General features: G+C 43.8%; 1 protein-coding gene across 3 annotated transcripts; it reads right to left on the bottom strand.

The window, feature by feature from the left end:
* Window positions 1-53,134: 53,134 nt before the first annotated feature.
* Window positions 53,135-240,678, bottom strand: NXPH1 (neurexophilin 1). Of its 3 annotated transcripts, none has more exons than XM_053409926.1 (3): window positions 239,362-240,678; window positions 238,407-238,568; window positions 53,135-55,174 (listed from the first exon to the last, which is right to left on the bottom strand). In XM_053409926.1, exons 2-3 carry the CDS (start codon window positions 238,458-238,460, stop codon window positions 54,413-54,415), a joined length of 816 nt encoding a protein of 271 aa, XP_053265901.1. In that variant the 5' UTR covers window positions 238,461-238,568; window positions 239,362-240,678; the 3' UTR covers window positions 53,135-54,412. The 3 variants fall into 3 exon arrangements, with proteins under 3 accessions (XP_053265901.1, XP_053265900.1, XP_053265902.1); XM_053409925.1 differs by having other exon boundaries at window positions 239,366-240,678; XM_053409927.1 differs by lacking the exon at window positions 239,362-240,678 and adding an exon at window positions 238,988-239,163.
* Window positions 240,679-288,358: the final 47,680 nt, after the last annotated feature.

The raw sequence follows: 288,358 nt of genomic DNA, 5'->3' as shown, positions 1-288,358 counted from the left end.
AGGGCACGGAAACACCATTTACCTTCCCACTGCAGTGGTACCTATTTATCTGCTCGCACTGGTATGCTTTCAAACTGCTAGGTTGGCTGTGCCAAATATCTAAAGGATCTACTACTACTCTCCCATCGAGGAGCCTTTATGCTCGTGAGATTAAATGCTTTCCCTCCTTTTTAGTCACAATCCTCCTTTTTAGTCACAATCCTCCTTTTTAGTCACAATCTTACCCGAAAGGTTTCCCAGTGATCCATCCTTTTGGGGAACAGACAGGGCGAAACAGAATATCTAAATGCACATGCTCACAGTATGACCTTATGATCCTCAACAGCTTCACCCTTGTCCTTTTAATTATATCCCAGTGACTCAAAATGTTTTATACTGTGATGCCAATAAAGGTATTTGATTTGATTTGATTTGATTTGAACTGCTAGGTTGGCAGAAGCTGGAACAGAGCACAGGGAGCTTACCCCGTCAAGTGGATTCGAACCGCTGACCTTCCAATCAGCAATCCCAAGAGGCTCAACGGTTTAGACCACAGCGCCACCCACTCCCTATACCTACAGAGTATTGGGTATTGACCCCCAATATTTTCCCCCAAATAGGAAGTGCTTTATGCAAAGTCTAAGTGCCCTTAACAAACCACATTTCCCAGGATCCTTCGGGGGGAAACAGTGTGCCTTGAATGTCCTTTAAAGTTATGGCGAAGATGTGACTCGAGAAAGAGAGAAGGCGGGCATTGGACAATTCCAGCACCAGGTAGAAGGGTTTAGCCCCTGGGTGCCAAACTTTCTCACAAATGCTTGATCACAAATGCATGCATTTTGCCTGAAAGATAAGCAGAGAAATTCTCATCCTGAAGACACGCTTCTGACAGAATACTCCCTTACACCACCAAATAAAACTTCCTGCCATCTCATTATGTTATGCTGAGGCTTACAAATCTAAACGGCACACAAGTGCCTTGGGCACTGTATTACTCTGGAGAAGACAAAGAGAGAGAGAGAGAGAAAGGCACGGAGTGATAGGGAGGAGGAGTACACTTCCCTAGGGGTGTAATACGCTGAGCCAACTGCTGGTAAATCAACAATGTGAAATAGGGAGATGGTTGGAAATACGCAGCCTATCTACAGAAGAGCATCTGGTGAAATTTTTGCTCCCAGAACGCCGTCACTCATTTGTTATTTAGGCTTTGTCAAGATATGTTCAAAAAGCAGCAGCTGGGAAAGTATAAATCAATGGAAGCGAGCAATAAGAATGCAGGGGCATTGGGAAGAATGGAAATAAAGGCACATTTGCTTGCGTGAAGAAACAGCAGCAGCAGCACCCTGAAAGGAATGATGCCAGGGCAACCATTTCGGTGCCCTGCTAGAAGAAAATACTTTGTGCCTTAAGGCCTGCACAACTTGTAAACCCTCCCTAGTGAAACACAGGCCTTCAGACATTGTTTTCAAGCCTGCCACGTGTCTGATAACAATCTCTATTTTTCAGTCCCAGGAAGACAGCCAAGAAGAAGGTGCTTATAAAGTCGCTGATGAGCAGCTACGCTGCTGAAGGGATGCACTGGTGTAGTATGCTATAAGCTGTCTTTTCAGCCTAGGCATGGCATGAAGTTCTTTTACCCCATCAGGAATCTAGGTTGGAGCACTGACTTATGCCTGGGACAGAGGCATATATTGTATTCATTCATTCATTCATTTTTTTATTAAAGTCAAAGGTAGGTTTATTTTGGAGATGGGGAGGAAATTGTTTGGCCTGCTTTTTGCAGTGGAGTGTCCTGATCTAACACACTTTTCCTCTTTCTTTCTGATCTGCCACTCTTAAACTTACTTGAAGATCAGAAGGCAACACCCAGTTGGATTACACACTCCTCTGGATGTTGCAATGCAATTCTGGTACAGGGAAAGTGTGTGCAAAAATACACATTTTACGTAAAAAAAAATATGCATCCAAAATGTGTTTTATTCAGACGAATGCATAGAAGTGCATTGAAAAGTGTATATTTTACATTAAAAAGTGCATCTGTTATGTAACAAAGTGCATACAAAATGCATATGATTTGAATGTGGACCATTAGTGCATTCTTTTTTAAAAAAAATGTGCACAAAATGGGACAGAATATATCAGTGATTGAGCACCACCAAGACTAAAACGAGATTGAAGTAGCTGCTCAGCCCATCCCTAGTTGTTGGTTTGAATTTCAAGGGAAGCTCCCACTGATGCCTTTGCAGAGGAGATATGTCTGTGGCAGCCAACACTGTTGCGAGACTCACCCAATCAATGTGCAAAGAAACAGTAAAAAGTGGATGCAACACAATACTCAGTGAGGCAGTTAAAATGTCTATAGCACTGTACAATGCCCAGTCAATAGACAATAAATAGCTCACATTTTGCCAGTCCTGAACAGTGTCAATAAATCAGAATGCAGGAAAAAGGCAATTACAGGACAAGGTGAATAAAGAATGATCATTGTTGAGAAAACCAGAAAATAAGATAAATGCAGTGATATGCAGGTGGCTACAAATTCAAAAGTGAATCAGATCAGAAGCAAAGGAACAGTATATATTGAAGAAGATGCTTTTTACAGACCACGGTAAGAAGGAAAATAAATTGTATTTTTATTTAATCATTTTGGGTTCTGTTTTACTGTAAAGTTGCACTAAGTTGGGTATGCAAGTGAGAAATGAGGTCTACTTGTGCAATGGGACTCTCCTCTCCTTACACCCCACTTGCAAATTTCCTAAACCTATTCTGGGGGTTCCTCCAACCCTCCCCAGCAGATTTAAGGGGCATTGGGAAGGAGGGGGGCCAGAAGATGCAGCTTCTGGGCTACCTCCACCTTCCCTGACCTCAGCAACTAAGCTGTGAAGGGAGGCTTCATGCTGCCTATCGGAGCAGCCTCCCAATTCCTTCTTGCTTGCAAGCAGGAGTGGGGCAGGGATCTCTCAATTGTGAAAGGAGGCCAGTTTGGTGTAGTGGTTAAGAGCGGTAGATTCATAATCTGGTGAACCAGGTTCGCGTCTCCGCTCCTCCACATACAGCTGCCGGGTGACCTTGGGCTAGTCACACTTCTTTGAAGTCTCTAAGCTCCACTCACCTCACAGAGTGTTTGTTGTGGGGGAGGAAGGGAAAGGAGAATGTTAGCCACTTTGAGACTCCTTCGGGTAGTGATAAAGCGGGATATCAAATCCAAACTCTTCTATCAGAGCTTGTGTGCAAGTAGGAGGGGGCAGGGATCTCTCAGTTAGGCAACGGGAAGCCTCCCTTCCCAGCTGAGGGATCTCCACCCCCTCCTGCTTGCACGCAAGTAGGAATGGGATTGGGGCTGCTCCGATGGAAAGGGAGGCATTGCACTGCCCGAGACTCACTGTCGCCACTGTTCTCGGCCCTCCTTCTCTGCCTTCCATGCCTGGCGTACCGCGCACCGCTTCCCTACCACCACCACTGAAGAACCAACAACTCAGGGGCTGCCCAGGCTCATGGAGAAAGGAGATAGAAGCCTTGGAGGAAGGGGAAACATGGCGGTTGAGGTCAAGGCGGTGGCCACCCCTCTTCCACCGCCATTGCTGCAGTATTAACGTCCTGAACGTGTAGTATGTATGTATGTATGTATTTAAAGTGTCCCTGGATTCATTGAAAAAAATCTGGTAACCTTAGAATAGAATGCAAGAAATGGGGAAACCTGTAGATTTTTCATAATCTGAAAAGGGCCCCAATGGCAGCAACAGCTGTAAAATTGTATGACTGATAGTCAAAATGGACTTGACTGGAAAGTCAAGGAAATCACTGTGTAAGTATATGTAGCTGGCAAAGTCAATTGCTAGCCCAAGGAAGACAAAAACAGTTCTAATGTTTGAGAGTTCTCTTGTACACTGAAGTGAATGAACCTATTTGAAATGTAATGCAATGGCATTTTCTAACAAATGATTTAATGAATGCTGTGTCTGCTGCTGTCATATTGCATCAAAAACACTTCACCCCTTGTCAGTCATATCAAAGCAGCTGTCAAAATCTGACTATACCAAAAAAAAGATTCTCTACTTTTTAGAATTTCCTGTATATTTGTATCAAAGTCAAAGTAATAATTATAGCAGTAGCAACCAGATTTGAGAAAGCAAGATGTCTCACCCCCAAAATGAAGCTTTTGCCATTTCTTAAGCATTGTAAGGTATAATTATGAAAGGATCACGTCAGAAAAAAATTACTAATATTATAACTAATGATACCATTTCCCTACTTCCAGGGAGAAGATGAATTCATAGCTGTATTTGGGGTGTTTTTTTTTCATTTATGCATAATTCTACACAACTGATTAGTCAGCCAAAAATCTCTTGATGGGCTTACTCATAGAAGTTGCTTGCTGTTGCTACGGTGTGGATCATCCTGTTCCTCATTTTAGCGACTTTACCAGAACTTAAAAGAGTGTTGGGGAACCTCTGCCCTATGAATCTCATTAGGCTTTCAGTGCCTCAGAGGTTGGTTCAACAGCTCATTCTGGGTGAACCACGCCCATCTTCCCTGGGCCTGAAGTCATATATAATACCAGGTAAGGTAAATAAATAAATAAAATAGGGATGTGGGTGGCTCTGTGGTTTAACCCACGGAAGGCTGGCAGTTCAAATCCCCACGATGGGGTGAGCTCCCGTTGCTCGGTCCCTGCTCCTGCCAATCTAGCAGTTCAAAAGTGCGTCAAAGTGCAAGTAGATAAATAGGTACCACTCCAGCGGGAAGGTAAACGGTGTTCCCATGTGCTGCTCTGATTCGCCAGAAGCGGCTTAGTCATTCTGGCCACATGACCCGGAAGCTGTACACCGGCTCCCTCGGCCAATAAAGCAAGATGACTGGACCTAATGGTCAGGGGTCCCTTTACCTTTACCTTTAAGGTAAAATAATACTCTTCGTTTCCTGTATTCTGTGCCAAACTTGTGTGCTCCATTGATTGCAAGGGCTGCACCGCTTTGTTTGCCTTGCTTCACATTAAAAGTCCCACCACTTCCTTCACTTAAGACTCGCGCTGGATTATAAACTGGAAAAATCGACATCCTATCTCTGTTAACCTTTGGCAAAGCTTGAGGAACTATTCCTTGCTCATGAAAAAGCCATCTAATTGCTAATCTATAATCCTTTTAATATGCTTCACGTTTCTGGATTGATCTATTGCCAGCTGACCTAGCTGTGCTGGTAGCTATATTAATCCCATTATTCACGTGTTCCAATGGAATTCGGTTTAATGAAGGCTGAAAGGCTTGCATGCACTCGGCAAATATTAAAGATGGTTACACTTCCATTGTGCCGCACCTAATTACATAGCATTCTTTTGTTTAATGGTGGAAATTTAGTTGTTCTGCCACAACCTAATTTATCTGGCTTAAAAGCATCACCAAACATCCTTATCTAGTGCATTGTTATTTTTAAGGAACTGTCTTCATCTTATTATTTCTAGTTTGCATTTTTTAATGATGCTGATAAAGTTGTATGGAATCCAAAACATATTCTATGACAACAAGGAAGATATATTCCAACATACCCTCCAACATTTCTCCAATAAAAATAGGGATGTCCCATTCAAGAATGATAATTTTACTATTTATATCTCACACATCTTACTGGGTTTCCCCAGCCACTCTGAGCGGTTTCCAACATACACACAAACATAATAAAACATTAACATTAAAAACAACAACGTCCCTATAAAGAATTGCCTCCAGACAACTCAGGAGTCGAATAACTCCATACGCTCTAAAATTTCTCCAGTGGAAATAGGGACGTCCTAAGGAAAAGTGGGACATTCTAGGATTGTTTTGGGTGAAGCCATGACAGTTAATCCACCACATTTGTATACATTTGTAGTAGATGCATACTTTTAGTTTCTTCTCTCTTTCTTACCTTGTCACACTACATATTTCTCTATATAGTGTTATACTTTTGGAATTTGGATACCTGTAGATCTGTGAGTTTAGAATCTATAAGAAGAAACCTTTTAAACCAAGCAGACTAGTCTCTTTGTAAGATAATGGCCTTAGTTGACTAGCCAAGTATTGGCATTTACATGTATGAAGTGACGGTTCTGTTGCCATAGAGACAAATGGGTGAGCCTTTCCTCACTCCACCTGCCTGCATGCCATGTCATCCTAGGAGGAGGAACAATTGGCCAAGGGGTGCAGTATGTCCGATAGCTTTTGGCTGATGCTGGAAGCTGGAAGTCTTGCTCTGTGCTGGACCCAAAGCTGTGGCTTGAGGCTTTCTTGGTAACCTATGGGGGGGGCAGGATCTATTGAATTGTTAATGCTGTGAGCTCCTCCATCCTATGCTCAGGTTGTATATATGTATAATAAAACCATATGTCCTAATGACACAACAGTCTCCATCAACCTTCATTCCAATAAAAGCAAACTCTGGCTAAGCTGGAGCCTATGGAGTCTCTCAGCACCTGAAGATTGGGGAGGTTCAACAATATAATGGTTGTAGTATCAGAGGCACAACCCACCTAAGATCCGGCAATAGCCTCTTTATGGATCCTCCTAACATCTTTAAGACCTCACTAGTCATCAGTTCATACAAACCTCCTTCTAGCAGCTATGGTGTGTTATGCTGACCTGTTAGCAGCTACAAAGTGCTGTTGTGGCTTCCCCTGTTGATGTTATACAACAGGCTTCTTTTCAGCCAGAACTCAACAGAACTCAGTTCTGGCACCTCTCAGGTGGACATCATTGCCATTATTAGGGAATAAGTGAGGTGTTCATGGTGAGTTCTGGCACCTCTTTTTCTAGAAAAATTGCGCTGCTGATGGCTCTGCGAAGGATGTGAGAGGACGGTCCCCAGCCACACTACAGTTTAAATTTCCTGTGGCCACGCCTCCTGCCAACGCTGATTGGACAGCGGGGCCGGCCCTGGGCAGGGCCCCACCCAGCACTGGTGACATGGCCAGGAGGTGATGATGAGGGGGCCGATCTCCACCCCCAGCCAGATCACTGTGAGGCCCAATGCCTGGCCACAACACTGCTCACCAGAAAATCCTGTTTTCAGGCTTCTTATAGGATTCTGGTTGGATACTGTGAAAACAAGATGCTGGGGGGGGGGACTAGATGGGCATTGGCCTAAGCCAGCAGGCTCTTCTTATGCTTCAATCCCATGTCCTCTGCCCCTTCAGTGTCTTCATTTCAATGCTCCTTGAGCATTCCTACAGCTGCAGTGTGGCTGACCAAAGCATCTTTCACAGCCTTTGTGAGACCACCTACAGATCTTCATCAGTGTGTGTCATTATTAATTATCAAATGCTTATAGTAACCCTACTCACAGTTTTATAACAGTCAAATTTCTTCTGAGGAAATAGATCTCCCGCTAATTTCAAAGCCCGAATACTGTCGCTTTTTAGAGACAATCACTTTTTAACTTCTAATTTTATAACATTACATGAGGGCCACTGGGAATGCTTCAACGCTCTCCTTTAATGACAGCAAAATCCATATTTGTTTTGGCTGATATTTAACGGATTATTAATTTTTCAGTTTAGTTTAACTCTTCTTTTTCTTTAGTGCAGGTGTAATAGACTGTGGATTCCTCAATGTGATCCCATTATAAAAGTTTAAGTGGGATTTGTAAAATTGGGCTCTCTTGTAAGTTCACTGAAGGAGATGCAGGTAGGTGTGCCAATTGCATTAATGAAAATTCTCAGGATTATAGGATTTTCAAAACCAGCACACTCCAGGGCATTAAAGAACATAAGTTAATGAAACTCCATTAGGAGTTTCATTATCTGCATGCCTACATTAAGACTAAGATGCCGTATAAAGTTTTAGGCTTAGGTTATAGGACTACTGCTCTGTAGATTTCACCTCTTAGTAAAGTGGAGCTGAGTAGATTCACTACCATGCTTCTAACACTGAATAAATATTAAAACCCTGTGATGTGAGCAGGGTACGACTTATCAAAAGCCCAGGCTTTTGACCATCATCAACATCATCATCATCATCATCAACATCATATATTCATCTGACTTTGACATATTCTTGTTCATTGCTTAATCCCCTGATTGAGGAGGATCACTCCTGACTAATTATGCAATTTTAGCCTCACTTCTCTGGGAGTAAGCCCCATTGGATTCAATGAGACTTATTTCTGAATAGGCATGGTTCTACTGTTAGCTATGAAACAATGTGGCCTCACTAGGCCTCGTTCTCAATTGTCTCATTTGCCCGCAATCACTGACTCTGCTTCACCAGTAAAATGATGGCACCAGATATGATTGAAAAAATGTGGACATTTACTAATCTAAGGGTTTTTCAGGGGAGGTCTATCCCAACGCAATCATCATTCTTTTTAGTTCACAAACAGAAACTGGGGGATATTTTACAGAATTCCAATTACTGTGTAAAGCAGGGGTCACCAACATGGCAGCCACTGGTGCAATTGCTATGATGCCCTACAAAATGTCTGGTAAATATCCCCTCAAAAATCCACAATGCACAAAGAATAGTCTGCTCTTCCTGCTCATTTTGTGTTCCAACAGCCTCAGCCTCTTCTACACTGAAGATGCCCACATTTCACTGAATGCCAGGACTGGACACTCATGTTCCCTTTCCCCCTAAACAGACGATTTCAAAGAGCTTCTCTCTGTGAGTAACTGCAGTGGTGGCTGATGAAAGTGCCTTTTTTCATTGGTGGGGTGGGGCTTGTGAGGTGTACACCTGACCTATTTTGTGGTCCCTTTTTCTGCTATTTTAAATGTGGCAGCCATTCTGCTTTATGTAATGGTCCCAAGGCAGCCATTTTGTTACATGCACCCGCAGTACTTTCTCAAAAATCCAAACGTGCTTCCTAGTCTAAAATTTAATTTATATTATGTGGACTTACTGCTATAACAATGTTGAAAAACAGTGGAATTGTTGTTGTTTTTTAAAAAAACAACCTTCCAACCTAATAGCTGGTGTACAAACACTTCCGAAAATGCTAGTATACCCTGCCTCAGCCTCAAAGGAAATTATTTTAAGACAACAAAATCCCCAATTACAGAGCAATATAGTGAACACAAAGTTATTTCTATATTTACACCCTGACTAGAGCTATGCATCAACTAGTGTTGCCTAAAAGGTCCTCCTCTTAGCTCTTTGTAAAATTTTATAACAGTTTTGATTTAGAAGAGTGGATCGATCTAACATACTTAAACGGCATTACGTTTAATAAAATAGTTACAACCTTGAGGCAAAACATCAAACAGAGGTAGCAACATTAATCAAAGAAAGTCACTGAAAGAAGGGAGGATTTAATAAGGATAAATGTAGTCAAGCAAAGCATCATGTTAACCCTAAATTCGTTGCTGAACAAGTGACTCCCTTCTTCTATGCTGGGCTAAAAATAAATAGATGGCTGTTTCAATTCAGGTAAAAATATACAATTTGTTCCAAAGGCTGTTCAAGCAAAAGGCTAGGCAAATCTTCATCTGCCCCGATGCCTCCGGGGAGGGGCTATTCCCCTTCGAGTGAACATCCCACTGCAGGATTCAGGAAAAAATGCACCAATGCTCTGCTTGCGTATTGTTTGGGTCCAATCCATAAACTCCTGCATTGATGATGCCCCCACTATTTTGTCCCTTGTTTGATATCGGAAGAATACATCAGAATGGATTAGTTTACCTGCTTCTTCCATTCCATCAACTGAGCCTCCAATGCTATAGAGCTCTAGGAGCAGACTATAAGGTTTAGAGGCACTGGAACTTTCCGCACTTAACTTTGATAGTGGTATAGCTGCTGTTTGAGCTCATGTTTTAAATTGTGAATTTGGAGCTTCCTGTCTGCACCTTTGCTCACCATTATTCGAGAGTGAGCACAGTGTTTTCCTTCCACATTAACAGTGGGTTGTGCATGAATTAAGAAAGGCTCCATGGCTGTAGTCACACCCCTTATGCACCCTCACATTCCTCTAGCCAGCGAATGTGAGAGTTGAGAGCATTTGCACAGGGTAGTCCTTTCAGAGGGATGATATATTACACCTTCCAACATGCTGCAGAGGAAAATCAGGACACACATCTTTCGGGGTCACACTCTCACAGAAACCAAAATAGGAAATCCCAGGCAGGGCCGGCTTACCCATAGGCACTAGGGGTGCAGGACACCTGGGCGCTGGGCTCTCAGGGGCACCAGGCCAAGAGTCCGGGGCTGAGATTTGGAGTCCAAGGATCAGCTAACAGCCGCTGCCGAGTGGAGCAGAGCCTGTCGGAGCACCGCAGGCATTTCTGCTGCGGGCACTGATGCAGCCAGCCGGTTCCTCCCTCCCTCCCTCCCTTCCTCCCCTTAAAAAAGCGCAACAACTTTGACCTGCCCCCCCCCCAAAAAAATGGGCAGTATTTTGCACCCCGGCGCTGCATATGCTAAAGACAGCTCTGATCCCAGGATCCAATTAGAAGCCGGGCTTCTATAATTCTGGGATGTCCCACTCAAAGTGGGACTGTTGATGAGTATGGTATAGCATTGCCTACTATTGTGGAATCTGAACCATTTGTGAGTATCAGAGATTAGAAGAGTTCATATGAGAGCAACTACGTTTGTCTGAGCTGCGGCTTGGCCCAGATCTCCCATTGCTTTCCGCCATTTTCTCCTCAGAATAGGACCCAGCCCAAATGGGCAACTTCAGCTGGTCAGAGGAAAGTGTTGCTAAACAGATGTCTGCCAAGCCACCCCCACCAACCCCCATCCTCTCCACACAGAAAGCAGGATGATGCTCAGAACCCATTCCACCCAAATGAAAATATTAAGAAGCCATTCCACATCTTTCACAAATGTTGGATTTGGGAGAGGTAGAAAAAACTGGGTTTTGAGTACATTCTTCTGAAATAGCAGCTGAATCGTGTTAAAGCATGTTAAAAAAAATTACTTAAAAACCCCCAACCTAGCAACTATACTACTATAAAAGGTAAAGTTAGTAAAGACTGATACGGTTCTTCAGTTACCAAATAAAGGACAAATGTGTGGAGATGGTTCTTCTTGGTTTTCTAGCATGCCCAGCCCCAGTATTCTGTAGTCCACAGGATTGCATTAGACCAGATAAACATCCTCTCCCCCCCCCCCCAATATCTTTATTAGTTCTCAATACAGCAAAATACAGATTCAACCAACATAACTTGTATAAACACTGGGTAAGGAAAGTATGCATGTTTTACAGTATCAAGAAATAAAATATATGCCGATAAACGTTTTTATCTCTTTTACTACTGATGTAATTATTCTTCACTATAGGTCTGCTGTGATATTAATGAACTGGTATTACACCATAATCATCAGGAGTATAAACAAGGTTAAAGTAAAAAAAGACAGGGGAAGAGGATATAACAGGACGACAACATCTTATATTGTCACGATAGCCAAACATTCTTGTTTAATTCTGGAATCAAGTCACTTAAATGACTGAGAAAAATTCATATTTATCATCTTTTGTATATGTCACAACTGCTTATAATAACAGCAGCAAATATATGATAAGTCTAAAAATGAATGTACCCAGACAAACAAACACACAGAGATGAATGTAAGAAAAGCCTCCTAGAGCAGATCAAAGACCTATCTATCTAGTCCACCTTTTCTGTTCTCATAATGGCCAACCAGATGTCTGTGGGAGGTTGACAAGCAGGACAATAATATTATTATTATTATTATTATTATTATTATTATTATTATTATTATTGACTTCTAATCTTCTTTTGAACTTTTCTACCTTATACTTCAGAAATCAATTTGTATTATTCAAAGATAATAAAACATCCACAGCAGTAATGGATTTTAATCTAAAACGGATTTTTTTTAAAAAAAGAAAGAAAGAAATATGCTGTAAAATATGTTAATGTTAAGTGTTTGCATAATATCCTAATACGTTTTTAATGTGCTTAGGCAAACTGGAAACAACTAACATTAACAGAAAATAATAAATGCCATTACTTGGAATGTCCAGATATAATTTACATGTCATGATCATTGTTGTTTCTTGTCATGCATATATAATAGGAAATGGCTTTGAGATAAATTAATCTACTTCATTACAATGGGCACCCTATCCTAATTTAGCAATGCTCCTAAAATATAACCAGACCATAGACATCAACAGGAAAGAATATACATTTGTATGTACTAGTAATGTCAAACAGGTTTAAATGGATGGAGAAGAAACTGCCAATATGCCCTCAGGGAAAAAATATATTGCATTAAACATGTCAATAGTCAAGTCCATCAGCTTAATGAAACAGATGTTTGGGATTCCAAGTGGATTGTCTTGACACTGACAACTTCATTCACAAGTTATAGTCAATATCACAATATGATTTTCTTAATGGAGTAGGGCACACTATTGATAATTGAATAAACTTTTCATAATGAAACTGTCACAGAGCAAGAAGTGCTATGAATCATTCATAGTTACATGCTCAATGCAAAGAATGAAAAGCTACAATCCCACCGCTGCCCTTTTGGGTTTGGACTGGAAATCTGCTAGGCTGAGAGTTTTCAGTGCAAGACTGACATGTGCTGGGTTCTGAGAAGCAACTGATAATGCTATTAAAAATAGATAACTTGAAGTGAGTGTTTGCTTGTTTGTTTAAAAAAGGTAAAGGGCTGTAGGTGAAGGAGTGGCGGAAGCCCTGCATAGCTCAGTCCTGCATGCAGAGGGTGCCAGGTTCATCAGGGCCGGTGCACCCATGAGGCAAGGTGAGGTGACTTCCTTGGGCAGCAAAATCCACAGGGGCGGCAGGTTCAGTCGCCAAGGAATATTGTTGCTGCCTCCATGGCAGCCTCCCCGCCTTTACAGCAGCCTCTGGTGAACAGAAGGCACTGCCCTTGTTCCTGATGCAGATCCACTCCTCCCAACTGTTCTTGATGTCATTCTTCATTCACTTCTTCTTCCATGGCTGGGTGCAGAGGCATTTTTTCATTTGCCTCAGGTGACAAAATGTCTTGGGCTGGCCCTGAGATATAGTCCCTGGAGTCTCCAGGCAGGGCTTAGAAAAGTTCAAGCCTAAAGCCCAGGAAAGCCATTGCCTGTCAGAGGAAACTAGATGGACCAAAAGTCTGATTTAGTAGAAAGCAGCTTCCTGTAGTTGTTGTAAAAAAATTATTACCCACCAGTGACCAGGAGGCACCAGGCTGAGGTTGCCACAATTTTAAATTCAGAATTAAAAACAGTTGAAGCACATTACAGTCACAGGAATAGGGTGTGTCCTGAAAACACACACCTCACGGGTCAAAGACCAGAGTAATTCACTGAAAGCTGTATTGTGAAGAAGTGAGATGCGTCTCTGTGGGGAAGGGATTCCACAATGTAGTTGTTGGCACAGAGAGTGCCCTCTTCTGGACCACACACTGAACTTCTGTGGGTGTCAAAACTATGAAGAGGGCCCCCTCTGCTAACCCTAACACCTGAGAGGGTCTAATTTAAATTTTACCTTTCTGCACTAGGCTAGTAGGCTGCAGGAATAGAGTAGAGGGGGAATCTGACATTGGAGTTCAACTTTCTGAGGCTGAAACCCTCTCTCAGGCCTCAGAAAGCAAGATCAGAGGCATCCAGTGGAATCTAGAACCTGACAGGGGCCATAAGATTGCAGGTCATAGGATCTTAATTGCTTTTCCTATATACCAACGGGGCAAGGGATCTGAGATGTAAAGAATAGCAAGTTTGGTCACAGTTTCTGCTGAGCTTCAGTAATCAGTGATGCCATTCTGGAAGTCAATGCAACAGTCTTTGTTGAGAGGCAGTAGGGCAACATTGTTATCACCATGCCGAACCAGAACTCAATAATAAAAGCTGCAGCCCGTGCAATTTTTTGTGCTGCTATAGCACATGTTTGACATATTCTGTGTCTTTTAAATTCTCGAAAGTTGGCCCATCTGAACAACGGAATCAATCTTACAGTGGGATATGGAGTGAATGATAATAATAAGGGCAGCAACTGTAGCCTTAAGCTGAGAAATTATTCAAACACAGTTGTTGTTGTTTTTGAGGGGGTTGCAACCATCTTCCCACAGTAACTTTTGAGCAACTACTCTTTTGCTCCAGGTATTTGTTCAAAATGTTCCATATGACCCATAGTTCTTCCTGATCAATTCAAGATTTCCTCATACAGGTAAAGTACTGCATACCAGCTTAACTGTAAACACTGAAATTCAGCATGATTAGTGAGATCTTACTGTGCAAAAGTGATATAACCAAAACGTGTGATTTCCTATTTCAGCATACGAATTTGTCCAACTTGTAATAGGCTGTATTGTGATTCAAACACAATTTCCCAAGAATATTTTCATGGCTTGGATTGCCAAGCAAGATTTTGAACATACGTGGGCCACTCTTCAGCAAGCACGGTACTTAGAGCTTTGGAGAAACTTGTGCAGAAGTTCTTAAATGTTAACTCCTTACTTGCAATTAAGTTCCCATTGACATACGTGGGCAAGTGACCATTGCACCCAACAGAGCTAATTGTTTGGCAGGTATCTTCACCATTTGGGAAATTCAGTTCCCTTGATTTTTTCTTGCAAATGTGTGATGTGATTGCTATCCCCCATCCATATCTAAAACCCCTTCCTTTTCCTTGGATGCATTTGTTGGGAATGGGGTAAGGGTAGGGCTTCCCCATTGACTGAGCCACTGGTACCACAGCCAGCAGCGTCCCCTGGAAGTTCCAAGACATAGCAAGCTGGAGTTCTCCCCGGGAAATTCCTAGACATCACAGTGGTTCTGCTCACACAGGCCATCTATTGACATGCTCTGATTTGGAAGGAAGTCAGGCTTGGACTTTGCTCAGTCAACAGCAGCAGCTGCCATATCTAATTCCCAGGTCCTGCTGCCTGGCATGCAAGTATCTGTTTGTTCCTCCTGGCTTCTGACCCCTGGTTTCCAGCTCCAACTCTATACTCGGTGGTTGTTTAAGGACCACTCTTGACAAAACAAATATTATAATTAGGGACAGGTGAATCTGTCAGTTTCTCATTTTTCCAATCTTTAAGTTTGGTTCTGCACCCTTCCACATATGTTTGTGATAGTTCATTTTTAAAGTTTTCATGAAAATTCATATGAAACTTAGAGCAAATTTATCCTACTATACATATTTTTAATGCAAATTTTCACAATATACACATTTTTTGCAAGCAATGTCCCCTAATTCAATGCATTCTTCAGGCTTCCCCCCCCCAAAAAAAATCTGCATTTGTGTGCACATTTTTCCCTAGTGAATGTGTTTTTTAACACATTGCTTGACTGGAGAACTGCATTGCAAAATTCGGAGAATTTCAAAGGATGGTTGCATTTCAGCTATATTGTCTCAGGAAGTGCAAATTAAAGAAGTTTGCCTTTAAACATGGGTAGGTAAACTAAGGCCCAGGGGGCGGATCTGGCCCAATCGCCTTCTAAATCCGGCCCACGGAGTGTCCGGGAATCAGTGTGTTTTTACATGAGTAGAATGTGTCCTTTTCTTTAAAATGCATCTCTGGATTATTTGTGGGGCCTGCCTGGTGTTTTTACATGAATTGAATGTGTGCTCTATTTAAAAATGCATCTCTGGGTTATTTGTGGGGCATAGGAATTCATTCATTTTTTTTCTTCTTCAAAATATAGTCCTGCCCCTCACAAGGTCTGAGGGATAGTGGACTGGCCCCTTGCTGAAAAAGTTTGCTGACCCCTGCCTTTAAATGTTGACTGAATTGAATTTCTCCTCCATTCCTTATCCTGATAAGACCCCCCCCCCATAGACATGAATAACTCTGTCTACACCTAACAGAGGCTGGATCATGTTTGCCTGGGATATCAATCCCACCGGCAGAAAAATGACAGAATGCAAGACACATCTGGACTACAGCATAAACATGCAGTCAGAATGTCCCACAGCAGCAATATTCTTTAACTGGGCTCATTTCAAAAACAGAGCCTCTCCTCCTACCTAATCACTGAGAACACTCATGCGTGTTCAGGCTACAAAGCCAAGCCAGTGTTTTCTAGGGAAACAGAGAAATAAAACACATCGGAAGCTGATACTCCTGAAGAATGTGCAGACCATTTTGCCTAGAGAAATGAAAGTTTAGACTCAACCCGTTGTTTTAAAAAAAGCCATAAAGCCTCACTGCATTTGAGTGGCTTTTAGGAGATCAAAGAATTTGTCATTTGCGCACAATTATACCTTTCGCCACATAGCAGCAACAGCCCACGTCGTCCTGAAGGTAATGGCAAAACTAAGGCAGCTCTTCTCACTGCAGAGGGCATTCTGGAAAGCGGGGATTTATTTCCACTTCTGCTCAATTACAGGGCATCTCCAGGAAATGGCCCTGAGAGGACAGCCAGGTGGTGCTTCTGATGATGAGAGAATGCCAAGGACATTCACAGAGACTGTGAATTCAAAAGAGCAAACTGTGGTTTAAGTACTTTTGGAAAACCTGGAAAAATCCCAATAACAAATCATGTTCTGGTGGCTAAGTGAACACAGTCCAAATTCCCTATCTCGTGAACATGACAACAATAGGGAAGGGCTGTAGCTCAGTGGCAGGGCCTTGCATGCAGAAGATCCCAGACTGAGACAGATTCCCTGCCTGAAATCCTTGGACCCTCCTCCAACTTGTTCCTGCCAGGGCCAGCCCAAGATGTTTTGCTGCCTGAGGCAAACCAGAAAGCACTGAGGTCTTTTGTTCTAGTAAATGGTGCCAAGGTGCTAGAGGTACCTTTTTGACGATAGGTTTTAGTTGCTGAGGGACGCGGGTGGTGCTGTGGTCTAAACCACAGAGCCTAGGGCTTGCTGATCAGGAGGTCGGCGGTTCGAATCCCCACGACGGGGTGCGCTCCCATTGTTCAGTCCCAGCTCCTGCCCACCTAGCAGTTCGAAAGCATATCAAAGTGCAAATAGATAACTAGGTACTGCTCTGGCGGGAAGGTAAACGGTGTTTCTGTGCGCTGCTCTGGTTGCCAGAAACGGCTTAGTCATGCTGGCCACATGACCTGGAAGCTGTCTGTGGACAAATGCCGGCTCCCTTGGCCTATAGGGCGAGATGAGTGCCGCAACCCCAGAGTCGTCCGCGACTGGACCTAACGGTCAGGGGTACCTTTACCTTTACCTTTATTTAGTTGCTGAGCGTTTACTTTTAAACTAGAACCACACTTAAAATTTTCAAAAGATTTTTTTTCCGGATAAAATACCTGAGATTTTTCTACTTCTCAATCCAGCAAGAAATAGAAGGCCTCTTTGCCAGATTTTCTCTGAATACTGTCCACCATTTTGTGGCAGCTGCCATTCACACATATACACTATTGTCTTGGGCTAAATCTTGCTTTGAGGCATTATGGAGGATTCAAAATGGTAGCCGGGCCACCAACACAGTTGCTACTGCTACCAGTTGTGGTGACAGCAAATAATAATCATCTTCATCGTTTTAGCAGAAAAAAAGAATGAAGCTGTTGGTAAATTTCTCCTCCACTTAGAGAAATTTGTTGAAATGGTGAAACTTCTCCAATTAGGGTGGAGAATTTCAAGAGGCTACATGTCTCTCATTTTGCTTATGGTCGATTCTTAAATAATCCCTTCTTTTAATTACTACATTGAGGCATGCGCTCAAAATTAATCCTACTACATGACAAGCTTGGGTTTGGGCAGGGTAGCTGTTTTGCATCTCCTTGATTATCATTATGCTAATAAAGCTAATAAAGTTTCAGCCTCCGGCTTCATTCGGATGTCAGAACACTGTGCTTTATTTTCCTGTGGTGTCTGAATCAACACATGATTCTTACCAAGTGGCAAGTTATGTATATTTCTCACATTTATTTTTTTTATAAGATATTTATTAAGATTTTTTAAGATATTACAATAAAATAAAAAAGAGAAAAAACAGATATATAACAAAAATACAGAATAAAGAAAATTTAAAAACACATAAATTTTCAATTGCTTATTTTCCTTTAACTTGTTTCCCGGACCTCCTCATACCTCCCTTTTTTGTATTCCACCTCAAATTATTAGTTCAGCAAATCCTTACCATTATATTATTACCTATTTATAATCCTTTTTTTCATATTCTCTTAAAGCATTACAGCTGGAAACCACTTAATTTCAATCCAACATCATTCTAACATTCATTGATTTTACAATATTTCTGTAGATAGTCTTTAAATTTCTTCCAATCTTCTTCCACCGACTCTTCTCCCTGGTCTCGGATTCTGCCGGTCATTTCCGCCAATCCCATATAGTCCATCACCTTCATCTGCCATTCTTCCAAAGTGGGTAGATCTTGTGTCTTCCAATACTTTGGAATAAGTATTCTTGCTGCTGTTGTAGCGTACATCAAAAAAGTTCTGTCCTTCTTTGGCACCAATTGGCCGACAATGCCCAGAAGGAAGGCCTCTGGTTTCTTCAGAAAGGTATACTTAAATACCTTTTTCATTTCATTATAGATCATTTCCCAGAAAGCCTTAATTCTTGGGCACGTCCACCAAAGGTGAAAGAATGTACCTTCAGTTTCTTTGCATTTCCAACATTTATTATCGGGCAAATGATATATTTTTGCGAGCTTGGCTGGGGTCATGTACCACCTGTATATCATTTTCATAATATTCTCTCTTAAGGCATTGCATGCCGTGAATTTCATACCTGTGGTCCACAACTGTTCCCAGTCAGCAAACATAATGTTATGTCCAACATCTTGTGCCCATTTAATCATAGCAGATTTCACCGTTTCATCCTGAGTATTCCATTTCAACAGCAAGTTATACATCTTTGACAAAATCTTAGTTTTGGGTTCTAACAGTTCTGTTTCTAATTTTGATTTTTCCACCTGGAAGCCAATTTTCTTGTCCAAATTATATGCCTCCATTATCTGATAATAGTGTAGCCAATCTCGCACTTTGTTTTTTAGTTTCTCAAAGCTCTGCAGTTTTAGTGTATCTCCCTCCTGTTCCAAAATTTCCCAATATTTCGGCCATTTGGCCTCCATATTGAGCTTTTTCTGAGCCTTCGCTTCCATTGATGACAACCACCTTGGGGTTTTATTTTCCAATAAATCTTTGTATCTTATCCAGACATTGAACAATGCTTTCCTGACAATATGGTTTTTAAATACTTTATGTGCTTTAACCTTGTCGTACCACAAATATGCATGCCAACCAAAAACATTGTTAAAACCTTCTAAGTCCAAAATGTCTGTGTTCTCAAGAAGCAGCCAGTCTTTCAGCCAGCAGAATGCTGCTGATTCATAGTAAAGTTTAAGGTCTGGCAGGGCAAATCCGCCTCTTTCCTTTGCATCAGTTAATATCTTAAATTTTATTCTGGGCTTCTTGCCCTGCCAGACAAATCTAGAAATATCTTTCTGCCACTTCTTGAAACAATCCATTTTGTCCACAATCTGCAATGTTTGAAACAAAAACAACATTCTAGGCAAAACATTCATCTTTATAGCTGCAATTCGACCCAACAAGGAAAGCTTCAAATTTGACCAAATTTCTAAATCTTTTTTCACTTCCGTCCAACATTTTTCATAATTATCTTTAAATAAGTTCCCATTTTTTGCTGTCATATTAATCCCCAAATATTTCACTTTCTTAACCACAGTTAAACCTATCTCATTCTGAAACCTCTCTCTTTCAATCGGTGTTAAGTTTTTCTCTAAAACCTTAGTTTTTGACTTGTTAAATTTAAATCCTGCCACTTGACCAAATTCTTGAATTAGTTCTAAAACCCTTTTGGTACTAGATTCTGGCTCCTGTAACGTCAATACTAAATCATCTGCAAATGCTCTCAATTTGTACTGTTTGGCTCCGACCTGTATACCTTTAACCAACCGGTCCCTTCTAATCATGTTCAGCAGAACCTCCAGGACCTATATTTCTCACATTTAAATGACCTATGGGGAAAGGGGCAACAAGTCACTGCACTGTGTTAAGCAAATTCGTCAAAAGGAACTGAGTGAAATATCTACAGAAGAAAGTGGGACATCCTTTTCCTTTTACATGCACATATACGAAGAATGACCAAGGAGTTATTGGATTGTATGCATTCCATCCATCCTTTAGTGCAAACCATATATTATAGTACCCTTTCATAATATTTGAACATGAGAGATTCAGGATCAACCAAAGATTCAGGATCAACCAACTTCTTCACAAAGCACGTAGTTCAGTTATGTAATTCACTATCAGAAGATGCAGTGATGTCTGCCAACTTGGATGATGACTTCAAAAGGGGATTAGACAAATTCAGAGATGGCAGGAGGCGCTATGGGTTAAACCACTGTGCCGCTTTGGCTTGCCGATCGAAAGGTCGGCAGTTCAAATCCCTGTGACAGGGTGAGCTCCCATTGCTCGGTCCCTGCTCCTGCCAACTTAGCAGTTCGAAAGCATGCAGTGCAAGTAGATAAATAGGTACCGCTCCAGTGGGAAGGTCAACGGCGTTTCCGTGTGCTGCTCTGGTTTCGCCAGAAGCGGCTTAGTCATGCTGGTCACATGACCCGGAAAAACTGTCTGCAGAAGCAGACAAACACCGGCTCCCTCGGCCTATCGAGTGAGATGAGCGCCACAACCCCAGTCATTTGCGACTGGAATTAACTGCCAGGGGTCTCTTTACCTTTACCTTTAAGGCTATATAAATAACTACTGTTTTATTGACTAAATGTTTTATTGTATTTTTAACATTTTGTTGGAAGCCACCCAGAGTGGCTGGGGAAACCCAGCCAGATGGTCAGGGTATAAATAAATTAATCTTATTAGCCATGAGAGCTACATATTACTCCAAGTATCAGAGCTAGTGTGCCTCTGAATACCATTTGCTGAGGAACATGAACAAAAGGAGGATATTCTGACAATGATTCATCCCCCCAACAGAAACCACATTTCAAAAATCAGGTGGCGAGATTTTGATAATTTTATATTATTCTGGATGAGAGTTGGTCCTCTCGGTTTTAGTATTGTTTTGAGATCTTTGTGGCATTTTATGGTTTTAAATTGTCTTTTATCGTCTGCAATAGCAGCAAGTGTTGTGGGGCAGAGCTGCCTTCCTGATACCAGGGTAGCTGCATACTTTGATGAGTCAGAGGTGGGGTAATTGGGGCTGCATGGGTGGGCCAGCGTGACCACCGCAACCCACCAGACCCAGTCTAGCTAGGAATGGACAAATCTCTTAGTTTCTGTTTCTCTCTGTTACTTCTGTTTCCAGTCTTCAGTTCTCCTTATTTATTTATTTATGTGAACATGAAAATTTGTCATCATTTTAGTGCAATTTTTCCCCTACCATATACCCCCCCAATATAATGCATTTTTATATTATCTTCACTACTGAATGCGTGTTCATGCATACTTTCCCCTAATAGACACTTTTTACACACATTGCAAAATTCAGAGAAAATGTGAATTTCAAAGGATAACCATGCTTTTGTTTGCATATTGTTTTGGAAAATGTGAATTAGGTAGCTTCGAATGCAAAGCGAATTCATCCTCTATCCCAAGTTGTAGATCCGACTGCCGCAAATGTTTACGGTGTTATCTTGGAAAGGCTTTGACTGAGGAGCAAGTCATTCTTTTTTTGAAGACAATTGTTGTCTGAACTATTGCACCGCTTATCCCCTTATTAAATATACTCAAGTTGCACTAGGGATTAATTTGATCCAATTACCTTTTGAAACATTACTTGTTATCTCCAACCAATCTTTAGTCAATGCACTATTACAAAAGCTTCCTACAAGTTGATGCTGTAATCTCATTCTTAGTATAAATCTATCAAATCAATATAAACTGCAACTTAATCATGTTATCCGTATACAAAACCCCCATCACTCTTCCCACTTCAGAAATAATTAAGTCATAGCTCCTAACACCTACTTCATGTCCTGCCACCCCCCAGCTCCCTCCTAATCCAGAAGGAGCTTCCTCTTTGTGTTTTTGCTTTGTGTAACTGTCAGACAAGCACAGCAGCTCTGTGGGCTTTGTCAGAAATGTGTGCACACAGCAGTGTGTACCCTTTTTGTCAGGCTGTAATCTACTGCAAATACAACATGCTTCTGTGCCTTGCTTTGATGCAAGCAGAACTCACCTATGCCTTGCCCTGGTGTGACCAAGGAGTATTTAAACACCCTCAGTGTGTTTGAAAAGGCTTCATCCTTGAAGAGGATGTTACAGAGCCTCATGCCCCTGACATTCACACATCTTGTGGCCCTACCCCTAAAGTCTAGACGTTGAGAGGGACATCAAGGGAGGGGGGGCAAGGTGCTTACACTTGGTTTCCTCTTTCATGCTGGTGCCCACCGACATTCTGAAAGGTTTCCCCCCCAAAAAAAAAAATCAGTGGTGGTATATATGCAGAGAGTGCCCACCTGTGCCTTCTGAGCTACAAAATGGTTCCCAAACCATCCGGTCAATGCCAGTGGGTGAATTGTATCAGGCATCTCAAAACTCTGAGAAATACAATCGGAAGGATGCTGTGTTGCCCAGTTAGCCTCCTCCCCTGGACAAAATGTCAGCTGTTGTTCTTTCTGACTCAAAATATGAACTTCCTCGGTTTGGATCTGTGCCATGTTACCAAACAGATCTGGTTCCCTTGAATTTCTGACTCACTCAGAATGACCTGGTTCATAAAGATCTGGTTCCTTTGTATAAAACAAGCCTGAAGGAGGCCCCCAACCCACTCAAAGGTCCTTGTATGATCAGTGGAAACAGTTGGTCCTGGCAAGTATTAGCCACTCTCAATTCCAACCTGATAATTGCCACCTGCCCAGATTTTAACTTGTCTGAATTAATTTTAAGATGTATTTTAATTAATTGATGTCTGTTTTTTGCATATTGTGTGGTTTTTATGTTAGCTGCTCTGAGCCTGGCCTCAGCCGGGGAGGGGGGATACAAATAACATTTTTTATTATTATTATTTATCACAGCTGCTAAAAAGCCCTTCCACCCAGTTACTTCCTTTCCACCCACACATTCCTGCAAAGGATGAATTGTTGTTGTTGTTGTTACTACTACTACTACTATTATTATTATTATTATTATTATTATAAATAAATAATTATAAAAGCATAGTCAAACATTGAACACTAAAAACTTCCCTATACAGGACTGTCTCCAGGTGTCTTCTAAATGTCGTATAGTTGTTTATTTCCTTGACATCTGATGGGAGGGCGTTCCACAGGGTGGGCACCACAACCAAGAAGGTGTGCTCTGCCTGGTTCCCCATGACTTCACTTCTCACATTGAAAAAATCGCCATTAGGCTCTCGGAGCCAGACCTTACTGTCTGGGTTGGACTATGTGGGTGGAGATGCTCCTTCAGATATGCAGGGCAGAGGCCATGTAGGGCTTTAAAGCTCAGCACCAACATTTTGAATTGTGCTTGGAAATGTACTGGGAGCCAATGTAGATCCTTTAGAACTGGTATTATCTTCTACCGGCAGCTGTTTCCGATCATCAGTCTGGCTACCGCATTTGGGAGAGAAACATTGATAAAGGAGGGCCCTCTAGAACAAAGAGCCTTGTAGGGATGGGTGATTGTCAATTTTGGTTTCTTTCCATTTCTCATTTCTCCTATCTTAAGTTCAGTTGTCCACATTTTCATTAAAAAAAAAAAAAAAAACTCCTCATGAAAATGCACCAGCCTTTAAATGGAAATTTCTCATAACCGTGTGCAATTTTTCATACTATACACATCTTTGTGGAAGGCAACATTTCCTAAAATGAGTCATCTTTGTATGTTCTTCTCACTAATATATGCATTTTTATGAACACTTTACCACATTATATGTGGTTTTGTACACATTTTGAACTGCTTTGCAACATTCAGAGAAGTGTGAGTGCCGAAGGATGGCTATGATTTAGTTCTTGTACTGTTTCTGAAAGTGCAAATTAGGTATGTGTGCCTTTAAATGTGAAAAAAATGTATTTCTCATCCATCCCTTATCCTAAACTGGCCTTTATGCTCCCGAGGAGGCCCAATAGTGACATAACCAACCATGTTTCAGGTGGCATGATTTGCATTGGCTCCCAATTAATTGAACTGAATCCAGGGGTATAGGAAAGTACAATGCCCATAAACCCTGACAGAAATTGATATAGGTTTAAGGGACTTGTAAGGAAATAAGATTCCTCACAAAGGGGGAGGGGTGGTTAGCTTACAATGCACTCACAATTATGTCAATTGGCTTCAAATTTCAGAACCGGACTTGGACAGAATTGAGCTATTGTCCAATTGAGGGGAGAAGATACCCTATTCATGCTAAAACAACTTCACCTTCTATTAAGAGAAATAAAGGCTGATCACAAACAAAAATTGTTTATTTAAAAAAAAATTCTTAAGTTTCTTTCCTTTTGAAAGAGAGCATTCCTGTGGCTTTTTCTTTTAACATAAATTTTCCTCTCAGGTTAGTCAAATTAGCAATTCTAATATTTAAAAACAGGTTGCAAAGTTTTTTGTATTGATTTCACAGACACCTGAAACAGGACTTTAAAAATGGAATGCTATTAGCAAACTTAGCCATTTGTAATAAAATTATGTTAGCTGCTACTTGATGAGATTACTTTAGAACTAAGGCTTTGAAGCTTGTCACAGGTCTTAAAAATAAAATTGCTTGAGTAGTTGAGGAGAACTGTATTAAAATGCAAATTTCCAGCTGCTAATATTTCTTCAAAAACCAATAATCCCTCAAGGCCACCAATATGTCAAAATACTTAATGGAAAAATATCCCTTAGGCAGAATGGCCTTTCTAAGTTGACTTTTGATTAAACTTAAAATACTATATAGCAAAAAACTTAAATTCAGATGGGGGTATAAATATAGTGCTAGACTGAAATGTCATCCAGAATGCAATTGATGGTGCACTTTTAAGGCCACTAATTTTTAAGTAATTTTCTAACCTCTTTGAGTATTAGCCAAGGATATAATTACTAATGGGAAATATGGGTATCCTGAACCCCATGTCTCTATATGGGGCTTGGAAAAACAAAGTCTCTTGGCTACTAGAAATTCTTCTTAAAATGTAAGAGATATCAAAATAATGCTGAGGTTTGACTGCAAGTTAATGTCTAGCACTGTTTGCCATGTTAATCTTCCTCATCACATAGATTTATTCCAAGCAGCCATTAACTATTCCTGGCCCTGGAATTATCAATGGTCAGGGATGGAAATTCCCCATGTAGCCCTGAACAGCCATGTGGTGAATCATGCTTGACTTCCTCCCAGACGATAATGGTACTGTGTCTGTGTTGGAAACATGTTACGTTCTGAAGGCAGCCTTGTATTGGCAAGTTTTTAACACTTGATGTTGTATTTTGTTTTAAGATATGCTGTAAGCCACCCAGAGTGGCTGGGGAAACCCAGCCAGATGGGCGGGGCATAATAAATAACAACAACAACAACAATATCATCAATGGTCCTCAACATAATTTTCACTCGTAAGATTCCTGAGAAAAATGGTACAGATAATCATCAATTGTCTGTTCAGAAGAGCGTTTCTGAGGATCCGGATAAGACATCGTCATTTCTTACTGAGTTCTACATTTCAAGCAGGGATGGAAGAGAAATTTGTCTGGCCTGCATTTGAAAATGAAGCAAGGCAATTCACCAGATCTGATATGCAAATTGGATCATGTCCATCAAGCAGATTATGCAGTTCTGTGAATTTTGTGATGCAGTTCAACAATGTACAGAATAAACATTTTGGGTGGAAATGCATTGGAAATCAATCTGAAATGCGTATTTTAGGGGAGAATGTGTACCAAATGCAGACAGTTAAAATGTGATCCCCCCCCCATGCAAATTCTTTCAAATCTGCAGGAAATTAAATGGAGCAGATCTATGAGTCACTTAATGTGAAACTGACACAGAACAGAAAGAAGTGGATCCATCCATCCCTCACTTTGATATATAATAAAATTGCACAAATCGGTTTTCCAGACCGCAGAACCTGCCTTTTAAACAACAGAAAACAGTATGTGTTTTAAAAAAACTCATCCACCTGAGGCAACATTACATATTTCCCAAACTCAGTGACTTCAACCCAATTCCGAGATTCTGCATTCCTTGATGCCTGTGAAGCATCTGTTGTTTTTTACTGGCCTGAAGTCAGTTGCAGCTTATGTCAGTCTAAGGTCATGTCATCTGCAAATCAATTCACACTGTGAAATATAAAATGACGGGCTGATATTAAACATAGATCCATGTACAAAAAAGTACAGGCAGACCCATCTTACATATCTGAATCAATGTCATCATTTTTGTGTGAACAAAGTGTCCTACAGTTGTTTTCAACAAAGTCATACTCAGAGGAGTCCCATTGAAATCAGTGGCTGTTAGTTATTACGAACTCAGTTATTACTAACTTGTCTATTTATTTTAATAGTTCTATGCTAGGATGTAGTCATGTAAAATCCCAAGATCTTTTTTTCCTAATACAGTGGTGCCCCGCAAGACGAATGCCTCGCAAAACGAAAAACGCGCAAGACGAAAGGGTTTTTCCGTTTTTGCGTTGCTTCGCAAGACGATTTTCCCTATGGGCTTGCTTCGCAAGATGAAAACGTCTTGCGAGTTTGTTCGCTTTTTTCCTAAAGCCGCTTGAAGAGGCGCAGTTGCGACGGACCGTGCTTCGCAAGACAAAAAACATCGCAAGACGAAGAGAATCTCAGAATGAATTAATTTCGTCTTGCGAGGCACCACTGTATGGCTATCAGAATAAATTGGCATTCCGTTATGACCCCATCATGTGAATGTTTTTGCATGTGTAAATGTTCTTGGGGGGGGGAAGCCCCATTTAATTTACTGCAGCATCACCTCTTGTAGAAACTTTGCTAGAATCAGGATCAAATTAGCTGAAGTTCCAAGAAATTAAAAGGTTTAATAGAGAAATCAAAACACTTCCATGGAATGCTTGTAGAAGTATGGCATCTCATTAATGAACCTAATCCTTCATTTAATTAACTAAATAGAAAATAAGCAATCTTATCAGCTAATAGCTAATGATAAGCAACATGCATGCTTCAGCTCTATTTATAGTATATAGTTATAATGATCCTTCTTTTAGCCAAAGAGAGCACAAACTGAGGTTTTTTGCTATGTCATGGTATAGGCCCAACATCTAGAAGGGTGTGGTGGTAGTTTTGTAAGTGAAAATTGCATTCTAGGGTTGCCATATTTCAAAAAGCTTTTTTGAGTTTGGCCCTAGTTGATGAACTTTTTATGCAAAATCTCAAAAAAGGGAGTTTTTGAGCTATTTTTAATTAAATTTACCAAAATCTGCACTTCCGACATGGGCTGCCATACGTCCACATTTTTCCAGACACTTCTGCGATTTCCACCCAGACACTGCTAACAAGAGCTGAATACCAGCTATGTCTGCGAAATTCCAGATGTATCACAACCCTATTGCTTCCTTGTTACCCTAACAATGGGATTATTCAACAGCTTTGAGGGAAAGGAGTTACCCCAGATCCTTATATCATCAGCTTGAATGAATGAATGAATGAATATTTATTTGTGTCAGCCATTGGCCATAGCAATAAAGCAACAGTACGATATACAAAGAAGTTTAAAAAGTCAATTATATAAAATACAGTGGTACCTCGCAAGATGAATGCCTCGCAAGACGAAAAACGCGCAAGACAAAAGAGTTTTCCGTTTTTTGAGTCGTTCCGCAAGACGAATTTCCCTATGGGCTTGCTTCGCAAGACGAAACGTTTGTTTCCTTTTTCTTAAAACCGCTAAGCCGTTAATAGCCGCTAAGCCGCTAATAGCCGCTAAGCCGCTAATAGCCGTGCTTCGCAAGACAAAAAAACCGCAAGACGAAGAGACTCGCAGAACGGATTAATTTCGTCTTGCGAGGCACCACTGTACATTTTAGGGTTTTGAATCAATAGTCAAATAAAAACCTTGCAATCTGTGCTGTTACCTGCTCATCTTGATCTGACAAGAGAAAGGACACTGTGGCAGTGGGCTTTCCTTCGTGTATTTGGCCAAAACACACAGCTGTCTTTTGGAGCTACATGACACCTATTTCTGAATGTGAGGTTCACATAAATGCTGGCTGTGTGGATGGCAGATAGTTACATTTACCTTTTGTTGAATGCAATGCTATCGTTTTCTTAGGTATTGTGAAGCACGCTGATTTTTTGATGAAAAGTGATTTATAAATCAAATGTAGCAGCAGCACATGTTTTACAGGTCCATCTTAAAAAATAACGTGTGAGATGGGTCTTAAGAAGTATGTTTTTGACTTTGAAAACTCTTTTTAAAAAAATTTCATAAACTGTACAATGCTTAGGACTCCTGTGTGCCATTAAAGAAATCAGTTTCACATGAAGGAATTAATTACTGTTGCCTATTCCAGCTTGTTCTACTCAGGGAAAGCACACTGAAATTAAAATACATGACCAATTTAGGTTGATTCTGAGTAGCATTCAGTTAGATACAACCCAAAATACCCAACATGAGGGTTGTCCATCGCAAGTGGAGGGGGCACACAGTTTCATTGAACTGTGAGATCCAACAGCAAAATCCCCACTGTGCATATCTTACGAGCAACTCTATACACAACAAACATACAATATATAACATTTTCACATGATGAGACGAAAGCATACAATTGACAGCTATGCCTAGCATCCAGAGAGAAATGCTTGTGTACATATTTCTGCTAAGGATTTCCATTCAGAAATATTTCTATTTCGCTTTGTTTGGTATTATTATTTTGCAATCTGTAGCAGAGGCCATCCTGACAGAAAGGTTGGGGAGATTGTTGGGGACAGCATGAGATGGAACCACTAAGGTGGCTCAAATTCTGTCAGCCATTCAAAATGTTGCTCAGCTGCCACTCTCACTTAGTTGAGCACAGCAGTAGTTATGAGGAGCAAAGAGCTCGCCAGTGGTTTTGAAATGGCCTCCTGCTGTCAAGACGTCAATTTAAAAACAAGGAGCCAGCGATGGCCAACAATTTAAAGACAATGGATTGCCCCCTGACTGGCGTCTAAGCAACAATACGTTGATGGCAGGATGCAGGATCAGCCAAGAGAGATCAGAAATGCTCTTAACATGCTAGAAATTGTTTAATTGGAAGCTTCCACTGAAAAATACAAAACTACCATTGGAGGCTGTCTAGATGCTGCGTTCCCTTATAGCACACATCCATTCATCAAGGACCAAAAAAGGAAATTGTAAGAATGGGCTCATAGACGCCCACAGAATGTGCATTCTGTCATCCATGGATTTTAATAGGCTAATGCCCATGAGTCTGGCCAGCATTTTCACAGATTTCTGGTGTAGACTTCTGTAATATGCAACACATGAGGCATATTATGTCTGGAGATAGTTTGGAAACTGTAGTTCTTTCAGAATACAGCTGCTAGACTGCTAACTGGCACCAGGTGTTAGGAATCTGCCTTATACTAGCTTGCACTATTTTCCCATTTAGCCCAGCATGGTCTACTCCAGAGTCCCAGCCACATGTCTTTCATGTCACCTCTGCCTGTTCCTTTAACTCAGGGAGGAGAACTGGTGGCCCTCCAGCTATTGCTAGACTCCAACTCCCATTGGCCCCATCTAGCATGGCCAGTGTTCAGGAATGCTAGGGGTTGAAGTCCAACAATCTCTGGAGGACCACAGGTTTCCTAAGACTACTTTAACTGGACGTATCAAGGACTGAACATGGGACCTTCATCATGTAAAGCTGGTGCTTTCCACTGAGCTATAATCTGCATCTTTGTCATTGGTCTTTATTATTTTTTAAAAATTGAATCTACATAGTATGCTAACACCAAATATAGATAGATGATAGATACCGTGCTTTTTTCTTTAAAAAAAATGTTTAGGGGGTACTCTCATTTTGACTCAAGAAAATCACCATATTATAGTTCAAATTGGGAAAAATAAATACAGCAAATGGACAAAAGTACAAAGATTTACAAAATGTTTAGAAGATAGATGATAGATAGATTAGATAGATGATGATAGATAGATAGATGATAGATAGATAGATGATAGATAGATAGATAGATGATAGATAGATAGATAGATAGATAGATTAGATAGATGATAGATGATAGAGATAGATAGATGATGATAGATGATAGAGATAGATGATAGAGATAGAGATAGATAGATGATGATGATAGATGATGATAGATAGATAGATAGATGATAGATAGATAGATAGATAGATAGATAGATAGATAGATAGATGATAGATAGATAGATAGATAGATAGATAGATGATAGATAGTTGCTTTAACCTCTCAGAACCACAGCGCACTCTGGCCCCCTCCAAAGATAAGTTGAAACCCTCAAGAGCCTCATCCTAAAAAGGCCTTATGGGAGCTGTTACAATTTATCATATCAGTGCTGGTAAGAGAATTTTTGGTTCACAGATCACTAGCCTGGTAGTAAATGCATCTTAAACTCCTATCTACTTTTCCTTAATGGTCTTCTAATTAAAACAAATGGCTAAACAGATTTCTTTCAAATTAAAATCTAGCGCTGAAATAGTCCCTGGTGCAGAGTTGCCAACCTTAAATTGTTCGAGAATGATCAAGTCAGACAACTCTAATCATGAGATTGGCTTACAGATGATGTGATTTTAAAAATAATTAATGCTTTCTTCTTTAAATTTATTTCCTTGTTGCTGTGCCGTCAAGGTACAGGGAAATCATGTTTCAAGGTTTTGCTTATGTTTGTTGTACCTGAGAAATGGAAGTTCTTAAGCACTTACAGGAAATATTCTGAGTCCCTGTTCTTGGGGGATTTGTGATCCAAGACAAATTGCAGCAGTAGACTGCGCTGTTTCAAGTGTTGCCTTGCCACAACCCAAATATCCAAATATCCTGTTGAATGTTGACAGGTGTTGAGAAGGGTCCAGCTCAGAATGAATCTCCCCACTTGATAGAAAATGATAACTTGCTGGGGGGAGGTGTAGAACTAGGCAATATGAGTGCAGGGACACAGGAAAGATATTCAGAGAAACCAAAGCAGTTTGAAGTGCAAGTGCCAAAGACACTCAAGGGGGAGACTGTATACAAGTGTCTAAAAGCTAATGCAAGTGCTTGGTCTTAAACTAGAGGATGACACTGATATAGTGAGCATAATGGAAACCTGATGGAACACAGAGAACCAGTGGGGCACATTTACCTTCATTGGCCTCTATAGGGAGGCCAATGAATGACGTACTGGAGGTGGTGTTGCTCTGTACATCAAAATAGTGCCGGATTTACGTATAAGCTAAACAAGCTATAGCTTATGGCCCCACTCTCTTTGGCCCCCCCAAAAAAAATTTAAAGGAAAAAAACCTGGATGTACATTTCCAAAATATAAGATAAAAAACAATTAAAATAAAACCTACATACAGCAACAGTGTTTTGTGTTGTGTAGGCTCCTATGAGATGTAAGTAATGGGCCCTGCCTGCTAGCCTGCTCCCTAAAATATCACTGGTTTGCTCATTTCGATATACAGTGGTACCTTGGTTCTCAAACTTAATCCGTTCCGGAAGTCTGTTCCAAAACCAAAGTGTTCCAAAAACAAGCTTGATAATTATTTCACTATTAATATACTTCTTCTTAATTGTATTTCAGTTCAACAATTACTTGGATAAAATACATATTTTGTTATGTGCAAATGGCTTTAGATACTTATTAGGTCCATAAATTACCATATAGCATAGATTCAACACAAAAAACAGTGACAATTTGTTGTTGACAAAAGACAGCTGGACATATAAAGGGCCCATTACCTTCAGTAGCTTAGGGCCTCATCAAACCTAAATCCGGCCCTGCATAAAAAAGAGCATTGAGTCCAGCAATCTAGACTTCCTCTACAGAATCATAGTGGGTGGTGATACCAAGTTTCACGAGTGATTTGATACTGGGGATGAATGCTAAGGGAAATCTTGAGATGAAGAATGAAATCAAGGGAGCATCCAGAAGAGGAGATGTTGTAGTAACAGGGGACTTCAACTACATACCCTCCAACACAATGTGGTCCAAATCCAGGACACCATCTTCCAGGTCCAAAAATCCCACACGAGTCATGTGACCAGCGTGAGATCGCGGACCCAGAAAAAGCTGAATCAAATTACTCTGCATCTCTGACAGAGATAAGGTTTGAGGCTCCTCTGGCTTCTATTGGCTTTAATACTGTGATCTTGAAGAAAGCCTGAGAAGTTTTAGACTGAATAATTCCATGCTGAGGGAGACTCAGAAGTTGTTAAATTAAAAAACGTAAAGTCGATAAGCAACTTTTGTTAAATTATATTTGCTGAGATGCCATGTGCAATCAAATAATATATTAAGGGCTCAAATCAACTCAGCAATCCTTCTATGGAAATAGACAGATACACTTGTTGCTTTAAGGCATGCAATAGTTTTTAAGCATGTAGTAATTAATTGGCACCTATTCCAAGTGTGCTTTTTAAATAAAAAACAAAAAAGCTATGAAATAAGGAAATGTCCCCAATTTTGTTTTATTTCCATATATACACTTCCTTTTCTTGTATCTTTTGTAAGGCAGACTGTTACAGTGTGGTTGCATAAATTATGAAAAGCTATTCCAAGTTTCTAGTGATCAAGAGGTTTGAAGGCTTGAGGCATGATTGAAGAGCAACTATGTACTTTTGTCACTGAGTTAGCCTGGATCTGAAAAACAGCCTAGCTGATTGAAGGACTTGACCTAATGATCTCATTCTTTTATGCACACTATGGCTTTATTTCCAGTCCACTCTAGAGTCTGGTCCTCCATTTTCTTACTGGAGGGGAAATCTGGCTTCATTATATCTCATGCAAATCTATTTCCCCAGTTTGGCTGAATTTTGATTACACGATGGCAGGAACCAACAGCATCATCAGCTAATGTTACAGAGCAAGCTATGAGTAATACCTGTGTGTTTCTGAGGTTAAGACATCATGATTTGGAGAGCGCAGCAAATGCATAAGCTTTGGGCTAATACATGCATCACAATGCAATAATCTGGGCACTTCTCTGAATGTTCTGATGGGAGCCCTCAGCTAAAGAATATTCATACAGAAACATGTTTGTGGGGGGAATGTGTACAAAGTGTGTATTTTAGGAGGCTAGGTGGACAATTTAAATACACAATTTTTGTTTTTAAATAACTGATATAGGCCTGAATCCTGCCAACCTACCAGTTCAAAAGCACATCAAAGTGCAAGTAGATAAATAGGTACCACTCTGGCAGGAAGGTAAACGGCGTTTCCGTGTGCTGCTCTGGTTCGCCAGAAGTGGCTTAGTCATGCTGGCCACATGACCCGGAAGCTGTATGCCGGCTCTCTCGGCCAATAAAGCGAGATGAGCGCCGCAACCCCAGAGTCGGCCACGACTGGACCTAACGGTCAGGGGTCCCTTTACCTTTACCTTTACCTTTACCTTTACCTTTACCGGCCTGAAACTATACCCCCATTGGGCCTAGAATGGATACACAAATAAGTCCCCTCCATGAGATTAAAGTAGGTCAATTTGTGTAATAGATGTCTAAACGATGCAAGGAATGTTGTCCCATACAAGGGGAGGTAGTGTCTGGGGTTCTGCTTTAAGCAGCCAATTATCTTCGGCTGACACTGGAACCAGGATATACTATCAGTCTTTGTTGTCATCCTCCAAATTCAATGCATGCTAACTGGTACTTTAGATCTCTGCTAAGTGCTCATTTAAACCGCAGGGCTTTATCCAGCAATGGCAGACTTTCAAATTTCAGCCCTGTGCTATGCTAAAATTCTGTGCCTCTCCCTGCCTCTCATACTCCACTCTACATCATTGTTGCGGCACCCCCTGTACAGCACCCGGTACGGCTGAACCAGTCTTGTTATGCAAAACCTGCCTCTGTTTCCAGAACTACAGTGGTACCTCGAGTTACAAACGCCTCAGATTACAAACGCTTCAGGTTACAAACTCCGCTAACCTGAAAGAGTTACATCGAGTTGAGAACTTTGTCCCAGGATGGGAACGGAAATCGTGTGCCGGCGGCACAGCAGCAGCAAGAGGCCCCATTAGCGAAAGCATGCCTCTAGTTAAGAACAGTTTCAGGTTAAGAACAAACCTCCAGAATGAATTAAGTTTGTAACTAGAGGTACCACTGTAGTTCTCTTCAGAGAAGACCATTTGAAACTAACAGACATGCTTAGGTCTGTGTCTTTCAATGAATCTACTCTGAGCAGAACTTAGCGGGCTACAACCCTTAGTCATCAGTTTGCTCTCATGGTGGTCATTTTTCCTTTCATATATCAAACTGAGCTTCACTTCTAACTGTCTGCATCTCTCCAGAAATAGTGCTGGAGCAAATGGGGGGAGGACAGAAATACTCTTCTGATTGACAGTCCCAAACGAACCAACAATTTTAAGCTTGTTTTGACTTAAATGGCTGTTCATTCCACCCTTTCAGTAATAAAATAAATGTGAAATGACATCTGGCATTGATATGACAATTCAAAACGACAATTTCCATGTAGTTGCATCTCAAAATACTCCATCAATCCTTGGAATGAACAATGGGAAAGTGCTAAATTAACACAAAGAAGATGAGTGGTGCTATTTAAAAGCAAAAAAATGGTGATGAACTTCATAGTCAGATGTGGCGATAATGATAATTCTAAGAGACAAACTGCTGTAGAATCACATTCATCTAAATGATATTGAGGCATCCACAATATTTTGATAATCAGTGGTTTGAATGCTGTTTGCTTCAGTATAGTGAAATTTCAATAATTTGGCTTTTAATAAAAAGGGATTTTAAAAGGAAACTGTAATGGCATGTGGCAGAATCCCAAGTGGTATTTTTAAACCCTGTCTTCATCTCATGTGCAGGTTATAATCTAGTGGGACATGTGCAACAGCATTGTCAGGACCAGGGGTCAGCAAACTTTTTCAGCGGGGGGCAGGTCCACTGTCCCTCAGACCTTGGGGGGGTAAGGGTGGACTATATTTTGGTGGGGGGAATGAACGAATTCCTATGCCCCACAAATAACCCAGAGATGCATTTTCAATAAAAGGACACATTTTACTCATGTAAAAACACACTGATTTCCCGACTGTCCGTGAGCCGGATTTAGAAGGCGATTGGGCAGGATCTGGCCCCTGGGCCTTAGTTTGCCTACCCATGTCAGGACTCATACACCAAATGGGAAAACTTCATAAGTGCACATAAAAGATCTATTGCATCAGTTTAGATAGATGGATAGAAGGCAGATAGATATATTTCAATGGGCTACCACCATTGCAGTTTATGTATGAAGTACCAACATATATAAAGGCAACTGAGCAAATAATTGACAAATCAAATTAAAACTTATACTGTTTAAAACTCAGAGCATCATTGTGGCCCTTCTTTTAATGGCAATCACTATAAATTTTACTGTCACCAGCTTCTCATGAAGAAATCAGATCACTTTCAACTGAACACCTTGGAGATGATATTCTTATTCTTATTACTAATACTAATACTACTAATGCTGTGATGAGCTCTTTATCTCTGTAGAAAGAGCCAATGTTTCATCATTGCCATGTCCATGTGGACATATATCACAAGCATTTACAAGTTCAGTTAATCCCTGGATAAAATATGGAAGTAAAAGGTTGCAGCTTCTTTCAACCTCTAATTCTTTCTCTTGGAGGTGTCAATAAATGAGAGGTTAAAGTGAGTTCAGGTATTGTCCTCAGAATAACTGCTTGTAATAACTGGTGCCAAAAAATAGTCTTATTGTACCTCAGCAACCTCTCCAGAGACTCATGTATTCATGTTAGAATGGGCAGGAGTGAGGAATGCGGGGTGGATAACCTTTTTAAACCCTGTAAACCTTTCGGGGGATGCAGACCAATTGTGAGCAGGGACAGACGCCAATGTGGACAGCCCAATGGATGTGACTCTTGCCTTTGTACCCTAGACTGCATTCTAGCCGTGCAAACATTGGAGGTTTCTACATAAGCACAGAGAGAGCTCTCCACCTCCCCTCTCCAGCTCAAGCTCAAGGAAATTATGCTGTAGCTGACCATGTTTTACCGTATTTTTCGCTCTATAGGACGCACTTTTTCCCCTCCAAAAATTAAGGGGAAATGTGTGTGCATCCTATGGAGCGAATGCAGGCTCCTTGGCTTCAGAGATAGCAACGCGAAGCCTCCGAAGCGCAGAGGGAACGGTCCCTCTGCGCTCCTTGGCTTTGCGTTGCTTTTGCTGAAGCCTGGAGAGCGAGAGGGTTCAGTGCGCACCGACCCCTCTCACTCGCCAGGCTTCAGGGATAGCCGCCTGAAGCCTTCGGACCGCAGCGCAAGTTCCCGCTGTGCTCCGGAGGCTTTGGGTTCCTTTTGCTGAAGCCAGGAGAGCAAGACTCTTCTGGCTTCAGCAGAGAGGGAGAGCTGCGCAGCGCCCCTTCAGTGAAGCGGGAGGAGAAATGGAAGGGGCTCCGTTTCTCCTGCCGCTTCGCTGAAGGGGCGCTGAGCAGAGAGGGGGAGATTTTTTTTCTTGTTCTCCCCCTCTAAAACAAGGTGCATCCTATGGTCGGGTGTGTCCTATAGAGCGAAAAATAAGGTAGCTTTCTTTCTTTCTTTAATTTTATTTTCTTTATTTCATAAAAAAGAGAGTCATGTGTCATAATCAACTAAAAGTGCAGCCTTGACATAGCATTCCAGATCCAAATTGTAAAATGTCAGCAAAATGAAAATCATAACTGTAAAATATAAGATATAATAAATAGCATCAGTTAAAAGAGAAGGGGTGAAAAACAAATGTTATATTCATTTTGCAATCATCAGAAATGGAGCCAGGTGAACCTTGAGTGGAAGGGAGTTCCACAGATGAAAACTGTACGCAATTCTTTCCTGTAGAACAGGCACGTCCCACTATTAAAAAAACTGGCAGTGATCTACCCATTGGATTGACCAGGGTTGTTGAGCTTTTTGGGGAGGGCAAAACGATCAGGATCACATGATCGACCAGGATTGACCAGGGACACCCTGTGATCAACCAGTAGATTGCGATTGACCGATTGGACATGCATGCAGTAGAACAAGTGATCTAATGTTTGACAAAAGAACATCTAGCCCTGGATTGGCCTACGAGGCTTCCTCCAATTATGTGGTGAAAGGTTGAGTCAGTGATGCCTGGTGCCAATTGGGACTTGGAGGGCAGAAGGCAGGGGAAAACAACAGTAGGTGGGACCAGAGCCAATGACAAGCAGAGCCAACTGGATCTAGTTTTGTCTTCATCTTCTTCCCTGATGAGATCTACAAGGGCAACACTGAGATTTATGATAAGGAAGCAGACACCCAGGGCTCCCTCCTAGACTGCCTGTAAGTTGGGGGAAAAGGCAGGTGAGGGCTGGCTAAGGGAAGACTAAGGTTCATGGGGCAGTGCCTCATTTGCCCTAATGAATCAGCTCCCATTGGGCCTTGAGTTTCTGACCCTGGTCTCAGCACCCATTTCTTGGCTTTGTTGTAGCAGCGTAGAAGGATCAGTCTAGAAGCTAATCTTTCTTTAACCGAGGATAAGTTGCTCTGGGAAGTTATTGTTTCTGTTCGGCGTTCAATAACAACAAGCAATCTCTTCTCTCCAGGTGAGCCAATGTATAATATGATAGGCACAAATGTCATTTTGTTTTACTGCTTCATTTTACATTATTCCTTTGATTTGTCATGTTACTGCTATGCCATCTGCATTTGCTCTATCCTTCTATAGCAGATCAATTAAAGATAGCTGGACAAATCCTTGATTATATTCGGAGTCAATTTTAATATTAACTTACATGAGGGGCTTCTAATCTTATCAAAAGATGTAATCTCTTCAGTTTTGCTTGCACTCGCTGTGAGATTTAAACATTGTAATTCAACTCAAGGTAATGAAGAATATGAGCGGAGTCCAATTTATCAGTGTTCCATCATATAAGCTAAATAAATAACAATGTCACAAAAGGGAGGGGGAAATCAAAACTGCCACACAAAAAATTCTATTAAGCATTGAAATGATATTTTTCCCAGCGTTCTCTCTGAAGTAATGAATCCCAAGTCCAATGCAGTCAATGAGATACAAATTCCACAACAATACCAATTTCAGATAGAATGAAAAAGTTTCCTTTGATGGATTAAGCTCTGCCTTTTATATTTAGTAGATGACATAATAGTCTCACAACTATTGAGCATCTAATTTCTTTGTAAGATGCCATGAGGACACCTTACTTCATCAGCTGGTTAAAGAAAATATGACTGATGTTGTGTGAGGAAGAAAGTGGACACTTTTGCACCGTGGAAAACAAGAATACATGTCAACAAAAATGAGGACAAAAGAGGTATTTCAGTTGGCATAAACTCTGCATATACTAATTTTCGCAAATTTTGAAATAGAAATACATTTCACCATAGTAGGGAAGGGATATAACACTTTTGCATGCAGAAGATTCCAGGTTCAGTCTCCAGCATCTTCAGGTAGGGCTAGGAGAGACCCTCGTCTGACATAATAAAAATAATAAATCTCAATAATAATATTGAGATAGATGGACTGATGGTATGATATGGTATAAGCCAGATTCCTATCTTCCTATCTGACTTTTAGAAGACATCTGAAGGCAACCCTGTTTAGGGAAGTTTTTCATGTTTGATTTTTATCGTGTTTTTAATATCCTGTTGGGAGCCACCCAGAGTGGCTGGGGTATAATTTTTTTATGATGATGATGATGATGATGATGATGATGATGATGATGATGACCATGGGACCTCTGTGTCTGTTCAGTCAGCTGCCCAGCTGCAAAATGTTAAAGGCAATTTGAAAAGCCCTGCTCTCCAATCTTAAGGGTTAAAAAAAAATCTTTAAACTGTACTTTGACTAGGCAGCTCTTCCAATGAAGGACAGTGAGGAAGAAGGCTGTTACTGAATATAGTAAACTCCACTCAAAGAAGGCAGTCCATTTCAGTCATTCTCCCATCACACTGTAGAAACTATGTGGAGAGTCCTGAACCAGTGCCTTCTAGCTCCTCCACCATCATTGCATCCTAGGAAAGAAGGAGCCTTGTAGTTGAAGAATCCTTGTTGCTGTTACTATGACTGACTGTTAGTAGTGGCTCTGGGCTCAATTCTAATGGATTGAAGATGAAGCAGTTTGGGTTGTATCCAATGCTGTCAAGCTACTAGCACCCATGTGCTAGCAGACATCCAACACAAGAGATCTGCAGGTGGACCCAAGAGCTTAAGACAGAAATATACAAATTGTACATATAAGAACAAGCTGTTCACTGATAGAACCTCTTGAGATCAGCTTCCACAAGACAACATTTGAAGTTTTTTTTCTCCCTTACACATCAAGGTGTATATGAATTTTATGAAATGACATAAAATAAATGTGCAGGTGGAACAAGTTCCCCACTAACTTGCTTTCAATTAGCACTACATTGCATACAAACCTTTGAAGTTCATTCATAAGAAGCTGAGTTTGTTCCTAGTGGAAGCTGGAGAATACCTGTGAATATTGTTTTTTACTCTCCCTCTGTAGAGAACACAGCGTGTGAGTAGCTTCAGATATTACAACACATTGTGGTGGGAAAAACAGAAAAGCAAAATCACTTAGTGTCTCCTGTGTAGTGCACCACACAAAAATGGGTAGAAGCAGTACATAACTCTTTGAATATTAAAATAAACTGTTATAAGATTGGGGATGCTAGACTGTGAGCAGTGCCAGATTTATGTATAAGCTAAACAAGCTATAGGGGGACGCAGGTGGCGCTGTGGGTTAAACCACAGAGCCTAGGACTTGCCGATCAGAAGGTTGGTGGTTCGAATCCCTGCGACGGGGTGAGCTCCCGTTGCCTGGTCCCAGCTCCTGCCAACCTAGCAGTTCGAAAGCACGTCAAAGTGCAAGTAGATAAATAGGTACCACTCTGGCGGGAAGGTAAACAGCATTTCCGTGCGCTGCTCTGGTTCGCCAGAAGCGGCTTAGTCATGCTGGACACATGGCCCGGAAGCTGTACGCCGGCTCCCTCAGCCAATAAAGCGAGATGAGCGCCACAAGCCCAGAGTTGGTCACGACTGAACCTAATGGTCAGGGGTCCCTTTACCTTTACCTTTTTTACCTATTAGGTCCATACATTACCATATAGCATATATTCAACACAAAAAACAGCGACAATTTGTTGTTGACAAAGGACAGCTGGACATATAAAGGGCCCTATTACCTTCAGTAGCTTAGGGCCTCATCAAATCTAAATCCGGCCCTGTCTGTGAGTTTAGACTAATGAGACACAGACTGCTTGACTCTCTCAGGACTGAGCTACATTAGTAAAGAAAAAGTGTTTTAAATGTGTTATAACAGTGTGACACCAGATGGCGCTGCGGAGTTCTGTCGTTCGGCAATGTGATTTCCCGTTGTCAGGTTTTCCTGAAACGTTTTTTTGATGTGTCTAGATCCAGCCTCAGTGTAATGAATCCAAAGCTAGGATTTGGGGGACTTCTCTGAAAACCTAATGGAGAAGCAAGATCTGTTGGAGAGTCGATGCTGTGAGCACTTCCATCCTATGCTCAGGTTGTATATATATTTAAATAAAACCATAAATCCTAAAGACACCACAGGCTCCACTGACCTTCATTTCAAGGAAACTCAACCCAGGGTTAGTGTTGGAACCCATGGAGTCTCCCACTGACCAGAGATTGGGGTGAAAATATGATGAAATTCAAGTGGCTTGCACACCTGCTTTTTGAAAAGCGTTGTAAAGTTGGAAACTAAGGAATCTTTCCCGAGCAAGATTTATCATCTACATGAGTCGGAAAACATGGGGCAAGATGAGAGAAGTCATGGATTTGCACTAAAGATGAATTCAAATCAAATGGCAGAACAGGAGATAACCGAGTGCTATCGGGTAGTTATATAGGGAGCTTGTTAGAGCTCCTGAGAAGTTACTTGGAGTGGGGATTGGCGTGACAAAGAGAGAGTTGTTGGCCTCTGGCTGTCTCAGGAGACAATGGAAGAGTGTGCTTTCGGGGGTAAAGTAAACTGCTGGAGAGCTACAGACCCTTGCTGTGGTGGTAAAGGTAATGGTAAAGGGACCCCTGACCATTAGGTCCAGTCGTGACCGACTCTGGGGCTGCGGCGCTCATCTCGCTTTACTGGCCGAGGGAGCCGGCTTACAGCTTCCGGGTCATGTGGCCAGCATGACTAAGCCGCTTCTGGTGAACCAGAGCAGCACACGGAAACGCTGTTTACCTTCCCGCAGGAGCAGTACCTATTTATCTACTTGCACTTTGATGTGCTTTCGAACTGCTAGGTTGGCAGGAGCAGGGACCGAGCAACAGGAGCTCACCCCGTCGTGGGGATTTGAACCACTGACCTTCTGATCAGTAAGTCCTAGGCCCTGTGGTTTAACCCACAGCACCACCCGTGTCCCTTGCTGTGGTGGTAGAGACTTTTTTTTCTTGCAGGTGGAGCAGATGAATGAGTACAATTTTGCTGCTACAGGTGCACCATGGTGTTTATTTTCTCTGCACTCCTCCCAGGGGTCATTCTTCCTCTGGTCACTTCTGCGGACACACAACCAGACTGTCTGTCTCCCAAACGGTGGGGTTAATGTCAGTCTTCATGTCACATTTGCAGACATCTTTGTAATACAGAGTTGGTCTGCCAATAGGCCAAGCGCTTGAAACCAACTCCCCGCTGAGACAGAAGTGTGAACATGCTGGTAATGTGGGCTTGGGAGAGCACATCTTTGTTTCAGACCCTGTCCTACCATGTGATGTCCCATATCTTCCTGACACAGTGCATATGGAAGGCATTGAGGCATTGCTCATGGCGGGTGTAAGTTGCCCACGACTCACTTCCATAAAGCAGTGTGCTCAACATGCAAGCCTAGTAGACCTTAATCTAAGAGAGAGGTGACTGGGAGTGGCTGCTGAGACCATATAACACCGGTCCTGAAAGACCTACATTGGCTCCCAGTACATTTCTGAGCACAATTCAAAGTGTTGGTGCTGACCTTTAAAGCCCTAAACCAGGGGTCAGCAATCTAAAGCTCATGGGTCACAAGCTGCCCCTGAGGGTCATTTAACTGGCCCATGGACCCCCACTGCCCGCTCAGGGACCCCCACAGCCCACTCAGTCGGCTCCCGTGAGCTGCGCTAAACCGGCGCGGAGCAGAGTGGGGACCGCCTTCCATGATGCTGGCCGGCTTCCCATTGGCTGCAGGGAGCTCCTACAGCCAATGGGAAGCTGTGCATGCCTCCTCTGTGCCAGAAGGAGAGCCAGAAATAGCACTCCGTCCCACTGCGGCGTCTGCAGGACCGTGAACTGGCCCAAGCCACAAAAACTTTGCCGACCCCTGCCCTAAACGGCCTCAGCCCAGTATACCTGAAGGAGCGTCTCCACCTGCATCATTCTGCCAAGATTGAGCCTGGGACTTTCTGCATGTAAAATATGTACTGCTACTGAACTATATCCCTTCCCTCCACCGTCTCACAGTGCATGGCTGATTGGATGACATAGTAGATTTTGCTGACAGAGGTCTCATCCTCTCTGCCTGCTGAAGGATTTGTTTAGCAGCTCAGAAATCATAGAGGTGGATTTGGGAGACCTTAGAATTACAATTCTAAAATCAATGAGCTGCTGTTGTCAAATTAAATGCCACACAGGGGATATTGTGATGTGGGAGAACTTGGAAAAAGGCCATCCTTACATGCATGTTGTGATGGTCCAGGCTTGGGTTGCTTGTACCATATGCTTTCCCCTAAATGTTTGAATTGGCTCTAAGTCGACCTGCCTGGGAAACATTTCTTCAGTAAGTTGAAAATGAGCAGTTACTGTTCTGATTTATTTTATATTTCTCCTGTTCAGTTCCTTTAAAAAAAATGGCATAAGAGAAGTGTGTTTCAACCAACAGGCATCATTAGCCACATGTTCATTCCAGGATCAAACAGATCTCATAATTCCTTGTTAAATTCATCATTTTCCATTAGACAAGCAATTGTGACTGGTAGAGGTAATAGTTACAGTGTGTTAGACAATTAACACAGTGTGAAATGAACTGCAATGTGTTTTGTAAAGATGATTTTCAGTGCAAAGAGAAAAGCTGGAAGCCACAAAAAAGAAAAAAAGGAAAGGAAAAGGAGAGGAAAGACTACCGTCATAAGTAATCTGTAGGAAAGCTAGCAACACTTTTATCAATGGGCAGTATATTCCTTTGCTGACAGTCTGTTCTGATCCTATTAAAAACAGAGACATTGTCAAATACACAATAAGCAACCTCCTGACTTGATTAGGCTTATCCCCCCCCCCCAAAAAAAGAAATCATTTCATTTTGTTTAAAATCACTTGCAGTTGTCTAGACAAACCCATGGGATGGGTGAATTTGTAGCAATTATGTTGATTTCGACTCCCCAAGCACATCTAGAAATTTAGCAGCGGTGGTTACAGAAGGATGGAGAAGGGAATAGACGAGATGTTTAATCTCAGTCAAGTGAAGGCTGAAAATAAGAATGACAGCTTCACAAAAATCTCAGCAAAATCATGAGCGAGCAGTTTACTGCGTTTTCTACATGATATGTGCCAAATTGCCCAAGTATAACTCAAGCACGCAGTGAACCATAACTGTCCCGCAGTTCATAGATATAGGAGTTGCTTATCCATTCATGCAGCTTCTGTCTGTCATCGTAAATAAAGATAGCATGTCTGATAGCAGGTATATGATTTTTCTCTCTCTCTCAAAGTATAGTATAGCATATTTGAGTACTCTTGGGCTAAAGCAGAGGTGCTAGGATAGGGCAGGAAATGGCATACACTTCACTTTCTATATCCCTTCATAGCCTAGAAAATGTCTTTGAAGTCACCAGATGGCGCTATTTGAGACCACGCTGGTCTGTTGCCCTAAATGACTAAATAAGTTGTTGAAATGAATGTGTATTGTCAGCTGCAAGGTTGCTCTTATTAATTGCTAAGCACATCACCAATATCTCTCAAATGGAAAAAAAATACAGCTTGCATCAGCAGCTTAATTCATACCAAAGGTCTGGATTTGGGTTTCGTTCCTAAGAATGATATTGAAATCAGATGCATTTAATTCAAAATAAATGCTATTATTATTATTTATTAAATTTCTATACCACCCTTCACCCAAAGATCACAGGGCAGTTTACAATATAACAACACAAAAATGCATACCATAATAACAATCAGAATAACCCCCACAGTTTAAAAGGCCATAAAGTGGTACCTCGGGTTACAGACGCTTCAGGTTACAGATGCTTCAGGTTACAGACTCTGCTAACCTAGGAATAGTACCTCAGGTTAAGAACTTTGCTTCAGGATGAGAATTGAAATTGCGCAGCACGTAACCATCCAGCCACAGCTTCCAGGCATCTGGTCAGTGTGTCTGGGGCCGAGTCAGGATGGCCATCCATCAACAGATAGAGTTGGGTGTCATCGGCATACTGATGGCAACCCAGCCCAAAACTCCGGACAAGCTGGGCGAGGGGGCGCATAAAGATGTTGAAAAGCATCAAAAACAAAAAAACCAGGTTGTGCCCCACTGCTTCAAACTGGGCCCCACTGGCTAGCCCTGAGTCTCATAGTTGCTGGGCCTGAGTTGCCCTGCCCTTGCATAAAGTCTTGTGTTTGCAATTTTGGGAGAGGGGAGACTGCAGCACTGGGGAGAGGGCAGGCTGGTGAGGCCCCCTAGGTTTAGAGGCCCAAGTTGTCCTGCCCTCACATGAAGTCTTGGGTTTCCAATTTTGGGAGAGGGGAGACTGCCCTCTGGGGAGTGGGAGGGCTGGTGAGGCCCCCTAGATTTAGAGGCCCTAGGCTTCAGCCTACTTAGCCTATATATAAATCCAGCACTGCTCAAGAGGTGGCTTTGGGCAAATTGTCAACATTCGGCCTCAGCTCTTTTAAATTGTATTGATTTATATACCGCCCTTCATCGTAAGATCTGAAGGTGGTTCACAAAACCCTTATTAGTGTGCCTCCTCCGTGAGAGGTCTGGAGGGTGGCAACACAAAAGTGGGCCTTTTCTATGGTGGCTCCCCACTTGTAGAATGCTTTCCCCAGGCAGGCTTGCCTGGTGCCTTTGTCCCCTATTCAGGCGTCAGCAAAAAAAACCCATTCCTCTTCTTTCAGGCCCTCTGTGAGTTGGGTGAGGGTTCTCCTTAGCTGGATTCTGAAAAGTAAGACACACAAACCTCCTTTCAACACAGTAACTAATGTTGTGAAGAAACAGCATCTTGTACTGTATTGCATACCATATGGGAGGCCAAAAGAGCCTGTGGAACAAGATAGGTTAGATCAGAGATGAGGAACCTCTTTGAACACCTTCCGTGCAGCTTTCTAGTGGGGGGGCTTGTCATGTCCCAGTGGTGGGTGGGGCCAGAGTCAAGAGTGGGCAGAGCAACAGGTGTAAATATTACCTTTGCACAATAGGCTAGATGCTACTACACACATCTCTCTCTATCACCTGTCCAGGTAAGCGAATGAAATTATCCAAGGACACATTCTTGCCAAGACAAAGTATTCAAGGAGGGTGTGAAGTGTAGCCACTTCACAGGGGTGGGGCATAGGAGAGTCCTGAACGTCAATGAGAGAGGAGTGGACGGCTGTATGCCTGAGGTTCCCAACTCTTTGATTAGAGGTTTAGCTTACTTGAAAAACATCAGGATAGCAAGTAAATCACACACATATTAGGGCCTGCCTGCCAATGAGGTGGGTTAAACAGCTGCCTTGGACTGTAGAAGCTGAAGAGGTGGCACCCCCATGGGGTGCCACCTACACCACTGTTCTTATGCCCCCACTTGCGTCCTCCTGTGACTGCTTTTCATAACAAAAAGTCGAGAGCCTCTTACACATGTCTGCTGTAAGTTTTGCTACTACTGAAACAGCTTGCCTTCCTGGGGGCAGAACGAGAGAGAGAGATGGGGTTGTATGCAATGCTGCATTTGTGCAAGGATCATTCCCTGCCCCATGCACCCCCAGCCCAGAAAAAACTTCTGGAAGGAAGTATGTGGGGTGCAGACTGCAGTGAGAAAATGGGCGGAGGCTGTGTGCCATAGCAGGAACTCTCACAGTAATAAACACTTGGGCAAAGCTTTTGAATTTACATTCAGTGGGTTCGCTTTTTCCTTTTGGAAGTAAATCATTATTTCTCTTTTAATGATCATCACACAGAGAGGGATTTTGCTAAGGGACTTGGGTGACAAAACAGCTTTTCAGCCGTATATTCTATTTCTGTCTTTCTAACATAGATCTCTATCTCTCATAAATATGAACAAAAAGGTGCTATTTGGAATGCCAAGGCAAGTATGTTCATAATAAACAATCATCTATTTGAAGAAAGGTATCTAGGGGAAAGAGTTTCACAGTGCAGCAATAAATATGTATAATTTTTTTTTTGTTTGTTCTTAGGACCAGCTGTAAAGCGTGCATATTATTTAAAGCCTCGTGACCTGATATATTAGCCACCATCTCTGTGTATGTCTCCAGCATATTCCCACAGTCCCACGTGTGAATTTCGCATATCAGGTGCATCAAAGTGCGTTCCATGAGGGACAACAGGGCACATAAACAATATTCTATAATTCGAAAGAATAATGATAGAGTAAAAAGGGTTTATTTTTAAATGGTTGCATTTATTCCCTGTTTTGGCTCATCCAAAGCTCATTGCCATGAAACAGCTCGTGAGCATTTAAAGAAAGGTAGCATATTTTTACTTAATAGCAGTCACAAACCCAATGATGTTACAGTTATACATTCTGTATCTATTGAATGACAGTTCACTTATTTGACATTTCCCACCACTATCATGTCTATTGGATAAGAGCTATCCCACTGGTCCATTAATGCATAACATTGCCAGGAGATGTTGGAAATGCAATGTTGCCATTGATGAAAAGATGGAGCACCAGTCAATCATGGGTGTAGAGGGGATGCAGGCTGGGCAACAAACCAGTCCCTGGGCTCTCTGTATTGCTACCATCTTTCCTAAGTACCCGTCTTATTAAATCTTTCTGGGACAAGCCATACTGCTGTATCCAGGGAGGGTGAGTACACATTTAGGCTGCAATCCCATGCACACCTAGAAATAAAGCCCATTGAACTCAGTGGGAGATAGGTCTGAGCAGACATGCGTCTAGGATTATTACACTGTTAATGTATATGACTTTTTTGCCTAGATAACTCATAGACATATCACAGGTATGTTTATTGCCAACATGCCCACAAACAAGACTCGCAACACAGAATAGGGAGAAACTGTTATATATATATTAAATATATAACAAAGAGGATCTGAAAAATAAAGCCAGCCAAGAAAGTCAATCAAATTACAGTCCAGGCAGGAATTTCCCTATAACAAGAGGAAAGATTCCTCCCCCCACCCCCAGGTCATATCTAAAGGCAGCTTCATAACAAAGGATTGAGAACAACTCTCTCCTTGCTTTGCATATGTGACTTGACAAGCACAATGTGACCCTGCCAGTCTGGGGTTCACACAATCATGTGTGCCAAGCCTGATACCTACTCCCTGAACCCCTCAAGCCAAGTTGGACTGGCAAACCCAAAGAGTGCCCTTAACTCAATAATGCCTCAGGTGTAGTAGTATCATCATCATCATTAAAATTTATATACTGCCCTTCATCCAAAGATCACAGGGCAGGTTACAATATAAAAACACAAAGATACATACCATAATAACAAACAAAAACAATACCCTCTCTCCCCAAGTTTAAAAGGCCATAGATTGTTTAATTAGCCAAAGGCCTGGGAGAAGAGGAATGTTTTTGCCTAAAGATTTATAATGAGGGTGCCAGGTGAGCCTTCCTGGAGAGAGCATTCCACAAGTGGGGTACCACTACAGAAAAGGGTTGTTCTTGTGTTGCTGCTCTCCAGTCCTCTCGTGGAGGAGGCACACAAAGAAGGGCCTCAGATGAGAATCACGGGGTCTGAGTTAGGTACATATGGGGAGGGATGGTGCTTGAGGTATGGCGCCGTCCAGATGTTGTTGGTTCTAACCCCCATCAGCCTGCATAGCATCAAGGATGATGGGAGCTGGCCTCCAACAACATCTGGAGAGTGCCGTGTTGGCTACCTAACCATTGAGTGCAGGGATGGGGAACCTATGTTCCCGAACTACAATGACCAGTTGATGTAGTGGTTGTTTAAATCTGTTTTGGGGGCTGCTACTCAAGATCTGAGCTGTGTAATTCATTGAGAGTTACCAGAGTCTTGCTGCCACTCATAAACAATCCAAGTGTGGGAGGGCATGGTAAAGTCTGGCTCAATGCGTGATTTACAGTTTACTGGTTCTTCACTTGGTTAGAGTGTGTTTTTGACAAGCTACCATGCTGAGAAGGGTTGCCTGTATATGTGTAACCTCTTCTGTTTTCTCTGCTTTCCCATTCTTCAGGAAGAAACTCTGTCTTGCAATACTTTGTAAAGTTACATGAGCACTGATACTGGTGCAGCATGGATTGATAGATCAATCTATTTAAAAAAATTCAGGTTAAATATAAATCTATGACACACATAAAACAACTATAAACTTTAAAAATAGTATCATTTTAGATTTGTTTTATGTAAGCCATAGGTTTTTTAAACTCATAGGCTACCTTGACTCTTTTATTTCTTTCTTATTTTAATTTTATTTTTGGAATACATGAAGCACTGGCTAGTGGACATATTCTCTTGCTTGTTCTGGATTACTTCTTGGTGGCCATGTTCAAAGTCCATTGCTTGCAGTGAATCTATGGAACTTGTTAGCTACTCCAGATATAGCAAACCATAGTGATTTCAACGCACTAAACAACCATAGCAGGAAAGCATTAACTGTCTCTGAAGGAAGCAGCAATTCAACAGGTTTACTAGTAGTTTTACACAGGTACACATGTTGCTGAAAAATGTGGTTTGAGAAGAATGACTTGATAAATGCTCAAATGAGGTCAAACACACCAGAAAATGCAATATGTTTATGTTATGTGAGGGTGACAGATTCTGTAAATCCATTGATATTTTTGTCACAAGAACTAGATCCTTTGCATGTTTTTTACTTATTAAAAAAATGGAACAGAAGTAACAAGTCTTCTGCAAAACATTGTTTTATTTATTCCGGAAAGACAAGCAATGTTCACAAATCAGTTGCCTTCATATTATACAAGGAATTGTGAGTATAACTGAGTAGATTTATGTCTATGGCGTGTTCAAAATTCGAATCCTCTATACTTCTTTCTCTTCCGCACTGTAATTCTGCTGGTATGTAAGCTATCTGGAAAAAAAGCTCATAGTATTTTTCATTTACTGTAATGAGCATTAGGCTATAGTGGTAACATGGGCCTCTGGTTATGACTATATAACACAAGTCTACATATTCAAAAAGATACAGAGGCTCATGCCATCAGTTACAATAAACACTCAAGAAAATATTTAGCACGTAACACATGGCAATATTATGAACCCAACGGAGAACTTTAATTCTGTGACATGGTGAGATAATACAAATAACATCATGGGAAAGAAAAAAACACACCTAAGAAATGATGGTGGCTATATGTTGTATCAGTCCTCTACTTCTATTTGCTTTTAACAAACACAATATTTGGAACAAGGAAATCTACCCAAATCCATGGATTTCTAGTCATGGCTCTAAAGTATTACAAATCATAAACTTCTTAAGGCTATGCTGAAAAACAAGCATGCTAGATTGTGTTAGGATTTACGTGAAATATTTGGTAAGGTCTCCTGCACTTGTTCAATGATCTAAACAGAAGCTCTAGTACAAAGTAAGTCCTGCTGAACTTAGTACACAACTTACTTTCAAGGAAACGTGATTAGGATTGGGCTGCAAGAAGAATGGAAAATCAAAGCAAAGGGTTAGGGTTGATGATCATTCCAATACAGACACCCATCTTTTTATTCTCTTTCAGAAATACAATTTGGAACAATATGAAGCAAGTCTAGAGAGATAGGAAAAGGTATTCATGTCACAAATTAGAAAATGTTAAGGTTGCATGATTGTTGACAAAGTGAAGATTGGCCAATACTTGGAGCGTCAAGATGGTATTTTGGTCCATTCTAGTTCTGTTGCTGTATGAGTCTAAGACCAATATAAAATGCAGGGATTTTGCTTCTGTATATTTAACTTGAAAAGCATCCAGAATCAGAGTTCACAAGAGAGAGGACTTTACAGTGGACTCTTGAATGCAAAAAGCATCTATACTCAATTCATCATTTTATTCAGGACTCATAAAATCTCTTGTCCAATTTATTCTTACTGGAGACTTCAGATTTGCGGTTCTGATGACCAAACGACTATGCAAAAGTCTAAGCAAGGGAAACTATATTTTAAAATAACTCAAACTGCAGCAAGGAACCAGACAAGCAAAATGAAAAATAAATATACATGATTTTAAAAACTTATTAGTACATCGCTTTTGCTAATTGAATTCCAATACAGCGCAAGACAATTGCTACAAAAATAACATCAATAAGCAGATTATTATGTCCAGAAAAATATGATTTGTCTAATCATGCAAATGCATTTGGAAGGCGAAATGATGAGCACATTTGATTCACAGATAGCGTATCCCCTGCCTGAATTACTGCCCTCTGAGATACAAGCCTCTTTAGTCAGATCATTAAAAAAAACAAACCATAGAACCAGATCCAGATATGTCTTGGCTGTGAGTGGAGTCTATTTTGCTTGGTCTGGAATCTACCAATCTCAGAATGTAGCATAGGAATAAAACAGGGAGGAAGCTAAAATCTATCTCCATGATTGGCCTTGGTTTGGCTACTAAAATCATTTTTTAAACCTCACTTTATAATTTTTATAGTACTGATGTTGTGAAAGTATTTCAAGCTTTGTGAGGAAATGTTGGAAACAAGATTCCAATAAATATCCAAATGACCTGGAATTTCACTTTTTGATATGTGGGCACAGTTTCATATCTGGGTTAAAACTAGAGGCACACATCTCTCTTATGCACATATACATATACAGTACATATGTGTGTGCGCACACTCAAACAGCTCTTAGAACAATGGGTTTCTGTTTGCAATAGCATGATCGCTTAATTCATACTATCTCCTAGGGCTGTTGCTCTCTTCTCTGCCTAGTCAGTCAAAGTCTATGGATGACTGTGCTTCAGAGCAATAGAAGTACTTATGGGATTCCAACTCAACTTGTATCAGGGAAGCCCTCCTTCTGGATGATGTCATGGGCCATATATTGTCAGGGTGCGGGTGAATAACTGTTCCATAGCATTGTCTATGAAAACATCAGTTGTTGGCATCCGTCTGTCTAGAGAGACAATGGAAAGGTGTGCCGTCAGAAGTAAATTTTCAGTACTTGCAGCTCAATGCTGATGTCAACTGGCTGCTAGTGGCTTGATTTTTCAAGGCACACTTTGCCACCCAAGTTTGGACTTAATGTGCATCTGTCTATAAGAGCCCTCCATCCCTCCCACTGATATTAGAAAATGAAGATCTTCTCCAAGCCCCAACATGAATGAGCAGGACCTGTTGTATTCTAGTTTCAGTTTAAATACATTTCCTCCCCAGAGTTCAAAGCGATCTGGTTGTATGTGTGTGCATGTGTCAGTGTGTGTGTTTGGGCTACAAATTATACTGTTGTGGAACCCTGTTGTTGTTTCTTGTTCTTAAATAAATCAGTATAAATCTGAGAATGAATAAACTGCACCAACTATGCACGGGGGGTTCCCTCCCCCCCAAAAAACTCAATTTATTGCTATCAGCTGCAGGCCATTTTATGCACGATAATGCTAGGCTCCTTGTCACCAGTAGAGCACAGGTTCGATCCCTGGTAGCGTCATCAGTTAAATGGATCTCAAGTTAATAGGACTGGAGGAAATTTTGGCCTTAGAAAATGGCCACCAGTTTGAGGACATTATTACTGAACTAGATGAACCAATAATCTTCTCAGTGTAAGGCATACATGTCTAAACTCCATCTTAAGTAAGCATTAAGGTGGTGGACTTGGGCTCCTGATACCTACATTCAGATCAGCTGTGAAGCTCATGGGGAAACTTTGGGCAATCCATCACCCCTCAATCTGGTTGCTGTAAATATAAAAGTGGGCAACCATGATATCAGCTCCTACAAAGAAGCATGAAAAACAAATGTGATAAATAGATGGGAATGTGTGTGCGCACGTGTATTGCTCAACTACCCTCATCATATAACCACATTTTATTTTTATTTCATGCAGTGTGTTGTTGTCTGTCCAAAGTCACATGTACTGTGTGGCTCTCCACTAACATATCAACAGTATGGAGCCACTTCCAGGGGGTTGCATGTTCAAAGGGCTTCCCTGACACTGATTGCATGTGAGGATCAGGGCAACCTGGATCTTTTAGTGGCATGGGCCATATGTCAGAAACTACCAGATGGGCCTGTTTCTGGGCACCGATATAAAGAGCAGCATGGACAATGTGAGAGCATTCCCTACATGCATTCTACACATGAAGCTTCAGGGTGTGTATGGTTTTTTCCTTAGTAAAGGTAAAGGTATCCCTGATTAGGTCTAGTCGTGGACGACTCTGAGGTTGCGGCGCTCATCTCGCTTTATTGGCCAAGGGAGCCAGCGTATAGCTTCCGGGTCATGTGGCCAGCATGACTAAGCCACTTCTGGCGAACCAGAGCAGTGCACGGAAACGCCGTTTACCTTCCCACTGGAGCGGTACCTATTTATCTACTTGCACTTTGATGTGCTTTCGAACTTCTAGGTTGGCAGGGGCAGGGACCGAACAACGGGAGCTCACCCCATCGGGGGGATTCGAACCCCCGACCTTCTGATCGGCAAGCCCTAGATATTGGAGGTGCATCAAAACTCCAGGGAGAAGCAGTGGAGGGATGAAAAGAAAAGACAGGAGACTCATAGATCTACCCATGCTGCCCTTTAAAATCCCATCTCCTCTACTTTATTGGAAACTGGTAATAACCTTACTCTCTGATGCACAGGTCTACCACCACCTCATTAACCTGCCCATCAAGTTTCCATCTAACCTATCCATGGGGTTCTAGCTAACTTGTTCATGGAGTTGTTCTGTTGATAAATAAGATAGGAATTGTACACTTCTTTCTGCATTGAAAAGTAATCGCCATTACATATGATAAAGAATCTGGTCTGGATGGAGCAACTTTTGTGACTGAAGGTGCCACCACCATCTATGTATCATCTGCCTGTCAGCACTATTGTAAACCACCATCTACAGAGTGCATATTGAAACTCGAATTCAAGTGTTTTATTTTTTTTATGTACATTTCAATTGTTTTCACCTGGAAACAAAAGATCTAAATACAGACAGATTGTAAATGTTGTAAGTTGTATAGCTTTCAACAATACTTTAGCTGAATAAATGCTTTGTACATAATTCTGTCATCTTAAATGGAGTTTACAGCTACATTGATAAAATGAATTCCTCATTTCCTTGTTTTTAACCAATAACAAGCAGAGAGACAATTACAAGTTAATATTAATAAGCAGCTCAAATAACACAGGTTAAACTATGTACAATACAAACCATTCATACAAATGAAGACTAGGATATTGTTTGTTTGTTTGTTTGTTTGTTACAATATTGTGTTATAAAGATAAGATGGACACTTACAACTTACATGTTACCTATCAGGCATTCTCCTTCCTATATGGGAATTGGAGAGTATCCCAGTTGAGTGAGGACCACCAAACTACAAAATCGTAACTTTCTGTTCACATGTAAATTCCAAATGTTTGCTCATCTTTATTAGTTCAACAGGCTCCCTTCACCAAAAAAGGCCCACCTAACACCACCTTGAATGTGCCCACTGGGTGCTGAATAAAAGTCAATATACTTTGTTGTGTTCATATAAAGAGGAATACTGAGCTCTAAACACACACATTTCCCACCCAACCCCTGTTTTAACAAGCATTTTACTCCTACAATATTATTTACCAGTACAGCTACTCCAAGTGATAGGATGTATGAATGGGGATTATTGATTATAATGTATTCAGGACCATAAAAGAAGATTTCCATAACAGTCTGTGGAGAAACAAAAACAAAACATCCTCTGTCTAGTTAATCCTTTTTGCTCGATGATAGGTTATCCTGAAACATCATATATCAGACAATGAATGCCCTCTTAACAGGAATCTCGATAGATCTGCAAGCTGCAAAGAGGGAGAAGGAGAAAGACAAAGAGAGAGAGAGAGAAATTGTGTGTGGTATTATTTAAAATCCACAGTGATTTACAACTGGACTGATATACATGGAACTGACTGGGCAGAAATGACATTAGGCTGGTTTCCGCTAAGATATTTGCAGCCAGTTGACATCAGCAGCAGTGTGTAGACACATTCCAGGCAAGAGATGTGGCCTTCTTCTTTGAGGTAACAGCCCTGTCATGTGACCTCTTTCGTATTTTTCCCCATATTTTTGTTTAAAATTAGCGTTATTTTATTTGTGTATTTATTTATTTACTCCACAGGGTCCAGTCTCAGAGGCGCGGCCCACTTCAACCTGAAGGGAAGTAAGGCGTGTCACTGTGGTAGTTGTAATCGGGACACACCTTCTGTACTAGTTTATAATCTGTACTATAAAAGGAAATGTAAATACAGATTACTTTAAACGGTTTGGAGCAGAGCCAGGAGACGTGACTTTGGGTCTGCTCCTGATAACATGTTTTTGAAGGGTCGTAGTTGCAGAGGGTGTTCTTGGTGGCTTTGTCGACCTTCTCGTACTCAATGCGGCAGTTAAAGGACTTGGAATCTTTGGCATCAATCACTGTCTGTTGTGCCAAGTCAAACTCCACAATTTTAGTCGGGGGCACCAAGCTCACAGATACATTCCCTTGGCCAGTGGAATTATGCCTGAAGTAAACGCTAAACGTCCCATTGCCATGATCCACTATTTTCCCAGTTATCAACAGGTTTAACTTGACTGTCTTGATGTTGGAATGAAAATCGCCCCAGCCAAACATTTTCTTAAACTTCCCAGTCTTGACAATGGGCCGTCTCTTTGCTCTGGGGCGAGGCTCTTGAAGGTCTGTGGAGTTCCTCAGCCATTCCCAGAGATCTTGCTCGGAATATGTTTCTGGGGCATCATACCGCAGGCTCAAATCCGTATCGTTCTCTTTGCCATGGAAAGTCTGTGATAGCAGCCGGCTGATGGATAAGTCTTTGCTACTCTCTGTCCATATGTGCTTTAGCGTGGATTTGGAACCACCTGATTTTAGAAGTTCTGATTTTCCACCACTGGTTAGATTTGCGCATGTGACCTGAAAGTAAGATAAAGGAAAATATACGTTTAGGTAGGGATATGTGTTTAAGTGCTATGTAGGTCTCAAAAAAGAATGCAATGCATTTTTCCCTTTATGCATTTCTTCTACGTGGGATACATTCACACACACTACTGGTCTTTCCAAATCCATCTTGAGAAAGCTTGCAGCTTTCTTTTCTTCAGGCCAATCATCTCCTTACCCTCTTTAAAACGCTTTAGCAAAGCCTTCACCTGACTTCCCTCAGTTCACCCCACAACTCATTGGCCCAGTTTAGACAACAATATTGTAATCCGCTGCTTAGATCACAGGTAACTCACAGGCGTGAATTGTGTTCCACCTGAAGGATCACCTGTGATATAAACCATAATACAGAACCCTTAGGTTATCATCTGAATTGGGTGTTTGTCAAGTCCTTGACCTCACCTTGCCTATGAAAGGTAGATTGAAATCCTTTTGGGTAGAGATTAATGCTGGGTGCTCTTTGTTCTGTGCTGATTCTGGGACAGTATCCATGCTAACTAAAGGTCATATAGTCTGTATTAGCAGAATTTATAAATAAATTTGTTATTTGTAAAGGTTTTACTCTTTTTTTCCCCTTCTCACTTAGGTCCAGAAAAAAACATGCTTGCCACAATAACATCTGAAAGAGGAAGCAAATCAACACCTGAACCCACAAGAAGAAGAAAATTATTTTATTCAGGTCATGAAAGATGCAGTCCTCATACTAAGGCAATTCATTCACAGCACCACAGCTCAACTGTTACTTCCAAAAATTTCACAGTGGCTCAGTATAATATTAATCATTGTTTTTAGGAATCAGAAACCGATGCTACAGAGTGAGCCTGTACATTCAAAGGACCTGGGGAATTGGGAAGGTGTCATCATTGGAGTTTTGAGTTGAAATCCCCTCCTGTTATCTTAAGGACAAAAGAACATATGAATCAGGCCATCTAGGGATGAGGGAGAAATTCCATTCAGTTCACATTTAAAGATAAACCTACCTAATTTGCACTTCCCCAAAGAATATGTGAACCGAAACAACCAGCCTTCAAACCACAGCGCTTCTTTGAATTTTGCAGTGCAATTCTCCAGCCAAATAAGGCACAGAAAAATGCATATCCAAATGTGAAATTTGCCTTAAAATGCATATATTATTTTTGTAAAATAACACATAAAAATAGTATGGGAAATTGCATATAAAGATTAATTTTCATGATGACTTTTTTAAAGACAGTTCAGAAACTTGCTGTCCCCTCTTGCACCTCCCCACAATAAGCATGCAGAGACACACTGCCTACAATCTGTTGTTGTTGTTGTTGTTGTTGTTGTTGTTGTTGTTGTTATATATCACACCCATCTGGCTGGGTTGCCCCAGTCACTCTGGATGGCTTCCAACACATACAGTATATAAGAAGAGTTTGGATTTGATATCCCGCTTTATCACTACCCGAAGGAGTCTCAAAGCGGCTAACAATCTCCTTTCCCTTCCTTCCCCCACAACAAACACTCTGTGAGGTGAGTGAGGCTGAGAGACTTCAGAGAAGTGTGACTGGCCCTAGGTCACCCAGCAGCTGCATGTGAAGGAGCGGAGACAACCCGGTTCCCCAGATTACGAGACTACCGCTCTTAACCACTACACCACACTGGCTCTTTATTAAACATAATAAAGCATAAAACATTAAAAACTCCCCAGTACATCATAGTAAAAAGGTAACGGTAAAGGACCCCTGGACGGTTAAGTCCAGTCAAAGGCGACTATGGGGTTGTGGCACTCATCTCGATTCAGGCTGAGGGAGCCGGCATTTGTCCACAGACAGCTTTCCAGGTCATGTGGCCAGCATGACTAAACTGCTTCTGGTGCAACAGAACACCGTGACAGAAACCAGAGTGCATGGAAACCCCGTTTTCCTTCCGGCCGCAGTGGTACCTATTTATCTACTTGCACTGGCATGCTTTCGAACTGCAGGAGTTCAGACATAGCAACAGGAGCTCACCCCATCACGGGGATTCAAACTGCCATCCTTCCAATCAGCAAGCCCAAGAGGCTCAGTGGTTTAGACCACAACGCCTCCTGCGTCATAGTCATCATTACTAGTAGAAATTGATCAGAACATAAGAAGAGCCGTGCTGGATCCAAACACAGCTCCTTCTAGTCTAGCACGTTGATCTGGCAGTGGGCCGCCAGATGCCCTTGGGAAGCCCACAAGCAAAGCCTGAGCACAATGGTACTTACTTGCCACTCTAACCAACTTCTCTCCACTAAAAGAAAAGGGGGGAAAAACCTGAAGATTCCTACTCTATGCAAATGCCAAGGCATTTTGGAAGCAGACAGGGAGCTCTTTCCCTTTTCTAGCATCCCCCAGTTTTTTAGCTGGCTGCTTCATTGAGAATTGCTTTACATCAGATTCCTCTTTCCCAAAGGGATACTCCACTGTGTGGACTCCCTCAAAATCTGTAATCCTTAAAATAAAATAAAGAAACACCTACAACCGTCCTAACTAAATATCCTTCCCAGCTGCTGAAGAGTGCAGGAAGATGGGAAGAGACAAATCTGGGTATGTTTGCCCCTGGGATGATTTAGCCAATTTCCTCTTCTTTTGAATTGCAGGGAAGATAAATACCGCCTAGCATTTGATAGCTGGTTTGTATCTGTGTTTGAGATCAGCACAGTGAGCGAGGAGAGAGGCTGTAATGAAATGCACTGATGGTGCACCAGTTAATGAAGCAGCAATGAAGATGTCACGGAGAGAGGGGGGAAGACTTAGAATATAATTCTTAAGAGGCATATTGGGAGCAAGAGCAAATTAGGAGGAAGGTGGCTTAAAAAGGGGAGAAAATGTGCCAATCTTGCTTGAATTTGTCAGCAGAATATGGACCTGGGCAGTTAACTAGCCTCTGTTCCCTATCCCATTTCCAGCAATTGTAAGGGAGGGGACACACCAGGGATTTCTGCTAGCCAGTGAATTCTGTCTCCGACCCACCCACCCCCAGCACATATTTGGTCTTTTGTCTTCAATCTCATTTCTAAGCCATCTGTTTGAATGTGTTGTGCACCGCAGGATTAAGCAACAAAGTCTCCTCTGTTCTAGGATGGAGTCCTAGCAAGCTAATTTTAACACTGGCTCGTTTTAGCTTTGTGGAAACAAGCTCCCAGTTATAAGATGAAGATTTTGAAAATGCTGTGACTGCAACTACACTTTCTGGTGGTATGCAATGGATCCCGCTGCAAAAAAACAGACCTCTTTCTCTTGCAACATTCAGGAATGTCAAAAGTGTGATGGGTTAGGGTTATATTGTTTTTAATTTGGATTGTGCCATCACTAGAGGAAAGGTTAGTGAGAGGGGGATTAGGGGGTCCATGTCTCTTCAGAGGCAGTTTTAGGGTAGCTTGACCAGTTCAGTTGCATTGGGTGCTGTGCTGCGGGGGGGGGGGCTCAAAAATGCTGTAGAACAGAGGGAGAGAAGCGGGGGACATGCCAAATTTTAGCATCACACAGGGCACTGCTGAAATTGAAGAGCCCCAAGTCAGTCACTAGTCTCTCTTTATTTTTCTTCTTCTATTTCATAAAGTGGCATTTTTATAATAATAATAATAATAATAATAATAATAATAATAATAATAATATCTTTATTGTCATTGCCCCCTCTCAGGGACAACGAAATTACTCGACTGCTCCATAAAAACACTAATTAAAACAATACAATATAGTACAGCAAGGAAGATTAGATGACTTTCAAAGTCCAGGCTTCCCATTCAGGGCTGAGATCGCTCTGGAGAAGAAGCTGTTCTTAAGACGGCTCGTTCTTGTCTTCATCGTCCTGTATCTCCGTCCCGACGGCAGGAGCTCGAAGAGACAGTGACCAGGATGCAATGGATCTTTTACTATGTCCAGTGCCTTCCTATGGCACCTTGTGGCATAAATGAATCTGCTGGTGAGTTTGCACCATGCTGACCTCACCACCGCCTCTTTCCTCCTTCTCTGCCTTCAAGTGAGCACCAGCAGGGAAACTGGTGAGTGGCAGAGCTCCACCACATCCTCTGCTTGGACTGTGATAATGCCTCTAACCTTTGCATAACTGCAGTGTAGCCTACTATACCAACATAATAATAATAATAATAATAAATTTTATTTATATCCCGCCCTCCCCAGCCGAAGCTGGGCTCAGGGCGGCTAACAACAATAAAACAATACAAAAATACAACACAAACAACACTCTAAAATCATTCATTATAAAATTAATTAAATTCAAGCCACTGGCCACCATTGGCTTGAATGGCCGAGGGAGGGAGTCAGGCTGTGCCCTGGCCAAAGGCCTGGCGGAACAGCTCTGTCTTGCAGGCCCTGCGGAAAGATGTCAAGTCCCGCAGGGCCCTAGTCTCTTGTGACAGAGTGTTCCACCAGGTCGGAGCCACAGCCGAAAAAGCCCTGGCTCTAGTTGAGGCCAGCCTAACTTCTCTGTGGCCTGGGACCTTCAAGATATTTTTATTTGAAGACCGTAAGTTTCTCTGTGGGGCATACCAGGAGAGGCGGTCCCGTAGGTACGAGGGTCCTAGGCCGTATAGGGCTTTAAAGGTTAAAACCAGCACCTTAAACCTGATCCTGTACTCCACCGGGAGCCAGTGCAGTTGATATAGCACCGGATGAATGTGATCTCGCAGCGAAGACCCCGTAAGGAGTCTCGCTGCAGCATTCTGCACCCGCTGGAGTTTCTGGGTCAGTCTTAAGGGCAGCCCCACGTAGAGCGAGTTACAATAATCCAGTCTGTGGATTATTGTGGATTATAAGAATCATGTCCATTACACTTGCCATGTACACCTCTGGACTTGTTCATCACTGCGGATGAACTGTGGATTATAAGAATCATGTCCATTACACTTGCCATGTACACCTCTGGACTTGTTCATCACTTCTTCTTCTTCTTCTTCTTCTTCTTCTTCTTCTTCTTCTTCTTCTTCTTCTTCTTCTCCAGCTTAGATCAGGCAGTACCCCCTCCCTGCTGGATTTCAAGTGCTCGACAAGAGACCTTTCTATTTCAGCAGACATTCACTAAGCCTGTCTACGGAATGCTGTTTTCACTTGGTGCTTTTTGTTTGTTTTGAAAACGTCATATCATTTTGATGGCTGGATCATTGTGTCGATCATTGTGCAAACCACTTTGCAACCATCTTGTGGTGGAAAAAAATGGCCTATACATATTGGGGGGGGGGCAAACAATTTCTGGTAATAACTGATTGCAAGGGCATTGTGCTTTGCCCATGATACAGCAGGCTGCGTGTAAGTCCCCCCTGAAGGCTGCCATTATTCACCGGGTGAGCCTCTATGAATGATTCAGGATCAGGGTGGCAGCCAGTTTCAAAAGCGTTTCCGAAAATAATTACTGAAACCAAGGTGATCTAGCAGCTCTTTCACTTGGTGACCCATGTTTCGTCAATAATGAAATATCGCTGCTCGATAGTCTGTTTTTCTGACCAGTGTTTCGACTGAGGCATAATTTGCCCAAGGGCATATTAAGAAGACAGAGTATATTTTCATGATTAGGGAATTGATCTGTCTGCCTCGTTTCCTTCAGCTTGAAGAGAACACCCCTGTCACCTGCTTTTAAAGGCTGGGGACATTTCTGCAGTGACACTTGACTTCATTAGATGTGTTTTTCATGAGTATTAGTCTCTTCCCAGAGACCCCTGAGGGGGACGCTCAGTCATTCATTTATGTCAAAGCCCATGAGGTGTTTTATACTCAAAGACATCCGTCATGTATACGAACTAGTGCCTACTAAAACTTCACAGGCTGAAAATTAGATTGGTTTGAAGGAAATCCAGAACGGCCCAGAATGCGTCTTGATTTCCTGCAGCCTTTCCAGGTTACTATAGAGCTGTATCATTACCGCCTTGGTTTGAGTCAGAATCCAAAAAGAAGAGAGCTGTCTCTTGCCAGCACATGCAGAGGAGCTTTTGTCTTCTTACATCAGAACAGAAGCTCCTCTGGCTAGATTGTTACATGACAAAGGTGTACTGAAGGATGGTGGGGAACTGGCAGACAAAAGCCAAATGAATGCTTCCCACTGCTCTTCACAGCAGATGATTCTGGAACAAGATCTACATCTAAAACATTGTTTCAAGGAGTGCATTTTAAAAGCTCAAAACAAATAGGATCTGCAGCATAATGTTACAGCATGAAGTGCTCTTGGTCATGCCATTTCATCCCCTGCTCCAGTTTTTTTATAAAAATAATTCCCCGCTCCCAAACAGCATCCTGTTTGCACTGAACATTTTCAGATCTCATTAAGCTGTTTCTTGGAGATCCTTCTTCCCTGTCTGGTTAGAATTTTTCTCCCCAAAATTAAGGTAAAGGAAAGGAAAGGAAAATAAAGTAAAGTAAAGTAGATTTTATTGTGCAGTTGTACCTTGGAAGTTGAATAGAGTCCGTTCAACTTCCAAAATGTTCAGAAACCAAAGTGTGGCTTCTGGTTGGCTGCAGGAAGCTCCTGCAGCCAATCGGAAGCTGCAGAAGCCCTGTCAGACATTCGGCTTCCAAAAATAGTTTGCAAACCGGAGCAGTCATTTCCAGGTTTGCGGTGTTCAGGAGCCAAACCTTTGAGAACTAAGCTGTTCGAAAACCAAGGTATGACTGTACTAGCCAAAAACCATGACAAAGCCATACAAATATGATTAAAAGAAAACACACAAACACATAGCCTCTGTATAAGCCATCAGAACCATATATTGCAAGGGAGACTAAATGGGGCACCCCCATGACTACATAAAGCACAGTGTATTTCTATCTGGACCTCCAAATCTCCCTTACAATTCACTGGAATTTTCTGCCCTCTTCCTGACCTTTCTTGCCACTGGCACAAAGAGGACCACATTATGGTTTGTTGCTCTTCTGCAAACCTCCATTTCCCCCCTAAGCCTGCTGACTCCTCCCTCTTGTGCTGCTGTTTTAGCTGTGGAAGGAACAGTCCCAAACACTGAACATAGAGACAATGATGATAAGCACAAATTTGACAAATATTAAAGCACCAGGATACACAGAAGTCACTCCCAGAGTTCCTAAAGAACTGAAATTGTTGAAGTGCTAAAATCCACCACAGAACCATGCAGGAGGTCTGGAAGTCATATAGCAAATCTTAATGCATCACGTAATTGACTACGATGGGATGTACTAAAGGAGACATCCCCAAACTCGGCCCTCCAGATGTTTTGGGACTACAACTCCCATCATCCCTAGCTAACAGGACCAGCGGTCAGGGATGATGGGAATTGTAGTCCCAAAACATCTGGAGGGCCAAGTTTGGGCATGCAGATCAGGAGGTCTTTTAAAAGAATTTGAAAAATCCCTAGAAGATAGGTTTATCCTCAGCCCTGTATACCTGACAAAGCATCTCCACCCCAGTCATCCAACCCAGACACTGAGATCCAGCTCCGAGGGCTGTCTAGCGGTTCCTTCAATGCAAGAAGTGAGGTTACAAGGAACCAGGCAGAAGGCCTTCTCAGTAGTCATACCCTCCCTGTAGAATGCCTTCCCATCAGATATCAAGGAGATAAATAACTATACAACCTTCAGAAGACATCTGAAGGTAGTTTTTAATGTTTAATGTTTTATTATATTTCTGTATGTGCAAGAATCCTCCCCGAGTGGTTGGGGCAACCCAATCCGATGGGGGGGGGCGGTTTACAAATCTTCTACAGGCCCCAGTTGTCCACATCTATTAGCCATGACGAGATAAACAGGGACTCTGCATTCCTATGCTGCATATATACTTTTAATCAGATATCCTACTGGGCAAAGACTATTACCTTCATAGGAACCAACTTGTAGGAGCCGAAGTCCCTTCACTCCCCATAAAATATTTGAGGGGGCCAGCTCCCCCCCCCCATGTTGATGGGCATTGCCATTCAAATTGTGTGTGTGCGTCGCACCACGTGATCGATTATGTGGGGCAGGACTTATCTGGCCCCTTCCCCCCAATATTTTGTTCAAGTTGGCACCCCCAATTAGCTTTATGTGATGTGGCACATGATGTGGGCATGTCCAGGGATATATTCTTTTTTGGTCTAAAGCTATTATCCATGTCAGTTTTGCATTTGTGAAATCATTAATATTTGCAGCTGTTCTTGTACTTTTAAATTATATTCCTGTAGTGTGATGATTAACAGCAGGACAACGAAAGTGGATTTTGCATGCATTTATGGTTGCTAAGAGACTTTGGGCCTGGAACGAACAATGCCCATCATCTATTACACAATGGTCTGAGGACCTCATAGTCCTGGCTACATTTGAACATATTTCAAACACATTAAATCTGTGTGGATGCCTATCTGGACATTTAGAGGGCTTGTATTAATTAATCTATTGCTTTTTGTAATTGTTTTTATTAAAGATTTTATTGGGTAACAAAAGGACATGCATCGTTTCTATTTTCAGGTCATAAAAGTCTTTTCTACAGATCAGTTATATTTGATGTGAGGCTTTAATGTTGTATACAGGGCTTATATTAATTTATAGGTTTAATGATTTTAATTTGATTTTAATTAATTTTATAATGAATGTTTTTAGAATGTTGGATTATTTTGATTGTTGTTAGCCGCCCTGAGCCCAGCTTCGGCGGCTGGGGAGGGTGGGATATAAATAAAATTTATTATTATTTATTATTATTATAATTTAAGATTTGTGTGCTAGTGCTCCTTATGTTCTTATTGTGGACTGATGTTGGATTTTCTTCTTATTATTACAGTACTATTATTTATAACTATTTTTATTTTATATTATTGACTTTAATTCTTTTCTCTTCTCTCTTTCCCCCTCTTCATTAAAGTATTATGCGTATACAGTGGTACCTTGGTTCCCAAACGGCTTAGTTGTCGAACATATCGGCTCCTGAATGCCGCAAACATGGAAGTAAGTGTTCCAGATTGCAAACGTTTTTCAGAAGCCGAACACCCAACATGGCTTCCACGGCTTCTGACTGAGTGCAGGAAGGTCCTGCAGCCAATCGAAAGCTGCACCTTGGTTTTCGAATGGTTTTGGGAGTCGAACAGACTCCTGGAATGGATTAAGTTTGAGAGCCAAGGTACCACGAGAGAGAGAGAGAGAGAGAGAGAGAGAGAGAGAGAGAAAGAAACAATGCAGGATTAGATGGTCTTTGGTTTCATCTAAGAAGGCAGTGGGACGCAGGTGGCGCTGTGAGTTAAACCACAGAGCCTAGGACTTGCCAATCAGAAGGTCAGGGGTCCCTTTACCTTTAAGAAGGCAGTCCTTCTAGGGTCACCAGCATAGAACCCACAGGCATGCATGTGATCATAGATGTCTTTCCTTGTGCCCACAAAGTCCCCTCTCCGACCCTTCTCTGCACTGAAATTAGTCTTGTTGTAGCCAATATGAGAGTTTGCAATCTGTGCTTATGGTGTGTGTGTGTGTGTGTGTGTGTGTGTGTGTGTGTGTGCCTGTTGCTCACAACAGTTTTCCTGGTTTGCAAATGGGCCCACAAACCCAATAAGGTTGGTGTGGGAACTGCGTTGCAGTTCTTCTGAAAGCTCCTTTCTTATTTTATTTCTTCTTTTTCTGTTAGTCGAGTCTATTATAATAGCTTGTCAGATAACAGAGTTACAGCATGCCTGATATGTCAAAGCATCTCACTTTACTTTCAACTTAGCGCACATTACACCATTAGGGTACCAGATAGGATGTGATCCAAATACTAAATGAGTTACGAGACTCAGAAGAGATATCCCAGAAGTGCTTTCTTGCAATGTTTAGCCTTCGAATTCTGGCAAGTGCACAGTCAGAACATGCCATAAATGGCAGCGATGCAAGCAAATTTATAAAGATTTGGAGGAGGATTGAAATGTTAACTGTATGAAATATCCGATTAACTCTTGCCCTCTGTTTCGCATTTTTAGAATGAATTTAAACTAAACTCCTGAAGCCCAGTGCCAATGTCGTCATTACACATCCCATCCCACCCCCCGCCTTTGGTAGATGATTATGACTTTTGAAAAAATCACAGCAGTTCCATTCTGCAGGGGATTAAAGTTTCCTGGAATAAATTAGAGTGGGTTAAAAATGTCCAACAGAGTTTTAAGGCCTCTGCATAATATAGGCATCACAGAGTTCTCTTCGCAATGAAATGAAACTCTAGCTAGGTAAATAACATTTGTCAAGGAACTGGTGTCCTGATTCTACACTCCTGTAAGCCCTCTTTTATTAATATTGCCTGTGCCATTTCCCGCGTATGTGCAGAAAAGAATATTAAATAATTCTAGAATTTGCCTGAAAGGCCACTGAGCAACATTTTAATCAAAATCTGCACTGCGTTCCACTTTACATATGCCACTGGTTTAAGATTCCCTTTTTCATATGAGCCGCAACCTATGTTATAATATAGACCTAGTCAAAAATAGTCATTCTGCTCAGAGTAAGAGACAACACACTGATGTTTTCTTTTAAAATATATGCTAAATTGTGACTACAAGATTATGAGTGATGGGTTTTAGGTTTGGTTTCATTGCAACAAGAACACATAAGGCCCAAGGATGCCAGATTGAGGCAAAATGTAACCAGAAATCCATGTGCTGTGGTGTAGCTTTTATTTGTTTCTTTGAAGATTTATACTCAGTTTTTACTTATTAAATAAACTCAGAAACAGCTTATATAGTAAGTCTACCCGACTCTCTTCCGGGCTGTAGTTAGACCCAAAGGAATGCATCACATGATGGTTCCAGAGAGGCAGAGGGCTTGCTCTTATTCACCTCTTTGGTTTTAATTAATTTTTCTATTGACATTTTTATTTCATAAAATTTATAGACTGCTTGATTGTAAAAAAAATAATAATATCAAAGTGGTTTACAAAGAGCTAAAACCATATTATCGGGGGAAATTGCAACACATTGAAACATACAGTAAGTTAAAATACTGAAACAGATTAAAATTTACACCAGCTTTTGTAAGCATCTGGGTAAGCTGGACTGAACAAGAATAGGAGGAGATGGATAAGGAAAAGAAGGCAACAAGATGCTCACTGTTTGGATGACTATATAAAACTCATCTGTTCACCCAAGTTTTTCATGGCATGTGATCCAGCTGCGTTGAGGCATTATGAACACAGTAACATAGGAAGCTGCCTTTTACAGAGTTAATCCATTGGTCCATCCAGCTCAGCATTGTCTACATTGATCCACTGATTTGTGATGTATTTTGTACTTGTTTTATGAATGTAATTTCATTTGTCGATTTTATCTATTCACCCGCTTTGGAAATTACACACACACACACACACACCGGTACACCTACATATCACTTGAAGTAATCAAAATGTTCTGGGTTTGTTCTGCAACAATTTTGTCAGGTGGTCTACCATGATCTTAGATTACTGAGGGCTCAAATAGTGATTTGCCTAAGGCTGTTCACTGGGTTCATGAAGCTAAACTGAGATGTGAAATGGAGGCTTTCAGCTTATAGCTCAAGCTCTTAACCAGGAAAGGCAAGACATGCAAATCAATCAGTACCGTACTTTTTTTGTGTATAAGACGAGGTGATTGGCTCGCCTCCTGCAGCCCCCTGCCAACTTGACCACCAGACCAAGAGACCTGCTGCCGAGAGCTACCTCAGCTATCTCTACTTGCACTTTTTCTCTCCCCCCTCAAACCCCCACCCCGTCCACGTGCTCTGCCTCAGCATCCTGCTTAGGAGCCTCCTGCCCACTGCTTATATGGAAAGGCAGCGGCAGCAGCCACTGAGGGGGGACAGCTTCTGCACCTTTCCGCCCCCACCACTTATTGTCCGGATTTTCACTTCTATTTTAGAATTTTGTTTGCTTAGTTTTGGGTTAAAAAAGAATAGGGGTCGTCCCATACATAGGGGCATCTTATACATGGAAAAATATGGTAACCAGGGCCGGATTTAGGTTTGATGAGGCCCTAAGCTACTGAAGGTAATGGGGCCCTATATGTCCAGCTATCCTTTGTCAACAACAAATTGTTGCTGTTTTTTGTGTTGAATATATGCTACATGGTAATTAAGAACAGATTAAGTTTGAGATTAGATTAAGTTTGAGATTAGGGACGCGGGTGGCGCTGTGGGTAAAAGCCTCAGCGCCTAGGGCTTGCCGATCGAAAGGTCGGCGGTTCGAATCCCCGCGGCGCGGTGTGCTCCCGCTGCTCGGTCCCAGCGCCTGCCAACCTAGCAGTTCGAAAGCACCCCCGGGTGCTAGTAGATAAATAGGGACCGCTTACCAGCGGGAAGGTAAACGGCGTTTCCGTGTGCGGCTCTGGCTCGCCAGAGCAGCGATGTCACGCTGGCCACGTGACCTGGAAGTGTCTGCAGACAGCGCTGGCCCCCGGCCTCTTGAGTGAGATGGGCGCACAACCCCAGAGTCTGTCAAGACTGGCCCGTACGGGCAGGGGTACCTTTACCTTTAAGTTTGAGAACCAAGGTACCACTTTATATAGAAATGAGCAAACCAGTGGTATTTTAGGGAGCAGGCAAGCAGGCGGGGCCCATTACTTACATCATAGGAGCCTACACAACACAAAACACTGTTGCTGTATATAGGTTTTATTTTGTTTTTTATCTTATATTTTGGAAATGTACATCCAGTTGTTTTTTTCTTTAATTTTTTTTGGGGGGGCCCAAGAGAATAGGGCCCTAAGCTATAGCTTGTTTAGCTTATACGTAAATCCGGCACTGACCGTAACCATGGATGAACAAGCAGGTATAAGTGCCAGTTACTATACTTACTCCTACTGACTGAAATTTCTGAGATATGCTTTCTTTCCTATACATCAGGGAAGAGGAAACTTTTTGACCTGGTGTGCTGAGGTCGTCATCGCCACAAGCACAATGATCCAAATTTGACAGTGGGAGGGCCCACTGATCTGTCAATCACCTGACATCATGATGACATCATTATGATGCCAGGTGACAACAGTGCCTTTAAAGAGTGTTTCCAAGCAGTTTCTATTGAATAGGTTCCAAGTGGCTTCTACTGAATGTGCTCTATTTCAATAGAGACATCTTGGAAATGCACTTCAAAGTGAAGGACATGCATTTACCTTCTATGAATTGATTTTAAATAATGGGTATAATTAGATGGTGGTCCATGGAACCTGAATCTCATTTGGTTCTGGTTATTGTACAGAATCCTAGATCTCTTGTTCCTTTGCTTCCCTTTTTTTCTTTTTCTTTTCTTTTTTGGAAAAAAAATTAAAAGTGACTTTGCTTACAAGATGGCTGGGGGCATTGAAAAATGTGGCACTTGTGAGACCCCAGCCAACCCACCATTTCAGTCTGCCCAGAGGCATCTAGTCATATCAGTGAGCATATGCAAAATGCATGCAGATCTGGGTCATGTGGCTGTGCCTTGAGTCAAGAAAGAAAGGAAGGAAGGAAGGAAGGAAGGAAGGAAGGAAGGAAGGAAGGAAGGAAGGAAGGAAAGCAAGGAAGGAAGAAAGGAAGGAAGGAAGGTTGGTTTCAGGTGCCAAATTCTGCATCAATAAATCCATCACACTTGCACACTAAACACCTGAAGAAAACCCGGATGCACCCAGATCCTGCTTACGTTCAACGCAAGAAGGACATCGCAGTTATGTGCTGACTGCTTTTACACAACATGCAATATTCTTTTTACAGCAGTACCTTACCTAATTAACAGTGAGAATTAATAGTCATCAGAATTAATCAAATTCAGTATGAAAGTGCTTGGCTCAGGAGAGATCTGGTTCAATTGCTAGTGCCATCAGTGAGATCATTAATTTAAACTAGATGAATAGAAGGGCCTTGGGGCATTGACACAGGAGTTGAGGGAGGCTGTTCAAATATTCAGATCCATTTTGGGCTGCATGCAGAGTTGTCAAGTTCTATCTGCAAAAGTCCGTAGATGCTGATTTGCAGTTTTAGGACTGGGAATCCCCACTTCCTCTGGAAATATTAAACAGCCCAGATGCACACCCATTATCTTGAGGCTAGTGGTTCTGCCCGACACTTTAACACCTAAAGGTGGGAACATCTTTCAATCAGTTCCCCACAGTTCATCCTGTGCAATCCAGAAGACACAGTGCAACAGAGAGAGGGCAGTTCAGTTAGGGACGGAGGAAGAATTCAATTCAGTTCATATTTAAAGGCAAGCCTATCTAATTGGCACTTTCTGAAACAAGACACAAACTGAAACATACACATCCTTCCACATTTGCACTTCTCCAAATTTTGCAATGAGGTTCTCCAGCCAAGTAATGTGTACAGAGAAACATATACTAGGTTAACCTGTGAGAAAAATATGTTTATTAGTGAAAATAGTATGCAAGAAAAAATGAACATACTAGGGGAAATGGCACACCAAATGTGTTTCTTAGGAGAAATTCACACAAAAGTGCTGATGAACTTTCATGAGGACTTCTTAAAAATGCAAACTGATGTTGAAATGTGGAGAACTGACCTGAAGAGTGGAGAATGACAAATTAGCCATATCCCACCTGCTGCTGCTGTTGGAATCCATCTGTCTTGAGAGAAAATGGAGTGCGCCGCTGAGTGAAGTGTTAGCAGCCCCAAACTGACCTCCCTGGGGTGCAAGCCTAGGCAGTGTGTATGGAGGTCCTGGGCCGCTCAGATGACAAGACCCCACTCTCAGCATCACTGATGTGGTCCAGAGGAAAGTTAAGCAATACATCTGGCACCAAGATGCTGCATAGGCAGGTGATTTTCGAAAACTTGTACTTTATTGTAGTGATCTGTGCTTCACTCATCATTCTGCTCCTACCACCCACATTCAAGTTATCAGCCCTCAGTGATTTGTCTGTGTCTCCGTCAAGAACGAAAGCAAACTGTAATGCAAATAGGAAGAAGAGCCAAGATGTGAGTTCCTGGCTCAGCAACATAAATTTACATGCCTCAAATGAGTCATGGTGACCTTTTCTGGAAAGAGGAGGAAACATTGCTGCAAACAGCAAGAAACACCCACCCCAGGTGACATAGCTGGCGTGTGGGCCCTTTGATCCTCATGATGTTGCTGGACTCCAATTCCCATCATCCCTGGACAGTGCCCATGCTTGCTGGGGCTGATGGGGCTTGTAGTTCAGTAACATCGGGGGTGGGGGAAAGGTTCCCCATACCTGTCATGCAGGATTCTGGTTCAAAAAAAGGTATATTCACCCTCATTCTCAGTATAGCATTTAATATCACTATGTAGAATAGTCCCACCTCAGTATCAAACCACCTCTTGAATGTTAGTTATCTGAACGTAGTATATTTTTTAGTCGTTCTGGATATAGACCTGTTTCGAGCTTGATTCTGGTTCAGAGTCTTCATGACGATAGGCTCACTTTTTCCAAGCCAGCACACACATCTCTCTCTCTCTCTCTCTCTCTCTCTCTCTCTCTCTCTCTCTGTGTGTGTGTGTGTGTGTACCTCACAAGCAAGTTTATGCTCAGTGGCCATGCAACAACATGAATAGGAAAATTAACCTTCGCCAACCAACTTAATTTGTTTGGCCGTACCAAATACTGATAGAAAAGATAACTAAGAGAGGAAGTCATAAAACCACATTATAATGCAATAGAGAATAGCACTCTGCAGTAATGTACTTGCTAATAACATCCAATATGTTCATACATTTAACAACATTAAAATGTAAATGTTAAACAATTTGTGAGAGGAAAGCTGTTTTTCATTGCTCTTGGAAATGCATTCTGCTGGCCCTGTTCTCTTTTCATCAACTAGGGTAAATCCATCCATCCATCTATTTATCTATATGTCTAAAATACCCCCTTGGTTTTCATCTTGCCTATAAAGAAAGTAAAGAATCGTGAAAAAATGCAATTAACAATCAAACTTTACTATCCCCTTCACAGTCTTTCTGGGCTTCAGTTACACCCAATCTAACCCAATTAATCTTTCATGTTGAAAGGATAATATATAATAGATAATGACTGGAATTCATAGCATGGTTACACACAGCAAAAGCCTACCGAAATCAATGGGGCTTACGCTCATGCATGTGTGTTGGATGGAACATTCTCCCTCCCAAACCATACATCTCTATAAAACCTTCAAAACTGAATAATTAATTACCAACCACACAGTTTATCCTCTGAATTTGCAAGTATGATAAATCAGTCCAGATTCAGAGAAGAGGAGAAGATGATGCCTCACACTGGCCCAATATTATCAGCAGTGTTTGGGGGGAGGGCGAATCTAAATAAAACTATGCTACTATAGTAAGAAAACTCTTGATTCTTAAAGTCTGAGGCCATTGGGGGCATCAGAAAAGAGGGGATCTTTTCAGCCCACATTCCAGTTGTCCCCTTCAATGGCACCCATTTGCTTACCATTAAAGGCTGTGGGGAAAATAAAACGTATTGACAGGGGTCAGTGAATGCAAAATTTGTCCCTTGATGTTTCCTTATAGGGCTTCAGTGGGTTGGGGTTTACAAATGCATCTCTCTTAACAGGGGCAAAGAACACTAGCGGATGAAGGGTTGTGCACAAAATATTTAAAATATATAAATAAATGTTGTGGCTTTGGAAGGGACCCCAAGGGTCATCTTCTTGTTGTTTAGTCATTTAGTCATGTCTGACTCTTCGTGGCCCCATGGACCAGAGCATGCCAGGCACTCCTGTCTTCCACTGCCTCCCACAGTTTGCTCAAACTCATGTTTGTATCTTTGAGAACACTGTCCAGCTATCTCTCCTCTGTCGTCCCCTTCTCCTTGTGCCCTCAATCTTTCCCAACATGAGGGTCTTTTCCAGGGTGTCTTCTCTTCTCGTGAGGTGGCCAAAGTATTGGAGCTTCAGCTTCACGATCTGTCCTTCCAGTGTCATCTTAGGTTACATTGTTTCAGATTATTTTAATGTGGGGGGGGGTTAGTCTTCTTAGCATAAATTGTAAGCAACCAGACAATTGTAAATGAGGTTTTTTTTTAAAAAAAAAAGCAGCCAACATGGTGGTCCCTCCTGATGTTTTTAGACTCCAACTCCCATCACCATTGTCCTTGCTAGCTGGGGCTGATAGGAACTGGAGTCCAACAACACCCAGCTGAGTAAAGCTGGGCAAGATACTTCTCCAAACATCAAGTTTTGTAATGCATCTCCAGGACAATGTTTAAAATCAGGCATGTGCTTGTGGGTGGATGGAAATGGCTGTGCCACGACTGCATTTTACCTGTGAATTTGCTGCCTAAGATTACATTTCTGCAATGTCACCCAAAGAACCTTTATGGTGTAATTATGGCTAAGATTGCAGCACTGGTCACGAGAGGGGAGGCACTGCTATTTGAAGCACTGCCTCATTAGGAAAGATTTGTAAATGCAGCTCCTTGATTTCAGTGGAGTGACTTTAGCTACGGAGTGCTAAAACAAAAAAGCAGAAATTCAGCAAATGGGCTCAGAATCTCTAGCCAATACCCATTGATACTGAAATATATTGTTATTACCTCCCTAATTCCCACTAGCGCGAGAATTGTTCGTTCTAGGATTCTCAATCTGTTATAAGGAATTTAAAAGCCAATGAAAGAAAGAGGGAGCTTCTCTTACTGTTGACAGGGAAAGACAAAAATGCCCAATAACCTGATCTTATGAGCTATTAAGCTGAAGTACAGATTCATAGGACACAGTATATGAATACACTTTCCTCTAATCAAGTTAAAGAAAATATATAATGGCCCACACGGAGACAAGGCAACATTAAACTACGGTATATACACCACAGTGGTAGTGATGCAAAAACAGACTTGTAAATTGGCATGAATAAAACAATAAAGAAAGGAATAGTCAATGTGGTGCCGTCTAGATGATGTTGGACTGTAGTGCTGGCCGTGAGCCATACTGACTGGGGCTGATGGGCACATCTGGAGGGTATCATGTTGGACAAGCCTGCCCTACCTCCACTGTCAGAGGCAGTATGCTTTTTAATGCCATTTGCTGGGACTCACAAGTGGGGAGAGTGCTGTTGCTCTCAAGTCCTGCTTTGGGCTTCCCATGGGCAATAGGTTGGTTGACCACTGTGCAAACAGGCTGCTGGACTAGGTAGGGCATTGGCCTGAGCCAGCAGGCTCTTCTTATGTTCTTACAACCATTTTTAAGCGCGGCTCTGGTCTTCAGCACCAGAGATACGCTATTCAAGTATGACTCCATACTGAGGCAGCCTGGAGATTTCCATAGAAATCATAGAACTGTAGAGTTGGAAGGACCATCTAGTCCAACTCTCTGCGATGCAGGAATATGCACCTGTCCCAGATGGGGATCAAACCTGCAACCTTGACTTTATCAGCACCATGCTCTAACCAGCTGAGCCACCCGGGCCATACTGCTTCTGTACTTGTAAAAGCTATTTATTGCCTTTCTAAAAGTTCAAAACAGATCACCCAACTACCAGCTACCTGTGACCTGGAGTGGACTGCTGTGCAAAGCTTCTTGGTGCCACATGCTTTGAATACAAGACTGTAAGTCTGTAAATCTCAGGAAGAATTGCAGGTAAAAACATGACTATCCCCAGTTTTCCCTAATAACAATGTTTTTTTTTTCCTTTTCCTAGCTGGTTTTCAGTGTATACTAACTCAAGCAATCACTGGGCACAATTGAAGGAAACAGTGTCTTATAGTCATTGAAATCTGAATTAACTTACCACCATGGAGGCAATTAATGGTGAATATGCTTGAACGGGTTATATGGGCATAGTGATGTTACAAAAACATAAGACAAGCCTGCTGGATCAGGCCAATGGCCTATCTAGTCCAGCATCCTGTTCTCACAGTGGCCATGTCTGTGGGAAACCAACATTGTCACATACTGGTGGGTATTATTTTATTGCAGGGATGAGGAACAGATGACCCTTCACATGTTGTTGGACTTCAGCTCTCATCCACACTAACTAGTATTGCCAATGGTCAGGGCTGGTGGGACTGGAAAATCTAGAGGGCCATTGGTGAGCTACTCCTGTGGTAGAGCAATAATACGGTACAGCCCACATATTTCCCATGAGTCATGGCAATTGGAGAGTAATAAGGGGAACAAGTGTCCAAAGAATAAAACAAACTGCCCAGGAGCCAGTTTTTGCATGGAAATCTCCAAAGCTCCCAATGATAAGAACATTTGGCATTTAGAAACTTGTATTCAATTCATCAAGTTCATGATGAAACTTAAAATAGTCATAAAAATTCTGCTTTGATCAACCATGCAGGGAATAGTTCCAGTATTAAAAATAGAAAGTATGAATCATACAAGTTGGGCATTCAAATGGAGTGAGGCTGTTAATGCAAACCCTGCAAAGTCATCCCTCCCCCAACCAAAATAAAAAATAAAAAATTAAGTAAATTGAATAAAGTATAAAGAAAAATGAGACATGACAGGAGAAGGCTGTAAAGCTTCTCAGCACAAGTCTAACATTGGCAAAGTCGTGTTTTTTTAAAAAAGGAAAGGGTTATAGTTTTTTTGTAGACCTGCATGACACCTTCTGGAAAGGAAGCTTTTTTATTCGTGAAAGGAACAGATGTTTTGGCAGATAGCATAGAAAGAATCCCGTCAGAGACTATAAACTAAGCTTGAAGGGAATAAAAAAAGAAAGTGGAGAAAAATGTGAGGTATAAAACAAAAGCACTAAAATGATACAGATAAGGCCAAAATGGGGGGGGCACATTGTTTTTTAGAAGTACTCAATAGAGGGAGGAAGGAAGGAAGGAAGGAAGGAAGGAAGGGAGGGAGGGAGGGAGGGAGGGAAGGAAGGAAGGGAGGGAGGGAGGGAGGGAGGGAGGGAGGAAGGAAGGAAGGAAGGAAGGAAGGAAGGAAGGAAGGAAGGAAAAGTTTTATATGAAAGGAGAAATATTTTAAGATTTACCTCATCACATTTCACGGCAAGGTAAGGTTGGAAGATTCATTTGACGACTGCAGATGCAGTCGAAACAGGGGAAGTGAAATTTTCAAGTATTTGAGAAGAACTACTAATATGTAGCCAATCTTACAGAACAGCTAGTTTTTGAATATTTGTTCTTCAAAAAGAAAAGGTTGTATCTAGCATACATTTACAAAACTATTATACAACTTTAAGCAGTCATAGAATCCTGGCACTTTCCCTCTCATGCTCTCCAGAGATTATTATTTACAGACATACTGCCTCTGATACCAGTATATAACCATCATGACTAGTAGCCATTGATAGTCTTACCCTTCATGAATTTGGGTACCCCCATCTTAAAGCCACCCATGCTGGTAGCCATCATTGCATCTTATGGAAGTGAATTCCATAGTGGGAACTGTGTGCTGTGTGAGGAAGTATGCTGTGTGAAGGAGAACATGGGTGGGTACATAGGCATGCTTCTTTCTATGCATAAATGCCAGATCAGGAAAAGGTATTGTCTAACATACCCCAAAGTGGATAATGGCTGTGCCCATAATATTGACCAGTGCCAGTGATCTGACTGCATAGCATAGCAAAATCTCTTCACCACATGGAAATTTAAATGAGATTTGTAGAAGAAGTTGATTCTATTTTGGAAACAAGTCCCTTCCCTCAAATTTGTGCGAAGACTTCTGTTTTGTTTGGTTGAACCCACTGGAAGTCTCTTGCTAAGAGACAAAAAAAATCAGAGCTTACATAGAAGAAGAAAAAAATTGGGAACCCAAAGCTCAAACCTTTAATAATCTCAGCTAATTTTAAAATAGGTCACTCATATAGGAGAAAAAAGAGGTATTGGGTGTATATGCCTTACATACACACACACACACATACACACAAATGAAATAAAGCCCGTCCCCATTTATTTTGTGTGGATGTTAGATTATTTCTTCCCATGTCATTTCAAAGCTTTGTTCTGGTCTAATCTGAATACATGAAATCACGACAGTTAAGATTCCTCAGCCTTGACAGCTGGTGAGATCAATTTTGTCATACTTCTTTGCAAATCAAGACTCATTTCCTAAATACACAATGTAAACACGCACCCACATGAACCCTGTAATGCCCCATATGTAAAGTCACTAGAGAGGAAATGGGCAGTAACCCAAGACAGGATGCAAAGCCACTGGAGGAGAAGGGGGCAGAGACTGGAGAAGGAACTGCGAGTGGAGGGGTGGGGGTTGGGGTATGTATGAACAATGTCTTAGTGCAATGTTTCTATATGTTAACTGTATTTTTGTAATATTTGTTGTTCTTTACAGTGGTACCTCTACTTACGTTCACCTCTGGTTACGTATCCTTCGGGATACATACGTGGCAAACCTGGAAGTATTTTTCCAGGTTTCGCTGCGCACACATGCACAGAAGCGGTCCCTCCGGTTGCGGAAACCTCGGAATCCGACCGGAGCCCCAGAACAGATGATACTACTACTACTACTAATAATAATAATAATAATAATAATAATAATAATATTAAACATTTATTGTCACTACACTGCCTGTGTGCAGTGAAACCGGAGTCCGCAACCTGAGGTACCACTGTATTTCTGTACACCACTTAGAGATGGGTTTTATATATTAAGCAGTATAGAAATTATTCAGCATTGCAAATCACATTCTCACTTGCACATGTTTGTTTTTCAGCTTGCGAGGGACACTGTTTACAAGAAAAGTGATCTGGCAGAGGGGCAGAGCAAGTCAGTCCCCTCCCCCCACCATGACATTCACTCACACGAGTAAACTCAGGGCTCAACCACACTTCCGTTAGACATCTATTTTGATTGTGTTCTGTATCAATTAATTCCCTCCAGGTCTGGGAGTTTATCTTGTTGTTCTGTAGCAGTCTCTTGCAAAAATCTGATCTTGTCCATGAACATGCGTGCCACCTTGCCCCCATGATTGAGGGGGGCCTGGGGCTATGCACTGTCAGCAAGCCATGTGTGCATGCCCCACAGCATGCTGACCTCACTCACACACACTGTGGGGCATGCTGGCGTGTTGTGTGGATATGGCTTGTGCACATGACACAAGCATGCCCCATGGCACACACAGCCAGTGGGGAACTTGGGGGGCAGCCCTTTCATAGGAAATATTGGAGGCCTGGCCCCTCATCCCCTTACTCAGTGCCTATGCCCACCAAATTGGATCTTATCAGATGAATGGGAAATCTGAAGAGAGTTTCAATTCTTGAACTGAGAATTAATTGTATGATCAAAATACAGGTCAAGAGGAAGTGTAGATGAGCTCAACATGTCCAACTTGGGCTGTTGTTACATGAACATCCTGTGTTAAAATAAATAAATATCAAGATCCCTAGATATGACTTCTCTCACAGCCTTACTACATTTACTTGCACAATTCAAGACTCTTTTCCCTATATAACTATCTATATAAGTAATTTGGGGGCTGATTATGTAAGCTACCTCCCTCAGCAATGCTGGCCTTCTATTTCTTATTCTTGGTTTATCATTTAAATGCCAGCCAAGGCAGCACAGAATGTTATAACATAAGTACTTGTGTATTTGGAACAAAGTAAAAAATATAATTAAGTGATCACCTAATAATAAGCATGTTGTTATGAACTGAGGCCCTCAATTAGTTGGTTTCCCCCCTCCTCCTCCTCACTGGACGCCCAACATACCTTAAATCTATACAAGATTAAGAAATAGAATAGAAAAGTCTCCGAAACTACTTATTGCTATCTGCAGATAAATGCTTGAGTTTCTTTGCCAATATCACATCATTGAGAAAGGGTCATTTTTCACTTGGACAGAGTAACAGGAAAGCTGAAAAACACATTTAAGAAGGAGACTAAGAGAAAAATTACATTTAGAAAAGTGTAGAGCGGAGGTTGGGGGAGCCACTTGCAAATAAACAACACCGTAACACTAGACAAGGAAACAACAAGGATGTTCTGGTTAGCAAATTGCCTGTACAAAGTAGTACGCGTTCTGGCATTCCATATTTCTCATCAGTGCCTTTATGTCAGCTTTTTTTGTTGACAAATCTAAACAAGGCCTTCCCACCCGCTAGCTGTGCAAATTGAGATTCTTCTTTGTACATCAGCCAACACCTACAATATTATTTCTGGCATGAAAACATTGCTGGTTATGCTGATGATGGAACAAGAGTCAAAGCAGAATGCATCTTGTCATGTTACGCATATTATTAACTCCCTGGTATTGAATGGTGAATACTTTTCCATTGTTGTTTTGGTCAACAGACACAGATATTCAAGACAAAGGCCATGCGAGTTCCAGATCTAAAGCAGCCTATGCCAACCTGGTGCCCTCTAACTGTTTTGGACTACAATCCCTATAAGTGCCACCCAGCCAAAACATCTGAAGGCGGCCAATTTGGTGGTGGCTGATCTAGAATTCCAGCTATAGCATTGCTTTTAAGCTCATAGAAGTGGTCAAATTACCCTAGCATGAGGTTTCCCCCCTCCCATGGGGCAATGTATCCTGACAAGTGGTAAAAAGAATTTGTCACATGCTGAAGTGTGCATGATGCGCTGGTCATCTGAATAGGCTCTCTGACAACACCCAACCTGATTTTTTTTCATTTCTTTTGGAGGTGAAATTCAAAGAATATGCTTCTAGGGACACAAAATTGCAAAAAGCATGTACTGACTGCTAAAGTAGAGAAGGTACCCTGACTTTTGGAAGATCCAAAAATTATAAAACGATGGGAAACATTATTCATTAAGGAGTGAAGCTCACACTGCTATAGGTGGACCAAATAGACAAGGACTATTTCTCAGCCAATTCATCTTCCTCAAAATTGTCTGGTTTTGTTTTGGCAATATTTCAGAGTGGAGTAAACTTCCAGCAGGGGAGAGTGGAGGCCATCTTCTTTTACCCAGGAAACTCTGTTCTGAGGGGCTTTTCCTTGTCATCATTTCTCTTCTCCCAATCTCACGCACACATATCCTTGTCGTTTTTAACTCACCCCTGATTTCCAAAGGTGGGTTTGCCCTTGAAGATATGCATTTGGAGAACAAAAGGAGGCGGAAGAAGGGAATTTGGAGAAGTGGCCAGTGAATTAAGGAATACCACCTCCACACACATTCACTTCTTTTCCATTGTAAACCACCCACTCCAATTCAGTTTTTCCTTAAAAATCCAGTGCTGGGGCACTGTTACAAGTGCAAACAGTGCATTTGGCTACTGAGTGGGAAAAGGTTTGATGACTTCCATATATCACTGGATGTAGTCTAACAAATATATGGGAGGTTGCAGATTCTACACACACCCCAACCTGGATATAATAGATTCCCACCCACTCTGGAAGCTCATTTCATAGTCTATCTCACCAGGTTCTTCTGAGGTACAATAGGATGCATTGGGGACCACCTTATTTGCCATGATGAGCTCCTTGGAAGAATAGTGAGCCATAAATGCAGGGCCAGCCCACCCATGAGGCAAGGTGAGAAGACTGCCTCAGGTAGCAGGATTCACAGGGGCAGCGGATCCTGCTGTAGGTCTTTATTCCCCCTTGTTCCTGATATGGATCTTCACTCACCCCTTCTTTCCTGTTGGAAATGGGGGGGTGCTATTTTGTGGTTTGCCTCAGGTGCCAAAATGTATTGGGCCAGCCCTGTATAAATTAGCAGAGCAGCCCTAAGTGGGGTTGCAAGGGGGAGGAGCAACATGGCAGATCTACCACCACTTCCCAAACCCTGCTGGCTTGTGTCAAAAGCAGTGCAGAATGTTCTGTCGTTTTTCACTAGGTCAACTCAAGACTGGCATAACTGAGAGACTCAGTGGCTGGGCTAGGGTCTTGTTTGGTCTCTTATTCATATCCTGTCTTCTGCATAGTTCCTTCAGCATATTTATATAGCATGGGATCTTCCTCTTGCTTGTTGGGGTTGCTGTTGTTCTGGCACTTTCTGATTCCAGACAGTCCTCCCAAAATCTCAGGTAAGGATGGGGAAGAACATTTGATTTGATTTAGTTTTCATTTAAAGGTGAACCTACCAATTTCACACTTTCCAAAGCATCACACAAACTGTAACCCCACCATCCTTCAAAAATTCACACTTCTCTGAAGTTTGCAATGCGGCTCTCCAGCCTAGTAATGAGTATAAAAATGCATATATTGGAATAAAATGTCCATTAAAATGCATATCTTAGTGAAAATAGCATATAAAAATGCATCTTATCTGGGGAACTTACTTTGCAAAAATGTGTATAATAGGAAAAACTGCATACAAACATGTGTATTTTGGGAGAAATTTGCATTAAAATGCTGGTGAATATTCATGAACATTTTTGAAAAAAATGGAAGGTAATGTAGAAATGTGGAGAACTGAATTTAAGACTGGCAAAATGAGAAGCCAAAATTGACAGAGTCACCCATTCCAAATCTAAAATAACACTACGGTTGTTTAGTGACAAAAAGTTTGCTCTATCTGGTACCAGTTTTGTTTCTAGTATATAGTGTTTGCTTTGTAAGAATTATTGAACTATGTATATTTTATAAGGATGCCCTTCTCTGCAATTAAGTTTAATATAGTGTGTGTTTAAAAGTGACATAGACAAATGCCTAGTTTCTCAAGTTGAAGGGTTTGGTGTTTTTTTACCATATATATGCAACAGTTGAATAATGTCCTCTGACTGGTATTCAATACTTGTGTTGATGTCTTTCCCCGACTGTATGCTCCCTTTATTGCTGTTAAGCATTCTGATGAGAGATGAGGGCTACACAAAGCTCCAGCTTCTCCTCAAGATCCTAATTAGTGTTTTTCAGGCAGTTTAGCCAGTAAGGCATTACTCAGATTTGAAGAACTAGAAGAAGAAGAATTCATTGCTTCTACAGTAGCTGTAAATTAACTGGATAAGTAATTTGCTCGTCTGAATTTCTGAGATTGTACAAAGCATCTGTGGGTTAAAATGTTCTCTTGCTCGCTCACTCTCCCAGGCCTCACTCTTTGATTTATTACCATTTGTCTGCAGATCAGAACATGTGCTCATTCATCACATGTTACTAGAGCAAATGTGCACAATACCTTGGCTGATTTTTTTGCACAATTCCCCTAATCACTTTCCTGGGACTAGAGCCATATGATGACACAGAATTTGCCCCCAACAAGGATTCCACTATAACGGCAAGACGACTTCCTCCACTCTCTGCCCTAAAATTTAGCCCAAGTTTTGCAATGTATGTATTTGCCCAAATACAAGCCATCTGCCCACATCAAATCTTTTTGTGTTCAGAAAAATTCCCTACACATGGTTTTATAAGATGGCATAGATCTGGACTGAGGAAGAGGAGCGGGAAGCCATGTCTGTACAGCAAAAGAGGTCATAAACAGCCAATAATGTGCATATTTAAAATCACTGCTGTCCAAGGATGCATGATAGCATATGTCCATCAGGCTGACCTGCTTAAGTTGTCATATTTATGCATGTGTATATACTGCATATATTCATCAGGAAAAGGACTAGTCCATTGATCTCATTGGTAGAGCATCTGTTTTGCATGCAGAAGGTCCCAGATTCAATCCCTGCTACCTCCAAGTAAGCCTGGGAGAAACTCCTGCCTGGCAACCCTGGAGAGCCGCTGCCAGTCTGTGTAGACAATGCTAAGCTAGTCTAAGCTGAGTCATTGGTTTGACTCAGTCAAAGTAGGCTTCCTGTGCATGAGAGGGGCAAGGCGTCCGCCAAGGTGTCTGGTGGGAATGGGGATCACTGAGGAGTTGGGTGTATCTGCAGAGCGGCGAGTAGGTGTTGGTGGGGGGGCTGATTTTAAGTGTGTTGAGGGGCCGGGTCATGTCCCAATTTGCATCACTGGGATGTTGGCGGGTATGTAATTGATTGATCTTCAAATGGTAGTAAATAATAATAAATGCCTTCCTTCAAGCACTGGTTTGAAACTCATCTTTAGTTTTTCTTTTCATTCTTCTAATAAAATCTGTGTTTGTATGCTTTGCTAGGAGATTTTTGTGACTACATCGCTGCCTGTTACTGTGTAGCCTGGGTTTGAACCATTGCGAATTCCTGAATTATTTGACCAAGGTGGGGAGGTTGTCCGTAAAATCAGATTACCACAACAGCAGCAGCACAGATTTTTTGTGTTAAAAGATTTACCCTTTAAAGACTATGTGCACAGAGTTCTATGTTAATTATGCCTGTGTCTTCCACACAACCAGCTTTTAATTTGCTTTCTTCTACCAATTATATTATTAAAGAAATCTCCCTTTATGAATCCATGCTGACCTTAATTAAATCATGGCTCCTTGCAAGAGCCTGATGATTAGCACTCACGATCACTTACTTACTGCAGAAATGAGGCATATAAAACCTAATTCCCAGACCTTTTCTCATTCCCTTAAATACTTTATACAGATTTTAAAAAATACCTTCTCACCCTCTTACCCCACAATCCATCTACCACACCCCAATGGTTCTGCATATCTCTTATCTTTTCTTCCCACTTCAGAATTCCGGGATAGATTCCATCTGGCCCTGGAGCTTTGTTAATCTTCAGACAATCTAATATCCTGATCATCTGTTCTGGCATGATCCTGATTTCCCTCAGTATTTCTTCTTCCTCTCAAGGGAAATTTCTGTCTGTTTCCAGCATCTGTCCCGCATCTTCTTTTGTGAACATTGAGGTAAATCATTAGATTAATGTCTAGAGCGCCTGTCAATAAATTACTGTAGTATCCTTCTTTATGGACTACTTGTTGCTTTGGTGTTTGGAGTCTCCTTTTCAGCATTGCTTTATTTCAGCCTGATCCAAAATTCAGGGAGGCTGATGCTTTTGGGTTTAAACCTGCTTGGTCTCTTGGACATCAGTTGATCTAAATGGATTTCATTTCAAGAAGTTAGTTATGAATCAGGTTGCCCAGGTCCTCCAAGCAGTGACTACAGAGAATTTCTAGTCCACCTGCAATTCATGACACCTTAATAAGAACTTATTCATTCCCCAAGTGTAGATTCTCATGTAGCCAAAACAGCACCATTCATACTTGGTGCATTATTCCAGCAAGGTTTGAGTGTCCGGCTAGGACCTGGGAGACCAGGGTTCTGGTCCTCACTTGACCATGAAGCTCACTGGGTGGCCTTGGACCGACCATCATCTCTCAGCCTAACCCACTGGGTCGTTGTGAATATAAAATTAAGGGGGGGAAACTATGTACAGCATGACACCTTGAGTTTCTTGGAGCTTTTCAAGCAAAACTTGAAAAGAGACTACAGGTATAAAGATACAACCGTTCAGGTGTTCTCCATGCATAGAACTTACCTGTGAAGAAGAGGGCCACTGGATCAAGCAGCTGTTCCTACACACACACCCAAGTCCTGATTTAGTGCAAACAGCTCATTTGGGAACTGTGTGAATGTAAGCTGGGGGGCGCGCACAGGGGGAGAGTATTTTCAACAGGAAACCAACTCAGGGCCCCAATCCAGATCAAGAGTGAAGCACTCGATTGGGTCCCCAAACAACTGCTCTTTCTTTAAAAGAGATTATAGGGTGAAGCATTTTTCAAAACAATGTGCTGACCCTAATGTGTTAACTTGGTCATTACAACAGCAAAATTCAAAATTTTAAAGAATTAAGAACCAAGAACATATAACGAGCCTGCTGGTTCAGGCCAATCATCCATCTAGTCCAACAAGCAGGATACGAGCAAAAGTACCGTATTGGCTCGAATATAAGCTACACCCAAATATAAGCCACACCTTTAAAATTCAGGGGGGGAGAGAATACCCGAATAGAAGCCGCTCCCTTAAAATTCCACCCATTCCATTTTACCATATGTCCGTTTCAGCAGCGATATTGTAAAAGCCAATTTTTGTAAGGTAGTGAATTTAAGCGGCACTTTAACTTTTCACGGTAGGAATTTGGAGGGGGGAAAGTGTGGCTTATATTCAGGCCAATACGGCACTTTCATGACTGATCCCCCTTTTAAGCCCTCATAGCTTCTCTGTTCAAAATTGGGGTTCTATTCTATGCTAGTTTCCTTTACACATAGCCTAACAGTTCCTTGTAGTGCAGCTCTGTAGTTGTGAAGATTTTATGTTTGCAAGACATACAGGTTACCTCGGGTTACATACGCTTCAGGTTACAGACTCCGCTAACCCAGAAATATTGCCTCGGGTTAAGAACTTTGCTTCAGGATGAGAACACAAATCATGCTCCAGCAGCGTGGCAGCAGCAGGAGGCCCCATTAACTAAAGTGGTGCTTCAGGTTAAGAACAGTTTCAGGTTAAGAGCAGACCTCCGGAACGAATTAAGTACTTAACCCGAGGTACCACTGTATTATAAATCTTGCAGATGATACTGTTTTGAGTGGGGGCACTATGTCCTGATTCTCTCTACTTTAATCTCTTCTATCAGTTTCAATGTGTTTCATCTCAGTATCAATTTCAATCTCTCCCCTGACACACAGACTTGCTCTTTCACCTGCAGCAGTGTTCTGACTTGGCAGGAAATGACCTCCCGAGCTGGCATGAAGGATAATTTAAACCACCGGAGAAAATCGAGGCAACAACAGCTGATATTAAGATATTGTGAGGATGCATTCTAATACTTATTCGCTTTGAGTAGAGGTGGGAAATAATAATAAAAAATGAAAGTATATTAAGGGGGAGGGAATGAACCTAAATAGCTGATACACATTTCTGGAGACCAAATCCAAAAGTTACGGTCCATTTACATGGGGCTTTTGAAGGATTTGCTCATGCGAGTTGAGGGATGGGGAAGGAAAGTTCAGAATGTGCTGTCCTATAAAGCACAACCTTTCACGGTTCATCTCTGCCATGTTTCTACATGAACAAGTGGCCATATCTCTCTCCTCCAGCCACGGGTGCGCCCTCACAAAACAAGGTGGACTGTGACAGAAGGGGACGCAACCCTGTTCCAGAACACAAAATGCACACATCGGTGGCCTTCATTTTCAGAGAGGGAGACGTAAAAACAGAAGCCATAAAATGTCAAGCCGCTTGAAGAGCGCTTTAACTTCCAATAAAAGCCCATAAGCTGTATGAGTTTTATTCAGAGCTTTATCATGACTTTTAAAAATGTAAGCAAGAAGGAAATTCAGCCAAGGATACTACTAGCTATAAGGCACAATAGCAGAGCAAACTTAAAACACCCAATAAATAAACGGAGACTGCTTCATAATAGAGACACCGATCTCATGCCTCCCTACCAATCTAAATTTTATTTCCGGTCTAAATGTTATATGAAGTAACCACAGTGCCTTAAACGAACATTGGAACAAGTTATGGGTCCCATTTTTAAAGATTAGGTTCTGCTCTCTTATCAATTTTTCACTAAGGCCCCGGATATCCATTTTACTGTGGTATCGTGTTGCCCTTTGCTGTAGCGTCTACTGTGCTGCATTTGTGGTAGAACTTTTTTGACGCAGAGATGGGTGGAAGGAAAACAGAGGAAAGCCGCAAGAAACTACTCCGCGTTGATATATAGTTTTATTAGTATTTATCAGCTCTTCCAAATTTTTAACTGAGCTTAGCAGTTTTAAATTATCACTCTTTTTTATTAACTGCCAAAGGCCTATTTTTATCCAAAAGGGGCTCAGCAAGCCGCCCTATCTTCACGGAGCTGGTAATTAGCAGACGGGGGAGGTCAGCTACTCCTTCGGAAGGACGCCGAGCTTTTATCTATAAAAAAAGGAAGGAATTGAAGCTGCTATAACCCCAAGAAACACAAGGCAAGTTCAACCCGATAACTATTCCAAGGGACTTTTGTTTTCTTTTCTTCTGCTTCGTTATACTGCCTAGCTACTTTATTGGTCACGCCGTGAGGCTGTTGAATGAGGGAGAAAGACCTAGTTGAATTTTAAACGAAACAAGGCACAGTGTGAAAGCTTAAGACCAGTAATATTTTCTAACATTTTAAATGACTGATACCTCACAAGCCCCGATGTAATTTGCTGGAGAAACTAACAAGTTGGAGAGGTTGGAGAGGTTTAGGAGGCAACTTCCACAAATCAGCACTTCTGCTACTGTTTACTCCAGCTTAGAACAAGAGATAAGCCGTCGTTAAGCAAGCACCCCCTACCATACACCCATATATACCCATATACCCACTATGGTCCTCACTAGGAAAAAATACAAGGACCAAGGAATTTTGCCTAATTCACCGCAGAGCCCGATGGAGCGACGAAGGAGACAAAGTAAAATTACCAGCTACTTTCCTCAAAAAGACTCGAGCAAGAGAACTCAGAATGAGAGTATCCTAGATGTTGCTATGCCTTTGCCACTCACAGTGTTGGATTGGTCAACACAGCTAAAGGATTTGCAAACAGACAACAAGAGGACAAACCACCCAACAAATCTGGCCCAAGAACTTGCCATAGCAGAGAATGCTACAAAGGTTAACACAGCCAACACACCTGATGCCAATCCTCATTTGTCACCGCTGGAACTTGGAGGTAATCTTTCAACCCATTGGCTGAAAGCCAATGACTGCGGAACAAAAATGTGGGGTGATTATCCTCAGGAGCAGATATACCAGATTTCTAAGGATCTCCTTAACGTTAAAAATTTCTTAGCGATAACAAACGGGCTGCTCCTGACCCTAGTGGATAATTTCAAACAACATGTGAGCGCTTCAGACCAGAATACAAATCCCCTAGCCAGCCCGGATCCACCTCTCCCCAGCAAACCCCGGAGGAAAAAAGCCAAGCCTAAGATGAAGAAAAGCAAAAACATGAAAAACCCAAGGCGGCTTAAGACAACTCACCGCACCTGTAAAAAATATTGGCAGAAGCTCTTTAACCTTCTTCCATCTCTTTCCACAAGTGGAACAAACAAATCCAACTCGAGTGCCATCAAAGAGACACGTAAAGTAGATACACCCATAAAAGAATCCAAATCAAGCTTTGAAGAATCAACACCGAGCTGGGACAAAGGAACTAATCCATCTGCAGTTATACCGCCCCAGAGTCCTCTTATGGCCAGCACAGAATCTGCAGACAGAGGTGAGCAGGCGACCCAAACTATTGAGGGGAACCACTCCTCCCAAGTTCGACAGATGTTGTGTCCCAAAAGAGAATGGAGTTTAGTCCTAATCCCACAAAAGCTTGTCTTTGCTAACTACCCTAAACCGCATAGATTTTATGCAGGGTTGGACCGTATAGACCACTTTTTGTCCATTATAAGTGGCATTCTACCGGGGGTAGTAAAAGCAATTGACATAGCCGCTATAGAGTATCTACATCAAGATGATTGCTCGGTACGAGCATTGATTACTTTTTTAGATCATAATCTGGCCAGTTGCATCTTTAGAGCTAAAAACCTATTCAAAAAAGAAAGAATAGTCCTATTAAGAATATTTGAAAATAGAGCACCTGCAACCTCTCTGATGGGGCCCAAGAGCATAGGAATGGAAGTTCACAAAGGGGAAAAAACCAACCACCAAAACCATCGAAATAGAAAGCATAAGCTCCAGCAGGATCATCCCCACCAAACAGCACCAAATGAAAAAAAGGAAGCCTCTCATCCAACTAGCGTCGGGCCTCTCACGTGGGATAGTGAGGACTCCGCTTGGGAAGAAGAACTTTCGCTGATAAAGCGATTTTGGTCACTGCATTCCCCAGCTCAAACTGAGATCCTGAAAAGACTTGATCTACTTCGAAGCAGACTAGAAAAAAAGGATGATCAAGGTGAGACAATGAAGGACCCTTATGTGCAACCCATATCTCCCAAATGTCTGGTGGATAAGAAGACAGTGGGAGGCACCTTTAAATGTGTAGACGTGGAATTACAATCTGAGCCCCCTGTGATGTACAATAAAGTAAGACCAAATCAAGGTGTGAAACCTCAAAGCTCCTGGCACAGCTATCTTAAATTGTCTCCGAGTGAATTAGCTTCCCCTTCAACTCCAAAAACTAGCCCCAAATCACCAAGAAAAGAGGACCACTACACTCTCTCCAAGCAGTCAGCCCCGAAAAGAGCCAACGGGTGTGTTTTTTTAGACACCAAAGAATTGCTGGACATGGTGGTGTCATAGATCCAGCTCCCCGAAGGGCCCGGGGCCTAAAAGTGCTGTCTTGGAACATCGCGGGTTGGCACGCCAAGAAAAATAACCAACAATTTTTGTGTTACCTTAAGCAATTTGACATCATCTTCTTTCAGGAGACATGGCAGAATGACCCTATATTTCTTAATGGGTATAACTGCCACTACCTGCCTGCCTCTCCATCTCTGAGGGGCGGCAGATCTAGTGGTGGCTTAGCTTGCTTCATTTCCACGGAGCTGGCGCATTCTCTAACAGCCCTACCTAGCTGCAATTCTGTAGCAACAGCCGCTCTACTTAGCTTCAAGAGAACTACTCTCTTGCTGGTCAATGTCTATATTCCCCCAGGCCAAAAAAACCCCGTTGTCAAGGCTACATGGGCTGAGCTAGAGGCGTTTTTAGAGCCTCTCGAATCTACTTACCCGTCTGCCCTGACCATTGTGTGCGGAGACTTCAACGCTCGCATAGGAACAGATGACAACAGTCTATACACTCATTTCAACCAATTTATGGACCCCGAAGAACTGACGGATATTGGCGCGACACGACTGTCCAAAGATAGCAGAAGTAATTTCTCAGGTCTCTGCTTGGTGCAGGCTGCCAGACGGAGGGAACTGCTGATATTAAACGGCAATATAGAGGGGGACCGCCCCGGGGAATATACCCATTTCTCCAAGGCTGGGGGAAGCGTTATAGATTATATCTTAATCTCAAGATTTGCTCACAGCTTTGTAAGGAAGTTCCAAGTGGGCCACAATATTCTGAGTGATCACCTGCCTCTAATTTTAGAGCTTGCAGGTCGGCCTTTTGACTATTCTATTGCCGAGCCACAATATATACCTTCTGCAAATTTGGTTATACCTGCCCCCAAAAGACTTAAATGGTCCCCAATACTGAATGAAAATCTAACCCTCCTTCTTCAGTCAGTGGAGTTAAAGCGTATTCGCTCCGCTATCGTATCAGGCAATTCAGTAGCTGCGATCATGGAACGCTTTAAATTACTTTTGGAAAGATTGAAACCCCATTTAACAACAGTGATACATTGCTCCGCTACAAAGAGGGCAAAGGACGGAGCTAGCTGGTTTGACCTGGAGTGCAGGCAAACAAGGAGACAAACGAGAACAGCCTACTGGAGATACAGGAAATCAGGGACTGCCCCCTTACTTAACGCTTATATTTATCTGAGACGGTCTTACAAACAATTACTAAGGAGAAAGAAATTGGAAGCTGAAAGAGCCGCTTGGCACAGTTTGGTTAAGGCATCGCACGAGAAAGATACTACTTGTTTTTGGCGAACCATATCTGGTCTACTGGACCAGGAGCGTACTAATTCCATCTGTACAGTGGAACCAATGGAGTGGTTGCGCCATTTTCAATCTTTGTTCTATGATCAGGAAGCCCAACATTACAAACTATGCATCCAATTGGAGGACCTACCTCATTGGCCACCAGTAACTGCGAAGGAAGTTGAGAATTTAATCGCACAACTAAAGAACAACAAGGCCCCAGGGAATGATTACATCCCTGCTGAACTTCTGAAGTCCAACATTGGCTGGTGGGCCCCCCTGCTGGCGTCTTTATTTTCTTGGATCGACTCAACGGGTTTATTCCCAGATGGTTGGTCTGAGGCAATAATTATCCCAATCTATAAAAAAGGACCCATGACAGACCCGGCAAGTTATAGACCAATCAGCCTTCTGCCTATACCGAGCAAACTATATGCCAAACATCTTTATACCAAGCTAACTAGCTGGCTGGAAACTGAAGCCATTCTAGCGGAAGAGCAAGCGGGTTTCAGGCAAGGCAGATCCACCATAGACCATTGCTTCATCTTAGCCTATCTAATTGACAAATATGCCAAAAAATCCCGTGGGGTGTTATATGCAGCCTTTATCGATCTAAAGGCTGCTTTCGATTCAATTCCACGTGTAAGACTCTGGGATAAATTGAGCACATCAAGTATAGACAAAAGACTATTATTTCTGATGAGCTGTTTGTATAAAGACACGGTGCTGCATGTAAGAACTTCGTTAAACGGCCATCTTATAGGACCAGTTTCTGTCAGTAAGGGGGTCAAGCAAGGTTGCATCCTGGCCCCAGCTCTATTCAACATCTACATCAACGATATGGTCAACTGTTTGTCATCTCCGGACTTCCACGCCCCCAAACTGGCTGACAAAGCAATATCAGTGCTTTTGTACGCTGACGATGCGATACTCCTATCCCGAACAAGAATAGGCTTAAATAGGCTCATAGGTGAATTCTCAGCATACTGTAGGAGAGAGCAACTTGCAATAAACTATCAGAAAACCAAAACTATGGTTTTTGCAAGGAAACACAGACAGTATAGCTGGAGGATGGATAACCAGACAATTGAACAAGTCAAAGCCTTCAAATATCTGGGTATCGTTTTCCAGTCGACTGGGTCCTGGGATGTCCATCAAAAATGTGCCAAAGAAAAAGCAGCTCAAAGTATCAAGATGCTGTCCCGCTTCTTCTACACGAAGGGGGGCAGATACATCCCAGCAGCCCTTGAAGTTTATCAAGCAAAACCTCTGGCGCAGTTACTGTATGGGGCCCAAATCTGGACGGGGAACCACTGCTCCAGTCTTGAGTCTGTCCAGTCTAAATTTCTAAGGCAGATTCTCGGTGTCCCCCCCTGTGTTCCCAACGCAGCATTAAGACTCGAGGCCTGCCTTCCATCTGTGGAAACTCGGACTTGGCAGAGAACATTCAACTATTGGCTTCGTCTTAATCTGAATCCACCTGGTCTACTGCCTTTAGTAATGCAAGACTCTCACAAAAGCAAGTGGTTCAAAACCGTGCATCAAAAACTCCTTACATGCGGTCTGCACTCACAGTCCCTATTATCAATGGGCCTCATCAAAGCAAAGAGTCTAATAGGCCAGCGCCTGAAAGACATCGAACGACAAAACAACCTGACCATCTTAAAGAAACTGTGCCCATGGTATACCTACTTTCCCCCTTCTCATTTTGACTCTCCAGCTTCATACTTGTCTAAACTAACCATCCCGAAATACAGACGTGCCTTTACATTGGCTAGATGGGATGTTCTTCCCTCTGCTGTACTCGAAGGTCGTTACCAAAAGACTCCATTTGAAAAACGACTCTGCCCATGTGGAGATGGTAACACGGAAACAGTGTCTCACGTCCTTCTTTCTTGCCCCCTCTACAAAGACCTAAGGAATGAGATTATTACTCCACTCATTCTCTCCAACCCCGGCCGTTCATCAGACATTACACTGTATTTTCTATTATCTGATACGGAAAGTCAGATAACAGAGAAGGTCGCGAGGTACATCGAGAGAGCTGCGAAATTGAGGGCCACCATCTGAGTGACAGACTTGTTCATCCGACGGACCATCTTTTGCCTGTTCTTTTCCTCCTTTCATCTCTATTTTTACTTTTAACTCTTGTACAGCTGTGGCCTGTTGGCTTTGCTAATAAAGTTTGTTGTTTGACGCAGAAAAGGCTTGTGGCTTATTTCAGAAGGGGTCCCATGGCAGGGTAAAAGGTAAAGGTACCCCTGCCCGTACGGGCCAGTCTTGACAGACTCTAGGGTTGTGCGCCCATCTCACTCAAGAGGCCGGGGGCCAGCGCTGTCCGGAGACACTTCCGGGTCACGTGGCCAGCGTGACATCGCTGCTCTGGCGAGCCAGAGCCGCACACGGAAACGCTGTTTACCTTCCCGCTGGTAAGCGGTCCCTATTTATCTACTTGCACCCGGGGGTGCTTTCGAACTGCTAGGTTGGCAGGCGCTGGGACCGAACGACGGGAGCGCACCCCGCCGCGGGGATTCGAACCGCCGACCTTTCGATCGGCAAGCCCTAGGCGCTGAGGCTTTTACCCACAGCGCCACCCGCGTCCATGGCAGGGAGAGGCATGGAATTCCCTTCGGCAGCTTGTAGCAGCTGCTGGAGAGTGGGCAAGGAGGAAGAGAGGTTCCTGCCAACGAGGCCCAGCCCCAAGTGATGTGCCATCTTGGAAGGGCAGGCAGAGGGCAGGACCACCCTGGGTGTAAAGAAAAGGGAAGCAGAGCGGCACTCAAGGGGTGTTCTTCCTTTTTTAATGCTTTGTGCATCCATGTCTAATCTTGCTTGTTTCTAAAATTTATTTATTGGTGTGTGTTTTTCTACTACTACTACTACTACTACTACTATTATTATTATTATTATTATTATTATTATTATTATTATTATTTCAACTTATACACCACCATATACCCAGAGGTCTCGGGGTGGTTCACAACAAGACCGCAACATATAAAATCAAACCAAAAGTAGTAACCCAATACAGTGGTACCTCGGGTTACAGATGCTTCAGGTTACAGACGCTTCAGGTTACAGACTCCGCTAACCCAGAAATATTACCTTGGGTTAAGAACTTTGCTTCAGGATGAGAACAGAAATCGTGTGGCGGTGGTGCGGCAACAGCGGGAGGCCCCATTAGCTAAAGTGTTAAGAACAGGTTAAGAACAGTTTCAGGTTAAGAATGGACCTCCAGAACGAATTAAGTTCTTAACCAGGGTACCACTGTAACCGTCCCTGCAAAAAGCCACATTCTAAAAGGGTGCTGGATGTCAATATGATCAACCAAAGGCTTGGTTAAAAAGGAACATTTTTGCCTGGTGCCTAAAGGTATATAATGAAGGTGCCAGGTGAACTTTCCGGGGGGGAGCATTCCACAGATGGAGAGCCACTGCAGAGAAGGCCCGTTCTCGTGTTGCCACTCTCCAGACCTCTCGAGGAGGCGGCACACGAAGAAGGGCCTCAGAAGTTGATCTCAGGGTCCAGGTAGGTTCATGTGGAAAGAGGCGGTCCTTGAGGTATTGCGGTCCTTAGCCATTGAAGGTTTTATAGGTCAAAACCAGCACTTTGAATTGGGCCTAGAAACTAATTGGTAGCCAGTGAAGTTGGATCAGGGTCGGTGTGATATGCTCAAACCGTCTTGCTCCGGTGAGCAACCTGGCTGCTGAATTCTGCACTACCAAAGAGCAAAATAAAATAAAATTGGGATTAAGGGGTTTTATCAGAACAGTGGAGGGCAGGTGTTTCGTGGTAGCAGCACTCACCCTTCTTTTGATATGAAATGCTCTGCAGGGAGGACAAAAGTGGGGGGGGGTGTTGAGGAGGGTCAGTTGGGTGAGGAGTGAGAAATGTCCTTATTTTCATCTGAGGAATGTGCTTCATAGCTTTGGCTGCAATTAGGCAGCCTTTGGTTCCATTCTCTTCTATATGAGTCTACAGATTCAGGAACAGCCTATGCAATCCAACAGAAAGAAGACTGGACTTTGAACACAGGCAACTGTATTTGAAAATCCCTGAACAATAATAAATTCAATTCCTTAAGCAAGGTGCCATCTCGGATCCTAAAATGAGCTTATGAATAATGCACTTTAAGAGGGCAGTTATGGCAATTACTGATTTCAGGAGAGCAAATCATTTTTAATACTAAATACTACCAAAGTGGTAAACAGTTACTAAAATCATTGGTGGTGCCTGAGATGGATAGTGCTATGTATTGCTGTACCACTGGGGAGATGTTTGCATTTATCTATGATGATATGCTTTGTTACAGTTGTTTATGTCACTTCCCCTGGGGCAGACCTCATTGAAGTATTTCTGTGAATTACTGTCTGACTTGATTTCCTATTGTACTTTATTACAATAGCTTTCTTGCAATCGCTGATGGGCGAAGGGGAATATTCATGTGGGCGGTGTTAATTGTCATTTGTCTGTATGCATTTCTGATTTAATTAAACTTACCTATTTGGATCAGCGTTGCATCTCCTTTCTTCCTTTCAATGGCTATTTCATGTCCCTCTCTGTATCTAATAATTATCGCCCGAGGCAGTGGTGAGATCAAGTCAGACTGAGCCCCTTTGTTATTTCCACTTGCAGTTTGCTGAATCATATCATTATTTTAAAATCAGCAGATGAGGCAGCTGATACCAACAGGATAAATGTGGTCGACTGCTTTTCCCCCTTGGTGTATGTTCAGCTTTAAAGGTGAACCAAAGCTGCAAATTACTGCCCTAAATATAAATGGATTTGGTTTTCAGTTCTGAGTACTACAGTTCAAAGAAAATGCTACCTAAGATAGAGCTAGCATAATAACTCACTTACCACCTGGATTAGTTTATATTTTACATTTGTATCCCACTTTTCCTCCAAGGAGTCTAAAGTGGTTCTCCCTGTTCCCTTTTTGTTCTCACAACAACCCTGTTAGGTAGTTTAGGCTAAGAGACAACGACTGGTTCAGGATCACCTAGTGAGGTTTGTGATTGACTGCGGATTTGAATCCGGATCTCCCAGGTCCCTGTCCATCACTCTCTTTCCCTAGATCTCAACCCTGGGCTGGACACCAAGATTGCTGAGAAGGCACAATCTCAATCCGCCTTTTCTACCCCTGTTGCCGATGGATGGCCCAATATGGATGCAACATTCTTACATTTGTATATCTGCCGCTCCTAGGTACAGATCAATGGATTCTGGGTTTTTATCTGAGATATTGACCACAGAGGCATCCCATTGTGCATCCCATTCAAATTGGGAAGTAATTATAGTTCATTTTTTGAAGTCCGAGCAATGATGATTTTGAAAGCTTCCCAACTAGACGGCATGTTTGCGAATGTCTTCGGAATCTCCTGTGAGGTGAAACTACCAGGTTTTATTTGGTAAATGAGTGCTGGTAAGGTTTTAAATGGATTAAAGGGATAAAGGAGACTCTTAATGCTAGCTGCTGTTTAGAAAGTCAATATCTACTACCCATAATAGTTGCCACACAATGGTATCTGAGAACACAGCTGTTTCTTATTTATCCCAAAAAGAAGAGACATCTGCAGTATCCTGGAAACTGCTGTGTGACAAGCACAAGCGCAAATCATTATCACACTCACCAGTGATAACTATGCCACAATCATACCCAATTATTTCCCATCCTCTTGTGGCTTCACATACACAACAGTTTGTGAGGGAATTGATAACACAGACAGTATAGCTCTAATGCTGTTAGACTCCTGTCATGAATGCTTACCTGAGTAGGTAACAATTAATGCACACAAGGGCAGTGTACTAAAGGTACCCACAAATCAAATATCTTTCCATAGCAAGAAAATACATTGCTGGTCTTTCTAAGTGCCAGCAATGTTATTCTACTTGTGGTACTATTGATTTGAGAAAAGCTGGATTTGTTGCATGGCATCCCATTATCCTATCAAAGAAATAAACACAATCCAGGGTTCTTCGGTTATAAATATGTAATAGTCTCATCTTCTTTTCAACACTCCATGGAAGTGTCAGAGCAGAAAGGCAGCCTATATGTGGCTCCTTCCAACTGTATTGCGCAAGATTTCAAGGGTGGTTCAATACTACATGCTGTCATGAAGATCATGTCAAGCTTTGAGGAATTACATATAATCCTCTGAAATGCTTTCATTTCTAAGGAGCAAGATTTCATTGAGCAGACTTGGATTTTACCCCTGACTAGGAATAGATGGTTAAGACTACAGGGAGGGGTGAGTGTGGAAAAATTGCTTTGTTTTGCTGTTCCACTGAACAAAGCCTCTTTCAAGACAACAAGCTCCCATTAGTGGAGGGACACCATTGGATACAACACCCCCCCAAAAAAATCTATATTTATTATTTAAACCATTTGTATACCACCCTTTATCCCATAGATTCCAGGGGAATGAACAGAAAGCATCAATAATAACTTGTGCCTACCATGTGTAAATCCAGAGGGTGTTTTGAGCAGGAACTCAAGGGAACTGAGTTCCCTTACCTTATTAAAATCAAATAACTGATTTTTTGATCGAGGGATAGATGGGTGGGTGGGCCTAGAACACCCAATGTCTGAGCCAAAAAATCACCTATATCAGTAATCAATAAAGACGTGGCCATTTCTAATCCAGATAATTTCTGCTTGAGTTTATTATTCACGCCTTACATTTAGCCACTGCCCAGCAGGAAAGCAGTGCGACTGGTCATGCAATATACTGTACAAACAAACTTTGTAGTGAGCTTCCCCATCTTTTCTTTTTTTTGCAGGAAAAAAGCACTGAATAAATTTGTGTGCTGTCATTTGGGAAGGGGATTCTAACTAAGCTAATATAACACATAATTAATATCTTGGTTTTCCCAGTCAAGCTGATGAGAAAGGCTACACTCGCCCTTAAGAAGAGTTGATCCACCAGAGATTGGAAGTTGGCAAAGTGAGATTTCCTTATCTTCATTTCTTTACCACATTTATATCCCATCTTTCCTCCAAGGAGCTCAAAGTGGCATACATGGTTCCCAGTGAGTTTCATGGCAGAGTGTGGATTTGAACCCTGGTCTCCCAGCTCCTAGTTCTAACTACTACATCACACTGACTCTCTAAACCAAAACCGCCACCTCTTTTCTATTAGCACAAAAGCGCCCAACTGCACTTTAACCCAGTAGATCAGGGGTAGCCTATGTGGTGGCCTCAAGATTTTGTTGGACCCCACCTCCCATCCCTCTGACCATTGGCTATGCTGGCTGTGGTTGATGGGAGCTGGAGTCCAGCAACATTTGGTGGGCATATTGCCTACTGCTGCAGTAGATGCTGCCAACTATTGGGCTTGGTTGGTGTTGTTTTGTATATAACTATGGATATATTCCCAGTAATATAATTGTATATTGATGTGATCTGGTATACCAAATGTTGCCCTTGGGTGCTATGGTAAGGAAAAGGGTAAGGATTTTCTGAAGAACTGAAGGTTTGTCAAGATAGCCAACAGAGGATTTTTATTTGCCCAAGATACCTGCCACACATGGTTCTTTATCAATCATTTCAATCAGGGTTTGCTTGTTTCCTTGATTTTCAGGTACCCTTGTACTCCGAGGATAAGAAAATTGCCTTGGATATTCATTCTTGGCTAGCTTCTGAATTTATTTTCCCTGGCAAGATTCATCGTCTCAATTCACAGATGCTGCATCACTGTAAATCAATTGCAAATAGGCTCCTGTCACTTTTTTGGGTGGAGAACAGCCACATTTACTGTGTGCAGCTCTTGCAGTAAACACAGGGTCACTCTCTTAATGCCGAGGAGTCATCCACTGTTTACAAAAATACAAACCATCTCAGCAGACATCTGCAAAAGCATCTCGACCGAGAGCCTAATAAAACTTGCTCTCCAGCTGCATTAGAGTTCAAACTTGAGAATGGCACAAGCTGGTGGTTAAAGGTGAACTGGAGCTGAAATGAAAAGACTGGGAATATATGCAAAACACTTTGGAAAGGCAGGCCATGATACAACTCATACAGCACAGAGCTGTCTTTCATTGAGGATGGGGGGGGAGCAGTTTTGCTTTTCCAGTAGACATAATGCTTCTCTGAGTGACACAGCTGACATTCCCAGACCCTTAACATAATCCCCTTGTCATATCTGTTGTTTCAGTTTGCCTTTTAAAAGAAGGCATAAAAGCTATTATTGGCACTAGCATGCGTTTGATGTTTGTCTTCCTTCCTCACACTATCTTTATGCAATTTTTAAAAATTATATCCCATCCCTTCTCCAAAGAGTTCAGAGTGACAATCTAGCCTGCCTCCCTGAACCTGGTGTCTCTCCCGCTCTCCCCTAGATTACAATTCCCATCAGCCCAGTTATCATGCTCAATGGAACAGGATGATGGAAGCTGTTGTCCAAGCACCAAGCTGGGGAAGCCTGAGCAAGCTTCAGAAAACCCTTGTGAGGTAGGCTAAATGGAAAGAAAACAGCTTTTCCAAAGCCACCTAACCAGATTTATAGCCTAGCAATACCTAGAATCCTGGGTTGAGATCCAGCATTCTTAAGACTATACCCATAATGGTTCTCCAATCTGAACATCAATAGTTTTCCAACTCTCCTGACCACTGGAACAAATGTGGGAGAGAAATACTTTCTAGCAAATTGCCACCATTTTAGCAATTGCCTTTGTAAATCTTCATATTAACACATCACAACAGGAGCTTCTTTTAGAACACAATCTGGGGGGGGGCTGCATGTAGCCCCTGATCTCATTTTATATGGCCACTGATGTCTCCTGAAGCTGCCCCATTCTTCCATCCCATCCACGTGCCTTCCTTCCTGTCCATTTCTCCTTCCTTCCTTCCTTCTCAGGATTTCTATATGTACACCACATTAAAATCAGAAAGCAAAGCAATTGCTTTTATTTATTTTCCTGGACAGTAGCTGGTTTGTGGTACTCCATCAAACTCAGTGGGGTTTAGTTCTAAGTAGACCTGCCTAGGACTGGGAAATCTACTCTGCGGTAGCCATGGTAAAAATGGAAGCCAGGTAGCCTTTTGTATGTGGCCCTGCCTACCTGCATGCTGCCCCCATTACCTTCATGGAATTCTGGCATTCAACAGGAAAAATGGTTTGCTTTTCTTCCAATATTCCCAATACAGGACCAAGGGGAGATGTACTAAGTCAGACCATTGATCCATCTAGCTTAGTATTGTCTGCACAGACTGGCAGCAACTGTCTAGAGTTTCAAGTAAGATTTTCTCTTAGTCTTATCTGAAGTTGGCAGAAGCTGAACCTGAGGCATTTACATGCTGAACTGGTACTCTGTGTCAATGAGCCCTTCTCCATTGGGAAAAGGATAATATAATGCCCCACAATAAAGAATTAAGCTGTTTTGGAAAAAGTCTGACTAATAATAGCCCCCAAAAAGCCACCCTCATTCATATATTGTCATCATCAAAACAAAGCAGGCATTGTTCATTAATATTCACAGGGAAGTGTCTTCAATAAACCAGTGTCACACTGTGCAGTATCACCAAACAGCTGTGCTTTCTTTCAGATAACTTGACTTCTGTCCTTGCCTAGCTGTTGATGGTGTTATTCTAGGATGAGCTGGCCAATGGGAAACAGGTCATAAATGTGCCCCTGCCAGCCGCCAGCAGAGTGTCGCAATGCTCACGGCCTGACACAGTGCACAGAGCACAGGGGTAAGAAAAGCACCAGGGCTACATTTATTTCATTGGTTTCAATAAGGCCATGCATGCATTTAACTACTCCAGTCAACAGTTCCTATTCCAGGAAATCTCTTTATATACATATGTTGCCTCACTTATAGAGCTCGGTTCTTTACTGCCACTCCTTATGTCTAGACATTTCCCACCCTGGTGTGTGTGTTTGTGCACATCCACACTGCAAACAACTTGTTAAACCTGGAAAAGAGGGGTTTTTACAACCACTTCTGACATAATGTGGGGTTCTTGAATTGCTTACCCTCTGACTTGTTTTTCCATTGATAGGAACTCCCTAGAGTATGTGTCCAGGGTCTGAGGGCATATGATGTAGTCATAACTACCCAGGAACATAAGAAAAGCCTGTTGGATCAGGCCAATGGCCCATCTAGTCCAGCATCCTGTACTCACAGTGGCCAAACAGATGTCTCTGGGAAACCTCTAAGCAGGACCCGGGCACAAGAGCATTCTCCCTTCTTGCAGTTTCCAGCAAATGGTATACCGTGCCTCTGAACCTTGAGGCAGGAAATAATCATTCATCTCGCAATGGATCTGTTTGGGCTTGTTATAGACTCACCGCAGCTCAAACACATTCAGGAACATCTATCACTATCTGGAAGACCAGTTACAAGGTGCTGCTCTTGTGAAGCAAGGGAAATCTTTCACAAGTGTGGGAACACACAAAAGACCATTTTTGCCAAGGTCTCTCCAATGTTTCCCAGGTACGAAAACATGGGCACCAGTTGACTAGGCCAGTTGGAAGGCATGGGATTATCACCTGGAAACTGCAGTAACAGCAACGATCATCGTCATCATCACTCCATGCACAGATTACCCAGTGTGTGCCTCTAGATTAGGACTATTACCAGCACCATTCACAAGCCGCTCAAAACAGTATAGTGCCCTTGATAAACAAATGGTCGTTTATGGTTGAATCCTATAAGCTGTGCATCATCAGAGCAGAGCAGGAGGTCAGTTGTCCATACAGCCCATTATCACAGATTGACATACACAATGTCATAGCTGGCAGGATGGTGCGGCTGCCAATGTCTCCATACACCTCTCTGCCCTTCCCTGCAGGGGTGAATTTTGCTAGTCAAGAAGCTTTGCACAACAATTAGTTTTCTTCTTTCCTTGTAAACTCTTACATATGATTCCATAGCCTTTGGAAATTTCCAATGAGGCTGCAAGGGGCCACTGAGAGAGAATAAAATGCCTGGTGGGGCAGGGGGAGGTGTGTGTCTTGAGGCAGGTGGGCACCATCCTCTCAAGATCACGTCTGTCCTTGGGTCTCCTGGCTTATTTGCTCACACAAGGCCCTGCTATCCAAACACTTGTCATGTGGAAAATCTGCTTATCCAAACGCCCGGAATTGGTACCCAAAGCACACACCACAGATTCAGATATCTGGACAGCTGGATCTGCACGTAAACAAATGAGATTGGACAATGACTCTCAGGATCCCTTCCAACTCTACAATTCTGTGATTCTGTGAATCGCCATACTGAAAAAAGAGTAAAGAAATTTGTGGGCTGTGGAAGGTGTGGCCCATCACATGTTGATGGGTTATAGATCCCATCATCTCTGTCCACATTGGCTATGGGTTGATGGGAGGGGGGAGTCCAGCCTAATCTAGACAGCTGCAGGTTCACCTTCCTTGCTATATAATATCCGCTTCAGGTACTAAATGCTTCAGTGCCTCTATGGAAAACAAACACAGATTTGAACAACCTGAAGCAAATCCACACTTCTGTCAGGATCAGGTGCTGCAATTCTGGTGTTTAAAAGGAAACAAGGCCAGGGAAAGAAATCATTATTGAGAATAGTTGAGAACAAGGGAGGAATTATAGTACATTTTACAGAGGGAAAGAGACAGAGAGGTTGGGGCTGTAGCAGCCAAGCAATACTAATGAGACCTATTTGGTGAAATAAGTAGGCATTGTGCCAGATGTGAAAGGATAGGCTTTGCCAATCCTTGCATAGCGTAGCTTCATTCCAAAAGTCAGCAGAAAGGGGGGTTTAAAAGTCTTAATTATTTGGGGTGACCTTATTTCACTATGGAGAATCATCCACACACACACACACACACACACACATACACACACACAAAAGTTCCTAGTCCTCAGAATTACAGAATTCTATTAAATGCCACAATGCTGGGTATTTAAAAACTCCTTCATCCTAGATCAGAGATGGGAATCCTGTGACCTTCCAGGCATTGTGGGACTACAACCCCCACCAGCTGTAACAAGGATGGCTGAAGACCATGGAATGTGGGAATTGTAGTCCAGTAACATCTGGAGGGCCACAGCTTCCCCATCCCTGTCGCAAAAAGCTGAAAATAATTGATTGGATAAGAAGTTTTAGAATTCTACCAGAAACCCCTCATACAGCACCTTTTCTCTTTCTTTCTTTCTTTCTTTCTTTCTTTCTTTCTTTCTTTCTTTCTTTCTCATTATTCAGCCGAAGGAGATATTGAGCTTTGGAAAACAAAAGGAATGAAGTCTGGAAAGGAATTTAGCTTAGTCGCTATTTCTGCCCCTGACTTCACTTAAGAACAATACAGTGGTACCTTGGTTTAATATCAGCTTTGTTTATGAACAACTTGGATTAAGAATGCTACAAACCCAGAAGTGGGTGTTTTGGTTTGTGAACTTTGCCTTGGAAGCAGAACATGTTCCGCTTCCTGTTGAGTGTAAATTGAGTCCCCCACTGCTATGGGAAAGCACGCCTTGGTTTAAGAATGCTTTAGTTTAAGAACGGACTTCCGGAACTGATTAAGTTCGTAAACCAAGGTACCACTGTACTTCTTTTTTCTTCTTCTTTTTTGCCGAAGTTTCCAGTGTGTTACTTAGCTGAAGTAACTAAGCAATGAAATATCACAAAGAAAAATATATATACACATTTCTAATATTAAGTGGATGCAGCACCTAGCACACATTTGGGACACTCAATTTAACCTAGTGCCAGCAACACAAGACAGATCATATTGCTGATAATGGCTCAACAATCTACAAGAGATGCAGAACTACTTATATTTTGTGTTATGAAGCTTCCCCAGAAAACTGCTGACAATGTCAGAGGTTTCAAAGCCCCATTCCTCATTCTCTGCAACATTTTGAGTTTTATGCAGATGTTTTGTTGCCTCGGGGGGGATCTGCTTTAGAGGTTTTATAGCAGAATGCATTAACTAATCATGCTCAGATTCCTTAGAGAGGAACAGAGAATAGGTATTTCAAGCTTAAAATGATTTTGCACACTTTAAGGGGGCTCCCGAAATCATCTTTGTCCATGGAGGCCCAGATGGCCTCTGTGACAAATAGCGCCTACCACCAGCTTCAGCAGGCATGTCAACTGCGCCCTTTTCTCACCCAGGATAATATTGGCCACTGTGACACATGTGTGCTACTGCTATATGAAGGCTGCAATTTTAATTTAAACACATCGAGTACGTTTTCCAAGTTTAGTTTTGGGATGGGTGTAACACATGAATCCCATTCCTCTGCCCCTGGTGTTCATCAATAACCTGACTCAGTGTCCATTTACAGCCAATGGAAGACTCCCACTATTCTTTAGAGGGCTTTGGTCCATGCCCAGATGAACTACAAACTGATATTCCTGCTTTACAGGGGGGAGACAGAGAGGCGAAGGCAGAGAATAGGTAGAAAACCTTCCTAATTTAAATAGCCCCAGCCTTTGTATACTCGATTACATGTCAGGCAGGTGGAAATGTCAGTACAACGGTTATTGAAATTAAGACAGAGAGCTACTCCTTATATCACAAAACAAAACAAAACCAAGCCCACACACTATTTATTCTGACACCTAGGAATCTGCTCTAAATAAACAGCTCCTGTGCCAATTTGTTTCAAGGAGTTTTGAGTTTCTGCTCCCTCTGTACGCAGCAGCGTGGAGTTGATGAGAATTTTGACATTAAGCTGTTTGTACACCTGCTGTAGCTGAAATGAAAACATTAATTGACTTTCATAATTAAAAATTGCTTCCAGGGTTGTTGGCCAAATACTAACTTGAAGCAGAGAGTGCTACTTAAGAAGGAAAGGGGAGAGAGCATCGTTTTAGTGTAATCGCTTGTGTGTTCGCAATACTGTTTACCACGGTGGATGTGAGCAATGGGGGTCCTCACACTTTACATGCAAGAGGAACAGAGGTGAAATTCAGTTCAGTTCGCATTTATAGATGACCCTGCAAAATTTGCACTTTCCAAAAGAAAATTTGAACCGAGAACACAGCCGTTCTTTGAAATTCATGCTTCTCCAAATTTTGCAATGCAGTTCTCCAGCCAAGTCATTCATATAAAAATACATATATTAAAGTATATATGCATATACAGTTGTACCTCGGCTCTCGAACACCTTGGGAGTCGAACGTTCCGGCTCCCGAACGTTCAAAAACTGGAAGTGAGTGTCCTGGTTTTCAAATGTTCTTTGAACATCCAATGGGGCTTCCACGGTTTCCGATTGGCTGCAGGGACTTCCTGCAGCCAATCAGAAGCCGTGCATTGGAAGTCGAACATTTCAGAAGTCAAATGGACTTCCGGAATGGATTCTGTTCGACTTCCGAGCTACGACTGTATTAGTGAAAATAGCATGGGGAAAATGCGTTATGTTAGGAACAGAAGAGCCTGGTAGACCAGGCCAACCTGATGCCAGGGAAAACCTCTCCTCTGCTGCACTCTCCTCTGCTGTGGCTTTCAGCAAGTGGCGTTCAGGGGTATTTACTTCCTCTGACATGGAAGGGCCACAGGTCTGAGATTTCCCACATCTGGCTCAGAAGTACAGAAGAGGAAACATCAAAGGAAGTTTCATCATATTCTAATGGTAGGTTGCACAATGAATGTGTGAAAGGGTAAAAGGATTGTTTTGTTGTGTATATTTTTTCTTTTAAATTGAGCCATGTTAGGTCATCCCTAACTCCCCAGGCAATCAACAGAAACTATTTTTATCCCTTCAATGCAAGAGAGTGATATGAATATTCAAATATGATCTAATTAATTTTCCAAAAAAACAAATGTCTTTCTGCCAGCACATGGATTATCACAAATATATCCTTCAGAAATACAGAACAAAACAGAAGCCAAACTTTAGAGTTCAAAAACAAAGGCTGAATAACAATTATATCAAACAGTTCACAGTCTTCTCCAGCTATAAAAGCAAAAATGTCTTTAATCTTTCACAAATTACTACTGCCTTTTTCAAAAACATTATCTTACAGCTATTTGGAGAACCCTATAGGCTTTATCTTTTTAAATGCATTTTCTGTAAGTTCCCATAAAGATTTTCTCCTTTTCGTTCCATTTTTTTTCTTTACAAATATATGCATATTGGTTGGCTGAACACCTGCAAATAAATTAATCTGTGGAAAATCATACATCACTAAACTCCTAAATACATATTCTGTCTTTGTTGCAGCAGATGCAAGATTTCCCCCCATTGGATTCAAATTCAGATAATGATAACTACATGATATCCATTTCCAAACTGCAACCCCTTGTGCCTTTACTCACAAATAAAATTTTAATGCGTAAATGGGCATGTGCTGTGAAAAATGTTGCCCATGATGGCTCTATCTAAAACAGGGGTTGGCAACCTGGTCCCTACCACCCACTAGTGGGCATTTCAGGATTCTAGTTGGGCGGTAGGGGGTTCTACGGCACAAGCTGAATCCTCCTTCCATCGAGCGTTGGTGGGCGGTAAGGAAATTTTACCATCAAGAAAGATGCATTAGTGGGCGGTAGGTATAAAAAGGTTGGCTACCCCTGATCTAAAAGAAGAAGCAATCGACAGATCCCTGCTGAATAGTATGCCAAGGATACAATGCACATGCAACTTCTTAGCAAAGTGAAGAGTGTTGTGATGGGGGACTTAGATACAAGAGATGAGCCTGTCTTCACATGCAAGGCTAGTTCCTAACTCACTGAGGGTTTGAGACCCATCAGCTACCCTCGACCAGGCTTAGCTGGCTAGTCAAAGGCATTTCCTGGGGTGTGGCTGCTGTCATGTGCTGATTGAGTGCCTGGGGGTGGGGACCAAAGCTGGACAAGCTACCCCAGAAAGTGCACAACATGTCTTCCACCAGAAGTAAGATCCTTCCCCTAACACCCCATATACAAGTGGGAGTTTGCTATTATCTTCATGTCTTGCTTGTGGGCTTCTCATATGTTGGTCTCTGTGAAAGCAGAATACTGGACTAGATGAGTCTTTGGCCTGATCTTTCAGGGCTATTCTTGCATTCTAATGAACTCTAACAAAGAAGACTGCCTGTTCCAATGAAGCAAATACTAAGTGCAACAAAGTTTCTAAAGTCATCAATGACAAAAAAATTCTTTAGAGATGACTTCAAGGGGCACTTTGTTGCTGCAGTGGTGCCAAATTTCTGCCTGAGGTGTATCATTCAGATTGTGTTTACTTTGGGAGGTTATTATTGGTAAAATGTTGCAACAATGCAGTTTCACTGTCATCTCTGCAAAGGCAATTTGGAAAGAGGACAATAATTCAATATACTGTCCTCATCCAAGGAAGCTGCGTTCAACAAAGGAGGTGCAGCAGTGATTGAAGAATGAACACAGCCAGGTGTGAAGGAGGTTCTTATGAAATTTATAACCCCAAGAACTATTATTCCAGAAAGATCTGGTGGATCATAAATAAAAGCAGCAAGCAAAATAGTCACCTCAACATACAGTCAAAAGTAATAAAAGAGACTGTAAACACAACACTTAAAGCACCAGGAAGATAGAGAAGTGCACTCCATGCACTCAGCCTCTGCAGTACTTAAAATGTATTAATCAGGGTTGTTATCATTGATTTAGAAGGAAAAATTGATAACACGGAATTCATAAATCTAGCCGTGGCGTGACAGATACACTGCTTATTTAAACTAGATTAAAATGAATACCTATTCTATTGAAGATTGCTTGATTACACTACTAAATTAATCTTGTTTTATTTATTGACATACGTATTGGTTTCATGCATAATTTCTTCCTATTGAATCCCACTGTTTATGCATAATGTCAGCATCAATACAAATAAGCCATGTTACAACAATATTATTATACTTCTGCTGCTCCAGAAGTCACTATGACCCTAATGGAGAGAATACACATTTCTGAATTACTACATAGCATATTTGCTTTCTGCCATTGGTTTTTCACTGAATGTAAGATCTTTCATCCGTGTTTACTTTTAGCCAGGACTTTATGGTCTCAGACAATGTGTAGCGTGCAAACTTCAATTAATACTTCAATACTCCAGTAGTATAAGGCATATGGGATGGACTAAGGCATATGGGATGGACTCCAGTAGTATAAGGCATATGGCAGGACTATCCCTGCCTCCAGGTCTGGTCCTGACCGGATGGATACTGGAATCAGCAAGGGATACCCACACGACCTGAAGGTGCTGCTGTGCAATGCCAGGTCAATGATCCATAAAACTACTGTGATCCATGACTTGATCGTGGATGAAGAATTTGACCTGGCATGTGTAACGGAGACTTGGTTGGATGAAGCAAATGGGCCTGTCCTTGCCGCTGCTTGTCCACCAGGTTTCTCTTACGCACAGCAACCCAGGTCATGTGGGCGGGGAGGGGGGGTTGCAGTGATTTTTAGGAAGTCTTTAGTCTGCACCAGGCGACCTATTGGGAAAACCCAGTTTTCTGACTGTATGTTCTGGAAGTTGGGCAATAGGGGCAGGATTCCTATTGGTGTACCGACCTCCCCGCTGCACCAAGGATTCCCTGCCCGAGCTGCTTCAGGTCATGGCGTATGTTCTCCTGGAGACACCTAGTTTGGTTGTCCTAGGGGATTTTAACATCCATGCCGACACGACCTTACAAGGGGCCGCTCGGGACTTCGTGGAAAGCATGGCCTCCATGGGGCTGTCCCTGATTAAGTCTGGCCCAACCCATAGCCGCGGACATGCCTTGGACCTGGTGTTTACCTCTATGGATGTTGGTGATCTGACACTAAGTAAAAGCGAAACGAAAGAAGTGCCATGGTCAGATCACTTCCTGGTGCAACTGGACTTCTCCGTGACCCTTCCCCTCTGCAGGGAGGTGGGACCAATTCAGATGGTCCGCCCCCGCCACTTAATGGATCCAAATGGTTTCCAGAGAGTGGTAGGGGATGTTTTATCCCATGTTGATGGCCTTTCAGCTGATTCCCTGGTGGCCCGCTGGAATGTGGAGTTAACCAGGGCTATTGACTGTTTGGCTCCAAAGCGCCCTCTCTGATTGCATGGAGTCCAAACAGCCTCGTGGTTTTCCACGGATCTGAGGGCAATGAAACAATCGTTGAGACAGCTAGAGCGCCGGTGGCGGATGACCCATTCTGAAGCTGACCGGACACGGGTTAGAGCTCAATGTCGAGCCTACCAAGTGGCGGTAGCGACGGCGAAGAAGACTTTCTTCACCGCCTCAATTGCATCTGCAGAAAACAGCAGCAGGAGACTTTTTCAGGTGGTTCACAATCTAGCGGAACCACCTGCTACATCGGGGCCCAGTACGGGCCACATGATCTCCTGCAATGATTTTGCAAAGTTTTTTGCAGATAAAGTCGCTCAGATTCGGGAAGAGGTAGACGCCACCGTGGGAGCAGGGCTGAGGCGAGAGAGTGCCAGAGTCCTGTCTAGTCAAATTGCGTGGGATCAGTTCCAATCTGTTACCTCCGAGGATGTGGACAGGCTGCTTGGACGAGTGAAACCAACCACCTGTCTCCTTGATCCTTGCCCATCCTGGCTCATAAAAGCTAGCCGGGAAGGGCTGGGCAATGGGCTTCGTGGAGTGGTGAATGCTTCCCTCCGTGAGGGAGCCTTCCCAGACCCGCTGAAAGAGGCGGTTATTAAACCGCTTCTTAAAAAACCATCTTTAGATGCAGCCACGATGGCCAACTATCACCCAGTCTCAAATCTTCCATTCCTGGGCAAGGTGATTGAGCGAGTGGTTGCTGAACAACTCCAGGGACGCCTGGAAGAAGTGGACCATTTGAATCCCTTCCAGTCGGGATTCAGGCCTCATCATGGGACTGAAACTGCCTTGGTCGCACTGGTTGATGATCTCCGGCGGGCTAGGGACAAAGGTGAGAGCTGTTTCCTAGTTCTGCTGGATCTCTCAGGGGCATTTGATACCATCGACCATAACATCCTTCTGGACCGTCTTGGGCTGGGAGCTGGGGGCACTGTCATACAGTGGTTCCGCTCCTTTCTCCTGGGCCGTGTTCAGAAAGTGGGGGGGGGATGAGTGTTCAGACCCCTGGGCTCTCACTTGTGGGGTGCCTCAGGGTTCTGTCCTCTCCCCCATGCTTTTCAACATCTATATGCAGCCGCTGGGAGAGATCATCAGGGGGTTTGGGCTGGGTGTTCATCAGTATGCGGATGATACCCAGCTCTACCTCTCTTTCAAATCAGAACCAGTGAAGGCGGTGAAGGTCCTGTGTGAGTGCCTGGAGGCGGTTGGAGGTTGGATGGCGGCTAACAGATTGAGGTTGAATCCTGACAAGACAGAAGTACTGTTATTGGGGGAAGGAGGCGGGCAGGTGTGGAGGATTCCCTGGTCCTGAATGGGGTAACTGTGCCCCTGAAGGACCAGGTGCGCAGCCTGGGAGTCATTTTGGACTTGCAGCTGTCCATGGAGGCACAGGTTAAATCTGTGTCCAGGGCAGCTGTTTACCAGCTCCATCTGGTACGCAGGCTGAGACCCTATCTGCCTGCGGACTGTCTTGCCAGAGTGGTGCATGCTCTGGTTATCTCCCGCTTGGACTACTGCAATGCGCTCTACGTGGGGCTACCTTTGAAGGTGACCCGGAAACTACAACTAATCCAGAACGCGGCAGCTAGACTGGTGACTGGGAGCGGCCGCCGAGACCACATAACACCGGTCTTAAAAGACCTACATTGGCTCCCAGTACATTTTCGAGCACAATTCAAAGTGTTGGTGCTGACCTTTAAAGCCCTAAATGGCCTCGGCCCAGTATACCTAAAGGAGCGTCTCCACCCCCATCGTTCTGCCCGGACACTGAGATCCAGCACCGAGGGCCTTCTGGCGGTTCCCTCACTGCGAGAAGCCAAGTTACAGGGAACCAGGCAGAGGGCCTTCTCGGTAGTGGCGCCCTCCCTGTGGAACGCCCTCCCACCAGATGTCAAAGAGAACAACAACTATCAGACTTTTAGAAGACATCTGAAGGCAGCCCTATTTAGGGAAGCTTTTAATGTTTGATGTATTAGAGGATTTTAATATTTTTTTGGAAGCCGCCCAGAGTGGCTGGGGAAGCCCAGCCAGATGGGCGGGGTACAAATAATAAATTATTATTAAATTATTATTATAGCAGTATTGGGGGTGATAGTTATTAGAGTCCAATGACATTCTGAGGGTCAAAGTTCCTCATGCCTGCTGTATATATTGCTAATCTTGAAAATTAATTCTTTCTTTGAAATCTGTGGTAGCAAAGCAAAAACAAAAATGAAAAAGGCCTTATCCTTAAATTGGCTTTGACCCATCGAATATGACAGAAAGCCAACAGCACTGTCTCCAAAAGTGATATGAGGGACCCATCCAATTAAAAGACATGTCTGCCTGGACTTCACTAGAACTCCCATATAATTAGAAGTGGTTGTCAAAAATCAAAATGTTAATCCCCTTTCAGTGACATTTTGTTATATGTGGCAACAACCCATTCTTATTCTGTGTTACTCAGAAGTCTAAATGCCTTCCTAATTTCCTACTCAAAGAATATATCGACATAAAGTCAAATGCAGAGAACCTACGGATTGTGCTCAGCTGTCCTACTCAGAGCAGATCCATTGAAATTAACGAGTCCAACTTAGTCATGTCTATGAATGTATCTGGGTCTACTCTGAGCAGGGCTAGCATTGGATACTACCAGTGTGAGATTATTATTATTATTATATTTTAAAAATCCGCTATGGAGACTAGATGACCCTCCTAGCTCCTTCCAACTCTACAATTTTATGATTCTACGATTCTGCCTATATAAGCACTTAGGTGCACTTTTGGTTATGATCTGACTATTTCTTAATGGTAAATAAATCATTTATAATTCTTTATTCAATGAGTAGTATAATACCCCATTTCAGTGCATGTATGGCTGAAAGAGAAAGAGCCCAATGTCTGGAGAGAGAGAAAATTCAGCTCAGTAAAATACAGTTCTCAAGTTGATTCAATATTCACCAGTGGTTCACTCCCAAACCATTCTTGAATGTCAGAAAAGGGTCATCAAAATGAAAGCTGGTTAGCTCAGTGGGTTGGGCTGTGGTGCTGACAACACCAAGGTTGCAGGTTCGATCCAGCTGTATATCCCTGCATTTCAGGGGGTTGGACTAGATGACCCCCAGGGTCTCTTCCAACTCCATGATTCGATGAGGTCATCCTTATAGCCTGCCTTACCAAAATGCTCTGAATGTCTTTTGCCTAAAGGGAGTCCTTAGCAGCAGTCACACAGATAAAACAATTCCAAGTGCAGAACAACAATAAAGTTTAACATATTCTATTTAGAGTGCTATATTGGCCAGTAACAAATAATGAGGAGAGACATTACTGAAAACAAAAAATAACAAGAAGGCTCTTGCAGGCAGAGAAACCACATTTGAAGTATATTAAACCTGGACCCCTTTGATGCAGTCTGAGGAATTGGGAGCGCACAATGCTGCCTTATATTGTGCCGAACCATTGCTCCATCCAGCTCAGTATTGTCTACATTGACTATGGACATTTTCCAGGGTTTCAGGCATGAGACTCTCCCAGCCCTACATGGAGATGCCAATGCAGATTGAACATGGGAACTTTTGCATGCAAGGAAGAAGTTCTGCCACTGATCTATGGCCCTTCCTCAAATTGTTTCTTTCCTAGCATTCCTCCACCTGGTTTATGAACTTCTTTATTCCATTTGGGCCTTAATGCCATTGGTCCATCTACTTCACTATTTCATACCTCCAACTTACATTTAAAGCACTTTAATATCACCTTAAAATAATAATAATAATAATAATAATAATAATAATAATAATAATAATAATAATTTATACCTCACCCATCTGGCTGGGTTTCCCCAGCCATTCTGGGCGGCTCTCAACAGAATATGACTAATAATAATAATAATAATAATAATAATAATAATAATAAAAGCGATAAAACATCAAACATTAAAAACGTCCCTGTCTTCTAAAAGTCAGATAGTTGTTTATTTCCTTGACATCTGATGGGAGGGTGTTCCACAGGGTGGGCGCCACTACCGAGAAGGCCCTTTGCCTGGTTCCCTGTAACCTTACTTCTCACAGTGAGGGACCCACCAGAAGGCCTTTGGAGCTGGACCTCAGTGTCTGAATGATGGGGGTGGAGAAGCTACTTCAGGTATACTTGTCCAAGGCCGTTTAGGGCTTTAAAGGTCAGCACCAACACTTTGAATTGTGCTCAGAACCATACTGGGAGCCAATGTAGGTCTTTCAGGACTGGTGTCATGTCTTCCCCCATAGAATCCTGGGAACTGTACTTTGTTAAGGGTGCTGAGAGCTGTTAAGAGATACCTATTCCGCTCACATGGCTACAGTTCCCAGAACAGTTTTACAATCAATCCCACTTCCCAGGGAACTCTGGGAACTGTGCCTCCTGAGGGGAGCAGGGATGAAGATTCTTCGCCCTGGGAAAAAATAAGTCTATTTTAGGACACAAGAAATAGGAAAGAGTAGCTTACCGATCACAACCTAGTCATTGGTTTAGAAGCATAGGATGCTTCCTTATACTGAGTTAAACCAAATGGGTTTGACCACTTGGTATTGTCTACACCAGGGTTTCCCAAAGGTGGGTTTCTAGCGGTTTTTGGACTACAGTTCCCATCATCCCTGACCACTGGTCCTGCAAGCTAGGCTTGATGGGAGTTGTAGTCCAAAAACACCTGGAAACCCAAGTTTGGGAAACCTTGGTCCACACTGACCAACAGCAGCTCTCCAGGGTTTCAGACAGAGTCTTTTCCAGCCACACCTGGTGATGCCAAGGATTGAACCTGGGACCTTCTGCATGGAAAAAAGATGCTTTACCACTGAGGTATGGCCCTTCCCCGCTTTCTTGCGAAGGGACCACAAGAGCGCATTTAAGAATCCGCTGATGCTGTCAACATTCCACGTGCTGCCTGATAATCTTCAGCACAATGGCAGCGATAAACTTAGAAGCGACCCTCCAGCATGGAGACAAAAAAACGTACACAAACAGCATGCACTTCATCACAGCTGCACATGGAAGAGATTTAAGCTGCAATCAGGCTAAATGCTGCAAAAGGCACCTGCAATTATTGCTCTATACAAGATTAAGCCGGCATTTATTTTAGGCCCAACTTTACATACAGGCATTCAGAATTCCGATTCAAATTAGTAACACATTGGAGAGCAGTGTGCATGTGGTTTTTTTTATAAAAAAAAAACCAAGTGAAAATAACTAACAGATTTCTTCGGAAAGTCAAAATGGTAATAACAGGCAGTGCTGCCAAAATCAGAAGACACTTCATGCTGTTTTCACTTAACATCAACCTAATGGGAATTAGCACCTCCTCTGCAGACCTTCCGTGAAGCCCTGAGAGAAAGGAGCATCTAAAGGGCCTGAATATTCATGGGCCGAAATAGGACGTATGCATGAGCATAAATAGGATGTATGCATTTTATTAAAAGGTACTTCTTAACTGAAAGCACAGGACCTTAAATCTTGGGAGTGCTCAGATCCTGGCCCCATACACATCCCACAGGACTGAAGCTCTGTTCGCACCTTCAAAATGTGTAGACTTAAACATGTTGGAAGGGGGTGGATGTGACTTCAGTTGTCCTAATCTCCAATCTCCTGTATCCAGCAAAGGGTTTGAAAGAGCCCCATGGACTGGATTTCCTGCTTTGGCAGGGAATGGGGTGGACTTAGATGACTTCTCCCATCTCTGTCATTCTATGTTTTCACAACTGTATATGTGCAGGTGCTGTACCCACCAATGGGAGATCATATACAGTATTTGCAGAGTTCTTGAATGTGCAAAAGATGGGAGGATAGTGAGGGTTATCTGGTACCTTATTCACACATTCAACCTTTAAGTCGGGGATGGGGAAACCGCGACTTTTCAGATGCTGCTGGACCATAATTCTCATCCTTCCTGACCATTCACCGTACTGGATGAGGCTGGTGGCAGATGGAGCACAACATCTGGAAGACCACCGGTTCCCCAACCCTGCTATAAATTTTGAAGGTGTGGACAGAGCTACAGTCTCCATGAAAAGCCAAATTCTCATTTTCATCTCAACAAAACCAATAGACTCTACCTCTCCGTTGTTTTATGCTACAAGGAAATCCTGCAAGATCAGAACTGCTCCTGATGCAGTCAACACACCCTCTCACCAGGTGCTTTCCAACAAAATGCTTCCCCTATCAGTAATAGTGCTTGTAGTATGATATCAAATGTCATTTCTCAGAAATCTCCTTCCTATTTTAGCCTAAAGATGTGGAAGGAGTTTGCTTAGTCTTCTTTGGTTCTCGATGAACTGGCCTGATCAAATGGTCTCAAATTGCTTGCAGATCAGAGCACAGCTCCAGGTCAGATTACAGACTTCTCTGAATTTTGCAATGCATTTTTGGTGTACATTTTACATAAAAGTTGCATACAAGATCCATATTTTATTGAGGAATGCATTGAAATGTATATGTTCTATGTACAATTTTGCCGAAAATGTGTCCAATGGGACACAACTGGATGAAATAGCTTGCAATGGCACAGGACAGACCTATGATTTCCTGCAAGCAAGACCAAACAGGGACATAATTTGTGATTCAGCCCATCGCCAGCTTATGGGAGAGCACGGTAGAAAATGGGAAGAGGCCAAGGGGAGGGATGGAGAGACCTGTCAATTTAGGGTTACCAGGACAAGAGCAACCCAGACCCTGGGATTACAAGGCCCAAACCTGAGACCTAGAGGTGGCCCCTGGTGATGTGATGTCATGGGATGTACCCCTTGGTGATGTCCTTGGGCATGACACATTACCGTAAGTATGAACCACAGTTGCTGAGAGCATGTCATTCAAATAAAAAACACGTCTAACAAATTTGCAAATATGTCACTGGTTGGAAATTAGGATAGAAACCTTAGCTAAAATGGTTGTCTCTATACTTGTGAACGGCTCTTGTCAACCAGTGTTAATTATGCTGCATTTAATTTCCTTCTAACCAGTGCTTTTTTCTGGGGGGACGCAGGGTACGCATACCCCTAAAACATTTTGTGAATCTTTGTCCATTTACTACATTTATTTTTCCCAATTTGAACTATAAAATTGTGGTTTTCTTGAGTCAAAATGAGAGTACCCTAAACATTTTTTAAGAAAGAAAGCACTGCTTTTAACCCTCCCCACCCCCTGCCCCCGGCCCAAGTGTCTATGCAACAATTTGCAACCAGCCCCTAACGGGTTGGAGCTTGCAAGCAGCATGTATAGACTTTTCTTCTTTTTCAAGCCCTCTATCTGCCACTGGGGGGGTGGGGCAATCTTGGAGACTCCAGCTTAGTCCTGGAGGTCTGGCAACCCTATACATGCTATGCATAAAATAGAGTGTCTACCTTCAGAGGTAGGTAAGGCAGAGAGACCTCAACTTGCACCCAGAGCAGGTTTGCAACTGAGCAGGGATTTGAACCCAGCACTCTAAACACTGTACTACACCGGTTCTACATATGATGTTAAGAGGGATGGTTCTGTACTAATAGAATAATTCATTCTATGTGGTGCACAGAAATGTGCAATAAAAGCAAGCTTAAAATACAAAAAAAAGCCATTGGCAAGTTAGTTATTTACTTATGATCAGCTGCTCATGTCAAATTCATGAAAGAATATCCTAGATGTACATTCATCCTTCTTCTTTTCTTTTTCTCTTTTTTCTGGCAGTAGAGAATGGGGCTGGCTTACGTCATCTCCAACAAACGGGCTAATGAAGGAAAGAAAAGCTACACAGGCACCATGTTTCTGAACACTGCAGGTGATTGTAAGTCCCAGGAATCTTGGCAAGATGAATGGTGCATCTGGGCAATCACTGGGAGCCTATGGAATATGTGATTCATTCACTGAGTGTCCTTGCATTTTGCAAAGCCAAATTAAAAGGGAAATGGTGAGGCACAGCACAGAGATCAAGTAGCTAGGAAATACACGTGCCCCGCTGTTCATAGCTCCGCGCTGTTGGATGGATTTATTTGAAATATAAAGCTTTGGATGCTTGGAGGAAAATAACTGAACAGTTGCATCTTTAGTTTATGGCTCACTTGCCTATGAACTCTGCAAAAAAAGGGGGGGGTTGATCCTGGTCATGTCAGTCAGTAGCACCGGGAAACATTGAGGATTGGAATTTTTTTTAGGGCTGCAGACATCTAATTGCTTCTTTTAATCATTAAAAAAAAATGTCAAGCAGAAAGATGCCCCAGTTAATTAAGCAGCAGGTTATTGTTTTTAAAGAAATGTTCTTATAAAAAAACAAAACTGCAGGTGAAAGTTTATGACATAAGATTCATTGATTCATTACATCCTGGGTGAGAAAGGAGAATGTCTTCTTTTAGATTAGCAGGATTAGGTCTGCTGCAACTCAGAGGCATGCACTTTCAGAGAGACAGCTGCATCCACTTCAGCTAAGCACTTCAAAGCCTGTTCCCTTAGGTGCCTCTTTGGACGGAATTGGGGCACAACCGTTATATCCTGTATGGGTCCATTCAGAAGTAACTTCCACTGAGTTCAGTGGCACTTAAAGGTAAAAGGACCCCTGACCATTAGGTCCAGTCATGGCCGACTCTGGGGCTGTGGCGCTCATCTCGCTTTACTGGCCGAGGGAGCCGGCATACAGCTTCTGGGTCATGTGGCCAGCATGACTAAGCCACTTCTGGTGAACCAGAGCAGCACACGTAAACGCTGTTTACTTTCCCGCTGGAGCGGTACCTATTTATCTACTTGCACTTTGATGTGCTTTTGAACTGCTAGGTTGGCAGGAGCAGGGACAGAGCAATGGGAGCTGACCCCGTTGCGGGGATTCGAACCGCCAACCTTCTGTGCTTTAACCCACAGCACCATCTGCATCCCTCAGTGGCACTTAAAGGGAAGCAAATAGGTTGCCATCTTATAGAGTCATACCTTGGATCCCAAACGCCCTGGAACTCAGACGTTTTGGCTCCCAAACGCCGCAAACCCAGAAGTGAGTGTTCCGGTTTGCTAATGTTCTTTTGGAACCCGAACGTCCGATGGGGCTTTCGTGGCTTCTGATTGGCTGCAGGAGCTTCCTGCAGCCAATCAGAAGCTGAAATTTGGTTTCGGAAGTCAAACGGACTTCTGGAAGGAATTCCGTTTGACTTCTAAGGTACGACTATATACACTTTTCTGGGATTAACCCCAGATGAACTCCATGGGGTTTGCTTCTGAGTAGATACACATATGATAAACTTTAAAGAGGTTCCTTCTTCTTTGTAATGTATGGTGCAGCCCTTAATCCTTGCTGGTGGTTCTTCCCCATATTTCAAAGACAAGAAACAGCCCTGCCATACCCCTATGTCTCCAGTATTTATCACCAGGCTGTTTCTGGTCCTTAATGATTTGAAACCTCATACATATTTAAGTTTCTGTGTTTTATTTTCAAAGCATTTCAGATTGCCTCTAATTGACTCCACAGGCCATTTTTAAATGAAAAATTTCTCAGTTATTACATTATTTCCTACGAACACACACATCCACAGAGATATCTTTTTAAGATAAGATTTCTCCCCTCTACAAGTGATAATGTGATACTGCTTTTATATAGGCAACGTGAAAGAAGCATGCTGAAGAATAAATCACCTGGAGTTAACACTGTTTGGGGGATGATGCTTAATAAGAAATGGTTGTGCTTAGCCCCAGGTTGTGCATGTTTTAAGAAAATGCTTCCAAGCATTTAAAATCACATGGCTTTCTCTAAATGATTTCCCATTCCTCTGTTTCCATTCCTCTATTGCCAGAGAGCAGAAATCATAATGCCTGTTGTTAAACATGACCAAGAGTCTGTAGATACTCACTATACCTTCAAAGCCCGTTCAAAATGCATTTCCCATCCCCTCTAAGAATTTTGGGCACTGTAGTTTGTTATGGGATGCTGAGAATTGTTGCCTATGCCCTGGTAAACTCTAGGTTAGATTACTGCAATGCTTAATACATGGGACTACTTCTGAATACAGCTCCGAAACTTCAGCTGGTGCAGAATTCAGCGGCCAGGTTGCTCACCTGGGCACAATGGTTTAAACCAGAGCTTTCCAAACTGTGTCACGACACATTTGTGTGTTGGCTGCAGTGTGTAGGTGTGTCGCGCAAACACTCCCCGCCCTCCTCCTGAAAAGAGGTCAGTACAGTGGTACCTCGGGTTAAGTACTTAATTTGTTCCGGAGGTCCGTTCTGAAACTGTTCTTAACCTGAAGCACCACTTTAGCTAATGGGGCCTCCTGCTGCTGCCGCGCCGCCAGAGCATGATTTCTGTTCTCATCCTGAAGCAAAGTTCTTAACCCGAGGTATTATTTCTGGGTTAGCAAAGTCTGTAAACTGAAGCGTATGTAACCCGAGGTACCACTGTATAGTATAACCTCCTGTTTGCTAGGAAAACAGAATTACCATATTCACCTGAATACAGGATGCACCCAAATATAAACCACACCTTAAAAACTGGAGGGGGGAGAGAGACAAAAATACCCGAATATAAGCCACTCCATTCCTCTCCGCTCCTGGCTGCATACTGGGGGGGGGGGGGGAGCTGAGTTGCTGTTGGCCTTTCCCCTTCCTTGTTCTCTCTCCCTTGGGGGAGAGGACAGCAGATAACACACGGGGGAGGCACTGCTTTGCCGTACTCCTGGTGCTGTTTGCCCCGCACTCCTGGCTGCATACCGTAAGGTCGCAAATATAAGCCTCACTTTAACTTTTCACAGTCGGAATTTGGGGGGAAAGTGTTCAGGCCAATTCAGGCCAATACGGTACTATGTCACAAAATGATGCATGTCTAAAAGGTGTGTCACCAACATGAAAGCTCTGGTTTAAATATATAACACCAATCCTGGATCGACTGCACTGGCTGTCAGTTGGTTTCAAGGCCCAATTCAAAGTGCTGGTTTTCAACTATAAAGCCTTCAACGGCTCACGACTGTAATACATCAAGGCCTGCCTCTTCCCATAAGAACTGACCTAGACCCTGTGTTCATCATCTGAGGCCCTTCTTCATGTGTCCCCTCCACAAGAGGTCTGGAGAGTTGCAACACAAGAATGGGCCTTTTTTGTGGTGGCTCAACATTTGTGGAATGCTCTCCCTAGCAAGGCTCACCTGGCGCCAAGCCATGGTGGCTACATTCTGCCTCCACTGTTGGATAAATGAATAAACTAGCTAGGTCTTTGGCCTGATTCAACAGGGCTCTTTTTGCATTCCTCTGTTAATTTGAGGCATAGCTACATTTTGGACATCACTGGAAGTTTGCAAACTTCTTCAAAGTTGCAATAGTAATCACAGGTCTTTTTATGGCTGTGTGCCATTGGCTAGTTCAAGGTTATCCCTTTTTATTTTTATTTATGTATTTAAAGCAAGGGCATTATGCCTTCAAAGATGATAACGCAGCATTGTGCCAAGGAATTTACATGCCCCAAAGCCAGGATATTAAAAGTTATAATGGTCTCCATTGTACTCCCAATGCGCTGCATGCTTATAGACTTAAAAGTAATCACCCAAGGCATAGGAATTTTTGCGCGTGTGAAAGGCGAAAGTGACTTTGCATGTTAAATCTCAGCGCGGACTTTCTCTTGGAATTCTTCGTGCATTTTGTAGTGTATTTTCATTTCATTTGTATGAGTATAGCAGAATAGCAGAAATGCATTACGCACTTGGAACCTGATACCGGCATATTCTTATGAAAAAGGACACCAGAGCAGAAACTAAGCTGCTCTTCATTCACCCATTACTGTGATAAAGAGTTGCAAAAGAAAGGAACAACCATCAACGCTTTCCAGCTTTTGTGGCAACTTTTCAATGCCAGTCTCACGGGTCTATTTAGATGTCATAGTCATGCTCAAATCTGGATCAATTTACTAAGGCTGAGAAAACAAGTCTGGGTTTTTTGTTTTGGTTTTTTTAAAAAATGTGATACAGCCAGAACCTGGCACATTAAAAAACCTCAAAAGATTGCCAAGTCTGGCATTTTGCCTGCATTGCCGAGGGCTCTGGAGGAGTGATGTACACTAAAAATAGTTACAAACACACAAAAAATGTGTTCAGAGTGTTGTTGGTGCATGTTTGAATCACTTATCACTACCTTTAGAAGGCTATTCGCCTGCCAGACAAGAAAAACTTCTTCCCATAAGATTATCATAATATATTGAAAGTTGCAGGGGCTACATGTAATTAGATGGGGAGGGGAGGTATCCAAATATACCCAAAGGAATAGATTCTAAAAGCTTTAAAAATATATATACCTATATAAGATCTCAGCATATACCTGTATACAAGATATCAGCTGTAGGAATCATAGAAACATGGAACTGTAGAGTTAGAAGGGACGGCAAAAAAGATCCAGTCCAACCCCCTGAAGTGCAGGAATCACTGCTAAAAAAAATAACCCTGGACTACATTGGCCCTTGTAATTGGCAGGCAGTAGGAACCCTCTAGAATGACAAGCATAGTGGACACACTAGATCTACATCTCCTGGCTGCATCACCAATTACAAAGCAGAGATGGGGCCAACATAGGGAGCAAGTGACCACTGTCTGTGGCAAGGAGGCGAACAGGAGGGAGAGAGTAAGAAGAGAGACTTCAATCTTCTCACCACCTAAGCTTTGATCTTCCTACAGCTACCACTCCCTCCTGCTAGCTCCTCTCCCCATCAGGCAAGCCAGCCCCAGCAGCACCGACCCCTCTCACTCTCCAGGCTTCAAGGATAGCCGCCTGAAGCCTCCAGAGCGCAGCGGGAGCTCCCGCTGCGCTCTGGAGGCTTCAGGTTCCTTTCGCTGAAGGGTAGGTGCCCATTCATCTAAGGCGCAGTGCCCCTTCAGCTAAGCGGGAAATGGAAGGGGCTCCGTTTCTCCTGTTGCTTCACTGAAGGGGCGCTGCATAGAGAGGGGGAGAATTTTTTTTCCTTGTTCTCCCCCTCTAAAACAAGGTGCATCCTATGGTCGGGTGCATCCTATAGAGCGAAAAAATACGGTACTTTCGTAGTACATAGGTGTTATGAATTTGTCTTCCCTTCCCAGCACCCCAAATAATAGTGGAACTGAGACTCAACTATAGAAGGGCATAACCATTGCCAAACACTGATTGTGCTGCTTCTCATGTCTCTTCCCCGAAACTTTGTGCTAATTGCTTTAATCCGTTTATGGCAAAGGCTGAGATTTGGGACTTTTTAGCCTCCCCGTTCCATTGACAGCTCCCTATACACCAGAGAAAGCTGCCTGGCAAAGCTGGGAGGTCTTCCAGAATAACATTTCATGTGATGCAATGGACTGCTGCCAAAAGGCAGGAGACACACATACAAACATATTGGCTGTGTTCGGACATCTAGATAAAGCATGATTTATCATTATGAGAATGAGCGTAGCATCACCCAGGCTCCATCCTCTTCTTCTGCTATGTCCTCAAGGAGGAGTTTGGAAGCCGCTGCTGCTACTGCTGGCCAACAGAGTTTAATCTTCACTATGGCTTATGTGGAACAAGCCAACTTCAAGATGCAGGTTATAAAGCTGGGTTGTTTCAGTCAAGCCATGGCAAAGGTTAACCATGATTTAGAGTTTGAACATAACACAAAACTGTGGATACTTAAAACTGGCTGTTCTAGTAACCTGTGGTGTCCTCCTCACAGCCACACTGAAGGAAGAATGAGAGAAAGAATTGTGCCACACAGGGGAAGACTAGGCTCGTTCCATCATGGCAAACTACAGTTTCTTATGCTACCCAAAACACAACCTTTGTTTGTGCACACAGGTGTCTCACAACCACTAAAACACTTCCATTTTCCCCCCTTTAAAACTGCCTCTGTCCAAATGCTTTCAGTTAGACAAAACTTCAGCCCAACAAGTTTGTGGATTTCCCCATTATCAGAGCATTGACATAATAACACTTAGCATCACACAAATCAATACATGTGATTTCAGTTTTCCTGCACTATGGATGCTGTTGGTGGCAGCTCTCGCTTCTCTTTCCTCAAGGGTTATTTTATAATATGACCAGGAAACTGGTGTGCCTCATTATATTGGAGGTTGCTGGCTGCTCTCGCTCTCTCCTCTTTCTTTCCTGGCAGTTGTAATTGTGCAGGACTATTATTGGTCTATTTCTCCTGGGATTGGCAGGGTGTGTAATCATCACAGGCTGACTTCCAGAAGCTTAGCCATTTTTTTCAATTTTTTTGTGAGCCATATGTGAAAAAATCTTTGTAGGTACGGGAAGAAATTTTGGAAGCACAAAAATGTGACACCATTCCTCGACTCGGGAATTTGAGGGCAGCAAATTGCCTATTTCTCAACTGAATGGCTAGGAAGATAAGCGAAGGGGTTAGTTTCAGTCTCTGAGATGAGGTCGTCCGCTTATCAGGTTGTGCCACTCCAGTGGCGGGGAGCTGGTTGTTTTCAAAATCACACCTCTGCCTGAGACCTAATTTTCCCACGGAGGTAAGAAGTTGTGGGCTGTAGTGTCATTCTAACATGAGTTTTCCTGTTCAAGCAAATACAGTGGTACCTCAGGTTACATACGCTTCAGGTTACAGACTCCACTAACCCAGAAATAGTATCTCAGGTTAAGAACTTTGCTTCAGGATGAGAACAGAAATTGTGCTCCGGCAACGCGGCAGCAGCGGGAGGCCCCATTAGCTAAAGTGGTGCTTCAGGTTAAGAACAGTTTCAGGTTAAGAACGGACCTTGGGAACGAATTAAGTTCTTAACCCAAGGTACCACAGTATCTCCTAACATGAAACCAGGAGTCCTTCTCAGTAGAAACTGCTCCACGAGGGTAACTATGGCACTGTCCCACTGTAGGAACATAGAAAGCTGCCTTATTGTGAGTCAGACTCTTGGTCCATCTAGCTTTGTATTGTCTACACTGACTGGCAGGAGCTCTCCAGGGTTTCAGGGAGCAGCTTTCCCCAATCCTATCTGGAGTTGCCAGGGATTGAACCTGTGACCTTCTGCCTTCAAATCAGATGTTCTGCCACTGAGCTACAACCCTTCTCCAACCTCAGTCTGCCCTCAGCCATCCTCCACTTGCTTGCCTTCTTACTTACAAGCAACCAAGGAGGCAGCACTGCCTATCATCTTCCTCCTCCATAGTCCCAGTGTTGCCCTTGTAAAACTCAGCAGAGAGGAGGATAGCAGCAAAGGCAGAATTAGTTGACTCTGCCTGCCATTAGCTCTGGTGCCACCTACTGTTGACTTTGCCTCCTTCTGCCATACCAGTCGCAATGGGTACCATCCACCACTGGTCCTTCTCATACAGCTATGATACCGTGGGGCTTCTGTACCCAGACGCTCTTGGCTTCCAGTATCAGATTTTGACTTTAGTTTCTTTTTAAAATTGTTTATGGACTTCCGCCGCAGCTGCCATGGCGAACTAACGATCCCATGGTAGCGGATGCCAGCTGTGCGGTTAATCAAGGATAATTTGGGAGTAATTATCCTTGTAAGCCCCACCTCCCCCGGTCAGGAGGGGAGAGCTTTCTCTCACAGATTGTCCAATAACTGCTTCTTGTTCCGAGGGAATGCGGGACAGGGACACAGAGGGCATAGCACTGCACGTATTGGAAACTCCCCAATGCAATAGCCATGAGCGGAGATTTCTCTGTTTATTTTAAGATGTATCTGAATTTGGACTTAAGAAACAGATGTGTTTGGGAAGAAGGAGAACGATAACCTGCAAAATGAATCAGTCACTGAATGCCAAGGTTTTGATTTGGAGAAGACTCTGGTCATCATAATTGGAATGCTACGTAAGTGAAGGGAGCCTTTGTTCTCGTTATACATTATTTTTGCTGTGCCAGGAATCGGCAAACCTTCACTGAAAAGAGCCAATTAATAATGGAAGGAAATTACTAATGGATTACAATTATATATGGAATGCAAGAGGGATTCAACAAGAACTTATAATTTTCTTTATGGAGTGCTTGAAAGAATAGACTGTGTGAAATACTGGGATGATTTGTTAACATTTCCAACTAAAGAGAGCTCTAGTTCTGATTTATGATGGTTTTGGTGAGACTCCAGCTGATTAGAAGAAACAAGGATATAAACACTGAAAGTAAGCCAGAAGTCGCGGCCGGACTTCTTTCTGCTTTCGGTTTCAGAGAGGCAAAATGGAGCTATGACACACCTAGAAATGAGCTTTCGAAGGAGGGCAATGTTGAAGAAAATTGACTGACTACAACATGAAGGAAATGAAGAAGGTAAACAAATATTTCACACAGCTACAGGATATAAATTCCCTCTGCAAGTTAATGGATTTGGATTTCTTAAACGCGATAGAAAGTCATCACATCAGTGGCTGCTAGAACAAAGGATTAAGATTGGAATTGTGGAACTTGGATTAATTAAGAAAATTGGTGTAGGATCAAAGAATAACATCAACTCCTGATAGCCGGAACACAGGAAGTCATCCCAAAATGTTTAATTTGGAACTGTTTAATTGGCTCTTTTGATTGTATTGTGATTTGGCATTGTATTAATGTGGCCTCCATTGGATTGTTATTAATGAAAATTTAATTAAAATTAATTAAAAAATAAAATAAATCATTTATGAATTGCTGTCTATGAAACATCTCAAATTGATTTAACAAATAAAAACAGAAGAATATAAGAAGAGTCCTGCTGTTTCAGGCCAATGCCCCATCTAGTCCACGTTCCTGTTCTTAAAGTGGCCAATAAACCAACATATCATAAAGCGGGAATGTGGGTGGCACTGCGGTCTAAACCACTGAACCTCTTGGGCTTGCCAATCAGAAGGTCAGCGGTTTGAATCCCCACAACAGAGTGAGCTCCCGTTGCTCTGTCCCAGCTCCTGCCAACCTAGCAGTTTGAAAGCACACCAGTGCAAATAGATAAATAGGTACCGCTGAGGCAGGAAGGTAAATGGCATTTCTGTGTGCTCTGGTTTTCGTCACAGTGTTCCGTTGCGCCATAAGAGGTTTAGTCATGCTGGCCACATGACCCAGAAAGCTGTCTGTGGACAAATGCCAGCTCCCTTGGCCTGAAAGAGAGATGAGCACCACAACCCTGTTAGGATTTTTATCTCACCAGCTGCGCAGAGAGCAGCACAATGGTTGTTGACATCATGTGAGTGTCTGAGAGCATGAGACAGGAAGTCTCAGCTCGGTTTCAGTACTGTAAGAAGTTACTTTCGCTTCTGTGTGAAGTGTGTTCTTCCGTACTGCTGCTCAGAGAGAGCAGACACGCGGATGAAGCTCTGTGTATAGACAATGTAAATAAAGTAGTTTAAAGCTATGGATTGTCTCTTTCTTCTGCAATGGGATGCCAGAAGATGAGTGTGCTCCTCTCAGGAGGGAGGGGTCGCTTATTACCGGTCTCTCTGGACTGAGGGGGATTTACAGCCAGAGGGTGACCACCGGAGAAACGCCTCGGTGTCTTGGGAAGGTGGCGGCCTTCCCGGGAGTTTTTCCCCAACAAACCCCACAGTTGCCTTTGCCTGGACTTAACCATCCAGGGGTCCTATACCTTTTTACCTTTATATTATCAAGCACAACCTCAGAAAACAGTGAATGCTGCAGAACAGAAAAATCCAAGCTCAGAGCAGCCTGATCAAATGCTCCAAAGGCTTTGGAGAACACCAGGTGATGGAATCCAAACCATGTTGTGGCCATCTATGCCTCCAGGGCATAGAAATCCCAGCCACAACAGAGAGGGCCATGTTCCACATCACCACGCAGGGAGTTACACCCACAGTGGGGCAATACACCTCCACTAACCTCAAGGCCTGGGTCAATGATATGAGGAGAGGTGTTCCACCAAGTATCTAAGTCCCAAATTGTTGAAGGCTTTGTATGTTAGACTTAACACCTTAAACCTATAGGTTTGGAATCCTCTGGTCTAAAAGATCATCGGGAGTAGCAAGGGTGTCATAGCTTTCAGAACCCAAGACCTATGTTAAGCAGCACAGCAGATTGCATGAAATGTTCTCTTATAAAAGCACATCTTTGAGGCAGCTACATGTCAGGTGTTTGCTTTTGTAAACCGTGAACACAAGTCCAGAGCTTGTGCCTTGCTTAACGGTTCCTTCCATTTATCTTTGATCTCTTATGAGAAAGAAGAGCATGTGAACTCGCTTCGTGTTGAGCTTTAGAAGTGGGATAAAACAAGAGTACCATAACAAAGGAGCGGCGGAATTGTTTAGCTTCGTGGGGAATTCATCAGAACAATGACATTCATTTACAAAAGCATTAACCTTAGCAAAGATCTGCAAGAGAGGGCGGGGGGAAGGAAGGGCTAGTGGTGACAGTTTGCATGCCTTATGTTATGTATTAGATAATGCATTAAGTGCCTGATCCAGCATGAAATATCCATGGCTTTCTGGTAGAGGCGAGCCCAGGGATGCTGGTTCCACAGCAGGCTGGCGGATGATTTCATAGGAAAGGTCACACTGCTTCAGAAAACAAATGGCAAAAATACTTCAAGTGAGACTTGTTTCATTTGGCTCTCTGCCTCCCATTTCCTGCTCCCCCTGGTTTTAAGACATTCTTCTCCCCTCCCTCCACACACACACACACACACATTAGGTCCATGTGAGTTACAACTGGCCTAAGGCATCCTATTATCTCTGTCCTTCCAATCACTGTCTATTTCCTTCTTTTCTTCATTCCCCTGGATTTTGTACTACTCTCTGACAACTCTGCACTTGCCACTATCTCAATCATTATCAGCCCAGACCCAGCTGAAATCCGATTACCCAGGTTTTTATTTTTTTACTTTTTGGAGGGCACAAAATGCTTTTGTAATGAAAGGAGTATTAAGGAGCACACAGGATGTCTAAATTAAGGAAACCTCCATCCGTCTTATGCATGGTTACATGGGAGTAAACATCACTGATTTCAAAGGGGGACTTGCCTCCAGGTGATGGGGTCTAGCCACCTTTCCCAAGCTGGTGTCTTCTAGAAGTTGAACCTCTGTGGGGTCTTTTTTTGCATTTCTTGGGAATGCAGGGCTTCAATATATTGTTGCATTATACTAAGCCATTAGCAAATTGAATGGCCAGTTTCAAATACCAAGTGACAGAACTGGTTACACTGGTAAATGTTCTGGTCACATGCAAACTGTAGAAAGTTTTGAGATACTGTGGGCATATAATGCCATTAAAATGAAAATTAGGGTGTTGTCAGCGCTGCCCAAGGTCCCAGCTCACACAAGACCAACGCTGCTTCTTGCTCAAGTTTAAAAGTCTTTATTGAAGTTCAGTCTCATTTCCAGACGTGCAGCGCGCAACGCTACATCTATCCGTCAGACCGTAGAAGTCCCATCTGAATCTCCGCCCCCCTGACACCAGCTTAAGATTCTAGCTTTACTCCACCTTTTCCTCTGTTCCTTCTTTCTCTGGGTCCTTCTGCTAGTCGGAGTCTCTGCCCTCCGAGATTCTTCTGACGCTGATTCTCCCGACTCCTCCCCCCCCCTCTTTCGGGCTTTAGGACCTGGCTCCCAATCCGGGTTTTCTGCTGTCCCGCGCTCCTCCACATTTGAACTTGGCGCGCGCGCGCAGCCTCCCACTTTCCTTCTGACCGTTACACTTGTGTCACTGCTCCCCCTTTCGGGGAGGCTAGCTGGACCTGGCCTTCCCTCCTTCTCCCCACTCCCCGATGGAGGAGAAGATGGTCCTGACTCACGTGACTCTTCCCCCCCACTGTGCTCTGGTGGGGAAACTGGCCCTACTCCTCCGCTACTCCTTTGGGACTCCCCTCTGGTTCCTTGTTTATGGATCGTCCCCTCTGGGATTCGCCTCGCCCTTACCATAGGCGCCCTCTCCTGGGAATCTTCTGATTCGCTGGAGAAGCTCATGGAATCTCTCGGTCCACTGTCATATTCCCCTACGCTCCCCTCTGATTCCTCTCCTCCGCTCTCTATCTGCTCTCTCCCCTGCTCTTCTGCTCCTGAGCCTCTGACAGGTGTGTTTTAGAAAATCATTCTTTGGGGTTCACTTTCTGTGACTAGTTATCTGGAAAGGGACCAGTGAGAAAATGCCTCAGACATGTAGCACATCAAACAGGAACCTGTGAATGCACAGCAGCACACACTATTCCTTCTAACACCAACTGCTAATAGTGACAAGTTACAGCATTGCTATAATTATTATTATTATTATTATTATTATTATTATTATTATTATTATTATTTCTTTGTATTCTGCACTTTGGTCCATAAAGCAGCAAACGACATGTTATAATACAACCAGAGAAGAACACAAATCAAATACAATGCATCAAGTTTATAATCAAATCAGCAGACTCAAACAGCAGGATCAGCAGAGATACACAACATTCACCCACTAAAATCAGACACAAACCACAACGATTGACTCCTACTGCTACCACACAGTATTAGGCATCATAATTTGCCTGCATCAGATATTGCATTTTCCAGATATGATCTCTAAAGCAAAGCCAAGTCAAAAAAACTGCTTCTTCAAATATGCTCTGTGTAGCATTCTGGTAGGGTGTGATTAGACCTCCAGCTCTGTATTTAAAATAATATGCATATAGATATGTATTATTTGCCAAGGAGCTCTAGCACATGCTTTGCATACAGAAGGTCCCAGTTTCAATTCTCAACATCTCCAGAAAGGACTAGGAAAGACTACCAGTCAGTGTAGACAATACTGAACTAAATACTGAACTAAATGTACCAATATACTGAACTAAATGTACCAATGGTCATAAGTCACCTCTATTCAAATGTACATACATACATAAATACATAATATGGGCTGTGCCTCTGCTCAGTTTGCTCAGCAACCCTACGTACTCCCCCATCCTCAGCTGTCCCTCACCCAGTGGCGTCTTACCCATAGAGGCTAGTAGCGCAGGGTGCCAGGGCGCCAAGTTCTGGAGGGCACCAGGAAGAAGAAGAAGAGTTTGGATTTGATATCCCGCCTTTCACTCCCCTTCAGGAGTCTCAAAGCGGCTAACAATCTCCTTTCCCTTCCTCCCCCACAACAAACACTCTGTGAGGTGAGTGGGGCTGAGAGACTTCAAAGAAGTGTGACTGGCCCAAGGTCACCCAGCAGCTGCATGTGGAGGAGCGGAGACGCGAACCCGGTTCCCCAGATTATGTGACTACCGCTCTTAACCACTACACCACACTGGCAGGGAAGAGGCGAAGGCTGGAAGCGGCAGCTCCTGGCATCAGCTCGCCGCCCTCGCCCGCCTCCGCCATGCCACGCCAAAGCAGCGCCGTGCCCAGAGCCTCCATCTGCTGTGGCCACCGTGGCACAAAGCAGCCAGCTGAGCCGGGAGGCACAGCGTCCAGCCTCCGCCTCTTTGCCACTGGAGGAACCGCCCTCCAGCCACTGCCCACCTCCTCCAGCCCCGCCGGCAGCGCTGTCCTCCCTAAAAAAACTCTGGGGAAAAGGGGGAAGCCAGAGGGAGCTTTGCACCACGGCGCCCGATATGCTTAAGACGGCCCTGCCCTCACCCCCTGCCAACCTCTGATTCCCTCCCCTTAGACCTCACCCAGCTGCCAGCTCCCTTCCCTTGGACCTCACCAACAACCCTCCTTGGCTCTCATCAACCCCCTCCCCCTTTACCTTGGACCAGCCATCCCTGAGAGAAGCCCAAGAAAAGACTTTCATTCTCTCCTTTGCTCACCCATTTTGCCAGCAGCAACTGCGATATGAAGGGTAGAAAGACTTTTCCTCCATTTGCCCCCAGGTGGCAGTCCCATCTGTCAGCAACCACACAAGCTGCAGCGTCATGACATACTTACGCAAATATGGGATAGTAAGATACATCTACACGTGAGTCACATATGGTAATACAGAGTGGCTGGGGAAACCCAGCCAGGTAGGCAGGTTATTATTATTATTATTATTATTATTATTATTATTATTATTATTTATTAGGTTTTAGTTCTGAAGATTGCGGGTATATGAGCAAATTGCATATAGCCTAAATTACCTTTTTCTTGACTGGGGAGGGGAGGGGGAAGTGTTTCCACTGGCTAACCTCACTCTTCCACATGTGATTGACTGGCAGAAGGAAGGAGGTGGGAGGCAGGCAGAGAGAGACACAGGCAGAAGAAAAAGGCTGAAATGGAGCTGCAGCCAAGTGCATAAAATTGAATTCACACAAGTAAAATGTGTTGATGATGAAACTTGACTGTATTTGTAGCTTCCATACATACATACTGAGAAACAACAGCAGAGCAACTAATGAGAAAACCTCCTGCATGAAAATGGGTTTCAGTACAAACTATCAATGCTCCCAGTGGGATGCAGATTAAGGAAATAAAACCCTTTGAGCCTTTGCTTATGTGAACTGATACGTAAACTGCAAACCCATACACCAGAGATAGCCAACGTGGTGCCCTCCAAATATTGCTGAACAACTACTCTCATAGACCCCAGCCAGAATGGCCAATAACCTGGGATGATGGGAGTTGGAGTCTAGCAACATCAGGAGTGTATCATGTTGGCTCCCTGTGCTACTGTCCTCAGAGTAAGCTTCCTTACTTTGGGGCAGACATGTATAAAGCACTTGAAACATATTTGCATCCATTCAGCTCTATTATAAACAACCCTATACCAAGGCAATGAACAAGGAGGCAAGCTAATCATGTTCACAAGAGCGAGCCATTTTTAATTATATATTTTTAGCAGGCAGAACGTGGGCAATTGCATTCAGGTCCACTCTTGCAGGAGCCTCCCGCTTATTTGAAGAGCATGATAGGAACTTTATGAATCTGCAGAATAATAATGAAAATCTCATTTCCTGCACTCCATGCAAGGTAGATGTTCTGTAAGAACCACCCACCTTCCTCACAACTACCTCCTCCTATTTCAAAAGTAAGCAAAGATCAACATGGTGATAAGTTTAATGATAATGAACTTCATGTTGCAGTTATTAGATTCATCCAGGAACTGGATCTCGCAATAAAAGCAGGAGTTGGTGGCACAATATTCGCGGTATATAATTAATCCTTACATAGTAATTGAAGATTGGATAACACATGCCAGCTGTAAGTGTACTCATCAGTAAATATGGTGCGCAGTTATTCATGTATCGAATAGCAGGGCTATTCATTTATTAAGCTTTTCACCAATAATATAGTTAAATTTAGATAGAATTGCATATCACTGACCTCTCCATCTAAATGTCCTTATGAGCTATTGAAGCAAGTGAAAGCTAACTTCTTATCTAATAAACATTATTATTTTACTCCTTGGCTCGGTTCAGACAAGGAAGCTTCACTACGGCTTGATGTCATGAACAGCTATGGCTTGTGACCCACTGGGACACTGAAAATTAAAAAGCATGATTTGAAGTAGGGATGTGCACATCTGTGCTATAGGATCCCACATTTTACCTCAATGCTGTTTCCAACAAAAATGCATTCATTTTATGCCAGCGTTCTCCTCCAAAATAAGGTATCTGATCTCATTTCGCATGTGCTGTTTGTTTGATAACTTACAGCATAATTATAGCCCATCCTTCCTCTAAATGCAGTATTCCGTTTGAAAACAAGGTGGTAAAATATATGTTTTCTAGAGTCTGAGGTTTTACAAACATTTACCACATAATTTGGATGACATCCCTGCAAAAGGGAACTTCGCTACTGAGCTTACTTCCCTTTACAAATAGCTGGTGTGTGAGTTCCAATTTGAATTGGTACCACAGTGGGGATGAGGGACTAACATTACTTCCATCTCATGCCATGGACCCAATCCAGCTCTTGTACACAAATGTCCCATGCTAGCAATTTAAAGAAAACCTATGTGCACCAGGGCTGAAGACATAAAGTATGTTGGGTTCAGAATCCTCTTCTGTTGGTTTCAGTCACTGGAACCAAAGAGTAGTCTCCTTTCTGCTAAGAAAGGGTCTATCTATTAGTCCTGATTTCTCTCTGTTTCTCATTTTACTGAACTTCAGTTCTCCACATTTCTGTTTGCAGTTTATATAATATTCATTATATGGCATGTTGGCACGCATTTGCTTGGATGCCGAATCTCACTGCAAAATTCAGGGGAGCGTGAATTTTAAAGGGTGGGTGTGTATTGTTTTAGGAAGTTCAAAGCAGGTAGGTTTGACTTTTAATGCAAATGGGGATGAATTTCTTCTCTCTCCCTACCCAGGGCCACTTTCCCCTGCACCATTTCACCAGCTTTGTGGCCTTTGTGAGAGTTACCAAAACATCAGAGTAGACTGAAACCCCAAACACACACAGAGAGAGAGAGACTGCAGAGCTCACAGAAACAAAATTTCCAAAGCTAGCAATCCTGGTCTTATGTCCTAGGGTGGGAAAAAAGTGTCAGTTTCTAAATATTGACTATAGCTGAAAAACCATTAAAGGGGAAATGATTATCAACAGAATGGATAAAAGCTATTTTTTCAGCCTTGTCTTAAGTAAGAGGTTGGGGAAGAAGGGAAAGCTTTCTAACTGATTTTGTGCAGTTCAATATTTATTCAACTTCATTGATGTCTCTATCAATGCTGCTCCGTTCAAAAGTCAAAATTACAATATATGCAGATGAAGATATGAAAGCAAAGATCTGTTCCCACCATCTTTTCCACTTTTGGCAGTAGGAGAGATTTCTTTTTTCCATTTCCAGATAGCCGACAATTATTAAAATGATAGGTGAGAAAATACATAAGTTTAGCACACAGAACAGCACTTGCACTGGCAGACAGAGAATGTTAAGCCAGGCCAGTGAAATAATAATTTATTATTTATACCCCACCCATCTGACTGGGTTCCCCCAGCCACTCTGGGCGGCTTTCCTGTTCCCTAAACAGGGCTGCCTTCAGATGTCTTCTAAAAGTCAGATAGTTGTTTCCTTGACATCTGATCGGAGGGCATTCCCGGGTTGGGTGCCACTACTGAGAAAGCCCTCTGCCTGTTTCTCTGCTACTTCACTTCTCGCAGTGAGGGAACCGCCAGAAGGCCCTTGGCGCTGGACCTCAGGCTGAATGATGGAGGTGGAGACACTCCTTCAGGTATACTGAGCCAAGGACGTTTAGGGCAAATTTTTTACTGTAAACAGTGACTGAATGGTTGGTTGAAGGACCAAATGGTCCTTTAAATATCTCATAAGGCTCCTGCCTCTCAAAACTAGTTATCTATGTCACTATTGTCTACTGTCACAACACCTACAAGGAATGACTCAGGTCAATGGGGTTTTTGATTCAATGACCAATGCTGAGTTTTGAATTTTTGTCCCCTTCCATAATTTGGGATGATAGGATGGCATGAAAGGGGAAAATCTGCCATCCCACAAAGATAATCATTGCATAGGATCTATATAACCAGCCAGCCACCTTGTCCAGGTGCTTGGTTGAAATTGAACAGGGTAGGAATGTGCTGAAAGCAAATTTCTGTCACAACAATCCAAATGTCTTTTCAACCTTCTGGTTGCATCTCAGCCTTTTTCTGGGTATCATCTCTAGTCTCACAAATCTCAGTGGCTCGTGTTGAAATCCTATCTCCTGTCATCTCAATACATCTTCCCCTACATGTCTGTCTAAAGGATATCCTTCAGAAGGGAAGGCAAAAGAAATATGACAGCAACCTTCAATGAGCTTGCTGCCGTGAATCGAAACAAAACCATTCCAATCTATACAGAGCATCCTCCACCCCCACCCAGTTTACAGCAAAAAAGCAGGTGTTTTCTTTATCTTTAATTCTAATATTTACTGTTCCCACCTGGTTGGTTGTATGGCTCTTTGCTATTTATCTACAAAATCAGATAGCTTCCAGACGATGGAATGCTACACACCATTTTTGTACATAAAGAGAAATGGCTTTGGTTCTGCGTCAAGCTTTTCTGTCTTTTGGAAAACTATATATAAAGGACTCCCCACTTAGTTTTCCAACAATACAACTATGTTTCCCAGTTACTTGAACAAAGCACAATGTGCCCTCAAACTTATTCCAAGTGCCAGAAGCAGAAGAATGAGACTGGATGCATATCTCCAAGCAATCCATAGTTCTCGAGGAACCCAACAGACATTTTTAAAGTGTATTGTAACAATCGCTTCTCACAACATCCTCACCTCTCTGTTTGAAGTTCTCTCTTTGTACTTTAAGATGTTTGCATTTGAATGTTTTATTGATTCCTCGTCTACCTCTGATATATATATATATAATACATTTCAGACCATGAAAGCATGAAAAGAAAGGGGCCATAGCAGTAAGTGATCAAATAATAAGCACAAAACAAATAATGCTGTTTATCTACAGAATCAGATGGCTTCTGTATGACAGTACAGTACACCACTGGAAATAATGGTGAGTGACGTGCAAACACATCCCTGGCAATGGACCAGTGAGGAGAGGAAGGTTATCTTCATGGGGTTCAAAGAAAGCTGTTGTTGTAGCATATTCTTCAGAATATGCTATACACCAGATACTGTGGACTAGGACTCCCAACATAAGCAATGTCAGAAGCTGCCTTATACAGACTCAGACCATTGGTCTGTCTAATTCAGTGTTGCCTACATTGACTGGGAACAGCTCTCCAGGATTTCAGGCGGCCCTTCCTGGAGATGCTGAGAATTGAACCAGGAACAGAGAAGACGCTCTACCACTGAGGTACTGCTAATACCTAACAGTTGGCCCAGCTAGCTAGGGCTAAAAGGAGTTGTGGTCCAAAACATCTGGAAGGCACCAGGTTGCAGTAGGCGAGAGTAAAAGAACCATTCAGTTTATTTATTTCACATTATTATTTATATTTGTATGCTGATTTTCACATGCATATGCTCAAATCATATATGCATAAATAGATCTGCTTCTGAATAAGTGGAGCATGGATTAAAGTAGGGATAGGTGACAAATCCAGACTATAATTACCTGAGACATGCCTCTCAAACGACTGGTGGATTCCTCTATTGCAGGGGGTTGGACTAGGTGACAGTTGGTGTCATTTCCAACTCTACAATTCTATGATTCTATAGTTATATCTCACCTTTCCATTTCTGTGGCTGCTGTGGCACAGCTCTCATGGAAAAGCTAAGGCCCTCCAGATATTCTTGGATGTCAACTCCCATCGTGCTTGACCAGGCATGGCCAAACGTGGCCCTCCAGATTTTTGGGACTACAACTCCCATCATCCCTAGCTAACAGGACCAGTGATCAGGGATGATGGGAATTGTAGTCCCAAAACATCTGGAGGGCCAAGTTTGACCATGCCTGTGCTTGACCATTGGCCATGTGGTCAGGGGGTGATGGGAGCAACCAATAGAGGGCACTAGCTTCCGCAATCTTGGAGAAGTAAGACTGTTGTCTCTCCTTGTTGTCCTTCTGCCAGCAGGTGAAGTCTGTTTTATTCTCACAGGCTTTGGGGAACTGACTGTTTTGGGGTTGTTTTTTTAAGAAATTGCATCTTAATACTGCTGTCCTGTTTTTACTATCTGTATTTTAATAATTTGCTTTTATATTGTTTTAATTCCATTATAGTTTAATTAACTATTCTTTTCTATACGTTTTCAGCTTTCTATGTTTTATCCATGTTCTTTTCACTTGCGTAAGCCACCTTGCATCCTGGTCTGGGGAAAAGGCATGGTGGTAGTAGTAGTAGTAATAATAATAATAATAATAATAATAATAATAATAATAATAATATAAAGGTAAAGGTAAAGGACCCCTGGACAGTTACGTCCAGTCAAAGGTGACTATGGGGTTGCAGCGCTCATCTCACTTTCAGGCCAAGGAAGCTGGTGTTTGTCCACAGACAGTTTTCTGGGTCATGTGGCCAGCATGACTAAACCACTACTGGCACACGGAGAACCGTGACGAGTGCCAGAGTGCACGGAAACGCTGTTTACCTTCCCGCTACAGCAGTACCCATTTATCTACTTGCACTGGCATGCTTTTGAACTGCTAGGTTGGCAGGAGCTGGGACAGAGCAACGGGAGCTCACTCTGTCACGGGGATTCGAACCGCAAGCCCAGGATGCTCAGTGGTTTAGACCACAGCGCCAGTGCAGCAATGAATAAGCAGTGTATTATCTCTAGGAAAAGGACAGGTCTTTCACCTGCATGCATGCAAGTGGCTGAAGGGGGCAATTGTGGGTTTCTTGCTCAAGGTTCTGCCCAAACCTAAGGCCAATCTGACACTGAAGTTCACCACAAAGTTTCCACCACGTAAAAGTCCAAGCCCTTCCTTTCCTGACCTAAACCACTTCCAAATGAAACAGAACTCCTGGCTCTCCACAAGCTTATTTCAGCTTCACTGCCTAGCCTTAATGAAAAGGAAACTGTTCTCCCTTTCACAGAACTGTACCAGAAGGATACAGCAGGGACACTGTTTTGATGTGATCGGCCATCTTATTTAACTCTCCATAGCTTCACTCTGTGCTGTGCATCTCTTTTCCACTCACACATCTGTGGAAGCTCCTCATTTCTCCATGACTGCCCTACACACAAGCATCCTCTTTGCCACTGCTGCGCGTTGGATTGTTGCCTTTATTTATTCGGTTCCTTTTTCTTTCCGAAGTATTGAAAAATGACTGCATGGGGTTGTCTTTTGTCCCCTGTGATTGCTGCCTTTTTATAATTGCAGGACCCTGTTCCTCCTGAGCTAATTCCAAGTGCAGTTTAAACATTAATAGGCCCAGATTTCCCTCTTCTTCCTAAAACAAGAGTTTGGGTTCTTTCCTCCAGAAATGTTAGATAGTTAAAACAAATCCTGAAATCGAAGCCCAGGCAAAGTTGGTTAATATATCATTATGGGATTATTACAGCAATCAGAGCTTAGCTGATGCAACAATACAATAAGCTGTTCCTTGAAAATTGTAACTCCGTTCTATAACCTGAACAGCTCCAAAGTTTCCTTAGTTCAAGAAAAGTTTCTCTAATAATAATAATAACAATAATACCATTTCCTGCTACATCGGTGCAAAAGTTAGTTCTGTTATTATCAATGGGATCTGGTCATGTGAGTAACTATAAGACAATTTTGAGGAGAATTGGAGATGGGATTTATAGATTATATAGCAAAATGCTATTTTTTGTATTGTGCTTGATGTTATGCACGTTTTGAGACCCATGTCTCAGAAATGTTTATCTTTCACCTCAATATCTGATTTGTTCTGCTAATGCCATTTGAAACCAGGTGGGAGAAAATTATATTCTGTACAGGGTTCAACTGATTCCTTTCATTTGGTAACAGTCCTGCTTGGAAACCTCAGTGTGTGAACCATGTTGGGCCTCTATAATTAGATACTAACTATTGGCTTTTGCTGGGATAAATGCACAGGGACACAATTTATGAAATAGTGAGTGGTATTACAGTTGGACTTGGGATTAAGACCTCCTGTAGAGCTCCACAAATCATTATTCCTTCTCCAGTTTACTGAGGTTTCATTCTTCTGCAAATCATGGGATTTACGCAAAACAGATTTAGTGCTCATAGACAATGGCAGTTTCAAATTGTTGTTTTTTCAAGAGACGAAACAGGCTAAATCTTGCAGCTTCATTCTCCTTGTGAGCAGTGTTTAAAGTACTGCATGGGACACGTCAAAAAGTTGATATAGCCAACATACTTTCTTATTAGCCTTCTAAAGTGATAGAGAGATACACACACACACACACACACACACACACACACACACTTCTTGTACATCATAGGAAAGTCCATTGGCATTGGCATTCAGCCCACAACCTGGAATAACTTCGCAATAATGCAGCTTCATTTTGAAATGTTCTTCATTAATGCAGATATTAATTGCTTGATCCAGACATCACATCAAACTATGGTTTGTGCCATCCATAGTTTAGAACCCACTAGGGCTGTACCAGGGACGCGGGTGGCGCTGTGGGTAAAACCTCAGTGCCTAGGACTTGCCGATCGCATGGTTGGCGGTTGGAATCCCCGCGGCGAGGTGAGCTCCCGTCTTTCGGTCCCAGCTCCTGCCCACCTAGCAGTTCGAAAGCACCCCTAAGTGCAAGTAGATAAATAGGTACCGCTTTATAGCGGGAAGGTAAACGGGGTTTCCATGTGCTGCGCTGGTGATGGCTCGCCAGAGCAGCTTCGTCACGCTAGCCACGTGACCCGGAAGTGTCTCCGGACAGCACTGGCCCCCGGCCTCTTAAGTGAGATGGGCGCACAACCCTAGAGTCGGACACGACTGGCCCGTGTGGGCAGGGGTACCTTTACCTTTTTAGGGCTGTACCAAACTGACTTACATTTGGCTTCATTGGATGGCCCTGAGTACTAGAACTATGAGCATGGAAAAACAGCTCTTTCTCCACTTTCTTCACTCCTTGCCTTATCTTCTACAACTCAACTCTGTTGTATGTCCCCCTGCTCACCATTTCTCTAAACTAAAAAGCCCCAAATGTTGCAACCAGGGCTTTTTTCAGCCAGAACTTGCTGGAACTCAGTTCTGGTACCTCTCTGATGGGTGCCATGTCCATTCTAAGAGAACAAAGGAGGTGTTTGTGGTGAGTTCCAGCACCTTTTTTCCTAGAAAAATAGCACTGGTTGCAACCCTTCTTTGCATACAGGAGTTGTTCCAACCCCTTGATCAGAAGTGGCTGGGGGAGAACTACTATGCTAGCTTCCCAGCAGGTGAGTCACTGTTGCTAACCAGGAGGGAGAGGGGAACTGTGAAGGTGCCAAGGAGGTTGGCGAGGGGTAAATGCACCACTGGAACCAATCCAGTGCTCCTGCCAATGCATTAGCACCGTGCCAACCCTTATTGGGCAACAATTTGTATCCCATACAATTTAGATAACACAGTAAAATACAAGAAATAAAAGTAGCAATAAAAAACAATTTTAAAAACCAGGATGTCTATGGGCCACCTCAATGAAGCTCATGGACCACTGGTGGTCGAAGGACCACAGCAACCCCTGTTTTAGGTAGTCTGGCCCTCAAGTGATTAAGGCTTTGTTCTCCAGCTTGAATTTAGCCTAGTAGCTAAATGGCAGCCAGTCCAATTCTTCAGCAGGGGTGTAACATGATTCTGCCCTAGGCATTGAGCACTAGCTGCAGCTTCCAGGCCAACTGAAAGGGCAGCCACACAGAGATTGGGGAAGTTATCAGCACAAGGATGACAGTGGTCAGGCTGTCCTGGTCCAGAGACAGCTATCACAGTCTCATTGGCCAAAGCTAGTAAGGTACTTTGCTGATTTGGAACTCCATCTGCCTACAGAACTTGATCCACTAAGTTCTGTGAGTCTCCACCTCTGAAAGCACTTTTGTGAACAAGCACCAGCCAGCAAAAGGAATAGCTGACCCAGCTCAACGTTGCACGGTCATTTTGTAAGCATAATAGAGAAAATCTTGGTCAAATCTCTCGGCTGCCGCGTGAACTTAGCTGGAATTTTGAAGCAATTAGATTTCATTTCCTCTAAGTTAGTTCAACACATTTTAAATGGTAAGTCGAAAAGTGCCACTTGAACTTAATGAGACCACATTTTGATAAGAGACTCTAGCGGGATAAGGAATCATCACAGTAATGCAAGCCAAGGTTTTGATTCCTGATTCATTAGGCAACACAGATAGGCTCATTCCCAAAACAGAGTACAGATGCCAAGACTTTTATGCTCCTCTGGAGAATTTTATCTGTGAACTACTTCTGCTCAAGAAATCTGCCTTTGAAGCAGTAGAACAATTCTGAGTTTCCCTCCTCTGCTGTCAGACACTTTCACCATCCCTGTCTTTTCCCACAGGGGCTCCATGTCCCTTTGCAAATCCATCTCCCAGTTGGCAGCCGATGGGCTGATACAAAGCCTTAATCTCCTGCCACTTTTTTCTTCAGCATATGCTCTTCTGCCAACTGGCAGTACAAGAACAAAAAAAAGCAAATCTTCCAGGTGGTTTCCAGTGCTAACTACCCAGTCATAGCCCACCAAACTTTCTCTTAAGACATACCGTATTTTTCGCTCGATAACACGCACCTGACCATAACACGCACATAGTTTTTAGAGGAGGAAAACAAGAAAAAAAAAATCTGAATGAAACAGTGGATGTATCATTTTTGTGCTTCATGCTGCGGCCACAGACATGTGATTTGACGGTGAGTTTGGGGTAGCCCAATGCAAAGATCCTGAGGATCCATGTGGATCCATGCTTTGTAACCACGTTTTTGTACCATTGCAGCCCCAGGCAACAGTGGGTGCGTGATTTTTTTGGTGCAGGCTGTAGCCATGGACATGCTATGTTATCTGATGGTGAATTTGGGGTGACCCAATGCAAAGATCCTGAGGATCCATGTGGATCCATGCTTTGTAACCACGTTTTTGCACCATTGCAGCCCTGTTTTTGCATCAGATCATTGCTATGTGATCTGATGGTGAATTTGGGGTGACCCAATGCAAAGATCCTGAGGATCCATGTGGATCCATGCTTTGTAACCACGTTTTTGTACCATTGCAGCCCCAGGCAACAGTGGGTGCGTGATTTTTTTGGTGCAGGCTGTAGCCATGGACATGCTATGTGATCTGATGGTGAATTTGGGGTGACCCAATGCAAAGATCCTGAGGATCCATGTGGATCCATGCTTTGTAACCACGTTTTTGTACCATTGCAGCCCCAGGCAACAGTGGGTGTGTGATTTTTTTGGTGCAGGCTGTAGCCATGGACATGCTATGTGATCTGATGGTGAATTTGGGGTGACCCAATGCAAAGATCCTGAGGATCCATGTGGATCCATGCTTTGTAACCACGTTTTTGCACCATTGCAGCCCTGTTTTTGCATCAGATCATTGCTATGTGATCTGATGGTGAATTTGGGGTGACCCAATGCAAAGATCCTGAGGATCCATGTGGATCCGTGCTTTGTAACCATGTTTTTGCACCATTGCAGCCCTGTTTTTGCATCAGATCATTGCTATGTGATCTGATGGTGAATTTGGGGTGACTCAATGCAAAGATCCTGAGGATCCATGTGGATCCGTGATTGGAACCACGTTTTAAGTAGGGAGGGAAGGAAAAACATAGAAAGGAGAAGGAGCGCCGAAAGGGGTGTGCAGAGAGGCAGCTGGCTAAGAATGCAGGAGAGGGGTTTTACCGGAGGGAGGAAAGGAAGGCAAAAGTCCCCCACCCCCACAAGCCAGCCAGCTCTCTCTCTCTCCCCCCCCCCCCAACCTGCATGTTGCCTGCGAGTCCCAGACGCACGGAGAGGAATTAGAAGGCAGGACGCTCTGCTTTCCACTCTGCTTGCCTGGAGGGGAGGGGTTTTCTCTGCTCTTTGTTCCGTTTGAGCAAACACAGTAAGGAAACAGAAGCAGGTGGGCAGTAAGACCCTGAGGCAGAGCTTCCTCCTTTCAAGGCTTCCCTTCTCCGGACGATTTGATATTTGCCTGATTTTTGCCTTCACTCGCGCTTGTCAGCTCCAGGGACCACACATTCGCTCAATAACACGCACAGACATTTCCCCTTACTTTTTAGGAGAAAAAATCTGTGTGTAATAGAGGGAAAAATACGGTATCTTCCAAGCATTATTCTAAGTTAGACCTCTGGCCCATAAAGCTGAGCTCAGTATTGTCTATACCAGGCATAGGCAAACTCGGCCCTCCAGATGTTTTGGGACTACAATTCCCATCATCCCTGACCACTGGTCCTGCTAGCTAGGAATCATGGGAGTTGCAATCCGAAAACATCTGAAGGGCCAAGTTTGCCTCTGCCTGGTCTATACTGACTGTTGGTGGTTCCTCAGGGCTCCAGACAAGCCTTTTCTAATCCTACCTGGGCAGGTGCCAAGGATTGATTGTATTTGAAAATACTGTATTTGAAGCAGAAGGAAAGTCTGTCTTAAGACCTTAGCAGGAAATACATGTATTCTACCAGTAAGTTGTTCTTCAGACTATCCCCACAAACTGGTAGAAATTAGAACGACAGATTCCTTCTGTTTCTTACTCCCACTTCTTGCCCAAGTTAAATCAGTTCTCTAGATCAGGGCCCCCCCTCCAAACTGGTGTTTGCAGATGTATCCAGCAACAGGTTATTGGCATAAACTGCTTTGCAGATATATCCAGCAACAGGTTATTGGCATAATAAGAGTGCATTAGTGGTGTGTTTCTACTGGGCCATCTGCCCTTCACTTCACTTTATTATTTGCTGTTTGACGTTTCCTCAGTGTGACCACATTATTCATGTCTGCTGGGGTGCTCTTGCAGTACAGTGCAGCAAAGGACAGACAGACAAAAACAAGAACCCTGGAACATTTGCAGTATGAAAAATTACAGGATTCTAGCAGAACATTACAGGATGTGCATTGTTTAGACATGAAGCAGGATGTCCACCCTGACATTTTTGGAGATTCAAACCATATTGTATTGAATTGAATTGAATTGAATTGAATTGATTATTTCGATCACAGACCAGTCCCAGCCCACATACAATATCAAGGAAGTCATAAAACACGATAGGGATACATTTGAATTTGCAATTAGGTATAACAGGGACACTACACATATAACAACAGTTAAAAATATATAAATTAAAACTTAGTCACTAACATATAACCTAAAATTATCATTGAAAGTGGGGTCATGTATAAACAGCCCAGATACCATCACGAGCACAAATAATCATGAAACCACAATGAGAAGAATATATGGAGGGGCCCCAAAGTTTGTTTGAAAAGCCACATGGCTGCCGTTTTCTTTTGTTTTGTTTTACCAGGATGCATTAATTCTTAAACAGAGACAATGAAACTGACACTTACTACCTCCAGGCAAATTCCAGGGCATCTCAGGGAAGTAACACAACACAAAGTCATGCCTGCTGCCCTGGAACAGTTTTTTTCCTGAAAAAGCACATGCCCCCCCCCCTGCTTTTAACCCCAATACATTAACAAGGGCTGGGCTAAAACTAAAATAAAAGGCACACCAATGGCAATACTCAACATACTAGTTGAAATATTGTCGTTGTCATTGTCGTCCCAGGTTCTTTTTGTGTACAAAAATACAACTGTAAATGGTAAGTGACTGAAATTTGGGGGCAGAGGCTGTGTTCAACCCATACATTTAAATCACATTTAAATCATACAACCCCAAGAATGCTGGGAATTGTAGTTTGTTAAGGGTACAGGAAAGTATAGCTCAGTGAGGGGTAAACTACAGTTCCCAGGATTCTTGGGGGTATGTACTTTAAATGCATGGTGCACATACAGCCACCATCTTGCCATATCTTGTAGGTCTACATCTGTGCAAATGAAATGTGCACTCTGAGTTGATTTTACCCCACTTGAAATTAGGTTTAAATGTGTGTGTGATTCTAGAGAAACTTAGCAGAGTTGCTCACTATTTATTTATGTTATGAGGGCAGCATTACACGAGAAAGAGATTTCTCCAGCCATGGGGGGAAATATAGCCGCTGACATTTCCCAATCTCATATTTCAAGATGGGCAGATTCTGATAAAAGACAAATACCACCAATTTAAGAATAGGAGCTAGTTGTAGGCATTGAGAGACACCTTTGCTTTTTCTCTGCTTCATCTCTGCAGCAAAGCCAGACGTCAGTTCCCAAGATAGGAAATGGGAGTTTGGAACTATAATCATACAATTAACATTTTAACACAGATACAATAAACTACAATCTACTACTCTGGTTCCCCTCATTTTCTCTTTTTGTAACTATAGATTGGATTGGATTTCTTTTCATGTTTAATGAACAAGCATGAACTGCAAATACAAAAGAAGTAAGAAAACACTTTTCCTGGCTGAATACGATCAGACGTAAAAACTAACAAGGAAGAGAAACCATAAAAAGCATTGCTATCTTTTCTTTTCTTTTACATGCCACTAGGAAGACAGATAATTTCATCAATAATGCTGGTAAAAAGTACCAAACCGAAAAGTTTCAAAGTATTTCATGATACACTGAACTTTCTGGGATCTTGGTTCCACCCCCTGGGGTGGAACAAAAACCACCCATGATATCATAGGAACATAAGAAGAGCCGTGCAGGGTCTGGCCAATGACCCATCTGGTGCAACATCCTGTTCTCACAGAGGCCAACCAGATGCCCATAGGAAGCAAGCAAACAGGGCCTGAACACAACAGAACTCTCCCCACTTGCAGTTCACAAAAACTGACATTCAGAAGTGTACTGCCTCTGACAGTGGAGGTCAAACATAGCCCTCTTTGGGGCACTTTTTAAAGCCTTGCCCATTCACTGAAGCATTTGCTGATCTTGTTATCAGCCAGTTTTTAGTGATGACTTTTATTGACTTGTTTTTGCTACTTGTTATTCATGCGCTTTGGTTTTTAATGGGTTGTAATTTGGGGTTATAATTTATTTTTGTTCTGATATTTCCTTGTACAACCCCCTGAGGGGTTTGTTTGTTTGTTTGTTTGTTTGTTTGTTTGTTTGTTTGTTTGTTTCAGCAAGCAGCATATGAATGTGTTTAAATTAATATAAAAACAACAACAACAACTTTCTGAATACGAATAACTCTTGAGAAAATAACTTTGCTTTTGTTCTTATGCCCTGTCCATTCAGCACCCACATCACTTCTGGAGGCAACAGCACCCAGAATGCAGCCTCTGGTGCATAACTTAATGGACAGGTGCATTATGTTGTCATTGTTGTTGCTGCTGCTGTTTATACCCCACCCATCTGACTGGGTTGCCCCAGTCACTCTGGGCAGCTTCCAACTAATTATAAAGCCATCAGACATTTAAAAACTTCCCTATACAGTGGTACCTCGGGTTAAGAACTTTATTTGTTCTGGAGGTCTGTTCTTTACCTGAAATTGTTCTTAACCTGAGGTAGCACTTTAGCTAATGGGGCCTCCTGCTGCTGCTGTGCTACTGCCAGACGATTTCTGTTCTCATCCTGAAGCAAAGTTCTTAACCCAAGGTACTATTTCTGGAGTCTGTAACCGGAAGCATCTGTAACCTGAAGTGTCTGTAACCTGGGGTACCACTGTACAGGGCTGCCTTCATATGTCTTCTAAAAGTCAGAGTGTTGATTATTTCCTTGACATTTGACAGGAGGGCGTTCCACAAGGTGGGTGCCACTACCCAGAAGACCCTCTGCCTGGTTCCACATTCATACAGTTGCGTGAATGATACCATTACTACACCAACATCGTCATCCCCCCTAGAAACCAGGCTAAAATACGGATGTAGCTATGGCTCCATAACCATTTTGATCACAAATGTGCTCTTTAGGATCTGCCATTAACTTATCCAGCCTAGTAACTGAGCGTGGCTCCACACCCATGCTCCTTCCTTGGAAAATAGTGCAGCTGTGGGAATACAGGGTGATTTGCCTGAACCACACACAAGATCCCCAAGTGCAAGCATTCTTAGTTCTGCATGTTTTGGGGCTACACCAAAGTAGTCACCATGCCACATCAGTAACACTGGCTTTGGGCCTTACTAGACACCAAGAGCACAAACTGCCATAGGAACAGGAACTCAGTGAGGGACCATTTGTGGTTAAATTATACAGAAAGCCATAGAGGTACTCATGCTTAATACCTGATCACAGCATCAGCTAATGAAGCCTGTGCCATCAACATTATTGTCATTAAATTGCATCAAAGACCCCTAACCTTTCTGTGCAATCTTTAGGGGTAAAACCAGAGAGTGTGCAAAACAGGGCTTTTATCCACAGGAAGCACAAAAGAAAGGCAACTTTCCTCCATCAGTATAATTAGCCCTGGCGAATTGACTCTTCACATCAGCTCCCTTGGCTAGAAGCAAACCTGTGTGAGAAGTTGATATAATCATGTTAAGTGCTGCCAGTTTGCTTTGCTGCCTGGGATTAGATGAGGGGGGGAAATAGTATCTAAAATGTTCCTGCTTGCATATGAATGAAATCATTGCATCTCTGAAATGGTTGATATGTACCATTGGTTGTGCTGTAACTGTGAAAATAATCAATAATATAGAACTGTGAGAGGGGGAGGGTGTGCCTGCACATGCATTTTACAAAATAGACCTTTAATTAACCTATTGATTGGGGGGAACTATATTTCACTTTCACAGTGCCTCATCCATAAATTCTCAGTGCATTAGTGTTTGCAAGCATGTAAGCCATTCTGCAGCTTACTGTTATAATACAAAGCAACAGGTATAATAGAAAGATCTTGCACATTTGTAGTCAGTTTTAGAAGCCACTGGGAGTGAGGATATTTCAATAGATATTCTTGATGTTGCCCACTCGACTCTCATGTGCACTAAATAAACCACTTTGAGGGGTGTGTTGTCGTTGTTTTTACAATCAAGCAGTGTATAAATTTTATGAAATAAACGGAATGAAATGAAAAGCCATTTGAAACATTTCTACCTTGCCTTTTAGGCCAGGGACACCCACAACGGTGCTTACAAAAAAACAGTACTAAAAACAGAATTTTTAATTGTCAAGAAAACTTAACTGAGTTGAACAGGACCAGTGTCTTGGTGGGTGGTTTAACTCAAGCGTCTAATCATCATGACTAATCCATGATTAGGGCTATTGTCACCTCAGCTTCTGGAAGCCATGGATCTCTGAGAAGAAAGGGTAAGTGCCTACTGACCACCCATCTCCTTTCAAGGGTGAGAAATAATTGAGCAAACCATCAGGATCAATAAGAAAAGAGGCGGAATGTTTAAATGATTCCTGCTCCTTTGAAATTTAATGCTATGGATTTTCATTGCAAATCTTAACTTTATGCACAGTGCTTTGCATGATTCAGTTCTAGCCATCAAGTTGTTATCAGGTTAAAATGTTGGTCTCCCCTACTCAATGAGTTGATTTATCTTCTCAGTGAGTGCCCTACAGAACAAACAGTTTGCATTGTAGCTTCAGAACATTAGACTTCCTCTATGAGGATTTGTCCAATCCTCTTTTAAAAAATTCCAAGTTGGTGGCCATCACTGCCTGCTGTTGATAATGAGATCCATAGTTTAACTATGTGCTGCGTGAAGAAGTTATTTTATGCAGCAAACTAAGCAATAAGAAAACAGAAACTGTGAAAAAATGCCTTCAACATTGGAAACTCCAGCTTTAGCACATGTACTCAAGATGTATGTTGTGCAGAGAAGACGTGTTGAAAAAAAGCGGCTAATTGATGTGAAGTAGGGTGAGCAGGGCTGTGACTCATTATTTTTAATGTGAAAAAGCATTGCTACATCAATATATTTATTGCACATTCAATTAAATTTATGTTTACACTTCACAAACATTGTCTCTCAGCACAGATGTCCCGTGTTGGAAAACATGGCACTTTGGAAATTCAATAACCTCGTGCACAAAATGTCAACATATGCTGAAGAAATATGTCCCAGGTCCAAATATAGCAGGCTTCCATCATAGCATTCCAAACAATGTTGAAGGCAACTGGCATCTCAGGTAGTAATTATAATGATTTCCCCATCAGAGAAAATGAAGAGGGGAAATACAGCCACTTTTCCACCAAAGGAAATTCCCTATGGCAATGTGAAAGAACCTTTCTGGAGGGTTATCATGGTATTGTTAAAAGCTGGCTGATGGGGCCCAAGTCCTGACACCATCTGCCCCTTCCCCTCCCTTTCACTTTAGGGACATAGAAGGTTGTCTTATATTGAGTCAAGCCATTGATCCATCTAGTTCATTATTGTCTACACTGACCAGGAGCTGCTCCCCCAGCACTACTTGGAGATGGCAGGGGATGCTCCATCACTGAGCTACAACTCTTTCTGCCATACTTTGCTTGGCCACCTACCATTTCAATTTACCTGGAGAGATCCATGCATACAAATTAGCGTAAGCAAATTGTAGGCAACTTTGTGTCACTGGCCTGGCCCAGAAGTCCTTTAAGCATCTAACAAGGTTTGTGTTTCTCAATACCAGCTCTCCATGTCACTCTCATCTACTGTCACAATCTCTACAAGGAACATCTCAGGCCAATGCTCTTTTTATTATTTAATTGACAGTCTAATTATACCTACAGGCTGAAAGGGTAAAATGTTTTGCTCTATAACAAATGGCAGCCAAAGCATTCAACACATCCAGTCCAAGTTAGAGTATGATGGAATGTTCCAGTCATTGAAAAGGAATTGAAAAATGCTCGATCAACCTTAATGATTGATTTAAGTTAGGGTGGTTAGCACAGATGTTCACAACCATTCCCCACACCTCCAGATCAATCATAATCCCCAGGAAATTCTAGCTTTCATTTTTTTAATGATGTTTCTAATTATGTAGAAAGGGACGCAGGTGGCACTATGGTCTAAACTACTGAGCCTAGAGCTTGCCGGTCGGAAGGTCAGTGGTTCGAATCCCAGAGACGGGGTGAGCTCCCATTGCTCGGCCCCAGCTCCTGCCAACCTAGCAGTTTGAAAGCACACAGTGCAAGTAGATATATAGGTACTCCGGTGGGAAGGTAAACAGCGTTTTCATGCGCTGCTCTGGTTCGCCAGAAGCGGCTTAGTCATGCTGGCCACATGACCCGGAAGAACTGTCTGCAGACAAACGTTGGCTCCCTCAGCCGGTAAAGTGAGATGAGCGCCACAACCCCAGAGTCATTCGCAACCGGACTTAACTGTCAGGGGTCCTTTACCTTTTAATGTTTGTAGAACCTAAGATGCCCAGGCACTGTTCTTCTCATAATTATTTTTTGAGAGAAATTAGCCTGCTTACTTTGCACCCCTCCCAGGGTAGCCAAATTTAAAAAAGGACAGGGCTCCCTGGTTTGCAGTATTTGCAAGATGACAAATGATCCACAGAAACTGGATTAAAAGGAGCAAACTTTGCTTAGCAGTGTGCTACTACCAAACTACATGCAAAACAAAAACTAGGCAGCTCTTCTTAGTTTCCTTTTCTCCTGTTCAACCATTCCTAAATCACTTTTTTTGCCCACTCACATTGCATGCTCTAAACAACTATTAAAGAAGGCTGGATTTTCCATCAAGTTACCCTATCCTAAACACTTCCATATCTAATAACCCGTAGTGACCAATTTCATCTCCTTTTAACTTCAGGGTGGTGTATGTGTGTTTCTCACACAGGGCATGCTATTTTTAAATAACAGGTAAAATTCATATAATTTCACAGCAAGAAACAGATTTTAAATATTCTTGTGACATGGGAGGGTGTAGCTTACTTAGTATCATGGAAGGTTTAGAGGGCCTACCATCAAGCAAATTGACAATAACTTTATTGTCTCTCTTAAAGGAGAACAGAACAGCTGTCCTGGTTTTCAAGAAAGCTTCTGGCACTACCTAAAGAAAATAAGTCCAGTGTCACCTACTGACTATATAGTGACACTCCCCACACACATACATGTGGCCATCCCTGTTAATTGCTCATTGAGCTGAGCTCTACACATTACATGAGGCACATTGCTTCTGAAAGCAGCACTAGTATGATTAATTCTAGTCGTGGGCAAGCTCACTTTGGCCACCTCAAAACTATTGTCTTTTAAAGCTTTTCTTAAGGGGGCACACAAAAAGATTCATCAAATTATATTTTAGGTTTCCAAGAAAGCTTCAAAAACAAACAGATGAAGCAGTTGTCACTCGTCACCCCCCGCCTTCCCTGCCAGTTCCCCATCTCATTTCTCAAGCCAATAAACGCTGTTACTGCTGAGAGCTCCTAGGAGCACAGATAGCTTGCTAGAAACAGACCTCTCCACAACTGGAAATGACAATATCCTGTGGGAGAACATGGGGTTTGCTGGGAATTGTCATTTTCTCCGCCTACAAAAAGGCAGAGAAAATGCAAAGTTTATCCATATTCCCAACCAAGAAACAGAACACCTAAGCATGTTCAGGAGTTTTATTTCATGTTAAGGGGAATGTTTCATGTTGAGTAACCCTTTCTGCACTATGATTTCCAACCCCCTCCCCCTTCTTCATCTTCTTTTCTTGGAAAGGGATGGAAATGGGGATCAAGAAATGGGGGCCCTGGGATCAACTGTGATTTCAGCCAGGCCAAAATTCAAAGTGATCAGTGACTAGGGATGGGGGACAAATTCAGTTCAGTTAATATGCAAAAGGCGAATCTACCTAATTTGCACTTTCTGAAACTATGCAAACCAAGGCACATGAACAGTGAAATTCGCACTTCTCTGGATTTTTCAAAAATGGTTCTCCAGCCAAGTATACAAATATATATATATGGAAGTGTGCGCATGAATGCACATATTAGCAAAATCAATCAATATTTCTTATTACAATCATAGTTCAGCCACTATCTCAGTAAAAAATAACTTGCATAAATGGGGAAATTGTTGTGCATATTAGGCAAAACTGCACACAAAAATGGGTATATTTGGGGGAATTCCCACTAAAATGCTGGTGAATTTTATGAGGACTTTCTTATTATTGCAAACCAATGTGGAAATACAGAAAACTGAATTTAAGGCTGGAAAAAATGAGTGAGAGAAACCAAAATGGAGAGATTTGCCCATCCCTATCTACAAGTAGCTTGAAATGGAGCGAGGCTTTTCAAACCAAGGGAGTTTGTCTTTCAAACTTCCTCAGTTGTAAGTTCACCTCTATCACTAGTTAACTCCTGCTATCCATTGCATTTGGGATAATTACCATGTCTTGGTGTCATAATGGGCCGTATTATCCAACATTATCTGTCAATCTGACTGTTGAGCAACAGAGGACGCCAAAGCAAGAGTTCCACTAGTAGAAACTCATTGCACAACAGATTGTGAAATCTATGGTGCAACCAGCCAACAACGTTCTTATTCATTGTCTTTCATAAAGATGCTCCACGGGTGCAAAAATGTTCACCATCAGAATAAGTGTACTGCTAAGTGGATTTAACTTAGCCCTACATTGGGTACAACATAACATTATGTATTTTTTCATCACCTGGCAACACAACACCAGCCATTGATAACACAATGGAGCAAGGAAGCACATGATGGTTAAGGGAAATTATTCAAGGTGAGGTTGCTGGTTTTGATGACAGCTGTGCATAATTAATACAGCACACAGTTTCCCCTGCCCCTCTCCTCAGACACTGGCAGACAGCAGCCTTTCCAAAGAATATCAGGAAATGAATCTTTTTGCACCCTACTGAAAGGGTAGCCTTGCCGGGATAGAAAGTCCTGTTTCTGCTTTGCAATAGCAAAATCCTTCCTCCTTTCAAATCAGACATTTGCATAGATTGTGGCATGCTGACACTTCTCTAAAGTGGCTATCTTGTTCTCCAAAGTCTCAGCTTTTGTTTATTTTATTTTATTTTATTTATTTTATTTTATTTTTTCAAAGCAAATTTGTAGCTGTCACGGCTGCAGATTGAACTCAAAAAATATGAACTGAGTGTGATTGATACAGAGATGTCTCTCGGATGCTGCGTTCATTCGTCTCCACGAGGTGTTCTCAAATGGCCAGTAATTTAGATGTCAGCCAGTTAATGATACCCTTCCTCCTTTAACAAAGAAGCAAGCCAGTCATAAATCTAGAGAACTGAGGAAAGTGACTTCTCCCTTTGGTGCTATTGGTCCGTGAGATTTGGAAGGGATCACCGTCGCTGCACCTCCTCCCCATCTCCACCTGCCAAAAAACCAAGTAAGAGCTATCCTCAAAATACATGCTAACCAAGGTCATATTTCAACCAGGTTCTACCATGTAGAAAATAAAGAACAAGAATTGGATTTATTTGCAAGCATGCAATGTGAGCATACATAGCTTAACACTGCTACAGAGAGCAAATCCCTTGCCCTGGAAAAGAAGCCTAGGCAACTCCAAAAATGTCCTTTGTCTTCCAGAACTAAAATTTTGTTCACTTTCTCTTTCTCTGACTATCATTTCACACATAGACCCAAACTGCATTTTACTTCACACTGGGTGGAAAGGGAGAGATCTCTTTACAAAAAATGGCTCTCGCCTTCCCCAGGTGTCACCAGATATGTTCTGGTCGTTGAGGATCATTTATTTGTAATTTCCCTAATCAAACAAATGGACTTTACAGGAACATAAGAAACTGCCTTATCCCAAGTCAGACCATAGATCCATCTCGCTCAGCACCACCTAAACTGACTGGCAATGATTTCCAGGGTTTCAAGAAGCATTTTTTTCCCATTTGGGACCTTCTACATGCAAAACAATGGGCTCTTTCACTGAGCTATAGTCCTTCCTCCAACTCCAGTCTTTCCAAGTTCTAACCCTTTTTCCTCTCCAGAAATACATGAATGTTAGTATACAGGACAGAGCCCTGGAAAGTCCTTTAATGGGACCCCTCTGCCCGTCACCACCTCTCCCGCTAGGCCGTACTGCAGCTGTGCCGCCGAAGGACTCGAATGAGATGGGTAGCCTGGCATGGTCTATGAATTGATGAGAAGCCTTGAGAAGAGAGTGAGGGCAACCACAGAGAAAGCAGTTCAGAGAGAGGAGGAAGAGGAGGAGGCAGAGGCACGGGCAGGTGTTCCAAGGGCTACAAGGGAAGGACCGCAAGCACTTCTCCCATAGATTTGTAGTGGTAGACTAGCACTGATGGTCTGATCTGCGGGTTTACTTCGGGCACTATTTCCCCCCCCCTCCGCCCGCCCCACCTGATGGAACTGAGAGCTGCAGATGGAGCACAAGAGAAAAGATACAGAACTGCAGCAGCATCTTCGTAGCTTGGACTTCGTTTTGTGCGAAAAGTGGTTGCTGCTTGTAGTTCTTTAATTGCAGTGTTTCATCGGCTGGTGTCTTGAGCAGCAACCTCTGGAAACGAAGAGCTAAAAACCGGCGCTGCTCTCCAAAATTATCTGGTCCCTTTTAACTGGTTGACTAAAATCCCTTATTTTGGCTGCTGGTCCCTTATTTTCAAAGCTGCTGGTCCCTTATTTTCAAATCTGTACGTTGACAGCTATGATACTGGAGTAGCCAAGATGTTCACCTCCAGATATTGCTTAACTACAACTCTCAGCATCCCTGACCATTGGCTAGGTTGGCTGCGGCTGATAGTCCAAAAACATCTGGAGGGCACCAGCTTGGAGAACACTGAAGCAGACTACCAAGATTTCTGCATATTTCTCAGCCTGGCACAAGCCCACTCAGCTCCTTCATACACCCATCATATCAGATGCTGTGGTTTGACATTGATATGTGCAATTTCAATATATACTATTATTATACTGTACCCAGAAATTCCACATAAAATTCCAGTACATATTTTTAAAAATACTGTTATAACCACTTTCAATCCAAGGGGCAAAACTCACATTATACTTTTTCAGCTTGTTATATGGAGTGTTTGGATTACATGTTGTCTCCTGTTGCCTAAACCCTGTTACTCAATGCCTTCAGATTTCACATCATATTTTACAGATCCCCGACACTCTCCTTTCTCTAGTCAAAGAGCAATTTCTGCCTTGTGCTTTATTGCTTACAGACTGACTATTGTAGTATTGACATCAACAGCAGATGTCTTTGTCTGGCTTGAGTACTCTTCACCACCTGTCAATGCATCGCCGTAACACCGTCAAGTTCTGAGGTCCTGGTTTTTAAAAATCCTCTGGCACACTGACAGTTTTCCAAGCCAGAAGCTAGAGTCATAAGAGTTTAATCCTTTCTGCAGAGAGTTCTCCCTACCCAAAGATTCTTTAGCCAGTGTTTCTGCCATTTCAAAACCTGTGTTTATGCATGTATTCCATCAAGGGCTTGTGCCCAAGGGAAAGTTCCTGGGAACTTCAGTTTGTAATGGTTGCTGTGATGGGCAAACTACAATCTTAGTATACTTTGGTGACAGCCACATGTATGATTAGTACATTTTAATCTTAATATTTCAACCACCACGCCACACCAGTTCTATGATGCCAATTATATCAGTCTAGTTTGGAGGAAAATGAGCTGCGAATAACACACCACATGTATTTTTCCTTCCTCCTCCTCCTTTCCTTATGTAACCCCAAACAAAATGTCTAATTAGAATTAGAGAAACTCAGTGAACACTTCCTCCCTGCTCACTGTACCAGCAGATCGGACTGGTACTGGGCTTAAAAATGCAAATCGTGGTGGGTTTTCTTTTTTCCTATTTGCTCGGGGTTTCATTACTACTTAGAGGCTGATCCAGCCATGAGGAAACCACCTCCAGATTTCTTATTGTGGATAAAGCTCACCAGCTGCTTTCCGATAGCGCTGCCTCAAAAGGATCCAGGGAAATGAGCTTTCAAGCCAAATGTATGTTGCAATCTGCTTGCTGGGCTTTGTTAACTTAATATCAGCTTAGTCCTCTCAGTACAGTACATTCAAATGTGTGAGGTGGGCAAATCTAAGACAAAGATCTTCCATAAGGAAAGCTTTGCCAGCTGCTCTGGGCAAGGTTGACCCGAAACATTTAGAGGCAAGGGCGCCAACCCCCACCCCAATTTTCAAGGAGGGGACCGGGCCCCTCAATATTCTGTGGCACAATGTGCTCACCTCACTCAGTGGTAGAGTGTCTGCTTTATAGAGGGTCCCAGATTCAATTGCTAACAGCTCTAGGTAAGTCTAGCAATGTCCCCTCGTGAGTCACTGTCAGTGTAAACCAGTGCTGCATTCAAATTTCTGTTTATTCCATTTCCCTAACTGTTAATTTCTGCATTATATTGAGCTTTCACATGACTTAAAACCATTTCTGGAAAGCGTGTTCTCCTTCATGGAGAGCACGTGGTGCGGTGGGGGCCGCCAAGACACTCCAAAGTTGGGGGCAGGCTAATTGATCGTTGGCCACTGTTGTGATTGGGCTTCCCTTGTTGTTGGGAAGAAGTTAATGTTGCCATTTGTTGATTGACAGCCAGAAATGCTAAAACTCCTTGCACGAGGCTAGAGCTTCCTCTTTTCGCCTGTGCATTGGATTCCCCCCCCCCTATATTTAGGGTTGTTCGCTTGACCTTGCTATGCCTGTCATGGGGTCGTCTGCTCTTGAGGCAGGGGCCCGGTAGGAATTTTGTCCATCTGGCTGATTGGCTGGGGCCATTTGGTTTTTGCCTACTGCATAGCAAATCGTCACTAGTCGTAAGGTTGCAGTTAGGCATTGGTTTATGGTTTGGTTGGCTGAGGGGCACGGATTGGCTGTGCCTACCCCTCTAATGCTACTGCTGCAAGGGATTCAGTTAAAGGAATCAGGGGCTAACTATTGCTTGTCCACCCTGTCAAGGGGGCTCGGGCCATTGCAAGAGCTCCTGGTTGCATTTGGGGAGGGCTGAGGGCAAGTTCCCTGCTCCGTTGCTATCCCCAAGTGTATTCCCCTTTTCTGACTTTCGCAGGCGTGCGGAATGTCAGTCTGTCCCCCACGGTGGGGGCAGATAGTCGCAACCAATGCCTAAGCAACCACTCACATTTTTGGATTTTAATAAAGTTGTGGCCAAAATTATGCCAAAAACCTTAAACAAAAATTTCTGTGTGATGTGTGAGTTATTGGAGTGGCCCTGGGGACCTCGACACGCAAAACGAATGGAATATAACACATGTTTAGTGCTCATTTCTGTGCTATTTGATTCTGGGGGGGGGTCCTGTTTGCAGCCCACTTGACCCAGAAAATCGCAGGAATAAAGTGACAAGATTTGATTTTAAGCATGACTTAGGAGGGTATCATCCCATGTGTGTAATTTTATAAACACTATCATGTCCCTTTAGACATTTTTTCCCCAAACAACAACAAAAAGAAGACCCCAAAGCTTTAGCTTTTCTCCTTTGATCATGCTGATAACCCTTTCCTGTATTCATATAAGCAGACACTTCTGAAATCATCTGTTGTGCGTATCTTTTTAGCTTCCCATCTCCATTCTTTGCATAACTGAAATAAATGCCCTCCTGTGTGTTAGGTTTCATCCTATCGAAAACATACTTTATTGCCACTGCAATTATAGGGCTTGTTCTTGTAATAAGTCTGAAGGCTCTCGCCTGCCATTGAGGCTAATAAAGGCCAAAGGCTATCAGCCCCTCTTGCCTCTTTCTGATGTGTGATGAACAGTTCAGGAGGCCTCGTTCATTTTGCTTGTGGATGGAACTAGTTTCTTGAGGCATGTAATAAAGCAGAATTATACAATAGTCCCTAGATCTACAGAGGCATTTCCAAAATCTCCTCTTTTTTATCTTCTGTAGGTAGTAATTATAACCTGTAAGCAGATGGAACATCTTGAGATTTTCAATGTGCCTGACAATTGGAGATTAGAATGTTTACCTGGTCCAGATCCATCCTAGACTTACAAAGTTCTTTTCCCATTCCCCACACACAAACATTTCCTGATGTTTGGAGGATAAGAGCCTCATACGACCATTATCTGGTGTCACTGCTGATACATTTACACCAAGTTTACCTCAATAGGAACTTTGGGTCAGTCACTGTCTGAGTCTAGCCCACCTAACAAAATGATAATGTGCCAGCCCAATCCTGTCCTCCCCATCAACCATCGGGCTTCAACCAACCCTGGCAAAGACTGCTCCAGCTCCTACTGTGAAAAAAGCACTAGAGCTCCATTCTAATCCAGAATGTGGCAGCTAGAATGGTCACTGGGAGTGGCCGCTGAGACCATATAACACTGGTCCTGAAAGACCTTCATTGGCTCCCAGTACATTTCCGAGCACAATTCAAAGTGTTGGTGCTGACCTTTAAAGCCCTAAACAGCCTCGGCCCAGTATACCTGAAGGAGCGTCTCCACCCCCATTGTTCAGCCTGGACACTCCGAGGGCCTTCTGGCAGTTCCCTCACTGCGAGAAGTGAGGTTACAGGGAACCAGGCAGAGGGCCTTCTCGGTAATGGCGCCCACCCTGTGGAACGCCCTCCCATCAGATGTCAAGGAAATAAACAACTATCCGACTTTTAGAAGACATCTGAAGGCAGCCCTGTTTAGGGAAGTTTTTAATGCCTGATTTTTTATTGTGTCTTTAATTCTCTTGGGAGTTGCCCAGAGTGACTTGAGGAAACCCAGCCAGATGGGCAGGGTATAAATAACTTATGATGATGATGATGATGATGATGATGATGATGATGATGATGATTCGCCTCCCCACCTTCACCATGTGTTCCTGCTCCACTACACCACTGCTTTTAATACCCCCCTGGAGCAGAAAAGAAAGAACATCATTGAGCTCTTGCATCCTTGGCTGCCAACATTGATATTACCCATATCCAGAGGGGAACCATTTCTAGAGGGGTGGCTGGGTGAGTCTGCTGCAGCAAAACCAAAAAGAGAGAGAGAGAGAGCCTTGTGGCATCTTGAAGGCCAAAACATTTATCATAGCAGAAACCTTCATGAACTGGAGGTCACTTGCATCAGATGAATTGGTCTTGACTCTCGTTTCCACCATAAAGCTTCCACCATTAGAAGTGTCTGCTGCCTTTAAGGGTAACCACAAGGCTCTTTTGCTGTCTTTGATAGGACAGACCTGTTAAACAGAAGGTTCCCTGAAATGAAAACTTGGCTAAAATGGGAGGAGATCTGTTTTAGAGATTATTCCTTCCTTCAACTAAAAGCCATATGAGATATACAAATGCAGCTGCTGTCAGTGCATGGATCGGGAGTCCGGTGGCGCTGACTCAAATACTGCCTCAGTATCAGCTTGGTTTTCCTCATACTTCTGTAATTGGAAGGCTGCCACAATGCTCCCCCTAAGGCCATGTCTCTGTCATCTCCTTCGAAAGAAGTCAACCCAACACGGTCACTTTGGGATCCAGTTTGGCAGCTGTCAAACTATGGATATGACAGGCCGGTCTCATGCAGGGTTTGATTTCCTAAGCAGTGGCATTAGTGCCTGACCTCTTGTGTAGCCTCTGCCCTGGCTCAGGACCAGACTTCCAAAACATTCCCCTGCCTGTTGCAGGGTCAAACCCTGCATGGAATATATGGACATCCCTAGAAGCTCCAAACTCCTTTAAGTTAAAGGATGGGTTTCCTAGTTTTATATATAAACCAATGGAAACAAAGAACTGCATATGCAACAAGGGTTATTCTTAAAGCAAAAGGCACTGTAGGCTTGCCTTGCCTGGGAAGTACAGAGGCCCATTTGATTATTTATCATAATAGACTGTGTCTAAAACAGAGCAAGTTAAGCCAAAAATACAGAGGCTCCTGATGAATAATCAGATGAGATCTGAAACAGAGAAAGGGAGGAGAAAAGGCTTCTTTCTCCCACGCTCTTCTTAAATAACATCCCTGCTAGTTGCAATTTTACTAAGTCAGTGTGGTATGGTAATGGGGGAGAGAGACAGTAGTTTAGTGGCAAATTTAGTAGTGCACGGTCCATTTATGGAAGTCACATCCACCACCACACAGCTACACCGCTTCAAAGATTATATAACCTTCTAAGGTTATACAATAATCATATAATTTAACAACAACAACACGAAGAAGAAGAAGAAGAAGAAGAAGAAGAAGAAGAAGAAGAAGAAGAAGAGGAGGAGGAGGAGGAGGAAGAGGAAGAAATGGAAATTAAGCCTTACGAGAAGTGCTTGAAGGAGCTGGGTATGTTTAGCCTGGAAAAGAGGAGACTGAGAGGAGTTATGGTAACCATCTTCAAATATCTTAAGGGCTGTCACATAGAAGAGGGAACAAGCTTGTTTTCTCCTGCTCTGGAGGGTAGGACTTGAACCAATAGCTTTAAGTTACAAGAAAGGAGATTCTGACTAAACATTCGAAAAAGTTTTCTGACCGTAAGCAGTGGAACAGATTCCCAAGAGAGGTGGTGGACTTCTTTGGAGGTTTTTAAGCAGAGGTTGGGTGGCCATCTGTCATGGATGCTTTAGCTAAAAATCCTGCATTGCAGGGGGTTGAACCTTGGGTCCCTTCCAAATCTAATATTTTATGATTCCATGATATTGTAATAATAGTAAAGAATGCATTGCAACAATTAATGAATATCACTATGTGATATGTGCGGCCTTTTGACAAGATCTGCTATTTTCTATGCACATACATGGGCAAATGATTTGGAGTGCTCCAGTAACTTCATTTGGAGTGACTTATTTTTTCCATTGTACATAGAAGAACTTGTACACCATTATCTTGAAACTGAAGCACCTTGTGTTTTCAGTGCTCCCAAGCTTTGGCACATACGGGAGCTAAAAAGCTCCCTTGCTGCAGAAATAATAACAGATCTTTGCCCACCCCACCACTATCCGTGATCACTGTACCACTGGTGGTGGGACTTCATCACCATCTTTCAGCCTAACTGACTTCAGAGAGCTGTTATGAGGATCAAGCTGGGAAAGAGGGAACCGTTTTTATGAGCTGAGGCTTCTTGGAGGAAGGATGGCCTAGAGTGAAATAAATAAAAAGGCTCCGCAGGGGGAGGAGGTGCAATATTGTCTCTTTAAGATCATTTGCTTAACAGGATTTATATACTGCTTAATCATCTGAAACCTCTAAGCAGTTTACATAAAACCAGGCATAGGCAAACTCCAGCCTTCCAGATGTTTGGGACTACAATTCCCATCATCCCTAGCTAACAGGACCAGTGGTCAGGGATGATGGGAATCGTAGTCCCAAACATCTGGAAGGCCAGAGTTTGCCTATGCCTGCATAAAACAATATAAATTACTTAACTCATAAAAAATATGGATAAAGGCAAACATTAGACACAAGTTGACCTAAGGTTTACCAAAATATTAGTAAAATGAGCACTCTTTTAAAAATAGAGGTAATGAAATGAAATGAAATTACACGTTAAAATTACATGTCTGGATAGGTTTGCCTAAGCAAATAAGTTTTTAGCAGGTGTGCAAAACAATATACAGAAGGTTCCTGCCTCATATTACTGGGCAGGGAGCTCCAGAAAGTTGGTGCTGCCACACGGAAGAATCCATTCATTGCAAGGGTGACACAGACGTTATGTGGCACTTGCAAAAGTGCAAATTCTGCAGATAGAAGCAGCTGGATGGGGATATATGGGTCAAGGAGATTATCCAGAAAAGAAGCTGAATGCAAATTAGAGAGCTTGCAGCAAGTGTCATTTTTGTCCTGATTCTCTAATACAGATTTAAGGGGCCAAACACTCTTATTCCGACTCACCTTTGATGCAGCACACACACATCACATCACATGGCATAAGCATCAGTTTGCCTGCGATCTTTCCTCCCATGCATGCACTCTCGCTCCTCTCCAAGCTGGGAGGCCAAAGCGAGTGGGCTCTGGTTCGTTTTGAACATGAATTCAGAAGACAAAGGCCGGGAGAATGGCAAACGATGTCACGCAACCTCAGTGCAGTGACACTGACAAGATAACTGCAGCGGGGTGAATTGTGTGATTCGAGGGCAGTAAACATACTTGGCTGACAGAATTTTAAAATACACATGAGCTGACAGGTGCTTGTTCAAAGAAAAAGCAAATGTCAGAAATTGCCCTCAGAGTCGCCAGAACAAGTCCTCCTTGAGACTCTTTGGGGCTTCTGGGAGATTTCTAATGATTTTCGCCTTTAGCATATTTTCATCTTGAAAGGCAGTCAAGCTGTCTTTTCCTTTATCCCTGAGGTAATTTTAGACCAATTTCCAAGTTATTTAAGACAATAAGTATAGGTATCACAGACAGCTTTATTGCTTATGCAAATCTACCCCTAATTTATACATACCAGCAAATTTTCATCTGACCCTAACAAGCTGCTATTTCTGAGGGGTAGAGAGTTTATAATACTCATTTCTGTAGCTTTGTTCCCAATTTTTATCATGCTGCATCTCCTCACCACACACATGCTGGGGAAAAAGGTATACCACAGAAAGGTATCCTGTACTAAGAATGGGAAAGGAGCAGATTGCATCAAATTTTCTTCACTTCTGGCTTCATAATGATGGAATTCACACGCAGATTCCTTTGGACTCAGAGGTTTTTTCCATTTTTCCATGTGAACTGTTCTCAAAGATGCTACTGCATGGAAAAACCTACCACAGAGCTAGGGGACATTTTTTATTTCTTTATTATTACATTTATATCCCACCGTTCCCCCTCAGCTTTGGGAAGGCAGTGCAAGGGCTAGGGGGGTGTCAAATTATGGGCTTGCATAACAGGCCCTCCAAGAGTCCCTATTTTCCAGGGACAGTCCTGGATTTACAGAAGCCATCCCAGTTTCTGATTTGATCCTGGAATGTCTGGCTTTTCCTTAGGACATCCCTATTTTCATCCACAAAATGTTGGTGGGTGTGAAGTTATGCAACCCCTGAGCCAAGGAGGTGAGTAACTATACAACCTTTAGAAGACATCTGAAGGCAGCCCTATATAGTTTTATTCTGTTTTATATATGTTGGAAGCCGCCCAGTGTGGCTGGGACAACACAGTCAGATGGGTGGGGTATAAATAATAAAATTATTATTATTATGGAATAGAACATCCCTATTTGTATCAGAGAAATGTTGGACTATGCCGAAATGGCAAAACCGACCGGAAAGCTCAGGGACCGAGAAGAAGAAAACTTCAAGAAAGAATGGGGAACATTTATAATTTATTTAGGAGACCACTGTAAACAGATGAAAACATTAGCAGAATTTTAATCTCACTTGTAACATAACAAATACTATGGACAATATGGATAGATATAAAATATAGATTATGAAATCATATGCAGTTGAAAACGTTGACAATAGGACCCATGAATGGGATGGGGGAAAGTCTCGAGATTCAGAGAAATCTCTTTATATGGATATGTATGTGGTTTTGCTATACATTTATATTATAAATCAAATAAAAATTATTTTTTAAAAAATTAAAGAAAAAGAAGAATGTTGGAGGGTATGGCATAAGTCATATTACCCAAGCCTGCCCCTGTTTAGATTGACAGCAGGAAGCTTGGCCTAGATCAGTGGACACAGTGGACCAGAATACTAATTTACAACCTTCATTTGAAACTTTCCTCAAAAGCAATCTTCCATGTGATATGAAAGAGATCAGGTCCTCCCTTATAGAGGGCATGTGTTGCGGTGGGACCTGGCAACCTAACCCTGTGTTGTGGGTGGGTACATTTGGATAGCCACAACACCCGATTGGTAGGTCCCTTGATGCAGGGTTCAATCAGAGCAATGGGACACAGGCTAAACGGATCAAGGGACCTATATATACCTATGTACGTGACCCAGAGCTTCCTCTTTCAGTGCGTGCATTGGAACACCCACCCAACTCTCCCTATATTTAGGGCTTGTGCGCTTGACCTTGCTGTGCCGTCGTGTGTCGTCTGTCATTGGTACAGGGGCACGGCAGGAATTTTCCCCACTCGGCTGATTCGCTGGTGCCATTTGGGTTTTGCCTGCCGTGTAGCAAATCGTCACAACTTGTAAGGTTGCGGATAGGCTCTGGTTCAGCTGATAGGGATGGGAGAACGCTCTCACCATCCTTATGTGAAGGGTATTCTGTTAAAGGAATCCAGGGACTTGGTGGTTTGGTCAACCCTGGGAGGGGGTTGTGCCCGTGCCTGAGTCCGGGGGGGGCATTTGGGTGGCAGAAATAGCCTGCTCCCAGGTTTCCGCTTATCCAGGTGTGCACCCAAGGCTGACCTATGCTGGTGCCCTGGGTCAGTGCTACCTGCAACAGTGCAGGGAGCTAGTCGAACCAGAGCCTATGCAACCAGTCACTTGCTGTTATCAATAAAGTTGTGGCCTAAATTCTGCCAAAAACTAAACCGAAATTTGAGTCTTGTCTGAATTTATTTCAGGGGGGAGGTTTAAAGGTCTCAACACACAACGGCTTTTCAATGAAAATAAGCCTCTGCCTCACCATGCTCTGTGTGTGTCTCTGCCCCAAGTTTTACACGGTTTTGGATTCAGGCCCATGAGCTGGACCATTCATTATCCAATTAAAACTCTAAAATCACGCTCCATCTTTATTCCCATCCCTTGATTTGCACTGCCTGCCAATACAGCCCATTCTTACAAGCTAGCATTGCTACTTGGCAAATCCCTTAAACAAAATATCTGACATTTCTGTAGTAATAAAGAAGAGGTGGAGGAAGAAGAAAATATCCATGCTCTTTCTTTCAGAAAAAATGTCTAAATTATATCACCAATGACTTTTCTCCTAAAATGAATAGTTTATTTTAAAAATAAAAAGGAAGCCTAACCTTTTTCATTTCCAAATTGTGTTGTTTTTATTGCACTCTTGACCATGCTGTAATGTTTGTCAGCTGTAATATGTTCACAATAGGCAATTAATTTCAAATCCCAATAGGAGCATTACATTCACAACAAGACTGAAGCGTAAGGCATAATTGTATAAGGGCGAGGTTTAACCAACTCCGTGAGACCATGACCAAAGTGAATTGGCCTCCCCTGGACCCTCACTCTTTTTTAATACACAGTATTTTCCCACACAATACAGCAAATTACCACCGGTTGTCCAGAAATCCCAGGGAACATGGACTTTGAAATGGAAACTGTCAGCTTAGTGACTTTGCCCCGCAGTCTTTTATTTGAAGAATTTACCTAAGACTAGGTACTGAGAGATCAAGTAATAGAGGTTTGTTCTTTGCAAATAAAATGTTTCATTGCTCAGCGATTCCTCCACGACTAGAATTTCAAAAAGGTATCTAACTAAAACATCCTCTCTCTTTGTCACTTTTGGACAATAGAACCTCAACACTGCAATCATCCTTGCCAAGGAGGCTGCAGGTGAATTTGCGTTCAATAACTGTAGATTTCTCCTGAAATCTTATCTCAGAATATTCCTGCCTGTCATGTAAGTCAATTGTCTAACAATGAAACACCGGGGGTGGTAAATCTATTGCACATTTGCTATCCTTTTCATGTGAACATTCACACTTTAATGTCCTCCCTGCCACCTCAGTCCTCCCTTTCTCCATCCCAGTAAGCAACAGTGACCCACCTGCTGAGAAGGTAGTGTAGCAGCTCCACCTCACTTCTGTCTAAAATAATCTTCCCCCAACTTGGTGCCCTCCTGATATTGCTGTACTCCAACTCCCATAAGCCTCAGCCACCATGACCATGGGTCAGGGAAGATGGGAGCTGGAGTTCAGCATTGTAACTGAACATATTGAATACAAAATGCATGAATGTATTCAATAGCTCTGCCCCTCATTTCAAACTGAGGGGGTGAACCCTTGGGCCTGATCCTGCCTGTAAATATTCCCTGGTGGCCCATTGGCATCCAACATTTGGAGAATACCAGGTTGAGAAAGGTGACTCAGTATTCTTCCCCTAGAAGAGTTTGGATTTGATATCCCACTTTATCACTACCCGAAGGGGTCTCAAAGCAGCTAACATTCTCCTTTCCCTTCCTTCCCCACAACAAACACTCTGTGAGGTGAGTGGGGCTGAGAGACTTCAAAGAAGTGTGACTAGCCAAAGGTCACCCAGCAGCTGCATGTGGAGGAGCGGGGAAGCGAACCCGGTTCACCAGATTACGAGTCTACCGCTCTTAACCACTACACCACACTGGCTCTCCTAACACATTCCTATGACCTAAGCTTGACGTACCAGGTAAAACCTTTTCTCAGTTACCCCAGTGCTCTTCCTAGCTGAGGCCTCCACTGAATTCCCTGATGGGTCAAAAGCTTCCAACATCAGCTCAATACATTTGAAACAGGAAACTAGAGTATCCCACTGCTGCTAAAAAGTATAAAAACATATTAAATAAGCATTTTGCTGCCCTTGAATGGCATGTAAAAAAAAAATGTTGCTTTACTTGCCAAACTAAATCAGTTTAGCTCATTACTCATAGGATCATCAAGCACAATGCTACAATGAGAGAAGAAGCTGGGGTTACTGGTAGGAATTCCCAGTCAGAGTCTAGATGCAGCAACCTAGCATCTTAGCTTCTTACGTTACCTGTCATGGGAGGTGGGTCCTCTACCAATAGTGACAGGCCCTCATTGTCTCAAAACTTGGTGCCTCCTTCCTTCACTTCCCTTTTCCCGCCACCCATTGTTTTCTCTGGTTCCTGCTTTTGAGACCACTGCCCACTTTGACCCTCTTCCTTAAGCACCCCCTCACCCCTGTAGGACTCCTCTCTCCATCCCCCACCTTCCCTCCCAATAGAATACAGTTCTTCCCGATCTTTAAGTGCTGTGAAATTGTTCTAGAACTCCCTGATCAGCTCTTCCTGTCTAGCCTCAGTTTCCTAAGTTTGACCTTTTATGTCAAGCCTTGCTCTTTGGCCTTTGGGTTCCTCTTTCACAGTCCATTGCCTACTCTGCATCCTTCCTTTGTTTCTTCTTGTCTCTACTCAGTGCTTTAAAAAAAAATGTTTAGGGGTCCTCTCATTTTCCTACTCCTGTTCAATGAGGCCAAACTTAGATTCACAAACTGTTTAGGGATATGCGTCCACCTGCGTCCCCCCAGAAAAAAAGCACTGCCTCTACTTGCCCCTTAAGTTTCCCTAACTCCCAGTGTCACTTCATGTTCCTGAGTCATCCTGTGTGATGTTTTAATTCTAGTCAAACTGACAGCTTTTCCTTCCCTCATAGAAGCTGGACTGGGCACTACTTTTTTTCCTGAGCAACTGGAACATTCTAAGCTATCACACCAGCTCAACCAGTAACTGTCAGAGCCCAAGGACCATCCAGTACACTTGGGTTCTGCCTTTTGTTTTGAGCTATGTGAAACTAGGAGCACCTTAAAGGCCTGTGCTTTTGTTAAAGGGCATGCAAACCATCCCACCCAAGATTGCTTAGCTGCCAACTGTGGTGAGAAAAGGGGTCTTGACATGTCCCTTCCATTTCCATTCATCAAGCATTCCACTGACCTCCACCGGTGAGGATGCAACAATGGCAGAACGGTGACAGCAGTCATCCCACCATATGGCATCCATGTAGAAAAACAAAATCAAAGGCATATGGTCAGGTCACACACACACACACAAACAATGTTGAAGAGAGCAGAGTTCAGGCAATAGCTCATTATTAATCAAATTTGAGATCAATCCCAATAACCACATATTTCCTTGAGCTTACACTCAAGGGCCCTTTTGTAAGACATTCGGCCAGGAAGATCAATACCACTCTGGAGGTAAGTGGCATAAATTATGTCTCAACATATACACCACAGGAGTTTTACTGTGTGTTGTATACAGTAATTGCATTTTATAGATGGCTGTTGAAAGCTTCAGTCCTCATTGATTTTGATCATAAACTAAAAGGCGACGAGAAGAAAAGAACAGCACTTTTATATGAAGAAGTCAGTCAGCTGAAGCTGCAAAAGAAAAATGGGGGGGGGATGGCATGGTGAATGTGATCAATTCATGTTCCTCGGAAAATGAATGCAGATATCGGAGTGCTTTCATTATATGAGCTGGTAGCAAAAAGGAAAAGGGAAAAAAACTTGAAAGCCTCCACAAAAATCTCTGTTCATCTGAGAACCAGCGGTGGAGCTGAACAGCAGGATTTTAAGACTATAGGAAGCCTTCCCAAATTACAGCAATTTTTAACATTTTTTCCCTGGTATTATGAATGCCATCCAAGTGGCTTATGAACCAAGGTACTGAGGGGTGTTTGTGTTTTCATTACTGCCCTTAATGTGGCAGCATTCAAATGTAAATGGAAAATTGTGATATAATCTACAATCCTCAATGTGTTGAACATTTGTAACTTTCAAAGGCACACTTTAAAAAGCATTCCTCTTTTGATTTCCTTGGTTTTTTCTCGTGCCCTTCACAGCGAGCAATTCAGGAGGGATGTTAATGCAGCATAACAACTCTTTACCCTTTTTCAAGGCCAATTTTGCAATATGGGCAAAATGATTGGAAATGGAGTCCTGGAAAGGGGGGGAGCGAAGCTTAAACCATCTGTCAGGGACTCAGTTAAGAGATCTGCACTGTTTTTGCCGCCAAAGATAGGGATAAATTATGCCTGGATGGAAATGTCCAAGGCATGCGGGTTACCATTCATGCTTATTAGGATGAATTACAAAAAATTTATTGTCCATTACCCTAGTAAGATAATCTTTTCATATTATAATAAGCAGTAAAGCATGCAGACTGGGGAAGGGAAGCCAGTAACAAACAATGGCAATAATGCTTCTTTTCGTTCCTTTTCCTTTTCCTTTTGAAAGCCCCTTTGCCTCGTCTTCACACACCTACATGCATGTTTTCCTGCATTTCCTGTGTAACGTATAGGGTGGAGAGTCGTTCTTAGGTGTTTTACAAATAATCAGCTCATAAATGTTTAATCGCAAGCCTGCTGATATTTATTCATGAGCTCGGTCCATTTAAATATTAAAGAGTTAGACGGCGGGGCACATGTGACAAAATTGCACAGCTTCAGTTGTCAAGCGCTAGAATGAGCTAAACGCTTCCCCTCCTTAAGACTGATAATCTCTTGCCATCATGATTTTTTTAAAAAAATTAAAAATTTAAACACTGTAGAAATGTGTCATAAGAAAAACCGAAGACTTTCAAAGGAGCAGGTATGGACTGAAGCTGATTGGTGATTCCTCTCTAATATATGCATTATTGTAAACACTCATTGGAGAACAGCATCACAAAATTCAGGTAACTTTGATTTTGAAGGATTGACCTAGTCTCCCAGGTCTTAGTTTTACACACTAACGCAGCCTTTCTCAAACATGGGTCCCCATCATCCCTAGCTGGCAGGGCCAGTGATCAGGGTTGATGGGAGTTGTAGTCCAACAACAGCTGGGGACCCAAGGTTGAGAAATGCTGGCTCTAACTACTATAGTACACTGGCTCTCTAGAGATGAGAGTTCTAGTCCCAAACCAGAGCGAGAGGCATGATAGCTCCTCCTCGTGTAAGGCAGGGCAGTGGCCTTGCTGCAGGAGTGGAAGAAGGGAAGATACCCTTTCCATCCACTACCTTTTTTCTTTCTAATTGGAAAATGTGTCATTCCACATTGACTCCAGAGACCTAAACAGAAAATAGAGGGGAAATAAGAAAGGGGCATTAAAAACTACCACTACTAATACTGTATAGTGGGATAAGGAGAAATAAGCAAGGAGACATTAGTCCCGTTGAACCATTAACTGCAGTGATGTGGTTGTTCTCATCCATGATAGCTCTTAGATAATGCTTCTCTGGGAAATGTTTACAACTTTTGCCCCGCCTGTTTAGAGTAGATTAGGTGGTTTGTTCCACTCTGACAACACATACCACTAATGGGCCATGCGCTTACAGGATAGAAGACATCCACGTGGTTTTCCCTAGCCACATGAGAAGATGTAAGCTCTTGAGATCCATGACAGTGGTGCTGGTTGCATGTGCTGCCACCTCATTCCCAATAATGTACAAATCAGAATTCACTTTCAGGTAGAACTTTGAATGATTTCTAGTTCATCTTCAAATTCATGCGCTTTCAAGTGTGTGTTTTATTCAATAGACTTTTTGGGTCTTCAAGCTTAAAGGTCATCATTGTTGGGGAAAATACATTAAACAATTCACATTCCACTTTCTCTCTCTCTCTCTCTCTCTCTCTCTCTCTCTCTCTGTGTGTGTGTGTGTGTGTGTGTGTGTGTGTGTGTGTTTGGATGGAGTTTTGTAGTCTTCAGCACAGCAGATTGTAAAAAAATTGCTGAGGATCATTTGGATGAACATGAATGGAACTGTGAATTCAATATAAACCAAACTAGCTTGTTTTGTAAAGCAAAAATGGAACTTGTTCCTTTATGGACATGTTGAACTTGAGCTGGAACTAGCTCCTTTCATAAATCAACTTTCCAAACTCTGGGTCTGCCTAGGATGCAGTGGTGACCAGTGTCCATGAGGTAAGGTGTAAGTATATAAGGAGAGCCTGACGGGTCAGGTCAATGGCGCATCTAATCCATCATTCTGTTCTAACAGTAGCCACCCAGAAGCCTATGGGAAACCATCAAGTAGGATCTAAGCACAAGAGCATTCTGTCCCTCTGTGGTTTCCAGCAGCTGGTATTCAAAAGCATTACTGACTGCGGAGGCAGAGTCATCATGGCTGGTAGCAGAAGGCAGGGAGTCCAACATCAGGTGGGATCAGAGCCAATGACAGGCAGAGTCAGTTCTAGCCTTGCCCCAGTCCTCCTCCCTGCCCAGTTCTGCAAGGACAATGCTGAGACTGAAGGAGGAGCAAGCTCACAGGCAGTGGTGCCCCCAGACTGTTTGTAAGTGAGATGGCAGGCAGATTGAGGGTCCCATATGCACTCATGAAACAGCCTCTACTGCTTGAATGTGAAAAAGACTGGGGTGTATGCTGTCAGCTTGAATAAAATATTGGGGGACTAATATGAATAAAATATTGGAGAGATAATCAAGCACATGACATGGCGCACGCACACCATTTGAATGGCAATGCCCATTAACTTTGAGGGGGCAGCCCCCTCAAATATTTTATTGGGGGGGCCACAGGGACCTCGGTCCCTAGGAGTTGGCTCCCATGCTGGGGCATTTAGAATTCTTTGTGATGGAAGTCTTTGTGAAGGCAGAATTTAAACAGCGCCTGCACACATAAGCAAACTATAGTGGACATCCTTCCCTGGGCTTGCATACAGGCAAGAGTACATATTCTTTTTAAAACAAAAATACACCTCCCCAACACAGACATCCAAGCTCCTTATCTTCTGCTCTCCCTACCATGCCACACCATTTCCCCATCTGCACATCCAGAGCGTTCTTTTTTGTCCTTTCACTAAGTAATGAGAGTGATGTGTAATCCATTAATACAGCAAGAAGAAATAAACAAAGAAGCAGCTGGCACATTAGGTGCTGTGCAAGTGCCAGCACTGAGGTATGCACCAAACGAGATTATGCTTTGTTTATTTGGCTGGTTAAATTGAATGCGAAATGGAAGGCGCACAGGAATAAAACAATCACTCAAGGGAGCGTTCGTGAGGTCCCATTGGATTCACAGTAAAACCCAAACTCATCTCTTCCTTCATTTGCATTGGATCAGATGGTTGGACTTTGCCCTCAGTTTTGTATCTGAAAAGTGCAAATGCCATTGACGAACCGTCCTTCCTTGTGGTACATTAAATCCTGAGCATTTCCTGCAGCTGCAGATCAGGCAACAGCTAGGGGGACAAAGCTCTTGCGGATTGCTAAGGGTTTGACCCAAGAGGTGTGGGGAAATAATAGAAGGTGGCAAACTGCTCACTTGCCTCTTTCCAAATCCAGGGGCTTAGGAAAGGGGTGCAGGGGAGCGGTCTGCCCCAGGTGCCATCATGGAGGGGGGTGACAAATTATCAAGGAACAATTACTGCCCTACTAGGGCGGTTCATAAAAAAACTTTTTTTTTTAAAATGCCTGCTCCGAAGGTCTTATCTTACTATACTAGGGATTATATAGCTATATATGAAATTTCATGCATTTCAGCTAATATCTTGACCCTCCTCCATGAAAATAGCTGTTTACTTGGCCATTTTCCTATGTTGTGAAGGCTGAAATTTCAATTCAGTGGAGCAGGGTCAAGATATTAACTGATATACATGAAATTTCAGATATAGCTATATAATCCCTAGTTTAGTAAGATAAGACCTTTGGAGCAGGCATTTTTTTAAAAAAAGAAGTTTTTTATGAACCACCCTACTGCCCTACCCTCCACTGGACTTCCCAGGTCCTGGAATGTCAGCCTATATGAAGAAAATGAGACTAGGCCAAGTAGATTAGGCCTTACCTTGCCTTCACCCTGCCCCCTGCACACAGCTGATTTTTCTTGATTTTACTACTGTGGGGTTGTTTTTTTGTTTTTTGTTTTGGTAAACTACATTGCAGATTTTTTAAAATAAATTTTATTAAATAAATAAACAATAAATACAAATAAAATAACACAAGCCAGAACACAATCCATCCTGTAGATTTAAGTATCTGTCCATAGTCGCCTAGTTGTTATCAGAGGCCCAGAATCCACATTCCTTTGTAAGAAAATATGAAATAATGTAAAACCATTTTTGCAGGCAAAAAAAATAAATAAATGGGGGGTGGGTGACAAGAAATTTTCCACACCGGGTACCACCTGACCTTCCTACGCTTCTATCCAAATCCTCTCCTCCATCGCTTACATATGGCAGAAACATGCTGTCACAAGGTGATCCCCCTACCTTACATTTTCACTTAGTTAAATGGTCTTGCGAAAGTACCCCCAAATGTTAACGATTGCCAATTATTGATCTTGAAAATGCTATTTCCTAGACATGGGAACTTGTGGTTGATATGACAGAAATAATCCTCTGCTCCTTTAACTCAAACCTAAAACAGGACTCGCTCTTTTGTGGCACATCATTACGCTGCTGACTCATAATGCCTTTGTGATTTTACAGCTCCTAAGGCCGCAATCCTATAAAGACTTATCTGACAGTAAGCCAATGGAGCATACTTCCGTATAGGCATGCAGAGGCTTCTGCTGTAAATCTCTGTAGGAGATACTTGTGGGAGATTTCGTATCTACCAAGTAGCAACTGTTGAGCAGTTACCATTAATTTCAGGAAGACTTGCAAAAGAGACCTTTCCAACACTTAGCTTCATTCGACAGACACTAGAAATAACATGCTATTCTTTGGCTATATGTTTGCTAGATTCCAGTCAAAATGAAATGCTGATTCCTGGGCAAGCTGGTTCTACGCAGTTAACTACTGCAATGCACTCTATGTGGGGCTACCTTTGAAGGTGACCCGGAAACTACAACTAATCCAGAATGTGGCAGCTAGAATGGTCACTGGGAGTGGCCGCTGAGACCATATAACACCGGTCCTGAAAGACCTTCATTGGCTCCCAGTATATTTCCGAGCACAATTCAAAGTGTTGGTGCTGACCTTTAAAGCCCTAAACAGCCTCAGCCCAGTATACCTGAAGGAGCGTCTCCACCCCCATTGTTCTGCCCAGACACTGAGGTCCAGCGCTGAGGGCCTTCTGGCAGTTCCCTCACTGAGAGAACTGAGGTTGCAGGGAACCAGGCAGAGGGCCTTCTCAGTAGTGGTGCCCACCCTGTGGAATGCCCTTCCATCAGATGTCAAGGAAATAAACAACTACCTGGTTTTTAGAAGACATCTGAAGGCAGCTCTGTTTAGGGAAGTTTTTAATGTTTGACATTTTATCGTGCTTTTAATATTCTATTGGGAGCTGCCCAGAGTGGCTGGGGAAACCCAGCCAGATGGGTGGGGAATAAATATATTATTATTATTATTATTATTATTATTATTATTATTATTACTATTACTATTATTACTACTACTACTATTACTACTAAGACGTCTAACTGAGGTCCAGCTGTGCAAAGCATTGGAGTGTAAATATGTCTATGACAGAGAGAACTTCCAGTCCAAGCTTCAACCTATCCATCTACCCAGTGCTTTTTTCCTAGAAAAATAGGTGTCGGTACTTGCGATGAACTTGTAACAGTAAATGTCATACTTTTAAACGAAAGAGAGAGGGGTGCAGGTACTGCATATCCTTGAGTACCCTGGGGGGGGGGGAGAGCACTATATCTACCTATTCTTTTCCTCCTCCTACATTCTGAAACCTCTCTCAGGGAATTTGGGAAACAGAGGCAATAATAAAATTTAAATGCCTCTTCAAAACTTACAGAAACATTAGAATTCTGGGTCAAACCATTGGTCTATGTTGCTCAGGGCTGTCCACATTACCTGGTAGTTCCTCGGGGCTTCAAGCAAGGTGAATTTCCATCCCTACATGAAAATGCTGGGAATTATCCAAGCTTCCGTGGATGCCATCTCCCCATTTTTAATTTTTGTTTTGTTCACTGCATCCCATATGAGGATTTGCCATTGACATTACCAAGAAATGAAAGGGCTGCAGAGTAATTAACCATGAGCCACGCAGCACAAGGACTCGCCCAGCTCCTCTTGTTTCTGTCCCTCCTGTCGTAGAAGACAAACTTTGTTTACACAGCGCTGTGATTCGTGCTGTGCCAGCGGAAAGAAAAATAGCTTTTTGAGCAGGCTCAACTGGTTGGCAAGCCAACCATCAATACTTCCGCTTTAGGTCTACAACCCCTTCCCAGTTTCATCAAGATCTCTTAAAAGTACCATTTACTCAGACTCATTCAAGCTGCTAAGAATAAAAACATCTGGGTAGCTGAACAGTGACCCGGCATGACCATCTCCGAACTTCACTTCTAGCAGATGCAAAGTAAAAAATAAATAAAAATGCTGACTGCAGGAACGTTGCGGAGTTGTCTAGAGATTAATTGTGAGTTGATGAAAAAGGGGTTGCCTTTTGATTTAAAGTCATTAATTCAGATTGCTCCATTTAAATGGGGAATCCACTCCTAGTTAATGTTGCAAAGTTTTAAACAAATCCTGCCTCTCATGCAAATGAGCTCATTATCTCACCTCTGATCTTTATGTGCTTAATTTACTGATGACCTATTTTATAGGGGGGATTTTGCTCTTTCCCCCCCCCCATCCACTTTAAGGGCAGAAATTGTGTCAGGTGGAAGATAAGCATTTTCATATTTGTTTTTCATGGTCTACCTGAGAACGGATATACTACTCAGATTGAATAAATGATACATAAATTAATCTTCAGCTCATATTACACATAGGTGTGTGCACACATGCACAACTCACATATATCTTCTTTTGTGTGGCAAATCACGGTTGAAACAACAACATCCACAAAAATTCCACATTCTGTCTCCAGTGAAAGTGAAATTCTCTTTGCTCCGATACATGTATTTGCTAATAACACTGCAGTCTTTTTAGACACTGCAAAACTACTTAAGCCAGAAGTTCAGAAATCTCCATCAATGTCAATGGACCACCCTACCATATCTCATTAAGCTTTGGTCACAGTAGCTGTGTTCGCTTCATCATTGTATGGTGATTTACAAATGGAACATTTCTGCTCAGAGCACTCATGTGCAGTTTCTGTCGGTAATTGAAGGGCACAGCAGATAAAAGACGCTGACCATGGAGCGTTTAAAAAAAAACAAAAACTGGAGAGTGACAACCACGCTGGCAGCATCATAATGCGAATATCTGACCTGGTGTGGGTGTGTGGGTGGGTGTGGGTGTGTGTGTGTGTGTGTGTGGGTGTGTGTGTGTGTGTGTGTGTGTGTGTGTGTAAATCCAGCAAATCACCAGAAAAATATGGCCTTAATTTCCCAGGACTGATTGAAAAAAAGCTTGTTCTCTATAACGTACACAGCCTGGTGAATCGTGGTTCTCCCACCCACCCACCCCCCAGTCACACAATACATGAGCTGCAAGTTCACACAATAGATGAGCAAGGTAGATTAAATAAAGATTGACAATAGTTGTCAAGAAGCTGCCGTTTGCAGCAATTGTCAGAGTTTGCTTTTCGCTTCCCAGAGTACATAGAAGCCGCTGCCCGTCAGTAATTTAGTCGGCACAGATTCACTGCCTGTGACTCCTTGAGTTCAAGTATCGCAGAGATTCACCAGCTTCGGGCAGCAAGGCCACCTCAGTATTCCTGGTATATAGTAAGTGGGACCTGCAATGAAGTGCTGCAGTATAGCCTTGCCTCTGGCAGCTCTGCTCCTACTCAGGGTTCCAACCATCAAATCATGCCTTCTTCTGGGATGCTACGTGAGGCTCAAGGACGCCAATTCACTTCCCCCTCTCAGTTTTCCATTTGCTGACATTCTGTGGCCTACGGTGGTCACATAATGTGCTCTGTCCTTTTGTTGTTGTTGTTTTCAAGGGGTTGGTGATTGGCTACTTGTGTTTTTCTTTCTTTTTCTACTTCTGCAAAGCTTGGAGTTCACTGGTAGGACATGCAGGAGGCCCCAGCATCTCCAAGAAGGGCTGGGAGAGACCCCCTGTCTGAAATCGTGGAGACTGTGAAATAGAAATAGATGAGCCAATACAAGGCAGCTCCCTGTGTTCCTTATGTTTGTTGTATGTAAGACAGCCAACAAAGGCGGATTTTGTGGGGAATGACCAGTTTGGTCACACTAAGTGCTGAGCCTCAGGGGCACTGCAACTATGACATCCAACAGAATACGAGAGGTGGGGGCACCAGATTTTGGTGCCAAACAGGACTCCGCTGAAATTTGAGGCACCAAGGACCGCCACTGTCATCAAAAAAGGAAGAGCGTATTTTGCCCAAGGCACCCCTCATTGGTCAACTCAGACACTGAGGTCCACCTCTGAGGGCCTTCTGGTGGTTCCCTCACTGCGAGAAGTGAAGTTACAGGGAACCAGGCAGAGGGCCTTCTCGGTAGTGGTGCCCGCCCTGTGGAATGCCCTCCCTACAGATGTCAAGGAAATAAACAAATATCTGACTTTTAGAAGACATCTGAAGGCAACCCTGTTTAGGGATGTTTTTAATGTTTGATGTTTCATAATGTTTTTAATATTATGTTGGGATCTGCCCAGTGTAGCTGGGGAAACCCAGCCAGATTAGCAAATTATAAATAATAAATTATTATTATTAAATTATTATTACTAGAGCATGAACAACGCTTTCCAGGTAACATCTGCCTGGGTTAGTCAGCCAGGATTGAAAGCTCTCCCTGGCTCAAGACAGGATTCACAGCCAATGCTTCCCTTTTTATATCCCTTATCCAGCCATGTTTCTCTCATGGCATAAAGGTTATCCACATGAAACTACTATAAGTCACCTGCCCTTATAGCTGGGTTAGAGGAAGCTCCCATAGGCCATTTTACCATCTGGCTGAGTTACATGATACTTCTGCAGGTCATTTATCCACATGATTGCTTCAGAAAATAAAAAGAGTAAGCTTGGTTTATGCGCACCTCTCTGCAGAGGTCACTGTATCATAATCAGGGTGGCAGCTTTCATGGCACCTCCTGTTCTATGTTAGTGTGAAATGTAAGTAGCTGTGAGATAGATTAATGCAGAATGGATACCACAAAAATAGAGGGCCTTTAGCTCTGGTTGTTACAATCACATCTGGGAAGACAGTACAGTATTTTCCTGTCTATAAGATGCCCCCATGTATAAGACGCCCCCTATTTGGGGGGACTCTGATTTAAGAAAATGGGGGGAGATGGTCCCATGTATAAGACGCCCCCAAATTTTGGACATTATTTTTAAGAGGGGGACCTAGTCTTATACATGGAAAAATACGGTATTTTACAGGACATAGTGGCCAGGAGTGGCTCCACCTTTGTAATAATAATAATAATAATAATAATAATAATAATAATAATAATAATAATAATTTTTATTGGTTATATGCCCCAGCCACTCCGAACGACTCCTAACAAAATATTAAAAACACAATAAAACATCAACCATTAAAAACTTCCTTGTACAGGGCTATCTTCAGATGTCTTCTAAAAGTTGTATAGTTGTTTATCTCCTTGACATCTGTTGGGAGGGCATTCTATAGGGTGGGCCTCTACCGAGTTGTAGTCCAAAACATCTGGAAGGCACCACTTAGGGGGAGACTGCCTTTACGGCAATGAGATTTCCAAAGCAAGCCTCAAATGTATGCATTGAGACTAGAAAGGGCAGGCATTAGCTGCAATTAACAAAACAAGGAACAAAATGAGTTTAATAAAAGTGTTCCCTCCGTATATAATTTGTGTTAATCATTTGTAACTCCAGTTTTCCAGGTCTGATTTAGCCAACATTTGTGCTCATTCACTAATCACGTTGGCAGCAGTGTAATAAATGCATATAACAGATACATTGTAAGTTGAAAGATTCCAGCACAGTTTTCATATGGATATTTTCTGTTTCTTTCTTTCCTTAATTCTTTCTTCTTTTCTGTCCCCAGAGACCAGCACAATGCTCCGTTTTGACAATGAGGACCAGTCAAAAGCAGTTAGCATGCTGAGAGATCAGAGTTATTCATTCAGCTGGAGCTGAAATCTAACCAAGAGCTTTCCAAAAGCAGTCATAGCCTCTAATCCTGCAGCATTTGCTCAGACGAATGTTCCACTAAAATCAACAGGACTTACTTCCAAATAAATGTATAGGGGAGGAGGCTTTTCATATTTGTAAGTACTTAATTAAAGCAAGAAATGGAGGGTGGGGTGGCGAGAGAGAAACCAAACGGCAGAATAATAAAACTCCAAATCATGTAGCAACAATTTATGAGAATTCATTTACTTTTTAATTGGATCTCGACTGTCAGCTGGAACTGTGATATGCGATCCAAAATAGTCACAGCATGCCTGTGTGAAGTGCTTAATGAGATGTCCACTAACTATTGACTTCTCTAATGCTGTGATGGAGACTGGTGTCTGCTAAAATGTAAAAATCTGGATTGATCAGGCATTTCCACTGCAGACTAAATTCAGAGACTATGTTGATGCAGCCTTCAAAGTACTCACAACCAAAAACAGCTTTTGCTGGCAGTCCAAATATTAACCCCTTGAAACAACAACAAAAAATTGCTGTTAAAACTCTGAAGTGCCCCATTAAATTGGAAATTAAATGAAAGCAGAGTAATTAATTTGAATTCACATTCTAGGCTAATGAGATTGTGGGTGCCCTAGACACATCCCAGGGGTGGGTGACAGCCCCAATACCCACTCCCAAAGCATAATTGCCACTGCTGTTCCACAGCCTACAATACAGATGTTTTAAAAGGTACATCACACACTCCAGCTGTTCCTATTTATCAATCTCCAGTTATTACTATTATTATTATTATTATTAAAGTTTAGATCCCACTTTTCACCATTTGTCTCAAAGCAGCTCATGCCTGTCCCTACTAAATCGCAACCCTCATTTTGCCCCCCATTTTTAGTCTTTTCTGTGTGCCTTATTAAAATTTGGTTCGTATGAGTGGCTAGCATCAGTATTCAGAGTTCCTCTCCCCTCCCCCCGTATCCTTAGAATGCTCCCTAGCAGGTAAACAATTAAACAGAAAATGAGGCATTAGCACAATAGGAGCCATCTTGAAACCATTTCTCCTGCATTCCATTTTCCCTCTTGGCCATTAACTGAAACATTGGTGCTAATGTACCTAGAAAAAGACTCCACTAAAGCCCTTTTTTAGACAAATTCTTCATGTGCTCAATGAATGCATGCTGTGGAGGGGGAGCAGGACTAGGGCAGCTAGACACAGCAAACTGTGCTTTTTGGGTTAAAAAAATATATAAGGTATGACCATGATAAAAGTGTTGCGGCTGCCAGGACAAAATGGCTGCCATGCAAGGGATTAAGATCAAGACTGAATGTAATTGGATTAATTAAGATTTCGGAATCAGAATGAAATAAAAACATTTCACCTTGAAATCTAACACGCAGGAGGTCCCACATAATGTATAATTGGCTTTATAATTCATATATATTTGAATTTTAATTGTAATTTGAGATTGATAAAATGTGGTTTATATTGGATTTTAGTACAGTTGTACCTCAGCTCCTGGACGCCTTGGGAGTCGAACATTCTGGCTCCCGAACGATCGAAAACCAGAAGTGAGTGTTCCGGTTCTCGAATGTTCTTTTGGAAACTGAACATCCGACGGGGCTTCCGCTGCTTCCTGCAGCCAATCAGAAGCTGTGCTTTGGAAGTCAGATATTTCAGAAGTCGAATGGACTTCTGGAACAGATTCTGTTCAACTTCCGAGAGTGTGGGACAGCTTTGGTGGCTTCTTCTCTTCGTTTCCTGCCGCAGGCAAAGATGGGGAATGAAGGCCCCGCCTAAATCACTGTGTCAATCAGAAGGTTGGGAGTTCGAATCTCCACAAAGGGGTGAGCTCCTGTTGCTTTGTCCCAGCTCCTGCCAACCTAGCAGTTCGAAAGCATGCCAGTGCAAGTAGATAAATAGGTACCACTGCGGCGGGAAGGTAAACGGCATTTCCGTGCACTCTGGTTTCCATCACGGTCCTCCGTGTGCCAGAAGAGGTTTAGTCATGCTGGCCACATGACCCAGAAAGCTGTCTGTGGACAAACGTTGGTTCCCTTGGCCTGAAGCGAGATGAGCGCTGCACCCCATAGTCACCTTTGACTGGACTTAACTGTCCAGGGGTCTTTTACCCATTTTTTGTCTCGGCTTAGCACACAAACACACCCAGCTTGGTACAGACACTTGCTTTTTGCCTCCCTAGGTCTGTGCAAAAAGTACACTAGGGGGGAAAATGAGCTCAGGTCAATGCCCAAGGCCAGCTCACCCACCCCTAAAGCCAGCCCTGAGTGGGAGAAACTTTATCCCCTCTTCTCTGAGAACTGAGACCAGGTTTTGATGGGTCCGCCATTCCTACCTGAGACATCTGCCTCACTCTGGGCTCAACCATACCTGCCTTTGTCCCACAGTTTATTCCATTTGCCCTCTGATTTCTAACCATGGGTCCAGTTTTGGGTCCACTGTTTTGACCCACAGCTTTCTCCAGAAAAACCCACTGTATGCTGCTGAATCAGAACAAATGTCAATACACAGAAAACCCAACTAATTCAGAAGTAAACTGTGGGTTTTGCCAGGGAAAGCTGTGCAAGGGGGGGGGGGAACCTCTCAGACCTGTGCCTAGAAATCCTGAGACAGATGGACGTGTGGATGAACCCTCTGTCTTAAGGCAGGGCCGGCCCTTGGTGGGATCTTAATGAATCACTGCTTAGCTCATCTTTCAGCTCAGCTAGCTCTAGACTCCTTGAGATGATGAAGCAGCAAGTTCACCTGAGTGAAAGTAGTGAGCACAGGAATGACACCTAAGTGCTGCAAAACTGCTGTGTAGCTGCTTCAGCTTAGCAGAGGCATTCTCAGACAAAGCATCGCCGCTGAAAATGCAGAATGCCATAACAATGCATTGCACTGAATGAGGGCATTTTCTGTTTCAGCACTGATTCATTGCCACTTAAGAGACTATGCTCCTAAGCATCCCTTCAAACTGGTGAACATGCAACAATACATCAAGCTAGCAGAGGCTGCCCAGTTCCCTTCCCTGTTGAGAAATATTCCGTAGATACAATTTCACTGTGCATTTCACGACGCTGACATAACCAGAAGAGACTCTACTTGTGCGGATTTTCTGCACGTGAACTGAAGCCACTTGATCAGAATGAGAGCCTCTAAAGCCACAGCATTCAATGAAAAGGTAACATCAGAGGGTAACATTAGATTTTAACAAGACACAGCAGCAGAACAACAACAAAAGCACTCAGACCCGGGAGAATTAATTGGTACACAATACAATCAAAATACAGTGGTACCTTGGTTTAGAAACATCTCGGGTTACAAACACTTTGGGTTACAGACTCCACTAACCCGGAAGTAGTACCTTGGGTTAAGAACTTTACTTCTGGATGAGAACAGAAATCACACGGCAGCGGCAGGAGGCCCCATTAGCTAAAGTGGTACCTCAGGTTAAGAACAGTTTCAGCTTAAGAACGGACCTCTGGAACAAATTAAGTTCATAACCAGAGGTACCACTGTATGGCTCAAGCAACAGCGTGGATGAGCCCTAAGGGCACGTCCAGACTGTCGCTATTTTCAGGTGGGATTCATAGAATTGTAGAATCATTTGCCCAACGTGGGGCTCAAACCTATGACCCTGAGATTAAGAGTCTCATGCTCTACCAACTAGCAAATGCAGGTTGCACAATTGTAGTTGATAGGGAGCTCTTGCACAACAGAGCCACTTCTCCAAAAGACTGGACTTGTTGCAGTAAGGAAAGTGATGAGGAAACGCCATTGGCTTTGATGATCCAACCTCCCCGCAAGCACATCAGAATGAGTGTTCATTATATAGCCAGTGTCATCAAATCTCCCTGCAACCAAACCAGGAAGAATGTTCAATGAACAAGTCAACTGGGAGTACCCTAAATAACTGCTCAGGCTCATTAGCCTCACTCCCTTCACCACATACAGGAAGGTCTGTAGTTCAGTGACAGAGCCTCTGCCTCGCCTCCTCCTCCCGGTATTTTATTCTGTATATGCTTTCAAGTCTTAAAATATACACCACTTTGCTATTTTATATGCTGAGTAGTAAAGAGATATCTAGAAATGTCCCAGTTCACCATTGCCTTAGGTAGTCACTGCACTGAGATACAATAGTGGTGGCAGGGCCTGGATAGCTCAGTTAGTTAGAGTGTGGTACTGATAATGCCAAGGTTGCAGGTTTGATCCCCATATGGGACAGCTGCATATTCCTGCACTGCAGGCGGCTGGACTAGACAGTCCTCAGGGTCCCTTCCAACTCTACAAGTCTATGATTCTATGAGCTGCCTTCCCACAAGCATGAGATGAACATTTGGTGCACATGAATGTCATCTGCAACCCTGTGATGTAGATTAGGTTGAGGGATACAGATTCACCCAAAGGTACTAAGTGAGCTTGCTGGTCCCAGTCCACCACAATAAACACTAAACCGCACCAGCTTTTCAGATATGTGTACAGATATATTTACATTTATAACACAGAGGAGAACTCTTCCATTAGGAATCTGTAGCTCTTTGGGAGAAGAGCTTTCAGGACAGAGAGGGTGTGGCTCTCAAACAAGCTAAAAGATAACTGCAGAATCAGAGGACGTCAGGCTGCCACCCCCTCAGAAACAGGATGTTGCATTAGCCGAGTCATTTGTTTCTCCATGTGAGACCGTCATGTAAAACATTTTCAAACACTGGCTTATCTGAGCAGCTTCTCGGTTCCTCATACCTTGAGGACTCTGCAACAGCTGCTTTCAAGGGTCCAAACTGCTTCACATTCTCTCTCCTCATATGTGCAATGGTAGCCTCTTAGGAACAACCTGTGTTTTAATTGTGGGTGCGCCACAGATGTGGCCCCCTCACCACTCTCTTCCAGCCAGTGCACAATAAAAGTAAATAATAATGGCTACCACCACCCCTGATGCTGCCTGTCACTCTGAAGCCCCTTAGAACTACAGAGGGAAATATATGAACTGAAGAAGAGTAGAGTTTGACTGCCTCGGGGCAGCAATATCTGCTGCTTGTTTTATGGGCAGTCTTTGCTTTCCTCAGTTAGGGTTGCCAAGTTTTTGCTCCAGACAGTTGCCTGATTCATTCAGCATCTCTCTTTAATTCCATGCCTTCCTTAGATGAATGTGATTCTGTTGTGACTAATGACCCTTGTTCTTACAGAATCCTGCCTTTATTGTCTCTTCCTCTCTCTCTCTCTCTCTCTCTCTCTCTCTCTCTCTCTCTCTCTCTCATCAGTAGACAAGGAAGAATTAGTCATGACGTGGACAATCGCGGTCTGGAAGGAGCTCAAGAAGAGGAGATGTCACAGGAGACAGCGGATGTTCATTTTCCACCATCTTAAGGAGAGGTTGATGTGAGCAATGTCACTCTTCCTGAAGGTCTGATGTGCTCAATTAATGCTGCAAAAATGTTCTTTCTCCTTCAGAATCAGAGAGAAAGTTGCCATTTAAGCCAGAGCTGGATTAACTCTCATGCTAATCACATTCCAGCACAGGATCCTAGCCAAATCGGAGGCCCTTGCTGTGATTTTGGTAAAGGGAACATGCCAAGGTTGGCCTCCCAGCTAGGCTGGGCCAGCTAGGCCCTAACTCTAAAGATGGCTGCTGGAACAAGAAAATGTTTAGTAGGTGCTAGAAGTCCAGTAGGGAGGGGGCCTATCTGACCACAACTGGAAGGGAGTTCCATAAAATTGGACCTGTGGTACTGAATGAATGGCTAGTAGATGTGAGCTATGCATCTGAGCCATGGGATACCATGGACAGCGACTCCCCTGAAGACCTCCTTGATTAGAGTGGGATCACACTTGTGCAGTCTCAGCTGGAGTCTAAATCCTGCTAACCTGAGAATCACACAACAGCCATTTTATATGAATATAATCAATATATACACGTGAAAGTTCACCAGGACTAACTTATGTCTCATTGATGTCAATAGGTGTGCTCTAAACATGACCAAGACTAAAACATGACCAAGTAGGAATTGGGTGACATAGGTAGGGATCTAATCTATACAGTGTGGGTGTGGGTATGGGTGTTTCATATGCACACTATATATATATATTTAAGAAACTGGAATTAAGGTGGGGAAAAATGGCAAACTGAGGGGAACCAAAACTAACAGATTCAGTCATCCCAACTCCTAGGTACGTAAGTGTGTGAAGCACTGCAGCCTGGATGAATATGCAGTGTTTATGCATGACATGGAGGGGGGCATTATTCCTTGCTCTGTATACCAATATAGGCAGTCTAGTGCTAGCAATGCCGTATCCTGCCCCTATGGAATGCATTATATGATAGGCACCAGAAGCCCTAAGGAGCCCCAAGAAAGATGCGTGACAATTACAGCCTGCAGCTTGTGAAATGTTAGGAGTTAAGAACAGCCTGATCTGATAATATATTTTTCCCATTCACCATTGACAAATCCTCTGAGATGGCAGTAATTTTGATTGATAAATGGCACCTCATGTTTAATGGCCCTAATATTTTGTACCACTGTTTAGAGATATTGCCATGTAGTAGTCTTGATCTCAGGGTTTAATTCTACGATGCCTTGAAGACTAACCGCTCTGACTCTCACTGGTACCCTGCTTTCACTGCATTCAAAAGGATAACCCCACGGTAAGTCTGTTACCCTCAGTTCTCACTGTTCTAGGTCAATGGAAAAAAACATTTAAGCTCCTCAGTCACTGCCCTGCCTTTTTGATTACCCTCGAGAGCTGAAATATCCCGAGAAGCCTACTAACATTCTCACAGATGTCCTATTTCTGGTACAGCTTCCTCGTTAATTGGTTTAGTTTCTTTGTTACCTCCCACCACCCAAGGGGCCGGTTTCTGAGGACAGTTACACAGGATACATGTTTGGATGCCACAAAATGTCCACTGGTGTTCGCATGATGCATCAAATCCCATACGTCAGCTATGAATTATTTTGTGAACCTGGCATAGTTGCAACCATTCCTGTGCATTCCCAAAGGGAGAACTTCCACTCCCAAGTCCCAGCTGAGAATCCCAGCGCAGCCAAAGATGCACGTTACTCAAGAAAATGATGACACAGTTACCAGGAGTGCTCAGATTTACATATATAATAACCAGCAAGGTTATTTCTCAGATCTGTGAGTTACAGTTGTTGGGGGGTGGGCAGTGCTGTTCTTTCAGTTAACTTAAAAGAGACCAGGCATGGGGGAAGGGGGCTTTGATTCCTTTTCTTTTTATCAGTGCAGTAACATTGAATTAAGCAGAGGTATTTCTGCTTTTGGCATAGGCCCACTCAGCTGCTTTCAAGAGAAAAAAACATCCATTGTGTCTAGGAAATTAACTATGGAAACAGGTATCGTCAGAGCAGGTGCACTCTGAAGATAAAAAAGGCATATGCTGTGCCTTAAAAGCCCAGGTTCAGAGCTGACAAAGAAAAGCTTAATTCTGCAACCCAAATAAAATATAAAAATCAAGTACACGTGCATATTTTTACTTACGCTGCATAAGTTTTACTGTCTCTGCTGGACAGTAGTGTGGGGATGGTGTCATTCTATAGTTTAGCCACTAGTTGGCACTGGACTTAATTTTGTCTGCAAGGAGTCATGAGCTTCCTGTTTTTGTTTCTACAGGAAACAACAAAGTTCTTGTCTAGGCTCCTGACCAGCTTTAAGTCTTCCATGGCCAATTGGGAGGCTAAGGTACAGTCCTGAGCACTAAAGCCCTAGCTGCCTCTGACCACATGAAAACCTACTCAGACCCTCTTGCACTTTGGAGATTTTACTAGGCAATGGACATATACTTTCAAGGATAGCTTATCAGCCCTTAAAATGTAGAAGTGCCCCTTTTATTAGGATGCCAAATTCTGTTCCCAGTACCAAATTTGTGTTTTGTGTGTGTGTGGGTTCACTTATTAATACGAAAGAGCAGCAATCAACTGTTGACAATCCCACCCATCCTACAGAAGAAGCACCAAGTGTCACTCTAACTCAACCTTTCTCAGCCTTGTGTCCCCAGATGGGACAACTCCCATCATCCCTGACCACTAGTCCTGCTAGCTAGGGATGATGGGAGTTGTAGTCCAGCAACATCTGGGGACCCAAGGTTGAGAAAGGCTGCTCTAAATTACGTTAAACAAAAGTATCATTTCAGAAGTTGCCCTGTGTCATCAGATGCCTCAAACCACGTTCTATCAACATTGCATAGGCAATAAAACTATGCTGGGTTGATTGAAAAGCAATGCTTCAACTCAGAAATGGGCTGTCCATCAATATTAAATTGAGCAATACCCAATTTGGAAGTAGTACAATCACAGAATCATGGATTGAACACCACATCCCTAGCCATAGTGTTGCAAGTCTAAGAACTATTATATTTATCATTCCTTAAGTTTCCAGTTTTCAGACTCTGAGCACTGTTGCTTATGAAGCCAAAATGGCAGCATTCATGCACTAGCAGAAGGTATCACTAGTCTTCAAGGCACTCTGAGGTTTGCAGGTGATGGACCCAAGTGTGGGTGTGGAAACAAAGCAGACTATTCAAGACTGATCATGTTTAGAGTGCATGGAGTGCTGACTTGCTGTTGGGTGTGGGGATGCAATGGAAATACTAGAGCTCTGAATAGCAGCACTCCATGCTACAACATTTTCTTGCAGTTTACACCATGTTTTTTATATCCTGTTTGTATCCCACCTGCCTTCCATGGAGCTCAGTTACACTAGTGGCTAAAATTGTGGAAAACTTTTGGGGAAAGTGTATCTCTGAGGTTTGATGGCTCATAACACCTGATTGGCTCTCTAAACACTCATGCTCATTGGCTACATTCAAATGAAGGATAGCTACTGCATATCAACCTAAGCGAGTTGTGCTTCCTTTTTCTGGTTATTTGGCTATAACATTTGATAGAATACAGATACTTGAACAAACTTTGTTGCATTACATTCGACATTAAATTATCTTTCCATTGATATATAATTTTATGGTATTACTCCCAAAGAAAAGTGGTGTTACGAGCCATCAAGCCGCAGAAATACACTTTTCCCAAAAGGTTTGCACAATTTTGGCCACTAGTGTAGACTAGTACATTGGCTTCTCCCCAGCGGTCTCCCAGACGCAGACCTGCTTAGCTTCAGCAAGGTGATTGCATCACACACCTTCAAGCTATATCCTATACTAAACATAGTCTGGTGATTTGCTGTGGTTTCTGCTCTGATGAGGAAGCAGGCCAAAAGGCACTGATGTTCCTCTTGCCAGAATTCCCATCCCACCTTTTCTCCTCTCGTTTTAAGCTTAGCACATTGGCATCCAGCGCTATAGGCTTGGTCATCTTTGAAGATGGATCTGTCGCTTGTCCTAGCTGCTTGCAAGAGTCCCAGGGCACACTGTCTCTTTCCTGTATTGTTCCATTTACCAGAGATTAGTACAGCTTTCCCTTTGGATGTGCTGGCAGAGTGCTGATTCGCAAGTCCCGGTTACTGAGCTATTTTCTTTCTTTTTAACTTTTATAATAAAATAAAATAATAATTATAGACTATGTAATTCACACCAAGTTAAGACAGCATAAAGAAAGACACAAGGGGAACTGTAAATCAGAATGTGGGCATATCATACCTTATTAAATGCCTTTCAACAATCATTCTTCCTTAAGCCCTAACTAAAATGTCTGCCTCTTCTGTTCTTTGATGTGCTGTATAAACCTAAACAATCAGCTTCAATTAATCCCGTTTGTTAAACAGTTTCAAACCACCACAATTATCACCCTCTCCTAAAGGGATATAAATTATGGGAGGAGGGCTGTTTTTGTTTTATGATTGCGAAATGTGAAATTGGATTGCTCTTCCTATAAAGGTTGAATGAAATCTACTGTTTTATATTAACTTGTTTGGTCAGGCTCAGGGGGACAGTTATGTGCTACATTTCCTCCCTAAAAGAACACAAGTAAAATTAGGGCGTGTTGTCAGGTAGTCAAGTGCTACCCTATGGTTACTGCAGGTATTGTGAAGACTGGAACTAATCCTACAATAGGGTTCAAACCTTGCAGGATCCAGGGACTGTATTATGACTGCTTTGCCAGGTCATGCAAGGTTTGCCTCAGTGGCAGCACATGATAAAGAGAACAGTTAAATGCACTCTCTGCACTTGCATTTTCTTTTGGAGATGCCCAAGAGACTTCATCTGGTTGGATTTCTGATCAGTCTGTTTTTCCCTTGAGTAGGGACCAGTTGAAACCTCTACTCCCTTTATTAGCCAGGCAGGCTCCTGTTGCAGATAGGAGCATAGGAAGCTGAGTCAAACCATTGGTCCATCTAGCACAATATGGTTCACAGTAATGGGTTTTGGAAAGGGAACATTTCCAGCCATACCTGGAGATGCTGGGGATGGAAACTGGGACCTTCCCCAGCACTGAGATGAGGAACGTGACAAAGAAGCTGCCCTAGTCCAAGTAAGTCCATTGGTCCATCTTGCTTAGTACATCCTCCACTGACAGTGGTTTCAGAGAGAAGTCTTTCAAAGCCCTAGCTGGATATGCAAAACCCTGGAACTGGAACATTTTGCATGCAAAACATGTGCTCTCCCACTGAACTTTGACCCTTCCTATAGGACGTGGGTGGGGAACCTGTAGCCCTCTAGATGTTGTTGGACTAGCACTCCCATCATCATAAGAACTTAAGACCATAACAAGGGCCTGTGGCCTATCTGTTCCAGCATCCTGTTCTTAAGTGGCCAACCAAACCTATATGAGAAGCTCAAAATCAGGACCAGAGTGATCTCCATAGCTAGTAGTTTTACTGTGTGTCCATTGGCCTGGCCATTGGACATGCTGGCTGGAGCTGATGGGAGTTGGGCTCCCAAAACATCTGGAAGTTTCACAAGTTCCTTTACTTTCCTAGATTTGTTTGTTTGTTTGGTTGTTTGGTTGTTTGTTTTAAGTCTGAGTTCTACACTAGAACTTTGAAAAATACAGCAAATTATTCCAGAATTTTCAGAAATTATAGATATGTAACTCAAGTAGAATAAGTAGCATCCATCTTTATAGGATGTAAAAAATATATATCATCTAATGTGTCACCAAATTTGCTGTGTGATTCAGTAATAAATCCTGATTATCAAGAATGACAGGCTGTAATTCATGTCTTCCACAAAATATCATGTGATTAGTCAATTCTAGACGAAAGTGTTTAAGCTCAGAGCACTCGTAGGAACTTTTTTAATAAAAGAAAAGAAAAGCTGAATTTGACAGTTTTGGGGTTTTATTATTCACATGCTTTGGAAATCAGAAGGTATTACTGTTATGAATAGATATCTCACTACCCTTGGAGCTCAGTTTTCAGAGCTACGTTTTCTTCCCACACTTCTTGGCCTGCAACTTTAGGTTACCAGTTTATGTGAAGGGATCAGAGCGATGGCTTGACTTGATTGTTCTTTCTCCATTCTCCATTTCTCCATGGGAAGGAGGAACCCATGGCCTCTGAAAGTTGTTGGGCTACAAAGCCATTCACGACATCAGGAGTGGGGGGGTTGCGGGCTCACACCCACCATCATCCGCGCAGAGCTGGCTACAGTGGTACCTCAGGTTAAGTACTTAATTCGTTCCAGAGGTCCGTACTTAACCTGAAACTGTTCTTAACCTGAGGCACCACTTTAACTAATGGGGCCTCCTGCTGCTGCCGCGCTGCCGGATCCCGATTTCTGTTCTCATCCTGAAGCAAAGTTCTTAACCTGAAGCACTATTTCTGGGTTAGCAGAGTCTGTAACCTGAAGCGTATGTAACCTAAAGTGTATGTAACCTGAGGTACCACTGTATTTTGAAGAACTGTGCATAGTATGATTATTTTTTTGGCCCTTATCCTAAGCCCTAAGTCTACTCTGCCTGGCAACAGCTTTCCAACACACCAGGCAAGAAGTCTCTCCCAGTCTTTTTATCAAAGCTCTTTTCATTGAACCTGGAGCCATTCGCATGCACAAAAGCTATGGTCCCAAATGACAAAGTGGGAAGGAGAATTACAGTACTTGGAGCAGGGGGTGGGGATGGGATATTGAGTCTGACATAAGCATCCTTTCACAATACATGTAGGAATCTCTTAATGCCCATCTCAAAAGCTACTTTGCCCCAGTCCCTTTCTCACTCTAGAATCATGCAGGCAGTAGATAAGGCACAAGTGAATGCAGTTCAAAAATATGTAGTATCATTCTGGCTTTTCATCCTAATAGACTTGCTTGCCATTCACTGCAAATCCCCTCTAGAGGGTGATTCTTTACACAGAGCTCTTCATGTCCACCTAACAAAATGAAATTTCAACAGCTACAAAACCATTCTCCTTCAGAGTTACGGATTTTAATACTGAATGGTCTCCTTGGAGCCATGTATACAGGCAGACAGAGAGGTGGGTGGGTGTGGAAAGGGTTCTGCAAAATCTTTGACCAGCACCTAAAATGTAACAAAGAATCTCACTAAAGTTAGTACAGCTCCCTCATTTGGAATCTATGCCCTGTAGAATCGCCACATATGTGAAAGGCCGTTGTTAGAAACTGAGCGTTGCAGTTCATTTCCTGGCCACCAGTAGGTGCATGCCACTTTATTTTCCCACACTGGAGCAAATGGGGAGTACATAATATGAGCTCTATTGCATCAAATCAGTTGTTTCAGATAGAACAGTATACTGAGCCTTACATGCACCTAAGGCAGAGGTGGATTTAGTTTAGAGGAACGCAATCTGTTTGGTTGCACTGGGTGTGGAGCCTTAGGAGCACCACAACTATAATGGAATGGAAAAATGGAACTATAACAGTATGCAGAATGGAAGGCAAGAGGCGGGGGCGCTGAAATTTGCCATCTCACTGGGTGCCGCTGAAATTTGAGACCGCAAAGTCCACCACTGCCTATAAGTAGGTCCCAGTACATTTCCGAGCACAGTTCAAAGTGTTGGTGCTGACCTTTAAAGCCCTAAACAGCCTTGGCCCACTATACCTGAAGGAGTGTCTCCACCTCCATCATTCTGCCCGGACACGGAGGTCCAGCTCCGAGGGCTTCTGGTGGTTCCCTCACTGTGAGAGGCCAAGTTACAGGGAACCAAGCATAGGGCCTTCTCGGTAGTGGCGCCCACCCTGTGGAACACCCTCCCATCAGATGTCAAAGAAAGAAACAACTATCCAACTTTTAGAAGACACTTGAAGGCAGCCCTGTTTAGGGAAGTTTTTAATGTTTGGTGTTTTATTATGCTTTTAATATTCTGTTGGGAGTGCCCAGAGTGGCTAGGAAAACCCAACCAGATGGATGGGGTATAAATAAGTTGTTGTTGCTGCTGCTGCTGCTACTGCTGTTGTTACTGAAGGCAACAGATCTCTTCCAGTGCTATTCCCCAGCAAGTGGTACTGGGATTTTACCCCTATCTGGGTGGCTTCCAACAAAATATTAAAATACAGTAGTGCATCTAACATTAAAACTTCCCTAAACAGGGCTGCCTTCAGATGTCTTCTAAAAGTCTGGTAGTTGTGGGCACAAGATATTGGTCATAACATTATGTTTGCTGACTGGGAACAGTTGTGGACCACCGGTATGAAATTTACGGCATATAATGCCTTAAGAGAGAATATTATGAAAATGATATATAGGTGGTACATGACACCAGTCAAGCTTGCAAAAATATATCATTTGCCTGATAATAAGTGTTGGAAATGTAAAGAAAATAAAGGTACATTCTTTCACCTTTGGTGGACCTGCCCAAGGATTAAGGCTTTCTGGGAGATGATCTATAATGAAATGAAAAAGGTATTTAAATATACCTTCCTGAAGAAACCAGAGGCCTTTCTCCTGGGCATGGTCGGCCAATTGGTGCCAAAGAAGGACAGAACTTTCTTTATGTATGCAACAACAGCAGCAAGAATTCTCATCGCAAAGTATTGGAAGACACAAGATCTACCCACCTTGGAAGAATGGCAGATGAAAGTGATAGACTATATGGAATTGGTGGAAATGACTGGTAGAATCCGAGACAAGGGAGAAGAGTTGGTGGAAGAAGATTGGAAGAAGTTTAAAGACTATTTGCAGAAACATTGTAAAATTAATGAATGCTAAAATGATGTTGGATTGAAATGAAGTGGCTTTAGCAATAAGGTTAAAAAGAATATGTAAAAATGGACTGATAATTAGATGAAAATATAAAGTTATAATATGTTAAGATATAGAATTAAGAGAAATACAAAGAGGGAAAGGATTTGCTGAATTAACCATGTGAATTGGAATACAAAAAAGGGAGGTGTGAGGAGGTCAGGAAACAAGTAACTGAAATATAAGATACGAAGAGATTGATTTGTTTTTCTAATTGTTTTTTATTTCCTCATGTATTTTGTATTTTTCTTTGCATTTTTGTATCTTTTTTCTTTTTCTTTTTCTTTTTCTTTTCTTATTCTGTAATTCTCTTTTGTCTGTAAAATTTCAATAAATATTTTTTAAAAAAATTTTAAAAAAAAGTCTGGTAGTTGTTTTCTTTGACATCTGGTGGGAGGGCATTCCACAGGATGGGCGCCACTACCGAGAAGGCCCTCTGCCTGGTTTCCTGTAATTTGGCTTCTTGCAGTGAGGGAACCTGCAGAAGCCCCTCGGAGCTGGACCTCAGTGTCCTGGTAGAACGATGGGTGTGGAGATGCTCCTTCAGGTATACTGGGCCGAGGCCATTTAGGGCTTTAAAGGTGAGCACCAACACTTTGAATTGTGCTTGGAAACGTACTGGGAGCCAATGTAGGTCTTTCAAGACCAGTGTTATGTGGTCTCGGTGGCCGCTCCTGAGGAACACCACTTAGGAACAAAGGAAGCAGACCACTGGTCCATCTCCCTCCACATTGTCTACACTGACTGGAAGCAGCATGTCAGGACTTCAGACTGGGGACACTCCCAGGCCTACATGGAGGTGCAGGGAATTGAACCTGAAACCTTCTGTGCCTTCACAGCAGATGCTCTGCCATTGAGCTACATCCCTTCCCCACTGAATTTCCTTCTCTAGAAAGAAGTGGTAAGAAAATCTGCCATTCACTTCAGCACACTGAGAGCCTGTCCAGCAGTGAAACGTGCAGATCTCTTTTCCACTCAAAGGCATCCATCTCACCACTGCAAACAGAGGACTCTTAAAAAACAACAGCACACTGACAAGCAATTTGATATGATGACCAAGCAACCAGACCCCCGCGTCAAAAAATATTATTTAAAACCCACATTTTGATAAGGAAATGCTGTGATGTGTTCATAGCATCTGTCATTGGGAGATGCGCAATGTGGAGAAACAAACCAAGGCTGTCACGATGGAAATCATGCAGCGTAGCCTGCCATGGCAAACTTTACCTATGCCCTCTGCTAAAGTGGAAAATTCGGAGGCTTAGGGGAGATTGTAGCACGAGGCTGGAAATTAGACCCCATCTATCTATGTGTCAACAGACCTGCAGGCTGCCGAGGTGCAAGCATTTCCACCCTGCTTTGCCGAGGAGCCGAACCGTGACCTGAGAGGAGGCCTTCGGGGCTGAGAGACCTTCTTTATTGTAATTAATTCTCCAGGAGAGCTCGGTCCCAGACAGGGAGAGGAGAGGGAGGAAGCTGTAGTTGAAGGGCCAACCTGTCTCTGCTATTGGCTCAGGGCTGAGGCACCTAGGGCAGGTTGGAAAGGTTCCGGTTTTTTTAAAAAGAAAAAGAGAAAAGATTGGTGTTTCCCGACACACACTGAGCCGTTTAATGCTTCATTATTTATTTATTAGGGCTTTCGACATGGTAGGGGAGCTACGCGGCTTTAGGAAATAAATGAAAAAATCAGCATGACATTAATACGGCCAGGGAGAATGGCTCACTCGCACCGGAATGTTGCGATCAATGCCGATTTTTCTCATTTGGTTTGTTTCAGAAAGGTGATGTTAAGAGTGGACATATGACCCTCCAAGTTCCAGCTTGTTTCTTCTGATGCAAAGTATCCTGGGCTCTTCTGACCCTGTCTCTGGGGTTTTCAAGAAAAACTACTGTGCATAAGACCAGTACTACTTTTCTCGAAAAAGAGGCGCCTGAACTCATCGTGAACACCTCCCTCGTTCTCTTATAATAGCAATGGCGCCCACCTGAGAGGTGCTGGAAATGAGTTCTTGTGCGTTCCGGCTGGGGAAAAAAGCCCTGCATGAGACCATGTTTAAATTCCGTAATAAAGCTTTTCCCCAACCTGGTGCTTGGATTCCCAATTCCCATCAGTCCCAGGAACCATTTTCAGTGGCCAAGGATAATGGGAGTTGTGGTCCAAAACATGGGAGGGGGGCCTTTAGTTCTGAAAGGCTGCCAGAACAAAAGACAAATTTCTGTATCACTTCTTTGGCTAGGATCCAAAGAGCAGTGAAACTATTATTCAGGTTTCCTCACCCAACGAGCTGAGGTGGCTGCCAGCGGAAGGGCCTTTTTCGTGGCACCCCAGTTATGGAATGCCCTGCCCAGAGAAGTTCACACGGCATCTATGTCGTTGTTGTTGGGTTGCATCCAATGCCAGGCCGAGGTCCCATCTGCACTATACATTTTAAACAGCATCATACAGTTGTGGCTTCCCTCAAGGAATCATGGGAACTGTAGTTTCTTATGAGTCCTGGGAGTTGTTAGGAGACCCCTATTTCCCACAGAGAGATACAATTCTGAGAGTTCTTTGGAAAGGGGGATTTCTTGAGGTCCCTGTGGTGCAACAGGTCAGTGTGTCTGGCTATTAACCAGAAAGTTTGTGGTTTGAGTTTCCTCAGGGACAGCTCTGGGCAGGGTTCCTGCATTGCAGGAGATTGGACTAGATGAACCTTAGGGTACCTTCCAGCCATGGGCGTAGCCAGGACTTTTGTTAAGGGGGGCAGAACCAATGTGATTGGTCAGTTAGTTAAGTATTTAGGGACACAGGTGAGGCTGTCGTCTAAACCACTGAGCTTCTTGGGCTTGCTGGCTGGAAGGTCGGTGGTTTGAATCCCTACAATGGAGTGAGCTCCCGTTGCTCTGTCCCAGCTCCTGCCAACCTAGCAGTTTGAAAGCATACCAGTGCAAGTAGATAAATAGGTACCGCTCCGGCGGGAAGGTAAACAGCGTTTCCATACGCTCTGGCTTCCGTCACGGTGTTCCATTGTGCCAGAAGCGGTTTAGTCATGCTGGCCACATGATCCGGAAAGCTGTCTGTGGATATGTATATGTTATATGAGATATGCTATATGAAATGTGTCATATGATATAAGAGATTGTTAATAAAGCAAAAAGAAAGAAAGAGAAAGTGAGATGAGTGCCATACCCCATAGTCACCTTTGACTGGACTTAATCATCCATGGGTCCTTTACCTTTTGCCTTTACCTTACCTAGTTAAGTATTTCTATTGTTTTACTTGATCTCTTGATCTGGGGGGGCAGCTGCCCCCCTTGGCTATGCCCATGCTTCCAGCTCTACAATTCTATGATTCTATGACTGTTAAAGCCATGGTGACAATTGTAGCTCTGTGTGTGGAATAGGGGTCTCTTAACAACTTTCAGCACCCTTAACAAACCACAGTTCCCAGGATTCTTTGCAAGGAAGGCATCACTCCTTAAATTGGCATGGTGCTGCTTTAAAGGAAAGTGTGGATGAGGTCCTACTCAGAGCAAAGGCATTGAAAATGGACAGGGGTCCATTCATTTAAGTAGGTCTGCTCTGAGAAAAACCTGGTTGTAACCCATTATTATTCATTATTGCTCTTTATTTCATTCATGAATTGCTTTCCATGAGGCATCCCAATGTGATTTAGAATATTTTGGGTACTAGCTGAAGACCTCTTTATTCTCCCAGCTCTTCTATATAATCAACAAACGGTGCTTTGATACATACAGTATGCTGTTTTTATTGTTTTATTATCTTCTGCTGCCTCATGACAGTTTTTAAAGGATTTTATGAGATCTTTGTGCCAGTACAGTTTGTTCTATATCAATTGTTTTTAGCTTTGATTGTATTTGTGTTTTATTGATGTTTAGATTTTGTGAACTGCCCAGAGGACACAGTTAATTGGGTGGCTTATAAATAATTCCAATAAATAATGAAATAACAGAGCTTGTGTTTCAGACCTCTAAGTCACAACATGATAAAGATGATAAACATAGGAAATTGCCTTAAACTTAGTCAGACGGTAAATAACAAACAAGATACTGGTGTATGTAATTTTTATTTCTCAATTATATTTTGTGGTAGTATGGTTGTAATGTTTTTTGTAACATAAAATCATTCAATAAAAATTATTTTTTTAAAAAAACTTAGTCAGACCATTGATCCATCTAAGGCCATATTCCATAGAATTGTAGAATTGGAAGGGATCCTGAGGATCATCTAGTCCAACTCTCTGCAATGCAGGAATATGCAGCTCTCCCATACGGGGATCAAACCTGCGACCCTGGCATTATCAGCACCATGCTCTAACCAACTGAGCTATCCCATTCGAATAAATTGAATACACCGTACACTGAAAGCACTATGATATGTGTATCCAAGCACTATGGTGTGTTTCCACAGCAATGACCAGAAGAGGAATCACCACTGGGTCCTCCCACAGAGAGGAGAAATGCCATGGTGCATCTGCAGCAGCACAGCTGGACGCCTTCATCTGCCCCATCTGCAACAAAACATGTCTCTCCCATATCAGTCCACAGGTGCTGCAACCTTCCAACAGCTTGACCTCACCCCCCAAAGGCACACTCCTCCATTGTCTCCCGAGACAGACAGATGCCAACAACTATGATACCACTTTAAACAATCACGGCTTCCCCATAAAGAATTCTGAAATGTGTCTTTTGTTAAGGGTGTTGAGAATTGTGAGGAGATTCCCAGAGCTATAATTCCCAATGTAGTTTAGGAATCAATTTCTCTTCACAGGGAACTCTGGGAATTATAGCTCTGTGAAGGGAACAGGGGGCTCCTAGCAACTCTCAGCACCCTTACCTACACATCCCAGGATGCTCCAGGAAAAGCCATGACTGTTCAAAGTGGCATCATAGTGCTTTAAATGTGTGTTATGAAGATGACCTTACTCAGTATTGTCCACACCAGGGTACACCTGGTCACAGTCTTCCTGCTATACAATCGGAAAGTCTATTCTAGGAAGTTCAACAGTCTAGGAAGCCCCACTGGCAATATAAGACTGGCACAAGTCCTAAGGTTCAGAAGCATTTTCTAACCCCAAAGAATTCAAGGATTTCTATTTATTTATTTATTTTGTCATTCTTGATGAAACGGCAATTACATTATTGAATAATCCAATTATTTTTTGTGTTTTATTACTGTGATTCATCCCTAGGAATGTTAGGTGATTGGAATATAAACAGTCTTGCCACATCTTCAATAGTCTCCACAAAAAGGTATTTTGTTTCCATTTGTGGAATCACTGAAATTGCACACAAGATAAATATCGCTAATTCTCTTTCCCGCGTTGTTTCATTAAGAAGAAAAATGCATTGAAGACATTTTTACTGCATTAATCCTAGCCCCAACAATCAGAAACCTCATTTAAAATATTAAGGCTATGTTTCCACAATGCGTTAAGAATCCATATATCATATTTCTCTCTGTCATTTTATTTTTTTATTAAAAGAATGAATGGATTTGTTACACTGGCTTCATTACAAGATCCTATGTTTTTAGTTATTGGAAAGCATGATTAGGAAGTTGCTGCTTAGGTAGTGACTTGACCAAGAGCACTGAACAATCTTCATCAGCTGGCAGAGGTTTGAAACCAGGTTTCCTATGTCCACTCAACATTAAATTTCCTGCACTAGAACCAAGGGAGTCTTTTTTGTTACTGCATCAGCATGGGAGTCCTTTCCCCTTGACTTTGCCCCTCTCCTGGAAATGTAACATGATCCATCACATGGGCTCTTCCCACCCAATCAGCACCTGATTGGAGGGAGTGTAGTGATCAAAGCAGTGGTTCTTCAACATCAACTTCGTTGGCCTGGTCATGTTGAACAGATACCTGATTATCGTCTTCCAAAGCAACTACTCTATTCCAAATTTTAAAATGGAAATCGTAGTGCTGGTGGTCAATAAAAGAGGTTTAAAGACTCTCTCAAGGCAAATCTATAAAAAATGTATAAACACCGACAACTGGGAAACACTGGCCTGCTAGCGCTCCAATTGGAGAACAGCCTTTACCAAAGGTGTCGTGGGCTTTGAAGACGCTCAAATTCAGGACTAAAGGGAGAAATGAGCTAAGAGGAAGGCACACTTGCCAAACCTTCAGCGTGATCAACTCCTGCCTGGAAAACTATGTCCCCACTGTGGAAGGACATGTGGATCCAGAATTGGCCCCCACAGCCACTTACGGACTCACTGCTAAAACCCTGTTTTGGAAGGCAGTCTTACTCGGCTACGAGTGATCGCCAAAGAAGAAAGAAGAAGAATGCTCAAATGGGAAGGATCCATACCAAAAGGACCCACCCTACCCACAATCTTTCAGGCGTCTAAATTACCACTATTGAGTGCAAAGAGGCCACTAGGAACCAGCTGCCACACCACAACTACAGCAAAAGAAAAATCTTAACTGAACCTGGGAGTAGCAAGCAAGTGTTTGATCCCGTGAGTGGAGACCCAACAAAATTACAGCGGCACCTGACTCATATAAACACATCCATTCACATGCTACAGAAATAGCGCCAACTTTGTCTTCCTAGGAGGTTAAAGTCATGAGAGTTCAGATGGATCTTCACCTAATCCTTCACCATTATGGCACACCCACCATCTGGGCTTAACATGGAACCAATGTTTTCTGAAACGCCAAGACTCCCAAAGTCATACTCACCATACTCTTTTTTTCATTTATACATGGTATACATACACATGCAATTGCCACAGCTCCTTATCATGTGCACACACATAGAGACATAGCAGAGCAGAATATGCGATAATGCAGCCTGCAGTGCCACTTCTCACGAAATGCCATTTTGCTAGGATCTGGATATCCAAGTACAAAATGCACATTCATTCTACTGTACAGTATGCTGTAAATGATAAAAGGCACAGTCATATTTTACAGGAGACTTTTCATTTAAAAAATCAGTGGCTCAGATCTGCATTTGCATTTCTGCATGATTTATAGAAGGTACTCTCCCCCCCCCATGCATAATTAGCTGATGGAATACACTAGCACAAGATGTGATGCACGCTAGCTTAGACAGATTTTTTTATTTTAAAAAATGTGATGAATCTATGAAAAATAACTAAAATCCATTGATACTAGACCCATGACAAGTGAGGTCCTGGAACAAAATTGTGCAGTGCAGTCCATGTGTTTCCTTAGCCCATGACCAAGGAGGTCAAACAACCAAAAGTTAGTATCAAAGATGGGAGTCCTTTTCTTCGTGTATACAGTTATGAGTCTTTAGGTAGCCTGGTCCCAAACCATTTAGTGCTTTAAAGGATATCACTAGCACTCTAGACTGGTCCCAGAAACACACTGTGCAGCTAGTGCAACTGAAATAATAATGGTGTAATATGTTCTGGCTTCCTGACTTCAGCAGGGCAGCAGCATTTTCTACCAGTTGTAGTTATTGAACCATTTTTAAAGGCAGCCGCACAATAGCTAAGAATGTAAGAAGAGCCTGCTGGATCAGGCCAATGGCCCATCTAGTCCAGCATCCTGTTCCCACGGTGGCCAACCAGATACCTATGGGAAGCCTGCACTTCCTGGTGCAACTGGACTTCTCTGCGACCCATCCCCTCTGCAGGGAGGTGGGACCGATTCGGATGGTCCACCCCCGCCACTTAATGGATCCAAATGGTTTCCAGAGAGTGGTAGGGGATGCTTTATCCCATGTTGATGGCCTTTCAGCCGATTCCCTGGTGGCCCGCTGGAATGTGGAGTTAACCAGGGCTATTGACTGTTTGGCTCCGAAGCGCCCTCTCCGATTGCATGGAGCCCGGACAGCCCCGTGGTTTTCCACGGATCTGAGGGCAATGAAACAGTCGTTGAGATGGCTAGAGCGCCGGTGGCGGATAACTCATTCCGAATCTGACCGGACACAGGTTAGAGCTCAACGTCGAGCCTACCAAGTGGCGATAGCGATGGCGAAGAAGACCTTCTTCGCCGCCTCTATTGCATCTGCAGAAAACAGCAGCAGGAGACTTTTTCAGGTGGTTCACAATTTAGCGGAACCACCTGCGACATCGGGGCCCAGTACGGGCCACATGATCTCCTGCAATGATTTTGCAAAGTTTTTTGCAGATAAAATCGCTCAGATTCGGGAAGAAGTAGACTCCACCGTGGGAGCAGGGCCAGGCCGGGAGAGTGCTAGAGTCCTGTCTAGTCAAGTTGTGTGGGATCAATTCCAATCTGTTACCTCCGAGGATGTGGACAGGCTGCTTGGACGAGTGAAGCCAACCACCTGTCTCCTGGATCCTTCCCCATCCTGGCTTATAAAAGCTAGCCGGGAAGGACTGGGCGATGGGCTTCGTGGGGTGGTGAATGCTTCCCTCCGTGAGGGAGCCTTCCCAGACCCGCTGAAAGAGGCGGTTATTAAACCGCTTCTTAAAAAACCATCTTTAGATGCGGCCACGATGGCCAATTATCGCCCAGTCTCAAATCTTCCATTCTTGGGCAAGGTGATTGAGCGAGTGGTTGCTGAACAACTCCAGACACGCCTGGAAGAAGCGGACCATTTGGATGCCTTCCAGTCGGGATTCAGGCCTCATCATGGGACTGAAACTGCCTTGGTCGCACTGGTTGATTATCTCCGGCGGGCTAGGGACAAAGGTGAGAGCTTTTTCCTAGTTCTGCTGGATCTCTCAGCGGCGTTTGATACCATCGACCATAACATCCTTCTGGACCGTCTTGAGGGGCTGGGAGCTGGGGGCACTGTCATTCAGTGGTTCCGCTCCTTCCTCCTGGGCCGTGTTCAGAAAGTGGTGGGGGGGGATGAGTGTTCAGACCCCTGGGCTCTCACTTGTGGGGTGCCTCAGGGTTCTGTCCTCTCCCCCATGCTTTTCAACATTTACATGCAGCCACTGGGAGAGATCATCAGGAGGTTTGGGCTGGGTGTTCATCAGTATGCGGATGATACCCAGCTCTAACTCTCTTTTAAATCAGAACCAGTGAAGGCGGTGAAGGTCCTGTGTGAGTGTCTTGAGGCGGTTGGAGGATGGATGGCGGCTAACAGATTGAGGTTGAATCCTGACAAGACAGAAGTACTGTTTTGGGGGGACAGGAGGCGGGCAGGTGTGGAGGATTCCCTGGTCCTGAATGGGGTAACTGTGCCCCTGAAGGACCAGGTGCGCAGCCTGGGAGTCATTTTGGACTCACAGCTGTCCATGGAGGCACAGGTCAAATCTGTATCCAGGGCAGCTGTTTACCAGCTCCATCTGGTACGTAGGCTGAGACCCTATCTGCCTACAGACTGTCTCGCCAGAGTGGTGCATGCTCTGGTTATCTCCCGCTTGGACTACTGCAATGCGCTCTACGTGGGGCTACCTTTGAAGGTGACCTGGAAACTACAACTAATCCAGAATGCGGCAGCTAGACTGGTGACTGGGAGCGGCCGACGAGACCATATAACACCGGTCTTGAAAGACCTACATTGGCTCCCAGTACGTTTCCAAGCACAATTCAAAGTGTTGGTGCTGACCTTTAAAGCCCTAAACGTCCTCGGTCCAGTATATCTGAAGGAGCGTCTCCTCCCCCATCATTCTGCCCGGACACTGAGGTCCAGCTCCGAGGGCCTTCTGGCAGTTCCCTCACTGCGAGAGGCCAAGTTACAGGGAACCAGGCAGAGGGCCTTCTCGGTAGTGGCGCCCGCCCTGTGGAACGCCCTCCCATCAGATGTCAAAGCAATAAACAACTACCTGACATTCAGAAGACATCTGAAGGCAGCCCTGTTCAGGGAAATTTTTAATATGTGACATTTTAGTGTATTTTTCATCTTTGTTGGAAGCCGCCCAGAGTGGCTAGGGAAACCCAGCCAGATGGGTGGGGTACAAATAATAAATTATTATTATTATTATTATTATTATTATTATTATTATTATTATGCAAGCAGGACCTCAGCACAAGAGCACCCTCCAGTTTACAGTAGCTGGTATTCAGAAGCATATTACCTCCAACCATGGAGGGCAGAACATTGCCTCCATCGTGGCTAGTAGACATCGACAGACTTCTCCTCCAGGAATTTGTCTAATCCTCTTTGAAAGCCATCCACATTGGTGGTCATCATTAGACAGTAGTCCAGTCTGGATGTCACTAATGCATGGATAACTGAGGTGAGGTCCATTCTTTCCAGGCAGGATCACAGCTGGTGAACCCATAAAAATTGGCAAAAAGCACCCCTGGCCACCTGAACCTCCCCAGTCACTACTGAATACAGAAGCACTCCCAAGCTGTGAGCAATGACTTTCAAGATGAGTGCAAGACCTGCTGCAAACCTACGTGCACAGCATCTGATTGCCAACCAACAGCACCTCCACCTTGTCTGGATTAAGTTTCAGTTTGTTTACTCCCATCCATCCCAGGGCTGCCTCCAGGCACCAGTTAAGAAATTCAACAGCCTCCATGGGATGAGTAGATGGGAAAGAGAGGTAATGCTGAGTGTCATATTGGTAGAATTCGGCCCAAAGCTCCAAATGGCTACTCCCAATGGTTTCATGTAAATCTTAAGCAGCAAGAGGGACAAGACAGAACCTTAAGGAACCCCCACAGCCCAAACCCCAAGGACTGAAACAGAAGGCCCCTAGTTGCTCCTAGATCCACATGCCCAGTCCCCCTCTAGAAGAATTCAAAAGCCAGGAATGGCAAGGATCAAAGAGATTCTTAAACTACTTTAATAGTCGTGGGTAATTATGGGAGCTAGAATTTGTTGAGGGTGCTGGGAATTGTAGTTCTGTGGTCAGCACCCTGAACAAACCACAGTTCATGTAATTTCATTTTCATTTATTAGACTTATTAGTCGCTTGTGACCTAAAGGTCTCCAAGCTACTTACAGCATATGTATATGTACACACCACACACACACACACACACACACACACACACACACACACTATAGAGGGGAAAGGGAGAATTATATACAGTGGTACCTCGGGTTAAGAACTTAATTCCTTCTGGAGGTCCATTCTTAACCTGAAACTGTTCTTAACCACTTTAGCTAATGGGGCCTCCCGCTGCTACTGCGCAATTTCTGTTCTCATTCTGAAGCAAAGTTCTTAACCCAAGGTACTATTTCTGGGTTAGTGGAGTCTGTAACCTGAAGCGTCTGTAAGCTGAGGTGCCACTGTACTGCATTAATATTTCATATAACATAGCATCCATAGGGAAAAAAGATTGGGGGTAGGCATGACTGTTAAAGATATGAGCACTGTTAATGTATGCTGTGGATGTGATCTTACAGTGAACTCTTACTTGAGATGAGTAAGCCACATTGAACTCAACAGGACTTCTGAATAAACATGGATAAGAAGATGATGCAAACAGACTTTGGTTCAGTCTGGTAATCTTTCTTAATTTATATTTGCACTTGTCTATTTAATGACATTTCTCATTGAAAGGGAAATGCTGTAAAAATAAAACAAGGGTGTATTTTTTTTTCCCCTTCTGAAAATTTGTTGTAGCAAAAGGTCACATCTTTAAGAAGCTGTATAGGCTTGAAAAATAAGCAAAGCTTTTTTTGAAAATGGAATTGCATGGCTTCCAGAATTCCCACAGCACTCTCAGAAAATGGCAGTGAATATAAATACTAAGCTGAGAGGCATGGTGTTTGAGGCTGGTAATTTGCCACAGAGCTTTTAACCTGTAGGTCAGTGAATAAACACAGACTCTCTCTGTTGCTGTCAGAGAGTGGCATTAAATTTACATTAAAGATTTTGTAAAGTTTAAACAGAAAGCGAAAAGTAAAGAAATTAGTTAAATGAAGATAGATGCTCTAGTAAATTGCCACTTTCAAGAGCTGGTGAATGTCTCTTATACTAAGGCAAATCACTGGTCCATCTAGCCCAGTATCAGCAGCTCTGATTGGAGGTGGCACTTCTCTATGTCTATGGTAGAGACTCAGCCCTATTTCCTGGGATCATAGGAGACATCCTTGCCTGAAACTCTGGAGAGCCATTGTGTAGACAGTACTGAGTTAGATGGACCAGTTGTCCAGCAAGGCAACTTCCAGGTTCTTAGCTCTACCAGTGAAAGTAGTTACTGCTACTATGAAAGCAGTACCAGAACTGTGCTCTACATGTTAAGTTGTGGGTGAACATATCAGACGACACAGCGATTCTTCAAACAGGTCTTGTTTATTCACAGCCCAGAACAGAACTGAACTGAAGGGTTCAGTCAGCCTGCTTATATAGAGCTCCAGTACAACGTAACTGTAACAATTTTCTAAAACTATCCAATCACTGAACGTCACTTTCGATCCCTTATTTGCATAACTATCTACAGTATCCCCCTGCTGGCCCAGGGTGAGAACTTCAGTACATAACACTACACACATTCCAGCTCCACTAAAAGGTAAAGGTAAAGGTACCCCTCCCGTACGGGCCAGTCGTGTCCGACTCTAGGGTTGTGCGCCCATCTCACTTAAGAGGCCGGGGGCCAGCGCTGTCCAGAGACACTTCCAGGTCACGTGGCCAGCGTGACGAAGCTGCTCTGGCGAGCCTGCACCAGTGCAGCACACGGAAATGCCGTTTACCTTCCCGCTATAAAGCGGTACCTATTTATCTACTTGCACCTGGGGGTGCTTTCGAACTGCTAGGTGGGCAGGAGCTGGGACCGAAAGATGGGAGCTCACCCCGCCGCGGGGATTCGAACCGCCGACCATGCGATCGGCAAGTCCTAGGCACTGAGGTTTTACCCACAGCGCCACCCGCGTCCCACTCCAGCTCCACTACACTCCTGCTAATATAGATACAGCATCCATAATGTACAAAATGTTGTGCTTGCATTCAGATTCCAAAACTAAAGGTGCTTCCAATCCAGATGCTGTTAAGACACCAATTTCCTCCCACTTTCCTATTCACAGGCATTGTGACTGTTAACCATCTTTACAGTTTTGTGAGCCAATGGGGGTGGGCGGGAGTGAGGCTCCTGCCTTGTGACACCTTCCTTGCTGCACAGAGAGGCTTACAAAGGCTTACAAAACTGTTCAAACTGTTTGCCTGAGAAGAGAAGCTTTGCTCTCCGCTGCGAACAGGCAGCCTGGTAGTCAGATTAAGCATTCCCCTGAGCCAGTGTGTTTGGTAATTCTTTCTGTAGCTTTGCCAGCCATGTCTACTTTCAAAAATCGAGGCGGGAGGAAAGGGACACAAATCCTTACACAAGTTATGAGCCAGCATTGTTGATGGCACTAAAATGGGAACTGTCCGTGACTTATGTCACGCGCCTTAAAGCTTTTTTGAAGGCCCAACTAAGCCATGCTTTCAATGGCATATTGAGAATCTGACAACCATTACATCACTGCAGATGAGCTGAAGGGAGTTTGATTTGCCTGAGAGAAGTACCAAGCAGGAGGCTGCTTAACCCTTCCTGCATCCACTGATGTTAATGTGAAAGCATTTGCACCATGTTAAAATCAGAGGCAGCTGCCCATGAAACAGATGGGGCACTCCAGCCCAATCCAATGTGGTTTTGTGATTATGATGTTCCAACGTCACACCAAACCACCATGAAGAAAATGTAACCATGGTTTGTTATTCTATCTAAACTGAGGTTTGCTGTCAGTTGATTAACTAGAATCAGAAACTATAGCTTGAAGTAGATTTGCAAATCATAGGGGGTTTATGCTAACTATGGTCTATTGTGATGTCTGAGTTTTTAAACCATAGCTGTGGCCATCACTCTGTCTCCAGATATTGCTGTAAAATGGATACATGAATGAGCTTGTAAATTTATGGAGCTGAGTGCTATGAAGACATAAAACGGAAGCAGTCAAATAACCCTAAACCATGGTTTGCTTCTTATATATTTGGAAATTCAAACAATGTGTGGGTTTTAAACCCCAAACCATCACTTGTTGTGACACCTGAATTGAGCCAATTTACTGTGTGCAAACTTTAGAAATTTAGGTTCAAATCCTGTCACAGTCATAAAGCTCATCAGCTCTTGGGCCTGTTACAATTTCTCAGCCTAACCTATTTCATAGGCTGTTGTGACAAGGGAAGCGGTTTAAAAAAGCAAAAAATGTATGCTGCACTGAGGATATGAATGTGATTAGCAACCATCATAAACATTAATCTTGTACAGTTTTGTGTTCACTGAATAGCTGATTTGCACTGCAAAAGCCCGGAATCCTTCCATGTAGGACCTGAAGCCATATGACTACTCTGACCCATGGAGGTGAATGTAGAAAAATATCCCCAAAGGTGCTTGTTTCCTTGAGGTTCCTCACTTTTAAATAGGAATGAATCCTGTGTTCTTCTGACCCTTTTGCAGAGTTCATTAATTAAGAGCAACTCCCAGCCAGGATTCCTTTGCATCAGCAGAATGCACCCTCCTAATTGCTGTGCTTCAGAATCCTAGATGAAAGAAGAGTCGAAGGGGTCTGGGCCAAGTTTAAAGATTTCTGAAGACCAGTCTGGAACAGCTACTCAGAGAGATAAAGCACAGTATAGCGACAATCTGCAGTCTTGACCAATTATGGCTAAGGGGAATAGTCTACCATTAAAGTCTGATGGCAGAATGAACATTTCTAACCTAAGGCTACTGTTATGGATTTGTGGGTTGCAAGGCTCCCCTAAATTCCTGGAAACAGAAAGGGGTTAGAATTTAAGCCAACCTCTAAATTTCTGGATCTAGCAAGGGTTGGAAATAACAACAGCCAGCCTGATAATGTCCACTAAGATGGGCCATTAGCAGGGAGCAAAGGCAGGGAGATAAGCCATCAGCAAGCCTAATACTAAGTGCCAGTCCGAAGATGGGTGGAGCCCCCTGCCCTATACTTTGGAGAATGAGCAAAATACAATGCGAGAGTTGGGAGGGGAGTCAGAATTGCAGTGGGCAATGATGCAAGGTGGAAAGGACAAACATGTTTTGCAAGCAGTTTGAAAACTGGAGAAAGGCAGGGTTGAGGGCACCATGGGTTCCCGCAGTTTGGGATCCCACATGGCAGCTATGAGAGAGACAGGGCCTGCTGGGGATGTAAGGATGTCACCCCTCCATCCTAGGCTCAGGTTCTATATAGAATCATAGAATCAGAGGCATGTTGTGGGAGGTGCTGGGGAGGCATGACCCTGGGCACAATTTTGAGAGGGGGCCCAAACAGGTGTCCCCAAAGCAGAGCCTGTGTGATGGCCTGGGATTCGGACTCGGAGGCTGAACCTGAGGAATCCCAGCCTGCCTTGGAGTCCCCGCCTCCAGAACCAGCTGAGCCGGGGCTGCGGCTTGAGCCTGAAGGGTCCTCACCTGTGCTGGATTCTCAGGTGCAGGCACCAGCTGAGTCTGCTCTGGCTCCTGAGGTGATGGAGGACCCATTGCCTGCAGGTACTCCACTCTCAGCCCCTTCAGGGGAATCTGAGGTTGCCTCTGGGTCCGGTAACCCTCCAGCCTCTCCTGAGTTGTAGAGGCTCAGGGCAGAGAGGCAGAGGGAACTAAGTTCCCGCAGGAGGAGTGCTCGCCTCCAGGCCAGGAGAGGCGAATCGCCTGTGGACCGGGGCCGCCCTATGCCTCGGGGCAGATAAAAGTCAGCCAGCCCCAGTCCCAAGTTGCGGGAGCAACATTGTTAGTAGCCTGTTCCTGCCTGCACCTTGTCCTGCTCTCCTGCCAGATTTCCTGACCTCACCCGACTCCCTGCCTTGGACCCCGCTCCAGCTTTGACAGACAGCTTCCTCGATCTCAGACTGGTCACGGACCTTGCCGCACGGTTAGCCCTCAGGACCAGCACAGCCTGGCTCAGTGCCAGAAGGAGCTGTGCCTTGGCTATGGCACTTGTGCCTGGTGCAGCTCTGCCCCCCGGGATCAGGCCTGAGTGGCCCCCGGATCAGGCACTGCCACCCACCCTCCTTGGCCGCAGCACACCTCACGTCTGGAGGCAGAACTCTACCACTTCTGACCTGGTGGAGAGCAGCCTTCCTCAGCTGTGGTGAGCATGCCTCGCCGCAGCAGCTCTTTTGCCTGGTCAGGTTTGACCCAACAGCAGAGAAAGAGAGTCAGTGGCAATGCTGACACCCACCATCCTTGGCTGTGAGGCACCTCGCACCCGGCTGCAGTAGCTCCGCCACCAAGTCACGTCTGACCTGGCGGCGGAGAGCATCCCACCTCAGATGAGGCTGGGCATGCCCGGCCGCAGGCAACGGCTCTGCCTCAGCTGCCAGGTCAGGTCTGACCCAGTGGTGGAGAGCAGCGGGAGGGTGGGCAGCAGCTTCTCTGCCCCTCTCCTACCCTGAACTGTGGCATCCAGGAGGGCATCCTCCAAGCCCTGTTCCTCTCAGGGGGGCGCCCCATGAGCCTGCCCCAGGCAGCGCGGGCATATGCTCCATCACTGCATAGGATATATGTGTGTAAATAAACCATATATCATAAAGACACCACAGTCTCTGCTGTGCCTCGTTTCCAAAGGAAACACAGACCCTGGGTAAGCACCGAGAACCTGTGGAATCTCACACCACTCAGAGATTGTGGGGGGAGGGGGCATGTAACCCTATTTTCCTTTTGCATCGTCTACCTAACCTCCTTCCATACTAGTCTACTTGTCTCCACTCTGGAAGGACTTGTGGATCCAGAACTGGCCTCCACAGTCACTTACAGACTCACTGTTCAGACCGTGTTCCTAGAAGACAATCTTACTCGGCTACGAGTGATCGCCAAAGAAGAAGATGACTTCCCTGGTTGAAAATACAACGTCCTTGATTCTGGAGAAGTCAGCTGCAAAATCACGTAATAGTATGTAAAAGCATCAATGTGAAATGAAATAAAGAGAAAAGAGAAAAATCCATTTAAAAGGAAATCATTAGTGGAAAGAATCAATGCCCCTTTTCATGGCATTTCTGCCCCATGCTGCTTCAGTCTCTAGTAGATGCTTCCAACTCCGTTTAAATTTCCCTTTTTGAACTTGCCTATTGTTAATTGTGGGTGAAATGTTCCTAGTTGTATACGTTACAGATCTCCTTTTATATTGACTGATATTCACGTTGATAGATTGTCTCTTCATTTGCCAGAATGGAACATCGCTAAACTCTAAACAAGTGGCTGATGCAAATTTCCTAACTGAGGTGGAACAGTCTTCATGCAAGGACTTTACTGTTACAGGCTCTGCACGGGGAGATCTTTGAAGGTGTGGCCCATGTCAAAACTGGAAGACCTTCTCTCTGATATGCACACTTTCACACAAAAAACCATTCCTATTAGAATAGGTTTCCCCATTCTCTCCAGCACTGTGATGAGCTCTGTGCAGGCGGTAGAGATTTGTGGGCACTTTGTACACATTATGATCCCATACTGTTTTGGATTATGGCATGCATTGCAGGGGGCTAGACTAGGTGGCCCTCATGGTACCTTCCAATTCTACAATTCTATTATTAATCTTCTTCTCCTTTTTGATTGCTCAAGAAACTAAGCCCAAGCTTAGTTCTATTAGTTCTATTTGCTCCACATTTCTCTTTTCCACCTTATGAACCTTGAAGCTGATAAGTTGATACAAGTTTAAAAAAATAATAATACTGCAAACATATTGATCCTCTATGAAACGTTGATTCTCATCATTCCTTCTAATAGAGAACGTAGGGGGTATGTGCCGATAGTTATATAACCAAAACAGAACCAGCCAGGAAGAAGAGGAACCCCGAGTTTTGCAGATAACAATGAGAGAATACACACACCCCAAGGAAACCAGCAAGACTACAAACTGTGTAATCATGAAGAGAAAAGAAGGGGGAGCAGAAATCGAATCTGTAAAGGTAAGGCCACTTACTAAAACTGCCTGCTGAGAGAACAAGACCAATTCAAACTGTAGAGGAGAAAAATTGTACTGGCTGGTAGAGAAGGAAAAAGACAGAGAAAAGAAAGAAGCAGAAAACAGAAGGGAGTTGAGTAAGGAGAGAGAACACAGAGAAAGTGAGAGGTTTGTTTGGGGGCACAAAAATCTTTTTTAAAAACTAAGGGGCAACCCCCTAAAAGCCCACAGTCAAATGCAGAGTGATGAAGCTCAGGTGCAACAGAATGTTGGAAAAGAGAAATGAAAAACGGAAAGATGGGGCGGGGGGTTGAGTATCCTGGAGGGGGCCATGGCTGGCTGCCTAAGCGCACCACACTGTAGCCTTTTGTTACAGATCGTGTGTGTGTGTGTGTGTGTGTGTGTGTGTGTGTTTAATCATCAAGGGTCTCTGGTCATTTAAACCCGAATGAAATAAATAAATGGGATCTTGCCCACAACAAGTGTGTCCAATCCACCCTGGAGTATCCTCTCGGTCTATCAGCTAATCATGTAAGAAACCAAAAGCAACACTATATCCCCTAAAGTCCTAAAACATCCATGGAATCATTTCCTCAGCTACCATGTGATCCAGTTAAGGAACATGTTGTACATGCTACCTGTGGAAATATTTTGCTTTTGCCAGGTAACAGAAGAGAATGGCACAGCCAGAGTGTCTAACCTGCTGCAGAGAGAATAAAGAATTATAGGCACACTGAAGCTTTTCTTCCTTTTCAAGTCTACTAGAGAATGCTCAAAATCTTTCAAAGGCTGCTGCTCCTCCTATCTCTGCAAATATTCTGTACTGCCATTTTTGCAACTAAGAAAATGTAATCCGAAAAGGCCTGGCATTTTAAAAAGTTCACTGCTTGACACGCTGGCAAGCCGGGCTATAAATACATCCACAATGAAGTTCTTAAAGGTTTATTTTGGATTTCTTATTTCCCAAACTGGGAAGCAGTCACATAAATATTGGCCCATAAAGCGCTTAAAAATAGATTACTAGAAACCAAGAGAATGGCCTTATTGTCTGCTGAACCACTGATGGATCAAATGGTTATGTTTGAATCTTTTTACGGCAGATGTAAGTGTGACCTTCATGTATACCATTTACCACGAGCAATTTTATTTACATTTTTAAATCCACATAAAGCTGAAAGATGAGACTGCTTCAGCAAGGAATACTTAAATTTTTACCCCCTAAGGCACAGCTAAGCTTTTTCAAGGTCATACACAGTACAAGACTACAATACAGCAAGGCTATCTCCATCCCTCTGCCAATGCACTTGGAGTTTATCTAGTGACAGTGAGTATCTAATTTTCTTCTCTAGCTGGAGAGGAATCCCTACATGTCCATTCGTCACATGCTAGACCTATCTCTGCTTCAAATGTGGGGAACATTTGGTCCGCCAGGTGTGTCTGAACTTCATCTCCCCTCACCCCTGACTGTTGCCCATGCTCATGCAACATCTGGGGCCAAAGGTTCCAGACACCTGCTCTATTTGGATTTTGACCGGGCCTCTGAATGTTTTTGGAATACAGTGGTACCTTGGGTTAAGAACTTAATTTGTTCTGGCGGTCAGTTCTTAACCTGAAACTGTTCTTAACCTGAGGTACCACTTCAGCTAATGGGGCCTCCCACTGCCACCACTGCCGCGCGATTTCTGTTCTCATCCTGAAGCAAAGTTCTTAACCCGAGGTACTATTTCTGGGTTAGCGGAGTCTGTAACCTGAAGCGTCAGTAACCTGAAGTGTCTGTAACCCGAGGTACCACTGTACTGATTAAGTTGGAAAGATCTACATGAATGAGTCCACCAACACTACTACTTCATTTACACTGCCCACCCATGAAGTGGCTTTTGTGTCATTCTATGTGCATGTATGAAGGAGGTCATAGGTACATCAAATGATGATCTCTGAAACCATCTGCTTTAATTTGAATGGATGCAGTGTCCCTATTTTCCAGGGGCAGTCCCAGATTTCCAGAAGCCATCCCAGTTTCTGATTTGATCCCAAAATGTCCCACTTTTCCTTAGCTTTATTTCAGCCAGAGCTCACTGGAGCTCAGTTCTGACGCCCATCAAGGGGGCACCAGTTCCATTCTCAGAGAACAGGGCGGAAGTTCGCTGTGAGCTCCAGCACCTCTTTTTTTTCTAGAAAAATAGCACTGGACGTCCCTATTTTCATCAGAGAAAGCGTGTTCTCCTTCAGGGAGAGCACGTGTTGCGGTGGGGTCTACTGAGCCACCCCCTTTGTTGCTGGGTAAGTTCTCCAAGATGGCCAGGGGGCATTGATTGGATTGCCGAGTTGCTGGGGGAAAAGTTATGTTGCAATTTTGGTGGGAGGGGTAAAAGGTTTAAATACTCTGCATGCAGCCTTCTACTTTCTCTTTTGCTGCATGCAACGGATCACCTGGAGCACTTGGACCGTCTGGAGGACAGTGGAGCGATCTTCTCATTGTCTGGTTACATTTCTTTATTTTCCCCTTCTTTTTAGTCTTCTCTAGTCCCTTAATTAATTTAATTCCCCCCCTTTTTCTGTTTGATTTACCACCCCACCCCTTACCCTGCCCTTTGGGAAGATTCTCCCTGTAACTGTGAGCGCTGCCTGTGCATAATCCTCCTGGGCTTGCCTTTCCCAGTAGGGAGAGAGCCCCCATTAGGGGCTTTCTTTTGCAATGAGGTTTTCCCCATTTTCGCCTGTTTGATTGTGGGGCTAGTCAGGGCTGTTCCCAGCTTACCTGGAATCACTTTCATTTATAGTATCCCCATAGGTTGGCTTTATTTTGGGTGCGTGCAGTGCTGTTGGCCAAGTTTTAATCTAGCCTTGGGCGGGAGCACTATATTGAGTTCCTTTAATATTGCAATGAGACTATAAAAGGCAGAGAGCAGAAGCAGGGAGGCCTTCACGGCCTGCTCGGCCTGCACATACCATTCAAGCCTAGCCTGCTACAGTTAGCAGTACAGTAATTGTTAAGTCACTGTGACATGTGACTCTCTTTCTCTATAAGAATTTATCTGTTTGTTTGCAGGCTCACTTGTTGCTAATGTATATCTTAGGCAGACAGAGTGGAGCCAGAGGCTCTCTGTGCCTCCAATGAGCACTCTTTGTATGCTCTTTAACTATGCTGTTTCTGAACAAGTTTATTTTCTTCAAGTTTGTTTTGCCCTGATAGTGGCGACTGCCGTTTTAGAGACGAGCCATTGTGGCTTAGTGGCTAGAGTGCAGGACTAGGACCTGGGAGACAGGGTTCATATCCCCCACTTAGCCATTGTTATAACAAAGCAAAACAAGCTGCTCCTTTTGGACTATTTTGTTGCTGCGTAGTTTGGCCCATTTGTGATATTGCTCCCAAAAAGAACTTTGGGTTTCTTGAGGAGGTGCTTCCCTCTAAAGGGCAAGCAGGGGTACCTGGACAGGCGGCGGGCTGCCTCAAGTTTGTTATCTCATTGGAAACATTTATGTCTGGCCTAGCAGGTGATCCTAGGGCTTGGCCCGCTTGGCCCTATAATTTGATGGCCTCTGGCAGTGTTTCTGGCCTGAATAGCGTCCCCATATGGTGCACAAAGCATTGGTTTCACCTGTTCCTCACATTGTTTAGGTTTTTTCTTTTTGGAGTCTATGACAGGGCCTTTGCAGATGCCTCCAGAGCTTGCCTCTCCTGCAGAGGATGACTTGCTGATGCCCCAGGTGCCTTCTTCCAGAAGGAAGCGTCTTCAGAGGCAGAAAAAAGCGGAGCAGGGATGATGCTTACACCTCCTTGCAGGTAAATCATCCCTGGGCTCTGATGATGATTCAGACATCACCTTGGACCTCTCCAGGGGTCAGGGTGAGGCTGTTCCGGGTCTTTAGGGATCATCCTGGATAGCTCAGCTGGTCAGCGTATGGTGCCGGTAATGCCTAGGTTGCAGGATTGGTCCCTGTTTGGGACAGCTGCATGCTCCCTCATCACTCTACCCGGACACTGAGGTCCAGCGCCGAGGGCCTTTCTGGTGGTTCCCTCACTGTGAGAAGCCAAGTTACAGGGAACCAGGTGGAGAGCCTTCTCGGAAGTGGTACACCCTCCCACCAGATGTCTACTACCAGACTTTTAGAAGACATCTAAGGCAGCCATGTTTAGGGAAGCTTTTAATGTTTGATGCATTACTGTATTTTAATATATATATATATATATATATATATATATATATATATATATATATATATATTGGACGCTGCCCAGAGTGGCTGGGGAAGCCCAGCCAAATGGGCAGGGTACAAATAGATTATTATTATTATTATTATTATTATTATTATTATTATTATTATTATTATTATTATATTGTGGGAGAGTGGACTAGATGATCCTTGGAGTCCCTTCCAACCCCACTATTCTATAAGTGGTAATTCACTATGATGGGAATGTTAGACGCAGGGCTGCCATCATCCCCTCAGCTCACTAGGATCCCAGGGACGGGGACATGTGGACCACTTGCGCAGCTCCACATTTCAAATGGAAATTCCCTGAGCAATAGAACCTGAAGCTGGTATGCAGGAAGCTGGCCCGGTGGCAGCTTTGTTGGGACTTCTTTAGGGTTTCTGGCCAGCGTTGGCCCTGTAAATTTACACATCATGGTGGCAACACGAGGCAGGGCATCGTGCCCAAGCGGGAGCCGGCAACCAATAACTCAATACCTCTTGCCCATATTTCCATAAAAATATCTCCCTTGAAAGCCTGGCTAAAAGGTTATCTAGATGGGTCAGTGGCTTTGTGCTTGTGGGAAGGATTTTTCCCAATGTTTGGGATTCCTCTGGCTTTTCAGCCAGTGGCTCGGAATACAGCAACTCAAAAGCCAGTTAGAGAGCTACCTGTGGTAGCCTGAAAGAAGGTTAGGAAGCAGCTTGCATTGGGGCGTATGGTGGGGTCCCCTTGATTCTCCTTCTATTCCCGATTTTCATTTATCCCCATTGGGGATCGTCCCTAAGAAAGCCCCATATAATTCCATCTGATCCATATTTATCGCATCCCAAAGGCACCTCAGTGAATGATGCTATCCCTCCGGAATTGTTCCGTGAAATATGCATCTTTGGATCAGGCAGTTGAGCTTACCAACAAATTGGAGGAGGTGCCTTGTTGGCATTATGCGATATTGAATCGGCTGTTAGGCTGCTGCCGGTTCACCCTCAAGATTTTAAGTAGTTAGGCTTTAATTGGATGGTCCTTATATTGATATGGCGATGCCGGTGGGTTGCTCAATCGGCTGTGCAGCACTTGAGTCCTTTAGCGCCTTTCTGGATTGAACATTGCGAGTCAAGACTCGTTTAACTGGGGGTATCGTTATGTGGATTATTTTACTGGCTGGTTCATGTGACACCAGCCACTGCTTAGGCTAACTGGACGCCCCTTTATTCCCTGAGGAGCTGGGTGTTCTGTTGGCAGTGGAGGACAGTGGCTCCTACTGCCCCTTTTAACGTATTTGGGGGCTAGCTGGATACCATTGCTCAAACATCTGCTTGCCTGTGGAAAAGCTGTTTGCCTTGAAGGACGTTATTCTTGTAATACTTCCTCTGAAGCAAGTGTTGCTTTGTCAGATCCTATCGTTCCTAGGTCAGTTAAATTTTGCATGCAGGGTGGTTGCTCCAGGCTGCCCCTTCCATTCCCGCTTGGCCAGGTGGTCTCATGGCCCGGGGTCCCTTCATCATCATGTACAGTGGCCTTGAGCCTGGCAGGGCAAGGCAATCACATGTAACCTAACTTTTCTCGAGTTTTCCCCATTGTAGTGTCAGCGCACATCTGGACTGAGGAGTTTAGGGACCGTCGGGTCTGTCTTGGTCTGATAACCAAGCAGTGTGAGAGTCCTGGCAAAACGGTCCTCGTGCTCTGGCAGAGTCTTCGCACTGCTTAAGGTTTAATATTGCGTTTCTGCTCTCTTTATTTCGGGATCGTCTAATGTTTTCGCTGTCGCTCTATCCCGTTTTTTCAGTTGGAGAGCTTCAGATCCTGGGCTCTGGACGCCCAGCTATAGCCGGATTTTTCCGGAGCCCCTGTGGCACTTGGCAACAATTAATAATTATGAGGAGTAGTAGCTTACGTTTCCCCATCCGCTTTCAGGTCTTATGAGAAGGCCTGGACTGATTTCTTAAAATTTAGTTGGCAGTCCTCGGCCATTCAGAGGAACCTGCCACCATCTTCTGAGCAGGACCTGCAGTAATTCGCCCACCTGCTGCAGATCGAATACACTGTTAAAACTATCAGAATTCAGTCCGCTGCAATGTCTGCTAGAGTAAAGCTTTAATTTTTCAGAGACCCTTCTAAAAGTGTGTCGTGCGCAGGGTCTCGGAAGGTGGGAATAGGCTCCAACCTTCACAGGACAGCAGGCAGGAAGCCGGTCAATCTTTGACCTATGCAGTATCCGCAACAAGTTAAGACTTGTCGGCTGGTTCAAGATCAAGACGAGACTTCTTTCAGTATTCCATTGTAATTTTGGTGTACTGAGGGTTGGGGAAATTGTGTTGGAGCCAGCACGGGGCTGAGAGTTTGGAGGCTTATTGCCTCAGGACTTTTCCTTATCTGCGTTGGAGCTTGTCATAAGTGTCTGGAGCTCTAAGTCAGACCTAGTGAGCAGGTTTGCCACCATCAGGCTTCCAGTCACAGGTGAGGTGGGCCCTTGCCCTGTTATTGGATACCGGAAATATTTGGCTTTTCGTTCCCTTGGGGGCTGCCTCGATCTTAGTGCACAGAAATGGGTTCCGGTTCGACAGGCATCTAATTGCTCGCGTCGTGCGCCAGTTATTGCAGCCTGCGGCTTGCCTACCGCTGAACACGCCTCATTCAGCCCGGTTAAGGATTTGAGGAAATTCTTAGCAGTGAGGCCCTCTGGGGGGGGATCCACTGTTCATTCATGAAAATGGTCGTCCCTTGGCACGGCATCAGTTTTCCAAGGTAATGCGTAAGGTTATTTCTGCTTGTGGGGTCCCGGCTTATGGTTTTGCACCCCATTCCTTTCACATTGGTGCTGCTACAACAGCAGCCCATTGGGGGTTGTCGGCCCACAGGATTAAGGACTTGGGCCGGTGGAAGTCTGATGCGTTCAAGGGTTACGTGCGGAAGAGATGTTGAATTATTGTATTGATGTGTGCTTGTTCTCCACCCTGTAGGTCTCGCTCCAGTCCGTATCTGGATTGTGGGGCACAGCATCGTTCACTGGGCTGGCATCAGAGCGAGGCAGTCTGGAAGGGGACCGGGTCTTGGCTTCCCACAGCACGTGCAGGTGTCGTGGATATCCAGAGGGGAATGCGGTGGAGTGAATTCATCCCACTAATTAAGCGGAGGGTGCTTTCACATGGTCCCCCTTTGGCAATTGTGGTGCAGTTGGGGGAGAATGATATAGCAAAGGTTGATTGCTATACTTTGCGCTCCACAATTCAAAGAGACTTGGGGGAGTTGGTGACCTTAATACCTACCGTTAAAATATTTTGGTCACAATTGCTGCAAAGGAGCAATTGGCTGGGCATTTCTCAACCCAAGGCTGCTGAAAGGGCCAGGAAGCGAATTAATTCCGCAGTGAGCAAAAGGGTAACGGAATTGGGTGGGTTGGTGATTTACAACCCAGATATTACCTTCAAGGCTCTGGCCCTTTACCGCAATGATGGGGTACATCTTTCCGAGCTGGGGAATGATGTCTGGTTGGATGCGGTAATTGAAGGGTTGAAGAATGGGTTGGGATTGTGAGTGGTTGGCGGCGAGCATAAAGGGCTCGATTGGCGGTTAGGCATTGGTTATAAATCTGGTGGAGGAGGGGTTAGGATAGGCTGGGCCTGCCCCTCCATGGTTGCTGCGGAAAGGGAATTCCGTTAAAGGAATCCTGGGGCTTGCCATCTTTTCGTCCAATCCCTGGAATGGGACTAGGGCCGGCAAGCCTTCGGGGAGCAGGCGGGTGAGAGTTGAGGGTCTGTGTCTCAGCTCCAATTCTTCCCCGACTTGCTTTCCCCCGCACTGTCTTTCGGTGGTGCCCGGAAGTCAGTTCTGTCCCCAGGCGGGGGGACAGATAGTCTTAACCAATGCCTAAACAACCACTCACAGTTTGTATTTTAATAAAGTTGTGGCCAAAATCATGCCAAAAATCTTAAACAAAAAATTACGTGTCCGTTGTGAGTTATTTTGGGGGGTGGATTGGGGACCTCAACACGCAAATGTTGGGGGTATGGAGTTATGCGACCCCGAGCCAAGGAGATAAGTAACTAACAGTGGCATAGCTAACCTCTTGGGTGTCCAGGACAGTGTGTGTGCCCTGCATGTGTGCCGCACACAGGGGCAGGGCTAGCTGCCATGGGCGGGGCTAGCACCCACTGGGCAGGACAAGCTGGGGCAGAGCGCGCTGTGCAGAGCCTGCAGGAAGTCCGCCCACTGCCTTCCCCTCAGCTAGAGGGCAACCAGGAGGGAGGCAACAGCTGGGGTGCCCTGCAACTCCAGTGCTGCCCATGATGCCCCCCCAGTTGTTCCACTACTGGTAACTATACAACCTTTAGAAGACATCTGAAGACAGCCCTGTATTGGGAAGTTTTTTAATGTTTAATGTTTTATTATCATGGCCACTGGTCCCATCACCTCCTGGCAAATAGAAGGGGAAGAAATGGAGGCAGTGAGAGATTTTACTTTCTTGGGCTCCATGATCACTGCAGATGGTGACAGCAGCCACGAAATTAAGAGACGCCTGCTTCTTGGGAGGAAAGCAATGACCAACCTAGACAGCATCTTTAAAAGCAGAGACATCACCTTGCCAACAAAGGTCCGTATAGTTAAAGCTATGGTTTTCCCAGTAGTGATGTATGGAAGTGAGAGCTGGACCATAAAGAAGGCTGATCACCGAAGAATTGATGCTTTTGAATTATGGTGCTGGAGGAGACTCTTGAGAGTCCCATGGACTGCAAGAAGATCAAACCTCTCCATTCTGAAGGAAATCAGCCCTGAGTGCTCACTGGAAGGACAGATCGTGAAGCTGAGGCTCCAATACTTTGGCCACCTCATGAGAAGAGAAGACTCCCTGGAAAAGACCCTGATGTTGGGAAAGATGGAGGGCACAAGGAGAAGGGGACGACAGAGGATGAGATGGTTGGATAGTGTCTTCGAAGCTACAAACATGAGTCTGAACAAACTGCGGGAGGCAGTGGAAGACAGGAGTGCCTGGCGTGCTCTGGTCCATGGGGTCACGAAGAGTCGGACACGACTAAACGACTAAACAACAACAATGTTTTTATATATGTTGGAAGCCACCCAGGGTGGCTGGGACAACCCAGTCAGATGGGCGGGGTATAAATAATAAAATTACTATTACAGTGGTACCTTGAGTTACAGACGCTTCAGTTTACAGACTCTGCTAAGTTGGAAGTAGTACCTCAGGTTAAGAACTTTGCTTCAGGATGAGAACAGAAATCGCGCAGCGGCAGCAGGAGGCCCCATTAGCTAAAGTGGTACCTCAGGTTAAGAACAGTTTCAGGCTAAGAATGGACCTCCAGAACAAATTAAGTTCTTAACCCGAGGTACCACTGTATTATGGAATAAAAGGTAAAGGGACCTGTGACCATTAGGTCCAGTCGTGACCGACTCTGGGGTTGCGGCACTCATCTTGCTTTATTGGCCGAGGGAGCCGGCGTACAGTTTCCAGGTCATATGGCCAGCATGACTAAGCAGCTTCTGTCGAACCAGAGCAGCACACGGAAACGTCGTTTACCATCCCACTGGAGTGGTACCTATTTATCTACTTGCACTTTGACGTGCTTTCGAACTGCTAGGTTGGCAGGAGCAGGGACCGAGCAATGGGAGTTCACCCCATCGTGGGAATTCGAACCTCTGACCTTCTCAGCAGCAAGTCCTAGGATCTGTGGTTTAACCCACAGCACCACCCATGTCCCTGTTTTCATTGGGTATGCATTAAAGCTAATGTGAATCATTAACATGATTTATGGGTTCCCTAGTTTAGAAGTAGGGTTAACAGAGCATTGGACTCAGAGCGGGAAGGGCTTGACTTAAAGGCCCACTCACCTGAGTCGCCTTGGACAAACTGCCATCTCTCAGCCTCCTTCTACAACTGGCTGCGTCAGTTGCATCAAACTAAAAAGGCACACACAAACTTCGAGCAAAAAAAAAAGCACCTGTGCAGATCGTAAGCCCAAATCCCTCAACCTCTTCAAGTGATGACACGCATAGTAGGCTAAGGAGAACAGGAAAAAGGAATAGGACATTAGAAGTCCTGGGGAAGATCTAATTAAGCCAGGTGCTCCAGATGTTTGGGTGAGGAAGTTGGGCTAAAGGAGACCCAACAGGGAACCTGTCTGGGTCCACAGAGACTGGTCCCCATTGGCACTGGTATGGACAGTAGGATAATGCCAGAAAGCAATGAGAGTAAGCAGAAGAAACCACAGCTAGCATTGCCTACACATCCATCTGCCCTTTCTCTCTGAGCCCAGAGGGAGAAAGTAAGAGAATGCAGGGAGGAAGAGAGGACTTAACAGAGCCAACATGGACTAGATTTCACACGCATGCACAAAGGGTTCAATAGGATGCCCCTGTTCTTTTCGTCATGCCTGCAGCAGCAAATGATGGGCTGTGCAAGTGAATGCACCCCCTCAAATCAAACACCACCTATAGAGCTTTCACATCAAATGCACCGCAAAACATCGAAGAAGTTTAACAATGGGAACAATCAACTACTGAGAAATCAATCGGGCCTCAGCCTGAGATTACAACAGCCGAGCCTTTTAGCAGATCTGTTGGTGGAAGCATTTCAACTTTTTAGGCCCACTTTGTACACTTTCCTCTAAATAAGCCTGTATTATGTAAATCCAAAATGGAAGACTGATATATCAGAGATGGACTTAAAAATGGTGACACTCAAAAACAAGGGAATGATGCCTACACATTGATATTTTGGCCAACGGGTTTATTTGTGAAAGTGTGAAATGTATTATCTAGCGTTCTCTTGTGGATTGTATGTTAGCAGTCATGGTTGCCTGCCTACCTCTTTTCTACTCCACACACAGTCTAGCATGGCTTATTGGAGGATGAGGATGATTTGGAAGTCATAATTCCATTTCCTAGGCCAATCACAACGCACAACACACAAGGTGGGAATGGGCCAGGGAGGAGCTGATGCCTCCATAAAAGACCCACATCATGCTTTAGGACGCATGGAAAAATAAACAGTGGTGCCATCAGCTCAGAAGTCCAGGCCCCCACTAGTAGAAAGAGCAATGGGACCCTAAAATACAGCAGGGCTGGCTTTTCACATTTTGAAGTGAAGTAATGCACATTAACATCTAAAGGAGGTGAGTACATAAGGTCATTAAGTCCAGAGTCTAAAATTACCTAATTGTAGCACTGAAAATCTGCACACTAATCAAAGACATACAGCAGGAACCCCTGTATCTAAACCTCAGCTATCTGAGTGACCTAATTATTTAAACTCATTGCAAATCTCCCAGGTAAACTTCACTATACATGCCAGCATAAATACTATATAAATAGCATTGGGGGGGGGGGTTAGCTTGAAGTGAGCACATCCTCCAAGCCATGCTATAAAGTGAAGTTCTATGGTGCATCTTTCTGGATTACATTTTAATATATTATGTTGCGTAAGCTGCAAAGTAATTAACTTCACAGATCGCTCCTTGAAATTCAAAGCAGAAAATGAAAGAACAACCTTTGGGCGTATATAAATAAATCTAAGACACAGGCCTAATTCTAACACTTACTAACCTCCAAAACCAAAGTCATATGTTATCACTGTAGTGGAGCAGTCACTTCGATTTCTGTATGAAAGAATCATGGTGAAAGAATCACATGGTGTGTTAAAGTCACTCTGGGACTGCTTGCATGGAAAGAAAACATGTGGTTTTCCCCAATGTAGTCCCACTACCCCCCATTTTTACAGACATTACTGGTGCAGTAATGAACTGACCAGGCCTTATGTTATAAATTCTGTATCCACATTAGTGAACAACTGTTTCCTTTTAGGCTCAGTGATGCCATAAAACTATGACTATTTAATCATCATCATCCTATTCCCCCCTTCATCCCTTAATAGTCTAGGGTAGCTAAAAACAACTGCAAAAATACAATCATGATAAAATCATAATTGAATCAGTAGCTAGGAACCTATATCAAAAACTCAAGGGCATGAAACAGCAAATTACAAACAAAGACATAAAATAGCAGACACAACAAATAACAAAAACACCTGAGCAGATAAAATCCATTATGTGCCAAAGGCTCGCATAAATAAGCACATCTTCAATTGATACTTTTTTTCTAAGCAGGAGACAACTGGCATTCCCCAGGAGGGGCTTCCACAATTGAGATGCACCACAGAGACGCTCTTGCCTTGTGTCACCACTCTACAGACCATGCTCATTGATGGGACCATAAGGAAGGCTTCTCCAGCTGATCTCAAACCATGGGCCAGCAAGTATTGAGAGAGGTGATTCTTTAAGTATTCTGGCCTTGAGTTGTTTGGGGCTTTGAACACTAGTACCAACACCTTGAATTGAGCCCGATAACATACAAGCATCCAGTACTATATGATCCCATTTGCCCCAAATAACCAGGCAGCAGCATTCTGATGGTGCAGCTTCCACACCATCCCCTAGAATAGCCCATGTCAAGCACACTGCAATAGTCCAATTGTGAAGTTATTAGAGTATGGGCTACTGAAGTCATGTTATCCCTGTCCAGGAATGATTGTAGCTAGTGACCCAACCAGAGCTGAACATGGGTGCTCCTTGTCACTTATGCCATCTAGGTCTCTACTGTCAGTTTCAGACTAAGGAGAACCCCCAAGCTATGTGCCTGTTCCTTCAGGGGGTGTGCTATCCCATCCAGAACACCTCCCCAGTTACCAGAAACCACTTACCCACAGTACTTCCATCTTATCATAAATAAGTCTCAGTTGGTTGACCCTCATTCAGACCATCACTTTTTCCAGTCATTGGTCCAGCACTTGTACAGCTTCTCCTGATTCACATGGAATGAGGAGACAAAGCTCAATGTAGAGATGGGTGTCCTCTTCATACATGCAGCACCACACTTCAAATCCCCAGATTACACCTCCCAGTGGTTTCTATATATTATTAAATAGCATAGGGGACAAGATGGAACCCTGAGGAACCTCACATCGTAACTGCCATTAGGTTAAGCAGAAGTCCCACCCAGCTACTTTCTGATAACGGACCTTCTAGAAGAAGTAGGGACCACTGCAATACCGGGCTCCCAACTGTCAGAGGCTTAGTGAGCACAGGGTTCAAAACTCATACTGCAGCAGATCTTCACTGTTATCACTCCACCCATTTTTGCTTTCAGAAAGGTCAGCGGAGTTTCCTCAGTGGGTTCAACCCTCACTGATATAAAGATCCTAGTTTTTGATGGTGCAAGGGAAGTAGCAACCTCCAGCCCAGCTCTGCATTTTGAAACATCAGTGTTATGGCAATGACGGGGTTGGTAACTTGCGCGCAATGGGCTTCCGGAGCACAAAAGACTGCCAGCAGGATTGCAACCCACCTGAAGTCTAAGGCATCATACAATTGGTTCTTCCAGTTGAACTCAGCCAGGTCATGAGTTCACTGGTGGTTCTACACACTCCTGAAAACTGTTATATAGGAGGAGCAACTAGCTGTATGAACTGGCCCATGGACATGGTGTAGTGTATTAGTAGCAGTAGCAATGTCACTCACTTTCTAAGCCACAACTCTTTGCACCAGCATTTAATTACGGACAAAAATTTAGAATGTGACACTTGCCTGTCCAGCTACTTCCTTAATCCTAACCTTTCCCATCCCACATTCTTACCCACACCAACGTATGCAGTGGGACTTTCTGATGTTGGAGAGTTGAAACAAAAGATCTTGGAAAATCAAATAACCCAGTGTGTTTTGTAGGTATACGCCAGTTCTATGAACTGAGCTGACGTTTATATTATGGTGCTCATCATGTGGCCTGGTTTGCAAAACTGAACCCATATATGAAAATGGTGTCTTGATCAGCCTTGTATTCTTTCCCTCCCCACTTTTTACTCTAACAATGTATTTGCTTTGCTTCATGCCAAACAAAGTACATTCATAAGATTCATTAAGTCAACAGTTGTATTCCTCATTTAAAAAAAAAACACCAAACTGCAGTAGGTTATAATTATCACTATAAGATACATATTAATATGCTCATGATTTCCTGCATAAATGTATTTTTTAAATAATTTTGACAAGTTATAGAACAGCAATACGCTATGAACAACTTGGGTAAATGATTGTGAAATTACACACAGTCTGATATTTAACACTTGACAATGTTGTTTTTATGGCTGTTGATTGAGTGGCAAACCTGAATATGCAACTTTTATATCGCACCTATTTAAATACATATATTGCTCTGAAAAGAGTTCTGGCACTATGGTTGAGATTGTAAATATATAAGGCAGTCCATTAACTTTACGCCAGCTTTTTTATATACCTGGAGGCCTGTACCAGCATTTCTTGACAAGATAGCTTAACAGAAGAGTTGATGGGCAAACAGTTCAATCAAGAGTGGCTTTTAAAACTACATATGATGATAAACAGATTGACAACAGCAGCCTGCTTCCTAGATAATAAAAACAAGTTCCACATTTTTTAAAAAGGATAGAAATTAACTATACTGTTGTTTCATTTTAGCAAGGAGTGGTAAAAGAGATTCCATTTCAGAGCACAGCTTTGGTTTTTTTGATGTTTTTAAACGCCAATGGCCATCAAAGGCAATATACACTGACTTCCCTAATGGTCTCCCATCCAAGCTCAGATCTGCTGGACTTCAGCAAAGTGGCTGCATCATCTTGTCTTATTTATTATTTCTTAGGTTTTCAGGCAATATGCCTCCCCAACAAGTTTTTACCGCAGTTTTTGCAACAATCAAAACATTCTGAAGTTGGAGCATAGTGCTGATGACACCAAGGTTGCAGGTGGGACAGCTGCATATTTCTACATTGCAGGGGGTTGGACTAGATGATCCTCAGGGCGCCTTCCAACTCTACAAGTCTATGTTTCTAAAATTCTATGAAATGAATATCATACTACATGGTTAAAACCTGCATCAAACAATCCCCAGCGCCAAGTACAAATAGGAGATAAATATTCAACCAAAAGCCCTGTCAAAAACTCCAAATCTTATTTGGAGAGGAAGGTGTTCCACAGGGTTGTATCCAACTAAGCTATAAGCTGAGTAAACCTCTAGAAATTAATTTGTTAGTTGTCCACTAATTTCAATGGGTCTGCTCTGACTATGACCAGCATTGAATACAAGCAGGGCCAGATTTAGGTTTGAGGAGGCCCTAAGCTACTGAAGGTCTTTTATATGTCCAGCTGTCCTTTGTCAACAACAAATTGCCACTGTTTTTGTGTGTGGAATATACACTATATGGTAATGTATGGACCTAATAGGTATCTAAAGCCATTTGCCCATGTTGCCATGCAACTAGTCCATGCAGAATGTAGGCACCCTATATATAGAAATGAGCAAACCAGTGATATTTTAGGGAGCAGGCTAGCAGGCGGGGCCCATTATTTACATCACAGGAACCTACACAACACAAAACACTGTTGCTGTATGTAGGTTTTCTTTTATTTGTTTTTTATCTTATATTTTAGAAATGTACATCCGGGTGTTTTTTCTTTAATTTTTTTGGGGGGCCCAAGAGAGTGGGGCCCCAAGCCATAGCTTGTTTAGCTTATATGTAAATCTGGACTGAATACAAGCCATATTAGGGAGGACTATTATCACGGCTGCCATCTCTCACCTTGCTGCATACAAGAATCCAGGCAAATTGCCACCCACTCCAGAACTAAGCATCTGGTCAGGTACAGATTTCTCTCCAGACCATGCCCTGGGATGGTTGTAAGAAGAGCCTGTGCTGGATCAGATCAATAACCCTTCTAATCCAGCATCCTGTTCTCACAGTGGCCAGCCAGATTCCTTTGAGAAGCCTGCAAGAAAACCTGAGTGCAACAGCACTCACCACTCAACCCTTGTGCCTAAAGGCCTAGGATCTTTGGGAAGGGGGAAAGGCTTCCTTGGCCCAGATTCCCCCTTGGAAATAAAGATCCAATGGTGCTTCCATAGAAAGAGATGGTCAATATAAAATTAACAGAAACGTAACAGCAGAATCCAAAACACAGCAGCTGATTGAAAAGGAGATACACCTGCTGTCCTCTTGCCAAAAGTAATCCAGAACCCCTATCCTAATTTCCATTTACCTCTGGACATAGATTCAGCACAATGAAGAGTTTCTTTTCAAGCCCATGCAGTTTATCCGCTAGAAAGTTTGAGTTCCTATCTTAAATTGCAGGTCCACCAAACAACTCCCACTGCCACCGCCACCTCCCCGAGAAATGTGCTTCCTGTGCCAGTGAGGTCTGGCTATCTATTTCACAGCGGATGTGCTGCTCAAAGAAGAACGGAGTCCAAGATTCCTCCCCTCCCCAAGCGAGCTTTTAGGGAAACAGGCAGGCGGAATAATGCAGAAATATTTGCATTAGAATGACTTTTAAAGTTCAGCAGGGAAAGAAGCGGGGAAGGCGAGTCGCCCGAGCTTTTGTTCTTCAATAATCGTTGCAATTCATTGAGCCTGGAATATGGAGGAGCCAAACGGCTTTGCCATTTGATGCAGAGGACTCCAACGCGAGCGATGCAGCAGCCTCTCATTGTTTTCTGCCCTTTTACACATATGCAAACGAAGGACTGGCGGCGGCGAGGGTCGCCTTTATGCGTGGAGGGCTTAGCCAACCATCTAGCGCACGCTGCTAATAAGAAGTGGGCAACCAGCCTGCAGTCGAGCAATTGAAGAAAGCTCTTCCCGGCACCCCACCCCCCCCGGTTAAGTGACAGGCCTCATCAACGAGGAAGACAATCTACGAGTGGATCCAGAACCTGCCAGCAGATAACGCGACAAGGCAAAGCTAACTGCCTTCCGGGGGGAGAAAGAACCGGAGGAGAGGATGGAGACTTAACTAGCGACGCCAAGTCTCTCCGCGGATAATAGCAGCAGAGGGGACTGGCGCTTTGAGTACTAAGGCAAACAGAAGATTGATGGCGAGGGCAGAGGAGTTTGGTTCGCCAGATAAAGCGCGCAGAAGAGCCCGGTTCAAATCTTACCTTCGCCCCCATCCATTACGTTGCAAACCTATAAGGACAGGTCGGGACCAATGTCTTCGTATAGGCTATGTATGCTCTTGGTATCTAAAATGATGTGCATTAAAACTAGTGGTCATGATTAAAACTAGTGGAATCACAGTCAGCTGGGGGTCAGGAGGTCGAACCAGACCCAAGGAGACCCACCGCAGTTTAAAGCCCTCTCAGCCCTGTAGCTCGCTGAGTTAGCTTGTGCCTCCGCCTAACCTGCCTCGCAAGGTTGTTGTGAAGACAACGTTACACATAGGAGCCAACTCCCAGGGGCCGTGGTCCCTTTGGCCCCCTCCATAAAATATTTGAGGGGGCCTCCCCCCCAAAAAAAGGTTGATGGGCATTGACATTCAAATGGTATGGGTGATCCCTTTCTTGTGATCCATTATGCGGGGCGACACTTACCCCCCCCCCAAATATTTTATTCAAGTTCGCAGGCCTGACTTACAGATCCTGTAATGTAAAAAACCCTGGGTTTGGGGGAGGAGGGATAGGAGGATAAAACATTTTTAATATATAAAAAGGAATAATAAGTACATAAAAATCTTACTGAATCAGTAAACCGCGTGGAGACTTTCGAGGCGTTGACAGCCATCTCGGCTACGGAACCCGCTGTTCTCCCCGTTTCAAAGATAGAGATGTACCCAGAGTCGACGGCGGAGACACAGGCCTTGAGCATCCAGACTGCGTCCCCAGCTGTTCCTTCACCTCCCGGATCCATGAATCAGCAAGGTGCTACTAAGGTGTTTAAGCAGACACTCGGCGCCAGCTTCGCCTGCCTCCGCGCTACCCCCACCCCCCCAAAAAAAACCTCTCCTACGTATTCTTCGTGGGTCTTTGAATAAGCCTGATTTAAAGCGCGGCCCAATCTATTCCCACCACCGCTCTTTCTTGTAAGGCTTCCCATCACTCATCCAGTTACACCTTCCTTGTCAACTTTCCTGTGTTTTATCGACAACCGCTTCTCCGCGAGCAAAACCCTGGGGGACAGCTCTGTCAATATTAAGTGGGGATTTATGCCATCGAGGGGCAAAGTCAATGATTATCTCTTACTTAACCGAGGAAGGCGAAGATCGTAGGAACGCCAAAAAAACTATCGCTTATGTTTAAGTTAATTGGGCAAACACATAAATGGGCTCGGGGTTTGTTTGTTTGTTTGCTTGTTTGTTTGCGCCGATCAGTATGGCTAGACCATTACAAATAGTATCCTTATGGCACAATCCCAAGGGCTTGGCTAAGAATCAAATGAGAGTTCTTGCATTCCTGTTTGTTTGTTTGTTTGTGTTTTTAAATGCTGGGGTGGGGTAATTAATTTATTAACAGCTGTTCTTAAGGACTGGGTCAAGAGACAGGTTGGCTTAGGAAGAGGTCACCAGGAGGGTCACTCATTGACTTTCGTTGATGCAAGTGATCGAATACTCTCTCTCTCTCTCTCTCTCTCTCTCTCTCTCTCTCTCTCTCTCTCTCTCTGTGTGTGTGTGTGTGTGTCTAGACTTCGGTGAATATTTCGCTGTCAATAAACTTCCAGGTGAGTTTTTTCAACGTATTAAAGTTTTTTTTGGCAAAAAAAAATCTGTCAAAACATAAAAAAGATAAAGGGAACCTACACTTCTCACCATCCCTAACGTGTGACGCTGTCCTCCAGTCCATAATAAATATTAAGTCCCCCCGCCCTCTTTCTATTCGCGCCGGATCCTTTCAACGGAGACGCTTTTCATAGCAAGTAGTCAACCTTGTTTCTCACCCATCTGCTTTTAAGAGGAGCCGGTTAGTCAGGAAAGAGCAAATGCACAAATCCTGTTCCCCAAAGGGTTTTCTCTTCTATTATGTGTGAATTACAGTCTCCCTTTTGGTTCTGGAAAGCAACACAACTTAAATTGAGAAGTGCCATTGCCAAATGGTGGGTGGAGGCTGCAGGCACCCAGGTATCTCCCTTATTTAGAGAGAAAATCCTGCTCTGTTGCCCAAAAGACGTTCTAAAAAGGAAGGGTTTCTGTTAGCGTGGGGGGGGGGCGAAGCTTCCTTAAGGCATTATTATTATTATTATTATTATTATTATTATTATTATTATTATTCCATTCGCTTCACATAAAATAGCATCAATCGTTAATGAGACATCAATCTCAGTTATTCGCCTTCTTTGTTTCCGAAGCGAGAGGTCGGGCGCTGGAGGGCTGCTTTGTTAACTCGCCTGGAGTTACTACGCGGTGAGCTAGAAAGCGCCATGAACATGGAAGGTTACTGCAAAGGTCTCTACCGCAAATGTCGCTGAGGGAGAGCTTGAATGGGTAGGTCACTACTGTGGCCGTTCAAGAACTGTTAGATGCTGTCCAGGATCCTAAAGATGAAACGAGCTCCTGTCAGGGCGTGTTGCGCGTGGAGCTCTCCAAGGTCCTGAAAATAGCCATTCTGTGAGCATTGTTGCTTAGTTCCATCAGAAAAGCAAAAAGGAGACGAGGTACACCGGACCAGCGGTGTGGCTAGGAGCAGGAGAACGGACTTTCTGAACTTCTGAACAATGGAAACCATTGCTCCACCACCTTAAGATAATTTTTTTAAAGCTCTGCCCCAACTGCTTTAACATAATCCGAATATAAGGAAAGATAAGAAGTTGCCAATGTAGCAAAACTAAGGAAAAGATACTATATTTCAAACCTATAGGGTGACTTCTCTTGTCCCTCCCAGGTGCTAAGAGAAATATCCATTTCCATCTCTGCCTGAAAACTCGGCATGCTAATACAGCATAAATGACTGGAACTGACTGGCTAAAGATATGCATAGCAAAGAGTCTACCTTTGATATAGTGTTGGTGACTAAAACCTGGAACAGGTTTTTTAAAAAGCCAATAAAACACAAAACCCACATAATTTTAGAATAAGAGCTGTCGACCTGCCAGGTTACTCCGAGCTAGGTGTTTGTAAGAAATGACGAAGAGATCTGCACAACTCAAAAGCTTGCGTACACATGAGACACCTGTTTTGTAACTCTGAAGCGACACTGAGTAAAGGAAATCGCCTTTTGTGGAAACCTATCCAAGACTACAAAAAATGGAACATTTAAAAAGAGGCGTTCCTCTGCGGATAAGGTGTTCGCTCTTTATAGATGAGAAGGCAACATACATTTCTCTTCGAGCAGTCAAAAGAATTCAGAGTTTCAGTGGAAAGTCTTCTCGAGACAAGTTCTGTAGGCACACGCACAGCAATAAACCTGAAGAACATATATTTAAGCCCATTATCTGAACAAATAGTTTGTACAGGTCTGGAAAAAAGAGTTGGTTCTGAATATTAGGTTCTATGAGAAAGAAAGAAAGAAAGAAAGAAAGAAAGAAAGAAAGAAAGAAAGAAAGAGAAAGAGAGAGATATATAAAGATTGGAGAAAGCTATTCCTCTCGCTCAATAAAGGGCAGAAAATAAAGAGTAAGAAGAGTAAAGAAAGACTTGGAATGAACAGCAGTGGTTGCTTAGCTGATCTCTTTAATACTATGAGTAAAGATTGATACGTTCCGTTTAAGAATCATCCATTGGTTCCTGGGTTCTGTCGTCAGGTGTTCCTAACAAAGAACTGTGATTTACACGGCACCATTGACTACCCTTGCGTTCGACACTCCCCCATCTGGTAAAAAGCAGACTAGCTTATTTGGCTTGGAAGTTTTGTGTGCCGCTCTTAAGAGGGTTGTGGTTTGAGCCAGCCCCTTTGGGAAAGAGAAGGAGAGGTGGGGAGAGGGCAGACTTCAGTACCAGTAACTCTCAGCATGTTAAGTCTAAGCGGGTGTCACTTCGGAGAGTGGATACCTTTTTCTGCCTCACTTAAGATCTCGGGAAACCCCGAAAGGTTGGGACAGAAAAAGGAACAGCCTCTCTCTAAGCTTTGACACTGAGGATACTGGAAATCCCAGTTCGAGCAGCTGGCTGAATTGTAATACTAGAATGGATCCCTGCTAGGACTTCTCCCTCCCTCCCTCCTTCGCTCCCTCCCTCCCTCCCTCCCTCCCTTCCTTCCTTCCTTCCTTCCTTCGTTTTCTTCCCTTTTGTGGTGGTGGAATCTAACGCAACAATCGTTTGAACACATAACTTGCATGGAGCCTCAGTGAAAAAGTTCCAGTGGAACTTGATTTTCAGAAGCACGCAGTTATCCGAAGCCTAACTTCTTCAAATGGAAGTAAATTCCCTTGGTTACAATAGGACTTACTTCCAAGTAAATTGATTTAGGCTTGGGGTGTTCATGTGTTGCGAGGAAGCAAAACCTTTGGGCATTATTCATCAGAGCTCCGAATAAGGGTACTCAAGATTTCACCCTAAACTATTGCTGCATTGCATCACATCGGCAACAATATCCCGGTGGGAAGGCTCTCTCCCTCTCTCTCTCTCTCTCTCTCTCTCTCTCTCTCTCTCTCTCTCTCTCTCTCCTCTCTCTCTCTCTCTCTCTCTCTCTCTCTTTCTTTCTGTTTTACAGTAGATTCTGTTTTGCAACCAGAGCAACAAACCTGTTAAGCAGCAATGCCCGGTTTAAACTCGTTACGCAGATTATGCATATTTGAAAGCAAGTGCCATGGATTTCAGTAGAACTTACTTCCAGGTAAAGCAGGAAACCTAAGCATTTTACTTAAGTAGGACTGGGGTGTTTCTATGTCTAAGAAGGCTACAGTGCTGAACACACTTCCATGAAAGATAAGTATTGACACTCTCAGTGCCCGCATACATCAGACAAAATGGAAATAGGCCCAGGAAAACTAGCATGTTTTAAGACCTGTGCCGCCCAATTCTGTGCAGGTTTACTCAGAAGTAAATCCAACAGTCTACAATGGGACTCACTCCTAAGTTTGGGTAGGATCGCAGATTTAATTTCAATTGGAAGTGTTTTGGATGGAGGAGCGCCTTGGTACCCCAAGACTAAGAACCAATCTACAAAGTGTAATTCTGAACTTCTGAGACCGAACCCGGAACTTCCTGCATCAACAGCCCTTCCTAACAGGACTGTGACCCTGCTGCCTTTAGAATGGCAGGATAGATCCTCTTCGATTAAGATCAGACTGTGGCCAGCGATTGAACTAATGCAAACGCTAACGCAGCTCATAAAACGTGCGCGGGAGCACGGAACGTCTTGGGAACCACCCTGAAATCCCAAAGGAATATTTGGTCTTATTCACAACTCGGATAAGTTGACGCAATTTGGGCTTCAAACCTTGTTGAAGTGGGAAGGCTACATTCAAGGAAAAGGAGTGAAGGGACCTCATATCAGGGGAGGGAATGTTTGAGAGAGAAAAGTCCATAGAAGCCAATAGGACAATCATCTCCATCTTAAATACATTGGCTTGGAGCTCTATTCCCAGTAACTACAAGCCAGAACGACCAGGACCAATGCAGTCTGGCTGCCAACCATTGTGAAGTCAATGGGATGTGCAAGCTCGATGCATTTACACGGGAGCAACTCCCATGGTTTGTGAATGGCCCACTTAACACTATGGGAGCTCGTTCCGATTAAATCAATGTGTTCGGGCGATTTATATGTGGATGGGCCTTTTGCAGTGCTTAGTGAGATAAGACGCCAACGCTCGAGAACTTCTGGGGAAGCCAGCCACACATTCAAACCCTCCATTTCTTCCCCTTTAAGGTAGAGACTGGCTGTGTTCACTCCGCTCTCGCATAGAGCGTGCCTTCCCACCTTGCGTACTTGAGCCAGGCATCGCTGCATACAGGCTAAGTTTATCGGGAAGCCAGTGCCACTGTGTACTCTGAACCTGCCAAATGTCTTCGGTAGAACTTCTCAAAAAAAATAAATTGGAGAGGGGAGGTGCCAAATCCCGGTTTATAGATTGGGTTGGCTGGCTGGCTGGAAGTGTCAGCAAGCATAGAATTTCCACAACCTCATACATTCACCCAGAAGCAAAAGAGTCCCACGGAAGCTGGTGCAACGGCTGACGATGGGCAGATTCGAAGCTCTAATGGAGGCGAAATGGAACGTCGCCTTGTTAACTTGCGCATCGTATTGGGAATCCTCCGCCCTCTCGATCCTATGCGTAATAGCAGCAGACCTCGATTAGCTCGCGTCCGTCATTGAGGCTGGAGATCTTGGTGGTAGTGGCGGCAGGGAGGCCGCCTGGCATTTCCTCCCATCAATCTGACAGAGCCAACTCAGGAAATGGCTGGTAATATTCATCGGGGGAGCACTTTCATTAAACGTAATTCATTCGACTTTCACAATAAATTGAGTGACATCCTTACGGCAGAACCTTTTTATCCTTGATGAAGTGCTTGCCAAGCTTTTGCAAAAAACAGAGGGGGGGAGCGAGGAGGAAGAAGCTTCCTCCAAGCAGAATCGTCAACATGTCAATCTGCCGCATAAAAAATGGCTCAAGTCCTATTTACCAAGCACCCAGGGGGGTGCTTTAAATGCTGACTTACAAGAGCCGGTTGTGAGTTAAACTGGCTGGCAAATCACCCGGCGAGCTTCGCCCAAACTACTACTAGGAGGAAGGAAGGACGGGTCCGGGACAAGAGATCCTAAACGGGGTGGGGGACAGAGCTTGCGAAATCGGCGATTCCCAGCAAGGGGGTGACTAACCTGCTTAGCCTCTGACTGCCATCGCTAATAAGGAAAATGGCTTTTCTATTATTATTATTATTATTATTATTATTATTATTATTATTCAGTCTAGAGGCAAGGCGGGCTACACAAGGGCTGAAATGAGCATTACTCCTAGCTCGGAAGATTTAGCTAATCACTCAAATGGAGAGCTGCTGTCTCTGTAGAAGTAGGGACCCCTCTCTGAACATACAAAATGGTTGGGGGGGGCAGGATGGAGAGGGGGGCTAGCCCAGCTCGCCTCAGTGCTCCTTCAAGTACCCGAGTCTGTGCTGATTTAGAAGAGAAAGAGGCGATGTTAACACACCTGGAAAACTACCCTTCCACCCCTACGCCCCATTTTTAAAAGGTGGGTGTGAACAGAGATAACATCGGCTGGTCTTCGGCTGCAGTATCCCGGGAACTAATTCGGGAGTAAGTCCCACACCGAACACCGTGGGGCTTGCTTCCACCAAGTAACCCTATCAAGGCTCGAGCCGCTTGGAGTTTTACTTAGGAGTAGGCTCCGTTGGAATCAGTGGGCCTATGCGATTGTGGAAGTTGGTCCACCCTATATATATATATATATATATATATATATATATATATATATATATATGTATGTATGTATGTATGTATCTCCCACAGTCTCACTGCATATTTACGATAAACCGTTTGATTCCGAAGAGGGGGTGAAATAAGGTGAATAAGAAGACGTAAATAAGACCCCAAAGAAATAAAACTCAAAGAAAATGCTCCAATTTATCCTCAAAAAGAGACGGCGTTAGCGTGCTGGGGTGGTTCTGTTGATTGTGAGAATTTACATGGATTTCCTGGTATAAAAACAAGACATTGAGAGGAAACAGAAAGAGTATATTGATCAGTTTAGATATAAGACAACCTGTATCCTACAGCATGTGTTGAGTCTAAATAGCTTGTGTGCACGTGTTGTATAAGTAGGAATACACAATCACCATGTACCCTTAGTCCTAGACAGCTCATTTTCTAAATACGCATGCCTGTCTCCTGTTGCAACATTGTTCAAACTCAGAGTTTTCCTAGGAGATTTCTGCTCCTAGAGAATTTAAGCTGCGCCTTTCTTTCTTTCTTTCTTTCTTTCTTTCTTTCTTTCTTTCTTTCTTTCTCCCCAAACTTCCCAACACAAATAAATGAAAACAAATTGTTGCCACCGTGTTGTGTGAGATGCCCAATATACAACTAGCGCCACGAGTTGTTTTGATCTTTCTTTTTCCACCTGCAAAGTACAGCAAATCGCTTCAAAAAGAAGAAAGAGCGGGGGAAACAAGCCAGTAATAGCCAAATGCTTTCAGCGCCAAGAAAAGAACAGAAAAAACCCTTTGAAACCCCGTGTAAAGAATGGTTAGTGGAGGACAATGCTTGCCTGGTTGGGGATGGTCTCCCTGCAGTCTGAGGGAGATGCTTACCTAGCTTGGAAGAAGGAGGAAGGATGGGGTGGGCACATTGCGCCCTTAGGTTGACGTTTACCAGGAAGAAAAAAATGACCACAATCGAGGCCAGACTGAACAGAGCGACACCAACTCTAGAATCTGCAGCTGGGGAGCAGGTAATAGAGGCAGTCGCGAGTTTTAAGGCATTCTGAGTGACACCACCACCAGCCCTCGACTTGTCTCTCACAGCACAACATGCACCTGGCTTTAACAACAGGCCACCCCAAAGCGGCATGAATCAGGAATAGGTATGTACACTTCATTCAAACCCTGAGGTTAAACAGGTAAGCTGGGTAATCTTCGCAATTCATATAGAAGAAGGTACACGATTCTGCCTAGTGTTACACACACACACAGAGAGAGAGAGAGAGAGAGTCTCATACAGAGATGTGGAACAGTCAATAACCTAATACAGTCGAGTGTTTTCAAGAATGCACATTTCCTCCCGTTTCTTACACCAGTTTATGATTCTGGATCAGAAACCTCTTCCTCCCTCCCCCCCTCTCTTTCCATTCCTCCCTCCCTCTGCCTCTCTCCTATGCAAACCCATCCGTCACCCAGGAAAGACCAGGTTCTGGGATGGGTGGCCTTGTGGTCTTCGAGTCCAACCATGAGAGCTAAACGGAGTTTTGGTGTTCCTAAATATGTATGATAGGTGCGGTGCTAAACGCACTTACTCAGAAGTTTCACCTGAAGTCCATAGGGCTTACTTCCAAGCAAAGGTGTGGGACACACAGCGAAACTGGCTACCGCCAAGTCATGTTGGGGATGGCAGCTCAGAATTTGAGCATGGAGCTGAAATAGGGGTGTCGCTGGCTTCATTGGGCTTTGAATCAAGCTGTGGAGTAATTCAGCCTTGGACGCGCGCGCGCACACTCCTAAGTACAGTAATAAATGCAATTTACCCCGACAGGGTACGTTGCTTCAAGGTTCGAGAGTGGTAGATACACGGCCTAAACTAAATGTAGGAGAGAGGAAATGAAGGACAAATCAAATGGTCTTCCTCCACTCACCCACCCAACTTCCACCTGTCCTTTCTCGCCTTCCTGTGAACAATTAGATCTGGAGAGAAATCTTTGCGAGATCAGGGGTTTATCGAGCGAAGAGGTCGGTTTGGATGGCTTGGCACGATCAGCATTTTTTAAAAAAATCCGCGGTTCATTCACACGAGCGCACTGGACATCTAGAACAAAACAAGTGTTGTGTCAACCGACTCCTAAGGCCACCCCGCGCCAAATGTGCGATGGAAAAGCTCGCCCCGGTGCTTTAAATATTTGCATGCAATTCTCCGAAAATGTAGGCCTTCCCGTCCCAAATATGTAGTACAGAAAGCAAGTTATTCATTCTTGTGCCAATGGCAAGAGAAGCGATATCGCTGTTTTGACCCGCTCTTAAGATTTCTGGAGTGACCGGCGAGTGTCAAAATAGGAGGGATAGCGCCGCACCTTTGGCCAGACTTGGAGCCTATCCCGGAGAGAAATGTTCTCAGCTACGGTCTCCGCTTTCCTTTGCCTCCTCCCTCACCCCTTCAAGGAAGAAAAAAAAAAGAGGGGAGACGCTGCCACAGACACACACACAATGCTTCTGAAGTATATTGATCGCTCTAAACCAAAACATCGCCGACAGCCCAGTTCACACAAGCCAGCGCGCCGGTTTAAATCCCACGCAGATCAGCGATGCGAACGCACAGATTTAAAGCAATAATATTAATGAAAAAGTCCAACCGGTTTCACAGAAATTTGCTTCATGTGTTTGGGATAGATATGAAAGAGTTTACAATCAGCCTGGAAGCAATCCTGAGTTTAGCCTGCGGTCCTGTGTAGATTGACTTGACGGCAAGTCCCAGTGAAGTCAGAGGGATTTCTCTCCCAGTAAAAACGTGCCACATACTAGGATGCTTAAACGTATAATTTCGAGTAGTGTGTCTAGGACAGAGAAAATAGCATTGTAGATGTACAGGCACATTTTATACAGCCACACATTGCAAATAGATACAAGTGTGTGCATTTCATATATGAAACAGATAGCATATGATGTGTTGTCATGCTCTCTCTGAATGTCTCTCTATAAACCGTTCTATACCTTAACCTGTGAGCTGTATATAGAACCTACATTATATTATCACATATCAGGGTATGGAGCGCATAGGTCTATTTATAGCTACTATATACATCACACACAAGTTCCATTCTATGACTCTGCTGGAAAATGTCCAGAAATGACATCAGACTCCAGTTGCCGTTTAGGAATTATTCCAGCGCTCCAATAATCCATCTCATTCTCTTCCACCACTGGAAGCGTCAAGGTCAACCACAATATATATGACCGTCTGTGTTCATATACGGGCATGTTTGCTGCATAATTTCTTTGGCATTTTTAAAACTGGGGGGGGGGGAGGGGGTAGACTCCAAAAACCCATCGGAAGAAAATCGGTTTAAGGGGTGGGGAGGCCCCAAGATAAACAGCTCAGCTATTCAGCATACTCTTGGGGTTCCTATCGCCCAATTGTGTAAAGAAATCAGAAATATGTTTTAAGCCCCAAATAGGTCCAAGCAAATATCGAGATAATCGCGAGTAGGCCAAAGAAACCTTAAAGCTTGTTGAACGGGGACCGTTTCGTGAATTCCCTTTAAAAAATCTAAGAAGGACAGCAGCGATCCGGAGAGTCACTGAGAAAAGCATTCTTAGGTTTAACTGAATGCATATCATCCACCAGGCCTGTCCACACATTCCTAGTCATTTGAGTTCCGTCTGTTTCAGCGGTGACCTCTTGCCATTTTCCTGTTAGCAGGCGGAGTGGCCCGGATTCCTGTCCACACTAAATACAAAAGCACGGGCGTTGCACCGACTGACTGCAGCGTGGTTGCAATGCAGTTGACAGAGGTGGGGAACGGTGAGATCCAGACTAGCTTCTCCCACGTCCTGCTACTGAGAGGTAAACGTTTTTTTTTTTAAGGAAAAAACAGTATTCTTATCGCCCGAATCCCTCAGAAACACAGATTTGGGATCCTGTTCCATCTACACTCTGTGTTTATACGTCCAAGCGTAAACCGATTCTCCATGAAAACGGATCTCTCCGTTTTCGCCTCCCTCACTCCATTTGGCTTAAATTCTACAAGGCGGTCCTATCCTGCCACCCTATAGATCCATCTAGGAAGAAGCAAAACCTAACACCTTGTTGGTTCCTGTGTTGATTAAAGCTTTAAATCAAAGCTTCGCGGTTGACGGCTAATATCAGGCTTAGCACAGGATAGTTAGTCCCTAAGAAAACTCAAGGAATATGCAGAGCAAGTATCAACGGGCTACTATATCGACTTGCAAATAAAGTCGTAGATCAGCCTGCGGAATCCTATACGAAGCCCTCTCTCAGCTGACAACCGCCCTAAACTGTTGCTGATTTTCAATTTGCATTCAGTCACATTTCGCATTGTTTTGAAAACTCTTTCTTTCCCTTCCTCTTCTTTCCCCCGCTTGCCAAATCCTGGTTGGGGGTGGGGAGGGAGGGGGGCGAGGGAGAAGGCATTCAGGTAATGAAGTCTGTAACTAAACGGTAATTGAATCAGCATAATTTGCACACTGAATGGTTTTCAAATGCTCCCAGTTTACAATTAAAGGAGAATTAATGCGCTTGTTTTCAGCCTGCCGCGCATTAGAATAAATCCCGCGCCGTTGTTGCCATGAGTGGGAAAGAGTTTAAGTGCCAACAAACCCAGGGCGGGAGGAGGAAGCGGGGGAGAGAACCACGCAGCTTATTGATCTTGCGCCTGGATGGGAGAGATTACGTGTGTTGGAGTTCTCTGGCCCCCACCTATTTAAAAATAAATAAATCAGAGAGCGGTGCAAAGGCGCCATGCGCGCACACAACACACCCCCATAGGTGACCAAATGACCCTTTCAAGGATGCATAGCCAGTCAAGGCTTCCTAGGTCGCTGGCCCCCAAATAACATTGGGGGGTAGTTCTTGACATCGTTCTGCGGATCTTGGAGGGGCCTCCATCCTCACCTCTGTTGGGGGGGGCGGAATCCGAATGAATAGAAACCAGAATAATGTTCTTCTTCTTAAAAATAAATAAATCCCCAAGACTTCTTGACTTCTAAACTGTGGCTCCGGTCTATTTGTAGGGGGAAGGCAGTGTTACAGCAGGTGATGGCACGCCAGAGCGCTTGTTCCCGTCTGCAAGGGCTGCCCCTGCGTTCACCTGCTCCCCCCCCCCCAAGGTGTCCTGAGCGGGGCTGAGACTGGCGCGCGCCGCCCTCCAGCGGCCAAGAGCTGCAACCGCAGACCAGTAGCGCAAGGAAGAGGCTTCTTACAGAGAGGGTAAAAACAAAACAAAAAACGAGTTGCCCCGGTTGGTTTTCAAGATTTGTATGCGTGTAGAACCACACCATTTTTTTCAGCCAGCACCAGGCGCTTCTTTTTCATTATTCCCCGTCCGGCCTGATCCTAGACCGTTTTTCCAACCTGAAAGCCGATCACTCTCGATCCCCTTGCTCAGAAAGCAGATGACGGTGTCTGTGCTTATCTGTGGATCGTTGTGAGCTGGATCCCAGGAGGAGATCCCAGGTTGTGTGGTTTCCCGTCCCCTCTGGTCATCTGTTTGTGCCACGGGACTGATTCAGTGGAATTTAGGTGGTTTGGTTTTACGTGGCCCGGGGGGGGGGTGCGGTAAGTGCTAGGTGGTGTCTATACCTGGATGTTGACACCTGTGCATGACGGAAAAGCCCCCTAAAGGGTGTGCGTGTGCTGGCACGACAGTGACCGTGAGAGCGATCCCCTCCTCTCATCACCTGGATCGCCGGCGCCACCGAAAACTTCCCCTCTTGCCCCGAGGAGAGCTGAAGACACCTTGGGGACGCAACAACTGACCCCCCACCCACCAAGGGGTCACAAGGAGCTAGGCAGATAGAGGAGGTGAGATACCCACGACATAGCCCAAGTTGTCACTTCACAGAGTTTATGATCGGGCAAGAAGGGTCCCTCGCGGATTTGAACTAGCTCTAGCGCATGTCAGAGAGAGACCCCGGGTATTACACCTTGCTGTCTACACTGGACTTTTTTTTTTTTTTAGACCGCCGGCTTGGTCTCCCGTATGAACGGATGGAGCTCCAATTGGTAGATCGTGGAAGAAAAAAGTTTTGCCGGAGTTCTCTCTCCTAACCACCCCTGCCAAGCCCCGCTCGTCAAGCTTTCCAAGAGACGCTGTGGCAACGTCCTTGAATTGATCTTCTCACCTTCTCGCACGCCTACAGTAAGGTTGCCAAACTTCCGTCGAACCCACAGTCACCCAAAACGCGCACTCCGTCCACCAACAAATGAATAAAAAATGGGAAAACACACCCCACGGGAGACGGAGACGAGGGGAGAAAGCTGGAAGGAGTCTCTCAAAACAGTCTCTCCACCCTTTGGCTCGGTAGGGCTGGAGCCAGTGGGTCTACTCGTGAATAAGTGAGGCGAGCCGCAAGGCCTTTGCTCGGGGTTCTCCTGCCCTCCACCCAAACCAGCCCAAGTTAGTGTGCGGGGCGGGGGGAGAGAGAAAGCGGGAGGGAGGGAGGCTCCTTGCAAAACTTACCAGGTAGAGTGCTGGTTGCAACAGAAGCACCGCGTACCAGTACACAGGCTGCATCCTCCCAGTTCAAACTTCCACAGCGTTGCCTTCGCTTGCTCTTTGTTCCTCCAGGAACATAGATCCACCTGACATCCACTTTATAGAACCAGGAGAGCTCGCGCCAGCCTAGACCAAAAAGGAAATTATAGACTCCATGACCGCAAAACGCGAGGTGAGGGCTTCGAGGTGGGGGGAGCGAGAGAGAGAGAGAGAGAGCAGAGGGAGGGGCGCGACACACACACACACGGACCCGAAGAGGGGAGGGAAGTGAGGGGGGGCGCTGAGCAATGAAGGACTCAGATCAGAGTTAATCCATTTACAGGGCAGAGGGCGGGGTGAGAAGGGCTTCGCGCCGCGCGGGCCAAGCTACTACCCCTAAGCTGCGGAGTGACTCCGGAGCAAGGGAGGTGCGGAATGACAGGACTGGGCAGGAGCGGGGTGGGGTGGGGGTCCAGAGCTGGCTGCTTATTCTTGTAAGGAAGATGGGAACGGCTGGTGCATCATCGCCAGCGCAGCCACCCCAGATATGAGAGAGAGAGACTCACACGCAGCCAGGCGCGTGGAAAGTAAAGGAGGAGGGGGCGAGGAATGGAGCTTAGTCTAGGGTCTCGGATCAAGCCCCAGATCCAGGCTCCAGGCTAAAGATGCCCCAGAGGTGCCAAGGGGTGCTCGGGCGCGCACATACGCCTCCTTCCTGCGCCCCCTCTCCGCGCAAACGCGCGCGCACACATACACACACACAGATCCCTCGCCCGTCTCCCAACTCCCGTCTCTGCCTCCGCCAGCTCGCCCTCAACCCACGGCGGAGCTCCCAGCACCCCGCCCCTCGTTTCCTTCCCAACAAAAAAAAAGGGAAGGAAAATCAGATCCGATTTCCTTCCTCCCCACCACCCACAAAAACAAGAGTAGACGGGGCTACCTACTGCATGGAGGGTCCGAAAGCAGGCGCCGATCTCTGGCAATAGTCCATGGGAAGAGGAGAGGCGAGGCGAGGAGAGAGGGAAGCAAGCAAGCTACAGGGTCTCGGCAGCAGCGCCCAGGGCTGCGCGAGGATCCCCGCCTCGGCGCGGCTGCTGCTGCTGCTGCTCCATGCTGTGGCCAGCGGGGTCCCGCGGAAACAGGCGCCCCCGCGGAGCCAGCCTGCGCAAGGGAGGCGCCCCGCGGACGGGCACGGCGGCAGGAAACTTCGCCGAGGAGGGAGGAGAAGAAGGCGGCCCGGAGCGCACGACCGCTTCCTAGCGTCTCTGTCTTGGCACAGAGGCAGTCCGGGCGTGCCGAGCGATTTGTCTCTTGCAAAAAAAAGAAGAAGAAGAAGAAGAAGAAGAAGGACTTCTTGGCTAAGCGGGAGTTGCTCCTTGTTGCCTTCTTCTTTTTAACTTTGGACAAGGGATGAAGCAGCCCAGCTGCAAAGCCCTCGGCCGATCATCCCTTCCAGGGCAAAGCGAGGCTGCAGAAGGAAGCCGGCGCTGGAGGAGGAGAAGCGCCGAAAAGCCGCCTCGAGCGCTGTCCGAGAGTCATTCCAGCTGCGAGCAGGAGCGAGAGAGAAAAGAAGAAGAATCGGCGAGACTTGCGAGAGAGGCAGCCGCGTCCCAGCCTCTCCAAGTCCGACCGGCTGGCTGGCTGGCTGGCGGGCGACGAATCAGAGCCGTGCCAAGGCGCGCTGCGGCGCGCTGCCCTGCCGCTAGGGGGCTCCCTCCGCACGCGGAGCTCCGCGGCTGCGGAGGGAGGAGGAAAAGGACGCCCTGATAGGAAGAAGGGAGAGGGAGAGGGAGAAAGAAAGAGAGCAGGAGAGTTTGCGTCGCTTCCCGCTCTTCAACGCGCACATAAACACACACACACACCCCGTCCAGGCTCCGGCTTTCCTTCCTTCCTCTTCTTCTTCAATAGCAATTAATATCCCATGAATATGAATAATGACGTCGCCCTTGGCTCCCGCACAAATAATAAAGCACTTGAAAGAGGAGCTTGATGCCTTCCGATGGTTTCCTGGAGATGACTGCAGGGGCTGCGAGATGGCTGGAGAAATGGGGCGTGAAGTCTGGCACCCGAGATAAGAGAAGTTGGGTTACAGGGCCGAGAGAGAGAGAGAGAGAGAGAGAGAGATGCCGTCTCTTCTGAGACGGAGGGACTGCCTTTTTTCCAGGGCGGGGCGGGAATTGAGAGACGGGGGGACGGACGGAGTGAGCGCTCGGGAATTTTGATTTCTGGGAGCACGGGTGTGTCTCGCTGCCCTCCCTGTAGCACACTCCTCCGGCGGGCTCAGAGGCCTCCGCTAACTCGCTTTAACTCCGCGTTAGTTACTTCGGAATCATTACCTCGCCTGCTTCTGTGCTCCGCTCAAGCCAGGGAGATGATAACCCTGGCTTCAGTCAGAGAAGAGCGTTGAAGCCATGGAAGAGCACTGAAAGTATGGAATGAAAAATAAACCCTTTCTCCTTGCCCAGTATATACACACCTCCCCGTACTGGATCAGGGCCACGGCCCCTCTGGTCCAGCGTCCTGTTCTTATAGTGGCCACACATAGGCCCCTACGAAACCCTCAAGTAGGACTTGAACACAAGACTCTCCCCCTGTGGCTTCCAGCAACAGGTATTCAGAAGCGTTGACTGCCTCCGACATCATGGCCTCTGACAAACTTCTCCGTGAATTTGTTCAATCCTCTTTCAAAGCCATCGGAACTGGTGGCCACCCTGTGGGAGGGAGTTCCGTAGTTTATGGAATCACCAGTCAATGCCTTGGGGGGGGGGGAAGGCTGTTTAAAGAAGTCTCAAACTTAAGATGGTGTACCACAGATAAGTTGTCCCATAGCACCATTCTGGAGTACTGTACTAAACAGTAATCCCTCACATATATTCACTGTTAGTGTATGTCTATGCATCAGGTGGGGATTTAAAAAAAATGATTAGTGATTATGGGTTGTAATTCATAGTAAAAAGTGTTTGTGAGAGAGGGAAAGCTGGTAAGAAGCCATTAATCTATGAGTGTGGATGTCACATCTTGATTTTGGAGGGTTCCCTCATTGCGGTTCCCTCATTGCGAGAAGTAAGGTTACAGGGAACCAGGCAGAGGGCCTTCTCGGTAGTGGCGCCCGCCCTGTGGAACGCCCTCCCAGCAGATGTCAAGGCAATAAACAACTATTTTACTTTTAAAAGACAACTGAAGGCAGCCCTCTTTAGGGAAGTTTTTAATGTCTGATGCTGTACTGTTTTTAATATTCAGTTGGAAGCCGCCCAGAGTGGCTGGGGAAACCCAGCCAGATGGGTGGGGTATAAATAATAAATTATTATTATTAATTATTGTTGTTATTATGTTTCTCTCTCTTTTCCCCTCCAAGACATGGATGTAGTGGGGGGGGCAGGGGGGCAGCTACTCCCCCCCTTAAATCAATAAAAATCAATAAAAATACATAGCAAACCGAGGTTCTGGCCCCCCTAAGAAAAAACCTGCCCCCCAAACATGTCCATGCCCCAGGCTTCTCAAGGGAGACACAGATTGCTACCTATAGTTACTCAAGAGTTAGTACCACTGAACTCAGGTGGGACTTCCGAGCCGACATGTATAAGATTGCACTGGGTGTTTGTTGTAGCAGGGTGCATATTGGATATCAGCTAAGTGGCCAGAAAGACCTAATAAATCACACACTTGCTGTTCGGGCTACACAAAGTCCCACTGCTCTTTCTAAAACAAACAGAAAACCTTGCCTAGAAAGCATTGTAAAATCTAATATTTAGAGTGTTGTTTTTTTCAGGCAGCTCTCATTTTTGACACTTTCCTATTATTATTATTATTATTATTATTATTATTATTATTATTATTATTATTATTAAAATTCCCATCATCTAGATTTGCGGGGTACAGGGTGCGAGGGGCAGGCTTGGTTTGTATTCATTCACATCTGCTTAGTTGCAAATATGTCTGACTTGTGCTCAGCTGGTTTTTCCCACTCACCATGGGACTATTCCAGAATAAAAGCGATCTAGAATACCCCTGGGGTGTGCATATAAAAGCCTAGGTCCAATTCTGGGCAACTCTGCCTAACATTGGGTTGCAGGTGATCTCTGCCTCAGACCTGGAAGAGCTGCATCATCCTGGAGTTGGGCTGAGGAACCTGTGGTCCTTCCAGAGTTGATAGACTACACAGTTCCCACCCCCCGGATGTTGACCATGCTTGTTGGGGTTGGTGGTTGACCGAAGCTGGAGGTTCACGGACTGGTTGCCTTTGCCTTAGCAAAATAGGTCCTACATACAAATGTGCCTACATTGAAAGCACATGACTTCACCAGAGGAACTTGGGAACTGTAGTTTATTAAGAGTCTGGGAACTGTAGCTCATTGAGGGGTAAACTCCAGTTCCCAAGATCCTTGGGGGAAGCCATGTGCTGTAAATGCATGGTTTGTAGGCAGCCATGAATTTAAAGCACATGACTCCCCCCCCCCCAAGAATCCTGGGAACTGCAGTTTTCCTCTCACCAAGCTACAATTCCCAGCATACTTGACAGACTACAATTCCCAGGAATCCTTTGGAGGAAAAGTCATGTGCATTTGGTGTAAATTGGATGGGCTTTAAATATATGTTGTGGATTTGTAGATGATAGATATAAATAGATGATAGAGATAGATAGATGATAGATAGATAGATAGATAGATAGATAGATAGATAGATAGATAGGGATTTAGATTATCTTTACCTGGGACATACATCATCACCTTGCAGTGCATCCAACTATCTTCATCCTTGATGCCCAGAATGAGAGGTACCTGTTTTCTTATTATCATGATCTTTCATACTTGCTGGTGGGACAAAACAGCTTCAGAGTGAGGGGGAGTGGGGAAGGGAAAAGGGCAATCTTTGGCCTTTGAAATAATCACAATAATTTTGTTAAAAACCAGAGTCCCAGCCTTTGAAGCTGTGGGAGTCTGGCATTTGCTTGGGTAAAGTCTAACCAGCCGAGGCTCAGCCTCCTCTCATTACTTGTTGATGAAGGCTGTGATTTATCATCTTCCAAAGGAGGAAACCAGGAGACAGTCATCCCATGAATGCTCTAGCAGAAAAGAAAAGGACTTCATTTGTCCTGCCAAGTACCTGCTCCCTTGGAACACGTCGGGGTGATTAATACCTCCGCTTGACATTTTGATACTAATCTCTAAAATATTGTTTCAACTCAGAGGCCTTGCTTCAGAACATTGTAATAAAAAAACGCTGATTGGTGATTTAAAGGCCTTTAAGATAAACTGTGCTGGAATCTGGATGTGACCAGGATGAAGGCCATGATGGGGACTTTTCTCAGCCTTGAGTGTGGAACCCCCTATTCTGGCGCCCTGAACCCACCAGAAAACAACTTAATTTGTACAGTCAGGCTCCAGCCTTGTCTATTTCATGTTCCTAAGAGCCCTGGGTAATGGCCAAGCTAATATCCCTCACCACTAAAGTGTAGATGAACTTCCCTCTCCTTGGGAAAAAGTAAGAGTCACTGATTAATGACAGGAAGTCAAGTTGATAAAATAAGCCATCATTCCTACTATTTCCAAAGTTCAGGTCATGATGTCACTGCTCATGTGGCCAGAACGGTCACACACAATAATGAGGTATCAGCAGCTTTGAGGGAACCCAAGGCTTTTGCAGAAGTACAAAAAAATATTTATTAGATCATAGAATTGTAGAGTTGGAAGGGATCACGAGGGTCATCCAATCCCTTGGAGGTGGTGGTTGTTTTGTCCAGTCTAGGGCTCAAACCCACAACCTTGAGGTTAAGAGTCTCATGCTCTACTGACTGAGCTATAGGAGGGGAAGAAAAACCAAAAAAGGGAGAGGGAACTCTCCCAAAGCAGCCACATGTGGACTGAGCATGCTCAGTGGTCACTAAATGTTGGCTGGCTGACGGCTGGGAGGGGCCATGGAATGGAGTGGCTGGAACTCAGAACAGGAGCATTCCACAAGGCAACATTTTAAAGGTCCTACTTAGATTCCTAGAGTTAGAAGGGATCTTGTCTAGTCCACACCCTCAATACTGGAACTCCCTGCCACAGGTTTCCACCCCTGCAGTAAAATATTGTAGTGATTAATATTATATTTATATGGAAATTTCCCTGCGTACTTCAAGTTATTTGTATACATTCTCCTAGGACCATTTTCAATAGCTCTGTATTGTGTCTATGGTTTGTTTTTTTTTAGCAAATACTGTATTTCCTGGCACTTTTTAATCTTATTGAACGAATCACGAGGACTAGGAAATTGATTCGAATGAAAGCTGAAATTTTTAATCATCCAATGGGGCAATCGGAGTCAAATGGCTCTTGGCACAATTTCAAATTGGCTGTTGACCTGAATTGTTGCCAGACATTGCCTCATGGTGAGAAAAGCGTAGGCTGCTTGTCATTGATTTAAGAGTAAAATACAATCCTTTTAATTGTGTCAGCCAGTGTCAGACAGGTTGTGTACATGCTATACCCAGGCACTGAATTCAGCTTTTGACGTGCCACCAGAAACATAGTGTTTTGAACATAGTGTTTTGGTAGCACACCAAAATCTTCCTTCCTTCCTTCCCTCCCTCCCTCCTTCCCTCCTTCCCTCCTTCCTTCTGTATTCACAACAACCTGATAAGGTGGGTTAGGCATGGAAAATGGTGCCTGGCCCATGGTCACCCCAGAGATCACCATGGCGTAGTCATTTGCCCCTGGGTCTCTTCAATCCTACTCCCCCACTGTAACCCTCACATCTTCCTGGCCCTCTTAACATCACATGCATGGGATTGTTAAGGCAAGCACAGAATTCTATGTGAATCAGGAGTGGCCAACATTCCCCCCCCCCTCATCAAGGACCACATTTGCTCTTGGCCAACCCTCTGACAGCCACAAGCCAACCATGGGCCAGAGCAAAAAAAGAGCACTGTCAAAGTAGGTGTGATTGACCCACACTCAGCCTCACACACACAATGCATGCGTGCACAGATAGACAGACAGACAATTGTGCACATGCAGGCAGACAATGGTACCTGCATGCAGGAAAAGTGTCCCTCCCCATTAGGGTGCTGGAGTGGGGAAAAAATTCCTCTCCATCTCCCTCTTCTCCACTCTGCTGCTGCAGCACTCTAGCAGGGAGAATGACAAGTGTCCCTTCCCCCACTCCATCAGATAACGTAATGTCATGGTGGAGTGGGATGATTTATCTGCATCCCCATCATAGTGCTGGACTGGGCAGAAACATCTCTGTCCAGCCCAGTGCTATGGTGAAAAGGGCAATAAATCTACTCATCCCCGCAAAGTGGGCCACCAGGGAAAGCTTGGCAGGGTGGATGAGGTCTCCTGGTCCACCTGAATGTCTTATGCATTCAAGATGCTCAGTTGCAATGCTGGACTACAACTCCCATCATCCCTAATTGGTCATTGGGCTGGGGCTAATGGGAGCTGGAGTCCAACAATCAGAGGGCTGCAGGTTCCACACCTCGGATTTAAATGGAGAGGCGTGTGCCCTATCACCCATGCCATTTCCCCCTCCAATGGAAACCCTTTTTAAAAAATGTGTTTGCCTAGCTTTGGAATTGTAGATTAGGGGTGTTTACTTGGAAGTAAGCTTCAGTGATTGCAATGGAACTTACTGCTGAAGTGTGCCTATATCGTTCCAGGCATTCTGATTTAAATTGGTCTCTGAAGTGAGCTCAAAAAGAAGGGGGAATGAGACAATCTGTATAATTCAGAACTACAGACCAGATTTAAATCAGTTTAGCTTCATTGACTTCAAGGGAGAATCACAACAACGAAGCAGCTGGGAAGTTAAGTTGTGTGAAAATCTAGAGTAACTTTTCATTCCTATCCTTTTGTGGGGGGGGACCAATCTTGGGAAGTGAGCAAAAAAAAACCCCTGGAGTCTGCCTCTATTACTGAAGAAATGCAGGTTTAAATGGAAAGTGTCTTATATCTTAACAAAGAAGGACAGGAGGGTCAGAGGAGATTTGGAAGTTGCCTTGGATTCAGACAATGGGTCCATTTACAGCAGTGTCTACAGCAATGTCTCTCTAGGGTTTTAGGCAAAGGTCTGTCCCAACCATTCCTAGATATATGAGGGACCTTCAGGATGCAAAGCAGATGCTTGACCACCAGTGGAGGCTGCTGCCCATTGGGTGAAGACAGGGAGGGCAAGAGTAGATGAAGCCAATGGCAGGCAGAGCTGGAGTCATTGATAGGTAGACCCAACTAATGCTGGTTTTGTCCCCACCCATCTCCTTGTTGTGTTTTATCAAGGCAATGGTGAAATTTAGGAGGATGAGACTGACCTTGACTGTGCTAATGTTTGAATGGTTGTAAGCAAGGAGATGTTATGGACTGGTTGGATGCAGAAGAGTGGCAGGAAGAACCAGCTGGGGAACCACCAAAGGGAAAAGGCTCAGAAAAGGTAGTGATGGTGATGGGACAACTATGAGTGGTCAGAGGGAGAAGACTGGGAAGAAGAGGTGTCAGAAGCTGAAAAGGTAACAGGACTTGCTGTAGTCCCACCCAAGTGAACTTTAATACCATGTTCTAATGGGCAAAAAAATCCTAATTGCTCATGGGGTCTGAGCTGGTTGTGACTCATGACTGACCAAAAGTGGGACTCTGGCATTGTAGCAGATAGCTCAATGGTGATGCTGACCCCAGAAAGTGGCAGCTGTGAGAAAGGCAAATTCCATGCTAGGGATCATTGGGAAAGGAATTGAAAACAAGACCGATGGCATCATAATGCTGTTATACTAATCTATGGTACAAGTGTATTTGGAATACTGTCTACAGTTCTGGTTACCTCACCTCAAAAAGGATATTGTGGGGTTGGAAAAGGTTCAGAAAAGGGCAGCCAAAATGATAAAGGGGATGGAGTGGCAATGTTCTGAAGAAAGGTTTCAGCATCTGGGACTTTTTAGTTAAGAAAGAGGTAACCTGTTAGAAGTTTATGGAATTATGCATGGCATGGAGAAAGTAGATAAAATAGAAGTTTTTTGCCCTCTCTCATAATACAGGAACTCATGGACATCTAACAAAGCTGAACAAGATTCCAAACAGATAAAAGGAAGGACTTCTTCACTCAGCATTTAGGTAAACTATGGAACTCACTCCCACAGGATTTTGGTTTGATTTTGATTTAATATTTGTATTCCACTTTTCCAGCAACAAATGTTGAGTTCAAAGCAGCTCACAATAATATAGACATAAAGCAAACAGCAATAAATTAATCAATAAAATGAATACAATTCAGGAAAACCACAATACTACCAGTAGATGGGTAGCCAGTATAGATGTTTCAAGAATGGTGCCACATTCTCTGTTGGCCATGCGCCCCCAACGACAGTCTGGTTGTGTCATTCTGCACCAGCTGGAGCTCCCAAACCAGGCCTATCCTATCATCACAGAGGACTACCAGGTGTATGCCTGTTGAACAAGCAACTTTTATCTAGAGCATATGGGATGGCTCAGTTGGTAGATCATGAGACTATTAATCTCAGGGTCATGGGTTCGAGACTCACGTTGGACAAAAAGATTCCTGCATTGCAGGGGGTTGGACTTGATGACCCTCGTGGTCCCTTCCAACTCTGCAGTTCTATGGCTCTGTGCAGGGAAATCTGCATACCTAAGATAAGAATCTTTAAAGGGTGTAAGTGTGATATCATTCTACAAGCTGTGCCCTCTTGCCGCCTCTTTAATCCACACAATTAGCATTTACCACCTAAGAAGACCAAGAATATACCGTTTTATTTTGTAATAAGAGGCAGCCCGATCCACAACCCAATGAAGTAAAACGGTACAACTGACAGCTCAATCCCACCATGTTTACCGAGAGAAGTAAACCCAGCCTGAGTTCAATGGGGCTTACTCCCTACTGCGTCTCCTTGGAATTGTAACTTTATGCCGATTTCGCTTCATTGAGTTAAATGACAATGGAAGCCACAACGACCCAATGTATCACCCTAAGCTGCTGCAGTGGCTTGCTCATCTGCAACCAAAGCACAGTGCCACGCCAAGGAAGCTTCTCTATCCTCTCCCTTGCTTTATATTATGGCTCGGTTTTGTGGCTGTCATGAAACAGGCAAAAAAGCTTCATAAAATCCTTCATAATAGCAGATGGTGGGCAACTGGTCCTTCCTTGCCGGAAGAGAAGAAGAGGCTTGCTGGATCAGGCCAGTGGCCCATCTAGTCCAGCATCTGGCCAACCAGATGCCTATGGGAAACCTGCAAGCAGGACTTGGGTGCAAGCATTCCTCTGCCTACCTGTGGCTTCCAGCAACTGATATTCAGAAGCATCCTTGCCTCTGATTGTGGTGCAGTGAATTTTACATGGCACCAGGGTGAGAGGGATGGTAATGCAGCTGAACTGAAGGCAGCTGTTGTACCAGGCTAGGATGTGGGAGGGGGAGCTGCCACTAACTTGCAAGGACAAAGTGCCTTAGCAGAATGTCATGGACTGGTTGGACACAGAGAAATGGTGGGAGGAACCAGCTGGAAACCACCAAGGGAAGAAGGCTCAGAGCCTGGGGAGTAGTGGTGAGACAGTGATGGAGGGAGGAGGTAGAGGGAGAAGATTTGAAGAAGGAAGCCAAAGAGCTAACAGGGCTTAGTGAGCTGGAAGAGTTGGTGGCAGAGAGAAGACCAGAATCAGAGGCAGAAGCTGAAGCCAGAGAGTGGGATGAAGGAGGCCAAGAGGCAGAGATGAGTCAAGCTGGTGAAGAATCACAGATGTCTTCCCCACTTCTGCTATGACAAGCTCCCATCCCTGCTTGTCTCCAGAACCAGAAGAGACATGAAGAGGGTGGAGGAGAGGTTGGCTGCATACAGGTTCAGTCTCCAATTGCTTGGGGAAAGCCCTGGTGAGGAGGTGGGAATGTTCAGTCTTGGCAAATGATTTTCATGGAGGAAGACCACCGGGCATGAGCTGCTGTGCTCATTAGGCCTGACAATCCAAGTCTGTGGAGGTCAAGTTTTTGCTAATAAAGAGTTAACTCCACCTTTGAACTTTGTGAATACTGACCCACGTGACACACAACAACCTGCAAAGCCTATGGCTGCAAATGAAGGAGTGCAAAACATACGGCGAGGACCACTTTGACTGCGCCTGGCTGAGAGAATCAGACTGTGAATTGCTTTGGGTTAAAATCAGTGATAGGGAACCATTTTCAACCCAAGGCTCTTCTGGACAGCCTCCCAAGGCTATATGCCAAGGGTGGAGGGGCCAGGGTAGACTGGTGAATGTAAATTTTACCTTTGTACAACAAGCTGCTTTCTACCCACATACCCCTCTCTAGGCAGAGAAGCAAAAGTTCTTGCAGAACAAAAACACTGGCAGAGCCAGCAAGGGGTGTGGCCTATAGAGAGGGGGTGTGGCCTGGCTTAGACCCAAGTCACTTGATTCAATGCAGCCTTGCAAAACCTGTAGCAACACTAGCCAGTTGTCATGCGCTTGACAGCCTGAGCCTCTGTGGTGCAGTGGTCAGAGTGCCTGACTAGGACCTAGGAGATCAGGGTTCGAATCCCCACTTGGCCCTGAAGCTCACTTTGTGTGATTTTGGACCAGTCGTTGCCTCTCAGCCTAATCTACCTCACAGGGTGGTTGTGGGGGATTAAGTGAGATGGGGAAGAACCACATATGCCAACTTGAGACCCTTGGAGGAAAAGTTGGGGGTAGAAATGTAGTAACAACAACAATAATAAAAACTTCTCTGTTGTTGCAGCCTTGGGTGGTCAGCGGAAAAAACCTCAGAGGGATAAATGAAGCTTTGGTAGGGCACAGTCCTCATTGGGTCACACATTGCAGAAGCCTGATTTGGGTATTATAACTTTCCTTTTCCTTTTCTTACCATTTCTGCAACTTTTCTCATTCCATTGATAAATGAGCTCAGAAACATGCGCTACAGGAATAACATGCTCATTTTTCCTGTTAAAGTCAAAACCTTCCACAGATAAAAGGCAGCGTGCATGCAGCCAAATGTGTTAAAATTGTTCTCCCTGATCAAGGCTCAATTCACCTCTTGCTAGAGTCAAATAAGACCCAGCTTCACTCCCTCAATGACAGCCCAGCAATGTAGCACTTAGTCCCTCGAGCGCCAGATTCTGATTATCGCAGCAATACTTTTTGTAGATCTTCCACAGCAGGCAGCTCTCGCCCCAGAAGGAGGAATGGCTGGAGAAGGTGGAGGGACAACAGGTGACTTTTTATTGCCTGCAAGCGAAGAAGTCAGATGGATACCAGAGCAAGCAAGAAGACCAATCCCCATCTGTGAAATGTGGAAGTAAAAAAAGGCAGACTCTCTGCCACTTCAGAAAGGAAAATAAGGAGGGCATTTCTGCACGCTTGCAACTAACGTGTTTTAACTCAAACTTTGGGCAGTTACAGGAAGGAGGGCAAATGTTGCCCACCCACCCATGCCCCTTGTTTATTTTAAGGCGCTGGCTGCTTCATGACAACACCCGGCCAACACTTCTGTTCTCCAGGAACCCCTTGGAGCAAGGGCAGGAAGCATTTAGTTTCAAGCAGCCATGTTCTGAAGCCAGTTAAGAGTGAGGCCATATTGCAGATCTTAAGACTGTGTAGCTAGAAGCGACTGGATGCATAAAAGCAGACTCCTTTTGGAAGCAAACATTGTCCACGTCCACCCACAAGCTTGATCCAAAGCTTTACTTACAGAACCTTCCTCAGAACAGAACAAAATACAGTAAAAAATGTATCCAAACAGTTCCACAAGATCTTGTAGATGCACAGCACAGGTTCAGCATCTTAGAAATAACTTTACTTCTTTCAGAAATCAAAACTGTGTCTCCACCCCCCCCCCCATTCCAGCCTTCATGAGTCTTTATTCCAGCTCCAAGGGGCTAGGCAGCTCCAGAAGAGCACCCTTATCCCATCTTACTTCCACTCAGCTGGGAACAAAAGACCAAACATAACTCCCTTCAAAATGGTGATTTGCAATTCAATACCGTAATCACCTGATCTAAGGTTAAAGACCACATCAGAACTAGCAAAGAACAGCAGTTACCGTATATTTCCATGCATAAGACGCCCCCATGTATTAGAGGACACCTTTTTGAGCCCCAAATTAAGAAATAAATATTTTAAACACCAAACAGAACAACTTTGATATTTTATTAAATATTCAAAACACCGGTATATTTAGTACCGTATATTTAAACATCAAACAGTGAGGCAAACTGTGTAATGCTGGCTGCTCCTGTCAGTTCAGTGTAACTCCACTGCAGCTGCAGCTCCAGCTCTCCCACCTTTGTGTTGCACTTTTGTCTCAGTATTTACGGCATGTACCGTATTAACTCCACGAGCGCCGGCAGATGCAAATGCTGATCGAGGAGCTGCGACTGCCAGAGCTGCCTGAGTGAGTGCGCTTGCAGAATGGGGGGTCTGGCTAGCCGGGGGCAGCTGAGGGTGGAAGGAACAATGTCCAGAGTAGGGGCTGCTGGGGGGAGTACCAGACCAGGGTTGTTGTGAGGCCAATAGTGAGGGAAGGCTGGGGGGGGGAGAGAATATGGGTGGCGGCAAAATTGCGACATTCTGTGTATAAGACGACCCCCAATTTTAAACTTAAAAAAATTGGGGGGAAATATCACCTTATACACAGAAAAATACGGTAATTATCAACCCATATAGGAGCTCAGAGAGTTTAATATAGCCCTATGGAAAATCCCAGTGTTAAAGCCTTCAGTAAAATCAAGGCATTCTCCATTTCAGTGTGAATTCAACCACCATACTCAACAGGGCAATGCTCTCTTTTTTAAAAAAGCATTGTTAAAAGGCAGCATCATAATTCCACTCCCGAAACACAAATAAAGTCAGGATACCAAGGGTGCCTGTGGAGCAGCAATGGCAAAAATTTCTGTTCAGTGAAGAGGAGGAGGAGGAGGAGTTTGGATATGATATCCCGCTTTATCACTACCCAAAGGAGTCTCAAAGCGGCTAACATTCTCCTTTCCCTTCCTCCCCCACAACAAACACTCTGTGAGGTGAGTGGGGCTGAGAGACGTCAGAGAAGTGTGACTGGCCCAAGGTCACCCAGCAGCTGCATGTGGAGGAGCGGGGAAGCGAACCAGGTTTACCAGATTACGAGTCTACCACTCTTAACCACTACACCACACTGGCTCTCCAAAAAGAGTAATGAAACCAGAGCCACATGTGAGCAACAGCACCAGGGGAACTTGGTGACCAGCTCCACCTTCTCAGGCATGATGACATGGTAGATGTGCTTGATGGTCAGTAAGTCAGGGTGGTCATGCCCACTTTTGATCACACCCACCATTGGGCTTGCAGCTTCCAGAGGAGTTGAAGTGGGGCAAAACAGCCATCAAGCAAGCCACTTCTGGTTTTGCATGACATGAAAACTAGACCACTGTATGATGAAGTGTCTTCAGTTGAGTGCATTAATTTGGACACACACACACACACACACACACACACACACACACACACACTTATAGTTTGGAAAAGCAAAGTATGCGTTCCAAAGCTACCTAGAAACCAACAGCTCAGCAGTAGCTGTTGAGGTCATGTATAAAAATGCTGCACCCCAAAGGCCATTTACATGGAAGGAAGTCCCATTGAATTGAATGGGACTTACTTCTGAGTGGAGATGTATAACATTGCACTGTAATTTTACCTCAGGCTCCAGCTTCGTGGGCTTCCTTCACCAGAAAGCCGATGAAAAAGCCGATGTGAAAAAGATTGAAGTGCAAAATATACAATGCATCTTTCTTTGGGGTTTTTGTTTTTTTGAACATCTCACATAGTTAATTTATCAGATACAAGAGGTCTTCTCTAGCAGTACTCTATGGAATGCCACACTTTTAATTACTCATGCACACTTGTAAAAGAAAATACCTTACAGCAAAATTACAAGGAGAGGCTTGTGAGGAGCGAGCAAATAATACATTGCAGAAAAGCAATGAATTGGGTGGTCCTCCTAAAGAGATAATTAGATTTCAAAAATTGCTGTGTGACTAAAGTGAAGTTTGTCATTAAAATCCAATTAGTGGGATTCTTTATGTTGGTCACCCTAGGGACGATTAATTGACAGGTTCCCCAAGGCAAAGAGAAGTTGACAACAAACATTATTATCATAGCATTGGATCTACACTGAGTTGGTCATGCTGTAATCCTATTGATGTCAACAGCACTTAAGCTGGTCAGCTAAATTGTCCCACTGATCTGGACAGGACTAAAGCATGACTGGTTTAGTCTGAGTCAATCCCATAGTTCATTCGACTTGATCCCTGGCCTGGTTAGGCCACAGCTTTTGGATAGAGGTTAATTGAGTGTCATACACCAGTAGGTTGCCAACTTTTTCCTGGCAGGACTCCTGTGCCTTTAATTGTCCCTGCTATTAAAAACAAACAAAAAAAAACAAAAAAACCAGGCAGGAATTCAGCTGGCAAATCTTTCTCCTGCACAGCAACTGCATGCCAGGAGAAAGATGCACAAGCTGAACTTTCCCCTTCCATGTAACTGTTAAGGGCCAAGGGCATTGCTGGGGTGGGGAGGGATATCAGTTTAGGTCAGTGTTCTCCTGGGCAGATTTAGTCCCCACAGAAAAATTAGTCTTTACAGGAATAAATCCATAAGGGTAAGCAGGAATGATTTTAAGCTTCTTCTGAAAGTCAATAATGAAGGAGGCAGGTGCACCTTACCAGGGAGGGCATTCTACAACTGGGGAACCACCACCGAAAAGACCCTGTCATGGGTCAACATCAACCAGCAACTGAACACAATTTACTCGTGAGGAGACGGGAGTGGAAGCTCTGGAGAAGGAATAAAACTGAAGCAGCCACACCAGGAGAGGAAGCTAGCTGAAAAACTTTGCTGATCAGTTAAAGTTCCCTGGGTGATAGGCAGAAGCAGGAACGTGAAGAAGCAACATCGGCCTACCATGCAGCAGGCTAGATGTGACTTTCTTCAACGCTATAGTCAGGCACAGTCAATGGGACTTCTGCAATGTGCCTCCTTTGATGTGCCAGTTCATATGGGGCCTTCTTCTTCTTCTTTGGTGATCACTCGTAGCCGAGTAAGATTGTCTTCCATGAATACAGTTTTAACAGTGAGTCCGTAAGTGACTGTGGAAGCAAATTCTGGATCCACATGTCCTTCCACAGTGGGGACATAGGTTTCCGGGTAGGAGTTGATCATGGTAAGGGTTTGCCAAGCATGCCTTCCTCTTAGCACATTTCTCCCTTTCTTCCTGAGTTCAAGCATCTTCAAAACCCATGACACCTTTGGTAAAGGCTGTTCTCCAACTGGAGCGCTCGCAGGCCAGTGTTTCCCAGTTGGCAGTGTTTATACTACTCTTTTTTAGATTTGCCTTGAGAGAGTCTTTAAACTTCTTTTGTTGACCACCAGCATTATGCTTACCATTTTTAAGTTCAGAATAGAGTAGTTGCTTTGGAAGACGATAAACAGATACCCGCACAACATGATCAGTCCAACGAAGTTGATGTTGAAGAATCACTGGTAATCTTTGTTTCTTCCAGTACACTGGCATTAATTCGCCTGTCTCCCCAAGTGATGTGTAAAAATTTTCAGAGACAGCATTGATGGAATCTTTCGAGGAGTTGGAGATGGCGTTTATAAGTGGTCCACATTTCTCAAGCATACAGTAGGGTTGATAGTACAGTAAGGTTGTGGGGTACAGCACAGTGTACATATAGAAACAGATATATTCTCCTGTTTAATGAGACATGCTATCGCGTTGGTGAGAGCTTGAACATGTTTTCTCAAAGAAAATTTAGGAATGGCAAGAGATTAGAAGAGGCTTGCTAGTCGTACACATACCCTTGGGGGAAAATATTAGTGTGTATTAGTAGCCCTTCCTTATTATATGCTTAGATTTGGCAAAGACTGCCCCCCAAATTGCTGCCTCAATCTTGTGTTGTGTCTGTATAAGATGGGAAATGACCCTCATAGAACCTGTTGTCATTCAAGGATCGAAGTCTATGAGACTAACAGCTTTCTCAAAACACTCTTAGGAAAAGCTGAGATTTTTACTCTCCATAAGAACATAAGGCAAGCCTGCTGGATGAGGCCAATGGCTCACGTAGTCCAGCATCCTGTTCTCACAGTGGCCAACTAGATGCCCATGGGAAACCTGCACTCTGCCCACCTGTGATTCCCAGAAACTGGGATTCAGAGGCCTAATACCTCTGACAATAGCCTAGAATGTTGGCACACCTGGAGGCTAGCAGGAAACTCCCTTCCTGCTGGTCTCCCTTTTCCCAGGTGAACTTCAAATTCTTGTGAACTTTATAAGCCATCACAAGTCTGGGCAGGGAGAAAGTCAATTTGGTTGATATGGAACTTACCTTATTCACACTTCCTGAAACAACACACAACCCAAAACACAGCCCTCCATTGCAATGTGCGCTTACCTAATTTTTACGTTGTGGCTCTCCAACCTCAAAATGTGTCTATTAGACAAAAGAGTGCAGAAAAACCACATTTCAGTAATAATAACATACGAAACCACATTATATCAGGTGAAAATGCTTGCTGAAATGTACACTTTGGGAGAAACACTGATTTTCATTCAGATCTTTAAAATAGATACAGTATGGAAGTGAGAGCTGGACCATAAAGAAGGCTGATCGCCGAAGAATTGATGCTTTTGAATTATGGTGCTGGAGGAGACTCTTGAGAGTCCCATGGACTGCAAGAAGATCAAACCTATCCATTCTGAAGGAAATCAGCCCTGAGTTCTCACTGGAAGGAGAGACCCTGAAGCTGAGGCTCCAATACTTTGGCCACCTCATGAGAAGAGAAGACTCCCCGGAAAAGACCCTGATGTTGGAAAAGATGGAGGGCACAAGGAGAAGGGGACGACAGAGGACGAGATGGTTGGATAGTGTTCTCGAAGCTACCAGCATGAGTTTGACCAAACTGCGGGAGGCAGTGGAAGACAGGAGTGCCTGGCATGCTCTGGTCCATGGGGTCACGAAGAGTCAGACATGACTAAACGAATAAACAACAACAACAACATAAATTGAAAAGTGATGTTGAAATGTGACAAACTGCAGATTGGGGGCGGGACTTAGAAACTGCAAACAATGGATTTTTCCATCCCTAGCAAGCAGTGCTGCTGCCATGACGTGGTGTGAAGGGTGAGGCTTGTTTGCAATATCCGGCTGCAATATCCGGTTAAATTTTTGAAATTTAATTTATCAAAAAATTAAAAAAATCAGTTAGGCTGCACTCCTAAACCAACTTACCTGAGAGTAAGGGCTCAGCCACACCTTCATTTGCCCCATATAGTAATCAGATTGTATACCAATTAATTCCCCTGGGGTCCAAGAGCTTTTCTCATTTTTCTGTGGCTGTGGCTTAGGAAAATCTGATTTTGCCCACTGTATCGAGAGCTCGGTAAGCAAAACCTCTCTTCAGATTTCCCATCCATCTGATAAGACCCGTTTCAGCAGGCAATTTTTCACGAGGCAACGAGGAAAGCTCTTGGACCCGGGGGAATTAATCAGTACATGATATGATCAAAATACAGGTCAAGAAAACGGGTGTATGACCCCTCAGTTTCTCTGAACTCAATGGGGCTTCCTTTTAAGTAGCCATGGGTACGGCTGGGCTGCTAAGTAACTAATTGAGCTATTAGCTGTATGTCATAAAGCATTAAATTAGCCCTGGGGTTGATTTGGTCTAAAGGGTGCATTTTAGCTTTCATTGTGAAAACACCCTTAGCTATTTTAGATACTAGCTCTTCAGATTAACGCAACTGTGGCTCAAGGAAGAGTATTGGACATCTATCCACCAGTCCTGTCCCTCCTGATGTTATTGATGGAGCCAATTCCATGGCTAGCCGTAAATTGAAACCACCATGTGCACATTCTGTGTGATATCTTTTTGAAACAATATGCATCCTTACCCTTTTGCTGTAATTCAGCAAGTGAACGATTGCCAAGCCCACTTCAGTCCCCTGTCTGGGTCAATAGGTGCAGTTGCCATCAATCCATTGCTTGCAGTTTCTTCCCAAACTGCAGCACATCTGGCTAAGTCGGAATAAATAAATAAATAAATAAAAGCCGGCGACATGTTTTTCTGCTTCCTGCTCACTTTTAATTTAATTTATGAAAATGATTTGAATTACGGAGCAAGGAAACCATTCTCACCCTTAGTACCATCCCCGTCTCTTCTGACTTGGAAATTACATTACTTTTTCTTTCTTTTTTAATCCTGTCTAGTGTCCCTTTTCACGGCTGAATGCCACACATTAAAAATATAATTTTTTCTGGACATTTTAATAGAAATGCTAGTTGCGTGCATTCATAGAGGCAATGAACCGAGACCTTTTCTGATCATCGGCTTGTTTCAGCTGCCCTACCTAGGGTGGGAGGAATCCAGCAGGCCTCGCTGCTAGAGAACCGCAAGTTGCATCAATAGAATCCATGACTTCGTTCACTTGGCTTTCCAACGTGGAGGTCACCCACAGTTCTGCGCCACAGTTTAAGAAGGATATTGGCAAGCTGGAATGTGGGCAGAGTAGGGCAAACAATATGATCAAGGGTCTGGAAGCCAAGCCGTATGAGGAACGGTCGAAGGAGCTGGATATGTTTAGCCTGGAAAAGAGGAGACCGAGAGGAGATATGATACCCATCTCAAGGGCTGTCACGTGGAAGAGGGAATTCTCCTGCTCTGGAGGGTAGGACTCGAACCAAGAGCTTCAAGTTACATGAAAGGAGAGTCCAACTAACCATCAGGAAGAACTTTCTGACAGTAAGAGCTGTTCAATAGGCTGCCCCCTTCCCCACTCTTCCCAGCTGGCTGCTACTGAAGAGAATAGATATTGAACCAGGAGCTCTACTCAAGCCACCCTGATAGGGGCACAGACTATGCAGCAGGGGTGGGGAACCTTAGGCCCCCAATCCAGCCCTCCAGGCCTCTCTGTTTGACCCTTGGGGTTCTCTCCATGCCAACCCATGCTAGTGATTTTTCCTGGCTGGAATGGGCGATTCAACTGGGGTGATGCTTTTTTGCTTGCTTGGCTGGAGGGATGAGTGTGCTTGTGTGTGTGTGAAGAAAGCTCTGCCTTTTGCATAGCTGGAACGGAGCCTTCCTGGACAAAGGTACGTTGCTCTGTCCATTTTTGCCTCTAGTCAGCCTTACTCCTGGAAGGTTGTCCATGAGAGCTTGTGTCCCTCTGGTTTGGAAAGGCAATACAGCAGAGCTGGGCTGAATGGCTCCTTCTCCCCAAGGAGCCTGCCCAACGTGTACACACTGGAGATCTGAAATCAACATTTCGAGTACATTAACCTCGGGGTTCCTTCCAACTCTACAATTCTATGGTTTCATTATTCTGACTCCAGTATTTGGCATCTTCTAGACACAAGTTGGCACTGCAATAAAAAGCTGCAGTGTAACTTTTCCTCCCAGCAGGAGTGCTGCTGTTTGAGAATCCCACCAGCCAGACCATAAAGAGCTCAAGCAGGGTATTCAACTCACCTCCCTCTTCCCCTAAACCAGTTCCCCATTTTACTTTTATTATTTGTTTGTTTGTTTCAAAAAAAAATGTTTTGAAATGTTCTCTATGGTGTTTTGTTCCTTCTTTGTGTCACTCTTTACAGAATTGTAAAAAAAACCAAAAACAGTTGAGGCAGTGAAAGCACATCTGAATAAAGAGCAATGACCGATTTTCAAGACTTGCATCATTTAATGTAAAAGTCCTTTCTTATTTTGACTTGGACAAGGATGTGATTTACAAAGCCCTCTTAATTGCACGGCATTGCTATAATCCTCTACCGCCATCTTGTGGCAATGTTTAATATCATGTAGTAATATCCGTCCACCAGACAACAGGATAACATGAAGACGTACAGATCTAGATGTAGCTGGTGTGGCGCGGAATAACTTTGATTTTAATACACACACATACACACAATTGTTTTGAAACATTTATGTTTTAAACTATTATCAACAGCCCAGAAGCCTGACAGTCAAAGACAGACACTGAAATTGTCTATCAGAGTTCGAGCCCAATTACTCAGAGCCTGAAAAGGAAACTCTCAAGCATTCTCAAGTACAGTATTTTTAAAAATAGTAAATGCTGTTATACCTGTGCTCTGAACAAAGAAACCTCAGCCAGTCTTTTATTCTGAACAATACAGCCCCTCCCCATCCCAAAAAGTTTACAGAGGTTAAGGTTGGCATCCGTCTTTCTCAGGAAACAATGAAAGAATGCAGCTTTGGGGGTGAGGTCAAGCTGTTGGAAGGTTGCAGCGCCTGCTGCGGCTGTAGTGACTGATGCAGGAAAGACATGTTTTATTGCAGCTGGGGCAGATGAAGGCGTTTGGTTGTGCTGCTGCAAATACACCACGGCATTCCTTCTCTCTGCACTCCTCCCAGCGGTCATTTCTCCTCTGGCCACTGCTATGGATACAAGACTTGACTGCCTGTCTCCAGTCACCTAAGGTACCACTGTTCAGAGTCCACTTACAAAACACAGTGCTCATTAATAAAGTAGTAACATAAATCTCCATTGCTACATATTGGGTGTATATTTTAGCAGTTGAATGTACAGCTTTATGGCCATACTGTAGTGTAGTGCTTATGCGACTGTGAATAAGAGGTGGCTGGGCTCATTGTCTCGGGGTTTGGGGGGGGAAGAGGTGATAAAACTGATTTCCAATAAGTGCCCCCCTCTTTATTTCCATAACAAGCCCTTGAGTCTGTACTCTGAATGGTGACACCAGGGACCTAGAAGGTGCAGGGCTTGTCAGTCCAACTCCTGCAAAGTCTCATCAGGGCTGACCTTAAGGCAATTGGAGCAATTTGGCCAAATTGGGCCCCGCGTGCTGCTCCTAAGGGGGCCCCCACACCAGGGCAATCTAGATGGATTTTATTTATATCTATAAGATTTTGCAGACTTTGGCTGTGAACTGGAGCCCTACCAAAAGAAAAATCAATTTGTGCCCCACTGCTTCAAATTGGGCCCCAATGGCCAGCCCTGAGTCTCATAGTTGCTGGGCCTGAGTTGCCCTGCCCTTGCATGAAGTCTTGGGTTTACAGTTTTGGGAGAGGGGATACTGCCCGCTGGGGAGCGGGAGGGCTGGCGAGGACCCCTAGATTTAGAGGCCCTAGGCTTCAGCCTACTTAGCCTATACATAAATCCAGCACTGCCCCTAATCTAGTATTGTATCTTTTTTGTGGCAGCGCTTTTTATGCAGTACATTTGGTTGATGTTAAAACCAAGGGCTTTTCAGGTTGATGCACAGGATGCTAACAGGATCTAGAGAAGGAAGTGTGACAGATGCCCCGGGTCTCTCTACCTCCGTCTGAGCAAATGACACATGAAATGGAACAGGTCCCAAACCTCATTGCTGGGATAGTAAACTTTCCTCAGCCAGATTCAAATCCAGCTCTCTCTGTTACACACAAGCAGCCCAAGAAACGCTTAGCTTTCTTATAACTAAGCCTTAAAAGCTTCTACAGTATGTGTGGTAAGCAATAAATCTTTAGAACGAACAACACTTATCTCACCATCCAACGTAAAGAATAATTGGCTATTAAAATTGGCAATTAAAACTAGCCAATAAAGAACACCATGACCTAGCAGAAACCCAACTTTTTAGGGACATTGTGACCTAATGAAATTCCGGTCCTGTGAGCAGTCTGGCCACCTCATTCTGCACTAGAGACAGCTTTTGGACCAGATCCAAGGGCAGCTACATGTAAAATGTGTTGTAGTAATCAAGGCATGAGGTTACTGGTGCATGGACCACTGTGGTAAGGCTATCCCAGTCCAGGAACAGTAACAGCTTTTTGATACTATAATTATTTGCGACTATTTCCAGTATTTTTTACTTGCTACATTTATTGTTCAATTGATACATTGTGTGCCATTTTGAACCACCCCACTTCCTCTTTTCTCTCATTCTGACACCATCCTGGAAAAAAAACAATGTAAATAGGTCAGAAATCAAATCGTTATAACAAAAGAAGAAAAATGCTATGCAAAACTGCATAGAAAAGTTTTCTGCTCTACAGCACCATCTGGTGTTGCATGTTTATAACGCATTCAAAATGCTGTTTATTGACTAACTTAAGCTGAGCCCCCACTTACATGAAGAAGAAAGAAAAGCTACTTTATTTTGTCTTAAAATAAAATAAAGGCATTTCTACCCCACTTTTCCTGCGTAATTCAAATAATCTTAGAGCAGAGCGAAAAACAAAGCCTAAAATGGTATTAAACACAAAAAGCCTAATTTTTAAAAAAAACCAAAAAAAACATAAAATTATGTATCAGATTGTCAGAAAAATTATTCCATGGAGAAATCCTAAAAGCATGATGAAAGACAGTTTTACAGCCCTTCCAGGATGTTAGCAAGCATTTACAGCATTACTGTAATTCCTTATAGAGAACATTGTAGAAGACCAGCAGGTTCACACATTCAGTTTTTGAGATTTGAAGACAAGATTTTTAGCTGGACTTGGCTTCACCTCAGGCGTTAATGGAATCTGACAGTTTTGCTCACGGAAGCTTCCTGCACTGAAGATGTTATTATATCATCACACCATATATGGGCAGAGGCCTCCTAAAGCACCCTGATACGTTGACATCATTGTGTCACACTATCACAGAAAGCCTTTGGACAGGCCTACTCTGTCAGGGGAGCCTCTGGGGCCCTTGGAAAGTTCTAGTTTTTAGCCAAATCAGCCAATGGAAGTGGGGTACCCAAAATTCGAACAGTCCCTGGGCACCAAAGCAGAATTTGTGGAGCAGGAGAGGGCTGTGGCCTTGGTGTCCTGCTCGTGGGCCTCTCCTAGGCATCTGGTTGGCCACTGTAGGAAACCAAACACTGGGTCTTTTAGCCTTGGGTCTCATCCAGCAGAGCTTTTCTTATATTCTTAGGACATCCAAAAGAGATGGAGAAATCCAGGTTCACTAAACTCTCACTAGACCATCCTAGGAATTTCCCCTGATGTCTGGCTCCAGCTGCCTTCGGAAGCATAAGGCAAGGCTTCAGCTGTGGCACAAACCTTCATGTACATAAAATGGAGCCTTTTCTAAACGACTGCATTAAGCCAATATTTGCGTGGTTACTATATATAGCTCATCAGCACTGAAAATACATCTCTTTTCATAGCGCAGGTGCTTAGGCAATTAGAAGCACGTTACCCAGAATCAAGCCATGGCGTGGAGGAGATGGGAACGAACAAAGCCTTTTTAAAATGGCTGACGCCGCTCTTTCTCCCTCCCCACCAGATTTCCTGGCTGTTCTGCTCTCAACGCTTCTGAAGTCTGAACTTACAGAGGCCGAGGGCTTCCGCGAGGCGAGAGAGAGGTGCAGATTTTTGTCAGAAAAGGAAATGGAAGAGCTGTTACTCAACCTGTGCTGCGAGATCGCTAAATCTCCCAGCTTGTTTTATAGTGGAGGAGCAGCCAAGCAGGAAATTGCTAATGCAAAGTATGGAGGGGAGACTCGCGTGACAAGGGGATGCTGGAGAAGGGGAGAGGAAGCAGGAGACTTTGAACAAGGAACTTCATCATCTCCATACACAATGAAGAAGAGAACTGGAAGAAGACAGCGCACACAAGGGATGGGAAGGGACCATGGGGGCAGGGAATAGCATCCCTTCCAAAATAATGCCTCTTGACCCTGTTCTTGTATATCCCACTTTGGAGAAGTTTAATCATCTAATGAGACCGAGTGGTATTGTATCTCTGTAACTATCTGCTGCATGGTATTAAGGAAAGAGGAGAAATTTGTTGAGTCTGCAATTTAAAGCCTAATTCACTGGCCAGGACTACATAGTAATCAGAATGCATCTATCAATTAAATCACACGTTTCTCTGAACGTTGCCCCCACTCCCCAAAAGCACAGGAAAATGCATACTTTGAGAGGAAAGGTGTAGAATTTAAATGCAAACTTTTCATGTTTAAAAAACAAATCGGGGGGGGGGGTGGGACACGATGGAGCTGTGAGTGAACACATCTAAACAAACTGATTCAGAATGGGAAAAGGCCGATCTGTTTGCGCTGGGCATATTAGACTTACCGCACTGCTTCTTAGTCTGAAATCTGAAAGTGATGGCAAATTCATAGAATTTTATTTTATACTAAACCAAATTTGTAGATAGTTCACCATTCAACCCTAAATAATCTAAATGACATTTATTTATGTAATGTATAAAATGTTGCTGGAGTGGTATACAAAGGATGAAGAGGTTAAATCGGTAATGGGCCAGAGATTTTGGTTATAATATACAATATGATGAATGGTCAAAATTATGGAATGAAAGACTAAAATTTACGGCATGTACTGCGTTAAAGGAAAATGTGATGAAAATGGTATATAGATGGTATATAACGCCAGTAAAGCTAGCTAAAATGTACAAAACATGTAATAAGTGTTGGAAATGTAAAGAAAAAGAAGGGACATTCTATCATATGTGGTAGGAGTGTAAAAAGGTGAGAGGCTTCTGGGAAATGATATATAATGAATTGAAAAAGATGTTGAAATATACGTTTATTAAGAAACCGGAGGCCTTCTTATTGGGATTGGTAGGAAATGAGATAAGTAAGAAAGACTGTAAACTTTTTCAATATGCAGTTACAGCTGCGAGAATACTTCTGGCCCAAAAATGGAAACAGGAAGAATTACCGACGGTGGAAGAATGGAGACTGAAATTGACTGATTATGCAGAATTGGACAAACTAACAGGGAAGATTCGGTATCAACGAGACCAAAAGTTCATTGAGGACTGGGGAAGATTTACAGATTATCTGAAAGGCATATGTGATGAACAGATAACGTTTGTTGGTTTTCAAGAGACTCTGTGAAAAACAGAGGAATATTGTTAAAAAGAAAATAAGAGGAGGGAAAGAGATATCTAAAGGCAATACTAAGTTAAGAAACGCGTTAATAATATTGATGCAAACGAAAGATCGGCAGAGGAGCTGAGGGAAGTCAAAAAAAAAGAGATGAATGTGTGATAAAATGTGAATTGATTGTATAAAAAATGGTTGGTTTGTTTTTTTCTTTTGTGGAAAATGAATAAAAATATTATTTTTTAAAAAAGACATTTATTTATGTAAAGAAGACAGGCTTAGAAATGATTTCAAGAGGTGTGAGGGATAGTGGGTGCTCCCCTAAAATATTTCCTTCTACACCAGTCTCTCTGCCTCTACTTTCCAATCAAGAGTATACAGTATTTGTATTCAGCGTGCAATGCAAAATCCTTGCTCCCTTTAACAATGGTCTCTGTAAGGTGACCTGTCAAAAATGGAAAAACCCCATGCTACCTTCACTTGCTTCCTGATTGGTTAAAGTTTGAGAAATGGATGGGTGACTTTATTAGATTTAGAGGAGGCTGACAAAAAGGCAATCAGGTCATTGAAAAATAGAGTTTATTTGTATTTTATTGGGACAATAAAGCACAAGATCAAATTAATCTAAGTTCTTTACACAGAAGACACAGCTATAGTATAACATAGTATGATAGAATATAATCCACCTTGTTCTTGCAAAATCTTTCCATAAACTTAGAGTAATTGAAATACATACATAACAATTTTTTCCTAGTCTCTTTGTACTCATAAAAAACAGAACAATCACACCATTCCATATAAATGAAGATGAGCTATTAGATTGTTCTCGTAAATCTGTAAGTGGTTCTGTAAGTTTATATGATTATTTTATCTGTGGATCTGCTGTATATCTTTCTGCTTATAACAATATTTTGTATATTTTGCACACAAAGTTGTTGGTTTTTTTAATGGACTTTGCCACCCCTTTGCTCCAACAAACTAATTTTCCTATAGCTGCTCTTTCCACAAATGGGTTATTGTTGTTGCATTGCCCGTGTTTTAGCATGTTGCTTTATATAGCAATATCTTTGGCTTACCACTAAGCAGAAGGAGGAAAATGCCTTGGGCAGTGAATTGTGTTGAACAGAGAGCACTGGCAAAAATACAGCTATGTGGGGTGCTGTCCTGTGCGCCTTTTACCTTGCTGTACTCAGATGCAACAGACAATGCTGTCCAATCTCCAATATTTATGGCTTCCCATTGGCATCTGGTTGGCCATTGTGAGAACAGGATCAGGACCATCTTAAGTATATCCGGCACCGTGGTGCAAAGATCCCTCTGGCGGTGCCCCCCCCCCATTTCCCAGAGTTGCTGACCTTTCTACGGCACTGCCAGCAGCTTTGTGGGGCTGGAGGAGGCGGGCAGTGGCTGGAGGGCGGCTCCGGGCACATCCAGCCTCCGCCTCTTCCCTGGCGCCCTCCAGAACTTGGCGCCCCGGTGCCCCACACCACTTGCCTCTATGGGCAAGATGCCCCTGAACAGGATACTGGACTAGATGGGTCCCTGGCCTGACCTAACAGACGCATCTGATGCTCTTAATGTCTCCCCCACCCATCTCCAAGTTCAAGCCTGAATTGAGTTGACTTAAACAGAGCAGACTAAAAATGAAAGCACAGAAGCAACTTTGAAACATGAATGGTGTGGTAGTTTAGGGTAGAGGCAGATTTAGGGCAACCCGAGCAGTTCCTCTGCACTGGGCGCCAAGCCTAGGGGGCACTGTAGGGCATCACAACTCTGTCATAGTGAACTGAGCAGAACAGAAGGCAAGAAGAAGAGGAGGAGGAGTTTGGATTTGATTTCCCGCTTTATCACTACCCTAAGGAGTCTCAAAGCAGCTAACATTCTCCTTTCCCCTCCTCCCCCACAACAAACACTCTGTGAGGTGAGTGGGGCTGAGAGACTTCAGAGAAGTGTGACTAGCCCAAGGTCACCCAACAGCTTTATGTGGAGGAGCGGAGACACAAACCCGGTTCCCCAGATTATGAGTCTACCGCTCTTAACCACTACACCACACTGGCTCTCTGGCGGAGGTGCCAAATTTTGGCCTCAATCAGGGCGCCACTGAAATTTGAAAGTCTCCCCTGTTTGGAGGCTGAAACCATGGTTTAGCATGGTGGGTATACTCTGCCTCCATAGTCAGAGGCAGGTATGCTTCTGAATACCAGTTGCTGGAAACCACAGGAGGGGAGAGCGCTCCTATGCTCAGGGCCTGTTTGTGGGCTTCTGTAAGGGGCTGGACTGAGGAGAAATTGTGGGAGCCACCCTCTCTTCTCCTGAACCTTCCCAAGGGCAGGAGGACAGTATTGATTTAGAACGGTGGTTTGCAGAGGGGCATAGTTCAGAGGGGAAAAGCTGGGAAATACTGGGTGAGGAACAGCTAGAAGAGGGAACACCAGGAAAGAGACAGCTGGCAGATTCAGTGTCCTTCGCCTAGGACTAGACGGGCTCTGAGAGTGGTAAAACAGAAAGCTCAGAGGCAACAAACTCAGATTACATGACGTAGGAGTGATGTAGATTAATGGGGACAGAGGGGGTGAACCTTAACTGGGAGCAACGCCATTTTAGAGACATATTAATTCCTTTGTCTCTCACTGTAAGAGCAGTGTAAGAGCGCTCCTTTCATTTGATCTGCTTAATTACTGCCACTGGGGGAGGGATCCATTTCCCTGAAGCCTGACAGCTTCCCATAAACACTTGGCTGGTCATTGTGAGAACAAGAAGTTGGACTAGATGGGCCACTGGATTGATGCAACAGGCTCTTCTTACGCTCTTAAAGAAGATTCAATTGTCCATCTATTTGGATTCTGTATGTGGAATGGAGAAGTCGTCCTTTGACTCAAGCAGCAAATAAAACGTTTTGGGGGCCACTGAGAGCCAATGTGGTGCAGTGGTTAGTGCTGGAACATGACATGGGTTCAAATCCCCACTCAGCCCCAAAGCTGACCTTAGGTGACCTTGGGCCAGCCTGTTTCTGGGCCTAACCTACCTCACAGAGGAGTTGTGAGCAGTGCTATGCCTGGCATACATAACACTAGTTGTTTGTCTTATTCTGTGCAGCCACTCTGGATGCTACCACTCTTCCAGGAAATGCTAAACAGTGTCAACTGAGTTGCCAACCAGAGGGGTTCTTATCAAGTGTAAAGGGGGATGCAGGCAGTGTTTTGAATAAGGCAGGGAAAACGTCTGATGTGGCAAGAGCAAAGTCCTCCTGGCAAAGGTGAGGTGCGCAAATAGAAAATGCATGCAAGTTGATGGCAAGGCGTGGTGTGGAGCCAGGGAAAGGCCACTGTAAAAGAATGGGGAGCAGGGAAGGTCATTGGCCCAGAAGCAGGGTCTGGCAGAGAAGAAAGAGAACATGAGGAAAGACATCTTTTGATGTCCAACCGCAAACGACTCAAAATGGAAACACCTGTTGCACCACCGTATATTGGCTGCTAGGAGATGAGATGGCAGAGAGGAAAGTGACATCATGCAAGGAAAATGAGGTGGGAATAATAATAATAATAATAAATTTTATTTATACCCCTCCCTCCCTGGTCACAGTCGGGCTCAGGGCGGCTAACATCAGTAAATTAACAATAGAAACATAATGGGCGGGGGGAGAGAAAAGAAAAGAAAAACAATTTAAAATACGGGTTAAAATGCAATTTAAAATGCAGCCTCATTTTAAAAGTAGCCCATAGATCAAAACCGTAAGGGGAGTGAAGACATAAGGGTCAGACTGAGTCCAAACCAAAGGCCAGGCGGAACAGCTCTGTCTTGCAGGCCCTGCGGAAAGATCGAAGAAGAAAGGTGCTGGGAAATATGGAACCACTTAAAGAGATTCCCATTGCCTTGGATGGTCTATCCAGTGTTTTAGATGCCATCATCAATTTGGGAAGGAGAAACACACCTCCATCCTACTGAGATGAAATAAAAGCTGTAGTGGGTGGAAGGGGAAATGGCCAATAAGTTTACGGCTGGGCTGTGTGTGGGCCATGACTTCTGTGTGGGTGCAGAAGCTCAGTTTTCACTAGAAATTCAAGTTTCTAGAACTCACGGCACTGTATATGTTTAAAAGTGGGTGGGCGGGAGCATCAGTGCCCTGTATACATCCTTGGCCCACTTAACAATTAGCCAGGCAGAAAGATGTGCTTCTTTTTCAAAATGGAGCTACTAACCATGATGAATATACTCTGCCTCGACGGTTGGAGGCTGTAACACTTCTGAATACTACCGGTAGTTGTTAGAAACCCCAGGAGGAGAGAGGGCTCTTGTGCTTGAGTCCTGCTTGCTGGTTCCCACGGGCATCTGCCTGGCCACTTGTGAGGACAAAATGTTGTCATTTGCCATTGACCTGATCAAGCCTGCTTTTTATGTGCTTTGGTTTAAACAAGGCTGGAGGAGTCTCACTTGAGACTTCTTCTCATACTATGTCCTGTGCACAACATGGACAGCTGGAGTTAGACACCAACTAGCACCCTCCTGTAAATAACAACCTGGGTATCCATCTACAGTGGTACCTCTGGTTACGTACTTAATTCGTTCCAGAGGTCCGTTCTTAACCTGAAACTGTTCTTAACCTGAAGCACCACTTTAGCTAATGGAGCCTCCTGCTGCCGCCGCACGATTTCTGTTCTCATCCTGAAGCAAAGTTCCTAACCCGAGGTACTATTTCTGGATTAGCAGAGTCTGTAACCTGAAGTGTCTGTAACCTGAAGTGTCTGTAACCTGAAGTGTATGTAAACCCGAGGTACCACTGTACAAGAAAGGTCACGAGCAAGGGCATAATTTAATAAATAGGTTGTATAAAGGAGGCAACAAAAGTCTTTAAAATGCTTATTGTATTTTGGTAAACATAAGCATTGGCAGGCTAGATTTTGCTCTTTCAGCTTAATTCTCTTAACACAGAAAGGATCAGCATTCTTCATAACTTCTGTCTAGCATCCTTTATGTGTTAAAAGCCTTTCCTGAAATGCATATTAAAGGATTATGTGAGTCAAAGGTATATTTGCTGGAACCACAGCATGAACCCTCAGCATAAGAAAATTATATGCTACGCCGAAGTGTTGGACTCCAGCCTTCCTAAAGAAGAGACGCCCTCTTTGTACACCCTGGCAAATATTCTTTGGTTTGCAATCACAATTTGCTTCTCTGCCTAGCAGCACTGAGCGATTGCCTCCCAGCACCCTCACCTTCAGACTGCATGGACATTATCCCCGAGTCATGCAAAACAAAACAAAACAAAAACACCAGCCACATTTAAAAGAAGCCTGGCCCAAATGCAAGCAATTATATAAATCTTCTCCAGAAACAAAGGGAGGTAGGGATGAAAAAGAGTTTGCTTTGGCAGCTATTCAAGCATGCTTCCAGAGAAAAAAGACAAACCTAACTAGGAGGCAGCAAGTAGTTAGTCTTTGCTCTCAGCCACGTTCTCATAGGTCTGGTCTCTTCAGTCAAACATGACCCAGCCATATTTCTCAGCTTTGTTACCAAACCTCTTGTTACAGAGAGTCACTGCTGGCATTGGTTCAAGACTGCTTCCTGTGCCATCTTCAAACCTGAGGGTAGTGTGCTGTTGTGAACCGTAAAAGCAGCAGGAGGATAAAACTCTACATGCTTTCTTGAGAGGACATAAATCAAGATAGCAACAATAATAGTAAGTTTTCCCCAAGATCTCTTTATCACTCTTGGGCAACTCCCTCCCAGAACTTCTATGCATCTGTAATCATTTCTCTGGAATTTATATGGCCAGAAATGCAAGAGAACCCATCTCTCTCCATCTATCATTTCTAGGACTGAGTATATAATCTACAGTGGGCAAATGTTGTTCAGCAAAGAACTCGGTTTATAAGAAGCTGCGGCCGATCCTACACACTTGCTGATATATATATAGGCAGGGCAATCCCAGTACGGAATGTTTTATTTGTTAGGACTCTCAGCTCCACCTCGCCCAGAAATCAATTACGGAGAAAATGCTTCTGGACTGCGTATGTATTTTCGTAATCAATAGAGCACCATGTCTGCCGCTTCTATTGAATTGGGTTTACAAAGCTCTTTTGTTCTCACCTGCCTCTAAGAGAAATCACTCATGGCATCCTGGATCTCTGCTCGCATAGAGCGCATGAATCAAAAAGGTAAAGCATTCAGTCTCCGGGGAGGGTGCCAGCTGCCTCATTGATTCAACACAGCTCTCGGCCAATTCTGAAGGAGCACTGGCATGATTTCCAGAGAGAGCTATATAATAAGGGTCCATTAGGCTTGCTGTTACCAAGCAGAAATAGACTGTCTGGTCCGGAACAAAGAAGAAGTCCTTAGCAGGAGCTTGGCTGTCAGCACCTGTGTGTGTGTGTGTGTGTGTGTGTGTGTGTGTGTGTTTGTGTGTGTGAATATAGTGAAGGGCACTATCTTGTGCCAAAAGCATTTGGTCCAAAAAGAAAAGATCTGGAGGGAAAGCGATTCCACCACCCCTCCAATCTAGGAGGAAGTTCAGAAAAATAATGCTTTTCCCTCACCATGGTTCACTATTATCTGTTAAGAGTTATTTACACACTTTTATTTGTTTGTTTGTTATTTCATTTCTTAATTGGTTCCTATGAAGCATCTCAAAGCAATTTCACAATACAATATAAACCATATACAAAGTAATTGCAAATGTAAAATCAATTAAAACAATTGCATGTATAAAACCAGGTGTGGGGGTGTGGGTGTAACAATTTCAAATAAATTCAGATGTTGACCGGGATAGAGGATATACTGCTAATGACATATTAAAAACCTAATCAGCCAAAATGAAGAATCAAAGAGATATTACTTGAGATACCAGCATTGTTGATCTGCATGTGCTTTTCTCTAGTTTATCATCTTTATCATAAGAGCCCTGCTTGCTCAGGCCATTGGCCCATCTAGTTTAGCATCCTGGTCTCACAGTAGCCAACCAGGTGCCTGTTAGAATTCCTGCTCCTTGACTGCAGTCATGGGATTGTTGTCTTTCGCATGACGTGGTATGTTTTGACTCCACAATGTGGGAAGTGATGGAGACAGGATGTTTGTGTTACTGTGTTCCATGAAGTAGGATTATTGTCCTTTATTCTTTCTCTTTGCTGACTGATGCTAGAGAGAGAGGGAGCTATGTTGCAGTGCTCCATGTGTAAATAAAGTAGATTAGCCAATATGCTGAGTTGCTGAGGTCTGTTATGCGAACTGCGAAGACTCTACGGATCCTTAAGGTTGCCGGTCTTGGTTGGCATTGGTCGCTGTGATGTTCGGGCTGAAGAAAGCTTTTGAAGCTCCCAAACGATTGACCAGGAGGGAGAGAACATGCCAGTCAGACATGTGTCTCTGCCAGGGTCCTACTCGAGTGTAGGCTGAGCTCCTGAGAACAATGCCTGTTAGCAGTACCTGACCACAAGAGTACTCTGCCCTCCTGTGGCTTCCAGACACTGGCATTCAGGCACATACCGCCTCCAACAGTTTCTCTGCTTTTGCTTGTAACAATTAAAAGACAAATGACCACTGGCAACAAGAACCTTACAAGAGGTTGCCTCCTTTGTTCTTCCGCCCATTGGTTTCTGAACATTGCTAGCCTGAGATGCTTGCTGCAGGCGAGTGGCGCTAAATATGGATCCCTGGAATCTGCCAGGGTGTGTGCTTTTTTCAAAATCGATGCTTGGGCTGACTTTTAGCCTCTCCCATCTGGCTGTGTGTCACAAGAGCTTGATGTGATATGCTTGAACTGCAACATCAAAGAGAGCTGTCTAGGAAGGAATGAGGGAATAAGATAGCCATGACCCTTCTCAACCAAAATGCAGATTTTCCCATCGCCTTCCTTATCCTAATAAAAAAAAGAGTATCAAATGCACACAACTGTTCTTTTTCTTTTTCCTTTAACCCTTCCTACGAACACAAGCACACCGTATCCTGATGCTCTTGTTGCAAAGGCAAGGCCAAAATATGGAAGGAAGTGGTCAGGAATGAATAAACCCCTGAAGTTCTGTTCCGGTTTTATGAATGAATAACATGTGTAAAGATGAGTAGCTAATATGGTGGAGTTACCTCCTTCTGCCCACAATGCCCCACCTCTGTGAAGGTGTGAAGAAGGCTTCTAAGCTATGTGCTTTTTCTCTTCTTCCTCCTCCTCTACACAGTAATGCTTCAAAATACCAGTTGCTGGAAACCCTAGGAGACAAGAGAGCTCTTGTGCTCAGGTCCTGTTTGAGGGTTCCTCATGGGCATCTGGTTGGTCACTGTGAAGATGCTGGACTAGATGGGCCACTGTGAAGATGCTGGACTATGTGGCCTAGGACCCACGTACCTACAGGACCGCCTCTCCTGGTATGCCCCGCGGAGGACCTTAAGATCCACAAATGACAAAGGTCCCACAAATTTTGAGGTCCCACAAATTTTGAGGTCCCAAGTCACAAGGTGGTTAGGTTGGTCTCAACTAGGGCCAGGGCCTTTTCAGTACTGGCCCCAACTTGGTGGAATGCTCTGTCACAAGAGACTAGGGCCCTGTGGGACTTGACATCTTTCTGCAGGGCCTGCAAGACAGAGCTGTTCCGCCTGGCCTTTGGTTTGGACTCAGTCTGACCGTTATGTTTCCCTCCCTTATGGTCTTGATTTATCGGCTACTTTTAAAATGAGGCTGCATTTTAAATTGCATTTTAACCTGTATTTTAAATTGTCCCCCCCCCATTATGTTTTTACTGTGATTTTATTGGTGTTAGCTGCCCTGAGCCCGTCTCTGGCTGGGGAGGGCGGAGTATAAATAAAAAATGTTATTATTATTAAATTTATTACTGTCCTGACCCAGCAGATTGTTCTTATGTTCTAACTGTTATTGCAAACTTGAGCTCACTAACTTGTGAGGGGGATGTACTTTAGAACACTTTGCCCAAGCCCCCTTCAAAACCTGCAGTGGCCCTGTCTAGGGTAAAATAATTACAATGCATTTACCCAGTTCAACACCTTGGGGACCTGAGGCCCTCCAGATGGTGCTGGAATCCATCTCCCATTAGTCCCAGCCAGCATAGCCAATGGGCAGAGGATGATGGGATATGTAGTCCAGCAACATTTAGAGGACCACAGGTGCCTCATCACTTCCCTGGGAGATGGACAGGCTACAACTGCATTTTTTTAAAAAATGTGTTTCTCTTATTCTGGCTGTTATCCAATGTACAAACCCATTCAGAACCGGACTGAAGCAAAGTAAATCACAGAGAAAGAGAGAGAGGGAAATCATCTTAAAATGGAAAGTGTCGGAGTCTGTTTTTCAGGCCCAGCTGTGTGAGCCTGACTCATTAATAATCTCATCACTCTTCCGATATTGTTCCTGAAATCACTTCTTGAACATTTCCATGAAAACAGTTTTTTCTTCTTCTTCCTATTTCGGCACATGGGACACTTTTATTAAAGGAGGCACTTATTTAAGCTTAGTCTTCTGCTTCTATTTATAACCCATTGAAAACGAGTTGGAAGAAGCACGTGCTTTCCTTCCCTCACAGTCCATGGCTGGTCCCCAAGGAGCGGAAGGAGAGGAACGGCATGGAAAGATGTGGAGATCAGCTGATGGGCCAGGGCTGGGGGGCAGGGAATGGACCATGTCTCAGTCACAGAGCAAAGGCTTGCAGACAGGAAAGCACATCATCTCTGTTTAAAATAAGGGTGCTGGTGGACTCCAACTCCCATCAGTCCCAGCTGGAATGGAAAAATGGAGGGGAATGATGGGTGTTTGGGGTCTGACAGCAATTGAAGGGCTGTGGGATGTCCACCTCTGATTTAAAGGGGTCTTAGGTACCAGGCAGGGAATAACCACTTTCTGAGCGCTTGGAAAAATCCCATCAAGGTAGACTGTCCTGGACTAGATCCTAAAGTACATGCTGCATTATAAAGGACTACAGAAATCAAATCTGAGTAGATTATTTCTGTAACCACTGGATCTATTTGACTTTCAGAAAATATCTGAAGGCAGCCCTGTTCAGGGAAGTTTTTAATGGTTGATGTTTTACTGTGTTTTTAATATTTTGTTGGGAGCCACACAGAGTATCTGGGGAAACCCAGCCAGATGGGCAGCATATAAATAATAAAGTTGTTGTTGTTCTTATCTTGGGGCTGGTTAGCAGCAGCAAGTGGTCAATAATAATATAATATTGTAATAATAATTCATTATTTATACCCTACCCATCTGGCTGGGTTTCCCCAGCCACTCTGGGCGGCTCCCAACAGATTAAAAATGGAAGACATCAAACATTAAAAGCTTCCCTAAACAGGGCTGCCTTCAGATGTCTTCTAAAAGGCAGATAGTTGTTTATTTATTTGACATCTGATGGAAGGGTGTTCTACAGGGCAGGCGCCACCACCGAAAAGGCACTGCAGCTCTGCATGGGATATGGGGTGGAAACAGTGGGTGATGGACATAGGCACCGGCTCCTAGGGGCTGAAGCATCAGGGCCCCAAAAATGTGGGGTTTTTTGAGGGAGCTGGGCCCCCTCAATGTTCAGAAGGCATTTGGCTCCGCCCCCTGGCTCCTCACACGTTGCACACACCATGTCAGGACATCGTGTCAGCTTCATCATCCTGAGAAGCTGGTGCCTCTGGTGATAGGCGAGAGCAGGGGTCAGAAAACTTTTTCAGCAGGGGGCTGGTCCACTGTCCCTCAGACCTTGTGGGGGGGCAGACTATATTTTGGGGGGGGAAATGATGCAAGAGCACCACGAGCCCCGGTGGCTGCTTACCTGTGTCTTGTGAGCGGCAGGGGCTGACGGCAGAGGGACGATGAGCAGCGCGTGAATGGGTTCTGGAGAGGGGCTGCTTTAAATGGCGGCCGCTCAAGCGTTGTTGCTGCTGGCACCAACAAAGCCCAGCCCCCTTCCTCCTCTAGGCAGGGTGGGGAGAAGCCAAGAGGAGGGAAGGAGGAAGCACCACCACTGCCGTGTGAGAGAGAGGGAAACAACCTGTGCGCGCTGATGATCCACGCAGCAATTCCTGGACCATCCATGGGCCGGATCCAGAAGGCAATTGGGCCTGATCCGGCCTCTGGGCCTTAGTTTGCTGACCCATGGGCTAGAGCATGGGTAGGCAAACTAATTGGCCAGGGGCCAGATCAGGCCCAATCGCCTTTCAAATCCAGCCCGCGGAGGGTCCAGTAATCAGCGTGTTTTTACATGAGTAGAATGTGTCCTTTTATTTAAAATGCATCTTTGGCTTATTTGTGGGACCTGCCTGGTGTTTTTACATGAGTAGAATGTGTGCTTTTATTTAAAATACATTTCTGTGTTATTTGTGGGGCATAGGAATTTGTTCATTTCCCCCAAAAAAATATAGTCTGGCCCGCCACAAGGTCTGAGGGACAGTGGACCAGCCCCCTGCTGAAAACGTTTGCTGACACCTGGGCTAGAGGCATTAATCCGCCACCCTGGTAACCAACCACTTGAGGCAAGCAGCTCACTTAAGCTTATAAGTGAGCTGACCCTGTTCACACAGCAACATTTTATTGCAGCTTGTCCTTATCCTTACTATTTATGTAACAATAGTAGATGAAATAAGGAACGCTTCCAACTTAATACATGAATCTCTGACCCAGAAATGAATGTTTTGATAGCCTGTCGTGTGATATTGCACTCCAATGACAGATAAAGAGAGACAGTGATTTAATTTATTGCATCAGTAAAGATATTAATTTAATTTATCTCTGTTGATTATTATTGCCATCAAGAAAAGTGCATGTTCTAAAAAGGGAGTTAAACAGATAACTGAATTATGATTCCGTTTCAGGGGAAATAAAGGGTTGGAAACGACAAATGGAACTTCTTTAGGACAATTTGGAGGGCTCAGAGAATGAGTAATTCTTTTCATAAAATACGCTGATTTCTGTCTCATTTTCTAACCCTTTTAATAAGTATTTCAGAAACTCTGGCTTAGCAATAGAGAGAAATGGCATACACAGTTTTGGCTCATCAGGCTTCAAGCAGCCTCACTTGATACTAAGAACTTTATTAAGTTGGCGTTTCTGCTGAAGATCAGGAGAATGTTTCAAAGATAACATGAAGAAACAGTGACTGCAAAGCAGACTGTGAAGGGTTGTTTCCTCTAAGAAATAATATGCTCTAATTAATTTCAGAAGTTACATTAAAGTTACTCTGGGGATGGCTTGAACTTAGAAAAATTATGACGCTAATTAAGTTCCCCGCACATACATTTGGATTATAAAGGTAGGGCTTTAAAAATGTCACTTTTAATTTCTCCATTCTTCTTTTTACAGATCTGCAATGAGACATTGTAGTCCTGGTGGGCTATTGTGGCTGTTCGGGTGACTCACCCTTTGAGAGTCATCTCCCCTAATACACAGGCAGCCCAAGGGCTGGTTTGAGTTTTACACTGCAGGAGGCATGGTGAATGCACACAAATTACTTGTGCTTTCCTGCATACCCACTAATAATGTTAACACCAAATTGCTGACTCACGCATCTCAACATGATTCTCTCAAAGTGACCTGAAGTGATCTCTGGAGCACCTGGATCTGACTGTGGGTGAGATCCATGCGCCAGCAATCTGGATTTTACTATTTGATGAGCATTTACAGAGAGAGAGAGAGAGAGAGAGAGAGAGAGAGCGCTAGTGAATCTCAGCTCTGCAATATTGTGCCTGGTACAATATAACATTTGAACTGGCTCTGATGCCCAAGCAAGAGAAGCACAAGTCGGGCATGGGACAAAATGCTACAGCAGGGGTAGCCAACAAGGTGCCCTGATGTCAGGGATTGGACTCAAGAGGGTGAGATGGAGGAGAAGGAATGGTGGAGATCACACACACACCTTTTCCTGACGCTGCAGGAGAAGAGGGAGACAGCCTTGAATTACAGAAGGTTTGAGGGGTTTGAGGAAAGTCACAGCTCAGAGAGAGACAAACAGAAAAGTTGGGAAGTGTTATAAGAAGTGGGGGGAACTGCAGCAGGGCAGCCAGATGACACGTTGTCACTGGAAAGTATTTCTGATTCCCCTTCTCCCAGAATGTGGTATTCATTAAGAGTACAGGAACAAAGGACTCGAAGACATTTGGCCACGAGTGGCCACCATAAGGGAAAATGCTGTTTGCTAGGAAGGTGTCAGGAATGAACCAGCTCCTAGTGGAACTTTACAGCCAGCTGCAGAATACGGGCAGGAACAGAGAGGTTTAGATTTGACACAGGCTGAGCTGCCAGCGCCGACTCCCTCTGTGTGGGAGCCAGAAAGCCCTGGCAAAGGTTTGTAGTGCCACCTGGTGTCTTGCTGACCCAGTGACCAGCATGTCTGTGCCTTACAATGTATTGGGATTGTATTGACCTTAAAAGGAGTTGTGTTTCCTCTGGGCAGTGATGACCCTATATGGTGTGGGTGGGTTTAAGCCCTGGCCGGATGAGGTAACATGAGACACTGGGATGCAGCCATGCGGCTGGAGAGAACAAAGGGTAAAAAAGTGACCGGACTGGAGAGGAGAAGATGTGTGGAAAGAGCTGCCCCTCAGTCCAAGGAAAAATACTAGCTCTCTGCGTCTTTATTTTATGCTAAAATAAGCGCCATTTGTAACGGCTGGCCCGACAAGTGGTGCCCCGTGTGAGGCAGAATAAAAGATACGACTGAGGTTTTTAAAAGAGAGCTAAGAAGCAAGATTTGAAGCAAACAGTCTGGGCCAGACTGTGAGAAGATTTTTGATCCAAGCAGTGGATATTCATCGACTTACCTCGCCTGGTAAAGGTTTCAAGCGCTATTCATCTACGGATCCAAGGTTAGTCGATCCCTTAAATATTGATTTTAGAAAAATGGGCAGCTCTTTGACTACTCCCCAACAGAAATTTTTAAAAGACTTAAAATTTCTCCTCTCCTGCAACAAATTGGAAGTTCCTGAGGGAGATTTGATACAGCTCATTCTGGCAATTGATGAACATTGCCCCTGGTTTCCTTTGGATGGGACTTTGGAATTAAAACATTGGGATGAGATTGGAACACATTTTCATGGGCTTCCCAGCATTGGTGTTCGGAATTTAAATGCATGGTGCAAGGTTCGATATGCTATGGGTTCTTTATCACCAAAAAATATCTCCATAGCTGCATTGCCAACACAAGCTTCAGCTTCTTTAATTCAGCCTGCTGTCCTGCCATGTGTTCCAGCCCTTGCTTTGCCTGCAGCCCCAGATCCCAAACCTCCAGACTGCAGTTCCTCACCAGAAGACCCAAGTCTGCAAAAATACCGTGGTCTGGCTGGAAATGATCCTGCTTTTTCAGCAGCAGCAGAAACAGCTACCCCTTTGCAACGTGCAGTACTTGCCTATTCCTTAACTCAGGATACTATGGCATTCCCTGTTATTGTGCCACCTGCTGGTGTCCCGGCAGGCACCCAAGCCCAGCTTTTGGCTCCAGATGACTTCAAGCTTTTGGCACGTACAGTTTTACCCCCATCAGCTGGTGTATTGTTTGCTCACGAATGGGAAATTGCCTGTGGTGCTTATGCTCCTGCTTTACTGCAACAAATAAGAGGGAATAATCCTAACCTTACCCTCGCAGATGTGATGGATGCTATGATGGGGCGTGAGCCCTTTGCTCAGGCTTCAGTACAAGCCACACTGCTGCAGATCTTATTGAGGGATACTGCTCTTGCTGCTAAACAAGCAATGAGAAAAACCCCAGAACCTAGAGAATCATATTCTTCCTGTATGGACAGGCTGATTACAGCAGTAAGTAGCCAAATTGAAAATCCTGAAGCCAAACAAATAATTATCAAACAATTGGCCTTTGAAAATGCCACTGAGGATTGTAAGGTTGCGTTGCGCCCGATAATACACCTTCCTGCCACTACGATGCTACGTATTTGTCAGTCTGTTGGTACAGCCACCCACAAGGCTCATTTGCTGGCAGCAGCGCAAGATAAAAACCAACCTGTAGCCATCAATACAACGTTTCCAGCATGGCAAACCAAGATCACTGATACCTCAGTGTGGGTAGAACAGTGGCCTCCACCAAAAGGAAAAACCGCAGCAATGGCACCATCTCGTTTCTGAACAGCTTATTTCTGAACAATTGACTTTGGCCACATTGAACAATTTTCATCCCACTGGATCCAGCAGACAGGAACAGTTTGCTTTTACATTGCCAGTATATAACAATTTGCAATCCACCCAGCGATATCAGTGGATTGTTCTGCCACAACAGCATGCGGAACTCCCCTACACTTTGCCAGCATTTTGTGAATGAAGCATTGAAACCTTTCCGCATGCGCCACCTAGAGGTGCTGAACACAAGCTGCATCTGGCAGTATTTGCTACACCATTGTTGCCAACAGGAAATTTATATGCTCAGACGGACAAGAAGAAGACTATCTGCATTATAGAATGGTTACATTTACCTCATACCCCTTCAAAGAACATTTATTCAGCAAATGAATCCACATCAGACAATTGTTATCAAAGGACGTTCACGTGCTATAACTTTGAGCAGTTTTGATGTTGCATCAATTTATATGCCATTTTCACAGACTGAACAGCAGCATTTATTGATCACAAATGCTGCCATGCAAATTGTTTTGGCTGATTTTATAGGTCATCATTTTTAATCCTCTAAAGGATGACCGTTTGACAATTTCTGACACAGGTCACCTATGTTTTGACAAACCCTTTGTCTCTCACACCTCTCCCCTCTGCACTAACCCTTTTCACGGATGGAACGAAAAATAGGGGGGGGGTGACATGGGAAGAGGGAGGAAAATGGAAAAGTTATTTACCTCTCCACAGTCTTCTGCCCAGCGAGCAGAGCTAGCGGCTGTGATTCTTGCCTTTCAATCCTTTCCTACTCATTCTTTCAATCTTATTGTGGATACTCAGTATGTATATCGCTTTTTGCTATTTTACCAATATCTTATATAACTCCTTCCTTGGATTCTGACTTGTTTTCCTTGTTTCTCGCCCTGCAAGCCTTACTTCAGCACAGAGAGTTCCTTATTATGTTGCACATCTTCGCTCCCACACATCGCACCCAGGGTATTTAGCAGAGGGAAATTCAAGAGCAGATTCAGCTCTGAATAACATTTCTGCCTTTTCTCTCCTTTCTGATCCTATACTAGGTCATAACAACTTTCATCTCCCTGCGAAAGCATTGGCTAAGCAGTTTTCTATTCCTTTGGCCCAAGCTAGGGATATTGTGTCCCAATGTGCTTCTTGTTCTAAATCTCAGCTGGCCATCCCTTTTGATGCTGTCAATCCTAGGGGCACGTCTGCATTGGCGTGTTGGCAGATGGATGTCACACACACACCTGTGTTGGCTCCACTCTCCAAGGTTCACCTCACGGTGGACACCCACTCTGGATTCATATGGGCTACGCCCATGAGGGGGGAAACAGCTCGGCATGTCATTCAGCGCACTATCCGCTGTTTCTAAGTCATGGGTAAACCTACGCACATCAAAACTGATAATGGTCCAGCATATATTTCTAAAACATTTTCGGAATTTTGTATGTTGTGGAATGTGAAATTAACTTATGATATACACTTTAACTCCACAGGGCAAGCGATAGTGGAAAGGGCGCACCTGACGTTCAAAACACTATTGCTTAAACAACTTGGCGGCCGAAGCATACCAACAGCAGACATCCCTTCGGCAGTTCACCAAGTTCTTTTTGTGCTTAACATTCTTTTATATCCAAATACTAGGACCCATACTCCCGCAGAATTGCATTTTAGGAAGGAGGAGGCACTCCCCCGCCCCTTGGTGGTGTACAGACGCTTGCCTGATCCCGCATGGCATGGACCTGTCCCGCTGATCACGTGGGGACGAGGGTACGCGGCAGTGGACGTCGAGGACAAGCCTTTATGGGTTTCAGCTCGATGTGTGCAGCCATGGCAAGTCCCTTCAACTGCGGAAGTGCTTCCTAACCATTTGCCTTGCCATCTTTTGCTGCACCGTTATACAAGGAAGAGAAGCAGACGACACAGTTCAGTTGAAACCACCATATTTCACCTTATTGGCTGGCAAGCAGTAGTTGCCTGAATCCTACACTGGCTGGCAGTATTCACGGCTCAGCCACTCTCGAACTAGAAGGACAGTGTTGTTGAATAAGACTTTTAAGGGTGAAAATTATCATAAGATATGGAGGAATAATATTTTTGTACAAGTTATGATTAAGTTTACTAGTTTATTGCATGCTTCTAAATGTTGGGTATGTATGCCTGCCCCCAGTTATTTTCAAATTAAAGAGGGGAAAGAATCATGGGGCATATATCCAAACTGTCAATATACATTGAAATTCATGTTTAATAGCTCTTGTTCTCTTACAGGAACATACAGTGACCAATCTCAGTGCTATAGAAGCGACACCAGTGCATGGCTAATAAACTAGAAAAGAAGCCTACCATGCAGCATGGAATCAGAATTCTTATATTCTTAGCTTCCGGATGGAAGTTGGCTTCGACATTTATTGATTATAGTGATGATTATAGTAGTTATTTGCATTATTTTGTGTTGCTATATACAATGTATTCATTCTTTAATTTCTGTATGTACTGCATGGTTCTCCAGTCCACGGCCCGCTTCCGGTGTCAAAAGAGTCGCTTATCTCGCTCGACAAAGCCATTGGTACTGATATATATGATTATGCTTAAAATATAAAGAAAGAGGGCATGTGGGAGCCAGAAAGCCCTGGCAAAGGTTTGTAGTGCCACCTGGTGTCTTGCTGACCCAGTGACCAGCATGTCTGTGCCTTACAATGTATTGGGATTGTATTGACCTTAAAAGGAGTTGTGTTTCCTCTGGGCAGTGATGACCCTATATGGTGTGGGTGGGTTTAAGCCCTGGCCGGATGAGGTAACATGAGACACAGGGATGCAGCCATGCGGCTGGAGAGAACAAAGGGTAAAAAAGTGACCGGACTGGAGAGGAGAAGATGTGTGGAAAGAGCTGCCCCTCAGTCCAAGGAAAAATACTAGCTCTCTGCGTCTTTATTTTATGCTAAAATAAGCGCCATTTGTAACGGCTGGCCCGACACCTCTGACCTTGGATGGCCAGTTGCCAAGGGAACAACTGAGAGTGGGCTGGAACACAGCCAAAGCTATCAGGAAACTCAAACAGGTGCTAACAGGCGCAGAGACAGTCTTTTGGAACAGGAAGAGGTTGGAGCTGATCCAATAAGTCTGAAGGTTCGACGAATGGGAGGGCTGCTACACAGGAAGAAAAACAAGAGATGTAAGGGGTGAAGGTTCAATATCTTCTGTAGGAATTGGAAGGAGTCTTCAGAAGGGTGATCTTGAGTGATAATGTAGGCGGCTTTGTCAGAGCCGTTTGCAATAAATCCTCCTTTTTAATTACCTACACTTACTGTGTTATCGAGTCGGGAACCTGGACTCCTGACAGAGGGAGGGAGGAGGAGCCCAGTTTGGAGCAATGCCATTGTTGAGGCTTGTTGCGTTCTTTTGTCTCTCACTATTAGGATTGAATAGAGCTCATTAAAAAAAAAAGACTCTACCTTGTTTTCTCTGCTCTTGCTGCAGCCAGGGGAGGAATAGCTTTCCCAAAGCCTTAGCAGAGCCTTGACACCTGCAGATGTCATGGGACTCCAACTCACATTGGCCCCAGCTGGCATGGCCAATGGTCAGGGATGATGGGAGTTGTATCATCTGGAGGGCACCAGGTTGGCTACCTTTGTGTTATAGTGTGGAAGGCTCCTTGTTCAATATTCTAGTCTCCCTCTCCTCCCACCAACAGTTCTCCATCCCTGTCCCCCTCCAAACCATCAGACAGCATTCTCTGGGCGCTGAGAACATTCTGACTTAATTAAGGTTTTTGGTTTTCCCCCCTGAAGGGGAGGTGTTTCATATTTTCTAAAACTCTAATTTCATTGTACTTCTGCAAACTTTGAGGCTCCTCCTAGCACACTAATACTTTTATCTTGCATGTTGGTGGTGCCATTTTGGCTCCATCAGAAATCAGAGAAGCATAGTATGGGGATGAACCCCAAAGTCATGAAGTCTACCCTCCAGGGATCTACAAGCAAGACATTCATCCCTCCGTGATCAGCACACACAACCTGTTGGGATTTTTGACTACGTGCCATTCTGTGCAGCTTCACACAGAGTCAATTAAGCGTTGGCCGAAAGCCAAGATGACTGAGCAGAGAGGAGTTATTCTGCCTAGAGATATGAAGCCTTGGAGGTCTCACAGAGGCATGATGACTTATGACCTTACTCACTGGAATGTTTGTTGGTCAGTGTGGTGTTCTGAGTTCTGAGAGTCATTTGGAGTTTGTTAAGAGAGAGCTAGTTAAGATCCGTTTCTGTTCTTGTATATAGTAATGTAATGGTTCTAGGGGTTGCTCGTGCGTAAGCAGGTGTCTATCTCCCCGGCTGGGTGCAAACACCTGGGTGGGTTGCCAAAGTGAACCTTTTCTGTCCGGACAGCCACTCACCCCTGGCTGACTCAATCGCTGGCAGAATCCGTCAGTGGGCGTTTCTTAAACTTCTTCCAGCAAAGAAGCTCTTTGACGCCTAGTCTCCTCCTACTCTCTCTGCGCGAAAGCCTTCTGCGCAAGGAGGCCGTGGGCAACGGAGGACCCCTATTCTCCCCGCTGGTCCCAGGCAAGGAGTCATGAGACCGCCTCGCCGCTTCCCCCATCTGCCCCCCTTCTCCACTGGTGCTACGCTGATTCTCTTCCCCAGAAGATGGGCTGCCTCTCCCCATCCTGGGACGCTCTCTGGAATCCCTCTGGCTTTTGCTCTCTCCCTCCGGCACTGATGGCAGTTTCCTGACAAGTAACTTGTAGAGACTGCTGTAAATAATAAACACCTCTAAGTAACCAAGTTGCTAGTAGCAGCGTCTTCAACAGAAGGTGAACACCACGATGCAAGGGTGGGTCCTTGAGCAGAGCCAAATGACAGCTTGGGGCCAGGAGAGCTCCAAGGGACGGATCACAGAAAAAGGAAAACTGAAGACGAAATCCGACATGCACTCTCATCATAACAGTCCGATTAGTTTTGATGTTGTTGTTGTTTTTTGGTGGTTTTTGAGTGTGAGATAACCGCATTCAGGAATCTCGCCACCTGCAGAGTTACAGAAGGATCTGTATCCTGCAAAAGCAGTGCGGCATGTGACTCAACAGGCCTGCCAACCAAGCGCAGTAAAGCAGGACCCAGGAATTTAGTCCTGGCTATGCTATGTAGGGGACAGTTGAACATTATATGTGAAAGAGATTCAACAGTTTCCCCGTCACACACGCATAGCGGAGACACCAAACCCTTGGAAAATCTGTGGCTCAGCTGGTTCGATGGAAGGACATTGAACCTTGCACGAATAAATGCAAGTCGGTGTGGTGCTGATGAAAGAGATGACATGTATGATGGAAGGCCAAGTGGTGGGGTTATTCCGTGATACTCTGCGTATGCTCTGCTAAGGTCTGGCTAAGGTCCTGCAACAGGTCAAAGTTGCGAAACACCAATACAACCTGGACCACAGTATAATTTTATTCAGTCACAAGGAAACCAGTCACAAGGAAATCCCATTACGCACGCACGCACACACACACACCCCACATTTAAATGTGTGTTTTCAAAATGGGATTTAGTTAAAAGATATATAGGGAGGTGGATGTTTGATGCCATTCTCTTTCAAGGCTGTCTTCCTGCTTAGCCCTCTGCCTCTAGAGAGCTCTCCTTTCAAAGGAAGCCAAACTGCCCCTGGAACTCCCACACCATTCGCAGAAGTCGGGAGCTAACACAACAATGCTAACACAGCACCTCATCATCAGGGTGAGTAACTTGGGGACCTTGGAAGTCTTTCCCTTCACTTCCATGGACTTCAGATCCAGCTCTTTATCATATTTGTTAATGTCAGTTGCCTTGGGGAGACACGCGCTGAATTCATCCTGGCCCTCTTTCTCGCTCTTGTTATAATCTTTGTTGCGGAGATAATAGCAATCCTGATACTTTGGCCTTTTCATTGTTCAGCAATTTGATGGCAATTCCCATTCTCGGCATTAATAACCTGTGGGGAAGAAGTGAAACAGAGAGGTTGTTCAAAATATAAAGAATACAGAAATGGCTTAAATAACTGAGTCATTAAGATTCTGATAGCCTCTTTTCCATGACAAAGATGGTAATGAGAAAAGGAAATAGCATACTATGCATGTATTCATTGGTAAAATGACTATAATGAGACCTGAGGACAGGAAATAATAGGAATGCAGACCATTTTCATTATAGTCCAGAGACTGACATTTAGTGTTCATCTCTGCATTCTATCCATCTTGATATTTTCCTTGCATGACGATCAAATTCTCTCCCTCTCTCGATCTCTCTCACTCTTTCTTATTTCCTTGAAGAGCTTGTTTCAGTGAGTATGCTATGCTTCTCCCAATCTTCAAAGAGATAATTGTAGATCAAAACTGGGTGGCAAAAAAAAAGTTGATGCATTTGTTCTGTCACCTGCAGATATTAACATTAAAAAGTCTCAGTTGGTCAAAGTCACATAAAATATTTTCCAACGGATCAGTCACAGGCATTTTTTTAAAAAAAAGCCTTCTTATGTCCATGACAGATCTCTCTTGATGCTCAATGCAGCAGAGAGGCCATGTTATTTTGGGAGGAGAAAAGAAGAAATGGATCCAGTTTTTGTGGTTGAGGGGCTTGGCAAAGCATTTTCTGGTGAGCCCCTTCCTTCATCAGTAAGTTCCCACGGGCTTATCCGGCAGCAGTAAACAACAGCAATACTCTGATCAGCATTCAGAATGTTACAAGCTGCTGTGTCGGGGTATTAAAACATACTTAAGGCAAAAGAAACCCACAGTGTGAATGTGAACTGTCCAATTTATTTTACCTAACCATTATGCTCTTTAAGCCTTGAGACTGTCAGCCTGGGTAGCTCAGTGGGTTAAGAGTGTGGTGCTAAGAATGCCAAGGTTGCAAGTTTGTTCCCCGTATGGGAGAGCTGCGTATCCCTGCAATGCAAGGGGTTGGACCAGACGATCCTCAGGATCCCTTCCAACTCTACAATTCTATGACTCTATGACCCAAAGAGCTTAAAGGTTAAAAAAAACAACAACCATGAAAGTTCTATCTCATTCGCTTTCTAAAGGGATATTTGTGAACTGGTTTGAGTTCCTCCAGGGACATGTTGAACCTGAACTTTAGAACCAGCTCTATGTGGGGCTACCTTTGAAGGTGATCCAGAAACTACAATTAATCCAGAATGAGGCAGCTAGACTGGTGACTGGAAGTGGCCACCGAGACCACATAACACCGGTCCTGAAAGACCTACATTGGCTCCCAGTACGTTTCTGAGCACAATTCAAAGTGTTGGTGCTGACATTTAAAGCCCTAAATGACTTTGGCCCAGTATACCTGAAGGAGTGTCTCCACCTTCATCATTCACTGAGGTCCAGTGCCAAGGGCCTTCTGGCGGTTCCCTCACTGCAAGAAGTGAGGTTACAGGGAACCAGGCAGAGGGCCTTCTCGGTAGTGGCCCCCGCCCTGTGGAACGCCCTCCCACCAGATGTCAAGGAAATAAACAACCACCTGGCTTTTAGAAGACATCTGAAGGCAGTCCTGTTTAGGGAAGTTTTTAATGTTTGATGTTTTATTGTGTTCTGCTGGGAGCCACCCAGAGTGGCTGGGGAAACCTAGCCAGATGAGCAGGATATAAATAATTTTTTATTATTATTATTATTATTATTATTATTATTATTATTATTATTATTACTGGACTTCCCAAGCTCTGCAAGGATGACTAATGTCAAGAAGAACAGGGTAGAGCAGAGAAGGTTGGTTAAAGGTCAGGCTGAGTCAACAGCAGTGCCAGGTGTTCAGAAGCAGAAGAGGCACAATGTGACCATGACTTTGTGTCCTCTTCCATTGAGCAATCACTTCATACACAGGGACCAAAGCTCAGTGGTAGAGCATCTGCTTTGCACGCAGAAGTTCAGAGGTTTAATCTCCGGTATCTCCAATTCAGGTTGGGAAAGACTCAGTGCCTGAAATCTCACAGAGTCATCTGCCAGTCAGGGTAGACAAGACTGGGCTAGTTGGACAAAGGGTCTGACAGGATAAGGCAGCTTTCTGGTCTCATGGTGGTCTGCATCTTTCCCTGCCCACTCTTCCTCAGAACCCCATGACATCCATGGTCTTCTGCCCTCGCAAGCAAATAGAGATGTAGGTGTCTGTTTATCACCTACTTAAATCCGAAATGGTGCCTCTGGAACCCCTGGGTTCCAAGGAATAAAGACACAGGAAAGCTACAAAGATCTGAATAGAACCAGTCCCAATGGAACCATTTGGGATGCATTGAAAACGTCTGCCATTATATGAAGATACGCATGATATCCTCAGATGAAGCTTTTGACGTCTAGAGAGAGCTGGTGTCCTTTTTTCATTGACAGCTGCTGAGAAGAAGCATCGCCACCCAGCTGCACAACTTCAGGCTTTTCTCAGCTATGGATTGAACAAGCCTGGACTTTGTGTTTAAAGTGACACTTCTCTTTGCTCGCTGAATGTTGCAATTGCCTCTTGACAAAGGGAAATCAAACGCACTCCCTTCCCCCCCCCGGCCCCTCCCCACTGCCAGACTCAGAGGGGGAAGAAAAGAGACTCATCCTGATGGAGTAGCAGACAGGATGCACTCATCTTCTTTCTTCTTTCATTTTATTTAATTACCTACTCGAGGTTAACTATCAGGCAGTGGGCAATCTGGTCGATGCAGAAACATAATAGCCTGACTACAAAAAGCCAGTGGAACCCTTTTCCCAGAAAAAAAAAGTGTTCTAAATTTCTAATCACATTAATCTTTTCATGCAGGAACTTGCATTGGAGAGAAAGGCTTAGAAGACTTGCCTGTAAACAAGTCCACAATTTCTCTGTAATCTAAAGCAAGGGTAGCCATCTTGGTGCCTTCCAAATGGTGTTGAATTCTGATCAGCCCCAGCCAGTGTCGCATGGGGTTAGGGAGGACAGGAGTTGTTGCCTGAGGGCACACTGATAACCTCAGATTTCACCTCTGAAAGTTGAGGTAGAATGTAGTCATCATGGCAGGTAACCATTGAAAGCAGTAACTGGCCTTTGGCTGTGACTTTCTCTCAGCCTACCCTACCTCAGATGACTGTTGTGATGATACACAGGGGAAA

This window comes from Podarcis raffonei, chromosome 12 (assembly GCF_027172205.1).
Source record: "Podarcis raffonei isolate rPodRaf1 chromosome 12, rPodRaf1.pri, whole genome shotgun sequence".
NCBI lineage: Eukaryota > Metazoa > Chordata > Lepidosauria > Squamata > Lacertidae > Podarcis > Podarcis raffonei.
The sequence above is the reverse complement of the archived record's forward strand: the minus strand, read 5'-3'. Positions and strand labels throughout refer to the sequence as shown.

What these genes read in the sequence shown, in the direction of transcription:
- NXPH1 (XM_053409926.1), bottom strand. Translation starts at nt 238,460, where the DNA reads ATGCAGCCTGTGTACTGGTACGCGGTGCTTCTGTTGCAACCAGCACTC. An exon ending in TGCAACCAGCACTCTACCTG is followed by an intron (nt 55,175 to 238,406) that starts GTAAGTTTTGCA and finishes TCTTACTTTCAG; the next exon opens with GTCACATGCGCAAATCTAAC.